The 218,332-nt window shown below is 41.1% G+C and overlaps 3 protein-coding genes and 1 long non-coding RNA gene across 4 annotated transcripts; 3 read left to right on the forward strand and 1 right to left on the reverse strand.

Moving 5' to 3' along the window:
- The first annotated feature begins 21,453 nt into the window (after positions 1 to 21,453).
- On the forward strand, positions 21,454 to 28,974 carry hhipl1 (HHIP-like 1). The gene is made up of 9 exons (XM_076108534.1): positions 21,454 to 21,849; positions 23,545 to 24,191; positions 24,283 to 24,426; positions 24,652 to 24,980; positions 26,268 to 26,394; positions 27,031 to 27,176; positions 27,296 to 27,377; positions 28,213 to 28,295; positions 28,412 to 28,974. Exons 1-9 carry the CDS (start codon positions 21,472 to 21,474, stop codon positions 28,972 to 28,974), a joined length of 2,499 nt encoding a protein of 832 aa, XP_075964649.1. The 5' UTR covers positions 21,454 to 21,471.
- Positions 28,975 to 46,115: 17,141 nt separating this feature from the next.
- dio2 (iodothyronine deiodinase 2) lies at positions 46,116 to 48,772 on the forward strand. Its single transcript, XM_076108143.1, has 2 exons — positions 46,116 to 46,337; positions 48,128 to 48,772. Exons 1-2 carry the CDS (start codon positions 46,116 to 46,118, stop codon positions 48,770 to 48,772), a joined length of 867 nt encoding a protein of 288 aa, XP_075964258.1.
- Positions 48,773 to 63,261: 14,489 nt separating this feature from the next.
- Positions 63,262 to 190,309, reverse strand: nrxn3a (neurexin 3a). The gene is given in 24 exon segments (XM_076108119.1): positions 63,262 to 63,852; positions 63,855 to 64,355; positions 75,890 to 75,980; positions 78,105 to 78,412; positions 79,103 to 79,192; positions 80,996 to 81,167; positions 84,152 to 84,333; positions 90,359 to 90,478; positions 94,233 to 94,406; positions 95,168 to 95,358; positions 96,445 to 96,705; positions 97,342 to 97,462; positions 97,762 to 97,881; positions 101,622 to 101,648; positions 103,621 to 103,824; positions 111,511 to 111,894; positions 114,684 to 114,831; positions 115,043 to 115,336; positions 132,024 to 132,185; positions 135,155 to 135,456; positions 179,216 to 179,227; positions 180,441 to 180,467; positions 181,298 to 181,318; positions 189,625 to 190,309. Coding segments are annotated over 24 exon segments (5,037 nt in total). The 3' UTR covers positions 63,262 to 63,412.
- LOC142968303 (uncharacterized) lies at positions 150,470 to 153,845 on the forward strand. The gene is made up of 2 exons (XR_012959033.1): positions 150,470 to 150,880; positions 151,228 to 153,845. It is a non-coding gene; the product is annotated as an uncharacterized LOC142968303 (long non-coding RNA).
- Positions 190,310 to 218,332: the final 28,023 nt, after the last annotated feature.

The following is a 218,332-nucleotide window of genomic DNA, read 5'->3' on the forward strand; positions in this document are numbered from 1 at the left end:
TCCACAATGAGATCGCGTTGCTCGATCGGTAGCTGGATGTAAGTGTAACCATTGTAGCGTGAGCGTCTCCTGCCCCGTTTCTAGGCGGGGAAGGAATTCGCACCTAACACGGTGGTTACTCCGTCGGCTGTCCCACCTGCGAGGATATGCGTTCCTCCTTGTAGGTCTCAGAACAATACCTTCGGCCTTTTATCTCACCCCGTAGCTAAATCGTTAGGATTTCGGAATTAATTGTCTTCTTGAAAGTCTTTTACGGCTAATGCCCTAGGCGCTCTCAATGGGATGTAACCCTAACACCCTGTATGTAATAGTTATGTACATCGTCTATACTTTACTATTGCGAACATTCTCACCATTTATGACTAACACTGCCAAGTCTTCACCCAGGGAACTTACCTTAAGCTCTTCTGCATGTTTCAGTCGTCACATCTTATCGCACCATTAACGGACAGGGGAAGAGGGGTACATTGTTTTAAAGGACCAGAGTACTTTGTTTTGCTTCAGACACTTACAAAATGTAAGGCTGTGTTTTTATTTAACGTTTTCACACAAGATTCACATACAACAATTTCAATTCAATGAAACAGTTACAGTGGCTACAAGAACTCACTGGGTTGAGCGCGTGCCTTAGAGCAAAAGGCACGCGCTCAACCCAGTTTGTGAGGGATTGCACAATGTGAGGTGAGGCACAGCTCGTCGCTGCCTCTCCTCCGTTTGAACAGGAAATGCGCAAATTCAGCGATTTTGATTACAAAAATTACATTTATAGCACAGATCAGTAGATAATGATAAAATAAAAGTTTATATTTATTTGTTTTTTACTTTTCATGACAGGTGAGGCTCTGCCTCCCCTGCCCGCACGTCCCTGGTCATGCAGTACACACATCTCTATTTTGGATAAGAGCTGACTCCACTGGTTCGATCACAAACACCTGTTCAACGAAAGTGTGTCCAATTTATACAGAGCTCATCTGTGAATAGTGCGTGTGTGTAATTTTACAACAAAATGGAAATATATACACTAATAAATTAAGTTGAGACTGCTCATAAGCTGCTTATAATATTACATACAATGTTATCAATTCCAACATGTGCATACTGGAGATATAAAATATCTTCCACAGCAATCACTGTGATGTGCACAATCTGTTGTCAATTGTAATGGGCTCCCCCACAGTAGATCTGCTCCATTTCAAGCAGGTGTGTATAAAGGACCTCAGTTAAACCTGCAACAATGGACAAACTAACGATTATCTTGAAGGATGAAGGTTCCGTCGAGTTAAAAATAAATAGGGAAACTCTTGATCGACTGACAACTGGTGAGTAAAAAAAAAAAGTGATACCTTAATAACTTTATTTGTTTGTCCATTTGGATGGCCATCATTACCTTTGATCTGTTTCCACATCCCACGTTTGCCATGAACGTAATGGCGGAAATAAGAGCTGCAGGACCCAATCAAGGTAAATAATGCAATTATTATGATTATTAATAATTAAATGCACAGGGATAATTATTTTAAATGTTTCGACTATCTTTCTCTGCAGTAAACAAATGGCAATGCCTCCGATTTTTATTCCAAACAGTGTTGTCACGTAGACTCTTGTCTTCCTCCCTCATTAACCTAAAAACATTCACTCTGGCCTACAGTTTCCCCCATCATAACTCAGGTTCGGACCTAGCCAGCAGCCACTTTCATTCGCCCCACTCCTGCGCCCAGGCCTACAGTTTCCCACACCTTAACTCAGGTTCGGACCCAGCCAGCAGCCACATTAAGTCCTTCCCCCACTGAAACAAACCCGGAACCACCACAGTCCTCCTCTGCAGACAGCTTGGGCCCGTTGCCATCCTTGCAGCCAGAATTCCACGAATACGCGACAGGTATAGTGTCTTGTTTTGTAATGTATTATAATAAATATGAATGGTTTTGAACATTACTCTAATGTTTTTACAGAATTCAAACACCGGACCACACTATTACTTGAGCTTACAATGACATACACAAAATTGGAACAAGCCTTTAATGGCAAAGGTTACAAATTCACCAATGACAAAACTGGGAAACATGCTGACGACATATAAAAGGGCCAAAGACCGATCTCGGGCAATAGGAGAGAGCAATATCACCTGGGAATACTACTTGGTAAGTGCTTGCTCTGTGTACACATCTTAAATGATAGTTGGACTCTTAGTATCGATCTTCCATTTTGCCACCTACAATTAATGTAACATAGTTGTATCTCTGCAGACAAACTTGAAATAACCACTTTGTACATATGATTTTTAATGGAATCCTGTTGTGTCCTTTTACAGCAAATGGATGAAGTATTTGGTTGCTCCGGGGTGGGGAGTGCACCTCCAGAGACGGTCCTTTCCACACCACTTTTCCCCAGTCAGATGCCATTAACTGTGGAATCGTGTGACGCTGACGAACAGCGACCCACCCGGTCCTTCAACTGCCACGCAACCGACAAGAGCACCTAGGGGGAAAAAAGGCAGCAAGCAACAGTGCTTTCATGAGACCTACCAGTCCCACGCTGAATGAAGGACAAGTGCACTGGAGTCACTAGTTGGCCGGAATTGGCCAGGTGGAGGAGACTAAAGAGAGAAGAGAGATTTCGAAAGAAAATGGTGACGTGTATGGGTCAAATGCTGAAACGCCAACAAGAAATGATTGCACTACTGAAAGAAATCAACACAAAATAAAAAAATGTTTACCAATATTCATTTGTCTGTTTTTGAGAAATTTAATTTACAAACTGACTCTACAAAACTAGCAGTGTTTGGCTGGTTCACCCTGACCAGTATAACCACTACTCGACAATCCCCTGCTGATTTTGCCTGAGGACTATGACCCCCTGCAAAAGGTCAGATCTCTCCTGGAGATGATCAGAAACCGGTGCAAGAGCGTTTATCATCCAAAGCAGCACATCTTGGTGGATGAGAGGATGGTTGCCACAAAGGCTAGAATAGGCTAGGCGCTCCCAGTGGTAGTGGCTCATCATCCTCTGGAGCAGGGGCAGCTACTTGTGGCCAGGCATGTGAGGAAGAGGATTCTGCACAGCCTGGCACAAGTAGCTGTACCACCACCGAGCAGGACGATGAGCCATCCACCTCTGCCCGTTCCCGGCCCGGTATTTTACAAAAACGTAATTATCTCATAGTTCCAAAAGCGTGTATTTTGCTATGCCTGAATCAAAATTGCTATTTCTTCCACATGCAGATCTGTGTAGATTTTTGAATTTACTGACAAAACAATTAAGTAGCATAGGGAGCAAAAGCACATTAATTTGTCACGATTTATGTTTTGGTATTTAGTCTTATTTAGATGTTCCCTGCTTCTTGTGTCTTGCACTTTATTTCCTGCCTTTGTCTGCTCCGCCTCATCACCTGCACCTTCCCGGTGTATTTAATTAAACCCTGTGTGTCCCTTGTCTGTGTCTGGTAGTCTACCTGCCATTTTTCCCCGATGTTTTAAACTGTACATGGTCCCTTTTAAATAAAAATATATAAAACAGTTTCTGTATTTTACTGCGGCGGTGAGGATCTGCCTTGTTACGAGTGTCACTTTATTCTCTCTAGTTTTAGATATTATTGGAATTAAATTAACTGTTATACGTTAAAGAGCAGCTTTCTGTGATTACTTTGTGCATTGTTGTAAATATCGTGGCCTGTGCTTGAATTCAGACCTTCACTGTTCACTCTGAATGTGGAGTAATACTTTGACTATTGACATGAGTGAACACTAATTATGAGACTTAATTTATAGTTTGGTTCTTACATTTGTTAATCTTGATATTAATAATTGTATTAATGTCAATAATTTAGTTTTATACTTGCTGATAACCAAACACGCTCCTGCCAGATCCCAACATAAGGTTCTGGATTTCTCCAACAAAGAAATTTGTTTATGACTCATTGAAAACCAGTACCAGTATTGACAAGGACGACATGGGTCTTCTTAAGTTAGTATACATCAGCTAATTGACAAATATGACACAACACCTTTTCATCTCTTTGACATGTAATTACATTTGTTAACATTTTGGCACTCCCAGAAATGTCTTTCGGCAGAAGGGTGGGCTGGAGGGAGAAATCCATGTCCAGTGGCTTTAGAAAGACTCAATTGTGGGATTTCTTTCTGTTCAGTGAGTAAATCCATGTCACCATGTGTACAGCAGGGTTTATGTTAACTGGCATATGCCTGCTTTTAAACAGTTCACAAATAGTTTGGTTTTGAATGAAGCTTCAAACAATTCGGTTGGCTATAGCCCTAGAAGCCACACCATTTTGAATTTGACAAAAACAGAATTTAGAGCGTGACCAGCCCATTTTGGGCTTTTTCATAGAAATGATTGCAGTTATGTCAAATGAAAGCTGTTACATGTTGTGGTCAGAGTATGACTCAAGCGCAGTGAACAGACCAGAGAATGAAGTTGCAAAAATCTTAGTTTTACTGAGCCTCAGTTCAAAAACAAACTAACAAGGCAGGACAGGCAATGGTCAAAACCAAAAAGCCTGAGACTATAACTCGCTACAAACTAAAGATGTAATCGGCGGAATTTACATGCATTTTAAATGGTCAAAAACAAACAGCTTGACAATATAACAAACTATCTCAGGAGCACTAAAACTGGTTTCAGGAATCACAAAGATATAAACCGACACAGGAGAACTTGTCTAACGAAATGACTGAGTCAATCTGGCAAGAGGTAGGTGAACAGCTGGGGTTTAAGTACAGGGGAGGTCTGATGAGCAAATGGAACACAGGTGTGGAACAAAACAGGTGGGAAACTAAACAAAGGCAGGAAGTAAAGTAACAGAGGAAGCATGGGTAAGTGAATGACAAAATAAAACAGGAAATGAAATTAAATAGAGTTCATGCGAGTCGTCACATGTCTACTTAATACATATGTCCAATAGTCGTACTGTATGGCTGGAATTCTTGAATATGAACGTCCTTATTAGCCATCAAAAAAGTGAAGTGTACACTGGTGTATATTGTGCATTGTTAAAATATTATAAAAAAGCCTTGCAGATTGTGTACAATTACCACTTGACATATAGGCAGCTGAGAATGAAGTGACCAAAACAGATGTCCGAGAAGAGTCACTGACACAATGACCCAATGCCGGACCCATCAGGCTTAATCATCATGATGATAATCTTTTTATTCTCCATCTTCCATACAAAAGTTTGCTTCTCCTCACACACCCAACGCCTGCGCAATAAATACATCAATACGTGCGGCTTGATCGGGAATGGTGTACTATCTATTTTCTAGAGATTCGCCCGAGGTTTTCCTGAAAATCACAAAAAACGAATCAAAATTGCTCCATTCACTTGAATGGGGTTTCGGCATGAAGAGAGCAAAAACAAAACCATCACTTTGGGCCCATTTTGACTAGCCATACGTTAACGTAGAAAAATGAATTGAAGTTTAAAACGTAGAGAGAAGGCTTGACTTTATTGAGCCAAATGAGCATTTTGATAGCTAGCACAGTTTTTATGAAGTCACAGATTAAGTTTCAGGAAAATTCAGTTTCAGATTTTATAATTTGCGTGTATTGCACGGAATGTTTAGCGCTAGTGATGAGATCACGGTCAGAGTGGAGCAAAGCATGAAAAGTATTCTGTGATTTCTCCAAACAAATTGCTCCAGTCCCACAATTATTACTCCCATTTATGGTCAAAAAGATTTTTTGTGCTGGTCGCACGCGTGTGTCTATGGAATCTAACGGACTTACACATTTGGATCAAAGAGCCGCCGAGGGGAGAAACAGTGCCTCCAAATTCATGCTTGTGGCCAAAATGATAAATTGACTCCGATTGACTCAACCTTTCACCCACTCAATCTGCTATTGCTGGGGAAGAAACGAACAACAGGACGAATCTGATTAGACTCTTCCGATAGGACAAGTGTGATTTGCTTGTTGTTTTATGGCTTTCGTTTAAATACTGTACTTCAGCTTTTCCCTCCCTCTTCGACATCTTTTCTGAGGTAAGTGAGTGACTCATGTATTTAGCTAGCTAGCTAGCTTGCAGGTTCACAGATTAGCATTTTAAAGGTTGCGAGAGTTAAACTCTGTTATAACATGTAAATGTCCTGTTATTGTGGGTGTGATATAGTAACTTGGTCACAAGTTAGAATGTCTTTAGCTTCTGTACTTTGACATATTCCACAGTAAAATAAAAATATCTGAGTGGTGTATAGTTACAACACAGATTGGCATCAAATGCTTTACATTTGATTTGAGCGCTAAGAAGTGTGCTGCTTTAGAGTGTCGCGTGACATGGAGCTTCAGAGGACTCTGACTCTTGACACCTCCCTTGTCGCTAAAAGTTGCAGATTGATTGATGGATGTCATTATAGCATTGGTTGAAAATTGGTTGGTTCAATATTACATAAGCACAGGTCATTTTTGGTTTATAAAGATGATTGGATTTTGACTGAAAGATATGAAATAATTTACTTTTTTTGTCATTATATTTTTAAATAACTGCAATATTACTGGGGGATGTGATCTTAAAGGGTTTCATCTCTACTTTAATGTACATACAGTTCTGTGTGTGTGGAAAACTTAGAATATTGCTCCTAGCATTTTGATAGCTCTTTGTTAGAAAAGACAAAATGGCTGACAGATAACTTTGTTCCATGTGATTTTATTTTGCACTGCGAGACAGGCAGCGTTAAGAACTTGCTAATTTTGATTGATTGAGTCTGTGTGTGTGTTTGTAAAGTTGGAATCCTGTGATAGCCTGCTGCTAGCCTCCCTGCTAGGAAGACAAGACAAAATGGCTGACATTTAATATTGTTCTAGGGTTAGCGTTAACCTAACATTACATTACCATTACCTAACATTACACCTGGCATTACAATGCGTGCAGTAATGTCACTGTAGCAAATTTCAAGGGACATTTAAGCAGTAGCACTGTAGTTATAAATTATAAACTACAATTATAAACTAGTCCAGAACAACATCTACAGAAGGGAAGAAATCTGTTCTTAGAGCTGCTTTGACCTTCAAATAGAGTTTTGATATTTTTCACTGATTTCATCCATTTTCTTATAAATGTTTCCTGATATCCATGTTTTTAAATCTTAATTTTAAGGATTCATTTCTCCTTCAGTGATCCATATTCAACAACTATAGGATGTTTTTCCTGTTAAATGCAGTTAACTTCTCTAGATAACCTCGAGCCGATCGCTGGCACTCGTGGCGGCAACGTCTCATTCAAATGTCTGCCCTATCAACTTTCGATGGTACTTTCTGTGCCTACCATGGTGACCACGGGTAACGGGGAATCAGGGTTCGATTCCGGAGAGGGAGTTTTCCACACAGATTGTTTTGGTTAAATTGTGTTTTCTGACCTGCGGTTAGTAGTACAGGCTTGTGAGTCATTTGGGACCCTTTTCCTGATAGGCATAAGCAATGAGGGGCACTGGCTGTCTCTCATTGACCCTTTTCTTTTTTTTGTTTGTTGTTTTGGTGCAGTACGTGGTTAGAGCAATGGCTCGGGGGCACTTCCATGACTGTCTAGGTGATTTTCAGCTTGCTGAAGGTTAACCGGGTTACTGGGTTTTGTGCTTAATTTATCCTGCCACTAACCTGCATGAAGACAAGGGATGAGTTACTCAGCTAGACCTGGTTAGGCAGTTAGTCAGAGGAATTGGGTTCCTTATTTAATGTAGCCTGTCATCCGTTAGCTTTGGGTTGAAAAACTTTGTATTAGTTGTGGTTTGTTGGAAAAGTGCCTAAATGGGTTGCAGGTGAACTGATAAAATGGCTTCCATTGAAGACTTTCTTCAGTCTCCAAATGATGATTTGTTAAATTCTTACACAAAGGATCAGCTCTTGACATTAGCGGACCATTACCATGTCGAACTTTCTAAAAAGTGGAATAAAGAAAAATTGTTGGCCACATTAAAGGATCACTTGTTGGAAGAAAAAGTGTTGCCTGTCATAGTGGGGATTGCAAAGGCACCTGTAGAAATTGATACATCTTCAGCTTCCCCCAGGGTGAGTGAGTCAGTCAAAGTTTCCAAAATGGCTCCTGTTTTGACTGGACTTGGAGTTGGTTTGACATTTGAGCAACAAAAACAACTTATCTTGCTACAAATGCAAGAGGAACATCAAAATACTTTGGAGTTAGAACAGTTAAGACAAGATGCACATCTTCGGGAGGCTGAACTAGGCCATGTTCAGGCAAGACAACAATTAGAGTTGGAGCGATGTAAGCTGGAGCTTATGAGTGAAGGAAAGCTTCAGGCTGATCCACACAAGGTAGGAGAGTCAGTACTACCTGTTCCTACCAGTGTTGCCAATTTGGCGACTTTCTCGCTAAATCTGGCGACTTTCCAAACCCTCATGGCGACTTTTTTTGTCAAAAGCTACTAGCGACAAATCTAGCTACTTTTTCTGCCGTTGTCGGAGACTTTTGTGGTGTTTTGACTCTGACGTGAAAGCCCCTCGCACAGCAGTCCCAGCTGCAGAAAGAGGAGACCCACGCTCTCCGTGTCCAGACTGCAAATGAATCGCGCATGCGCAAAGCCGCCGCTGTTCCCGCCTCTCTCCTACAGCGCTCATTACAATTATGCAAATTAGGCGATGGCGTCATTTAGCGACTTCTAGCGACTTTTAGGACAGCCAATAGCTACTTTCCTTACTGAGGAGTTGGCAACACAGGTTCCTACTTTTCCCTCATTTGATGTTGCTGTTAACTTACGGTTGGTTCCAAAGTTTAATGAAAGGGACCCTGACATTTTCTTTGTTTTGTTTGAACGTTTAGCAGAGGCACGAAATTGGTCGGATGCTGAGCGTACTCTTTTGCTTCAGTGTGTGCTCACTGGCAAGGCCCAGGAGGCTTTTTCAGCCTCGAGTGTTACTGATAGTGGTAGCTACCAGTTGGTTAAAGCTGCTGTACTTAGGCAGACCGGGGTTTACAGGGAAGGATGGACCCCAATCATGTCAGTAATTATTGTTTTGGCAAGGCTCACTGGCGAAATGAGTGTCCAATGTAAAAAAAAAATGTATGCCTGTATTTTTTACGAGCAAAACCATAAATAATATTAAGAGATTCAGGGGCTCTGGAATCGTTTATTTTGGAATCTGCGTTGTATTTCTCTCCTGAAACAGATGCTGGTTCCAGTGTTGCGGTCCGAGGGATGGGTCTTTTCTGCGCCACAGCATAATTTGACGTTAGTCTCAAATCTGGTCCACGGTGATGTGATAATGGGAGTGCGCCCTTCGTTGCCTATGGGGGGAGTACAGGTCATCTTAGGAAATGACCTGGCTGGCAATCGGGTGTGGCCCGATGTGTCAGTGGATACTCTATCCTCCCAGGTAGAAGAGCCTGAGTCCTCCAAAACACCTTCTGCTGTACATCCCACCTGTACAGTGACACGTGCTATGAGCCGAGCCAGTGCCGATTCCAGTTCTGAACATTCAGATAAGAAAAGAATGTCTGTGTTTCCTGTGCCTGCTTTCCCCTTGCCTGTGTCTTGCAGTGACCTCCTGAAAGGGCAAAAACGTGACCCCACACTTCAGGCTCTGTACAACCGGGTTCTCCAGGATGATGAGGTGGAGAGTTCAGCCCATGGTTATTTTCTTCAAGATGGCCTGATTCCCCAGGGCCTGATTCCCCAGGGAGAGGGTTTTATGGGGGAAGAGACTTTACAAATTGTTTTGCCCTCTAGTGTAAGACTTGCTGTACTTCAGACTGCTCATGATGGAGTTGCAGGTCATTTAGGGGTAAGAAAAACCTATGATAGAGTTAGGCGACACTTTTACTGGCCTCTGTTGAAAAGAGACATTTCTGCTTTCATTAACACTTCCCATGTGCGTCAGTTGACTGGAAAACTAAATAAAACAATAAAGCCTGCTCCTTTGTATCCTATTCCAGTTGCTGAGCAACCATTTGAGCATCTGATCATTGACTGTGTTGGTCCCTTGCCACACTCGAAAGCTGGTAGTAACTTTGTGTTCACAGTGATGTGTCAGGCTACACGCTATCCAGCTGCATATCCTCTCAGAAACATTACCACGAAGTCTGTTGTAAAGGCGCTGACCAGGGTAGGAAATTTACATATTTTTTTAGGGGGCAATTTTTGCCCCGACTGACTGTAATCCAGGGGCATTTCAAAAATATTGGGGGCACTTTTTGAAACTTGTAAAATAACATTTAAGCTTACAGTATATGAGCAATTGTCATCAAATGGCAATAATAAGACTATTAGGTAGTAGTCTACAGATTCATAGTGTTTACTTAGATTTTTTGAACAAAAAACAGAAAACATAAATCAGACAATCATATTCAATTTTATTCTTATTGTTATTATTAAATTTTTTTAAACAACTATTAACAATTATTAAGTCAATGATGCCTTGATTACATATACATCAGTCATTGTATGGAATTATTAGCACCTCAAATATTACCCATTTTTGTCATGAACATATGCATTAGTCATTGTGTGGAATTTCTGAGAAAAACATTTTTATAGCACCTTAAAAATTTCAAAAATGTGCCATTTGAAGGTACAAATTCAGTTCAGACTTTTTGCTTAGTAAAATATCTTAATTGACTGTCACAGGTATTATTCATTTCCAGCAACCCTCAAATCAAAGAATAAAGACACTTTATGCACAATTTAGGTGTATTTTCCCTTTAACTCACGAGATGCAGGTAGCATGTTTTATACTTAATGTGAATATAAATCATTTAATCTAATTTCCATTATGCAATATGTATACTTTGTTTGCATCTTATTCTGAAAACCGGATGTTCATCTGAAGAAACCGGATGTTGTCTCACATTAATCTTTCCGCTAGCTTTCAAAGTCCTTCGCTCGCTCCCAATCTGTGCCGTTTGAATACGTTTACCGTGAATTTCAGCATATAGGTGCACTAAAATTTAAGTGTCTGCTGAGTTGACCGCAGTCTCGCAGTCACAGGTCTGATTAAGAAGCGCTCCATTTATTTATTTGTTTAGAACGTTCGGTTCTTCACGCAACATCAGTCAAGGCGAAAATCTAAAACATTCTATGGCAACTGGACCAGGTCATATAGGCTGAGATGTTTTTGACAAGTTCATTAAATTATCATTATTATTAGAGGAAATTATGGGGGCATTTTTTGCCCCTCTCCTAGTGATATCAAGGGCAAAATTATATTTCTTAGGGGCAGTTTTGCCCTTTGCCCTCGTGTATTTCCGACGCTGGCGCTGACACAGTTTGTCTATTTTTGGCATCCCAAAAATAATTCAATCTGATCAGGGGTCTAACTTCAGTTCAAAGATGTTTGCAGAAGTGTTGAACCAGTTAAACATTCTCAGTCCAGCGCATACCATACACATTTGGATTCACAAGTAAACAGTTTATATAACTTGTTATGTTGAACACATTTAGTTCCATAAAAACATTCTTAGGAAGTGATTAGGGCGCGCCAGACAAATTGTAATAAATCACTCCAATTTGTATCAAAACATTTCCCGTACGCGAATCATGTGTTCTGCCAAAAGGTTATCTTGACCCAAACGAAGTTATGAGAGCATGACATAATGGAGAGACCAGATGTGTTTTGTTTGTGGTTCAAGCGACTGGTTTGATTGGTGGAAAGTGACTTAAAAGGGGGGTGGATTTGACTATAAAAGTAAGCTGTGAAAAGTAATACGTTGGATTTGTTGAACTTGTTGTATGTTGGCTTGTGCTTATTAAAACACTTCCCGCTGGGTTGCAACTTCAGTTTGCCGTCTCTTCTTGTCATTTTCCTACAACAGTGGATGTCTTCACCCTCAGTATTCCAGCATCATGGCACCTCTTACAATACTTCCTGACCCCTGTTTCGAAAAACACGGGCAAGCAAGTGGCGGGGGGTCTGCTGAGCCTTTGGCAAACTCCAGCATCTCCTTGGCCAGCTGCTCCCTGAAGGCCTTGTGGGTGAAGGGCTTTGTCTGGGTGGGGTCCTGCCTCAACTTGAACAGCTCCTTGTGCAAAAGGTAACTGTTCACAACAGCGATGTCCATGAAGTAGTAAAAAAATGTCTTGTAACACGCTGTAAGATCCGATTAGTGCATCGGACAAATCCACACCACCCATCTTGCAATTGTAGTCCACAATGCTGTCTGGAACTGGTATGGACTTGTTCTGCCACACCCCAGCCATCTTCACCTTTCTCTTCACCGTCTGTCCACTATAGGCATGATGCAATGTGGAACACATCGTTACCTCTCTCGTGTCCATCCACTTCACGAAGAGGGGTTTGCCACTCTGGATCCATCGCATGTCTCCCCTCGCAGCCTTTCTGGGCAGGTCGTTGGTCTGGGTCTTAGGGAAGCCAATACGATTTTTCCTGATGGTTCCACAACAGCCAATGTTCTTTTTGGATAGATCGGTGAAGAGAGCAGGGCTTGTGTAAAAATTATCCGTGTACAAAAGGTAGCCGCTACCGAGGAGAGGAAAAGGCAAAAGGTCCATCACTGCTGAGTAACTCAGCCCGTGGCCTGTGGTGGACGCACTTTTGCCCTGGTACACAAAGAAATTCCAGGTGTAGCCTATTGATGAATCAGCCAGCACGAACAGTTTGTTTCAGGTGGTTGAACAAGTTGGTTGTATTGCTATGCGGCGCAGACACAACTCTAACGCACTCTGTGCATATGATTTGTTCTTGGTTAACATCACTTGCCCTAAATCCAAAAAACTTCCAGACAACGGATAATGATCCTTGTCGAGGGGCTAGCTCCTCTCCTTCTGCTCCTGATATTTGATTTACCTTTCACACGACACCCGTGACCGTCTGCTCTCTGTTCTGTTGTCTGTCTGTCTACTCTTCTACTAATACCGGAGTCGACTGCCGACAGAACGTGGTTTGAGGCTGCCGCTGCAGGGTGCGCGCATGACACCTCCCATCTCGTTCGCCCCCTGGTGGTTGGCTGACTGTTAGTTAAGGACGCGCTTGATTCGATATGTAGCAGAGCACGCATTTTAAACGTCAATATCGCAGACGATCATGCTCATTTAATTGTGGCAGCCAAAATCGTGATCGCGATTAAAATTAGATTAATTGTGCAGCCCTACCACGCGTCCATTGTGTGTGGATGGTTTGGCAAGACTTGAAAAAAAAAAAATATATATATAGTATTTAGACCATAAGGAAACATTGAAATCAAAAATATAAGGAACTGGAGTGACAAGTTAAAAAGTATGAGAAATGTCAAGCTGAACCTGTTGTAGCAATGTTCAATGGTATGCAAGAATAAATAAGTGAATAAAAAACGTGTTAGATGTGCATAATAGTAACAAACCTTTCTCCACAGGTGCTGGCATGTACTTCAACAAAATACTCAGGAAACAAGTCTGAGCACAATGGACAGGCCACCTTTATAAAAACAGAAAGCAGAGTCAATTAGTTTAAGTGAAATGGCCACTCTCGCCACTGCCTCTCTTTCTCTCTCCTCGTTCCTCTCTGCCTGCTCTTTCAAATATTCCAGGAGACCCTCTCTGTCCCTGGTCCTCTTCCTGGTAGGCTGGCTTCTTGCTTCTTCCTCAGAAGGGGCAGAGGCCGGTGCACTGACTGTACCACCTGTAGTGGCAGCCAGGTTTGCCGCCATGACCAGGGGCAAACTAATTGAATGCTGCCCCTGGAGTGCAGCATCCATTACACTGTACCACTGCCAGGTGGCAGCAGTCACACTACCGGCCTCCACCGCTCTGTTGGGGGGTCCCTAAGCTCCTGGAAGTAGGGTATTATTTACTACACTGTGAAGCTGACTGTTTGAATGTATTCCCAGTCACAAAGAACACCCACTGCATCCGTGTTATGTTAGGTTTCACACTTGGCCTGGCAAATTACTTTTTTCGGGGAATCATATTAAGGCTCTCTCAGTATACAAAGCAGAGATTACCTTGTATTTGTCCTTTAAATTATTCCATTTCTTCCTGGCCTGGTTTACAGTTACCGTCAGGCCTGACGTGGTAACAAAGTGCCTGGGCAAAACATAAAACCACAGTGACACGTTGCCACTTCAATAACATATTCATTATTACAGATTGAGACTGCACAAGGCTCCATCCCTTCCCTAGACATGCACACAATGATAAAAGCTCTCTAGATCAGTGGTTCTCAACTGGTCTGGATGCGGTACCCACCATCAGCCCTTAATGACAAGCCGCGACCCAAATCGAGAAACACTTTCTACTTCTCAAATTTATTGAATGAAAATATGGTGCAGTTTGAACCTGAGATAGTACAGCATATCACAGTATGCCAACAAAAAAAAAAAAAAGTGGTGATGCTAGAGAGGGAAATATTCCCTTTTACACTCAATTAGCTGCATTTGAATTGAAAACCAAAAGGTGCATCTTATGGACACAAGGTAATACAACGTACATAAAAATTCAGTAACTTCAGCCTTTTTTTAACGGACTCAAAAGTGAAATTAGAAAGAAAATTAAGCAGCACTCACTTCAACCTTAGGTGTAACACTGACATAGACCCGAGTCTAATGGGAGAACTGGGGATGTTTTTTGCTTCTGACAAGAGTCTCAAAGTCTGGAGTTATAGTAGACAAGGCAACTCTGAGGTCATGCTCAATGTCCAGTCTATTTCTGTGTTTTGTCTTCAGCTGAACCAGAGCTGAGAAGCCACACTCACAGAGATGGGTAGTGCTAAATGGTAGGAGGATTTTTACTGCTTAAGTGGCAAGGGAAGGATACTCGCTCATCACATTGCTGCACCAGAACTGGGAGAGGCTTACCTCCGTGAATTTCTTTTTCAGCGTGCGGTCACATGACAGCTCCACCAGCTGACTCTCTTCGTTGCTTGGCAACGTGACGCTTTCTATGTTGATTCCAAAGGGGTCACATATCCAGTCGTCATCCCTCTGTTTCTCGGGAAAGTAGTCATTAAACCACTCCAGAAGTTTATACAGATCTCCATTACATTTTTCCTGCCGTGTCCAGTTGCTGTCCCTCATGACAGGCATTGGGGAACATGTCGAGTCGGTTTTTAGAAACTTGCCCACACGGAGATCTTTTTTTTGAAAGCATCGATTTTGTCATGTCGTTAAAAAGTGTGGTTCCCCCTCACCTGCATGTGTTTAATTGTTCAAACACATCAGCGAGGTAAGCAACGTGTGCGAGCCACACACTGTTACTAAACAGGTCTGCAAGAGGCTAATTGTTCTGGGCAAGAAAGGCTGCGATTTCAGCTCGTAGTTCATAAAAACGGGACAGTACCTTTCCCCTCGAAAGCCAGCGTACCTCGGCATGATAAAACACCTGTACATGCTCACTACCAAGATCTTGACACAGTTTTTGAAAACATCGGGTGTTCTTTGTCTTCGTTTAATGTAGTTTACCACTTGGACGACATCTTTTAATGTTCCATGAAGCACTGGTACCATATCCTTTCCTGCCAGGGCCTCTCGATGAAAAAACAATGGTTCCAAGTTGCATTCGGAGCTTTCTCAAGTATTCTCCTCACGACCCCCGAGTTTTTTCCTGTCATGCAGGCAGCGCCATCAGTTGTGATACCGACACACATGTCCCAGTTTAGGCCCACTGAACTCAAATACAAATAAAGTCAGGCTTATTAACACAAAAATAACTAATAATTAGATTTTACTACAGAAAAAAGGAGGGGCTCTCAAAAAAACTGAGAAAAATGGAAATTTGATAAATAAATAATATGTGGTAATAAAATAAATACATTCAAAATAATAAGTTTCAAATTAAATAAACTAAATAAAATTTAAATAAAGTGCAAATGAAAATATAGCCTTATAATTCATTTTTGCATGGCAGAACCAGAAGTTGCTCTTCATATCTGTGACAAATCACAACAGTCCACAACTGGGCTCTCGGCTCTGCCTCGTTACCTCCGTTCACAAAGCCGTACTTAATGAAGTCAGGATTGTACTTGCGCTAAAATATGGACTTTTTTTTTTCCGTTTTAATTACTTCTCCATAACTTTCGCTACAGGCTAGTGGCTGGCTGAGTGTCTTCTTCTGCTTATTAGAGCTTGTTAAACAACTGACTCATTACCGCAACCAAGTGGTGGGAAGCTATATTGTAACTGAGCGTCTCATGGATAACAGTAATATCTCTGGTGTCTTCAATTGATAACCTATGCGGTCTCGGGGCCCACAGGTGCAAAACTGAAAGTTTTTTGTGGCCCTCTAGGTGGCGCTCGCGGTCCACGATGAGCACCACCTAGAGGGCCGCAAAAAACTTTGGTTAAGAATCACTGCTCTACAGGCAGCACTACAGACCTGCTCAGTCCCCAGTTCAACTACTACAGGTCGGTTACTGTGCTAAATTAAAAGTCCTATCAGCCTGTCCAGTGTGGGGGACTAGCCTAACTGGAACATAACTGGTTCGCAGGTGTTGATTCTTGTTTCCTTTAATCTAACCATATTGATCGTCCTCCTCCACTGGTGCAAACTAACCCACTGTATGAAGGCAAATTAATGTCAAACTCCGCGAGCACAAATTACATCCACACGCGAGTGTGTGTAGAGGTCCTGCACATGCAAATCAAACAGTTTAGCACGTATATTACTTTGGCGAGCGCTTTCACATCACTCCAAGCAGAATATATCTGCTTGCGTCAGCAATATTGCAGCCTGCGGGGACAAATCCATGCTTTGAGCGCAAGTGGCGTCCCCTAGACTTCTATCACTGCTCTTCTGCTCGCCAGTCTTTCACCTTAGTTTGTCTTTTTGACAGTAAGCGGGTGGACCCAGTCACCATTGTATCACTAAATTTAACTATTGTTCTTCTAATCTTTATTCTTCTACTGTTTCTTCATACGTTTTTTGCGATTGGCGATTTTTCCACTACAACATTAAACTGAGCATGATCGGCGTTGAATCAAAACAGAAGTGTCATGTAAATAAGTGATGTATTATTCATGAATGATGCAATAATATTGTGAAAATGTGTTAAAGTGTTTTTACTTTAAGCTATCTTTAGTCATCCCACTAGGAAATGTTGTTTTTAGATCTGGACAGCATGTTTTGACTAATGTGGGACAGTCATATATATATATATAAATATGTGTGTGTGTGTGTGTGTGTGTTATTTGATTGAGAAAGTAACCATTAACTAAAATGTTATGCAACTACTGTATTTGATTTGAAGATCAGGCTTCAAAACCTGATTGGCCAGTTGGCTTAGCGCAGTGGTTCCCAAACTTTTTCTGTCAAGACCCCCTTTGATGATATAGGAACATTGGACGACCCCCCCCCCCCCCCCCGCAACCCGACCCCAAATTTTTCTTGGTTTTTAATGAATTGCATTATAATGCATGAACTGTATAAAATATTTTTATTTCTTTCTAAAATAAGTACATATCACTTCACAGTTTATTCTTCAGTTTGTTTAACTGGGAAAAAAATAGCAATAATAAAATATATATAAAATAAAAAATATATAAAATAATTTGTAAATACAATTAACTTAATTTCAAACAAAGTGCAAACAACATATACTGTATTTCCTCACATTGAACAGCAGGTTTTCTCAAACAATAAAATAACACAATTATGAACAAGGTGTGCAGGTCTACATGGACCATATTATTTTGTGATCATATTCCTATGTATATTCCTATTCATATATATCAATCAGTGACTGGTGTGGGCTTGCTTTGCTTTACAGATTTTGTCAAAGCGGGGTTGCTGGTTGGAGATAGCTACTCTCAGTTCATTCTCAATGTTCAACTTTGATCTGTATTTGGTCTTCATTGCAGCAACTGCAGAAAACCCTGTTTCACATAAATAGGATGTGGCAAAAGGCAACAGTATGCCCATAGCTCTTTGGCCTAGTAGTGGGTAGTCTTTCTCCACTCCAATCCAAAACACAGCCAGTGAATTGGATGTGAACTGTAGTCTCCTTGTTGAGTCAGATGTCATGTCAATGTACTGCTCTTCCTCTGTGGTACTGAGGTACCTTAGTTTGAGGCGTTGTCGAGGTGGTCGCGTCGCCTGTTGCGGCTGTAACAGAAGTTCCATCGGATTTGCGCTTTAGACCAGTCACAAATCTGTCCATCTTTGTACATACTTCCTTCTCTTATCTTTATCTTTCTCTGTCGCTCCGTATCTTTCTCGCTCTGTGTCGCTGTGTGTCTCTCTCTCGTTCGCGCTCCCTCACTCTCTCTCTCCCTCGCTCGTTCGCGCTCTCTCGCTCGGGCGCGCGCTCGCTCTCGCTCTCGCTGGTTTTGCCACAGTCGGTCTGTGACATGAGCCGCTCTGGTGGCGTGGTTGGAACACAGTGCATGTCACGTCGGTTATTTTATATTGTTTTACCGGTGTATGTGTGCGTCTGTGTGTGTGGGTTGGTGATGAAGCCGCGACCCCCCTGTAGTACCACCGCGCCCCCCCTAGGGGTCGCGACCCCCACTTTGGGAACCACTGGCTTAGCGTACTGATAAACTAACTGGCTAGAGAAGTCAAAGCGTAGCTTTTATAGTCACACTGACATCAAATATAAGATGTTTTTTTTAATTTACATACCACTACATAGTACTACATACTATGCAAATGGTACAAATTAATTTACTTATCCATCTATTGACTAAAAAGATTCCTCAAATTAATGTATTAGCCTACAAACTACAATGGCAAAGCAGAGAGAGACCTTAAATACAATGTCACATTTAACTTCATCACATCTTTATTTTTATTTCTAAGCTGCTGGAAATTGGACATATTTGTTATAGATTATTTTCAATATGTGTTTTCTGTGTAGGTCATATAGTTAGACATAGACATTCTATAACACACAGCCTATTAGTTGTTAAGTCTATCTGATAAAGACAGTAAAACATTGTTGTCTTATGCACATTTAACCTTGATAAAGTGCCTTTGTGTAAATTAAGGTAGGCTTTTCTGAGCCTTTTAACTAGTGTCCCAGATTTCAGCATTAACTGTCCCAGATCAAACTCTGAAAAGATTTGGCACAAGGAACACTGGTATATGTGACATTTTCCCTTTTGAATACAATACTGAAAAATATCCTATCCAAGCAAGCCACATATGGAACATAGGACACATTTATAAACGTGATTGCAGAAGGTCTCTAGTCTTGCACTAGTTGTTATTGTGCACTCTTGCTCACAATATGAATGTAGTTACAGCGGGTAAAATAAGTATTGAACACGTCACCATTTTTCTCAGTAAATATATTTCTAAAGGTGCTATTGACATGAACTTTTCACCAGATGTCGGTAACAACCCAAGAAATCCATACATGCAAACAAATTAGTTCAGAAATTAAGTTATGGGTAATAAAATGGAATGACACATGGAAAAAGTATTGAACACGCTTACTGAAATATATTTAATACTTCGTACAAAAGCCTTTGCTGGTAATGACGGCTTCAAGACGCCTCCTGTATGGAGAAACTAGTCGCATGCATTGCTCAGGTGTGGTTTTGGCCCATTCTTCCACACAAACAGACTTTAAATCTTGAAGGTTCCGTGGACCTCTTCTATGAACTCTGATCTTTAGTTCTTTCCATCGATTTTCTATTGGATTCAAGTCAGCTGATCGGCTGGGCCATTCTAGCAGCTTTATTTTATTTCTCTGAAACCAGTTGAGAGTTTCCTTGGCTGTGTGAAATGTCCACCCTCGTTTCATCTTCATCATCCTGGTAGATGGGAGCAGATTTTTATCAAGAATGTCTCGGTAAATTTTTCCATTCATCCTTCCTTCAATCATATGAAGTTTGCTAGTGCCGTATGCTGAAAAACAGCCCCACACCATGATGTTCCCTCCTCCAAACTTCACTGTTGGTATGGTGTTTTTGGGGTGATGTGCAGTGCCATTTCACCTCCAAACATGGTGTGTATTATGGCATCCAAAGAGTTCAATTTTGGTCTCATCTGACCAGACTATATTCCCCCAGTATTTCACAGGCTTGTCTAAATGTGCAGCAAACTTTAAACGAGCTTCAACATGCATTTTCTTCAGCAATGGAGTCTTGCGTGGTGAGCGTGCATACAGGCCACGGCGGTTGAGTGCATTACTTGTTTTCTTTGAAACTATTGTACCTGCAAATTCCAGGTCTTTCTGAAGCTCTCCACAAGTGGTCCTTGGCTCTTGGACAACTCTTCTGATAATTATTTTCACTCCTCTGTCAGAAATATTGCGAGGAGCACCTGGCCGTGGCAGGTTTATGGTGAAATGATGTTCTTTCCACTTCCGGATTATGGCCCCAACAGTGCTCACTGGTTTTAGAGAAATAAAATAAAGCTGCTAGAATGGCCCAGCCAATCAGCTGACTTGAATCCAATAGAAAATCGATGGAAAGAACTAAAGATCAGAGTTCATAGAAGAGGCCCACGGAATCTTCAAGAATTGAAAACTGTTTGTTTGGAAGAATGGGCCAAAACCACACCTGAGCAATGCATGCGACTAGTTTCTCCATACAGGAGGCGTCTTGAAGCCTTCATTACCAGCAAAGGCTTTTGTACGAAGTATTAAATATATTTCAGTGAGCGTGTTCAATACTTTTTCCCTGTGTCATTCCATTTTATTGCACATAACTTAATTTCTGAACTTATTTGTTTGCATTTCTTTGTATGTATGGATTAGTTGGGTTGTTACCAACATCTAGTGAAAATATCATGTCAATAGCACCTTTAGAAATATATTTACTGAGAGAAATGGTGACGTGTTCAATACTTATTTTACCCGCTGTATGTTCCATACACTACTGAATCTGTTTTTAAGCTCACTAAGACCTCCATCGGAACACAAAGTATGAATGTATAAATTGAACACTCAGTCGGACATTTATTTCCGTCAAATGATTTATTCACCAATTTATCTTAAAATAATAATATATAAGTGCACTTTATCAATTGGAGGTTGAATGTAGGCCTTTGCTTGAAGAGTGTCCCGCTTCAATAAAATAATTTATATTTTAAATACATTCATCTTCCAACCTTCCATGACCTGGATGTGAACAATAGTGTAGTGTGCAGTCTTTCAGTAGTCTAGGTATTATTATCAGTATTACCATCATTTATATAATCGTTATGGCGACGATCCAGGAGGGAAGTGATTCACACTGGGCAAGGTCACCCTCTGCTGGGCAGCAGGAGCTGACATGCATGATTATTCAACAATAATATGTTGCAAAGGATAACAACTCAAGACAAGAAACTACAATAACAGAAGAACCCACTGTCCCACAATGCACGTGTGCTCTAGCTGTGATTAAGAAGACTGGACTCTCAATGAAAACAATACACATAACAATATAGTACTGGGGTTAACTATACTGGTAATGATGTTATTATTAGTAGTAGTAGCTCTGCAGCTGGTGAGCAGCCTCCGCCGTCGGCTTCCTCCCCTTTCAGTGCGCTACGTTCCGGGACAGCGGACGGGTTCAGTGCGGCTCCCGACGCTGCAGCCAGGACACACACACAGCCCGGGTTCACCACGTCAGAGGGCCACATAACGCGGATGACTGAGGCAGAGCAAAGTGCACATAGGAAGTCACTTCTGCACAACTTCACCTTCCATGAGCTCCAACCAACGCACACCAGAATGCAGCGGCGTTACGGCAAAGTCCCGGGTCGACCGTGGGTCTCGCCGATTGGCATTTGGTGTGTTTTGGCAGTGTGCGTCGCACCTGTAATGTTACACCCGCAGTGTTTGGACTTTAAGCCGCCCTTCCGATCGCTAAGGGAGCTCGAGTTTTGCGTAATGTACAAGGAGTTTGGCTGCTGTGATTATCAGAGGGACCAGGAGCTGAAGACAAAGTACTACCAGATTATGGATCGTTTTGATTATAATGGATATGCCAACTGTGCTGGGTTCGTGCTGGAGCTGCTCTGCCAGGTAGGCATGCATGGACAAAGGTCGTCCAAACAAACGTCTCCATCACGCGCCATTAGTCTGACCAAACAGGTTAAAACACTGACTAGTATAAAGCAGAAGAAGGCATATGCTTACTAAACAGGTCAACAGAATGATATGATCTTACAGTAAATGTAGAATATGTTAAGGCGTCCTCTTTTCATGTAGTTAACTGAAGAGCTGAATGAAGGTAAAGTCATCATGACTGATCTCTCTGTAAACTCCTACAGCAGTCACACACATGAGATGCAGAGACAGAGAGAAGGGGTTTAACGCTCTGAGACCTCTGAGATGTTGATTATGCAACTGGGCCTGCAATTTATTATCAGGCAGATGTACCCAGTATTACACATTCCCTTTATTTCTGGCCTCACAACAGGCTGCTACTATGGGCTCTCTCCCATGTCACTCTCTCTCTCTGTACATTACTGAGGAAGATTTAGGACGTTTTTCTTTTTATTTATGGTCGTTTCTTCATCGGGGCAAAGACCAATCAACTGGAAATTGTTTGTCACATCACTAATGTCTATTTCTCTTGATGATGCTTTTGCGTAGCATACACTTAGTACACTTTGGAAAAAGGGAACTTCCCCTTCATATGTAAAGGAGTTTCACATAAGGGTTTGTCAGAAATATGCCTTAATTACTACATGTATCTGCAGGCAAATTGACACCAACATATTACAATAACCTTACCTCAGTAGTCTGTGTAATGTCAGGATGACAAATGTATTCAAAACAATACCTAAAAACAACTAATTATATTGTCTATTTTGAGGGTGACAAACAACATTGCTTTCTGCAACTTCCACCATGATGTCATGCATGCTTATGATATGCTTATAATATGATAAGCATGCATGCACTTAAATGTGAAATAGGAGGAGCCTCTTGTGTTTGTTGGCAGTTACCTTATTGATGACAATACCAACGTTTCCTATTCAGGTTATAATGGCTTGTATTTTTTTTTACTGTTATATTGTTGAAATTATTATTGTCCCTTCCTTAGCAATATTTAAAAAACTCTGGATAATCAATCAATTTGCCTACTAAGGCCACAATGAAGGATTCATTTTTAGAATAATTGTATTTCATTAAAGCTACTACAATCAATATGTTTAAGCTCACTAACTGATCAAATGACTTTGTGTAAGGTGAAAGGGCTCGGTTGTGATGACGAACCCATAAATAATTTTCACTTGACACCACGGTTTCCCTCAATTCCATGGAGCGTTTCAGGATCCTTGAGCTCATTCTTTTGGTTTTCTGACTTGTGACTTGAATATGTTAATTCAGTCTCACTGCTTCCATCAACCCTATTTCAGCAGCAGCTGTCCAAGAAAAGCTCTGACGAACCCACTGTACACTACCTGCCCATCACCGAACAGCAGACAGTTAGTGACTAGCTGGGGAACATAGTGTATTAGGAGTTGATTAAAAAAAGAGCTAAAATCAATTTGATATTCATTAGGTGGAAAGAAACATGACTTCAAATTAATACAAATGTAGATCTTGCTGGATGTGTAATCAGACCATCGTGTGCTACAAAGTTTCAACTTGGTAGGTCATGAAATGGGCCAAAAGACAGTTAATGCAGGTTTAATAAAATCTCTACTTACTACACATCATACTCAGTCTTCCTCTTAATTGTCTCACCTCTCTTCTTCATCTGCTCAGGAATGCTCTCCATATGCAGCTCACCTCTTTGATGCTGAGGACCCAAGCACCCCAGTCAGGACCATTCCTGGCCTCTGTCCTGACTACTGCTCCCAGTTTTGGAGGAAGTGCAGCTCCACAATCCCATTCCTGTCTGACGACCCACACACAGCCGAAGTCAAAGAAGACCAGACACGTCTCTGCCAGCACCTGAAGCTTGACGATGTGGACTACTGCTACCCTAACCTCCTCAGCAGCCAGAAGCTCACCCAGAATCTGGGCCGGGTTCAGTCAGACTCTGACGGCTGTCTGCAGCTGTGCCTGGAAGAAGTTGCGAACGGGCTGCGGAACCCGCTCGCCATGGTACACGCCAACGATGGCACGCATCGGTTCTTTGTGGCAGAACAGGTAGGCTTGGTGTGGACGTACCTTCCTGATCGGTCCAAGCTGGAGAGACCATTTTTGAACATTACCAAGGTGGTGTTAACGTCATCATGGGAAGGTGACGAGAGAGGCTTTCTGGGACTCACCTTTCACCCCAAGTACAAATTCAATGGGAAGCTCTATGTGTATTACTCAGTGGAGGTGGGTTTTGATGAGAGGATCAGGATCAGTGAGTTCCATGTGTCAGCCAATGACATGAATGTGGTGGATCATGCCTCTGAGCGGTAGGTATGGACTGATCCAGGCTAGCAAACAGCAATGGTCCAATACCAGCTCTTTGTCTCGTCTTATTTTTCATGTCCACTTCTCTTCCAGGGTTATTCTGGAGATTGATGAACCAGCATCCAACCACAATGGAGGGCAACTTCTATTTGCAGATGATGGCTACTTGTATGTTTTCACAGGGGATGGTGGAATGGCAGGAGATCCCTTCGGCAAATATGGGAATGCCCAGAACAAGTAAGATGTCCACAAAAGTTTATAAAACTAGACACCTCAAACAATCTGAAGCAACCAAGGATATTCCTAATTTAGAATACCTGGCAAAGAGCCTTATAGGGATACGGTCTGATCCATATTTTAGTCAAAATATAGAAAGTCAGTTTAGTTTTTTAAACGTAATTGCATGTTTCTTTGCATTTGAGATAAAATATGACTTTTTCCATATCACCACATCTACTTTAGGTCAGCTCTGTTGGGTAAAGTTCTCCGCATCGATGTGAATGACAATGGGAGAGGCCCGTTGTACAGAATTCCTCCAGATAACCCCTTCATACACGAGCAGGGGGCACGACCTGAGATTTATGCTTACGGTGTCCGCAATATGTGGAGGTGTTCTGTGGATCGGGGCGACCCTTGGACCAAAGAGGGCAAAGGACGCATCTTCTGCGGGGATGTGGGCCAGAACAAGTTTGAAGAGATTGACATCATTGAGAAAGGTCGAAACTATGGATGGAGAGCCAAGGAAGGCTTCTCTTGCTACGACAAGAAGCTGTGTGCCAACAGCTCGCTAGGTAGGCATGCTCTGGGCAGTCAAATGGTTTCCTGCTTTTTACTCCTTTTACTGCAGACAGCAGCATCTCCAATTGTGTTGTAATGAAGGGCCAAGACTTTACCATTTTATTACAAACAAAGACCATGCCAGCTCTCTGCACAAACTACAGTAACCCCTCCTTGTTTGAAGGAAAGGCTGCAGCCTCTTGGCCCGTGCTGGAAATGGTGACCAACTTTATGTTGCTGCGACAAAGTAAAGGACGTCTGTTGTCACACAGTGGACCGTTAGATAATCAATGACCATAACCAGTGTATAAAATACTGGTTACGGTAATGCCCCCAAACCGAGCGCTCCCCCCACCTCACTCAACACATAATATACCAAATTTCATGGATGCAAGTACACACTTTGCACACACGTCACTAAGGCTGATGTCATTAACAATAGGGCCACTCACACAACTCAACAACTACGCCCTGCAGCAGAACACACACTGCCCTCTGCCTCTCTCTCTCTCTCTAACTAACCCACAGACCTTGGCTCAGCTTCTTCTAGTTGCCATCCTGATATCCATGAAGAGGAGAGACAATGTCCTGCCTCAATCCATTTTGTCATTTAAGACAGTGGATCAAATTTGTCTAAAGAGTACTGTTGCGTCTCTGGCTGGCTGTGTCATTTACGGCAGAAAATCGTATCTCGCACTCACTGTTCAGAAATGCGAATACATGTGAAACCTGAGATTCAAGTGCTCAGGAAAAAAAACTTCTAAATTCTTCGATGTCTGTACCTGTGGATCATGTCACAGACATGAAAAAAGTGAAGATTTATTTTGAATTCAATACTTCCTGTTTCCGTTCTAAAAATCAAAGCCCTCTCACGTCTTTCTGTGGACAGAATCCCTTCATATGTTAATACTCGGCTCTGCAGGACAGTGTTGTGGAAAAAGCAGTGACTTTCACGGCTCCATAAATTAATAGAGTACAGGTTTTTAAATGTGGATTGTTTTTATTATTTACCGATTCACTTTTTTCTGTCTAAAATAAATATAAATGACATTGATAGTGAATGAAATGAAACATTCTGGTAATTATAAAAGGCAAACTCTATGTGGAAAGAAGGACTGGCTGCTGCAGCACCACTGTGTGGAAATCATATGGACTTATTCATTAAGAATATATTTATATTCACCATTTAAATCTACTTTCACACATGTTTAATTAAGTAAAGCTTCATTGTAAAGAAATGGCTAAAAGTGATGAAGCAGAAACTCAACAACACCAATAACGACCCTTGGGATTTTTCACAGATGATGTCCTCCCTATTTATGCGTACCCTCACAAGATGGGCAAGTCAGTGACTGGTGGCTATGTGTACCGAGGCTGTGAATACCCCAACATGAATGGCATGTACACATTTGGAGACTTCATGAGCGGGTAAGGTTGAATCTGGTGAATCGTATATTTTCTTAAAAATAACACCAATCTCTGAAGCTTCTGTTGTTACGGGACGTCAGACATAAACCTGAAGATAACTGCTGTAGGTGTTTGTTAAATGCCTGCTACACCTGCATTTGAGGAAGTAAGAATATACATGAAGTCTGTGAACTAGTTGCGAGTAAAATAACACTTTATTGCCTTCTGGTGGAGTTCTTTATAAACCAGAAAACATTTGTGTAAAGAATTGCCTTTTCTGAAGTATAAAACACAATATGATCGTCATACAAAGTGGCTAAAATTAGCTCCACCATGATCAGCTAAAATTAAATTAATCAACCAGTATGTTTTATATGAAAACACTCTGAAACAGGCTTCTCTGTATACTGAATAATTTTTGCCTCTGTACTTTTACTTTACTTTGAATGCAGTACTTTTATGATGAAGTGTTTTCACACTGTGGTATTGATACTTTTACTTACTGTAAGTAAGCATAGGATCTGAATACTTCTGCCACTGGTCATGTGGCTCAGGTTCTGTTTGGTGACTCCTGCTGTTTGACATCCTCCAGGATCCATTTTCTTCATACATGTTCACATTCTCTGTATCATCACTGCAATTTGATTCCTTTTCCAGGCGTTTGATGAGTCTGCGGGAGGACAGAACCACAGGGAGCTGGATATACAATGAGATATGTATGGGGATGGGCCTAACCTGTGCCTTTCCTGGACTCATCAACAACTACCACCAGTACATCATCTCCTTTGCAGAGGATGAAGCTGGTAATGCATGAACACATGCACACCCTCAAACTCCGAATGCATCTTGAGTTTTGCACGAGCTGTAATTTGTCTTCCTGTGTAATGTCATCTTAATGTATTGTTTCGTTTTTTTCCATCAGGCGAGCTGTACTTCATGTCAACTGGAATAGCGAGTGCTACATCACCTTCAGGAGTCATTTATAAAGTAGTGGACCCCTCCAGGTGAGTAATAGGAACTCTGCAGCTAGGTATTCCTGCCTGCTGTTAGAAGGTGCAGGTGACCGACTATGATGAAGAAATGACTGTTCACCGTCCAGGTCTATTTCAGGTTTATTTCAGTATCAGCAGAACATGTGTATTGGTATAGTTTCTTGCAAGCGTATACACCACTCAGTCAGTTCAACACTGTGGATGTGTCCGATCAATAATGCTCATACAGACCAGAGACAAGATGGTTCAGTCCATTAGTGTCCCTGCTAGGGGTGACATGGAAAGGTCCAAGTGGCGGCAGAGACAGGGTTGTATACAGTGAGTAACATAATCATTACTTTGCTTTTTTTACTCCACCACCATAGCACAAAGGAAACTTGTGTCATTTGTCATGTACAGTAAGTGCTCACCGCATAGAGAGTAGGTACAGTTCTTTGAAACAGATGTGTAAGACACACATCTGTTCCTTATTACAAGCACAGGCATGTCATTCTTCTCTGTGAGCCTGAGGGATGTGCAGTATCATGATCATACTTGATCTGAATGTAAGTTTAGATCAGTGATTTCCTTTGCTGAATGTGGAGATGTCTCTATTTTGGTATCCTAAATCTCCCTTCTCTGCTTTGGACAGCTCAGGGCTCTCTCTGCATTTCTCTCAGCAGTACATGGTTGTATTCCTAAATTGTATCCCAGCCATTCAGCTCATTTAACTGTTCCTCGTTATTGTTGTGACCAGAGCTGCTACATATTAAAAGACTGGAACATGTTTTTTATGTGTCCGCCTGCTTGTATTCTGTCTTCTCTTATGTGCAACAATATTTAATTCGGTTTTGTTACTCGTTTTCAGACGTGCTCCACCAAGACAATGTCACTATGACCCTCTTCCTGTCAGAGTGAAAAGTAACCTCATCAAGTTTGTTCCCCAGGAAAGTAAGTCCACTACCTCACTACTGACTAGTTACAGAACAAATTCAATATGTGACATTCATGGGTAATTCATAGTTTATATTCACATTTGGTCTTGTTTTGTCATCATTCTCCATTAGCATTAATTGGCCTTGAGCCACCAAACAAAATCCAGCCTGAGCCACAACCCACAGAGTCCTTCAACTGGCTAGAAGAGCTCATTAATCGTCTAGGAGGACCAGGACTGACCACCCCGTTACCAACCACAACTACCACCAAATCACCAAGACATTCGAGGCGGAAAGGCAGAGGCAGGAAGGGCAAATCCAGAACGGAGAGTACACCCGAGCTCCAGAACGGAGTTGTGAGGTTGGTTGGGGATGAACAGGGCCGCAGCGACCGTGGACGGGTGGAGATCTACGTTAACGGGCACTGGGGCACCGTGTGTGATGACCTATGGACCACCAAGAATGCTGCAGTGGTTTGCCGGCAGCTGGGCTTCAGGTACGCTCTGAAAGCAGCCAAGAACTCAGAGTTCGGGGAGGGGACGGATCTGCAGATTCTTCTGGATGATGTTCAGTGTGAAGGAACTGAGTCCAGCCTGCTGGACTGCAAACATGCCGACGTGGGGACACATAACTGTGCCCATTATGAAGATGCTGGGGTGATCTGTGGCAACTCGGACTACGTTATTGAAGTCTAAATGGTTGACTACTATGAAATCAGGACTAGTTATCAGCAACTGAACCTTTTGTCTTAATAATCCACCCCAAATGTAAACGTTAAAAACTGATATTTTCAATCTACTCTTGGTGGAGAATTTTCTCATTCCCATTAAGAGCACACCAAACATAGACCACATAACTTTGTGCCATAATATTGCCAGGTTCAGACAACTGGGAGCACCAACAAGGGCAATCTTTCCATCAAAGAGTGAACCAGCTGGGATGCTTCTAACTCTGTAACCATATCTAAGGGTGGGTTTTTCCTTCAGTAATGTTGTACTTGCCAGTAGTGTCTCATAGATTTTTGTCAAAGGTAAATGTTCATGTGAGAGTTTATTTTTAATTTTCCATCACACACTTAAATGTTTAATATGAAGGTTGGAATTTGAAAGTCTTTTCTTTCTCAGTGATTTGTTACAGTAATCCATTTGACATCTAGTGTCTAAATGTTATATTTCCTAGTGAATGTTCAATGCCCACTGACTGGATGTATGGATGTATTATGATGTCATGATTTAAGTAAATAATTTTAATAAAAAGCTTTCTGTACTGGCTTCCACCCACACTTGGACCAAACAGTCTGACATAACTCGACATCTGAAAGCAGTTTCATTAAAACTCTGTCCCATGTATTGAAACGAGGACAAAATATACATGTTAATCTTTCACAATTATCCTTCAAGGGAACACAAAGCAAAAAAACATCCCGGATTAAAATATTGAATTTAAACTTAAAAGATATAAATAATCTATCTATGGATAGTATATAATCAGTAACTATGAATGTTTTTAATACTAATCTATTAATTACATCGCACAGGTCTTGCATAAAAGACGATATATATTGAGTAAATTCAAGTTTACAGTGTTGAAGAAAATCATCATATAATTTAGGATTGAACTGAACACATTTGGTTTCATAAGTAAACAGTTTAACATTTCCCGTACACGAATCGTGTGTTCTGCCAAAAGGTTATCTTGACCCAAACGAAGTCAGGAGAGCATGACATAGTGAAGAGACCAGATGTGCTTTGTTTGCGGTTTAACCGACTGGTTTGATTGCTGGAAAGTGACTTAAGGGGGGTGAATTTTGACTATAAAAGTAATCTGTGAAAAGTAATACTTTGGATTTGTTGAACTTGTTATGTTTATTTTATTTGATATGGACATCACAGTAGCATTAGAATTGTAACATACATTTATGCACAAAGCCCAGATGCACTGTGTTAAGTGTTTGTAGCGAAATGCTAATTTACAACACCTGTCCACAGGAGGCTTTTTAATAATAATAATAAGCACAAGTATGTTGACTTGTGCTTATTAAAACACTTCCCGCTGTGTTGCAACTTCAATTCGCCGTGTCGTCTCGTAATTTTGCCACAACAGGGGCAACACAAACATTTTCATACTGCATATTATAAACGGCAACGCTGCTGGACATGGGATTCGATCCAGCACTCTAGTAGACACATCTTAACTGAATTCACTACTACAGAATTTTCTCTCTTTTTTTCTCCACTTCTTCCTCCTGTCTCCAAATAACTACCCACAGTCAGCTCCATACGGGCACATTGTGGCCTTTTGCATAGTTGCTGTAAATGGATGACTGAACAGAATGGATGTTGAAAAGTTTTCTTTTTTAAATTCTTAATCTTGCATGATAATTGAAGTCTACCTATACAATCAAAAACAAATAAGCCTTAAAACTTTCATAACTGCAGGATGTGGTGTAAATATAAAGACCAACAAAGTCTAAATGGCAGCCCTTTTATTCTGAGCAGGCTGTGTTTGTTCAAAGACTGTGTCCTCTGTGTTGTGATGGTCATTGACATGCTGAGCGGCAGACCTCAGGAGCTGGAGCCAGGCTTGACCAACCAGCAGCCTGCCAATGTGTGGCCCTTGCCTCTAGTTCTCACCCTGGTTCTCTGATGATATCAGTCTCCTCAGTCTGTGTCACAGTGGGACTCAGACTACTTCATTTGGCATTACAAGACAGAGCGGATGACATCACACACTCCTATAAAAAGACCCAGGACAACACAAGAATGTTGAAGACTTTCAATTGTAGTCCTCGATGTGAATAGAGCCCGGGTGACTGCTTCCAACAAAACCAACATAATTAATAACTATTTCATCAGCAATATGTAAACATACATAGAAATATTAACTAGGATGGAAAGCTGGATTCTCTGGCTTTATAGTGTTATCCCAACTTATTACATGAAAGACATGGAAAGTACTGAGTGTTTGGTGTGTACATTAACAATAACAATGGTCAAATGTAATTACAGATAGCACTAAGAATTAAGAATATGCAGCAAGGTGTGCCCCAGTAGACCACCTGTGGGAGGGTTCCCTATGAGCCAAGGCTGAGTCCTTACCACAGCAACCCGGGTACGAATCCAACCCCAACCGCTTTGCGGCATGTGGTCCCTTCTCTCCCCCTTTCTTGCCTTATCCTATCCAATAAAGGCCAAAAGATAATGTTGAAAAATTGAGCCAATGAAAACCCAATACAAGGAGGATATCGTCTCTGGGTCAAATTCTTGATACAGGTCGAAAACCAAACCAAAGACAGACCAGGGGACCAGCCAGCGGAGAACAAGGGAGTGCATCACACTCATATGAAAGCACATCCGGATACAGTTTGCTACAGTAGGTGTGACACTCCACCAGATGGCAGTGTTGTTTCATCCTAAGAGAGACGTTAGCACAGTTTGTAATATGGGTAATTGGACTAATTGAAGGCAGAACAATTAGCTGTGTGTTTGCCAGCAAGAGGACAAAAGAAGTAACGGATGCTTTTAAACATCTCTGTATTTATAGTCTGTTACATTATTCACAAAAATGAAAAGGACATGAAATCTTAATGAAATTGGATTCTTTGTATGCTTGAAAATAAATATCTCTCGAAATGGTCACAGTGCTGAAACACATGTCTGGCTGAAGTTTATTTTGAGCAGAACTTTCTCTCTACAGGAGCTAAGAAAAACAGTCTTGTTTTCAGCAGAACTACTGAGTATTTCTTAGTTCAGCCTGTACTGTTAGAAAGGGTTTACGATCTTTTCACCAACTGAAGACCCTTTTATTCTTTAGTTGAAGTAAAAACCAGAAGATCCACAGAAGTGGATTTGAGAGATTTTCACTTCACAACGTGCAACAAAGCACGCAGCGGTTTCTGAGGCCCTGAAACACCTCCTGTTAGCAGAACATGATCCGGATTCACTTCTGATATCAGTCAGGAGCCCAGGAACAGATTACGGCCTCGCTCGTCCTTTTTTCCTTTGCCTTAAGTAGAGCAATGGCTTGAACAAATCTAAATTCCAACATGTCTTTAAAATCATTATTCAAAGTAAAACAAATAGTGAGTAATACTCAGTAATGTAAGTTCAGTGTAAACCTCCTGCATATCTCCTCCTAAAAATTAGGCGCTGTACTTTAACAAACTCCTCCTTCGGAACTTATCAGATAAACTTCAAATGTTGGCAGTACAATGTAAAGACCTTAGTTTATTAAAACTTAATTAAAATTAAAAGCTTGATGTGTCATGGAACGGCGTGGACGTGGTGTTGGCGGCCATTTTACATGGTTCGCCATCATACATCAAGCTGTTGTAACTTTGTCAAAACTCTCCCAAACTTGACATGCTTGAAGAGAGTCATGGCTTGAAGACTTCTGCATGTCAATATTAACTCATAGTCACAGCGCTACCTACTGGCAACCATGGCCGTAATTGGATAACAATAGTTTTCAAATCGAGCTTGTACGTGCTTTTCATACAGTGAATTGGTTTTGTTTGTTTTGGAGCCAGGCCGTGATGTAACGTAATTTAAAGCAATGTGACCTTTGTTAAATAAAATCATACTGAACCCAGTCTAATTCATAGATTATACTACATGGGCTCACTTTATGGCTTAAACTTATTTCTCTAGAAAACAATGTTTTTTTCCCCAAATGGAACTATACATTCTGACTACTATAATGTTTTAATTTCTCTCTAGGGATAAATAAAGTCATCTATCTATCTATCTATCTATCTACTATTGCATTTTCGCAATAACAATGTAAGAAAGTGACCCTATGTTGTCTTGCACTTTGTCATGTTTTAGCTACCATATAGCATCCAAGACTGCACTTGAGAAGCCTTTTTCAAACATGGGGGCACCAGGGGAGGGAGGTCTACTTGTTTGATTAAATCTTCCCAAATAATATACATTTACTCACTTTACCTTCAAATCCTGCCCCTTTCCACTGTGGGTGGATTACTGGTTGGATTACTACACAACTTACGTGTTCTTTACGTGTTCTCAAATCAGCCTCTATCACTCAGACAAAAGATTGAGGAGCAGAACATGAACAATAAAACAATAAAAAATGTCAAAAATGGTCACGTTTTTTTTCCTTTTCTCCAAATCAGATTAAGATCAATTTGTCAGTCATTTAATTAAATAAGCATGTCAAAGTAATAACTCCCTCAAATTAATTTTATTTATATGAATCATATGATCAAATATGTTTGGACATTTCCATTTTCAAATAAACATGCCAAGTGAGGGACTGAGAAGTCTTAAATTAGAGGATTTCCTCATAGATATGGCCACAACAACGTTTCACTGCAGACGGGGTCATCATTTGCCTTGCTTTCCACTGTGAGCCATTGTGCTGGCAGCCATTCAGAGTCTGTGTGTGTGTGTGTCTAGCCTGGTTAGAATGACCTCGCTAATCCCTCGTCTGAAGGGGAGGAGCAGGGTGAAAACGAGACTTTGCCCCTGACTCATGCCTTCTGTGCCAGCATAATGCTTACCATCCAAGTGTGTTTGTCTTTGTGTCTCCATGTGTGCATATGCTACTGTATATCATCATGTTTTATCATTAATGTCAAGTACTAAAATGGACCAAATATCAACACTAAATAACTTTTCCGTAGTCCTAAATAGAATATATATATATATATATATATTTAATTTATTAACCGGCCGCTGCAGTAGTGAAGAGTGTCACCAGCAGCAGTTGATGTAGTTTCCTGTGAGCTCCAGCAGGGCATATAGAGCCCTTACTTTCCCCAGTCATTACAAACAAGGGGGGCTCTAATACTGGCTCTCGCTCTCATATTAGCTGCAGAACTGTATCATGACAGAAATACACAAACAACTGTAATGAAATCAGATGCTAAACCAAAGTGCTCCATGATTTAAATGGTAGGCTGTCAGGAAAGTCACATATTTGATGACGTTACATGATATAACGATACATTCCATTATAGGTGATATTACACTATCACACAACAGAGAATTTTCTCCCAGACACCGACTTGCATAATGACCCTGAGGCACGTGATAGTTTTTTCATGACAAAATACTTAATGGCATTCATACTTCATTAATACTGTGACCCAGTGGTGGGCCGTCAGGGCCAGCTAAGCCTTCTCTGTTGGCCTAAACAGAATCACAAAGTTATAGCTATTTTATAATTTAACAATTTTTCACAAATACACTACATGTATTGTAATTTTCCCATTCGATTTTTTCTCATTGCACAACTCCTGTCTTCCTCTGTTGCTCTGTTTCCAGCCTGCAGCTTGTTTCAAGGAGAGCTTTTATCCAATCAGATTCAGATTCAGCCCCTATTTCTCTATGTAATGCCGTGTTCACACCGAACATCGCGTCATTCGCGCCACCGTAGCTGTTCAACTGTAGTAGGACAGCACAGAAGGCCCAGGTATAAAATGCACGGCCCGCCACTGCTGTGACTATTATAGTCACTTGCTTAGGTATAACGTTGACTATAGTTAAGATGAGGAGAAAACATATTGAGGGATTATCACGGACTTCTTTCCGTAGAGCCAGGATAGCGTTTGCCAAAACTCTTCTGGCGAATTGACTGTTGGGATTTTATTCAGGAAAAGCAGGAATGAAACGATTTATTGATGAATGAGCATTTATTTAAAAAACAAAGATTCAACCTGAAACAGAGTCTGGATTATAGATGAGGTGATGGTGCTCCACCCACTTCTCCATATGGCAGCAAGTTTATCGCTTCGATAAACGGACAGGATTGAGATGGGGCTGAATTCAATGAGACATCACGATGAGCCAGGAGAGGAATGGGCTCTTTGAGAATTGTTAATTGTTTAAATCTATTAAGCAATGCTAAGAGAAATGGAGGTGGCCCGGGGAATGGTTGCCCTATCCCGCCGACGCTCTCTCCTTCTCGCCTCAGCTTTTCCTCTGAGGGTAGATGGCATTGAAACGCCCAACACAGCCAAGTTGTTTGCAGCTACAGCTAACTGTGCTCCCAGTTGTGATATTCAGAAAATAAACATGGCAAAATTAGCTCACCAAAGGGGAGGGGGGGGGGGGGGGGGGGGGGTAGCAATAGCCCATCACGCTGCAGTGGTCATTACTGGCAGGAAGTCCCAGCAAAGAGATTATGGCAGTGGACTCACCACATTTACAAATTACATAGTTTCCCTTTAATATCATTGAAATGCTTTCACCTATCTGGGCGTGTTCGAGGTAACCCAGTCAAGTAACACTGCTGATACATTTTTATTCAACAATGGTGTCAAATCACCAACAAGGTCAAACTGTAACCAAACACACATCAGATAGACTGTGGATGAACTCTTTCAATCCAACCCAGCTCTTTCGTAACATTATATAAGATTATGCCAACTGCACAGACTTCCGCTTTGTTACATATTTGCCCAACTGAGGGTTGGTAATAGAGCCCAGCGCACTGTGTCACACTTATTGATTCCTTCTCTTCCAAGCGCAATGTCCCATATACACACTGGTCTTTTCCCACATAGTGTTGTTTTTCTCTCTGCCATCAGAATACTAACACAATACAGTGAATTTATATTTAAAAAATTGTCCCGCAAGGTTCAAGCTCAAGTTCATTTTGAAAATGTTAAATTGGGTTAAACTATTGGTCATTTACCACTGCACCTGAATCATAGTTCATAGGTGGGTGTTATTACAACCGCAAAAATGTCCATAGAGTTGAAGCAACACATCTCCGTGTTCAAGGATAACCTCGTCTAACATTGCATAATCTCACTCTGTCAACAAATCCTGCATGTTGCCTCTGGCCCTTGTGAAAGAAGACCAGTCAGTTGTAGCCCACTTGGACACGAGCAGGAGTCAGCGAATAATTATGAACTTAAAATCTTGAGGTGCTAGAGAATATGAAAATATTGTTTCCCAGATCCCATCATTGAGACTGATGCATTTGTACTTAAATCCAGGTAGGAGGTAACAATAGTTAAAAGGTTATTGATGTCACACCACAGTCCTCTGATATGTGCTTAAACAAGCTGCGTGAGGTGTCCAGCTGTCTGTTGCTGTAGCTAGCTAATCAATACTAATTCAACTTTAATGAGTAAGAACTTTGAGTTTTAGGCTCTACACATGAAGCGTTGGGTTTGTGTTTTCTCAATATTAAAACATAATATTAAATAAACCCTTTGCTTCATGTCACAAAGGGCACGTTTTCACAACACCTGACCTTGTGGCGCACAATGTCAAATTTAGTTAAATTTAGTTTAGTTAAGTGCCAGTCGTCATGGTTATGGTACCTGATCTATCAGCAATCTCAGACAATGTCTGCTTTTAGACTGATACGGCCTGTTTACTGAGTACACATCTGGCATTGGTATGGGGACTGGTGCTGTGGAACATTCCAGTTAATCCATTCACAGAATATATGTCATACTGAGAAGTTTGGCGATACCTGGAAAAGAAAGCTGGCACAGAGTAAAAGGATTGTCATCGTTGATATGTGGTGAATTTAAAAACATGCTATAGGCAGGATTTCATGTCTTTCCACCGTCAAATCGGAAAGTCATATGGTATTGTATTTCGTAAATACTTCTGGCAAAGATTCTTGAGTATAACATGGTGATATGTGTTTTGGTAGATATAATACATTACAGTAGATTCTCAGAATTGGCTAATCCTAAACTTAGTTAATGGAAAACAATTAAGCCTGGCTTGGTCTCAAGATGACAAAATGGGTTGCAGTGTACACAATTTTAAAAATCTTCAAAACCGGAAAAAAAAAATATAGTCCTTCTGGGTATTGACTATTTTGAGAGGGTTACACAACTAACACCTTACATGTTGGGTGGCTGTGGCTCAGATGTAGAGCGGGTCGACCTTCAGTCCATGTCGATGTGTCCTTGGGCAAGACACTTAGCCTCTGCCTGCGGTGTATGAAGGAGTTTGAATAGTTAAGTTAGTCCTGATGAGCAGGGGGCACCTTGCATGGTAGCCCCTACCATCAGTGTCTGAATGGGGGTGAATGATGACATGTAGTGTTAAAGCTTTGAGTGGTCAGAAGACTAGAAAGGCACAATACAAGCACAAGTCCATTCACCATTTACATGTTCTAGGTTTTTTGTGTGATGAAAATAAGTTACACAGTTTAAAATGAATTACTCTTTCCGCCTTATGTCCACAGATTTTATCACAAGGCAAATATCTGTAAAATAATGTATAGAGAATATTTTCAGGATTACAAAAATATAAGACTGAGACTGAGAGTTGTATGAAATTATGTACAAAACAAACCTATAATATGTTTTTGTTTTTTCATGGATTATTTTTCTCTTTTCTTTGGGAGAAACTACAGTTTCCATCAATGCCTTGAGCCCTGTGTGCACAGTGATCTTCTACATTTTGGCAAATATCCACAAAGAAAACTCATTATTCCTTTGCGAGTAGCAGTTCCTGTTTGCACTATAACCATTGATGTACAAACAATAATCTAAATATAACTAACTAACTAAAGAAAACCTCTAATCACAGAAGAGCAATGACCGCAAGGGCAAATCAGGTTGTAACATTTCACTTCATGGGTACCAGAAGTGCAGACGCCAGGTCTGCCAAGTCGAGCGTCATCCAAGACTGGCAGCTGTAGAAAAGGACCGGCATCACCTGACCTGTAGTTAAAGCCAATGAAATCTTGTGAAAAATTCAAACAGTTACTGTGGAGAATATTATTGACGCAGGACAGGGCCTGGTTATGTAGATTGCGTCTGCAATGGTGGTATCAACAGGTAAGTACACTGAAGTATAAACTCAGCTTCACCTAGGAACAGGTAATGCTGGAAGGGTATGCCTATTTGTTTGTTTGTGCTTTAAAAAAAGCTATATTACTTGGTTCTGTGAATTAAATGCTGATCCCCACTTGCTTTGAACTTTGGCAGCCATTGCTGCTACGGCCCTTGCTGCATGGTTAAGGGGTCAGTATACTTCAAATTGAGTTTGTCAGATCATCAAACAGTGTCTATGACCCCCTCCACCACACATTTTGAACATATTTTGTTGAATCAAATAAAATCTCTTGACAATAATCACAAATTTAAGGATGGTTATATCATTGTAACAAAGTCCCTGCTACCCGGTGGGTCTGATGAGCACAAGGATGCCAGCACACGGTTCAATGACGGTTTCAAATGATCTTTATTGGTATTTACTCGGACTAGCTTGGCCGTGTGCTCTCCTGCCTTGCCTCCGAGCACACGCCGCGGGAGGATTGCAGTCCTCTCCCGTCCTGTCCGTCCCTCTCGCCTCCGTCGCTACTGTTGATTAAATACAGCTGTAGGTGAGACAATCAGGATCAGTTTCAGCTGCGCCTAATTAAGTCTCTTCCCGGCACCGTTCCCTGAACCACTCCCACACTCCGTCCCCTCCACAGCTGAGCCACCCACGCCCGCCACCACAATCATATTACACAAACTCCTTTTTGTCCTTTAAAAATAGGCAAAGATTTAACAAGGTGCTGTTTTTGGTCCAGGCTAGGGCGACATTAGGTGACGGTATGGCAAAAAAACTTTGCATCGATAGAAAGGAGTGCAGTCTATGGAAGTAACTTGAGGACATAAGATTTTATATAGCAGAAAAGTAATTCTGAGCACTTCTCAGTCTGCAAGTGTTATGTTCAAAATTTCTCAAGAAAGGAAAAAGCCCCCCTCCTTGTTGCAGAGGAGAAGAGGCAGCCCCCCCCCCCCCCCCCTGCTCTCTTTCTTCCATCAGCAAGCAGGGCTGAATCAGCTGGTTGAAGTTTAAATCAAAAGGAATTTAATATACTAACAAAAGCAAATGCAGTTACAAACTGAATTACACTATCAATAGTAATATTTCATGAAATAGAGGCCCAATCCGCACCACACGACAGACTGGTGTGTCCGCCTCATGGTCCAGATGAGGTCTGATTATCTCCGGGGATTCACAGTTTCTTTGTCTCTCCAAAGTCTCTGAAATGTCTCATATTACACATTCCTTAGCCCATCGATCAGCTCAGTGATTGGCTGAACCCTTCGGACTTCAGTCGGCCACTTCCTTGACTTCCTCCCCCCTTCTTGAAGGCTGTGCTCAGAAACTCTTCAGCAACATCCCCCTCTCTCTGACTTTATGGCGGTGTCATAAATTCTCTGGTTTCTCTCACAGTGCACAACAAATTCAGTAACTCTACCTTTAGTTTAAACATATTGTAACACATAATATCCATCGCTAGGAGCGCTTTAAAACTTAAATTCCTCACACAAGTCAACATTTGAATGTGCATCGACACCGAGACTCCAAGAGGACCGGGTACTCCGAACTGCTGTTCAGTGCATCAGCACAGAGATTTCCTCTCGACTCGCATAGAGGCGACCTTCTCATTCCCCGGGGGAAACTCCAACACAGCGGTGCTCAGCGAATCCCCACCACCTGACTGGCCCCTCTCACCCTGGGCAACTCCGTAAAGAAAGAGAGCCAAGTCCCTCTCCAGGAGTTTGGTTCCAGAAGCAGTGCTATGCGTGGACATGGGTTCGGCAGGCAAAGGCGGGGACCGAGGCCCGGCTCACATTGCACCCGACCCTAATGCCTAATGCCGCAGGTGGTGGGCCCGCAGGGCGCCCCCATGAAGAATTTTCAGGGTGTGCCTGACCAAGTCCCATGTGTCAAGTGTTGAGGTGACAACTTCTCAGAGGAATGCAAGGCCGCACGTCTCAATCTGCTGCTATCTTTTGTCAGCAGAGTCGTACTAAAAAATTAGCTGGTTCGAGTTATAATCAAAAAAGGTATTTAATAATTAACAGAAGCTAAGACAGTTACAAACTGAATTACACTATCGATAGAATATGTTCCTAGTAGCAGAGATCAAATGAATTCCTCCGCACAGTCCAGCCAAGCTAGTTATCTGCCCAGAGGCTCCGAGTGATCTGATTCTTGTTCTGTGAAACAATGTCTCTTGTTCATTCGAAAGTTTCAAAAGTCCAGTATCAGCTCAGTGATTGGCTGAAATCCAATCGTCTCCTCCTGGCTTCAGACACGATAGACCGTCCTTCCCGCTGTCCACTTCCTGTTTCCTCGGTGCTGCCGATTCTCTGCTTGCTCTGAAAAGCCTCACTCAGAAATCCCTTTCTGGCCCTCATGACTATTCTTTACAGTGTTTAATACATACAGTGACTATACTTTTTAGTTTAATACATTCAATGATTATGCTTTTATGGTTTAACATTTCTATAAGTAAACATATTGTGACATTTAATATATTGTGACATTTAATATTGACCACTAGGGGTGACATTAATCGTGCCAAGAATGCTTTTAATACTTAAATTCCTCACACAAGGCCCGGACACCAGACGTTTGCCGGCGAGCTCTGGCTGGTAGGCTCCAGAAGGGGTGAGGTGAGTTTCCTATTCCTGTGCGAGACATTTCCGGCCAATTCATTAAGGGTCAGTGACCCTGTCTCTTCATGCCACTTTTAAATACTATAAGTCAGTCGGCCAGGACATTGCACACCTGCAGCATCTGGAATAGGTCATTTATAATTTAAATGTATAATCCTATATAGTACTATGAAATGTTAAACCATTTTTATTTCATTGGCATTCACATACCTATTTCGTCTAGCATTTCTTCCTTGTCACTACAGTCCCAAGCATTTAATATGGAGGTACTTCAGATCCTCTAATATACTGTATGTATATAACTGGTGGTGGTCGTTTGGCTACACAGCTCTTGCTCTCACTGTCGCCTCACAATTTATTAGGGACAAAGCACAAAAGTGCTAGGGCCAAACGGTCCCTGGCACTGAAAGTGTGAGGCACTGAACTTGCAAAGAACCCATTGTTTTTGTAGGGATTCATCATTTTCTGGTGCGCAATCGCATTACTGAGGGCCTTGGGCTGCTTGAAAAGTGCCAACAATTGGCCAGTGGGCTCCATAGTGCCCTCAAACCCACGCCAGGGTTGGGATAAAGTTCCTTTGATGATCACGAAATTTGGTGGGATTATTGTTATCTTCAAGAACATATTCAAATTTTTTTTTACCCAACAGGTAGACGACCATGTTGGATTTTGTGTGTTCTATCCCTCACTCTGGTGGCAGTCTTGCTCTGTCATCTTCGTGGAGGTTCGGCTTGACCTGGTTTTCTTCATCTCAATCTCACTCTCAGCGTTATTCTGAATCTGATGTCAAACTTCATGTATGTATAAATGTAATGTAATAAATTATACAGTTAACATTTACATAACTCAAACATCTTTGTTTTATGCTAAACTCTAGAGATTTATTGACAATTGTGATGATCTACAGACCAAACTGTGTTTTTATCCAAGAGTTTGCTGAGTCATCTCATTTTATATCAAAGTATGATAACGTTTTTACTTCATGTATGCTGCCTTTCATCAGAAGTCACTGATTTTATGGATACTCTGGAATATTTTAATCTCAATGAGGCAATACATCAAAGTGCAGACAGAGAGGTGGAAAAAATAAAAGTAACTTATTAACAAAAAGATAATGAAGAGAGTGGGAGTCCAGGGAGAAATGTTGATGAAGGGAAAGGTTGACATGGGATAGCAGAGCACAACTGATGAGATGATTGGTGATCAGTGTGCTGATCGCTGATTGTAGGCAGGAGTGCGAGCAGGGTGAAGCCGGAAGCCAGGGAGGTGACGAACGGGTACCAAATTCCAAATACCTGTTAGTTTTCGTATTGATTTAAGTTATTTTATGACTTTATAAGGCAGTACATGGCCTTGCACCAGACTTGTCAGAAATACTTTTAGTTTATGAACCAGTAAGACCCCTTAGATCCTTTGGTTCCTACATTTGGTGCACTGCTTTTAGCTGTTACGCTGCAAGCCCTTGGAACAGCCTTCCAGAGGATCGGAAAGTAGCTGAAAATCTTCAAACAGAAACTGAAAACCCATCTATTCAGTCTGGCTTCATTATTTTATGGTTTTTGTTATTGTTTGTTATTATTAAATATGTTTTTATGCTATAATTTTAGTATGTATACATATATTATTTCTTAATTAATTTTATTAATTGTAGTTTTTGACTGTTTACCATCATCAATTTATTCAGTGTTTTAGTATTTATTTATTTTTCTTAATTTAATTTGGTGTGAATTAGTCTCTTAACCCTCTCTACATTTTTGGCTTGACAATCCTAATCAGAATTGCATTTGATTAGTTTGTCCAATAATTGCAGCGAGTCTCTCATCTGTGGCTGTCAGATCAGGTGGTCATTGTCCTCATCCTCTAGCTGTTTCCCTCTTTTTCTCTGATCTGTTATTCTTTTTTTCCATGTAAACTTTATTATCCAACCAATTATTTTTTTACTTGAGCCACAGTCCTTATCTCAGGGGATACAACATTCACCGCCCAAGCCTTTTCATCGTTACTCCCATTGAAACAGTTTGACAAAGAAGTGTGCCTTCCACCCCGGACATTATTGTCTCAATTTCTTAAGCCATGCTTCTCTTTTACAACCAACTCACCGCTTTCTCCATGATAAACCTCTCGACAAAAAGTATTCACTTTTATAGAGAAATGGAGGCGTGGCAGTATGCTGATTGCGAATAACGGGCATGCGCTGTCTATTTAGAATGATTCTGAGTCACTAATATACACATGGTGGTAAGAACAAAATCGGTCAAGAAACGTATGGTAATTTTGCATGTGCACTTATTTTGTGTGCAAAGTAAGAACATTTCTACACGCATATTAGACTTTCCGTTGCCACGTAGATGAAACACAGGTAAAGTAATACTGCTTTTATCTTCTGAAGACGTGACTACTGTAACTCCATCCTTACTGGCATCAACCAACAACAACTCTCTCACATCAGAATAGTTGAGAATGCAGAAGGAGCTGGTGTCGGCCTGACACAGGTGGCTAGATAAACTGAAATCCTCGAGGACCTCCCAGGGCCAGGCAGGTTCCCAGGGATGAGTCAGGCTCAGGACTAGGCAGCGGCAGACATAAGAACCCAAGGCCTATGAAACGGAGTGGAGGCTGGCTGCTGGCAGGCGGGGGTGAAGGTTGGTTTCAAGCAGTCCGAGGAGTTGACTGGAGACTAGCTGGCTGGAGGCGGCAGGCTGGGGAACGGGCTGAGATTCAGAGGTAAGAAAAAACCATTCAGCCAGTCTAGGACTATAAAATGTGTTGTGTGTCATTATACATCAACCTTACTAGCATTGTCATTGTTTGTATCTTACTTTCAATTCAATTTTTCAATTCAATTTATTTTTGTATAGCCCAAAATCACAAATTTGCCTCAGAGGGCTTTACAATATGTACACATTTGACATCCTCTTGTCCCGGAACCCTCACATCGGAAAGGGAAAAACTCCCACTAAAAACTCTTTAACGGGGAGAAAAGAGGAAGAAACCTTAGGGAGAGCAACAGAGGAGGGATCCCTCTCCCAGGATGGACAGAAGTGCAATAGATGTCATGTGTAGAACAGGATAACAGAATTACAACACATTCAATGTAATTACAACACATTCAATGTATGACAGAACCACGGGAAAAAAAATCCAAACCTACATGGCCCTGTGTGAAAAAGTGATTGCCCCCTAAACCTAATAACTGGTTGGGCCACCCTTAGCAGCAACAACTGCAATCAAGCGTTTGCGATAACTGGCAATGAGTCTTTTACAGCGCTGTAGAGGAATTTTGGCCCACTCATCTTTGCAGAATTGTTGTAATTCAGCCACATTGGAGGGTTTTCGAGCATGAACCGCCTTTTTAAGGTCATGCCACAGCATCTCAATCGGATTCAGGTCGGGACTTTGACTAGGCCACTCCAAAGTCTTCATTTTGTTTTTCTTAAGCCATTCAGAGGTGGACTTGCTGGTGTGTTTTGGATCATTGTCCTGCTGCAGAACCCAAGTGCGCTTCAGCTTGAGGTCACGAACAGATGGCCGGACATTCTCCTTCAGGATTTTTTGGTAGACAGCAGAATTCATGGTTCCATTTACCACAGCAAGTCTTCCAGGTCCTGAAGCAGCAAAACAGCCCCAGACCATCACACTACCACCACCATATTTTACTGTTGGTATGATGTTCCTTTTCTGAAATGCCGTGTTACTTTTACGCCAGATGTAACGGGACATACACCTTCCAAAAAGTTAAACTTTTGTCTCGTCAGTCCACAGAGTATTTTCCCAAAAGTCTTGGGGATCATCAAGATGTTTTCTGGCAAAACTGAGACGAGCCTTTATGTTCTTTTTGCTCAGCAGTGGTTTTCGTCTTGGAACTCTGCCATGCAGGCCATTTTTGCCCAGTGTCTTTCTTATGGTGGAGTCATGAACACTGACCTTAATTGAGGCAAGTGAGGCCTGCAGTTCTTTGGATGTTGTTCTGGGGTCTTTTGTGACCTCTTGGATGAGTCGTCGCTGCGCTCTTGGGGTAATTTTGGTCGGCCGGCCACTCCTGGGAAGGTTCACCACTGTTCCATGTTTTCGCCATTTGTGGATAATGGCTCTCACTGTGGTTCGCTGGAGTCCCAAAGCTTTAGAAATGGCTTTGTAACCTTTTCCAGACTGATAGATCTCAATTACTTTGATAAACCACAGTTAATTTATGTTTTAACAGGGGGGGCAATCACTTTTTCACACAGGGCCATGTAGGTTTGGATTTTTTTCCCCCCTTAATAATAAAAACCTTCATTTAAAAACTGCATTTTGTGTTTACTTGTGTTATCTTTGTCTAATATTTAAATTAGTTTGATGATCTGAAACATTTAAGTGTGACAAACATGCAAAAAAATAAGAAATCAGGAAGGGGGCAAACACTTTTTCACACAACTGTATATCATATCACACCCATGCTTGAGGCGTGTATCTGCATCCCTGTGCACATATTGATAGAGCACACCATACTATACAAACCACATGGTGACCCACCTCTCAAACATTGCTTTACAGCACTACCCATAGTCAAATATCCCACATGGTATTTTTAAAGTGGAATACCGAAGTTTCAAATGGAACAAGTGCAAAATGAAAGAACTGATATTCAGTCCTTATTAGGATAATAGGAATATGATATTAGTCAGTAATAGGATAAGGTATATAAATAACCAGGTGTCTGCTGTGAAATATCCTTGTTTTTCAGTATCAAATAAGCAAACTGTTATCCAACATGAAAATGAATATAAGACTGGGGTTTTATTTGGAGATACTGCTGCATCATTTTAGACAAAAGCCGGAAAACAATACTCCTAAAACATGCAAAGGCTCATTCCATATGCAACGTTTTTTGTTGTCTGAGAAGTTGGTGTGCAGGACTTTGACAATGTAGACTGGGGTTTCTGTCCCACATCCTGCTTCTGGTTATAGTTTATAGCTACTAAAAGGCTATGGCAAAGGTCAGGGAAAGATTGTGGTCTACATGGTATGAGCGTTATTATCTTTGTCCACAGGGTTAGTAAAACTACAAAAACCTCATAGAGGCCTACACACGAAATATGAAAGAAAAGAAGAAAATATGGCCTGCAGCTTTGTTCAGTCACTGTGTTCAGTCGGGGGGAGGAGAGGGAGGAGGGGACATAGTGACGTAAGAATCTTAATAATAAGTATAATGTTCGTCCTATTCGGAAGAGTGGTCGAGCAGCCGCAGCAGCTTCGGGTGGTGCGCACGCCACAGAAAACGTGCATTGCAAGATACACCTGGTACACCTCCCTCATTTCTGCACAAAGTGTGGAGCAGTCCAAGGAGCAGAGCAGAAACTATGAGGGTCCGACTGAGACCTGCGGTGCAGAGCTGCGCGTAATGAAGGGCAGCCTGAAGTAGTTCTGCTGCGGTCGTAAGTGCAGAAAGGCAAAATGGGAATGGCGAGTGAGGATCTGCTCGTGACACTTCAGATACTACCTGGTTTCTTTTCAAACTGTCTCTTCCTTGCCCTGTACGACTCCGTGGTCCTCGTGAAGCGCGCCGTGTCGCTCAGCTGCTCCAGGTCCGCCGGTTCCGGAGAGTGGCGCCGTATGTTGACCTCAGCTGGGCTGCGCTCGATCTGGAATAGCTTCCTTCTCGACGCCTATAAACAGGTAAACGTGTTCAATTTATGGGGATCGCTGCTTTTAATCAATCCACTAAACTCCAACTCGAACTGTTGACATATCAGTTCACATCCGTCTAATAAGAGGATCACATCGTCGGCAATGTGCCGGATGACATCTTGTCTTTACACATGCATAGCAAAATGTCTATAATCATAATGTATATTACCTTTTAGTCAGAGGGTGAGAGAGAGAGAGAGAGAGAGAGAGAGAGAGAGAGAGAGAGAGAGAGAGAGAGACCCTTCCTGCTCTCTAGCTCTCTGGGATCACCTGTGTTTTAATGCAGCCTACCATCGTTAGTCTCATTTATTTACATATTTTTCTGTCTCAGTTGACGGACGGCTGAACGAGTGTGAAATATAGCTGCGGCTCATAAACAGGCTCCGTTGTGTTGACCAGCAGATAAAATCATTATTTTATGAGGTAATCTTCAGACTAAATAAACCACAACAAAAACAGGTTAAAGAGCAGCACATGTAGATCATTTATGAGTTAGCCTTGTATTATCCGCCTTCCCCAAGTGTACGTCCTTATTATAAAGAGCACGGTCTAGACCTGCTGTATAGGAAATGTGCCACGAGGTAACTTGTTTTAAGATTTGGAGCAATAAAAGTGAATTGAATTGGTATGCGGAGTTCTGCTGGGAGGCGTGCAGACATAGACACAAAAGGATACAGTTATCTCTGTTGGGTTCATCAGTGATGATAAACGATCTGAAATCTATAGTTTATGAACATTTCGCATCATCAGTATTTTATTCGACTCAATAGAAGTAGCATTTCCTTGATTGGTCTCGAATTTTCACGGTTTCCTTGATTCATCTCTCAATATCTCTGACCTATTAAGCATGTCACGCATACTAAACAGTTATTCTAAAATGACGTGTCAAATTCACTCTGTCAAGTCAAAGTCCATCAAATTAAGTAAGTGCAGATAGCACCATTGTATTCCTATTGCAGTTTAATTTGAAGTGTCCTTACTGGATTATACGATAATATATATATATAATATGTACTTAAGTTAAAGCGATGTCAAACTGTCAGTAAATTATTTAATCGGAGTAGAATTATAGGAGGAAATTCACACTTCCAAAGTCAACACTTTTTTTTAATCTGTGTTTTATCGAATGCTCAATAATTTGGTAAAGCCCCTACACACCCATTCAGGTGTCCCTGATCAGGCTGTCATTTGCACCTGTTTGCGGAGGACAACGTAAAAACCTTGATGGCTCTAATTAGTTTATGGAGTTTAGCAACCTCATCAAAGTCCCAGCATCATGCTGCAGTTCGTCAATAACAGCAGAATAGCAAGACCAACACAAATAGCTGTTATTCCTCACAGGTGTGAGGTGTGAGGACTATTGTGTGACTATTATTATTATTATTATTAGTCACATTACTATTACTATTACTGCTTTTGTTATCATTATTATTCTATTATATCCACTGCGGCTGCTATAACTTGTTGTCATCATTTTTCTATTACTGCTGCTATCACTGATACTACTGTGATTATATGTAACATTTCTATCATATTGGTTGACTGTGTTGTCCAAGTACAAAGGATGTTTAATGCTGTAAAGATTGTAAAGTCCTCTGAGGCAAATGTTTGATTTGTGATTTTGGGCTATACACATAGATTTAATTTAATTCAATATAATTCATATATAAAAAATATAAAAATGAGTCTGTTAAAAGATAAAGGCAAAGCCCACCTTAAATCTCCTTGATGTGTGCAGTGTGTGAGTAAGGTTTAATCCCTATTTATTATCACCTTAGGTGAAACTTGGCCTCGAGGCACCCAACTCTAAAGTGGTGAAGGTGCCTGACAGCCCTCGATGGAGCAGCAATCTCAGTAATATGACGAATGTGCCACCTGGTGCCATGATCGCAAATAAAGAGGAGTGTCGCCTCCTGGATTTTGAGTCATCAGACCGCCCTCTGGTGGTCAACTTTGGCTCAGCCACTTGACCCCCCTTCATCAGCCATCTGCCAGCTTTCCGTGAGTTGGTGGAGGGCTTCAGTGATGTAGCTGATTTCCTGTTAGTGTACATAGATGAGGCTCACCCGTCTGATGGCTGGGTGGCACCTCCTATGGGCTCTTGCTCCTTCGATATCCCGAAACACCAGAACCTGGAAGAGAGGTTGGGAGCGGCACGCAAACTCATTGAGCACTTTTCCTTACCACCGCAGTGTCAGCTGGTGGCAGACTGCATGGACAACAATGCTAATGTGGCTTATGGTGTGTCCAATGAACGGGTGTGTATAGTAAAACAGAGAAAGATTACCTACCTGGGTGGTAAGGGGCCTTTTTTTTACAATCTGAAGGATGTGCAGCAGTGGCTGGAACAGAGCTACGGTAAACGGTTATCAAGGACAAGCACAGAGAAGGACATGTCCCATATTTCATTAAGGAAACAATAGATCAGTTTTGTGTAAGCGTAAAAGTCATGATCAAAAGGTGTGTCATGGTGATATCATCTTCCAAAAAGCTGTAATGAATTAAGTTCCTGAATTGAGGAGCAACTTCTTTACCTTTTTGAAATCAGGCCAATTTTTCACACACCAGTCCATTCAGACTGGGATGATCATATGTAAAGACCCAGACTAACTCAGTCCATTTGTCACATAGTCACGAAATGCAATCTATTGGTGTCTTTTTTTTCGTGTCACTCAGGACGAAAACAATGTCAATGGAAAGTCGATTAGGATCGTATTTTGTGGTGGAAACGCATCCACGTGACAAAGCAACGGTCAGAGCTAGTGACATAGTATCCAATATCGCCAAAGACCACTTATGGTGGGCTGGTGTGGAGGTGGATGGGTCCAACAAACACAGGACTTTCAACCACAAGACCGTTGTTTAATACCACATGTTCCAAAGTGTTGTTGTGGGTTTGTTGCCTAAACCTAACTGTACATTGCTATGTTAAGCCCAACCATGATGTTTTTCCTAAACTTAAGGACGTGGGTTTGTTGCCTGAAGCTAGTTTTTGTTTTGGAACGTAATGTTGTCCTTAAAAAAAGTAGTTCCGAGCAACACGAAAAGAAAAAGATTTGTTCACGTCCCTCTACTTTGAACCAGTCGATTGCATTTTTTGGCTATTTCACGCAGTGCTGTGAGACTTTGTTGTAACAAGGCAGCACATTGATTGGAAGCAACAGTGCGTGAGCTTCATCTGTATTTATGCCCACTTGTGCTGCTAAAATCACGTCTTACGTGATTTTCATTGAAAAACTTAAAAAGTTCCCATTTTTAAAAATGTTTTATAAAATAATACATCTAAAGCGATGCTGTAATTGTTTTGTGGAGCATTTAATATTCCGTTTTCTTTTCACTGTGGTCATGTTTTTATACAATATGTCAAGAACTTAAATGTATGTGTAATGTTTATCTACCCTCCTTTCTCTTTGGATAAATGTTCTTTCATTATGTACATTGTTCTCCATTTGACACTTTTTTTTTTTTTTGCTTTACAGTGTCTTTAACCCCTTGGAAGTGTTTGTGTTTACACTATTGAATCAAAGTAGATATAATGTGGCTTTTACACAACAGACTCATCTCATGTCAAAATCAAAACAGTTTTGGTCTCGTCAGACAACACTACTGTAATGTGAGCAGCTTTCTCTTTGCCACTCTCCCATAAAGATGCAGGGTGCTTCATGGTGTAGTCAGGATACCGACAGCGTCATAAAAGCCCCACTAAAGCTACTTTGATGTACTTTTGCCCTGGGTCTTGCCCTGACTTGCTGTTTTTGGGAATACCTGTAGACATTACTCAGGGCTGAAAAAGCCCCATTCCATATTCCCCTGGGCAGGGAAGATGGTTTGTATTCACAACAAATCAATATTCCCTAAACAATATCATCAGCATCACAGTTGTATTACTGTTACACACAGTAGGACCATTTGTATCTGGCTTTATATCCCTAACATGATAATGGAAATGTCAGCAATGCCACTGCCAGATAGCAGTTACTGTTGGCATTTAGAATGAATGCATGCATTCATTATGTGGAGAGTTTCTACAGGGATGTCAGGGTTTTCAAGGACTTTTACAAATTTTCCAAAAACAGAGGTCTGAGAGTCACTTGGGGATAATTAGACCTGATCCAGAAGTGGGTTGACATAGAGAGAGAATACCAGGCCTCTGCTTGTCATGTTTTATACAATAGATTCAATATAGATTATATTGACATTCAAGTGTGTTATATGTCATAAAACTAAACATTACAGCTCAAGTTCAAATGTTAGGATTTTAATGACATGAAACCATTAAATATCCTTAAATATAATATATTTCTTAACATGTCAGAAAATGTTGAAAGTCAGTAGGTTAATGTGGTTGAGATGGGTGTCATCATCATCATGATGGCATTAAAGCCCCGTAGGAAACACAGATGGTTTGTTGTTGTCGCAGTGACAAAGGTGTTCTAATGAAAACCTTTGACGAAAGAGTCCCTGACTCAGTCTCTGGTTGGATAGTGAACTGCACCTGGTCAACATTACACAGAACTATTGCATCTGTTTTAACTGCCAATCTGCTAACTGACTTATGTCTCGGTAACTGATAGAGACAACTCTGTGTTTTTATGTCATTTACTGCGCTTTTTCATTGCTGCTTAGGACAATGTTCATTTTTCTAACATGTCAAAGAAGAGAAATAAAGGAGAATGTTTGCTGCTGAAACTGCTTTATATATTGTCTTTATGTCCCAAAAGGAATCGTGTACGTCAGAAAGAAGAGGACAGGCTTATCAAAAGAGAGGGAAAAAGTATTTTTTTAAAGAATAAAACACAGTCTGAACACAGTCCAGATGAGAGAAGAAAGGAGGTGGTGGAAATGTTGATATTTTCACCTGAATCTCATTCAGTTATTGCCCTGAGCTCAAAGCAGCAAGCTGAATGAGCAGCAGTGAGTGGTACAGTGTAGAACTGCATTCAGCGTCCCAGGCTGAATGCAGGCTCCCTCCATACATTCAGTCAACATGTTCTGCTTACCCGGGGCGGGGTGGTGAGGGCAGCAGACTTAGGAGTGTATTCCAGATGTCCCTCTCTCACGCAATGCTTTTCAGCTCTTCCTGGCTGGCCTACATTGTTGGTGGAGGTATTAGCGTCATATGGAGCATGAAATGAAGACATGTTTCAGGTCTAGAAAATACTTCTATCTCCTCTGCATGTTTTTCGGATACATTTTTTAAATTTGAATCAATATACTTCACATACATTTCAGGTTCAACTCTTCGACCAGAACAGTCGGGCAAATATGATGCAATATGCTATAGGCTTTATTGTTTTTGACATGCATGCAGAGTAATTCCATGTGCACAAAAAGAAACTTCCAGTTTTCAGTTTCTGGTTGCGTGCTTCCAGTAATGCGATACTAAACTATACCTCTTCACTTTTCATACGTAAATAGGATAGATATAGATATAGATTGCAACAGTACTAGTCAACCCTGTCGTCTGCATTTGGCCACCGGTTCTCATTCATATCACACCCGATCACACCTCGGATCATCAGGTCCATGATCGGACCTGATGATCCGATCGTGTGTCATTCCTCCGAGGTTGAGGAATGGACGGTAGAAGGAAAAGTGACATCATCCTGGGATGGACTGTAAAAGAAGAGAACGGATCCTGCCTCACTTTTCCCCTTTCCTCAGCCGAGTGGACTGGTAGGGAGAAGTGGTGGTGGTGGTGGTACACTGAGACATTACACAGAGGTGAGGTTTATCATTGCTGTGTCCACTCCCAGAAAGAAAACCTTTTTTTGGACACTTCTTTTCATCTTGCATTAAATGACACGTCTCAGTCGGTAGACAATTTTCACATACTGGGGGAATCAGCAAACACAGCAACACTGCCGCTCAAAAGTTTGGGGTCACCTGTTATATTGATGTTTTTTCTGTCCTTCAATAATGACTATTTCAACAGGGACAAAAAGAGTGTAATTCAGACACCAAATATGGTAAAATATAGTATTATTTGCATTTGAAATAGTTTTGGCCTCAACATTCATACCCAGTAGGCACATCTATGGGAGTGTAACAAGCTCCCTGCTACACGGTGGGTCTGTTGAGCACAATGACGCCAGTACACGGTTAAATGCCGGTTTGCAATGTTCTTTATTTGTAAGGAATCGGCCTAGCTTGGCCGTGTGCTCTCCGTGCTCGTCCCGAGCTGTCCTCCTCGCCTCCGTCGCTACTGTTGATTAAATACAGCTGTAAGAGACTTAATCAGGATCAGTTTCAGCTGCGCCTAATTAAGTCTCTTCCCGGCACCGTTCCCTGAACCACTCCCACACTCCGTCCCCTCCACAGCTGAGCCACCCACGCCCGCCACCACAGGGAGAAACTTGGGGTTAAGTGTCTTGCCCAAGGACACATTGACATGGATTAGTGGAGCCGGGGATCGAACCGCCGATCCTCTGATTGAATGACGACCCTGCTCTACCACTGAGCCACAGTCGCCCATTACTGCTGTAACAAAAGCTTTCCTCAAGCAACACATCTGTTAATAATCCAGTTTGTTATGTACTTGACACGTTAACAGGAAGATGTTCCTACTTAAATCTGCACACATGTTGATGCTCAGCTTCCAGTTTATTTTACCAACGACTGCCTATTTCTTCTTTTCTTATTCAACTGTTGCTCAGAAGGATCATTGTTTCTTTCTGCCTTTTCAACTATTGTACAGCGCTTCGTTCTCCGTGTACAAAACAAATGCTTCATAAAAAAAAAAATTCTATTTGTAAAGAAAACTTTCCACCACTTATTAGCATGAATGACAATAACAAGATATAACGTATTTCTGTCAGCCATCTGACTGTAACGAATCAAGCTTTTGTGGCAGTTGGCTTTAGCGGTGGTGTTCATTGATCACTGAACTACAGTCCATGCAAAATGGATACGACACCCAGTACTCTCCAGCAAGCATCATCCACACCAAATAAGCTAAAAAAAGACAGCATCCACAAACCCTAGCAATCTTCACAATTCATAAAATGAGGCCAGTATCCGTATATATAAATACAGACACTGATAATAAGGTTGTTAACCTTTTAAAAGGAACAATGAAATAAAACAGCTCTACTCGAGCCTTGAATTTGCCCACAACTACATTAAAATGTGGCCTATATTTCAGGTTACACAATGTCCCGAAACACTTCTAAATGTCCGAGTAGATATATGCTGAAGTAATTAATCGTTTTCTTGAGACTGGAACATCAGAAATGTAGTCTCTCTCACAACTCAGGTTTTGGCCATAGAGTTCATGTGACATAGAAGTTTCTGAAAGTCTGCCCTGGCAGACCCTCGGTTCGACCAGGCTAAACTTTTGTTCATTCAGATATACCGATTAATTCAAGGATAAAGAGCATGGCTGAAGGAGGACAGAGAGTAGTAAAGAATACATTAAGGAAAGGGAGGGAGGGGTGGGTGCATTTAGTACACATGCCACATGCAAACCAACCCCTCTCCCAGTGCCAGTCCAGTTCTTAAGCTTTTCTCCCAGCACCTGTGACAAAAAATTCCTCCATACAAATTTAAACTAATTCTTCCATTTTTTCCCCCCCATTTCCACACCCTTACCTTCTCACCTTCCCTTTTGTTGTGTTATTTGTGGCAACCTATGTAAGATGTAGTATAGTGGTGTGAAAAAGAAGCTTTTGTGGCACAACTCTGGGCAACCCCCTCAGTAAATGTCTTCCTGTGTCCTCTTACACTTGAAAAGCACACAAGGTCCAGCCAGACATTCAGTAATGCTAGGAAGTCCAACAGAATGTGACAGTGGACAGGATGGAAACTAATACGCACCAACGACAAGAAGAGAGGAGCTGGTGTGTGTGTGTGTGTGTGTGTGTGTGTGTGTGTGTGTGTGTGTGTGTGTGTGTGTGTGTGTGTGTGTGTGTGTGTGTGTGTGTGTGTGTGTGTGTGTGTGTGTGTGTGTGTGTGTGTGTGTGTGTGTGTGAGTGTTTTAGAGAGAGACTAATGGAGAGAGAGACAGGCACACAGCTTGGAAGCACATGAGAGCAGAGAGATGCCGTGGTTTTCACAAAGTTTACAGTATTATTGTCTGCTAGACAAACATGGACTTCAGTATAGTACTAAGCTTAATAGATTTATTGAGACTGGATTATTTTGAGTTTAAGGGCATCAACAGAATAGATTGTCTCGTGTCAACAGGGAGGTTATTCCAGAGGAAAGAGGCACAATAAGAACAGGCCCTGCAGCCAGCAGGAAGTTTGGCTCTTGGTCTCTTGGACATTTATAACAGGCAGGTCCTTAGAATGACTCATGGTATATTGGACTAGTGGGACCATCCACTCCTGAAAGAGTTTAAGCCTTCGCCATGAGGACGTCGTTTCGGGGCAGCCGTTAGGAGCACTAAACAATTCCACATCTCCTTCATCCCAAATGATATTATTATGCTCAGTAGCATGTAGCACTGTGGCTGCACTCTTTGCACTCTTCTTGCACACTTTCCCATTTTGACACATAGGAGCCATGTATTCTGAGAGCAGAGAGCACAGGCTAAATATAAGGCTAAAGGAGATCAGACAGGAATGAAGGGGCGGGCCCATTTATAATGTTGTAAGTCTGTCCGCTTTCAGCAGGTCAGAAAGAAGGCCAGTTATCAACAAAACCAAATCCATGCTCACATCAATAACATACCAGCCAGTTCATTGAATTAACCCTATATCAGCATTACCCCTCCCGTGTAAGGGACCAGATGCTGACTCATCTTTCTGGCAAAGTCACTCAATCCCTCTGGCTGACTGCAGGCCACACAACGGGGGCTTACTCTTACCAGACTACCCATACCGTTGCACAGGGACATTTTCAGTGTTGATCCTTTGCCGACGAGGCTATGCTAATGCCTTACTAAACATCGCCAGAGCAAGACTGAAAGCTGAAATCAAGGAGGCAAAGAGGAGGCGTCAAGAGAGACTGGAGAGACCTCAACACCAACAACACTAAAGATACGTGGCAGCAGGAGATCCATAATGTCACAGGCTATGAAAGCAGGAGCTGCCAGATGAGCTGAAGAACTTTTATGCTCGCTTTGATCTCCTCAACAAAGAGTCAGCTGTGAAGTCAGGACTGCCCACTGTCAGTATCCCCAGAGGATGTGTTTCCTCAGGCTGTGAAACTCTTTTACTCATCCTCCACCCTCCACATGTTCTAGATATTATAGATTTTTTTTTTGTGTGTGTGTTTTTGTGTTTTGTTGTGTCGCAAAATGGGACCGCAATCTGCATTTTGTTGTGCAACCCTGCTGTACAATGACAATAAAATAACCATGTAACCTTGTATCTTTCGGACAGGATCACGTCAGTATTCAGATTTCTTTGCAGCCATTCAAATCTTTTCAGGCAATTCTCAGATTTCTGGTGCATCTTGTTGCCATGGTAACTCCACGTCATATAGCCTTTTGCGGTACCTGACTGATCTCGTAAGGCGTCACCTCTCCTGGAGACACCTAGAGACTCTATTATCAAGAATGCACATAGCAGGTTTAAAACATTCATGGTTTCTACGACACCAATCTTCATTCATGAAGCTTAGCTCGTGCTGGACATGGACACTGGTCCCAGCACTGTCCAGCCGAATATGGTTTTTGTTTGGGATTCTGACAGCTTTATACTCTGCCAGAAACCATTTCCAGTCGTACTCAGCAACTATCAATACTGCTCCAGCTGAAACATCTGGCATTTCAACAGCTTCAATCTTAAACTGACAATTATTTACAGCAATGTGTTCATTACTGGGGTGTTACTGCCAAAGGTGTGGAGCTTTAATAAAATGAGTACTGATTCTGCCACTACAGCTTTTCGAAAGTCAATCAATCAGATTTTATCTGCTGACCTTACATTTAACAAATTACTCCTCACTAAGTCCGTAGCATCCGCCGGCTCAGACCAGTGTCCGACCACTCTCCGGCTCTGCTCCTTGGACTCTCATGCAATCGTTTCAGATTTTCTTCATTCAAGGCTGATTTTGTGGATTTCCAACTCGTTGTGTACTAGTGATACTTGTTACTCGGAGAGGTTGGAAGGAGATAAACCTTTCTAAAACATTACGTAATTTCCACGTAAAAAGCAGGGTGGGTTTGCACATCGTTAACTAGAGTTAGCACTTCGATGCTAGGCTAGCTAATGAAGGTGAATGTATACAAGTGCTGCTTTTGCTTTGTAATGATTGTAACAGTGAAGAAATACCAACCCAGGTTTACAGAAACAGTGTTGCTCCTTACTCTCATTGTCCTCCGTCGCGATTGCCAAGTGATGTGATGGTTCACTTTTACACTGTGATCGGTAGACTTTAGCTACTATCTTTATCTTTTTAACCTGTTATCACTGCTGAATCAGTTTGCCATTCTAGATGTATCCTTCAAACACATATTGTAAACCCTTCTGTCTGCTTCTCTCTGAAATCACTTTTTATTTTCCCCCAAAAATGGATATTATTATTTAGTAACAGTGTGGGCTATGGTAGCTCTGACAGCTGATGGAGTAGCAACGGGGGGCAGAGCTTAGCAAAGGGTCAATTTATGTTCAGCCACACTTATTGCCAAGCTAAGCATATATTCATGTGGTCATGCATCTAATTAGAAAATATGTTTAAATGAGTTTGAAAGTAATGTAAACTGGTTGATTTAATCAATTACCATCAATTAATTTAACATCTAAATGAAAACACAGATTCATTAGTGATGGCATAAAAGAACTCGGAGGTGGTGACCTCAAGCTGCACTGGGTCTGTTTGCATCTGAATGCAGAGCAGTCTGAGATCCTGGCCCTGAGGTCTGAGGCCCTGGTGCTCTGCCCCAACACAGCGGATTTAAATGAGTTGCTGCCAAGTAAAGGATTTCCGTATCTTGTGCTTTTGTCCACAAGTGAAAGCAGGCTGTAGAATGAACTCTGGGAGACCCGGTCAAACGTAAGGCAAGGCAAGTGTATTTGTATAGCACATTTCAAAAACAAGGCAATTCAAAGTGCTTCACATAAAACCATTAAAACCATCAAAACATGAGGCAAAAGAAAAGGAGATTTAAAAACAATTAAGAACATTGATTGAAACATTAAAAACAGTCATTAAAACACTAAAAAGCAGTGTAAGAAATAAAATACAGTAGTATAGTAAAATACAGAAATTGATTAATATCCTTGAATCTGGTTGAATTAAAGGCAGCAGCAAACAGAAAAAGTCTTCAATCTTGATTTAAAGGAGCTGAGGGTCTCAGCAGACCTGCAGCAATTATTTTACTTAACAATGGGAGTTTTGATATTGGCCTATAATTCGTCATTGTTGCGGAGTCTAAATTAGCCTTCTTTAGGAGCGGTTTAATAACTGCAGTTTTTAGGGCTTGTGGGAAGACACCTGAGAGAAGGTATGTGTTTACAATTTGTAAAAGATCAGTGGTCATGCAGTTTGAAATATATTTGAAAGAGTGTGTTGATGTGTCAAGGTGAAGAGAAAGCTCTTAAAGTCAAGCTGCAAGTTTACAAGTGAATTTTAATCCCAATCCTTTCAAATAGACAAGGAAGTCGTCAACATTTGATCACAGTTACAGGCAGCCAATGGTGGCAGGGTTCACTCTTAGTTATAGGACAAGAAGGTTGAATATCTGGAAGCAGCTCAGTAGAGAGTTTATGTTGAAGTAAGTCCTCTGCAAAGGATCATGATTTAGTCACATATATATTGAAGTAGCCTAGAAGTTGTATCAAACAATGGATATAGTCAACAACTGACTGTCAAATCAAATAAAGAAAGTTTCACTGAATAATATCTATATTAGTATAGTATTAGTATTAGTATATAAACAATATTCATTGTGAGATTTATATATAATAAATACATTTTCTCCTCTAATTTCAAGTAAGACAAGGGCTGGATTAAAAATAAAATGAGAAATACACAACACGAAGCTTTTGAAAAATGTGACTCTTAAAATAAAGTACTTAATGAATAAAATAATAATTTAACTGAATTGTTCTTGCCCTGCAGCTTTATATTCATTTCATTCAGTTGTAAAATGATGTGATAACCACATTCTCATGTGTTCAGGGACTTTATCTGTGCTTATTGAAACCCCTTGGTCATTGCTCTCTGTTTACAGCAATGTTTGAATTCTGATCATATTGGGCTCTTAGGTTTATTTTTAAAACACATATTTGATTGGCTGAGTATCACGTGATGTGATTTAAAACGCATGTAATTGGTCAGTGTGTTTCCTGGACAGCTGAACGAGTGCCATAAAGGCTGGAAAAGCTGCACCGGTTAAAATAGAAGCGCTCCGTTGAAATTTAGTAATTCTCGATTATCAGTTATAGGTCTAGGTTTTGGATACAACGCTGTCTGGTTCCAGACCCGGACCGCCTATTAGTGACCCCTATTTTAGGCGATCAAAGGAAGGGTTACAGTTGTGATGTATACATCCCAGCTGAACGTACAAAGTGACAGCGTGACTGTGTTAACCATTGTCCTGTCCTTCCATAAACCCTCTGCTTTAAACCATTTCTATTTAATAACTCGACAAAGATATTAAATCAGCTTATTGGTTTACCAGAACTTACAATAACAAAAATAAAATCACACTTTTAGGAGTCAATTAGCCTATGCTAACCTTACAAAATACGTCTCTACAAAGGTAATACAAAAATGAAAAGAATCAGAATCAGAACCGTTTAATTGCCAAAGTATGTCGCACATACAAGGAATTTGACTAGGTGGATGGTGCGTAACATTAACAATCAACACAGTGCAAAATACTGACATGATAGACATGATCTAAAAATAGAAACATTGAAATTTACAATAAAATATAAAAATATGGTAAATGAACAAACAAGAGTATGGTTTGTGTCCAGGGTGAGAGGGGTCGGCTACAATCCCTCTTGCTCGCTTCAGGGTCCTGGAGGCGAACAAGTCGTGGAGGGATGGCAGATTGCAGCCAATCACCCTCTCAGCAGAGCGAATGATGCGCTGCAGTCTAAACTTATCCTTGGCAGTGACTATAGCGTACCAGACGGTGATGGAGGAGCAGAGGATGGACTCAATGATGGCTATGTAGAAGTGCACCATCATTGTCTTTGGCAGGTTGAACTTCTTCAGCTGCCTCAGGAAGTACATCCTCTGCTGAGCCCTCTTGGTGATGAGACCACTTGAGGTCTTGGCTCATGGTGGAGCCCAGGAAGTGGAAGGACTCCACAGCGTCGACGGAGGAGTCACAGGGTGATGGGGGCAGGTATGGCTAAAGGAGAGGCAGGTACCCTATAAACCTGTAAACCTGACTGAGGGTAAACTTATGACGCCTTTAAACCACAATGCTTATGATATCAGTCTTTAACCTGGCAGGAAATACATAATACGTTTAAGCTGATATGAACAGTCAACAGCTATTACCTCTTTTAACTCTTTTAACTAACATGAATCAACAGCAATCTACGGCATTAACTACTGGGGGCACACAAAGGAAAATTAAACACAAAGCCGACAATAAACAAATAAAACAAGGCCTGAATGTAGCTTGGAAGAGACGAGTGTGTGTGGTAACTTAAACCGGTACCAACATGTTTTAACTGCTTTTTCCAGAGTCCACCTTAGCGGAGACTGGCCCTGACTGCACTTAGTGAACTCTTTGCTGAAGAGGACAGGGCCATCACCTCAACACACATGGCACAAGTACCATCATGTTGACTGACACAGAGGGAAACATCCTCAACTCCATCGTAGCAAACCTTCTCAACAGCTGGGGACACCATCAGTGTGGAAACGTCCTGTCTCGTACCAGAAAAAGCATATAATCTTCCTCAAAAAGAACTGCTCACATACCAACCTGTTCCTTGATATTGGTTGACCTTAAACAACGTCTGCCTCTTGCACACAGACACACACACACACACACACACACACACAAGAACATTCACTCAGTAGGCAGTTTTAGGGTAGGATAGTTCATACATTGTTAACTAAATGCATTTGTAGTTGGATTTTTTTATGTTGTCCAAAATTGATGTTTTGATTACATGGACTTTATTTCCTTTTGATGTGTCAACATCAGCAATTAGTTAATAAGGCCATTTACATAACAAACTGAATTTGACTGTTGAATGAATTTCAAGAAGATAAAATGTTTACACAATAAACAAATGTACATATCGTAGAGAAAAGAGCTGTAGTCATTTATAGAAACATAGTTGATCTAGTAATGAGGCAGAGGTTTTAATTTCGGTGTGGTATCGGTATTGAATTTAGGTATCGATATTGGAAGCAGTATTGAAAAGTTTCAAACAATACCCAACCCCAGCTAAGAGCAATCAGTTTGCCGTGTTTCTCTCTATCGCTCTGGCTACTTCTCCAACCCCTTAATAAACAAGTATAATTGTGTGGATGTAATGTCTCTCTATGGACCAATCTGGGGCAACAAAAATAAAAACACTGTGAACATAAGCAGATAGTCTGTCTCCCCTTGGGTCGCGAGTACGTTTCAAACAATCAATGAAAATCTTAAGTGACATGGCCAACTATTGTCTTAACTGTAGTATTTCTACTGCTATGCACATTTTAACTCTGTGGATTTACCCAGAGTCCATACGGACCTGCTATAGAGAGTTTTGAACAGTGGGGTTTGAGCTCCATTCACAGTTTTATATCCTTTGATGTCAGTGAGCTTTACGGAGAATCCCCACTGATGAAGCAGTGATGCTTATTAGGGTCGAGTCTAGATAGATACCCTGGAGCATGACAAATAAACAACATCAAAATTTGCTCTGCTGCGAATACAGTAGTTTGCCTCAAATGGCACATTCATACTGGGGGCGATGCAAATTTGCAACAGTTGTAGCACTTCTCTAAAAGTTTTGAATAGATTTGATAGCAGTATGTGGTACACATTCTCTAAGCTGCACTACTCAGTATGAACTTCATCCAACAAATCAATCCACATATCAACTAGTGAGCAAGAACCACACCCACACAGTGCTGATGCAGCAGATTGCTCAACTTTGATTGCTGCTTATTTAGTCACTAATATTTAATGCCATACAGAAAGACTGAATATTTGAAACCAAGTTCTCTGGGTCTTTAAAACAGCCTCACATTCTCTTTTCTGTTGAGTCTAAATGAGTAAAAGATGAGGGCAAATATTAAAGTGCCAAAAGGAGTTGCATTACTGGATGTATCCAAGGACTACAGTATAATTTCAGAGAAAAAACAATGTTTTATTTGTTATCAAACTGATGAAAAAAGGTTATGAAAAGTAACAATTATAACACAAAAAATGTGAACTCCAGGCAAGTAATAGATTGCACCTTCACATCATTAAATGACAATGGCAGATAATGGAAACACAAATGAACAGTAACATATTGTTAACTAATGATAAAAAGGTGACAAAACAATGATTTGAGGTGACCAGTCCCACTTCAGCCCCGACCCCCACCCCCCCACATACACACACCACCACCATTTTAGCTCTTTTGAACCGTGAAAACCCATCCATCACAGCCTCTTTGTCTTCCTGCATTTGTCATAACTCTGACTTTATTCTCTTGCCAAAAATAAATATCACTAGTGTAACCCAGAACAAGAAAGCCATGATACAGAAGGAAGGGCACCTTCGCTGGACAACTGCAAGTAGTTCAATATTCATGCAACTTTAGAAACATCTCAGGTTAGAACTCTAGGCTAACAATACATTTTATTCTTTATGAAATATCAATATGATTCTCCACATTCCAGCTTTTTCTCCATTAAAATGAACAGTTAATAGATTCTTTCATAAAATACGTCGATAAATCATGTGTTCAGTCTGTACAATAGAAGTACTAAAAATTACAACTGTCGTGATATATATACAGTTTTCTACCTACAAAGTACAACAGCTAGCATGTAATAAAATATGTAAACAAATTTTTATGTTTTTGACACAGTTTACTGTGACAGCAGATAGAATTCACACTTTCAACATTTGATTTATTTCTGTATACACATTTGTTAACAGTGTTTAGCACTGCATTTATCTTTCTCCTCACTCCTCCATAGAAAATGAGAACAGCAACGAACCAACATACAGTTTTGCAAAAAGATAAAACCACCACTGGCTGTGCATCAATAATAGATTTTTTTAAGATATCATGTTTTCCATGTTTAACATTTTTGAGGGTTTCAAAAAGAGGATAGGGTCTAAGTTCTGATCGGATAATGAAGAATTGTTTGGCATCAACGAAGAGAACATGGTCCAATTTGAACACTGTATACTGGACTTTTACTGTACTGGACTTTACTGTAGCATTAGGATGGCATGCATTTGACAATCAGTTGCTTTTTACCTCGAGAACCAGCCACTGCTTTCCACAAGGTGAGTCACTCTGTCTGTCAAACAATGACAAGAATTGTGGTAAATCAGATGCCAGAGCGTACGGATTTTAGGAGATCTGTCCATGGCACAATTTGCTCACTCGGTATCATTCATACACAGAAATAGTCTTTTCTTGCTGTTCTTTTTGTCATTTTTTCCCTTTTGCTTAAAGCAAAATAAGTCAGACACCACACTTGTATTATGTATAAACCATAAAAAATGTGTCATACTCTGATGCATCAAGAGTCCTTTTTTAACTTTTACAATGACAGTGTGCCTGACCCCCCTCTCGTTAAGCACTACATGTTGCTTACATGCTGAAAATGTAAAGATTATGAGCCTTTTGTAATTAACAATCTTACAAAAACAATTTTTGTTTAATGCCAAGGATCACATAGCTCTAAAAGTCACTTAGGAGAATGATGTAGCTGTGAAATATTTCTATACTGATAACGTCTCGGACCAGATAGAAGAGTAAGGTCTCTAAAGTTGCTAGTTAGCCTTGTCGTTATGCTTACAATAGTAAGTGTGCTTTATATTACAGTACATATCATCATTTCAACTACTCAGCACAGTATAAGATTATTCAAGTTCCATGTTATACCATCATTTGTCATAGCTCCTCGCAAGGAAACTGATAAGTAAATGTTCTGTTAGTGCTTTCTTTCTTCACTCTCTCATGCTCACAAAAGTCTCACAGTCACACATAGTACTCCTTATCCTTATTTTTCTGTTTCTTGTTGCTGCCTTTCAAGCTCTGCTGTTTGTCCTTCATGACAGCGCCATTGCTCTGCACAGCTGAGTTGGTTATGTAGTTCCTGCTCTCGTCCACCTGGTAGGAGCCTTCATCCCTGTTCCTGTACTTATACATGGCATACAGAAGGATGAGGATGCACAGGGCAGCGGCCGCCACTATTCCGATGACCATCCCGGTGGTGCTGCTAGATTCACGGACCACTTCCGAGGGCCCTGGAACTCGCCTGACGCCCGGCTCTGTGGGGAGTGCTGTGGGTATATTACGGAACATTGGGGAGGTTATTAATGGGCCCCTCAGCTTGGTGCTGTCTACCTCAAAGGATGTGGGCAATGGAAGCAACACTAGGTCGGGCTGGGGTTTTAGCTTGCGGTTATTCATTTTGCCGGCTGTTTGGCCGGAGCATTGTTGAGGGGTGCGGTGGAGGCAGAGGTGGCGGTGGTGCGGCTCTGGTCGGCGGTTAGTAGTGTGGCGGTAGTGGTAGTCCTAACGCGTCTGGAGATTGGGATTGAAGGTTTGTTAGGTCTAAAAGTCTTGGGTGCGTGAGTATTGTAGCCACCTTCAAAGCCTGACGTGGATGAGGTCTTATCTGTTACCAAGGAGAAGGTCGTGTAAAAATCTTCATCATCAGTAGGGGGCAGGTTAGACTTCAACGCTTCCCCAGAGCCATACCCCGATATCACCAAGCCATCATCATCACAATCATCGCTGCCTCGGTTCGACAAGCAAGGTACCCCCGCCTCAGTGGCCTTGGACAGGGACTCTTTGGTGGTCTCAACAATGGTGAGGAGTGAGTGGTGTGTTGAGGGAGTGGGAATGAAGGGTGCACAAGGAGCTACAGAGGGGTGCACTAATGGATCCTGAAGTACTGGGATGACTAACTCAGCTCCTGGGGTTGGAGACAGACAGGCAGTCATGTTAGAAGCCAGCATGGGGATTTTATGACATATACTAAAATAAACACATCTGGACAAAACACAACAATAAATAAAATAAATGATATATTGCAACAGGTTTAAGAGGATGAGCCAGAAAAATGTAGTTAAATATGCATTAAATGCAATGTGCTCGCGAGTTAAGTATAATTGTTTTTTACTAAATATCCTTTCAAAAACTTGGAAGGGAAAGTACAATCTTTAACTGTAAACTGATAAACTGCACTACTAAATACAAAAAGAATTCTAAAAAAGTATTAAGCCGAGTAGTTACAGTCAGAGTTTTTCTCATCCCTTTATTCCCCCATTTATTAAATAAGAAGTAAAACTTATATTGTTAAAAAAAGACTTTCCTGCAGTAAGCCAGATCAAATAAAATGTATTATCCAAACTGCAAACTTGCTATCATAATGGAAATGGCAAAGGCTCTCCAATCATCTTAAACCCATTGCTTTATTCACAGAAAACTATAATTATAGTTCTACAAACATTTCTCAGATGCAGAGCTGTTCTGGAGGTAAAGTTATCTCAATCTTAAAGTCACCTTTCAGTGAGAAAATACAAATAACCAGTTTGTTTGTTGTAGCCGCCTTGAACAGTGAAGATGGAACTGTTTGTAAAAACTGAATTAGAGAGAAATGAATTAGATGCAAATTACTGATATCTTCATTCTCAAGAGAAGTCTGGTTAATCACTTCTGATTGGACGCATTTTCCAGGCAATTTTTCATGATATATGACAAATAATTCTATAAAGTCAACCGCTGTATTGCCATGTGCAAACCATTTGTGGACACTAAAAATCTGAAAGTTTGCATATCATGACCTAGAGTTCACTACCAAGAAATGTGTAGATTTTAGTTTCTTGTAGCTAATTAGTACAAACTATCAACAGGTCAGGATCAAATGTGTGCAAATGACATGGAAGGTATTCCAGAGAGTGGAACACTAACAGACTAGATAGCTACTGGGATTGTAGAAAGCTTTTGTCACAAATCAGGGAGACTGATCATGGAAGTGTCATTATGCTGACATAATTTAGATTTTGTTGTAAAAGCAGCTCTGCGACCAGGAAAAATCTGTGTAACTATAACGGCTTTAAGTTTATACTTTATCAATGGCAGAGCAAAGTCACCTGAATGCTCACCCTTTGTGAAATACTAGCCTGAGTGAAAGATGTCATGTACCTTCATCCGGCTTCATTTTGCAGTTAGCCTCTTGCTCACCAGAAGAACAGGAGACCAGGTCCCCGAACAAATCTATTCTATACATACATGCTCTTACTTTATACTTCAATAATCAATATATCTTCTTAGGCACTAGTAATTGTAAAATATAAAATCAGAACAATTATTTTCAACTGTAGTATATAATATCTGAGCTCAAATCTACACTGTATGAATCTGACACATTAGACAGCATTATTAAGTGACTTCTATTTGTTGTGCTGTTAGTTCACCAGATCACTTTCTGCTGAGCTTGCTAATTATAAGGCTTTTTAGGGATGTGTTTATTTCCTCACCATAATCCATGAATCCTTGTTCCATTTGACAATCTTGATAAATAACCCTCTCTCTATTCTTTTTCAACTGTATAAACAGTCTTGGTAGAAATGACTCATTACTGAAAATGAAATATCATTGTCCTTTCTGTATTTGTTAAAAACAGAGGATGTAACATAGAGCTGGGCTTACTGAGTTGCCCAACACTACAATTCAATAACAACAAAAGGCTTTAAATTACCACATCTATTACACTGTAGTAATGTTGCTCTGTATGTTTCCCTGTGTGCTGTATCAGTACCGCTTCAGTCATTGCAGATTCTTTATGAAGTGTTGAACATCAGTTCTGAAAATATAAATAAAGTGTTTTCTCTCTATCTGCATCACCTTCAGTGCTAAATAGCACATTTTAGAAAAAAGTAGATGTTCTGGTGACATGGGCCCTCCTTACTTAGAAGGAGAAGTGCAACAAAGTTAGATTTATTCATCATGGAAATATGATCTCACGCAGGTATTATTGGAGTGAACATTCAAAGTGCCATTGACATGAAAAGTATCCACCAAGCATGTGCATACTGAATCTTTGATGCACATTGCATATACTTAAAGCAAACTGTTGAGTAACTCACCAGCTATCAGAAACACCAACATATGCATTCACAAGCACAACACTCTGTATTCTATCATGTCAAACTGTTAAAGATGCATTCGGTTCTCAATGTTCACAACTTGATTGGAGATGCAGTTTGTAAGCTTTTTGAAACCTTCTTTTAACAGATGCTGTAGTAGGTAGGTGAAAGTCAATTTAGCATTTTATATTCATATATAATAGAAGTATTACTCAATGATGAATAGTGGGTCAACTTATGTCATGTGATGTGATCCTATTGAATCATAGTGTACCATGTGATAACATAGGATTTTTGAGTTGGTTTATCATGTAGCACCTACCACGTTAACTAGTCACTTTGCTTTTAGTGTGAAGTACACAAGAATACAAATGTTGAGACGCTCCACTATTCATATTTTACAGACTGCATCTTGAAAAAACAATTCAAAGAGAGTGTAAACATACATACTGTGTGTTGTCAACTTACATCAACAAATTGCCCACATGATTTAGGCATGAAGAAAAGATTTTACAAAGGAAAAGTTGTGTAAGAATGTTGGATAGCCACTTGGTACCGTTAAAGATCATTTTTATCCATTGTAGATTGTGTTCTATCTTAAACATGACGGTACAGGGAGGCAACAACACATACATCCACAACACATAACATAAAAAATAAACACCATAATTCTGTTTTTTATGTTTTGTTTTTTCCTGGTAAATAGTTTGTTTGTATTTTTTTTTTACAAAAAAATGTGTATCTACATTTTTTTCATTGCAATAGACTTCAATAGTATCTAAAATCTATTCATGTTACAGTTTTTGCTTTAATTGTAATTTGATCTTTAATGTAGAATGGATGGATGACATTATACTTTAATATCTCTAAAGACAAGGGAGAAGGTGAAGAGGGGGGTGGGACCTATGAACATACTACATAGGATATGAGGGTGATGAGGGTGACAGTGTAAGTCAGTTGCCATGTCCATGTAAAGGCAGTACGAAGCGGTCGGGCGGCATTAGAGCTTTTGGCTGTAAGGAAGGGATGGGGATATACAAACAATGAGCAATATACATGCCCATCTACAGAAAAGAACAGAAGAACTCTAACACTGACAAGTCTGACAAACCCTAAACTGCAACTTCTTAGCCATGCAATTCATTTGTTTTTTGTCTTACAGTCAAAATATTATTCAACAAAGATTAATTTGTTTTGTCAAGATAGATTTTTAGAAAATCAGACAAATGGAAGATATGTGAGAAGAGGATCGGGAACTGCTCCACCTACTAATTTGTGGGCTTTTTGTATATGTTTAAAAAAAATGCATGAAGTTGAGTTGATCGAGCAACTGTTGCCGATTTTAACTTTCCTCTTTTAATTTAATATTTGTCAGGAAAGCATACTGTAGGAAATAAAACACACAAGTTAGTCACTGAAGTAGTTCCAAATAAATAAAAAAAAGTCTAATTATATCAAGAAATATTTCACACTGTGATTTAAATATTATCTGATTGACAATAAAACAAACCAAACATACATAATAAGCCAAAAACCATAATCAGAACCAAAATGGCAGTGATCAATTGGATAAATACAAAAAATATGACCAGTTAAAACTGTCAAATGAAAAATGTTAAGATGGAAGAACAAAGCCAAAATATTGCACACACTACAACCAGATGCACACAATATAAAACAGACACTGTTGAGAGAGGCACTCGACTGGAGGACGAGCTCCTCTCTCGTGTGACAAATCTATCCGTAATGTTAGTCTTTAAACATGAACCGGCCGTGCATTCCGGGTCTACATCAGAGAGAGACGGTACTGGCTGAGGATGGGTTATTATTATTCTTTGGTTTTGTTTTAGTTGTCCTGCAGGATGTTGATGCATGCTTGAAGTAAGTTGCATTTAGGGAAAGTAGAAAAGAAACAACACAGCAAACTGGGAGCAGGTAAGACTGACCAATGTTAGAAAAATAGGAGACGGACACTGTGTCCCAATCCCTTACTATTAATGAATGTTTAATAAAGTTTGTGCTGACAAGAAACCATATGTGATACTCATGAAACAACATGTGTGCAGACAGACGTCAGTCAAAGTGCGACTTTGTAAAGCTACAGCCAATTCTTCTCTATTTCTGTTGTGCGTTGCATTGCCGTGTGCATCACCACACTCAACATCAAGTGAATTCTGTATGCAAACTGACATGTTTGAGTATACACCCCCCCCCCCCCCCACACACACCAAAACAAACAAAAAACTGGGTACTAGAGTGTAGTATGCAATTGGGACACAGCTCAAGATTAACTAATAGCATTGGGGAAGAGGGACAAAATAAAACCACAGAACACATATTAGCAATATTTTGTTATGTACTGTATATGAAATGCAATTTATTCGGGATTCAAGTCAAAAGAAAAAGGTTAAAGCTGATACCCATGACATTGTGCATGTTGTCACCCAAGTGGACGCTGCAGTTTGTGTGAAAACTTGTAGTCAAAGCAAAGCTTGTTCCAACTAATGAAATGAGATACTGGTGGACTTAAGCCTTTGAGTTTGTTGCATGAACATACTAACATCAATATTTCTCATTAGCAGTTTACACAGTGGGTCCATGGATGCTTTCACACTGGCATTTAAAGCTAGGGTACGTAATGTTAAGGGCCGCTACTACTACCCCAACCTTCATCGCTTCATATTGCTCACCTCCCACCCACAGCTGCAGCCGATACAGTTTTAATAGATACAATTGAACAGACTAAATGTTTGCCATGGGTCATAATTTAAAGTATGACACACTATCGGGGGGATAAGAAGACTGTCATTTTGAGGACGACAGACAAAGATGCAACTGACACTGATTTCCTCATGTGCTCTGTTTTCATTTTACACAATAAACAAATTTACTCTCCTAAAATGAAAATAATATATATTTTTTTTCTTCAGATGACATTATTGTCATAATTAATAATGTGTTTAAGAAATAAGTTTCTCACAGTTAATTAATCTGTTTATATGGTAGGAAGTCCTTGTATGTTGATATGTTGGTAGGATGAGGGTTAAAGGCTGGAAGTGCCACAAAATATTTGTGAATGTTGACAAAACTTTCAAAATCACAACAATTTGTTTAGTTTTAAATCAGAAGAAAATTCCAACTAAATTCATGGACAACAGTAGAAGAGTTTAGAAGATCTGTGTGTGTGTTGAGGAAGTAAAAATACACGCACACCGTTATGCCAGCAGAGTTACAGAAGTCGCATCTATTTGACCTGCTGTCATGTTGTTGGAATAAAACTGAACATCATGAAACTTCACGGCTTATTTCTTCATTCTAATTGGGAGATTTTTTGCAAGAAACGACTTCCTGCCAAAAACCTACAGCACTCGATATCAGACAGTCAGTTGCAGCAGAAGTTGACGTTTGCACCAGTTGGCCGACTAAACAGTTTTGGAAATGCAGCAGGCACAAATAAAAAGCTGCAGATCTGTGCTGGACATAAACACACGGGAACTCATTTTTGCAATCATTGCGAAACTACATGAATGCAGCACAAATGCCCTATCTTACAATGTTCATGAATGTGTAACATACTGTAATGCGTGTACAAACAAGCTGAGAATATCACCTGATTTGTGGAGGTGACTATCTGTATGTTGACCTAACGTTAGCAGATGTGTTTAGTTGTTAAAATGCGATGGTGACGGGTTGTTGTTCGTGGGTTTTAGCAGGTAGCTGCTGTCCCCTCTTCCAGGTGTTGCGTACCAGCACTGAATCTTTTAAAGGTAAGGAGTACCGGACCGTACCGGCCTACGGTCACCCTTGGTACTGTCTTTTAGAAAGTGTAGTTCTATTTGTTGTGATTCTCTTTATATCCTGACAGCATCAATAAATCAAAAGCTCAAAAAAACGAAAAAGAAATCTGGTATCTGTGGCTGTCGCAGGACTGTTATAAGATATATATATATATATATATACGATTCCACCAGCTGCTAGTTGAACAGCTGTGAGTACTAACAGCAGCCATGTTGGTTGGTTACCTTCATAATGATCATTTTGGGGGAGTTGCATTGAAGGAAGACTTGAGGGGACGGACTCTCAAGTGTTGGTTACTTGACGACTTTCTCGGGGTTCATAGCGCTAGTGCTGCTAGCTACCTTCATGGAGGAGAGTTGTCAACACTGGGCTGGCTTTTTAGGTTGGATTATTTTTAAAATCTTGCGTAATCTTGCTGGTTTCTCCAATGTTACTGACCCAAGCTTTGAGTTCAAATCATAAGGGGTTCGCAATATAGTTTCTTTTATTTTTTTGTGTTGTTGCTAATACTCACTAAGTACAACTTGACACTGCACATTACTTTTACCCAGGCAGGAAGTGAAAAAGAGGTATTTGATTTACATGTATTGGACGGTGGGGTAAATTGAGCACACATTGTTCTGACCATTTACACACGCCAAAACAAGGGCCGACGTTTCCTCACATTCGTGTGTTGAGGAAAACGTAAATGTACCATCACAACAACAGTTATCCAGTGTGAAAGCATCAGCGGTCGGACTCAGATTAAGACTCAAACAAACTAACCTAGTGTGAAAGCAGTGCCATTGTTTGTATGTTTTACGGTGACTCCACCACTTCGAAGGATGTATAAATGCTTGACCAAAAAATATTACGGATACCAGCTTTAACCCCATAGTGTCTTTTGACTTATGATTCAATACTTTGCCTAATGCAACCCACATGGTTCTTCATGTCGGTAAAAAAAGAATCGGAGAGGAATTCCATAAGATGGCATATGTCTGACTAGTCTATGCTCAAAGGAAAATAAATGGAGACCAGACGGTCTGTTCACCAACTGTTTTTAAAACACTGGTCAGTGAACACAAAGCATACGTGGTGTATAAACATATTTGGGTAAAACTGCTTTAATGGGAACTTTTTACAATGTTTAATGTTTGATTTATTTAACTGGCAGGAATTGAATATAATATTCATAAATGTGTTTTTATTAGTATAATGACCTGAAACTAAGAATCATTGTGTTTTTGTTTCTCTTTACGTAGGGAAAGTTAATACTTCATATCAATATATATTTTCAACAAGTATGAGAAACCTATTTCCCTCTGCTCTGTCCTCAGTCTCTCATCCACCACCACTATGTTTACACCAACACAGAACGCTAGCTAACTGATAGCACATTGTTACAAAGAAACTAAAGCAGAAGCTGTCTGTCTGTAGTCTAACTGTTGTGAGACAAATCAGCCAGGAGGACAGAGGACAGAGAACAGAGGACAGGAGGACAGAGGAAAGGAGGGCAGGAGGACAGAGAACAGAGGACAGGAGGACAGGAGAACAGCGGACAGGAGGACAGGAGAACAGAGGACAGGAGGGCAGGAGAACAGAGGACAGGAGGGCAGGAGAACAGAGGACAGGAGGGCAGGAGAACAGAGGACAGGAGGGCAGGAGAACAGAGGACAGGAGGGCAGGAGAACAGAGGACAGGAGGGCAGGAGAACAGAGGACAGGAGGGCAGGAGAACAGAGGACAGGAGGGCAGGAGAACAGAGGACAGGAGGACAGGAGAACAGAGGACAGGAGGGCAGGAGAACAGAGGACAGGAGGGCAGGAGAACAGAGGACAGGAGGACAGAGGAAAGGAGGGCAGGAGGACAGAGTATAGAGGAGAGAGGACAGGAGGAATGACTGATACTGATAGATGTCTGTGTTCTTCATTCTTTATAAACTTCACTCAGAAATTATATTTAATTTATTGACATTTTAGATTTTTGTTTCCAGTGCGATATTAAAACCTTGATATCGTGACTTTGCTGTTGTACACATTACTGTTGCTGCTCTAGAAACTATATTGTTATATCTAAATTGTTTATAAATTCTATTCCTGTTTGGAATTTACTTGTTATTTATTCATGAAGAAGAAGAGAGTGTTGATCAGAGTAGCCTCTAGTAGTAATACAATCCTAAAGTTATCTATCCCTACCTGAAGGCCACCGTAGTTCTCACGCTTTGAACGGGAGGGGGGAGCAGACGGGTATTCAGTCGGCTGCAACTACATAAACTGGTGGTGCAACTCCTCACTGGATGCCGCTACATCTAACACACTGTTCCTTCAATTGAACTACTCTCTATTTAATGTTATTCTCTCTCTCTCTCTCTCTCTCTCTCTCTCTCTCTCTCTCTCTCTCTCTCTCTCTCTCTCTCTCTCTCTCTCTCTGAACAGATGTTGTGATCATGTGTTTTATATACTGTATAATGAGGCTATGGAACAGCTGTTTAGAGGAAATGTGTTCAACATGCTGGGCCATGCAACTTGGCATGTGTGTGCTTGCTTTGATTATAATGGATCTTATACATATCAGGCCACAACATAATCTCATCTCATTCATATTCATTTTTAGGCTATATCTTATAAAAATACAACAAATGTTGACTATATTATAGTGCTCAACCCTTTAAGCTGCCACAGAGACGATACCTGTCCATGGTTCACAGATTCTATGGCTTTAGTTCTGTGGCACCACGCGTGAGACTCCTACAGCCTGTACAATGTTGTGTACTGTCCCCATAGCTGGTTTAGTGAGGACATAATCTAAACCAGCTACAGTTCTGCCTTGTGAGAAGCACATTTTGATCAAGAAAGGTCTAAGAGCTTGGCTAGACAATAGTCCCACCTTTCATTATCTAAAAATATAATTGTATTATTAGATATGGTTGTATTTATGAGTGACACTTGCAGGTTTAAGACATTAACCTGGCCATTAATAGGAACAAATGTATTATTTATCATTGGCCATGGGGTGTTTTTGTAGCATTCTCATATTGTATGAGTCAGAATCTATGGTCTCCAAGAAAAAATATCAAACCTGTTCACTTGGTCATCAAATATCTAACAGTTTACAGTATTAGGTAATCAAGAACCCTCCCTAGTTGCCATCTTATGAAATTAATTAAAAGGAAAGGTGAACACAACAGATTTACAACAGAGAAATAACTTGATAACTTCTCCAGATAAACCAGACACACAACAGCAACACTGACGAAATAAAGATGGGGTAAGATATTCATTGGTTTCCAATTTAAACACAAATGTAGACAAAGCAACCAAGTTGGTCTAAATATGGGGGCATGGAGTCAAGGATCAATCAAAAAGCATGCAAAGAAATGATAAAAGGTCACCCTGCAGAGAAATATTAAAGTGGAAAATGCTAGAACTTGTGGCAAAAAAAAAAATGTTTTTAAGCCATCCGCACTAAAATAGGTTCAAATGCAGTGTAGCAATAGGAGGGAGTTGGCAGGGGAAGGACACTGGAAGAATTGAGAGGGTGCAACAGTATCCAAACGACAACTGCTGTCGGTTACACAAGGAACTGTTCTTGTGAAAGATGAAAAAGTTGATGGTAAAAAAAGATTTATTTTTTTGCCTTTTTATTTGCTTTGAAAATTGAAATAGGGATGTTTTCATTAAAAGCCGCCTGGAACCCCCGAATATATATATATGCAGAAACAATTATCACCAAAACATCATGCCACACATGATGAGGCCAAAATACAACTGCATGTTTTTGGATGATTGGCGAATAGACGAGAATGATGTCTCGATAACACAATTTAGAATAGACATAACAAAACAGGAAATAGCATTTACTCCCAAAATAATACAACAAAGGACATTTTTAAAATGATAGCATGCAGTCAACGTCAAAGTGATGTTAGGGTTAGAATGATGTGAATTTCTGTGTAAACACATGATTGGATGACTGGGGCCCTGTCTTTGTCTTTCTTCACAGATTCCCATGAATCTCAGACTACACACTAGACTAGAGCGCTAAACCCATTTACACCGCAGCCCTTCACATACTCTTTGAAACAAATTGGGAATGACCTTCAAAAGGGAGAAAAGCACCGAGATCCTCACCAATCATGCTTTTGAATAAAGGAATTTGACTACAAATCTATTCCACCATATGGCGTTTATGCTTGACAGCAAAATATTTATTTTCTTATGAAATGTCAGCTTTTTATTTGCAAAATAGCTCACCTTGATCGATTCAGATATTATTGAGAGACAAGTCTGGTTGTTTGGTTGATAATAATAATAATAATAATATTAAAAATATATATATAATGGTTTAACTGATGATGTCAGTGGGAGTCCTGTAAATCTGTAAGTACCAGAGGAGTTGAGTATGTGAATGTACTGTAACAGGAAGGTTTTTACAGGACTGGGACAGCTCGTCTTTATTCCCAACATCAACAAAATACTGAAGCTTACATGCCATTTAAAGCCAACAGCAGCATGTTAAAGGCATCCTGTTTGCCGGCTGGGTTGGATATCATGAATTGAATTACTTATGAGAGCATTCAAATAAGCACTATAGTCGAGAGGTTGCGTTGAATTGTTTTAAATGGGCTATAACTATACAGAAACATCATGTTATGAACATGCTCAAACTAAAGAACCTTCAGAAAGGTGTGTGACAGTTTGATTATTCCGTATGGAAGCGTCAACATGACTGTTTGCTGTTTCCTACTAAATTGATGTCACTTAAATACGGGAATTCCCAAATTCTTTCAAGCTAATTCCCTAAGCTATCACAAGGCTTAGAAGTTCTAATATTTAGATACAAAAAAGACAGAATAACGAGTACACCTGAAAGCAAATGGATGACCCAAAAAAAAAGGAAAAACTGACAGAATACACAGAAATTCAATGATATCTGTTCTCTAATACATGTACCAAAGTAAGCCAAAATGGAAAAACACAAATGAAAATAAAACATCACTGTAGTCTATACAACACTTTGCATTTTAGCTGAAAATAAATAGAAAATGAAGGACTGTCGTATCAAAATGAAATCAGCAGAGCAGTGAATGGCAGGAGCAGTGGACTCAAACATGATGGGAGATATTTTGCAGCATCAGTGCAGAGAACATGATTCACCCTCATACAAATTGTGCACATTTGTGATGTCATGTACGAACCCTTACTATTCCTCTCAGCAGGCAGAATTTGTATGCATATTTAGTGACCATGTTAACCACTTCAGAAGACCCCATGTGCAAGTGTAGCTCATGCTATGAACGGCTTTCTGGGTTAGTGAATGAAACTAAAGAAACTCTCTCTGTGACTGACACATCAGTTCAATCTTTCTTTTGCAATTTAAATTTGAACCTTGCATTTCATAACTCAGCTCTCCTTGCATTGGGTAATGTGTAGTGCAGCTATGTGTACTGTTACTACCTTGGCTGTTTCATGAAGTTACACTTTGTTTAACCATGGGGGGTATGATGCTTTGAGGATACTGTGATCCTTCGGGTGCAGATGAGTGAAAGCACATAAAAAAGCAAGCAAATGCAAACTAACCTAGCCCACCTGCATGGCTAGTTTCACACTCCTCCAGATCTTCGTCATCACTCGAACACTCTGCAGATGACACAATCTCATCTCCCGGATGCTTCGTGGGCAGAATGTGGTCATCAGAGGTCACAGCCCCAGCAGAGATACCCAAAACACAAAGAGCCACCAGCAAATAACAAAGAAGACACAAAAAGACAAGGAAAGTACACGGAAGGAGTTAGAAGGTGAGCAAGGAAGGTCATAACCTTGGAAACATTAGTTTGACAAAAAGATCTTCTGTGTCTCGCAGTCTCCCTCTTGTTGTGTTTGCAGAGTTATCAAAGTATTGATCACATGACAATAGGTGGTCATATATTGGTGGAGATGGTAGAATGACTCTGGTTTGGACTAGTCTATGACAATGGATGTTGTCAGTGGTTTTGATCTGATGTTCAAAAACAGCTGATGTCTGCCAACTTTATTTGGTTAGTACATAACAGTCCTGATTGCTTTGTGATTTGTTTTACGTGTAACAGAATATTTTTACACTGTGCTCTAGTATATCATTTAATATTATTAAATTATAATGAAATCCTTGCAGACCGCGCAGTGACAGCCCGGTTAATAACAATCATGCCGGGAGCAGGGGGCTCCGTCGCTCTACGACTGGAGAGAAGGCGCAGCGACCACTGAGTTCACGGCCCCCAGGCGAGGGGTGCTGTAAAGCTGACAACGCCGGAGCCGCCAGACACTTTCTCTTTCTGAGCCGAACTACAGCCTGTTGCTGAGTAACACTGTGGAGGAAATACGCACAGAGAGGGGCCAGCCAGTCCACCCGTTGAGAAGTGTACAAATATGTTCAGTTCATGTGGCGGGACGAAATAGACTTAGGCTGGCCGGCTGCAAAGGATTTCACTTACACAATAATGGGAAATTGTCAGGAACTCAACATACGCAGAGGTGAAAACGCAGGAAATCTTGTGCCAGTCGCAGACTATGAAATCAAACCGTCTTACATTGGCAAATACCCCATAAAACTCAATGTTAACTGGGACATAACATCTCACATTTTTCACAATAACATTTTAATTTTAATTATTTTTTAAAATTTATTATACTATATTGATCCCTTTAAGGGGGAAATTTGTCTCTGCATTTGACCCATCCCTGTATATAGGGAGCAGTGGGCTGCCAATGACAGGCGCCCGGGGAGCCGGGGGTTCAGTGTATTGCTCAGGTACACTTTGACACGTGACACGTCCCAGTCGAGGATCGAACCGTTAACCTTCCGGTTCCCAGACAACCCTCTTAACCCAGTCAGCCATGGTAACCCCTTTTTTTTTTTTTTTTTTTTTAATTTTAAATTGACATCAACAGGTTCCCAAGAGTTTTTTTCTCTCTGATAATAATAATATTATGGCTTTTTGACTGGGAAGCAGGGATTTGACTGTTAGTTTTGTACAAAATTCCCTGTTAGGAAATCTCGCTGGAAGACATCGAAGTGAGAGTTGGAGAGAGGAGTGTCAGATAGAGTTTGTCGAGTTTGAGTACAGAAGGCGTAGCTTAAGGTTATCTTAAGTATCTTATGTTGTAATATTTCCAATGTCATTGCTGAATATTTGGCTGGTTTTGGCAAAAAGTGTGTATGTAACGTTGTGTTTAACCGTGATACCTTCAATTAATGATGTTCCACCTCTTCATTCAGAATCCTGTGTCGGATTATTGCTGTTTCACTGATATAGTCATAGGTGATATATATATATATATAGGGAATTTCTAACTGAGCTATTGGTATGTCTTCAAGCCTCCACTTGGTCTGCCAGTGGAAAGCTTTTAATGTGAAACAGCAGCAGTTCATTTTGTATGAGCAAATAACAACTCCAGCACAGCTGCAATGAGTAAAGAGTAATTGGTCTGATATCTAGAAGTTCCATATGTGAGCTCTGTCTCTGTCGCTCCTGAGCAAATCACATGTCACTCAAGAGACCATAGAATCCAAATCATATTAACTGGTATATAATGAAATAACCAATGTCATTCCCATGTCACTGTATGTCCCGGGCCCAAAACCAACTTTCCATTTTCACTGAATTCAGCACAGTTAGAAGGGAGACGCCATCAACAGGAGTTAGAGAATTAGATGGGTTGCATTCATTATTTGACGCAGTTATTCCTTTAGTGGATAATATGAGTTTCTCATCTGTTCCTCATATGTATAGTTATTATAGAAGTCTATCCTTACCTGTACAGTTGAGGAGGATCTGTGTTTCCGTGTGGTAGTGGTGGACATCATGGTGGTAGTCTCAATGAAGGTAGTGGACATCTCTGAAGACATGGCTGTGGTCCTGGCTGAGCCTGCTACACTGGGTACATCACCTACCAACCTCACACTGCCATTAATCTTGATGTTGGGGTTCCCCCCAGCAGCCATGTTCAACACTTTGAGGCCATTGTAATAAAGGCCAGACAGTTGACCCTGAAAGGGCCGGCCTTGATCACTACCGCCAATTGCGACTGTTGCTTGAGTGTTGAAAATTGTTAGCTGCCGTCCTAGAAGAGACATCCAGATGTAAGACATTTTCAACAGAGGAAAACACATTCTAATATTTCAGCAGCACTATTCATTTACAAAAAGACTAAGAGCATTATTTTTGTGGCTGCGGAACGACGAGAGAAAGCAGTACTTGGTCCTTTTAGATGCTCACAGACTATGCGCTGGTTGTTGCATTTGCACAATAACAATAGGACCCTCGGAGTCTCCAGCCATGCCAGTGGCTACAAACGTATTTTTGAAAACATTTCATAATACTGAGAGATTTATTCTAAACTCATTACTATAATGAATTCATTTTTTATTGCATATTGAATTATTTGACTAGTTATTGGTTATTTAGTTATGTATTTATTATTTTTAGTCCACAACAGGTTCCATATGTAGATGCATGCATGTGTTTACATTTATGTGCATGCTAGTGACACTCAGTTTGATGGTACTGTTAGAAATGGAAAGCAAGTCTGACAACTTCAAAGGAAAGTTTGTATGAATATCTTATGACCGGCATTAATGTGATATCATCAGGGTTGTATCATAGAAAACACTCAAATCTAGAGTTTAATAAGGTTGAAATAGAGTAAATGAGCATTCAGTTATTCTTCTCATTATAGTGCAGATACGCTTTTTCACATCATATCAGTATAGTGAACACACAGAAGCATAGAAACACTTTTGTTTGAATTTACCTTTCTCTTGCAGCCACTCTTCTACTGGTCTGGCGTATTTGAAAGGAATTTTCTTATTGGCCATTTGATAGCGTTCAATGTCACTGTTCCCTTTAAAGTTTAAAAGACATTTATAAAGACTTGTATTGATCATCACCATCATGTCACCGTGAGCAGATATCACTTTCCCTCTAACATTTACAATATGTTTAAATGATTTTATCTGACGATTACATTTTTATATTAAACTGGTTTATGTCACAGCATAACTAAATCTCCCTATTTGTTAACAAAAAAGATAAAAAATAATAGAACAATAACCATAATATGATTAAATACACGAAGCAGACAAAATGTCAATATTTCACCATTCCAAACATAACAACACATAGCTCTGCATCATGTCATAGCTTCATTCATTTCATTCAGACCCTTGGTTGACACAGCAACAAAGAGGCTCGGGCAACAAAAGTTAAACTTGACAACTATTTGACTTTTCCACTTTCACTGCAATGCAACACGGTAGTTCATTTAGGATTTGGCAGTGTGTGTGTTCAGTCTCACGTTCTAAACAACAATATTGTCATATATTGACATATTGTACTTCCTTTTTTAGTTTAAATGTGCTCTTTACTAGTTAGAAATGTATATATCCTTTGTCCTTTATGTATGAAAGATTGAGACACAAATTATTAGATTTACAGAGTGTAGGATACTATAGTTGCATTTCTTCCCCCTATATTTCATTTATCGGCCCAAAAAGTGTTCCAGCTACGACTACTACGATAAAATGAAACTCTTGGAAACTGTTGTAGCTCTGGAACAGTTCACGATGACAAGTATATGAAGCTTGAACAAGAGGATACGATATGAGCGTGCGGTCCACTTGAGGGTTTTTGGCTGGGACGACTGCAGTGTGTTTACCAAAGCGGCAGTATGATGGAAATATTACTTATCAAACCGTCCACATAGGATTTGATAGCAAAGTCTCAGTGAGCAGCTTATCTGTCTCCTCTGACTTCCAATCATCCACATACAGCGCTGAGCAGCAATCCCACAAAGGTTTAATATGACGTCAAGATGTGTCCGATAGTAGTAATTGTTTTTGTCCTGTTGTGTGTAGGGTGTTGCAGCCCCCCCCCCACCTGCAGTCTATATGCTCATGTGGAATGTTGCTCGCACTCGCAGTTCTTTTTTCCTATCTATATGTATATCCTCATTGTATGTTCTCTCCCATTTCTCCTTCCTCCTCCCTTTCACTCTGCAAAAACAAATTAGCTACAGACCCAATTTATATCCATTTTCTTCTCTGACTGTCTTTAACATCACTTCCAAATTATTGTCCCACAATTCCTTATGTTCCTTGAACAAGGCCCCATGGAAATTGTACAATCCTGAATCCCATGTCAAGCCGACAAGGAAAGTTGGGTCCTACTTACTTCACCCACAAAATGTATATATTGAAGTTCCTGCTGGAGACCAACAGAGGTCCACAGAGTTCAGAGATTACCTAACAACTCCTCAAACAGTTCAAGCCTCTGAACATGGACAGGTTTTTTGGGTTGTTTTTCAAGCTCAATTGTATACTGCAACAGCAGATATACGTACATCATGTGCCAGCTCATTTAAAAGCTGAGAAGCACTAGGTGCATACTAAGTGAGAACATAAGCAGTTGAACAGAGAACGTAATAATGTTGCTCTTCTGTAGATGCAACCCATTGACCTTATCAACTGTTTCAAGACTTGATCCCATTGTCTTATCATCTATTGACACTAATTGTTATGTTTCTAGCAGTAGGTTTTCATTGCTAACTAATAGTGTCAGATTTGTTGTACATGTGCAGTAAAGAGGTTGTACAGTAAAGATACAGTAAAGATGTAAAATAAAGATGATTGACTGATTAGTTTTGTACCTGTTGGGAAGTGCTCATTGATGGCCCAGTTATCCACCTGCAGTGTAGCATTGCCACCATTCCTGGTGAAGCGAACAACATGATACTTCCCATCATTCACTGGGGTGCTGCCCTCCTGAACACCGATATCCACTGTGCCAATGTTGAATGTCACTCCAATTTTGCCTTGTTGCTGAAATGAGAAAACATGGTTAGTCATCTATACCACTCAAGGTGGTGGCTAGCACTGTCGCCTCACAGCAGGAGGGCCCGGGATTCGATTCCCAGGTTCAATGGCCCATCTGTGTGATAGTCTTGTGACCTGGAGGGGGGCTCCAGCCCCCCATCCCCCAGCAACCCTGAATGCGGTTAAAAATAATGGATGGATCTTACATTAGCTAGCTCATTAATGAGATTTTGAAGGGCTTTAATTTTGAAATGCTACATCAGAATGTCCTGGTTCTCTCTGAGTGACACCTTGAGGTGGTCTGCTATTAACCTGTGGTGAAATTATTTTGTAACTATGCACCATTTCCTCTAAAATCTAATCTGAAATTAGACAAATTGTCAGCCAAACACACCTGGCTATCAATTTATGTGTTTACTTGCCGTGGTTGAAGAAGCTGCAGTGTGTTATGATTCCGTTATTGAACTAACACTGTGTGGAAATCTGGTGTTTTTAGATCACATTATATCATGTTAGATCACAGTAAAGGCGTTAAAAGATGAGTTTGGGGCGGCTCATCTGCTGCTGAGCTGGACTGTAATGCAACTGTGAGGTGTGTTGATAAAAAGGTATTTGTAAAAGTCCTCGTGGGGTTCAGGCCCCCTGAAAATGTTGTCCGGAAAATGGATTTATTGTTTGCTAAATATTGTGGAATTGTAATTTTTTTTTACCGGATTAAACAGCAACGTATGGGCAACACTATCATATAAATCACTTTTTACACACTCCAAACACAACTATAGACTACTAATATAAGCATCTAGAAAATGTGCCATAAAAGGACGAATTTGTGGCCATAAATCGCCATCATATTTAACCTCCTCCACTCCACCCCTATTTTGGAGCAAAACCGCCTAAAATGAAATACCCAAATTAAAATGGCTGTAGCTTCTGAACCACTCTGACTATATGCATTAATGAGGTCTTTCTAGAAAGAAAACCCCCTACGGTTCCTTGTGGAAGTGTCTGAGACCTGTAGGTCATACAGAAACAGAGCAGTGGTCCTTTGAAGTCAGTAAAAATTGAAGATTTTTGTCCGCCTAAAATAAAAAGTATCTTTCAGTATAAATAACTGCCTGTGGCTGTATCTGTACAGGTGAAGGACAGTATAGGGCTGTAACTACACTATCAGTGAACAACTGCCTCACATTTGAAGAAGATTGGACAAAGTATGACCATTCTACAGTGTTTTAAGAGATCCAGGCGGAGCTCTAAAAGGATATTTGGAGACCCAAATGGACACATGGTAACCAAATGATATTCTGACACACTAAAGGTGTTTCTCCCTTTATATTTTGATATTATATTATTTCCCTTTTATATATGGTCGAAGACGTGGTGTGTGAGTATCGGACTTGCTGTGCGTAATGGCTGCGACCGAGCGCATGATCGAGTATGCCGGTAACTCATTTACGCAAAGGTTATACGTTGGTTTGCGGCTTACGTAAGAAACAGTCAAGGTTTGCACTATAAGTACTAGCATTTTCTGAAGGCAGTAGTTCCATGGTAACATCCGCTAGCACATTGTCGGGTCTGTAATGTGTCTTTTTCCGTCGAAATGCTGCAAGATCCGACTTGCAGCGGTTATGGCGACTTTAGACAGTGTGTGTTCGGGCACCGTTTGTGACAAAATCCATAAGAAATTAAAGAAAATAGATGTTTTCTTTGCAAAGATGAGGATTTGGGGCATGCTGGGATACCAAACACGGCCATGTTTTGTGACGTATTTTGCGGAAGCAAGCCGTACGAACGGAAGGGGAGGGGATCGCCGGCGTCCTCGCCGGAGTGGAGAAGGTTAACTGCACATCGATTTTGGACCAGGAAGCTAACGGCTAACGAGCTAAGCAATGCATTTTGCAGAATTAGCATTCGACACAGAACGCATAAATACCTTCGGCTTTTCTCTCCGTGGAAGCAGTACAAAGCTGTGAGTGGACAAAGGTACCATGGCACTGGTCTTCGCCAAATCAAATCTTGTTTTTTGCTCACGTTTTATGAAAAATTTGTAAAATAACGTCGAAGATTATCCGGTTCAAAGGTACCATCATTGTTGCCAACTGCATCCTGTTTACTGCCGAGCTGTTTCCAGTATAAGAGCGGTCAATCCAGTTTAGGCGAGCGGTCAGACTTCCAGTGAACAGAATTTTACGCTCGGGGAGATGCGGCACTTCTTGCAACGTTACTCGCTGAAACTTGTGTCAATCAAGACCCGCTTCGAAGCCAGCATTCCTGAGACTCTGACGGGTCGAATGCGGGCTCATTGACTGAAATCGACCAATGATAGGCTGAGCTACAGCACCATACACACAGAGCAACTGAGAAAATCCTATGAATGACAGCCAGAAACAGGCTCTGAGAGGACCCTTGCTGTCAAAATGATTTCTAACGGCTGTATTTGGATATATTGAATAATATGAGTGATAAAAAAAGTGAAATATATAGTTATATAGTATATAAAAGTACAATGTAAGAGCTGCAACAGCTGGTTCGAAAATGATGACCTTGCGTGCCCTCTCTGTACTAAAGCCTCTTATTCTTCACTTTATCCCAGCCAATCTTTATTCAACAACTACTTGATCGGTTGTGCTATGATTTGGGAGAGTTTGGGGCAGCAGGCTGCATTATTTCCAAAAACATAATATCAATAAAAGTGCTTTTTTTCAGGCGAACTTGAATATTTTCAATTTGAGCTGTGTAATGTCTTCATTTACTATATTAACCAGCAACATATACACAATATTACCCATCTGAACAATCTCACAAGTGTTATAACTGATTATAGCATCAAAATTTATTAAAATAGACCTTGTAGTTACAGAACTGTGGTCAACGTCAACTGATGCCCACAGCACACAGTAAAGGTACAGTAGTTCAAAAAATAACCAAAGGAAAGCTGACACTAGCAAACATAAAATGAGACAAGTAGTGTGTGTGTGTCTGTGAGAACTTACAATGTGCAGCATTAGATAGTCCCCCAGACCAGGTGCACTTTCAATCCTGACCAGGATGCCATCTTTCAGGGAGGTGCTGAAGCCGACGGTCAGCCTGTCCGTCCTGGTGCTCGGTCTCTCATTAGCTGGCCACTTGAATGTAATGAGGCCTCCTCCTTTGCCAAAGATGTACGTCGTCCCAGCTGAACAGAGCAGAAGGAGTAAAATCAATAAACAGCTCAGCTCTGAACTACTGTCATGAACTGACGTCATGTGGTGGTAAGGTGCTGTAACAGGTACATAAAGTAAGTTAATACAAGAATAGCAGATATCATAACACTAAAGAGATGTGGAATATTATTATAATAATAATAATTTTACTATGTTGGTCTAGTCTATTCTACACATTTATTGGTCTGACGGTCCTCTGTTGCTCTTCCTGAGGTTTCTTCCATTAATTCCCCATTAAAAGTTTTTTTTTGCTGAATTTTTCCTTTTCTGAATTTTGGGTCGAATAGTGTGTTGCATGCTGAAATAATTTTTAATTAAAGCCTTACCTCCATCATCTTAAGAAAAAGAAAAAAGTGATTTAAACAATGCACACACACTGTTGAATGCTTATACAATGCATTCAAGCTTTGACATTTGTGTAGCATTTTGAATCCATTGAGCATCAACGATTATGTCATTTAAATGGTAAATGCCTGAGCACTTGTACTTTTGCTCTGAACTCAGTAGATCTTCATCCTTTGTGTTAACATGCTCAAATGTATCTTGCTGTTGGGTAATGGAAATATATTCTTGTCATAGTTTATATTCTTATTAGTAGAACTGTTTTGTAACTTGTTTTCCTGCAAACTATCATAAGTTTGCATCATATAACTTGTGATCCATGCAGCTGACTGCACACATATCCTCTTCTTCTCTAAGTACTTATTGCATATTCACATGGTCTATGCCTCAAGAATAAAACGTATGCATCTGTGTGTCTGTTGTTACACAGATGAAGCACTTCTTCTACTTCTTTAACAGCCACGGCCTGCACCACTACCTGAAACAGGATGTTCCAGTACACAGGCCCCCACCCATGATCACTCTCTTTATGACTCTGTACAAATGTTAATCTGGAGTGCACACTTCTACGGAGTCTGAGTGACTCTGTGTAACTGAGCCTCTTCTCTGGCCAGAGAATAAATACTTTTAAAAGACAAGTTCTGTTCTGACAATTTTCTTCATTTCAGCTTAAAAAGACTCAACAGCGGGTAAAATCATTTCCCACCACACAGGTCATTTTCATTGTGACTTAGAACACAATGTGGAATGTCTAATTAGTCTAACGTTCAGCTGGTTTTAATTTTTGAGTAGTTCAAGTAGTTGGCAGAACATCTGGGTTTTGATCAGTGAAACAGGTGCACACTGTGATATGACAATTCAATTATAGAAAATATATATAATATAAAATGAGTTTTCTTCTATTCTCTTTTTATTCTAATTTTCAGCTTAAAAAGTAATATGCTGTCTTAGAAATGACAGTAGCTCAGTTTAGCTGAATGTGTTTGTCAAAGACCATGTGTAAAAATGTGTATTCTCATTCAAATAAAAGGGATGTATTGTACCAGATTTAGTTAATAGCGTATTTACATCTACAGTCCCTGGGCAAGTACAATACATCAGTTTTCATCGCCTTCATGTTTGTCTTTCCATAAACAAACAGTCTTTTATTTCTAGATTTTACAGAGAGAGAGAGCGAGAGACCAGGCTGAGAAGAAAGCTTATTAACACATTTTGAGATTATAATATTTGTTTTTGGCCAAGAACTTTGTATGTAATGTCCTTGGTTATGTCTACATCGGTGATAAATGATCAGAGGATGTCCTCTGCTCTATAAAAACAGACCTTCCCTGAATGATCTAAGTCCCTGAGGTGGCTGTTGATACTAAACAACAGTTCCATTAAAGCAAAATGAAGCTCCACAAACACGGTGACCTTTATTTATGCAAGGCGTGACAAAAAGTTGCAAAGCTTACACGAACAACAACCAAGCCAGATGGGCAAGTGAAGGTCAACAAACACATTATCACCTTATATATATCGTATAGTATATCAATACTGCTCATTCCACTCTTGCATTACATAGGTATACAAACCACGTCCCATCAGCCTCTCCTTCTCCAACCTCACCTATCTGCGCCTCCCAGGGAAGGAATACAATAATTATGTTTATCTCCTTCCCCTTTTCAAACTGCTGCTATCCTGCCACTCAGAGATGCATTCCATCATAAAGAGCAGGAGTGGATGGAGAGCTAGGACAGAATTTAAGTTGGGGCTGCTGTATATAGAGAAAGACGCACACTTTATGGCATGCACTTGGCGCTGATGGTAGGGTAGGGGGGGTTGGGGATTGATGGGAATGATCCAGCACACAGCAGAGCAAATATAAAGATGAGTGAAGGTAAAAACAATAGACTCCTGTCACCCCGCCGATGGCCCTGATTGCCTGTTAGCCTGCTCGCTTGTGACCAGATGGCCTGCACCCATCAATGCCTTGTGAATACCTGTATGATCCCCCACTAGACCTGGCACCTGTCTCTGTCACACACTTACTAGCTTATTCCAAATGTTCATACCTGGATTGAATTCCGGAAAAGGTCATATTTGATAACAATCACTTATGTGCTGGGTATCAGGGGCCATCCGTGCATATTCTAATGCATTGGTATTAGCTCAAATAAACCTGATGCCGCTGCTTACTTTATTTAACCAGGAGATTCATAATCTCTTCTGCAAGGGAGCTGGTCTTACTATACTCTACTGTTTGTTCACTTCAGGCTGCCACTGTTATGCCGTGTTCACACCAAACGCGGCGCTATTTTGATGCGCCGCAAATTCGCGCCCAACGCGCCGCCGGTCTCGCCGCGGACGTGTTCACACCAAACGCGGCGCGATTCACGCGAATCGCGACGGAGAGGGGGCGGGGCTTATCGCCCTGAAACCCATTCAACTGTCCGCCATTAACCATGGAAAAAATAACCTGTATTTCTGCTTAGTACGTGTTGTGGAAGTCACAGATATCCCGGGAAACTAAACGCCGTCATGTCTGGGTTCATAATATTGTCCAGAGGAGCTCTGTGGATTGTATCGAGCTGTATTCACCGTGTCTAGCAAGCCACACGTCGCTGTTTACTACAGCTGTATGAACACAAAATAAACTGATTTGGCTGTGATTTAACGGCAATAAACTGACAAAAAGGGACTCCGAAATAACTACGTAATGATGCCGATTTGTAGGCTACTTGTCTTCTCAATGGAGCGGATGGATCGGTGCTAGGCTAAGCTAACATTGTAGCAGACTCAGACTAACGTCATGTAGACGTAAATACGGCAGCGTCTATTCATTGTTTGTACCATATGGTTTACACACACACATTTATACACATAGTTTGGTCCGGTCTCTATTGATATGAGGGATCGTAGAGCTCTGGGTGAACACAGACGGCTATAGGATTTTTCCTGATTCAACAACGGCAGGATGTCAGTGATGACAGGGGAAGCAACTCAACGCTGATAGGCTATCGCGCCACAGCGTCACGCGAATATTTCGCAGAAGTTGAAAAATTTCAACTCACGCGTCAATCGCGCCGCAAATTCGCGTCCATCGCAACACGCCATCGCAGATTCGCGCGGCGCCAGTCTCATCGCGTCTGTGCATAGACTTTGTATGTAATCTAGACGCGCGTTGAATTTTCGACGCATTTGGTGTGAACGCAGCATTACAATTTCAACAATTGTGACCAGCTCTTTACCCTTGCAGGTCTGTTGGAGGGGTCATGGGAGTTTGCCCATCCAGTCTACATGTGTTTTGTGGACTTGGAGAAGGCCTATGACCGTGTCTATCGGAGAGTCCTGTGGGGGTTACTGTGGGAATATAGGGTCCTGGGTCGTTGCTACGAGCCATACGGTCCTTGTAGGACCAAAGTGAGAGCCAAAAGCAAAGTTTCCAGTGCGTGTCACCAATCCTGTTTATGATTTTCACGGATAGGATTTCAAGGTCCATCTACGTTCAGACTATGCTCATGAGCTTTGGGTAGCAACCGAAAGAATGACATTGCGGATGTAAGTAGCCGAAATTAGCTTCCTTTGTAGAGTGGCTTGGAGATTTGAGAGTTGAGTTGCTGCTCCTTTGTGTCGAAAGGGGCGAGCTTAGATGGTTCGGGCATCTGATCAGGATGCCTCCTGGCCGTCTCTCTTAAGAGGTTTTCCAGGCATGTTCAACTAGCAAGAGGTCCCGGGGTAGACGCAGAACACGCTGGAGAGATTACATATCTCGTCTGGCTTGGGAACACCTCATTGTTCCCCAGGAGGAGCTGTAAAAGTGTTGCTAGGGTGAGGTACGTCTGGAAGAGCCTGCTGCCCCTGTGACCTGGCCCCGGATAAGCAAATATATGGATGGATTGATTGCGTTCCCCCTTCTGGCTATGAGAAAGAATGCAAGTTTAGGCATCGCTGCAAGGCTTCACTTTCAGACCCAGAGGTTGCAGCCTTATTTGGATTAGTTAGCTTGTGAAAAATAAGGTGGGCCAATATTAGGTTGTTATTTGAGACTGTCCTCTCCTAAAACATCACCCCAAAGATTTTACAACCCATGTTTAAGTTTATTAATAGGCCTTAGTATTTATAGTGCTAAAGAGGAAGTCAGGTGATATTGTAGAGTGACTAAGGCGACATCCACACTAATACGTTTTCGTTTTAAAATGGAGTTTTAAAACAAAAACGATCTCTGTCCACACGGCGTTTCAGCATCGTTTTCTAAAAGATCTCCGCCCAGACTAAAACGCCTGAAAAATAATATCACGTGACTATTCATGTACACCGGGCATGGGGTGGGTGGGTGGGTGCTGATGTAAACAGGAAGTAGATTGGTTGCTTAGTTAAAAAAATACGACTTAAGTGACATACTTATTTTAACCCAATTTATGATCTTTTCCTAAATCTAACCAATAAGTTTTGTTGCCCAAACCTAACCAAACTGCGACTGTGTCACCACGTTACCCACGTGTTTAATACTGTGACCGTTACGTTTAGGTATGAGGGCGTGTTGATCTTCTGCCATCGGTAGGAGCCCTAATTTAAGAAACGCTCCTGTGGGCCGTTTTAATTCAAGTTTATTCCATTTTGTTCATAAAGCACAATTTCACAAATTACAAATCTGCCCTAGAGGGCTTTACAATCCATAAACTTTCATTGTTATGCAGATAATATCCAATTATATCTTTTAATAAAGCCAGACGAAACCAACCTTAGCTAAAGTCCAACCATGCCTGAAGGATGTAAAAACCCGGATGACCTGCAAGTTCCTGCTGTTAAACTGAGACAAAACTGTTATTCTACTAACACCTCCGAAATCAATGATCTAATGATATAGTTATTCTATATGGCATTGCCCTGGCATCCAGCACCAACATAAAGCATCTCAGAGTTATCTTTGACCAGGATATGTCACTGTGGGGTCACTTCGTGGTAGGCACGTCCTGATTAGCTGGCTATGATTATGCAAATTTTTAGTGGGGGCGAATGGGTGCTTGTGATTTGATGAGAGTATTAATCAAAGAGTCCAGTAGAAGGTGGAGCCTGTTAGAAAAGTAATTATACCTTGCCATTGTACTCATTGGTACTCTCTAAGGCCTTAAAACTTCCAAGCACTGTAACCACCGATTAAACTCAGACATGTGCACCAGCCATCACTTACCTCTCACAAGGCACATCAAATCAAAATCACATAAAGAATTGTAATCAACATTTTGCATGTTGGGTCTTCGGAGGAGCTTGTTGATTATTGTGTTAATTGATGACTCTAAATTGTTGGTGAGTGTTGTCTGTCTCCATGTGTCAGCTCTGTGATAGGCTGGCGACCTGATCCCCGCGACCCTGAATAAGATAAGCGGCTAGCATAATGGATGGATGAATTCATGCGAGTTAACCTTTGGAGTGAATGTGCAGTCTTTGCTTTTTAGACACAAACTTCTGTCAATACAGATGTTTGCTGTGACTCTAACCTAAACTTCTGTATATCCATGAATCGCATGTTACCTTATCTTTGTTATCACTTTCATCATCATCATTCTAAGCACTCACTGATGGAGCAAACACGGTGTTTAGTTGGTGGGATTTTGTCCACTCTCTGTCGTACATGTGTGACATTAGATATTTAACAGTGAGATCAGTACTCACGGTCATTGCACTGTGTGCCAGTGTAGGAGGTCATGGAGCAGTCACAGGTGTAGTTCTCCCACTGCTGGATACAAATACCCATGTTGGCACAGGAGTCCTCCTGACAGGTGGTGCTGGGACCTGTAGAAATCCAGCAATCCCCGGAACCACAGACACACGCATAGAGAGAGAGAGAGAGAGAGAGAGAGAGAGAGAGAGAGAGAGAGAGAGAGAGAGAGAGAGAGAGAGAGAGAGAGAGAGAGAGAGAGACTTGGAGTAATACATAACCATAATCCGTACATGAGTGAAGTGAACCCAGAGCCTACTTTAAAGGGACATTACTTTGGTTTAGAGCTCTGAGAGCATGTATTTCATCCACACCCAGCCCCTCCTGACCGATTATCTAAAACACTTCACAATACAATTTTGGTTTTTCATCCACATGGATGAATGCGTTAAGGCTGCCGGTGTCTAATCAGCTTTGGTTTTATAAGCTATCCGCCTGTTAAACCACTACAGTGCAAGAGAAGTGCATCTAAGTGGCAGCATTCAGACTTCTGCATAGGTCTTAACACAACATGTGTCTATTCAGTGTGGCATACTAAAATGTATGGACCAAATACGACGTCTCCCTTGTCCTCTATTGGGCACTCCCCTCACCCTGATTATCCTGAAGCCACATGACCCTATATCTAACCCATCTATGTGTGTGGGGGATTGGCTCTTCCAAACATGGAATTATGTAACATAGCATTTGAAATGAATAAGCTGGTATACGGCACTATAGGCAAATTATGAATGGGTAAAAATGGAGGGGATAGTTGCAGCACTATCTCGGGTTATGGATTTGTTATCACAAAAACACACCAAAACAGAACAAAGAAATCTAATTTTACAAGACTCTCAGTGGGCATGGGCAAGGGCACACACGATTCTGGGGATTTCTCAATACAAACAAAATTGTAAATATGGTATTTTACACCCCTGAAACTTTAAAACATGGGCTTAATGCAGGGCAGCCAGAAGGGTTTCCCAGAATCCCCACAATTATGTCTACTCAGAGACAAATCGCTTGTGCCACCTTGCAGCTGGTGTTAAGTGTATTCTTTGTATTACTGTCTGTGAATCCTGATTTTTGTATCAATGTATAATGTTAATATGTTGGTATGTACTAAATGTATGTTCCATAGATGTCCCCACAGTGTTACACGTAAGGAGAAAATAGTGTTGGAACCATTCTTTCCCCCCAAACACCCAGACTGTTTTCCAGTCCAGAAAAGCGTCACCGACCATCAATCAGCTGGGCTATAAGCTGTTAGTCCTTTTGTCTTTGGACCCTTGCAGTCTACTCAGTGGTTAGTATGTTCTTCTGATATTCTGTGATCCAGTTCCAATAGTGCTAACCCTGGTTGAACCATTGTAGTCTTGTATTGTAGTCTTGTGTTCTATGTGAACAAAACAAACCCTTCATACATCCAATTGTAAAGACTACGTTCTACAAACTAAAAGCATTAGTATTCTTAGACATCTGACTGTAACGAATCACTTTAGTAGCAGTCCAAATGGCAGTGTAAATGAGGGGTTGTCTTTTATATTTTCAAATTGATTTCTGCTCCATACCTACCCTGTTTAAATGCTATTAGTAATGTGTTTCATGATGACCCTGACCCCATATGAGCCAATACGAGTTGCATCTCTGCAGATTTTTTCCTTCTCCATGCACTTTGGAAGTAGGTGTAGTTGTGTTGAGCATCTCTAGTCTGCCTCTACTATTGTGGTTATGTGAAATTTCTAAATATATCTACTTTAATTTAGGTCCATAAATGGTCACAGCATGCCAACGGTCAGTCTGCATCAACTCATTTAACTCAGGTCAATGTGTTCAGTTGAGACTTACCTGGTAAACTGATGCAAGCTGCTCTGTTAAAGAGGATGTTCAGGACCAAGTGAATTGCTGATGAGTTGGAGGAGTAGATTGAATTTTGGAATTTACGGGGACAAGGCAGGAAAATCCTGCAGCTGATCCGCTGATCGGGCTCAGGATTTAATGTATGATGTAACCACAGTGAGAAGCTTATTCATGTTACTGCTGGTACTGTTCTGTTAAATGTTTGCCAGAGTGCAGTATCACCATCTAGTGACAGTAAGATATATAGCTGACTCAACTATCATTACTGGTCATCCTTTGATCAGGGCTCACTGGCTAAAGAAACACAAATCCATTTATGCGATGAAAGCTTGTAATGAAAAGCAGGCCGTGCATGGCGGTGTAGTCAAATGACCAATCAACTGATCATGATACATAAGCAAAAAAAAATAGAACAGAAATCACACAAGCACAAAAAAAATGAGACAGAATGCCATGGAGAAGACCAACATTGTGATTGATGACATTTTATTTTGAAAAATAAATGTGTCAACCATTACTTTCTTGCAGTGCATACAGTACAGTAAAAAGCATTGTTTTCTAAAAGCCCATTCAGACTGTCACAGCGAGGAGGACATACAGTACACAATGTTATCGTCTGTTTTGATTTAAATGAAACATAAACTAACACATGTATTTGTCTAACATGGAGCTCTGTAAATTAATGTGAAAAAAAAAACAGAGTACACTCAATGTCCAACTGAATGATATGGCAAGAGTAAACATCTGTACAGAAAATGATTTCCATGCAACAGGTTGTGGACGCCCAGAACCGTAAGACCATGACAAAAAACAACTACAAAAGAATGACGACTTGCACAGGAAGATGGAAACATTTTGTCCACAGTGACATCTACTTGCTCTTGCAAAATGTTTCAACAGCCCCTTTTGATGTAGCTACAATATGCATGAACTATTGGAAATCAACACAAAACAAATTAAACCATTAGGCAAGTTTTGCTTTGTGAAAAAAAGGACATGGACTGAGTCTGGGTATGGCCTGATGAAGATTTCCAAAGCTGCTGTGATTTCACGGCCTGCTCTAAACCTGCACATCCATAGACTTTTTATGAGGCAACCATTTTTTTTTGTATTTACATTGTTAGTTTGTTCTACTTCCCTGTAATTGGCCATTTGCTAAGCCCCTCCCCCAAACAGTGAAGCCCAAAAGTTAAGGCTTTAGTTAAGACGTTTCCGTCTTGTGTCTGACAGAAAAGTTACGCTTCTAACTATAAAGCAATGAGTCTCTGTCTGTGTGTGTGTGGGCGTATCCTCTGCATGTCTCCAGAACCGTTCATGAACGGTTCTTTGTTTGAGGAATTACATCAGTACCATTGTTATCATGCAGCGTTGGAATGCAAAGCTTGACAAGCATAGCAACAATAACTAAGGGGGACGAGGCTTAGTGGAGGGTCAATTAGATATGCAATAGAATTCATTCAAATGTTTTCTTCATTTTTTAGAAATTTTGCACTGAGTGTATCTCTCTACAATCAAATGCATACGGCTTTGTATCTCCACCCCTGAACCAGCCACTCGTAAGGACCTCTGTATTACCTTCTCTCTACGATGATATTGCATAAGACTCTAAACATTCACAAAATTCCAAACAAAAATGAAACTTTACAAAAGCAAAAGAGATAAAAATGGAGTATTCTGGCAGTATTGTATGTCACTGCACTGGCAAAAACTGCTCTGACGGTGATCGCAATGACACTGTCAGGGGGCGACCAATGTGGCCGATAACAGGTGGCAGTGTCGTGGGATTGTTTAATGTTTGGCCTGACTAGCAGTGGGTGAGTGAGGCTACAAGTACGGTTATTAGAATGGAGGGGATTCTGTATGAATGCAGGGCTGTTGAGCTACTGTTTGCATTGAGCAGGAAGAAAGGGCTGCCGGAGCTGGAGTTGGAGTTGAACTTTGTGTTGTAGAAGTCTAATTCAGGCTCAGATTTGAGGGACGGTGTACCTTCGCATCCACGCTCTATCTGCCCGCTGCGAAACAAGGCATCACTGAGGAGATCCGGCAGGCGACCGTTAAGGTCCACCGATGCCAAACAGCCCTGGTAGCCTTCTCTGGAAGCCACCAGTTTAGGCAGGCTGCCATACATGCCTGGACCCAGTCCTGCGATGAAGAGATCACCTGTGGTGTAGATAAGATAGGGACACTGTAGGAGGATTTTATCTCATATGTCTATGTTATAAATCTTGTCTTTAAATATCAGCTTTTTGTTTTTTTACAGATATGTGCCATCTTCATTTGTCAGGGTAGAGTATACTTTTACCAAGTATATAGTAAATGTACAAAGTTATAATACACAACTGCAAAGCACAACAATTTTTGGGGTGTCATGGGGTCGGAGGTTACACTGTAAAATGCAGCAGAATGTAATCATGTGACAGTTTGGCAATCCAACGGCCCAAAGCCAGTGTTAAATTGCTACCAGTTTCTAATTCGTCAGAACCAAAACACATAATCTTCTAGGCAGCCTGTCCATGGCTGTTCACTTTAGAAAGCAACACAGCCAGCATCAGAGCTTGTGCTTTATTTTCTTTCTCCCTCATTGATCCAATTTGCTGCTGGCTATTTCCTCTCTGAAAAGATGGATATCTGGCGCCACCTGATGCATAGAATGAGCTCTCAATACTACTTACCATACCTTACGTCCAACATTTTGAACTATTCCTTTAATGGTATGACAGAAAAACATTTTCCACGATAAATATTATTGTAAGAAAAATGACCTTTACCCTGTTGAAGCACAAAATAAATGATGTGGGTCGCATGTCGAAGAATGGATCCATTTGAATGCACAGTGACAGTTTTTTTAGTAGTTCAACGACATGCTGGACACACAAGAAGATGCACACATGTAACATGTGACAGTCATGTCATTTGCATACCTTTCAGGTCCAGATTCTTGGCCCCATTGATACTCTGACTAGTGGCCGAAGCATCTACTTTCAGTGTGTGGGTGTTGCTGTTGTCTCGGGTGATGGCCACATTGTGCCACTGGTTGTCATTCAATGCCCTGTCACTTTTGCCCTTGATGAGGTTGGGCCCATTTCCAAGGTCAAAAACATAATGGATGTATCTGCAGGAGGAAAGTTATGAGAGTTACAAATCGCTTCAGAAATCTTCAGCCTTCTGCTTTTAAAGCTTTTCTTTGAAATGCTCACAAACTGGCAGCACTCAACCAAAAGGTGGGCAATTTTTGAAGAGTGTAATTGTTACAGGTACAGCAGGTCATCCACTAATTTGAGGGATGGGGGTTCTATCCCCAGCTCCTCCATTCTGCATGTTGAAATGTCTTTGGGCAAAACACTGAACCCACAGATTGCTCCCAAAGGCTGAGCCGTCATTGTGAGTGTCTGTGAATGAGCATGGACCTCAACAATGAGGTTCCTGAGGTAAAAATCCCATTCATAGTTTCAATTGACCAACATGGCGGCTCGTTTGTATACTTTCTCTAATATCACAAAAAAACTTCACCAAGATATGTTTCTGAAAATGTTTGAGGTGAGAAGACATGTAGTTAGTTATTACACTGTGTGTGTGTGTGTGTGTGTGTGTGTGTGTGTGTGTGTGTGTGTACAAGACCTAGTAATAGAGAAACTCAAAATAAATTCAATCTGCAATAACTGCTATGAGCCACTTGAGAGCAGCAGAAACAATCCCCTTTCATGTTAGCATATGGTTGCTTATTCACACATCCAGCTGTTACAGAGCAACATGTTCATTCATTTGGTATTCGTGTCCACCTGATGAATAAATGTCCATTATTCACGCTGGTGTGAGCTCTGCTTTTGGTTGCTAACTGTGTCTGTCAACTGTTGACTTACTGCTGAGTAAGTGGTGTAAAGTAGGTTTTTAGAGTGTTTTCATTGAAAAAAGACGGCAGGCATGATGCAATGAGAGACGTGTAAAGTAGCAGACGCTCAAACACAGAGGGATCTCACTATAAAGCTCTGTAAAGCTGCCAGTTGCTGCAGATTCAGCTGAGAATTCTCTGTAGGTTCATCGCTATGAGCGACTTCTTTACATTGTCATTTCATACATTGTTATTATGAAAGTATTTACGATAGCAGCTTTAAGTTGGTAATCACATAAGGCTACTCCTAAACCTTCAAGGTTCCAATGTGTAAAAGGTTAACAAGCATCCTTTCAAAATAAGACTTACCCTTTTACCAGTTCTACAGCGATAAAATCGTTGCCGTCTCCAGAGTTGAAGATTATGAAGCCGTCTGGGGAGGTTGTCTTGAACTGGAAGAAGAGGTGCATGGATGTGTAGGCCTGTAGGGTGGCCAGGCTCAGATAGCTGCTCTTGGATTTGAAGGTGACAGGGTCGGCGATGATAGAACGAATCCCAAAGCGTGCATTGAGCTCGCAATAATCAATGTCACCATTCTTGCACAGGTCGATGTAGAGCATGCCGTTAAACCTGAGGAAAGGACAGGAACAGACACTTGACATGATTGACTTCAAAATAAGAGTCTTCTTGTCCTTCAAAGCCTGCTAAACAATTGTTGGTCAAGGATAATTAAAAGTAAAGAAAACTAAGTTTAGGGTATGAGAGACCCGTAGCTAAATAAAGCTCCAGTTTGCTTCTTGAAAAAAATAAAGCCATTTGGGGAGAAAGCCATAGCAGAACTCCACAACAAGCTGGCAAACAAACTGCCTGACAAATCTTATATCTTACAAAGTAATACAGCATATTTAAATATTTGAACTTACAAATGGCATTCATTTTGTCCTGTGTCTTATTATCACCCTCGGACAAACACAAGTCTCACATTAACTAAGCAATTTGATTTGGACTCCACCAAGTCCTGAGAAAAATATCTGGCTCTTTAGTTACTCCAGTGTTCTTCACCAGCTGCTCTCTAAATGTTCCTTATGTACAGTTGCAGAATGCTGAGACTGGAGCAAACAGTAAAACCATAATAATTACCTAAAAAAGGGAAAGATATTCTGTAGAGCTATCATTTTGGGTGGCAACTCTCTGTTATTAGTAAAATGTTAAATATATACTAGTATACATTTAAAAAGGTAAAGTAAAAGTAGGTTATCGGAGTACCTAAGGCTCTGCAGATGACCAATGAAGCTGGATGGGATGCTGGAAACAAATTGACGCTCTGTCATGGTGCCCGTTTCGATGTTGTGGAACTCCAGGCGAGTGTGGTCGCCCACCATTTGGCCTGAAGACGGGGAGGGTGGAGGGGATGGGTTGAAAAGAAAGACAAAAACGAAAAGAAAAGAGAACACTGTCTGACACTAACACAAAAGGGCTGATTTAAGGAGAAAATTACATTAACAGTATTAGATGGATGCAAAGTGCCATCAAAGATTACAGATCTACATGCTTTCTTTGTAGCGGGATTACATACTGATTTTCTCAGCCTCTATGGCAACACACCTCAGCATGGTGTAATACCACTGACAAGGCAACACTAAGAGCATTCCTTCAAGCATGAACCGAGTTGATGCAGGTAAGTACCTTCTGCTACATCATCGTCAACAGTTAGCTTGTAGGTTTTGCCGCGTCGCACCACTCGCACTGTATGCCATTCATTATCATTGAGCTTTTGCCCGGCATACAGGTTCTCCGGTCCCTTGCCTGAGAACAATGGTCAATCACAAAGTTAAAGACATCCTGAGGCTCAAACCAAACCGTTGTTTTCCCAACTGTCAGCCTTGAATCATTGGCAGAATTCTACAAGCAGCTTAGCTTAGCTTGAAAAATGGCTTTAAATATAGGTCAAAGTAGCTCTTATGCTTTAGGGAAACAAAGGTTTGGTTTAGTCAGTGAAATACACAGAGAAAAAACACACAAAGTACTTGACATTTATAATTCTTATCAAATACACCTCACCACTATACTGCAGAAAAGAAAAGAGGCTTGACTCTCAAATAGAAAGGGAAAATACAGTCGGACAAATTGCTTTTACTCATCATAGGCTTCCAGAAATTCTTTCCCTTCTCTTATTCCCTTCCTTGCGTCCTTTCATTTCTCTCTTCATTGCTTCGTCTGACTATGAAATCCAAACTAAAACCACCAAAGTAACCTCAGCCACATCAGTCACCAGTCCAATATAAAATGTCATTCTTGCCTATTTGTTACCTATCTCGTCTTTTTGATCCATGACTTGATGAAATACATCTATACCAACATCTATACCAACAGAAAATACATGTGGACGCTAGTGTATACGATGCCAATACTCAAAGGGATGCTTAAAGAACTCTTAGGTGAGATACCAACAAGTCCTCCAAACTAAACAACAAAATATGTAGTTTTTTTAGTTCTCTATAACACCTGCAAGCACAAATGAGATCCACGTGTGTGAAACTCAAACAGCCGCAGATGCATATTACTTTTGAGAGCGCTTTCACATCACTGCATGCAGAATATCGCATGAAAAACATGCTTTGAGTGTGAGGAGTGTCCCCTTGCGGAACTACTATCACTGCTCTTTTGCTGGTAAAACATTCACCTGCTCGCTTGCGAGTGTTTTTTCTTTTTGACAGTAAGTGGGCGGACCCAATCACCATTGTATCACTAAATTTAAATTGGTTACAATCCTCGTCTTTGGATTGGCCGGATATCACTCCCGACCATAGACTGTACATAAGAAGTGGACGTAGTCATCGTGACGTCACCCATTGCTTTGTGTTATGAAGCCTCCAGTTTGACGATTTTGCCGGCGCCATCTTGAATTACGGCCATCGCCATGTTGTTTTTTCTCACCACTGTCGCCCCAGTGGTTGCTTATGGGTAGAATGTTGGGTCTCTGTAAATGATCACACGGTCTATACTTGCTTGTTATGAAAAGTGTCTCAAGACAACTTCTTTTATGATCTGATGCTATATAAAGAAATTGAATCAAATTAAATTAACCTAATCTTATCTTACCCCCAAGTTTAAACCTACAAGAGATGTCATGCCTAATTGTAACTTCAAACAGAGATGATTTTTGTGATCATATATTTACGGAGATACACCTTAGTTGTTGCTCCTCGTACTGCTGGCACAGCTGCAACAGCGACAGACATTAAGACTAGATTTTCAAATGACTTTTACCTCAATTCTCAAACTGACCAACCTAATGTTATACTGGAAAGAAAAGATGAAGGCCTGCACCAAGGATAGATCTATAAAGTGTTAAACCAAAGAGCAAAGATTCACTCAGATCATACTACAACTTGACTCACTCTCACTCACATTCACACACATAACTCAACTCATACACTCACTCATCGATTGTAAACCGAACAGCTAATAATAAGGTGAAATCTCAATGGCCTCATTATGAGTAAAAGCAATCTGTATCATAACTATAAAGAACTTTACGTTGTAAAAGCAGCAGACACACTTGTAGAGAATCACCATTCCTAAACTTTGATTGGGTAGAATGTAACCTGACAGAATAATACAATGGATTGAACCACATTTTCCGAACAATACAAAACTTTCCTGCATGTTCTGCGTAATTTGGGAATTCAGTTTTGATATTCAGTTAATAATCTTTAGCAACTGTTTAAGTATAGTAATATATATCGTTTCTCTCTGTTGGGACTATGAGGACTATTGTTGGTAAAGTTTATGTTACAACAAAGTTTTACAGCTGGAATAAAAATATCTTTTATCAATTACACACACATGTGCACTGGACTCCATGTACAGTATGCTAATTTAATTAAAGAAAAACATTCCCCTAAACCATGTTAAGACTGTATGTTGCCTTTTCTTCTGAATGTGTCAGCTGTCGAAATAACTGCACTTACATTGACTATGTTTACATGCACCAAATACTTTTGCCCTTATTGTGAAAAAGACAATATATATTTCACTTATGTTCTCATACATATTCCGTTAAACGTAAAACAACCCCATGACGCATCCTCATCACCATGGTAGGGAATCCCGCGTCAACGCCATTCTCGGCTGTGTTTGATGGGTCGATGCCCAAACCTGTCGTTTATCACGTCATAATATGAAAAAATGAAAAGGCAGGAGCCGCTTGTGCCATTTTGTTTCTTTGCGTCAGAATCGTTTTTTTCAAAGTTTTCCTCCGGTGGAGGACTAGTCAGACCTTGTGAACACAGCCTCCCTCTTTCATTCCTTCAACCACCTTCTTGAAAAGGTCGGCGTTACGATATTTGCGCTGGTCCCAAAAAGTCCTTCATCATGCTTAAAAGTAGGTGTGTTTCTCCTTCAGACCAGAAATGTGGGATTCTCCTTTGGACATGCATCTCTACTCCAGCGTTGCAGACTAATGGCTAGTAGTTGGTTTGAGTTTAACACACAGAGCTGATGATAAACAGGAAAGAGGCCGTGTGTCGCACAGAGCCGTAAAAACCTCTATTGAGACGCATATTCTGACTGCGCTGTATACATGCTCCTAAAACCTGAATAATATCACACACGTCTTAATTGGAAAACGCTCCATTCGGAATAACGCCTAATTCCGAATTTACAAACTGAATATGGTGTTTACATGAACCATATACAATTCTCAATATTGTCCTATTCAGAATAACAGTGGAAAATGAGTGTGCATGTAAACGTAGTCATTGTGGTCGATGTTATAGTCTAATGAAATGTGGCTTCTCATTTGTAGTGGGTTCTTGAAGCACTAAGCAAGTACTGTTGCATGCACTATAATGAAATGTACCCGTTATTATAATTAACATCACTGGATGGAAGTAACTATGTTGTTTTGGTGTTAGAAAAAGGGGGTTCCGCAGCATTAAGATGGGGTCAGTGTTAAGGTTATTTGGCCTGTGGGAGGTGCACCAAATAGGCAGACAGTGTTGAACAGCTTCATCTACAGTATTACAATTATTAATAGACCATCCAAATTAAGTGTGTCAGTTACTGGGACCAATGTGTTTCAGGACAGTCAAGATATTTGGTAAGAGGACCTAAGTAGTACTTAGCTACAACTAAAACCTGCCTCTCAGATTGTAATCACATAATGTCATCACTTACAATAAAAAGTGATGACTAGGAATTTCCTACACTTACCTAAAAGTTGTGAAGTGAAGTACATATTGTTACTACTGTGTACAGGGCAACATGGTGTGAGAATACAACTGTAAACCTATAGAGTAAAGTAGTTTAGATCTGTCTAATAATTCAAATGAATCACCACTCATTCCATTTGACTGAGGCTATTTCTTTTGGTTCCTGTTGAATTATGGGTAGTCTAACCATCATCCTCCACACGATAGGCTTAAAAGAAAGTGGAGGGCAGTGCAGGACTCACATTGTAAAAACACATTTCCTTAAAAAAAAAAAATACATCAACATACCATCAACATTAAAAGCAAAATGAAACTTGAGTGTTAACTTACTGGTGTTACAGTTTATCCTGATACAGTCTAGATGGGGAAGAATAAATGACAGATGAAATTGCATCCTTCAAGGTTACTGCTGCAGACATCCAAAAACAAAAAGTCCACCCTTCCGGGGACGTACACATGCAGGAAGGCAGCCATTTTATTCATTTAGTATTTAGTCAACTTTATGCTAAATTACCATGAAATAAATGATATACTTTAAATATTTCCAAAAACATCATTTAATAGTAAATAAGATAATGCATGGATTTGTCAAAGAAATGTGCTGGTTGTAAAAGCTGCTTTTCTAGAGCTTGGGCTCTTTTGTTACCCATAGTACCAGAGTTGAAATTTATTAATTGTTTCGGCAAAGTATTTACAGTAAAATGGCCACTTGTAGTACCAGCCACATGAGTTTTCCAACCCAACACTGACTGTTCCTCCTTAGGTTTGAATATTAAGAATAGAAAAGTCAAAGCCTCGGGCTCCAAAGCCTCCGCACCAGCAAGGTGGTAGCAGCCATCTGACTTAGAGCCACGGACCTTTGAGAAGTCAAGAAATACAGACTGAGAATTTGTTCATTTGATATGCTATTAAAACAGCAAAAAGGTTGATTTTGTCAGTCAATGGTGTGATAGACAGTAAAAATCTAAAGTATCTGAACAGAGGCCACAATAACTGCTGTAAGCAGTTGTGAAGACAGTGAGGGTTGGTCAGCATGTGGCTGGTGGTTTCATGTGTCGTCAACCGCAACAGAAAAGTGGGAGCAAACAGCCACGATCCAATCAGCACCAGCACCATGCAGAGGCACAGGAACCCCAACCATCAGATCCGGAGTGCTACACTATGCCTACATGTGTTACATCAGAGGCTAGACCTTTACAATCGTTTTTACAAACGTTCTGTAGGAAATCACACAGATTAACATAGGCTAAGCAATCATCTCTGACCAATTGGAGCTGCACAACATAAACATGTTGACTAAAATCTGGGGTGTGACTTACATGACATACATTCATATAATTAGTGAATGAGTTATGTAAATGTGGCTTGGCAAACCAGCTGATGTCTGTTAATATTGCCATTACTCTTACGTGACATGTCATATGTTATATGCAACATATAAATTGATTAGTGTGACTTATAATTCTCATACTTCTTTACAAAGTATGATTGGAAGTATTTGGGGTCGCAGCCAGCTGTAGGTTTAGCTGGGCTCTGTTCTCGGGCTGTTCGCCTGACGGGCCGCAGGCTTAAGGCCTTTGAAGGGGTGAATACCATCTTTTGACAAAGCATGATGGAAAATGGAGTTGACAGGGAAACATAAAAACAAAAACACAGAAAAAGCATCGACTTCCAGAAAAGACATCATTAGCAAAGAAAACAACCACCCAGGAGAAGAGGAAGGTGAGAGAGAAATGACTCGATGTCAGACAGAAAATGAGAGAAAATTAGTGAGAAAGACAAAATCGGTTTTTTCTAATATCCTGTTGAATGATGGACTGAAGATCAGTGGGCATACTTGGTGAAAGTCACCTCTTAGAAAGTCTGAGTACACTCTGTTCCTTTAAAAGATTTACGAGAACCCAGTCTTTAAGCACATTATCTCTACTTTACTCTTATTGTGCTGTGACTGTCTCACAAGTTCTGCAAACAAGAATACGGGTATGACTTTGGTTTGTCTGTTTCAAAGAGGGGCCAAACATGTTTACCACTGAAATGAAATAAGTTCTGATGTGGAGCCTAAGATGTTATCCTGTAAAGAGTGGTTTTCAGTAAGCAGTCCATAGTTATGTGTGTGTAAAAACTGCATGAACACCCATGCAAAAGAAATCTCTTATCAATGTTCTAAAGCTGGGGAACCATAGTGATGAGTAACTGATGGAAAAACAAAAATTGTGCATAAAGACATAGAAGTGAAAGGAGAGGTCACCGCTCAACAGTGAACTGTCTCAGGGTGAAGGTGGAGGTGTGTGGAGGCAGATGGGTGGGGGTGGGTGTGGGCATACGATACCTAGGTTGACCGTGAGTTTGACGCGACCGCCGTCCAACTCCAGCCTGAGCGTGTCGGCTGATTCTCGAGATGTGGTGGCCATGAGGAGGCCATAGGCCCGCTGGGAGCGAAAACGCAGGGAGACGTCCTCGGCCTCAGTGTGCATGATGTTGGGCATCACCACCTTCATATACATGCTGCCATCATAGGAGAGGATGGAAGCCTCTGTGTGAGAGAGTCAGGAGCATAGACAGATGTTAGCAATAGCAGCAGCTGGGACCTGACACTGTGGAAATGCTCGCGGCTCTAGGGCTGCCAATGTTAGTCAGACGATCCAGACCATGGCTGGATTAAAGAAAGAATGTAAAGAATTAAACTGCTGGGGGGCTCCCTGCTCTGTTTTCCCTTCTTATACATGAATATTAGATAGGAGAGATGGGTACGGTGGAATATGGAGAGTGGGAAACAGACAAGTTCTCGGAGACTGAGCTGCTGAGTTGGCTGACACGTTCATAAATATCTTCAATCCATCCACAGTACATTGTCTCCACATGCCAAAAAAACATATACAATAGTGCAAGTCCTGAAGCAGACAGCAATAACCTGGCTCAACGACTACAGGCCCGTCGCATTAACACCAATAATCATGAAGTGCCTGGAAAGACTCGTCCATCGGCACATCATGGCTGCACTCCCACCCACCCTGGATCCACACCAATCCGCATACAGACCCATCATCGACTTCAGGAGGAAGCAGAGTGACCATCCCCCACTGCACATAAAGAGGGGATAGAGTCTACAGTTGTAGTTTCCTGGGCACCCACATTTAAGATCTCACATGGTCAACCAGCATAAACTCTCTGGTTGAAAAGGCACAGCTTCCTAAGAACACTCAGGAGAGTCAACCTACCACAATATGTTTATGAGAAGTACGTGTTCATTGTAGTTCAAATTGGGGGTACTGTGTTATTTATCACCAGCTACATTGTTAGGCCAGTGGATCACCAGTAGGTGTCAGTGTTGCTACATGAGCAGTGTCTGTGAAGGTACAGTCACAGGGAAGTCTCGCGTGAATATGCGAGATTATGACAATCTCTGTGTATAAAATGGAAGCAGAAAATGCTGTGTAGCAACTGTATACCTAAAGGCATGTTTGTGTAGTTTGCAGAATACTTTCACTAAATGTGTAGCACCAGATTTAGCCTGTGTGACATCATTCTGTGCACCGCTACAACAATATAATACATGGCTGACAAGAAGGCTCTGCAAATGTGCAAATACACATTTCAAAAGGTAAAATAATTGATGAATTGAATTTGCATTTAGAATGCATTCATAAAAATAAAGAATATCATTATATTTGCCAGTCGACAATTATCTTACTGTTTACATATGTTGTTGGGCATACAATGACCCTACGATGAAATAGACAAGATCGTCCATAAAACTCAGTCACAAAATAGAAAAATCAACACAAAAACGAAAACAGAACATTTTAGAAAACACAATGGCAAAACGGTAAATGCAAGAAAAACAAACAAAAAAAACCTTAAAATCTAAAACATTACAACACTTCACAAAACAGAAAAGGATGTTATATCCATGGCTAATCAGCGCATCATGGGAGTTTACTTATATATAGTATCGCTGATCTTGATTTAACTATAAATTGACTTAAGTTCTCTAACTAAACTTAGCACGAAGACTGGAAACAGGGGGAAACAACTAGCCTGGCTGAATCCAAAGATGACAACATCCATCTACCAGCACCTCTAAAGCTCGCAGATTAACACTGTGTACCTCATTTCTTTAATCCATACAAAACAAATAGACTTTAAGAACTTTTAATGCTATATTTAAATGCGTATTAAACACTTAGCTGAAATAGCTTTTTAAAATGAATGAATCAATCAAACAGTGCAGCATGATAGCACTTGTAAACCACAACAATTGACCCTTCACCAAGTCCCGCCCCTCGAACGCTGACTGGCCAATTATAGCGTATAGCATCGGCCTATTCCAATTGGGATCCCTCAGCTGCGTAATTATGATCCCACTGCTTTTCTTGGTAAGACACGTCCTTACACTTTAGCTTCTATCTTTGTCATGTATCAAATATCCGTCGAACACATGTTGTTGACCCTTCTGTAAATCGCTTTTTCATTTTTCCAAAAATGTGACAACATTTAGTGTGGGCTCCATGGTAGCTTTGACAGCTTGACGGAGTAGCAGCGGTGGTGAGGACAAGAAAAGGGTCAATTATGCTACAACTATCACTATAGAGTACTATAATCATACAGAAGCAAAGTACACACATAGCAATGCATGTACTCTCCTGCAGCACACATTTTAAAATGTGTTCCCAGGACTCTTTCGGGATTCTTTCTTACAGTTAGGGCTTACTAAGGATTGAAGATATTTTTTCTAGCATATGCTCAGCCTCATGGCGTGCACCAAAATGCCTCAGCAACCGAGGATGCACTCTTCTCAATCCCTAGTGGGTGTGTGGCCATTGCAAATCTTAATCTTCCAGCCGCTGTTACTTTATATTTATATCAGAGCATTGACAGTGGGGAGGAGGGGCAGGGAGAGACCGGAGAGACGGATATACGGAGGTAGAGGAGAGCACGGGCAAAACAAAAAGCGAAAACACAGAAAATAAAAGAACTAAATTATCGTTGAGTTGCAGGAGGAAGAGACAGAGGCACTGTGTGGTTCTGGTCAATGACAGAAGTAATGAGAAAAAGAAACAACAAATGTCTCAACCGCAGGGAAGCTTTGATGGATGGCGATGTGAGGAAGAAGGTCTAGACCAGGGGTCACTAATAGACGCCGTTGTATCTGGAAATAGACCTTCAACCAATAGATAATTGAGAATTATTACATTTTGACAGAAGGCTTCTATTTTAACCGGTGCAGCTTTTCCAGCCTTTACGGTACTTGTTCAGCGGTCCAGGAAACACCGACCAATTACATGCGTTGTAAATCATATCACGTGATGCTACTCAGCCAATCAAATGTGTATTCTGATAATTATCACCGTCGACTCGAGTGAGATAAACACACACACACGGCAGAGACGGGAGAGAGAGACCCAACAGTCGGAGAGAACGTGAGTCACATGACGTTCTCCAAGAAGAGAGAAGTGGACAACGAGACCAGAGAGACCAGAGACTTTAACCAACAATGGACAGACTCTTATATGTTCATAACCGTTCAGAGACCGTGGCGATGATTAAAAGCATTACAGCGGTGATGTGAAGCGTCACTACGAGACAACGACCAAATCTTTTGAGCAAATAAACCGAAAACAAACCTAAGAGCCCAATATGACCAGAATCCTAACATAACATGTGTAACTGTCCAACAATGATGTTAACAGAGAGGAATAGAGCTGAAACAAGTGGTTTCTCTCTGCATACAGCAGAGGAGACAGAGAGGAGCAGGAGGAAAACTGGAGTACATGCACATAAAAACACAGCGATTTAACAACCTGCTAACAACCCAGCTAAAGGGGGGACTTGTGTCCATGGATGCAATGCTTGTGCCTCAGTATCAGACATCGAGGGGAGAGACAAAGCGGCTGTATTTGACAACCTGAACAGGCTGCACATCCTGCACACTTTTATTGGCTCGGGGTTAAAAAGAAAATACTGGTAAGCGGGTTTTTAGTGCACAGTTTTATGTCAAAAACATATTAGTTCTTACTTTTACAAAATAATTAATGCTGGCTGTTACTTCACATAAAACGGTTATTTTAGAATATTGTTTATTACCAAGTCATGGTAATGGCAGAATGGTCTCACATAATGACTAACTCCAACATAACAAAAAGGATGTGGCACAAAGGCAGCGGTGCGATAGATGTGTGACCCAGATGTGTGATGCAGCCATGCATTTGCTATGCAACCGCAAAGTAACGCATGTAATGCATGCAAGCAACATTAACTGACATAGTTAAGAGAGCAAAAGGGAGGTGAACTGGTCAAACAAACACAGGATCTTCATTCAGGAGGCCGCTGTTCACTTCCCATGTGTAACTAAAAGTAACACTTGACATTTTGTCACGTCAGTCATTAGTCACGTGACTCACGTGCAGTAGTCTCATATGTAGTGAAGTTAACGTCGACCTAACTTCCTCTAAATAGTGAAGACATTACATCACTGACACGATATAGAAGGGAACGTAGAGCGTCATAGTTTGAAGCTTATGCAACTGACCGAGCTGCGTTATTTGACGCATTGGTGTGAGAATGTGTTGGGATATGCCAACACAGAAATTATGTTAATAACAGAAATGATATGTTAATAACTTCTGTGTTTGTAATATGTAATGCATATTTCTCCATTTAAATTCAGGGTATTGTAATATACCGGTTTTAAAGATAATTGTGATTTAAACAATGACATATTTAAATGTTGAGAACACACATAATTTAATATGGGCTGGCAGCATATTGTGGAGAAGCATAACGTAACAAACAACATAATGACGTATGCATAATATGGATCTTATTTGCACAACATAATATTTTCTCTTACATTACTTAATGCACCCTAAAACGTTTTTAATGAGGTTAGGTAACAACATTGGTGTTGAGTGTTCACTTGTGTGTTCACATGCTGTACATGTCAACTGCACATTAAATAAGGGACTGTGATTGGTCACACAGATGCCTAGGACTGATGTCTAATTGACAAGGTGTCAGATTACAGCATGGCGTAACATATACAATTTAACTTCTCATTAAAGCTGTGGACTGGGCTGTCAGATTAACTCTGACATGTAATATTTCTTGGCTGTATCTGCGTGTGTTAGTGTGTATGTATGTGTGTAGTGACCTTACATGTGAGATGGTCTCAATAGAGTGTGTCCAAAGGATTTATACACTTTTGACTGACTGACCTTGCCACGTTCAAACCACCGAGAAGAAGAAGTTAATGCATTTTGTTTAGTTTCTAGGAAGACACTGCCTCTCTGACCCGTTCATATGTCTTGTATTAGTTGCATTCAGCTCAGTGAAGTAGCAGAAAGATGTTGTCATTGAACAGTAATACTCTGCCATCATTGGAGACATCTAATCACTAATGCTGCTGGGAGGAGGAAAGCGACAGTAAATTCTCGAAAAGGGTCTATTAACCTCAGCCGTAGTGAGAATCAGGCCTGTATTTGAAACAGGCTTATATTAGAGACAGGCCTTCATTCTAACACACTGTCTTGCTGATCTGCTCCAGTTTAAATATGTTGTAAAGACAAACCCAAGATCCAGATAACATCAACTTTATTGATACGTCAAAGAATCTGTTGCTTGTTGCCCAAAATATGTTGTTGTAGTACTAAATCATTGGAATCATGACACCTATGGCCTTAATAAATATAAATGTATGCTCTATAGTTCCATGAGTTATAGTTATCATAAGAGTACTTAACTGAGCCAAAGGTGTGTCTACATCATTTATACGCTGACCCTTCTCTCTTCAATAACTCTACTGTAATTAGACCAACTGGTGGCTCGGCTCATGCCAAGCGTTAGAGGAGATATGTAAATATATCCTCAGACTATTACAGACCAGTAATGACTCAGTGCTATGGAACTTTATCTTGCTGGACAAATTGGTTGATGTCAGAGCCAAAGACAAATGCCAGGTAACCTCATGCAGAACAGTTAACATTAACTGGATGCATTGTTGTCAATATATAATGGCTGCACACACACACACACACACACACACACACACACACACAAATAAAAGTCACAAAAGACAGAACAAGCAGTCAGCAGAATAGTCACTCTGCATACAAAAAAAACCCATAAATATAAACCTAAAGAGCTCACTAAGAATAAGGCAAAAAAAGAAGCAGGCTACAATTAAAATCCACAAACAGGCTGAGGTAAATCACTAGGAACAAACAAACGCTGGAGCGCTAGTCTTGTCCAAGGAACTGAGACATTCTGGCAAATGGGTAGTGAACAGCTGGGGTATAAGCACTGGGAGGTCTGATGAGATAATGGAACACATGTGAGGAACAAAACAGGTGGGAAACTAAACAATGGCAGGAAGTAAAGCAACCTAGGAAGCATGGGTAAGTGAATACAAAATAGAACAGGAAGGGAAATTAACCAGAGTCCAAACGAGTCGTCACACGGTGGAGGTCTTTAATGAGTGGGGTGCTGTGGTGCCAGGATTTGGTGTGACCAGTTGGAGTCTGTGGATGGAGCTAGCACTGATGCTGTAGATGGGGTGACTTGCAATGATCAAAATGGCAGGAAATGAAGGAGTGGATAAGTGTGTCATCAGCAGTGCATTCGAGAGAAAGCCGGATCTTAGCAATGTTTGCAAGTTGATAAAAGGGCGATTAGACAATTTGATGGATATGGGGGTTGAGGGAGATTGTGGGGTCAGTGATCATGCTAAGGTTGCGTGCCTGGGAGGTGGGGGAGCCAGTGGGGCCTTCAAGGGTGAGGATGGGGTCTTTGATTTTGTTGTGGGAGCAGTTTGTGAGTGTGACGAAGTGAACAGGGAGAGGCGTTTTTTTGTTTTTGTTTAGGTTTTTGGGGTGGGGGGGCATGGAGGGGTAGGACTGGCAGGAGTGGGGGGCTGCTGGGTCAGGCACAGGGGGCAGTGATGTATTAATAGTGGTGATTTTGTAAAATGAGTTGCATTGTTATAGAGGTGTAGAGGTATAAAGGTAGCAATAGGGCTTGAGAAGCTTGTTAACTGTAGATAAGAGGGCTTGGGGGTTATGGCTGAATTCATTGATGAGGATGGAGACGTAGGCAGACTTGGCAGTGAGCACATCTTTGTAAGCAGAGAGGGGGAGTTTCTAGGCTTCTTGGTGGACAGTGAATGTTTTCTTTGCCACTCATTCCAGTTGGGGGCCAGTCTGTTTCATTGTGCGGAGTTTAGGTTCATGTTTTTTTGGAGCATCACGATGATCTAAAGAGTCCACTGACGCTGAGGGGAGACAATAATGTCCGGCTGTTGAGGTTATTTACGAGATCATCAGGTGAGGTGAGGGCTGATTCCAGGGGGAGAGCACTAGAAAGCGTATCTCAGCGTTGGAGGAGATTGATGGATTTAGTGTATTGGAAGGTTATTTCTCTGACGAGTTGTGAACAAGAGGTTGGGGATGCAATTGTGAACTGGATGTGATTATGATCAGACAAAAAAATTGGGACAGGTGGATGTTGAGTACCGGCAATGCACCAGTAAGTCTGTCACTAATGCAACAATGGCCTCCCTGAAATGGCCACTGTCCTTCCTTAGCAACTGTAACTAGGCGCAGTAGGCCTGTCAAGCTTTCAGCGGTATGTATGGAACCTGCAAGTCTTACAGCAGATATTATGATAGTTTAATGGAGAGTGTTGTAGCCTCAATGAAGCCAAAAAAACAACAACAGGATAACGGATATAGATATAAGGTAAAAAAAGACAAACTCTCACACAACTCATGCAGTTTAATCCAAGTGTCATTTATCCCATCGTATGCTCAGTACCTTCCAAACACAGGCATCTTCACTAAAACTTCACTATTTAAACGGTACTCGGACATACGAGTAGCGTGCCTGTGTGAGACTGTTCATGCTTCAATTCATCAAGAATGTTCTGGGTTTTTGCAAGAAAAATGTTTTCTTCATGGATTTCAGGTAACACAGGGTGAGCAAGTGGTATACAATTGATCATTTTGGGGGTGAAGTATTTCTTTAAATTGGACACAGTTGGTATCTATCTCCTACTACCACAGCCAGTCTGTACAAAGCATGCAATATAGACTTCCTTTATTATTGCTGCAGTGACCGCTGGCTGCTCCTGTCCTCTGGTGTGTCTGGCGTTTTTAAACACTATTGCCTCTGCCTTTGAGATAGTATCAGAATGGTCTAAGGTTTATGAAAGAGAAAAATGCCTTTACCTCTCTCACAGGTGCGTGACCAGTAGCCAGTGCCAGTGCAGTCACAGATGAATCTATTCCAGCCTTCTTTGCAGACTCCTCGGTTCTTGCATGGGTAGCTCTCACACTGCTTGCCAGGTTGCTTGTTGCACGAGGGTTTGATGCCAGCGCCATTTTGTGCCTCAGCAATCTGACGGATGTCTTTGCTTCGACCGTCAATGAAAAGGTCACGGATACAGCCCACATAGCCATAGTTGAGCATCGCTGTCCAGAGCTCAGTGGGCAGGATGAGGTTGGTGCGGTCACTGGGAAGCCCCCCCAAATACATGTCGCCCTCCAAGTCCAGAATCTCACTCTCACCACTGGCTGTGAATGGGGTCCTTCTGCTGTTTACGGAGATAGTCCCTGTGGTGGGGATGAAGGGAGTAGAGATCGGGTACAGAGCTGAATGGATAGCAACAGTGGCACAAGATAGAATGGTGTTAACCAGGGAAGAAATCAATTCCATTTTCAATTCCATTTATTTTGTATAGCCCAAAATCACAAATCACAAATTTGCCTCAAAGAGAAATCATTCTGTATACACAATGATGGAAGCAATGAACTATTACAAATTATTGTCTCATTGTACAATTTAAAGGGGACATAATATGCAAATTTTCATGCTCATACTCGTATTTTTAGTTTCTACTAGTTGCTAAAAAAACTAATATTTTTCTCAAACTGTCTGTCTGAATATACCTGTATTCCCTCTTTTTCTGAAGCACTCAGTTTTAGTGCCTGTCCTTTTAAGCCACCCTCCCTAAAAAGCCCAGTCTGCTCTGATTGGTTTGGGAGAAAAGTATGGCGCACCTTTGCAAAGATAGTTCTCAAGCTGTAGGTGGAGATTGCCAGATGGGGGGCAACATATTCTAATAGGCCTGTATGTGAATTAGGAAGGGGAGCAAAATATGAATGCCTTGTTGAATCACGTGTTTTCTGATCTAAGCAGCCCTGAAACTGTCATGGTTCAAGAATTCTAGAAATAGACGCAAATACAGAAAAGGATGAGGAGGCAACAGGAAATATGGAATGATGTAATGATGAGTAAACTTACAGTGTAGGAAAGACTTCAGGCAGGAAAGCAAATACAAACCAGGAACACGGATAAACTCAGAAACTGTCTGGACAAGGTTAGACGACCAACTAACACAGAAAAGGAATGCACACACACTAAATACACAAGGAGAGCATGGTTATCACACAGGGTTAAACAAATCAGGGCGGAAAAGTTCAGAGTCCAAATAGACCTCTGGTGGACGGCCCAGAGGGCGACATCCTAGTCTGGTGGATGGCCTGGAGACGGACGACAAAGAAAGGACACCTCTGGAGGCTGACGCCAAAGGCAGGACCTCTCAGGAGGCCAGTATGCAGACTTGAGAGCCGAATAAATTGCTGGAGCCAGAAGATTCTACTGCAACACGGTCCAGGGGGAAGACTGCTGGACCGGGTTGCAGGAGTTCAGGAACCGATTCAGACAACTGAAGCTTGGATTGGGACTTGATTTCAGGGAATTCAGTCGCCAACTGATGACCCAACTGTAGGTCTGAACAGGAACAAGAGGTTGCTGCAGCCTACCAGGAACAGGTATTGGCCGGACCGGAAATGAGGAGCAGGTGTCGGCCACAGCTGGGGAGGATCTGGTGTCGGTTGGACCACCGACAGAACACAAGGAGCAGGTTGGACTACCTCATGACACAAGGAACAGGCTTGATGTCCTCTGAGACTTCTGACAAGACACAAGGAAATGGCTTGATTTTGACTGAAACCCCCGGCGCAAGAACTGGCTTAAAGTTGGCAGGGACCCCCGACACAGGAACAAACAGGACGTCAGTGGGGATAGCTGACTCAGGAACACATGCAGCAAGACAGCAGAGACAGCCAACTCGAGGTTCAGCTGGGTGCCAGGCTGGGCATCGATCATGGTACTGAGAAACAGAGGCCCGGGGTCACTGGGGTCACTGGAAATCTTGGAGGATCGATGTCTCCTGCCAAGATGCAGGCTGAGATTGAGACTGGGGTGCAGACCGGAGGCTAGCTGGGAGAAGGCAAGCAGACTGGAAGCTATCAAGACCTCCCAAGGCCAGGCTGGTTCCCAGAAAAGGGTCTGGGGCTAAAGCAGGCTCAGGATACGGGGACAGCAGACTCAGGAACCCAAGGTCCATAGACTGGTATAGAGGCTGGTTGCTAGCAGGTTGGAGGTTAGCAAACTGGGGTGTAGACTGGGGGCTAGCTAGCTGGGAGACAGGCAGCGAATCAGGGGTGTTTATTAAGTCCAAAAGCCACCCAGATAAAGACCTCCTCAGCCATGGCTTACAGGAAACCTCCATGCATGCCAGCTTCAGAGCATGATCTTTGAACCCCCCACTAGGAGCTCCTTTTCATTCCCCATACAGGCAACCAAGAAAATATACCAGTTAACACAGCTCATCATCAAATAAATCAGCTGGGTCCATTATTTGTCAGTTGGTACTGTCAAGGTTCAAGTATGGACCAAAACACAGAAAAGGATAAGAGGGCAGCAGGACCTGACTAATGAGTAAACTTACAGTGTAAAGTCCAAAATCGGGTAGGAAACTGAGGCAAAAGTGAATTAAACCAGGAACACTGACAAACTGTCTGGACAAGGTAAGACGATGAATTGACAAAGAAACAGGGGAAGCACATAGAATGAATGCACAAGGACAACAGGGTGATTACACAAAGGTGGAACAAAGTAAGTAAGTCAAACCAGACATGACACAAGGTGAAAGTTAACGTACAAAAAAAAGAAAAACAGGAAACTAAACGAGAGACTCAAGACCATGGCACAAATGACTGACTGTGACACAAATGTCTTCTTTCCACAGTTTGTGGGTTGGTCGACACTCAAGATACCCAAATGTATACACAAGCACTGGAGTTTTCATTATATGACCCCTTTAAATGTGTTTTGATATCATATTCAGTTCATTCATTTTTTTGCTATTTGAGGGTAGTCAACAAATCTTCGGTAACAACTTCATAAGTCATAAGTACTGGATAATTAATTAAAAGTACAGTGTTTGTTTTTTTTGTATTTCGTAAAGACAAGTACTGAAGAACTTTAACAACTATTTTTATAGAAAAAGGTTATTAGAGGTAGTAAACCTCACTGATTCACAAACACAACTGACCTGAGCGTCCGTCTCTCTGGATGTCCACGTGATACCATGCACCATCATTGACCTTTGTCTGGGTGGCCTTTACCTTGATAGTCCCTGAGCCCATGTCCAACAGAAGGTACAGGCTGCCATCCAGCAGCTCTACTGCAAAGAAATCCACCTGGAGAAGGTCAAATGAACACATCAACAGAAGTTTAGCAATCAATCAAAGTCATTTTACTGAAAAAGGGAATGTAAGTTGTGGTTCCTGTCTGTGAATATTTGACTTGCAATGAAAAGGCTGTCATCTGTCAACCTTCCAAACAACAAGTGTGGTTGCCTTTGACCTTAAGAGTTAAAATCAGCACGTGATCTTGGGATTACGGACCGACCTTGGTGTTCTTCTGGCTGCGAGCAGCGTCTTTGCGTTCCTGAGGTTTGCCATGGGTGAAGAGGATGAGGCCGTTGGGCTCGGTTGTGCGGAAATCGAAAGAGATGGATCCCATCCGCTTGGTGTTCCACTTTGGAAGGCTGATGTAGGCCTCGGGAGTCTCGAAAGAAATGGGGTCCAGAGTGGCCACATTCTCACACTTGTAGGACACCTCACCCTGGATTTTCATCTTAGGGTCCACAATGCGAGCCAGGCGGGACAGCTCAAGACGGATGTCATTGTTCTTATACACCACCTGTGATAGGGCAAGGATAGCATTACAGTTATTCTTCTATTGTGGTATTGTCAAAGATAGATATATTTACTCTTTTCACCTAACCAAGTACCTCTAGGACAACTAAATAGGTGAGGATCAAACAAGGAATCCAATATGAACCTCAAAATATCAAGAATGTTATCTGTGTTTTCAAGATAAATGTGATGCATATCTGTAGACATGAATGTCAATTCAAACTCACACATATTTACAAGCCTGTCTATTAAGACTTAGATGCGAATCTCCAGTTTGCATATTTCTTACTGAATATGGGCCAATAATGATCGGCAGTAAATCTTTTTTGAACACTATGATGGTTAAACTGTGTAATTCGTCTGCAGTTCCTATGACTCCCTGGTCATTTATGAATCTTAAAAGCTCCGCTGACACTTTAGTCAGATACAAGGCTGGAGTGTTGGCTCCCTCTGAAATGTTTATAGCAAGGCTGCAGTAAGTGACTCGACTCTCTCAAACACACAAAACACATTACTAATTCTGATTCATTTTTATTCAATAGAAATACAATATTTTATTTCCGAATCTAGAATTGTAGGTTTTTATGCAACTAACCACTATAGATGACTAATGACAAAGTCAGTGTTGGTCAGTCTGTCCGCTTGACTGACAAAACCATTTTGCTGCAATAAAAACGACTTACGTGAGATGAACCGAGCGAAAACTTATAAGATAAAAACAGATGTTGACAAACTACTACATTTATTTGTTGAAAAAGGGCAATCATTTGCAATATATCGCAAAATGTTTAAATTGTAAATATGATCACATTGTTACTTAAGTATCGTGATGATATCGTATTGTGGGGCCTCAGGTGAATCTCACCCCATTAGGTACATTTGCATTCTAATTCTAACACCCTGTTGTGTGCTACAGCTAGGTGCAAAATCAGTAATGGGCCTGGACAGCACTGGCCCACCCACATTGTTCACCCAGCCAAGTTTAACCTGATTCAAAAATACATTTTGTAACAATAAATATTAAAAAACATATACAAATCCGTGTAATGTAATTGCTTTCTAAGGTTCTGACACTGAACTACATTTATCCAGCTAGTTAGCTGGTTTTCACGCTATGTTACATTAATGGGACAACAATATCTACACAAGTTCTTTAATGCAGTGATTTTTTAAAAAGGAAGAGTTGACAAAGCAGAAACACGTTTTTGCAGGAGCACCCTTAATGCCTCGAGTTGAAAAAAATCCAACTCAGATTGGAGAAGGAAGCATGTGAATTGGGTTAATTCGTGGGGAGTGGACCTTGAGACAATAACTGTGTACGGCCGACCACCCAGACAGATTTGCTGGATCAAACCACTGAGAGGGAGGAGAGCCGAGATGGAAGCTAAACTAATCCAGCTAGGACCTACGGCTATTCCCACACCCAATCCGCTCTTGGTTTATGTCCGTTCTCAGGAATACTCAGGCTAACCCAGCAACGGGAAGTCGGTGGTTGTCTAAGTCTGCTTGTATAGAAGTCTATGAGAAAATGACTCTACTTCTCTCTTGATTTATTACCGCAAACATTGTAAACATGAGTTTATGGTCTCAATCTCTAGTTTAAAGTCTTCTTCAATACAGCATGATGTTCATTTAGTAAACTATGGTCCATTTAGAGTCAAATAGACCATAAAGCAGGGGATGCTGTAGGCGGGGGGGGGCTGGGGCTACTTTATGATCGACAGGTCGCTACCAGAGCCGCATATGGCGCCCCTTCCACGCTGCCACTCCTCCACAGTCCAAATTTGGTCACTTTCGTTTGCTAAAAAATATGATGGCGACGGCCAAAATCCAAGATGGCGATGGCCAAGATACCAAAGTCGAGGCTTAAAAACTTGAGTCCACAAACCAATGGGTAACGTCACAACGACTATGTTAACTTCTTATTTACATTCTATGGTCTTTGCTGAAAACATTTGCCAAAATGTTAGATGTTCATGTCTTGTTATATCAACAGTGACTAAAACTCTAGTCTAAAAGACTAGTCTTTTTCCATCTATTAGTTTGTTCCTGGCATTTATCTGCTGTTTCTCCACTGCGGAATCTTAAAAAGGGTAAGAAGAGAATGTGAATGTGTGTATTTATGTTTATTTAGGTCATCCTTCAATCAGAGGATCTGCGGTTCGAACCCCGGCTCCGCTAGACTAATTTGAATGTTTTATACTTATGTCTATTTGGTTTAAATCGAATCGTTTATTTGTTTTTAAAACGATAACTAATGTCTGAATATTGCAAGAATAGCCGTGATTTCACAGAAACATCAGAATTGATGTTCGGTTTGTAGTCTACAGCTGGCTCTCTTTGTTATTTTGGGGAGGTGGGTGAGGGGTGTGAAGGTCCCTCTGATTCAGGTCAACAAGGTCTTTGTTTGCCTCAGCAGGGGGATGTCTAGCTGATGATGTATCAGATCAGAGATTATGTCCTTTCAGCAGTGGATGAAGTGTTCAGATCTTTTACTGTCATAAAAGTATTAATACCACAATTTTAAAATATGACAAGTAACAGTCCCGCATTCAGCACTTTACTTTAGAAAAAGTATGTAATCAGCGAAATGTAATTCAAGTAAAAGTATTGATAGTGCAGTAAAATGTTCACTGTCAGTGTTTTACTCTGGACCCCTTAACTCTCCTCAGGATGAGCCAGATCGCTAAGGGCGCTCACTGGTGTCACACCATAAGAATAATCACAGACTTGTGTCACAAAAACTGGGTCGGATCCAGAGGGAAGTGGGAGCTCCTTGGAAACCTAAGGGAGTTTCTTGTCAAAACAGAAATCCCCCAAAATGGCAGTGAGAGACGAGTAAATGCTGGTCGACCGCATCAATGAGGCCGTTTTGAATTTTTTTTAAAACATATTTTTGACATCTCCTCCAAACCATGGGTCTGATTGCTACCATTTTTGTGTGGAACATTATTGGACAAATCTTATCACAATTTAGTTTTCAAGATATTGAGCAATGAACTTCAAAATGGCCTGGTTCAGCACATAACTAGACCAAAGTCAACAACCGTTGGGCCAATCATCACAAAACTTGCAGGAGAAAGCCAAAATATACCATGAAGGTTATATTGACATTGACCACTAGGATTAATTCAGACTTCAAATCAGCAATTGGTTGTCCAATCAATACCAAACTTGCAGGATATGTTTCATGACATAGTTGAACCACATTTGTACAAATTGCTCAAAAGGGGGCCACACTAGTTTCAATAATTTCATTCTTTGATTTTGGAAATTGAGCTGCTTCCTTCTTTTGAGCCAAAAAGGGTTTGAATATACATGTACACGGTATTTACACCTGTGTTTTGTCTGCAATGACATGTCAAAATGACTGCTGTGAAAAGTGCCCATTACACCAGTTTTAGCTTCCCTTCATTGGCTAACTATCCATGTCAGAGCAAACTCTAAATTGTAAATGACACGCCCCTCCAATCAGGGCCCAATCAGGGCTCTCCGCTCACAGAATACAGGGGCCTTCTGCCTAGCACATCCCTTTTTTGTGGCATAACCTACCTATGAACGTCAAAAGGTCTGATTCTGCCCCCCCCCCCCCCCCTTCAAAATAAATCACATCGAGTAATTGTTTCTCACAAGAAAGCTCAGGAGGATTTACAAAATAAAAGCCCTCCAACTCTCATTGTATGTTAACTTGAAACTAGGGATGGACCAGTGTGGGAGAATAGTGTGTCACAATAAAAGTCACAGACAGGTAACAGTTTCTCGCAGTTACTCACATGTTAAGCCTTTTTACTTACTGACATGTATAATTTGTGCTATATAAATAAACTTGCCTTTCTGGGAACTCAGGATGGGGCTCATTTTTCAAAAATAAAAGCCCCAGAGAGTAACTTTATCCCGACAGGAAGCTCAGAATGTGGGTTGTTTTCCAAATACTTCCTGTCTAATGACTTGTAGCTTTAAAGGTTCATTCCACACAAATACATTTTTTTGTCTAACGTTTTATAGTTTTGAGGGTTCCACCCAAATCCTACTTCCTGTCTAACGAGTTCATTCATTTCAACTTCCTCCTTTGACAGTATTAGTTTAGCTTCCAGCTTTTCTGGCAATGTATATCAGCTCTTAGCTTCTTTAGGTAAGCTTATCCACTTTTACAATTCAGTTTTTCAGGAGAGCAGTACAATGCATTTCTGTCTATTCAGCAATGCTGTGCAAATCATTACTGCTGTCAGCATTTACACACATTTTCTGCAGGAAATGCTTTTTCTAGTTAAACACTGCAGTAGTCGGTATTGGCCGATACCCAAAGCCCAGGTATCAGTAACGGGACTGAAAAAGTTGGATTTGTGCATCCCTAATTACTGCCCTGCCTAGTCTACATGAAATATATAATGTGAAAATGGTTTTATGTGCTTTAGCCCATAGATGCAGGGTTTATTCCAAACATCTCTTCAGACCTCAAATCCAACCTCAACTTCATCGACCCGGGTATGCACTACTGTGAGCCCATTAGACGACAGCCTGAAGGACGTCACAGTTGCGGCACCCTGTCGCAAGCCGCGCTTTCATCACCTCGGCAGTGCGGACTCTGTGTTTAAAAGAGCAAACCCCTCGAGCTCCCAGAGAAAGAGTTCCCTGTAAGAGTTGCTCTTCATGTTGGGGGATTTCAGTCTGCAGCGGCATCCTTGACCTGAGCATTCACGGGGTTGGAGATTGCCCCCCAAATCGCCGTCGAGCTGTATGTGAAGTACTAACCTCTCATTCACACTGATTGACTGCAACACCATCCGTGATTTCAATATGTGAAGAATTATCAGGATGAAAGTGTGTGTTTCTCACAAAAAAAAATGAAATATGATTTTTTTTTTTCCAACAAGAAACGTTGCTCTCTAGCGGCAGTTAATATACGCTCGTTACATTGCGATGATCATTAATAGTCTTTTCATTAACATATACAATGTCTATACTGTATCTTACACAAAGGCTACTGTAACTTCTTGTAGACTGGCACCTCCCAAACCAAAATCAATGAATTCAAGTTTTAAATGAAAAAAAGTCCCACATTAGGGGTGGGGGAAAATATATATATTCTTGGATTTATCATGATTCTCTCTTAAAAGACTGCCTCAATGCAGAAATATCTCTTAATATATTTCTCAACATTATGATCGCCTGTAATAATTCTATGAACACCATAACCTTGCACTTTATAACTGTATGTGATGTTCTACCACATGTTTCAGAGAAAGCATTCTTAGAATGACTAATGATGAATCAGCTTATTCCTTAGACATTAAGGAAAGATGGAATAATTGTTTAGTTTGCATTAAGAGCAAATTAAAACAAGCAGTGCAGAAAACAGAAAGTTTTCTTACTTAAATAGACGTATGTCTGTTTTATTTAATTAAAAAACTGGGTGGATTAAAAGAAAGGTGCAGCCCTAACGTAAGCCGGCTTCAAGCAATGCCTAGTTTTCCTGTGCAGTTGTATTTATAGTAAAATCATGTCTAAATTTGGCAATTCTACTTTGAAACATGGGATGGCGCTGCTGCTCTATCCAATGAAGCGTTTTGTAAAATACGTCATACAAAATGTAAGAATATGTTGGTGCACAGTATCAGCCTCCATCTTCCTTCTCCTACAGTCTACTGAATTAACCCCACAGACAAAGCACAGACCTGTCTGTGCTGCATTCATACCCACATACACAGTTTATATCCCTCGCCATAACAGACAGTCCTGTATGAGCGACTGTCCTGCAAATGATAAGAAAGAAATGAAAACACTAAGTGGCCAATCTTTTATCACAGCCGCCCTAAATGCTATCAATAATAACGGGAGGATGGAGTCACAGAGGGGGATGCGTGTGTAAATTGAAATCTGCTCAAGTGGAAAATTGAAGGCTTTTTTTTCAAATTCTCTGGGCAGAGAAACACCCTCTGTCTTTATTTTGGGCACATGCATACACAAAACAAACACACCTTCTCCTCCATTCCACTCTTTTAGATGACTGTGTCTGCTCCTGCTCCTCGCCCAGGGTTCTGTCTAAGAATGCAGCGATGGTTGAATGGGTAGATTAAGGGGCGTGGCTGAGATTATCGATAATCCTCCAGCAGATTTGACAGTAAATCAACTCATCCCTTAAGGTGCTCGGGGACAGGAGGGAAAGTGTCTTTTCCTCTTCTCTCCTCTCATTGTCTTTTTTTGTTGCCTTTATTTCTCTATTTGTTACACCCATCCCCTCCTCGTTTTTTGCGCTGGGCCTGCTTCATTCTCGGGTATCATTATATGTTGGGAATAAAAGAAAATATCTAACAATAAAATTACGTGTTTATGCAATGTAAAGTAATTCATTCATTTCAAGTTGCTAAAAAAAGCAAACTCAGCTGACGGCTGAGTATCTACTTCAATTATCATTATGTAAAGCCCCAGGGCTGAAAAATAAGAGGGATGAAAGCAGCGGGAGGTCGACTGCGGTCGACTGTTAAGCCCACATCTTTGGACAGCATGACAGAGAGCAGGGCAGCGATCGAAAAAGTCCAAAAATGACCTAACGTCTATTCCTAACCACTTTTCCTTGACATTATGGTGGCGGTATATGATGCCATTCCCTTGCTCACTTTAGAGTCTTTAAAGATGTTGCAGCAATTTGTGGGTTAATACCATTTTTTGCACAGATTTGGGGGTAAAAGAATAAAATAAAATCCACTTTAAGACACCAAGACCTCGAGGAACAGCATAGTGATTTTTTAAGAACTGCATTTTTGGAATTGGATGAGGGGCAGTTCTACTCTGGAAAGCAGCTTTCCAAGAGGCCCCTCTGAATACAGCCATTCCAGTTTTTTCTATCACCAAAATATGTAGCTTAAATTTGCCAAGCTAGCATGATATGGTTGGTACCAATGCAGCTCAAGGTCGTCTAGTTTCATAAGATGCATCTTCACCCGAGCTTTAAAACTGAGCCTGCTCCGCCTCTGAAAGACAGTGATGTGTTACCAAATCCTAAACCTAACCCTGCCTAAAATATATTATTCCCAAAACACTGAGACAAGAAAGAACTGAACAGGATTTGATGGCGTTTTTGTTTTCTTGACATAGATTTTTCTAAAATATAATATTGTTACCAAAAACAGGATGGTCCCTTTTGTGGGATATGACTATGAGAATATGCTGCATGGACACAAAAGCAATTTGATGTGGTTACTGTACACATTTTGCCGCTGTGACATGCTTGTTGATAAAAGAAAGCATAAATCATATGAAATTTGGTTTTAGAAAGAAAGGAGAAGAGGGAGATGGCAGCGAGGTGGAGGTGGGGACGGCGGGTGTAGCTGACAATTTGACAAGTCACTCTGAGGGCCCTGCCACCTCTCAACAATAGCAAAAGAGTCTTTCAACATGCAAAGGGAGCTTTATCAGCATGCTGCAGACGCAGACCGCAAGTTAACATGTGAATGAAGCATTAGCAGAGACCGATAGCAGGCTGAGGGATACCCAACACACACAAGGTATACATACATACACACTGCATATATAGAAGTATGCTGGTGTGTGAGTGACTTTGCGCAGAAAGCGATTGAAAATGTTTGACAATGGACAGTTGATAGAAATCCATCACTGCCTTATCTCTACAACCAGGCATCCACGACACACACCATTACACGCACACACACACACACATGCACACACACGTACACACTCTCTCTCTCTTATCAGTGTGTGAGAATGAGCAATGTAACACAATACGACTCAGGCTTGAAATTACCTTTTTAGATTGCCAGTCAAACAGACAGAATCAAACTGATTTAAGAAAAACCACAAAAGCATTTGCATTCATAGAGCCTAACAATGAGAGGGGCTGTACTCTACTCCGTCTACCTTTTGGATATTTCTTGTGAGGAAGTGGGAATTTTCACATGGCACAGTTATGCAAATCAGCTATTCAACCACACAGATGTAAAGTATTTAACTATACCGTTTATATGCATTTCACATGTTTTATGACAACGTATCTGCTCTTGCAACACAAGATGTCTCATAGAGACATATAACATTATTAAACTTGTTTATGATAATAGTCAGGCACTGGTAGTTGTTGGTTATGGCTATTTTAATACAGAACAAGTAACAAAACCTGTGTGTGTGTGTGTGTGTGTGTGTGTGTGTGTGTGTGTGTGTGTGTGTGTGTAGGCGCTGATGGACAGAAACATTTGTCATGCCGAGATATCTGCCTTGCCCATAAATCTCTGCCTACTGAGAGTGTATAGAGAGTGTGTATGTGTGTGTGTGTGTGTGTGTGTGTGTGTGTGTGTGTGTGTGTGTGTGATTATCAGCTGGGTTGCAGAGAAGGATCGACCAAATTCTACACAAGGATGACATTGACTGTGAGTAACATTACAGACTGGAGGTTCTCCATTCACTCTGGCAACACACAAGCACATATTACACGCATGTCATGCAAGAGACATTGAACACCGTTGAAGGCTGGCAATAGTTTTTCACAGTGTATATCCATCTTGGTGTAAGCCTCATGTAGACACGCCTACAATGAGCACATTCAATTGTGTTGTATCAGTCACATGGTCTTGCCATGAGACACTTTTAGACACTACCTGGTCTTGTCCACAGGGTGGCATGATTTCCTTTGCAGAAAACACAGTATGTGCTGGGATCAGTGTAGTGAAATCTGTAAAAGGGATCCTCTGAGACTGATGGTGCTTTTATACACTGATCCATTAGATAAAGTCTACAGGCATGTGTCAGTGAGCAGTGTGTGGTGTGCTCAGAGGCTCTTTATTTTAAGGACAACTTTCATATAACCAGGCGAAGTGTATGCTTTATTTTGAGTTTAATTAAGCAATTACTATATAGACATGACCTGATGAAAATTGCTTCTCTGTGTTACAAATAAAAAATGAGGCCTGGAATTTGCATGTGTGTTGATAGAATATAAGTAAACTAGACTGCTCCTTATGCTGTCAGAAGGAGCAGTCTTTGGTAAGCAGTGGTGGGTAATGTGTTACTTTTTTATGTGTGTATTTTTTGTCCGAAATTGACGACCTCACTTTGTGTCAATCACGTTTACACACCGACCACAACACTTTCGTCTGTCTGGTTTGAATTTCTGCGAAGAAATGAAAGGGAAAGGTTCGCCTACTGGCAGATCGCAGCACTGCAGATGAAACAGTTCCATTGACTGCAGCTCGAGATCATACATAGCAGATCACGGCAGAAGATGAAACACCTGCGCCTCCTTCAGAAGAGGCACACCCCCATCCCTGACCCGACGTCCACACCCTGTTCACCTTTCAACAGTCGCGTTACGCGCCGCTCAAAACGAGACATCTCGACTGTCAAGAATTCCACAATAAATCTGAGAAAGCATGTGAGGATCTACTTGAACATAATACATTGATGGAATCATTTCAATGTAGTCAAATTATTCACTACTTGGGTGTTTTTCTTACGAGATATACTTCTTTTATGAGTACTTTTACTTCTAATTGAGTCAATATAATTACATAGCAACAATACTTTTATTTGAATTACATTTTCGTACTCAACCCACCACTGTTGATATGAGGGGATACTGTCTCTATTCTGCAACGCTAAGATGCCAAAGAAAGACATCTAAGGATTGGATATGACTTTTAGATAGATAGCAGAATGGGTTATTGGGTTTTGGTTAAAAAATAAATAAAACTAGCACAATAACTAGGAGTCCTTTAGACTGACGAATATGCAGCATCAACTTTAAGCAGTGTTCCATCATCAGACATTAAAGGAAGAAACATAACTTCATCTTATAGCTTCTGTGGTAACGGGTATGAAGGAAATCATTTTGATAATCTACATAAGAAGGCCCCGCTTTCAATTATCCAAATGGTTATACGACAAACTTCCAGCTCAAAACATTGGATATATTAAAATGCTCCAAGATAGAAACAACACAGCTTACTGTAGGACAAGGATAAACTTAAATACAAATAGCTAACAACAGTATTCCAACAGCAGACAGCTGTTTACAGTGGAAAAAAGCTCTAATTGATCAGAAACCTCTATTACTGTTCTACCTGCTCAGCAGTAAACAGCAGCCAGACACAGTTAGAGACTAGCTGGTGAACATAGTGGAGCATTTAGCAGCTAAAGAGACACATGTTTTTTTTTATCAGGAGTTGGTGGATTTTGGAATTTAAGAGTTTTATCAAGTGGACACGAACACGACTTCACAACGCAGTCTCACTCCAAACTCATCAATTGAATACAGAGGAGTAAAGGAGCAGAATACTTCCCTCTTGATGTATCGTAGGAGTAGGGGACCTCTTTTTTAAACATTGGAGGAGAATGCAGACAGAGTCCTACTAATAATTGCTACAAATGCTGCAGAATCCCGAACAGCACTCGGTTCTATTTTGCTCATGCTCTGTCTGCTACAGTAATACAGGCACAGCCAGGCTCCATATGAGTGCTTGATGGAGGTGTAATGACAATGCAGTTATAGCAATTATGTGTTATTGTAGGCCATTATGTATTTTGTAGGTCTTGAGATGTAGGCTTTCGCTGTAATTGCTGGCTTATGAAAGGCGTAACAATCACGGGCCAGCCAGCCACAGGGGCTGCCCAGGGCGACCAGTACCTGGTGCCATGGTAACAAAACATTTATCCATAATGCCGCTCTGTGGACGGCGAGGACAAGAGCATTGGCAGCGGGCAAATTAGCCCTAATGGCAGGGAGTGGAGGACGAGAGGGTGCTGGACGACAGACAGAGGGAGAGCTGGTGGGTGCTGCAGATGTGTGGGTGGGTGGGCCTGTGCTTAGGAAGGAGAAGGAATGATGAAAATCTTTCACACACTGTGTTTGTGACCAAATAATACCTGTGTGTGTGTGTGTGTGTGTGTGTGTGTGTGTGTGTACCTATGCTGGCAGTCCGTTTTCAGATTTTGAAGATTTGCTATGTCAGCTTTATAATCAACTAATCAGCGTGTGATAGAATGATATGTGTGTGTGGACAGATAATGCACTCTCACCAGATTAGTTCGTACTCATTTTACCTGCAGAGGTGGGTAGCGACGAGTTACATTGCACATTTTACTGGATACTGGTATCAGGTCACATACTGCGCTCGCATACTCGTAAAACTACTCTGATACTTAATATACACTTAATACTTATTGCTATATTGATCATATATGTTTATATTTTGACTATGATTTTTTCCTATTCTTATATTATAATCTTTGATCAAACTCTGGCACAAGAATTTCCTTGGGATCAATAAAGTTATCTTATCTTTTTCTATGGTGTCAGATCTCTCTCAATATCAACAAATACACACAGAAGGATTAACAAATGTCATATTTTGTGATTCATATATATAAATGACTCATATTTCTGAACTTATAAATAGTCATACATTAAAACAGAATCCACACTTCACACACATTTACAAATGCATTTTTTCAACAGGGAATTATCAGTAGCCAATTAGATGTCTGTCGGGACCTTCTCTCCCTCATCATTTTCTCTTCCGTTTCCTCTGTCCTACTGTGTTTGTGAGTCATCTGTCAGTGTGTGTGTGTGTGTGTGTGTCTGGGCGTGGACCTCAGAGTGCTGCTGATACACCTGTAGCTCATTCTCCTCATCAAGCTGTATATAAACCGCTCTATGCTCCTCTCCTCTTCTCTTCTCTTCTTTGTCTCCTTGTTAGAAATTTACATTGTCCATCAACTTTGACTAACTAAGGCCAAAGTCTGGGGAGTACTACAGCAGACGGGAAAAAAAGTTGTATGAAGCCTTTTGTAGCTGCAGAGGGACCTGCATGAAGTCTAATTGATTGATTGAAGTGATGTCACTCTTGCGTAGATGTGAGGTTTTTACCAGAAAGATGTGTGTAATAAAAAATACATGATTCTGCTGCATCAGAATTGATCCTTTTTTTTTTTAAACTGTCCTCAGACTGTCAGACATAGAATAGGTTAGGAGTGTAATGCTAAATCAATGCAGTACTCTTTTTAGCAGAGTGAACAATGTCTTTGTTCAGATAATGTGTATTCACTTCTAATGACACAATGACTGCAGCTGTAATGTCAACAATAATGTAATTCATTGTGGAGAAAACTTAATTCTCAATCAAGTCAAAGCAAAGTATGAAATGATAAATCCTCTTTGTTTACATACAAACACTTTACACCCTTCCAGTTTATAAAAGAGGGCCCTTTTATCAACATGGTTGACAGTCAGATAAATCACTGTAAGCTACATTGCTTTAGTAGCAAACATGTATTTATTTGAAAATGAAGAATGCATATATGCTGCAGCACTGCTTTCATATGCCTTTGCTGCTTGATTTGCAGATTACTGAGTTCATAAATCAATACTTGTGTTGGACAGTATTTTTTAGTGATTGTGTGTCAAAAGCCAAATGAAAATGTGTTTGTGTGTCTTGGGTGTGTTATGTAACATCATGTTTATTCTTGATATCTCTGTATGTCATGATGAGAGAATAAAGGACTTAAACCTAATGTGCATGCCTGGGTGTGCATGTTTCTATTTGTACTTGAATTGTGTGTGTGTGTGTGTGTGTGTGTGTGTGTGTGTGTGTGTGTGTGTGAGGGCTGGCTGATATCGCAAACCTGCCCAGCATGGCACAGAGCAGGAAGTGGGCCAGAGGGGGATTAAATGGCTACTGCACCACTTCCTCACCCTCCCTGCGGGCCATATGATGTGTCATATGATGTGTGTCGTTGTCAACCAGTGACAGAGAAAGCCAGGTCCCTGCTGCCACGCGCAGCAGCGGGCAAGTGCAAAGATATGACATCATCAGCTTGAGGGAAAAACATATTTGTGTGTGTATGTGCGTGTGTGTATGGGTTAACTCAATAGGTCAGCTCTTACACCCTGTAAATTGGTATAAGCAAAGCAACTGAAAACCAATTATCTTAAAAGTAACTTTGATAATCTGTTGCAGAGGCTCCACTGAGATGACATGAATCACATCCGCATTCGCTGAAGCAAAGTAAAAACGGCAAAGAATACTTGCTGGCCCTTTAAATGCCCAGTTTTCTGTCTGTTCCACAAACTTTTACGGTAATCTTGATTCATGTGAGCGTGATACATTCTGGGGATTATTGTGGAGGTCATACAAATATGTATATAAATATATATATATATACAGTATAGTATATAAATACATGAATAACGTAAAATATTATGAAGTGAAATGTATTTCTGAGCTTTTGTGTTACATTTTTGTTTTTGCTTGTGAAATATTGCATGGGGATATTGAACAACTGATGCACTCCAAGGAGTGTGATTTGAAGCTGGAGCAATGAAAAGAGTTAAATGTCGTTGGAAAGAATTGACTTGAGTCAGTATGCTGTCAAGACATTTTCTAGATTTCAATATATAGTCAAATAGTAAAAAAGAGATATTCGAATATGAAAGTTGTTATTAGATTGTGATAAAAACTGCAGCACTACCAAAGCTGTCTGCCTCTGACTGAAACTGAAATGTGACATTAGTTCAAGCTGAATATAACTCCTCAGTTTCTTCAACATGAATAAAGTGATGACGGAATTTACGCTCTGGAAATGTTTGGATCACAAGTCAGAAACAATCCCACTGTAATCTCATTCTACTCAAAGTGTAATATTAATAGTACTGATCTTTATCTGACACCGTGTACAAATACAAGGTTTAAACAGAATGTGGATTACTCTCTCTGACTGAGGACGAATACAATATGTGTTTATAAATAGTTTTATGTACAGATTTTGTAAAATTATGCAGTAAGTGTGTTACTATGATTTAAGTTATGCATGTGCAAATTAGGGAAGTCACAATATAACATTTTGATTATTGTCAGAGGAGGCATTGAGGTTTTCACAATTATTTCACAATATTCTGCATGCAGTGATGTAAAAAGCGCTCACAATTGTAATATGCGTGCCTTCACGCGCATGCGTCGATCTCATTCGTGCTCGCAGATATTGACATAGATTTGCCCTCATAGTCCTTCTAAAGCGGAACCACTGTTCTAACCGCAAGCGCCATGATATGTCATGTAAACAAACCACATCCCTATCAGATGTGAGCTCCAGATCCGACTGGAGACGTAGCCAGTTAAAAGGTGGACGAGTCGCTATTTTTAAACAGAATACACTCGCTTCATATTGCGATATGTACTGGAAATGATATACAATATAGTCAACAGCAAGTAAGACACCTTCACAAGATCTCCCTTGTGAAGTCAGCTGCCTTCTTATTAAGGTTTTTGTAGTGAAATGAGGAGGTTTCCTATAGAAACCATCCATCCCTGCGCTTTCAAAGCGTGGAACAGGAATAATTAGAAACAGGGTGTCCGACTGAAGTTCAGAGCTGCGCAGTGCTGCATTGCTCGTAGCCAGTTAGGACACATTGTAATCGACAATATACGCAAAATATGGATATATATAAATATATTTAGAGCGAATATTTGAACCTCATTTTTGGCCAATACTGACAGCAGTACAAGACACTTGAGGTGTAAGCTGTGAAAGCAGTTCGACATTACTTGAAGTAAAGGAATGGTAAATGAACTGTACACTTTTCTAGTCTTCCGACCACTCGAAGCGCTTTAACACTCACATTCACGCTCATTCATACACTGATGACTGGGGCTACCATGCAAGGTGCCACCTGCTCATCAGGGCTAACTCACATTCATACCAAAGGTACAGCCTGCGGGAGCAGTTTGGGGTTAATAGCCTTGCCCAAGGACACATCGACATGGACTAGTGGAGCCGCGATCGAACCGCCGATCCTCTGATTGAAGGACGACCCTGCTCTACCTCTGAGCCACAGTCGCCCCTGACGCTGGAGAGGAAAGCATGTGTTGAAGCATGACTACTGAAAACTGATTAAGTGTCATTTTAAATTGTAATACTGATACATGAAGATGTAAGTACTGCAAGAAGATAAGGTGTATGCACTGTAAGCAGCTGAAATGTCAGCTGGACTGCTGAGCTGACAGAAGAAGAAGCACTAATTGAAGAGATGAAACAATAACGTGCAACTGGGGAAACTGTGGACGTGTGTAAGTGCTGATAGCAGTTGAAATGTCAGTTAAAGTGTTAGCATTGAATGCTATTAGCCTGTGTACTGGTATGGAAGTGCTAAGCAGTTCTGTCAGGAATTTCCAACTGCATGTGACTGTACAGCGGATAATTACCCAGCATCCACGCTGACATGTCCTAGCAGGGCAGACACAGGAGTCGTTCATTATGGCCCATGTTCTTTAGTGTTGCAGTCATTCCAGTGAGCCATTAGCCACAATAGCAAGGCCGAAATGCAGCAGGGCCATAATTAATGTTATTAATTACACCTGCGTTCACCCTGCACGACAAAATGGCTGCTGTGTAAAGGGTCTTTACAAACACCTTGTGCCAATAACTCTTACTGACTGGGATTTGACACTGTGAGTGAGCCAAATGCAATGGTGTGAAATATTCTTCAAACAATAGTGGTATTAGCATATTAAAAGGTTCCTTAATTTTTGTTTTGCTGAGGAGATTCGGGAGTTTGTTAACATTGGTGGCAATGGAAAAGTTGAGAGCTTGAAGATCATCACTCAGGAAGTAAGTTGTAGTAGTTAGATACTGTATTACTGTATTGTTTGACGAAACTATGTCATTTTCACTGTGTTTTATTTAAATAACAGATTCCAGAATATGATTCCTCTGTTCAATGTGAGACACTCGTTATTAGGAGAGACTGATGTCACTAGGGAATGTCTCATTACTGTCTTTGGTTTATGCAATGCAACTCTATAGAACTATCTGGAAGGTTTTCTATCTTGCCTTCAAGGCAGAGGTTAGTTTTGATCACCTGCTGTGTTTTTCGAACTTTTATTAATTTTTCATGTAAACAAAGGCTCATCTTTTGTGATTTTAATGCATAGTAATAAAAAAAAGGGAGATTCACATGGGGGATTGTTCTTATTCACAGGAATATTTCAGGGAAATTTCTTGAGAGACAGGATTAACTAGTGAAGAACACGGGGGGAAGATTCAACTCCAAGGTTGGATGTGAACGCTAATAACATATGGTGTACCAGAACTACATTTGTTACATTAGTCCCATACGTAGCCTACGTAATTTAAAATAACTCAACATTGAGTTTTGGTTTCACACAGGACACGGACACTAATCTCCTGGGTTTGACCTCCACCCTTTGTAGATTTTTGATCCAAACTTATTTCTGCTGAACCAGGGAATTTGTGTGTCCACCATGAAAGGGATCCTAAATGTCTGTCCATTGGCATTGTTCCTGTGGCACTGACATGTCATTTTAACACATCAGGTGCCTGCACCACCCAATTCGCTGTTAAGAGGTTGTGGTCATTTCACATATTTCCGTGAGATCAGGCACACTGTTTTGTTTTCATGGCATGTAGATTTATTGAATGGCTCATGACACTACTCTCATCAATCAGACACGGCAGCAAAAAAGCTCTAATAAACCCACTATACAATACCTGCCCAGCACCAAACACTAGTCAGGCAAAGTCAGAGACCGGTAAAGGAAGTGGAACATCTAGCAGCTAAACAGCCAAGGTTTTGTCTCAGAGACGGTATGGACAGATCGACATGAGCTGTTTAGCAAGTAATGATCACGCCAGCACCTCGTTTCACTCCAACAAGCCAGGTACTTTACCTCCTTGAGACAACCCATGAAGTTGTTGCTGACTGGAGATCCAGGTAGGTCAGCGGTGCTGGGGCTTCCACCCACATAGAAGAAGTCATCAGAGCCCAACATGGTGTAGTCCTCCTGGGTGTAACCCGTGGTGGTCAGAATCCCATCGACTGATATTGTCACCTGACAGAGAGAAATGAACAGTGAGTGTGAAATATAATGTTTTTCTTGGATTGTCAGGATCGAAGATTGTCTCGTGTTAAATTGTAGATCTCAGACCTGGTGATGTGTTTACATGTGTTATGGACCAGACAGGACAGATATAAAGATAATCTGACAGCCCATCATCTTCTTCATTTTTGATGTAAGTTAGTAGATGCTATTTGTAGAAGTTGAAACTTTTAATAGGTATAAAATGTTAGTAAAATGTCTAAATAATAATGTAAACAGGGTGAATTTAGCTCCAGACACTCACAAACATGCATTGGTATTCTTCATCATGTAGTTCTAATAATGCACAAACGATGTGGTGTTTACTTGTTTTATTAATCTCCTTTTGTGTCTATAGATGTGATTAAATTAATAAAGATAACAGCAGTAGCATTCAGGGGCAGACAAAGAACACTCACAAACCAACAGAGAGGAGGGAGGAGTTAGTATCAAGCCACACAAAATGGAATGCAAACATGCAGACAGGACACACAGAATGGCAGAGGACACACCAACAGTGCAGGACATCAGTCATGTAGTAAAAACCTCCAAGCTCTGACGGTCCGTGCACGAAGTATAATTCATTTGCCATTGTTCACGTTGTATAATGAACAATGTCAGTTTAGGGGTATTACCTAATGTCATTGGTCTACTTGTGTTAATGTAAATGTATTCTGCTACGTGTGAGTTCGTTGTTCGATAGCCGATGCTGCCTAAATGCGGTTAAAGCTTTGTCTGCGTTATTGTCGCATTGAATGGACACGTGCACCAAAACATCCGCTTGTTCCACTATCCACCTTTAATAATGATTATTGAGTAAAGGAAGTCGAGGGCCATAAACAGAGACAGCTCGCCTTCAAAGTAAAAGTTGTGCATTTTCAAACGTGTTTGCTCCAGTGATCAATTTAAGGAGAACTAAATTAAATAAATAAACAAATATTCTAAATAAAGAACATAATATATAACTGTTATAAAGTCATATTTCTCCCACTTTACCACAATTGAACCTGAGTAAACCGCCAATGGGTGCAAACACTGAATTATTTGTATGTAATGATTCATTATATTATCAATGTATTTATTTAACAAAGGCTTCTTAAATTACTTAATTCTTAGCAATCAATTATTGTTCAGTCAAAATGCTTGTGGTGTTAGTGGATAGGGCTCCAAATACCACGTGCAAATCCACAGTAGTGCATGATACATTTTAGCTGTGCACATACAGTATTTCTCTGCTCTACATGCACCAGTGGACGGAACTCAGGGCTGCCAACTGTCACACACTGACCCCCCCTTCTCTCTCTCTCCCCCTTTCCTGACTATCACTATCCAATAAAGGCAGAAAGCCCCCCAAAAAATTGGTCAAGTCAGCCACCGCTTGGATTTTGATGAGCATCTTATTTGTGTTGTTATGGTACCCGTTCTCGGAGCGGCCAAAAGGCCGTTTACAATTGGAAATAGTTTCACTTTACTCAAATTACATAGGTAGGTTAAGGCTGCAAAACTACTTGGTTACGGTTAGACAAACATCATGGTTTGTATTAAAATAATAGTCTAACAACGTAATAACATAACTAGTGTAATAAATAATTAAAAACAACCCTGTCTTGCGCAAAGTTACATAATGTTACTTAAGAAGCACAATGCAGCCTCATTTAATGTATCCGTGATTAACAGAAACATACAATGTCAACATTTTTATCTGGCTGCACAGCGGTCGATTTGGGAGATCTTTTGAATCCGGCCACAGTGATAGTGCCGAGAAATAAGGACAAGTACACTCAACAAAGTTTTTGATTTAAGTAATTTTAAAAGTTTCATACACGAGTGCATGTACACAGACAACTTGTATTTCGAGCCCAGGTGGATTTGGTGGCTACCAAGTTTTCCAATGCACTGTTAGTTATCTCTAGTTTTCACTTGTTCAGGAGTGTGATAAAATGAGAGTCTGGTGGATTTAGTCCATGTCAGGTCATGCACATATGCTGTAGTGCACAGGAAACTATTTTCAGACTTTCAGTGTGGATTTTGTCTCTCTCTAATTTTGGTTGTAATATGCTTCTTAACAGTTATCTAAACACCCTAACAGAAAAATCTGCAATGAAAGAGTTTTAGTAAAACCCTAGAGGAGCAAATGTTATGTGCGACTAAAGAGGATGACGATAAAAAGGAAAGTAGAAAAGCAACCAGGAGAACGACAGAAGGACAAGTAAAACAAACATGAAAGCCGGGAAATACCATTGCTTTTTCGTGGGGGAATGGAATCTCTATGTACTAAAGTCCAAGAAGATGAAGAGGAAAAGTACACAGCAAACTAAAAAAAGGATAATAATGATGATATCTACCATACAATGGAGTGTGTTTACCATAGCGCGTCCATTGCCTGTTTGCCCTTTGTGCTTTTCAAAAAGGTGGGGTGGGTAAGAAACGAATTTACACAGTTGACCAGAATGTTTGTTAATACATTAAAACAAATGAAAACCAAATGATGAAAAGTGAATGAGTTAGTACACATGTTAGTAAAAACAATGGTTCATTTCATTCTGTAAGTCACTTCTTACTTACAGACAAGGGTTGAGGTTAACAGGTGGAAACCGAGGCAACGTTAAAATGGATTTGAAAAGCATCCAGAGTTAAAGATGTTTGTGGTCTGTCTCCTTACCAAGGTTCTACCATGTGTGCTGTCTTTCTCAAAAGTATTTTAAAGGATATGTGTGTTGTAGAAAAGTCTAGATCTATCAAGGCATGTTCCATGAAATTTGAATGTCTTCTTCCTACCTACCTACCTACCTACCCCCTTGTCTTCTTACCTACCTCCATACTGTCATCCTACCTACCTACCTATCTGTCTAACTATCTACCTGTGAACCCACTTACCAATCAACCAAATCTTAATAAGATGAGATGTAAGAAAACTTTGCCTAACCATCCCTATGCCTTACCTGCCGGAGGTTGCGGGTCACTTTGACATCATGCCACGAGTTGTCATTGAACTTCCCGTTGACTGGTTCCACGATGGCCTCAAAGGCTCCGGAGCCCAGATTGATAACGAGGGAGACAGCGCCGTCCTTCAGTGCCAGGTTGACGTAATCAGCTGACTTGCCGGTGTGGAGGATAAGGCCGTTGCGCTGCCACGTCTTGAAGGAGAGCGTAATCTCATCGCTGCTGCTCTGGATGGGGTTCTGGGAGAGATCGTAGCAGAAGTACTCTGAGCCACGGAAAGTGGCTACATTCTCTTCCCTGGCTGTGGTGAGAAGAAAAAAGAGGAAAGGTCAGATTCAAATAAAGCCCATATTTAGCAGTAAAAACATAGCAGTTTAGATTTGAATACTTTCCTCAGGATCATATCTTATATTAGATGCAGGAACCAGAGCTCTTCTTAAATCAGACTGATGAAAGTCCAGTGCCCCGTACTAGAAGGTGAGTTAATCATACCGAGGGTATCTTCTGGTTATCTGGCTTCACTAACCCCAACAACCGCGATTCATCTAGGCAGTCATTCAAACCTGGATATTAACTCGGTAAATCAACCCAGGGTTTCTCAATCTGCCTCTGAGGTTCACATAAAGTTAGCAGTATCTGACCAATCACAAACATGGACAAGTACAAAGAAGTTAAACACATTATTCAGAATGAAAGTAACTGTGTGAATGTGTAAACTAACACAATTATAATATCCCTGAACATCTAGAGCACGATAGATCTGACTATAATTACATCTGTGTATTCAGTCATGTTAATGTGTTGATTACAAGTATTGTTTAAATTATTAGTTTAAACTGTGTTACTTTCAGTCTGAATTATGACTTTCCCTTTTTCATATTTGTGTAATATTATCTTATGATCCATGAACCGAAACCTGATCAGTAGGCAGTGCTTTTATAGGACTTGATCTGTGTCTCCAACACAAGTGTTAAGTGAACCAGCGTCGTAGGACTAAAAACTCAGAGTTAACCCTGAAGTTATGTCACTAACCCCAAATCCTGCTTCATAGGACAGGCCTCAGGTCAAGACTCAAATCCTGTCAAAGCAAGTATCAAATCAAATCTCAAGTTCTTGAGGGCAAGTCCAAGTCAAGTCACAAGTCTTTATAAGACAGTTGACAGTCATTGTCAAGTCAAATTTCAAGTCTGTGAATGCTTTGATTCAAACCACATACCGTAGCAATTAAACATGTTTTTATTTCAATTTCTTTACATAGCTGATACATTATTATTACATTATTAGCCTAATAATGTAATAATCAAGGTGTGTGGCCATTTTGATTGTTTCTCAATTCAACCAGAAAATGACTGTAGACATTGAAAGAATAAACAACAGGTTCATAAGGTTAAATAAGACCAGTAATGGTTGTCACCTCGAAAACCCTCGAAAACTGTTAATATTAGTAGTATTATTAGTAAATAGAAGGGTAAGCGGTGAACTCAAGCAGAAGGCTGAACTATTAAGAGATGGAGTGAAAATGTTGAAAAGTGCCTTTTGTCATGATTTGCCGCTATATAATTTAAATTAAATTTAAAATAACTATGAATCAAGAAATATCCCCATATGATTGAGGGCCGTTCTAAATGACAAATACACAGAGCCACCCTCGCCGAAGAGGAATGCAGGCAATGGGAGAAGTAAAGGGAGCTCGCAGATAGCTATCATCTAACAACATCAAAGGCCTAATCCTCCCAGTAAAATTGCCATTTCCTGTCAAATAGCTTGCTCAGGACACAGTGGTTATGCCTGTGATGAGACAGAGAGAAGCGAAGACGGAAGAAATGATTGTAATCTTGATAAAAGTGAAATACAGAAGAGAAGCAGGGAAGTGGAGAAAGAAAGAGAGAAACGGGCCCAGCAGAGCTGAGGGATAACACAGAGAAATGGTCCAGTCAGGACTCGTTATCTGTGAGATCATCTTCAATTAACTCACTGTTGTTTAAGACTGTGGGCTCAGTCACAACACAATCCATCAGCCACTACGACACTACGAGGATCTGCATGAGTGCAGCTTCACCCCCCCAACACACACACACACACTACCGCTGAAAAGGGTGGGGTGGGGAAATGAAACAAAATGGTCACTGCTTTCATCTCTTTCACACAGACACCTCAGGCATCGTTTCCTCAAAGTAGACTCATCCAACACACATAGATCACTGATGATGATGATGAGAGTCGACCTCACAGTCTTACCTGCCCTGCCTTTTCTAGTTATTGCTGACATTGAAAATGAGCAAACATACCTCCTTAAAAGTATGACATACATGGTCGAGGTCTAAATGTAACACTGAGTTGGTTTGCCCTTGGTTAATGAGCAGTATAGAAATGTAGATTCCAATCATAATCCACGTATCTCAGAAAGCACAGCTCACCCAAATTCCCTTGGGAGCGCATCCACATTCCCTCTAACCGCACATCTGATATCTTATCTCACTGTTGGTACGACAATCTTACAATGCATTTGGTCTTACTCCCGAAACACCTTCAATGATAGGACAACAATCAAGTATTAAATAACAGGGCTGCATGCTATCTAACAAAGCGCTCTTCCAGACATTTTCCCACCAGCTTTTTTAATGCATTATGAACTGGAGGATACACTTAGTGAGTAAGCTTCAAACTATGATGCTCCAAGTTCCCCTCCAATGTCAGTTTTGGACGTGTCAGAGATGGCATGTCAACATACACTTGTAACATGCATAGTGACTTTTCAGAAATAAACTTCTGTCTTCACAGGAAGTTAGGTTAAGACAACAAAACCCTTTAGTAAGGTTTAGGAAAAAAGCGTGGTTGACTTTAACTTAACTGATTAACGACTCACACGATTAGCGACTCATGTGAGTCGCGTGCCTAACGACACTAACGACTCACAGACCTAACGACTGACGCAACAAATCAGTTTCACATGTGACAAGAACAGCGGCCTCCTGTTTGTTTGACCCATCCATCTCCCCTCCCACCGGCCCTGTGTGGACCATCTCTCACTTATGCTCAGTGACCGTGTGTGTAATAATGACACGGTTGGGTTTACATTGGCGGTAGTTGCAAGCCTAGTGAGTCGCTTATGTTTACACCAAAAGCAACGCAAATTTTCACATCACGCTACTCACGCAAGTTTGACTGTGGGATCATCATGTTTATTTGTTCACTCGTGCTAGACACACCGGAGAGGAGGAGGGCCTTACCTCCACGTAGACAATCTTTCATCAGTCATGGCCTAAATAACCACAATTTCTGCTTTGTACCTGGGAAACCAAATGCCGTATTTACAGAGGAGTGGTGAAAGAAAGAGAGAAACGGGCCCAGCAGAGCTGAGGGATAACACAGAGAAATGGTCCAGTCAGGACTCGTTATCTGGAGATCATCTTCAATTAACTCACTGTTGTTTAAGACTGTGGGCTCAGTCACAACACAATCCATCAGCCACTACGACACTACGAGGATCTGCATGAGTGCAGCTTCACCCCCCCAACACACACACACACACACACACACACACACACACATACACACACTAACACTGAAAAGGGTGCGGTGGGCAAATGAAACAAAATGGCCACTGCTTTCATCTCTCTCACACAGACACCTCAGGCATCGTTTCCTCAAAGTAGACTCATCCAACACACATAGATCACTGATGATGATGATGAGGGAGTAGAGTATATGCTACAGTGTGTTGTTCTGGAGAATTTCAAATTGAGTTATGAACATGAATTGATGATTATCTCGGCAAGACCTACTGAGAGGTGACCTCACAGTCTTACCTGCCCTGCCTTTTCTAGTTATTACTGACATTGAACATGAGCAAACATACCCCTGTTGCTGCTTTGAACCTTGGAAACCGAACGCCGTATTCACGGTATCTAGCAAGCCACGTCAGCTGTATGAACCCAAAATAAACAGATTGTTTTTATAATTTAAAAGCAACAGGATAAAAAGGATGCTGAAATAAAATGTCTTAATAGTTCATAGTTTTTTAGGTCAAAGCTTTTAAAATGCTTGTTTTCTGAGTGGAGTTTGGATCGATTAGTGTTAGGCTTTGCTAACATTGTACCTGCTCCATCAACTCACTCACCCAGCTGCAGCCTTTGAGTTTTAATAGATACAAAATTACATTATGACACACTATCAGGGGGTAGGGAGTCTGTCATTTAATTCTGAGGGAGACAGACACAGATGCAACTGACACTGACATGATTTCCTCATGTGCTCTGTTTTCATTTTACACAATAAATGAATTGAGGATGACATGTGTTGATTGCACACTTACAGTTATTGAATCTGTTTATACAGTAGGCAGTCCCTGTATGTTAATATATTTGTAGGATGAGGGTTAAAGGCTGGAAGTAAAGCAGGGCCTCTCTGCGGTAAAACACTACGGAGTGATTTTTCACCTGTCTAGTGATTCGTGCAGTTCACTCAGAAGTGATAAGCTATCTACACACTGACTCCTCCTACTCCTGACTTACTCCTCTTGACAACAAAAACAGTCATGCCACCAGTACTCCTGCTGATGCTGGAGACAAGTGCATTATATTACAGACCTTTTTTGGAAGAGATGTGAAGTGAGTATATCTTTTGCTTATGCCAGAGAGAAGTATTAAGCTGATCCCAAAAGTAACCTCACCAAATGTGACAGGACTTGCCCCTAGAAACTCCTGACTACTTGTGCCAGTTGTTTAAACCTTTTCTGGGTCAAAAGATGTTGGTCAAGACTAAAAGAAGAACTTTGGAGAGACCAGTGGAAGAATTCAAGAACATCAGAACCTGACACCTACTTGTGAAAAGAATTTAGTTCATTAACTGGCTTGTTTTTGTTTAATACAATTGTTCTCCTATACAGCTAACAATTAGGGGTTAGTCGCCCTCCGCTGGCCAGGCTACGTGACAGAAGGCCACAGTACACTGAACCCTGATCAAAAGGAATCTATGCTGAGTCTTAAACACATCTACTGCAAAGGTGGAGGCCCTGGCTTAGGCAATCTGACACACCGACACGCCATCAAACCTTCTTCAGATGTTGGCTGTTCAGTGGAAGAACGTAGTCTAAATGTAGCGGATGTTGTTGGCTATGACGGTAAAATCTGTGTCCTGGATGTACAGCGGTGTTGTGATCTTTGTAGACAGGACAGAGAAAGTGAATCAGCTGCTTGAGAGCGAAGTAGTGATTCAAGGCCCTTTCACGTCTATGTTGTCACTTGTAAACCCTGCTTAAAAGGCGATTATTTCTAACGTGTCCCTGTTCCTAAGAAATGCGTTGTAGGAGAAGGAGGTGGCTCGACACAGTTACACAGTTAGTCTCTCTGATAAACATGATCCCCATCAGCTGTAACTCTCCTAATCATAAGCAAGTCAAGCTTTCATTGATCTTAAAAACAGTGCAGAATATCAGTATTTAGGGTTAATGTTGACTTTGTTTATACTGTGCATGTAACCTAAAAATGAAATGCTTCGGCTGTCGAACCGAGGGGCGTCTGATTGGTTTGTGCCCGGAAGGAGCAGGTGAGAGCTGGTCAGCTGCTTCAGCCTCCACAGGAGAAGGGAACATATTAAAGTTCCCAAAAGAAAAAAGTCATCTCTGTCCGACCTGCTTGGTGCTCTGGATTGCTCTTGGTTTCAGAATATTGCCAAAATTGATGCTCCCTCTCATTCTGTCTTTGGCCCTGAAAGTAAGAATGGACAGCGAAGACTCATGCATCCCTACTCGTGCAGTTGCTTTTTATGAGAAGCTTTTCAAAAAGGAGAAACCGGAGATGGAGTAGTGGTTCTACAAGGGCCTGCTCGGGGTCACAGTGGAGGCCAGTGCAAAGCTGGAGGCCCATCTCTGCTGAGAAGCTGCAGGCGGAAGCTGCAAGGCTCCTGGCATTGATGGCCTCCCTGCAGACTTTTAGATCTCCTGTTAGAGATTGACGACTTGGTGTCTTCTGTGCTGTGGCATTGACTAGCGTGTGCGGACCCCCCATCGCACCTGACGATGCGGCCAAGACGCAAGCGGTGCTGGTGGACTTTTTCTGGGTCCGTCTGGACTGGATACCGCAAAGCGTGCTGTTACTGACAAAGGAGGAAGGAGGGCAGCGGCTCGTTCACCTGGCCAGCAGAGGAGCTGCCTACCCACTAATGTGAATCCATAGGTTCCTCACCGGACCTGCAGACCTCGTCTAGAGACCCATACTAAACCGGGGCGGGAGCTTGGATCACGCTGAACCTAATTTCCTGATGGACCTGAGTTTTTACTGTGTGGGTGTTGTTCCACAAAAAAGAGACTATTGGCTACTGAAGGAGCCAGTAGTGAATGGTTCCTGCTTTTTTCAGGCTGAATATCATAAATAGCAAATCAGTGTGTAAACTGTTAGTTAAAGTTAAAGTAAGTAAAGTTAGTTTTTGCTGTTAAAACAACTGACAACAGTTTCTACAACAGCCAGACATGTGGAGGAATTCATTTTTAATTTTTATTTTTTTTATTTTTTTAAAAATACATCATCTTTGTTTTTAGTAATTTCTTTTGAGCAAATAAAGATGTTTTAAGTTGAGAAGTCTCCCAACTTTATTAGTTCAATGCTACATCAATGGAATACCCTGTTAAAGTGAAATTTGTGAAATTACAGTTAATGGTCTGGTCTCTGTACCAATACTTCATCTACATCTCTCCTGTAATCATTGAAGAGTATATACTTGCACCCTTGTCCAGTTGCCATTGCCCAAATCTACACAAAGTGACCTAAAGCCACTCAGAGGGTCCACATGAAGCTGTATTCCTGCAGATGCAGTTGTACAATACAGATGTAGTTGCTTCAGGAAAAGAGAAAGAAACCGTCTACACTCTCAGAGCAGTATTGATTGATATAAGTGATAGAATAGCGTGTGGCATGACAGTTTAAGCAGCATACATCTTGATGCTTTTTTGTGTTTTGTTTTTCTTATTGTCAAGATGAAAAGACCAAAACCAACAATGTGTCGGTCTTCCTACTCTGACAGCCTATTGGTTCCTACTGAAGAAGTAAATATTTTAAAATAGTTCACAAATATCTAGGTTCAATAATTTCCCAAAATAGTTGAGTGTAGTTTTTAAAAGTGCATAATAAGAGATTGGGAGCACTTTGCCTCTCAACGGCTCTCAACATGGCGACGCCTGGGTTGGCGGCTCGTAGCTAACGGTGCGAACGGCGCTAACAGTACAAACTACGGCAAACATGCTGGCGGGGCTCACAGTGTTTACCTGAGTGGGAACCAGAGGGTGGGCAACACGCTTCCACAAGGACGCTGTCGGTCAGAACGGTGTTATCAGCTGTGACTGCGATATGAGAGCAGTGCAGGGCGGCGGCCGTGAGCTAGCGAGCGGGGCGCGCTCACATGCACGCGCAACGCAAGAAGAAGCTCTGGTAACAGCACACACAGAGGGAGGGAGACTTTGTTCTCTGCTCAGGTAGACATTACTCCTCTATATCTTTACATATATTATAGTTGTTTGATGAGATATTGATGCCCTGAATAATAAAATGTACTATAACAGTTGGAAATAGTGCATTTGTTGGGGACTCTTTTCTGTGACTAATTTGGTGCTCTGGTAGAGAGGCCGCAAAAGGTTGTAGTCGTGAGAATAAACTTGCATTAAGCCAAATCTAGCCTTTGAGAAAACAAAAAACTGGAACCAGCTAACAATATGGAGAGAAATCCAAGTGAGACAGAGAGCAGAGCTGGATCACATGCCACATTCAGCAGCTTTGCATTTGGATGATGTTGATGTAGATCAATACAGTCATGTAGCCAGCTATCTGTATGTATACACACACACACACACACACACACACACACACACACACACACACACTAGTCGTGGACACACACCAAATAAGTTATTACGCGCCCCAGTGAGCGCATTATGATCTCACACCTACTGCATAATGGCCGCTGGGGCTCAGATGGCAAAAAAAGAGAAAAGATGCTATGAAGCAAGCAATGTCCACGTACACACTGCTTCCTCGTGTGCATATGCACTCACAAACACACACACACACACACACAGATTATAACATGAATGGGAGAATATGAAGTGAAATTTGTAAACTTGTTCCAAATTGATAGTTTATTATAATTTATGAGACTACATTATTATTTTCCCTTTTGTTAAGAAAAGTGGTGAACCAAGGTGATTTCATGTAAATTAAATCATATTCAATATAATTATTAATTATTTTTGGAAATTAATAGTTTTTTAATGCCTTTTTGAGAAACTGCACCTTCATAATTGTTGTGCCCTGTTTTTATCGATATGTATTATCATTTTATTCATGTTAATACATATATTTAATATTTGCAAATGACACCTGCTTCCCCCCACATTTCTAATTTGAATAGAATTTAGCCACTGTACTTCTGAAATTGGCCCAGTGGTTGAGAATAGGTGGACTAAATTAAATGAACTTGAATGAAAATTATTTTATTTAATTTAATAAGAACAATTTTAAGATTTTATGGTAGTTTTCATTATTGCGCTTTGTTGCCATATGGAAACAAATACCCTCTTTAATATATGGTTGTTGTTTTTCAAATATTATATTATTAAAGAAATAATTTAAATAATAAGTCATATAAATAACTTCACTATAGCACAGTCATGTGAATATAATTTGTCAACATAGGCACATGATCACAAAATGCTCGAAAATGTTTAAGAAGGCAAAGACATGGTAACTTCTGTGTTGTTTCGTTTAGCTTACTGTGTGGGTGGGGCTCTTTACATAGCTAAATTATTACAATGGCGTTTAGATTATCCACCAGCCATTGTGTGCGTTGTAATGAAGATAACAGGGACTGCTACAGGAAAACCGTAATGCATATTTTGTTACATTTTGGCTAATAAGGCAGGTTGCATCCATTCCTGTTAATAACTGTTTGATCTGGTTTGATCCTCTGTGCATCTCTATTGTGAGAAGCTGTGAATGCACAGCCTTTGGATGGAAGATAAATGGAAAGAGGGACGGAGGAGACAGTAATCTGAGTGGAGGCTGGGTGATGGAGGATGGCTGAAGGAGACAGAGGCACAAGGGAAGGGGCTGAAGATAGGGAGTCAGTGAAAATGGTGGTGGTGTTGGGAGGAGGAGGGGGGGGGGGGGGTGTACAGGAGATAACCATCAGTAATTTCAGCATGCTGGCGGATTTCCATTTGTTTGGTGGCTTGACCAATGATGCGTTGAGATGTCTGCACCTAACGGCGGTGTGCAGCTGAAACAGAAAGGCGGGAGGGGGGATGGAGCCACTGAGGCATTAGCTCTGAGGAAGAAAGGGAAGACTTGCTGCCATTTTGATGGTTTCAAGAGAGTGGAGGCTGACACACACACACACACACACACATTCAGGGATAAAGATCGATAAACTGAGTCAGTTATTAGTGTCCATTGATATTGGATGTCAGCAGTGAGAGGGGCCCCGTCCTGCTCCACGGTCTCTTCAGCAAAATGACCAATACTGACACCATCGTTTCATTGAGTAGGGATAATCCCACATGGAACATGTATAAAATGAGCACTAAAGACAAACAACATGGATTAACACACTACTGGAATGATCTGTACAGTAGAATAGAACATGGACCCTTCATACAGCTCAATGAACAAGCACTTGATGGACCGTCAATACATGTCAATCCTGAGCTCTGGAAACTTCCTAACATCGGTGTCGCCAGGTCATGTTGTTGAGGCCTAAGCCCCAGATGTTTAGCCCCAAATATACGTTTAAATGTAAGCGTATGTGAAGCTCAAGAAAAACAAAACATAATGTTCTCAAATCTGATAAACGTCCCTTCTTCCTACTAAAGTCAGGTTAGTGAGAAATAGTGTCATCAAAATCACATGGTGACAGAAAAGACCAGTGCTTTAAGTGCTTTCGTTACTCTAAACCAGCAGCCTAAATTAGAAAGTCCCAGCATTGATTCATAAGTAACATTGTTGCATTAATGATTAACTAATCATTGCTATGAGCACTGTACATCTGTGTACATACCGTATGTATGTATGGATGTGTACCGGGATGTTTGTTCAGGTATTCACGGCTTATTTTGGAGCCATCTGTATATGCACATGTATAGTCATTAATAGCTGTTTAAACATTCCAGCACACTATATCTCAGCACCAGTAGAACATGTTGTGGTTCACCTCTGTACTTGGCAATGTTCACATTCTGTTCCACGTTCCCATGTCAAATACTGCTCCATATTTCCTACCCCATGTTTCATATTCACTTCTTTTTACTTACTTACAATCTTTTTCTTCCAGCACTAGCATCTCTTCTTCTCATTGTCCTTTGCCTCACTTTGGTCAAATGCTCCTAGTTTTAAGTGTCTTTAAATGTCTTTTTGTTTTTCCTTTCTGTTACACTGTCACTGTCTATGGAGACTTTAACTACTCATTGCAGCGTTAACTGTACTGTTGTGTGGTTGAGTGTAAACCGCTACATAGGCCTCAGTCAATCCCTCCTCACAGGCAGTGTGTGTGTGTGTGTGTGTGTGTGTGTGTGTGTGTGCATGCATATGTACATGAGGCATGTGTGTACGTTCACATGTGCACATCTTCCCACATATGCAGAAGTGAAGGATGACCCCATCTACTTACAGGACTCTCTGAGGCATGACAGCAAGGTTGACTTCATCCCTGGGGGCTTTAATTTACTGCCACATCCCAATCCCCCCCAGCCCCATCCCTCACACACACACACACACACACACACACACACACACACACACACACACACACACACACACACACACACACACACACACACACACACACACACACACACACACACACACACACACACACACACACACACACACACTCCTTGTGGCTATTATCTGGGCTGTTGGAGCCTATTTTGATACCTAATGAAGGGCCACGGTTGCCATTTCTCAGCTGACGGTCACCATGGTTACAGGAGGAGGAGGAGGGAATTAGTGTATTTAAAGGAGAGAAAAGTCAAATGTGATGGGGAGAATGTGAGATGAGGGCTGAATCTGATTTGATGTATTTGTTTTAAGTGCTTGTCCAACTGAAGAGAAATAACATGTCAACATGTTAATAAAGACTGAGTGTGATAGAAGAGGACTACCGGAAAGATTCACGGTGTTTGAAGAAAAGAAAAGTTTGCCTGTTAACCAGAAAATGTGTTTACTTTAAAGAATGGTTCAGACTTAATACAACATGGGGGTTATTTTCCTAGTTTTGACCATCATGTGTATCGGGTAACAGTTGGAGGACATGTTCAATATAAAGGATTTAAGAGACAGAGTTTGCCTTTGCTTTATTTTGAAAATCCTGAACACTCTATTTGGCCTCTGAAGATTGTTTTCTTCTCCTTTTTTCTCCATTTTACTGTTCCATTTTTTCTTTGTCTTTCTTCCTGCCACATTCCCCTCTGCCTGTCTTGTGATCCCTCCAGCTCCTCTTCCGTTGCCAGTCACTATTTATTGTTCATTTGTTATCGGCCTCGTCTGATGAACGGTTTGTCCTTTAACTCAAAGACATAATTGCGTTTTGAGAGGGACAGATGCCATGAAGGGCCAGATTAATCACAACACTAAACTCATTTCTGAAGGACAGTTGTAAGGTGGTGGGCAATGATTCCACACACACTGTCTCCGAGCAGAAGTGTACGTCTCCAACAATGAGATGTGGCAGGGCTAATACTGCATGAACACTGTGGCCTAATGAGAGGACACTCAGGTCGGTATGATGAGACGCCTGTCAGCCTCCACAGAAAACTGTAGCCTCCTCTGAACAGCAGACGCTCACAGTATGTGTGTGTGTGGTCTGTCTGGGTTTTGGGGTTCTTGATTATTGTGGCAGGATTTCAAATAAAGCAATGTGCTCTTTATCTTTAACTTCCTATTTATTCATTATATAGTGTAACTTCCCCACTTTGATGGACTTACTGTTTATCACACAACAAATGAGACAAGAATTACACCCTCAACCCCTGCTGCTGGGAGACGACTGCACTTTCGGTAAATGGACTTGTGTAGCGTACTTTTCTAGTCTTCCGACCACTCAAAGCGCTTTAACACTACATGTCATCATTCACCCATTCACACTCATTCATACACTGATGACAGGGGCTACCATGCAAGGTGCCACCTGCACATCACGACTTTCACTATCAAGATCGAACCGCGGATCCTTTGATTGAAGGAACCCAGCTTGCTGATCCGCTGATCTGTAACCAGTATAACGTTATGTAAACCCTTTGGAATTAGCAAACTAACGTTAGCTAATTAACTAGCCAGCCACTGAATGGAAAAAAAAACAACTCAATGCTTCATCTACACACTCTTGCCACAGCAGTTTGGAGGTTTGTTTCCACTGCATGTTAGGCCCGGCTCGTCTCGTCTCTACTCGAGTTGTTCTTTTTTGGTTTTCCATTAGTAAAGTTTGTGTATGGTACCTTGCTACTTTTTCTACCGCCTCCATCCAGGTTCCAAGCACAGACTGTACATAAGAAGTGGACATAGTCATCGTGATGTCACCCATTGGTTTGTGGACTGCCGTTATGAAGCCTCGAGTACGGCAATTTGGCCATTGCCAACTTGACCTTTTACAAACGGTGAACGGAAGTTACCATATTTGAAATTCAGAGGAGTGACGTAGAGACGCCGTAAACGACTTTGGTAGCGGCAACGACCTGTCAATCACAGTAAGCCCGCCCTAAAGCATACTCTACTTTAGACTTCAAAACGATTTGACTTATTTTTTGCAACCAGAGGAGTCGCCCCCTGTTGGTCAGTAGAGAGAATGCAAGTTTTAAGACATTTCTGCATTGGCTTCACTCGGCAGAACCGGAGGTTGCCGCATGGTCCCAAGCAAGCTGAGCTAATTAAGGTGAAATTAAAACACTGCAGACCACAGATTGGTTAGAGAATTGTCACCGGAATCGTCACTTGTGCAATAAGGTGTCCTGCACAAACCAGTCATTCTTAAATAGCCAAGCTACCATCAAAAGTGAGCGTGATTTTTTTTATTTTTTACTTGACCGAGATTTTAACAAACGGCAGCCCACAAAACCAAGCCAGTGGTCAGTTGACGAGGTGCAGACGTTCCCGTGTTTGGCTGCAGATGAACGGATCCAGTGAGAGCTCCGTCGTATTGAAGATGGTGACATGGCAGTCGCTTTGCTACTATACGATCTGCAGTGGAAAATGAAATCTAGAAATGTGTCTGGTACAAAGAGTGAGTTGTGCCGAACCATGCAGTGGAAATGGGGCATTAGACAAAACACTTTTCACAAACGATGATGATGAACCGTTGCCAAAAACACAACTGCATTCCACTGCAAGCACTTGCCTTCTTACAACCTTGTTTATCCACACACATGTAAGCCTTTGTGTCAGCATGAAGCTGACAAACAGGAGCGTATGACGGGTTGAAGAAAATAGTAAGTGATTTTGGATCACAGCGGGGAAGCCCATCCCTAACACACACCCGCGGGCTGCACACACACGCGCACACACACACAATGGGCCTCTGCAGGCCTTCCTGAGGCTAAGTGGCGTTAACCTCTTTCTCTCATGGGACCCAGACAAAAGCCCCAGAGGAGTGCAAATAATCACCTCTCCATCTGCCCCCTCCCCCACAACACACCAGCCCCAGCCCTCATGTCTGGGCTCTAAAAGACAGCATCATCCCGCAAAATGTTAGCAAAACCAAAAATTAGCCCATACATTTTTGTGAAGCAAGCAAAAATCTGAAAATGAGTTACTGGGGGAATACATTTGATGAAAACAGCTTTTCTCCACCAAATACGGTTAAATATGGTTAATTATTGTTATGTTAGGTATTATCAAATTATTCAAACTTAAGTCTTTGGTTTGTTAGGATTTAAAAGTCACATGTGAAACCCAAAGGCAGGCACGCGAGAGGCTTGGAGAGTTGGCCCTATAGCGTGTACACAGATCATCCTCTTCTCCAACCACAATCAGAATCAGATTGATTTGCCAGAAGTATGTGAAATCATAAAAGGAAGTTGGCTCTGTTTTTTTTCTCTCTTTTGCATCTCCCTTGATGTACTTACACAGAAATAGAAATAAGACCTAGGAAAAAGGAAACAAAGCAGGACAGATAAAGGTAAAGAATAGACAGGACTGTCATGTACACGAGCAGTGTTCACGTAAATATCATATTCTTATATTTAAAAAGCAACAATGACCAACGGTAAAATAAAAAATAAAACGTCTTTATACAGGCCGTGGGTCTGAATGATTACGAACAGATGTCTACAGTATATGCAGCCTCTAGCATTTATATTGACAGTGACAGATAATAATCACTTATTATGAACTGTAAAGTGATAATATATACCAGCAGCAGTGGATATGTAGGTGTTAAAGGGTTATTGACAGTGTCTGACTGATGTTAGTGTCCTTCAGACTGACGGCCTGCAGGAAGAATACAGTGTTCTGTAGCCGCCACAGACTCACAGTGTGATACCCACACTGTATGGTAGTATAGTATGGTAGTCTGGCTGATATATGAAGCATACTGTGTGTGTGTGTGTGTGTGTAAGTGAGTGAGTGAGAGAGTGTGGCAGGCAACTGAACAGCTGAGGTTGGGGGAGGTATTGAAGTGGGAGTCATTGGTGTGTAACGGCACACACGCCCAACCTTGATTGGCTCGGTTTTCACCCCCACCCCTCCGCCAGCATCATTTTTCCCACAATTCTCTTTATTCCTCTTGAAACAATGCTTTCATTTCCACTCCTCTGTTTTCCTGTTCCGATGTGAGGGTCCTGGGACAGAGGATGTCGTATGTGTACAGATTGTAAAACCCTCTGAGGCTAATCTGTGATTTTGGGCTACAAAAAATAAATTGAATAGAATTGAATTTCATTGAAAAAGGAGTCAAACACACATTTAAATTGTAGATGTAAGACAGTTGATGATAGACGTATCTATTTGTATGTCTGCATCTATCTCCATAATAAAGTATGTACCATTGCAGCTTAAAGTTACATTTAAAATGGCCAGCTGGAGAAGGTTATATTTACTTGAAATTTGTTGTGAATAAAATACGGACTCCTACAGATTTATAGTAAAGCAATCCTGCAATAAAGATAAAAGGGAAAGAGGTGGGGAGACAGAGAGAAGCAAATACTGTGTAGGGGCAGGAGGGGTGAGGGGGCTGAGGGTGCAGAGTCTGGTGGGAGAGAGATAACAGCCGAGTTGTCATGTGAGAGGCGTGTCACAGTGAGCGACTGGCCGAAAGAGATAGGGCCAGGGCCCACCACAATAATCTGCTCTACAAACACACACACTCAAATCCACAAAAACACACGTTATCAATGATCAAATTTACTCAGGCGAGGTGCTCATCAAAACCTGTATGCTCAGTAAACCTCCACTATAAATCCCACAAAGTACCAGTGTGTGTCGGCATATATGTTTGTATGGAAGTTAGTGCAGGTAAATGATAAATGTACTGCCCCTACAGAGCACTTCTCTACCTTCACGGTGACATTTGGCGTCTCACAGATCTCAATTCATCCACACACTCACACTGATGGCTCTGGCCCGTCCATCGGGAGCCATTTAAGGTGCAGGGTCTTGCTCAAGGACATGTGGACAGGAGGAAGCAGGGGACAAACCACTGAGCTGTGCAATTAATGGACATCCCACTCTACCTCCTGAGCCACAGTCCAGGTACTTGCAGTATGAGGAGAACACAGGGGATCTACACTGCTTTATTATAATGGCTGCTTCTTATCAACCCCTCTCCAGAGCTACATGGGAGCGATGTAGATCTGTTTCATCCCTGTAGGCATTTGACAGACCAAAGAATGCACATATGCAGGTAAAAAGGATGGTGTGCTCTTTTGCCACCCCAACAGCAGGGCCTGGGAATAGTGATGTCAGGCCATTAGTTATCAAACAAGGAAGGACATGCTGCCATCTTTACATCTTGCTTGTTTCAAAGAGTAAGAATTGTGTCTGGGCATCAAAATGTTGGTACTTTTAGACACATGCAGATCTGTGATTTGATTTTACAGGTGTGTACTTGTGACGTCTGAACTGCCAAGTGTCCACATCCACAATTCATCATGTCAGCCAGGGGCTTCAAGTGACCTTTCTGCTGACTTCCTGACAGTCCGCTATGGAAGATGACGCAATTCCCCTGAGTTTGTTTGGAAGATTATTCCTAATTATATATACTAGTGTTGTACCTGTTAAAGACATGCCTGGAACGGGCTGAATGCTGGGCCTGTGGTGTTGCTGCTTTCTTGAAAACTGCTCAAACGCTCCCTTGAGTCGTGAGCACTACATCAGCCATGATATATTGAGGTTACCAGTTGTAACATTAGTATATCCAGCATTTAGCAGCAACAGTGAACTGCCTGCTGCAGACGACATGCAAAGCCCTGAAGCTCCGCCCCCATTGCTGCACAGAGCGCCGTTCTCTTGTGTCCAAATTCCACCAACTACGACAAAGTACGTTCTTGGGTCCCCAGCAATACACTCACCAAATGTGAAGTAGATGCGAAGGACAGACAGACAGGCCGACAGACAGACATTCATTGTGTTATAGATAATATATTTCAATAAATGTATTTATCATGGGTTATCATTTGTGGGGAAAAATGTGTCTTCGTTCTCAACATATTTTAGATTTAAAGAGTGGAAATGACATGTTAACACAGTGTCGGCAGAGTTCATTATTGACCTTGGAAAAAGTGGTTTGAATAAATAATCAAGGCTCAAGAAAAATTGTTCATCAAAGTAGGCCTACAAATGTTGGAATTTGTGGAAGTAACTGACAGGGCAGAATGTCCAGAGCCATAACATTACAGCCCGCACAGCTGCAGCGTTCTCCCTCAATGCTGGATCAATTTCAGAAATTGTTGTCCCTTACAGTCAGTAAGACATAAACATGGGAAATAGGGTCTTGGTTTCCCTTTAATATTGTAATACTCCATTCATGGGAACACTAATGTTGCTTTGTTCATTGGTAAACCACTCTGACAGATTTTACTATACTCAACTGTTTTTTTTTTTTCTCACCACAATCAAAGAACGAGCCAGTGTCGTGTTGTAGGCTAGTCTTTACGGACACATTCAGCCCGAGGGCACGTTTTGTGCATATACAATATGACATGTGTCAGAGCATTCGTCATGAGTAATGAGTTACTTCCAAACCGTTCCAGTGTCAGTGTAAAGATCCAGGCTGTGGAATATAAAGCTTGTTTACCTCTGATCTGCGAGGGTCAACAAGGGGATTTTTAAAAATAGAATCCTACTAATGTTAATTTGAACATGGTGCAGTTGCTGGCTCTGCCCTGGGCACTGCATGTGGTTATGTCTCACCTTTAGCCTCACTTTGCATCATGTCAGTGTGAAAACAGCCTGATGCAGCAACTATCAAGGTCTAAAGAAAATGCTCCAAAAAGCACTGGTGACCCATCCCATATCCAACAAGTACTACCAACGCGTCAAATAACGCATCTTAGTCAGCGCTCCTCTGCGTCTGACAACTACGATTTGTGTGTGTAAAGCTAAACCAATAAAAAAGAATGAGCCGTAATTTGTAGATATCCCACAAAATCTTTTTGTTGCTGTTGCTTTCTCGTGCGTAATCAAGAGTAAATATTAACCGTTGTCACATCAGTCATTAGTGTCGTTCGTTGCTTTACACCGGATGCTCTTTTCCTAAACCTAACGAAGTGGTTTTGTTGCCTAAACCAAACTTCCTGTGAAGAATGGAAGTTTATTTTGAAAAGACACTATGCATGTAACGAGTGTATATTGACTCAATGTCACTGAAACGTGCAAAACTGACGAATAGTACGAATGTCATAGTTTGAAGCTTAGTGCCAGTGACCAAGCTGCATTATTGGACACATTGGTGTGAGAATGTGTTGCCAGATAACAACACAATGGCAATTGTAAAAGTTAAACCTTTAGTTCCTTCTTAAAAAGAGGCCCAGCAGTCATGAGTAAAAGGAAAGGAAAGGAAAGTCATTAAATGTTTTCACTGGTATATCATTGTTTTTCTCACTAGTTTCTACTAATTGGCCTTTTGGAAAATATTTTGCTGTCACCACTCTTGGCAGGATATCTCGAAAGATTACGAATGGATTTAGATAAAACTGCATGGCTGGGTTGGTCACAGGGTAAAAAGACACTAGCTTTAAGCACCGTCCACGGCCGACCAACCAGCCAGACCTGCCGGGCCAAACGCCACCAAACTGCCCCAGAGAGGAGAGGAAAGAGAGCCGAGATGGCAGCTAAGCTAACCCAGCTAGGACCTGAGACTACTCCACTAACCAACCTACTGCTGGCTGTCTGATGTTCAGTCACAGGAAAATAAGATGGATGAAAGCAGCGGGAGGTCGGTGACTGTTGAGCCCACATCTTCACAGAGACCAAGCTGCACTTGACGGGGGGACAGCAGGACAGAGAGCAGGACTCTGGTGGACCAGAGGAGGAGGACTCTGTGTTTACATCATGATGCTTGGTGCTCAAACACGGTCACAGTTGATGGACAATGTTTTCCTCATGTTGAGTTCTTAATGTGAAGATGTCGGCCATATTATCTGATAAGAGAATTGTTTTTTTGTTGCTGCTGTTTACATTCCTTATGATGCAAATAAAAAAATGCACTAGAAGAAAGTACTACTGTTTATGTTTTGTTTGTCATATTTTTCTTGTGTTTGAAATGGGCTACAACTGAATTTCGTTGTGCATGCCTCTGCTGCATAATGACAATAAATGATCCTTGAATCCTTGAACTAACCTATGAATAACACATTATCTAACTGCAGATGAACAGATGGGGCACTTTGTTCATCCATGTGACTCATTCACATTGAAGCCATGTCCATGCTCACAAATAGCATCACACCGCTATAAGAACAATTTCTATTAGAAGTCAGCAAACACAGTGCTGCCCATACATGGAGAGTCTATCCATCACTCGCCTACCTCCTCAAATGTTGTTATTGTACCGGGGAGAGTGCAAGAATCTCAGCCTCTTAGGAAAGCCTATGTAGGAAGAAGATACTGCCAATGAGGAAAGCGAGGAAACATGAGGGCATTAGATGAGCCATTTGTTTTCATCCCTCTGAAGGAATGAAGAAATATGCAGCATGTTTTCAGCAGCAGCTGTTTTTATAACAAAAAAATTGCACAGATGGTAAATCTAAAAACCTACTAGTATCACCCAGAGGCTGCTACATTGATTATGATGGATAGTAGATGGACTTGGATTTATATAGCGGCTTTTTAGTCCACACTCAAAGCACTTTACACTTCATGTCAACATTCACACATTCATACACTGATGGCAGAGGCTGCCATACAAGGTGCCACCCGCTCATCAGGATCTGATCTAAATGTTACTTCACACACACACTCGCACACTGATGGCACTTCACGAGCAACTTGGGGTTCAGTATTGAATGACATACAGATAGGTAGATAGTGGTGCATACAGGTTAACAAAAATGGATACATAGAAATGAAGGGGCGGAGGGTGTTTCAAGGTTACAAGGTTTATATTTTTCATTGTAGCGACAATGTTGCACAACTAAATTTAGATTGTAGTCCCAATTTGCTACATCAAAAAAAGAAAACAAAATAGAAAAATATACATATATAATATATATGGAGGGTGGAGGATGAATTAATGAGTCTCACAGCCAGAGGAAAGAAGCTGTTTTGAAGGCTGGTGGTTCAGTAGCTGATTCTTCTGCATCTCTTTCCAGCAGGCAGCAGGTGAACAGGTTGTGTCTGGGTGGGTTTTGTCTTTTAATATCCTTCAGCTCTTCTCAGGCTCCTCTTCTCACCGATATCACTGATGCTCTGTAGATGGGGCCAACGATGTCCTGGGTGGTTTTAATCACCCGCTGTAGAGGCTCCTGTCCTGTACCGTACACATCCCATACCAGTTTGTAATCTTTGCAGTCAGGATACTTTCTATTGCTACTCTGTAAAAGTTGACAAAAACCCGGCATTGGAATTTTTCCTTCCTAAGTTTCCTGAAGAAATAGAGCCGTTTATGTGCTTTCTTCACCAGGATGGAGATGTGTGAGGACCACGTCAGGTTGTTTGTGATGCTGATTTCAGGAACTTAAAGCTGCTAACTTGCTCCACCTCATCTCCATTGATGAAGACAGGGAAGTGTGTCTTCACCTCCTTTTTTCTAAAATCAACAATCAGCTCCTTGGTTTTGCTGACGTGGAGCAGTAGGTTGATCTCTGAACTCCATTCTGAAGATTGATGATTTCCTCTCTCTATGAAGTCTCGTTGTCGTTTGTAATCCGGCCGATGACGGTAGTGTCATCGGCTAACTTCACAACAGAGTTCTCTTTTTGTTTGGGGTAGCAGTCGTAGGTGTACAGTGTGAACAGGAGGGGGCTGATCACACAGCCCTGGGGGGCTCCAGTGTTCAACACTAGAGTGGAGGAGGTGCTGGAGTCTCTTTGTGAGGAAGTGCTCATAAACCGTTACAGAATGAGGTATAAGCCCTAAGTGCTAAGTTTACCATCAGTTTTATGGGGGAGATTGAATTCATGTCAGCTCATCTGGCAACATGGCCTCACACATGATGGGGGTACTCCTCCTTTTATAGGCTGTGACATTATGGATCTCCTGCCATGTATCTTTAGTGTTGTTGGTGTTGAGGTCTCTCGAGTATCTCTTGACGCCTCTCTCCATGATTTCAGCTTTCAGTCTTGCTCTGGCTATGCTGTTTGCATTCTTGTCACCTGACTGAAAGGCAGGGTTTTTTGGGGCTTTTGATGGTGCCATTACCTCCCCACTCATCAAGGCTTTCTGGTGGGGCATTCATTTTATTGTCTTTGTGATCACTACATCTTTAACACATTTGCTGATGTCACTGTTGTTGTATATTCCACCAGATTGATGTCATTCTCCTGGGTGGCGGCATCCCTGAAAATCTGCCACTCTGTACATTCAAAACAGTCCTTTAGAGCAGCTGTAGCTTCATCCGTCCACCCTTTAACTGTTGGTTTAGCTCGTTTAATTAGCTGGGCGTATGTAGGCAGAATGTAAAGGGAAATATGATCTGATTGTCCAAAGTGGGGGCGGGGGAGGGCTTTGTAGCTGCCAGGAATATTTGTGATGACATGGCCAGTGTATTGTTTCCTCTGGTGGAGATTTAGGTCAAACAGATCTGAGGTTTGTTTGATTAAAATCACCAGCTAAAATAAAAATACCATCTGGTTATTTTGTAATGTGTCTGCTGATGACGTCATACAATTCCTGGAGTGCATTTTTTTGAATTTGCATCGGGAGGAATGTAAACAGCAGCAACAAAAAACACTAATGACTTCTGTGGGCACATAATATGGACGGCATCTTAAAATGATTAGTCATCAAGAGAACATTGTCCATCGACTTACCGGAGTCTTGTGTTCTATCTGCACGGTATATAGTTCACCGTCAAGTGCAATGGCTTGATCTGGGATGTTATGATGAAGCCAGGTGTCTGTAAAGATGTGTGCACAACAGTCTCTGATCTCCCGTTGCTGAGACTTATTTCATCCATATCATTTTCCCGCGAAAGGACATTCGGTAGGAGCAGGCTGGGTAGTGGAATAACCTCATGTCCAAGCTGTTTAGTCCTTTTCCCGGCTCTCTTCCCCCTTTTTCTGGGTCGATTACACCGCCTCCGATGGTATTTTGATGGCCAGTCTGGCTGAGCGGTCAGAAGATTTTGTGGGCGATTATCGTCCCAAGAGCAGCTGCCCTTAATTCAATCTTTATATTTTCTTTCCCGATGATGAGTGTATTTTTGTCTTAAACGTATCGAAGTATGTGGGAGCTACCGGCCGCCGCTGTTTTGCCAACAGAATTATGTTATGAGTGTGTCTACAGCGTTAAACCATTTGACTGTAGCTTGGACTGTATCGTTGTGAATAGGTAATTCATTTTTGGTAGTATCATCAAATTTACAGTTTAGATTCGGCCTATAATGCATCGTGGTAGTATCATCCAGCGGTTTAAGTCATCGTCTGTAGTTTTTAATAATGCAGTGAAGTTGAGATGGAATCATTCTGACAGTCTTAGGGACATCTTTATACATAGATATTATAAATAGTAAATGGCTTGTACTTGATTAGAGCTTTTCTAGTCTTCCAACCTCTCAACGCGCTTTCACACTATATGTCATCATTAACCCATTCACACACTGATCGGCTACCATGCAAGGTGCCACCTGCTCATCAGGACTCTAACTAACATTCACACACCGTAAGGTAAGGCAAGTTTATTTGTAGAGCATATTTCAACAAGGTAATTGAATGTGCTTCACATAAACCGTAGGAACAGCTACAGGAGCCATTTGGGGTTAAGTGTCTGGCCCAAGAACACAGACATGGACTAGTGGAGCCGGGGATCGAACCGCCGATCCTCTGAATGAAGGACGACCCTGCTCTACCACAGTCGCATAGTGAGGTAGAAGGGTGGGTTCTGCGGTGTGGTATTCCAACTATGCTGATACAGTGGTAAAATAGTAGATTTGTTCCAGTTTATTGACTATTAAGAAAGGTTGGAGTATACATTGATCATTTTGATAACTTCATTGAGTGATGTATTAGGTTTTTTTGTAGAAATATTAATATGTCATCAGCGTAAAGACTGATTTTGTGTGTTATGTTGTTGTTGCAGCTGTTTTGGCTATTGTTCGATGAATAGGACGAATAGTTATGGTGAGAGACATCCTTGACTGGTCTTGTACAGGAAAAGTTAATCAATGTGTTGTGACTGTTGCCGTGGGTGTGCTGTAGAGCATTTTCCTCCATTGATTGAATGATTTTCCTAAGACAACTGTTCAACAGTTTTGATGATTAATGTCCAGTGTACTCTTTCAAATGCCTTTTCTGCATCTAATGACAGGATAACTGTATTGATTTTTATTTCAATGGGATCTGTTCATCAGATTGAAGAGGCAGCGTGTGTTATTTGATTAATGTCTGCCTTTAATAGATCTTGTCTGATCTGGATATTTGACAGATGAAATGATTGATTGATAGATACTTTACGATTTATTTTCTTCAACATTTTTATATAATTAATAGTAGTATGTTTGGAAAATATTATTAATGGTTTCTGAGTGATGTTGATGTGATTGATTTTTCTTATTGCGTTTGAGTTGGATTGCTAGGCATCTGCCAGATTTATCATTAAGTTCAAAGTAGTTGTAGCTTAGCTTTTCTTAACAAGAACCATGTTCCTTTGGTAGCAATGTTGTCAAATGGAAATTTGGATTTTCACATTTCTTCTTTCACAGTTCGTTCAGTGGGTTTGGCTGCAAAGGAATTGTGCAATTGTTTGATTTTCTCCTTGATTTTCTAATCCAACATGAGAAAAAACATCAACTTTGACCACCAAGCATCATGATTCCATCTTCATGCTCATCATCCTCCCTACCTCATGACATTTCAGTATCTTGCCCAAGGACTCTTTGGCACGCTAACTGGAGGAGCCAGGGATCTAACCTGCCTAACTTCCAATTAATGGACGACCTGCTCTATTTCCTGATCCACAGTCACCCACGCTCATTATACCTACGATACAAAAGCATTGAATGGAACAATGATTCTAAAAGACACTGCATAGAGCCAAAAGCAGTACATATCAGGTTCAGTATCTTGTGTGACAAGTTGACATGTTGTCCTGACCTTTCACCTCTATGATTAAAGCTGCTCAAGTCAATGTTCGTATACAAACAATGACTCACGTGAGTTTGTGTAAAGTGAAACGTGTGACTGCTAGTGATCAACCCACAGCCAATTCTAAGCAGCTCTTCAACTCAGCTCGAAAGGGCACATTGGCATCTTTCAGCTCACTGTTTTGGTTTGACAGCCCATCAACCTCGTTTCCATAGGTTCAGTGAAAAAGCCCTGCAGCAAACAGCAGACAGACAAAGTTATTGACTGGCTGGTCAACATAGTGGAGCATTTAGCAGCTGAAGAACCAGATATTTTTCTCAGTTGGAGACAGAAACAGAGTTACGGGTGCTGGTCATATAATTAGAATATCATCAAAAAGTTGATTTATTTCACTAATTCCATTCAAAAAGTGAAACTTGTCTATTATATGCATTCATTACACACAGACTGATATATTTCAAATGTTTATTTCTTTTAATTTTGATGATTATAACTGACAACTAAGGAAAATCCCAAATTCAGTATCTCAGAAAATTAGAATATTGTGAAAAGGTTCAATATTGAAGACACCTGTAATCAGCTAATTAACTCAAAACACCTGCAAAGGCCTTTAAATGGTCTCTCAGTCTAGTTCTGTAGGCTACACAATCATGGGGAAGATTGCTGACTTGACAGTTGTCCAAAAGACGACCATTGACACCTTGCACAAGGAGGGCAAGACACAAAAGGTCATTGCAAAAGAGGCTGGCTGTTCACAGAGCTCTGTGTCTAAGCACATTAATAGAGAGGCGAACTTTATGGAGATGCAGATTTCATTTTCCAACAGGACTTGGCACCTGCACACAGTGCCAAAGCAACCAGTACCTGGTTTAAGGACCATGGTATCCCTGTTCTTAATTGGCCAGCAAACTCGCCTGACCTTAACCCCATAGAAAATCTATGGGGTATTGTGAAGAGGATGATGCGAAATGCCAGACCCAACAATGCAGAAGAGCTGAAGGCCACTATCAGAGCAACCTGGGCTCTCATAACACCTGAGCAGTGCCACAGACTGATCGACTCCATGCCACGCCGCATTGCTGCAGTAATTCAGGCAAAAGGAGCCCCAACTAAGTATTGAGTGCTGTACATGCTCATACTTTTCATGTTCATACTTTTCAGTTGGCCAAGATTTCTAAAAATCCTTTCTTTGTATTGGTCTTAAGTAATATTCTAATTTTCTGAGATACTGAATTTGGGATTTTCCTTAGTTGTCAGTTATAATCATCAAAATTAAAAGAAATAAACATTTGAAATATATCAGTCTGTGTGTAATGAATGAATATAATAGACAAGTTTCACTTTTTGAATGGAATTAGTGAAATAAATCAACTTTTTGATGATATTCTAATTATATGACCAGCACCTGTATAAGGCAAGTTCATTTTGGACATACATGTATTCGGGGGTCAGAAACTTAACTGCTAGCTTCTGTGAGTAGAGATCTCCACTGTCAAAGGTTTTCCGTTGTATTATGTCACGCTACTTCCACCTTTACTTAGTGAGTACAATAGTTACTCTTAGATGTAAACGATAGGTTGTTTCAAGTGCTGGAAAAAATGATATGGGCAGTTGTGTATCTGGGTAGGAAAGTCTCATTGATATACAGTATTATACAATATTGAAAATTGTGTGAGAAGTTTCCTCCAAGACAGAGGACACAGAGATACTGATCGCACTCTGATTCTACACTGACCTCTGAGAAAATAATCCCTCACAGCTTTTGAGACATCAAAGCCAGTGTCTCACTGTAATAAGCATTCTGCATGAGACATAATGGACTTTTCTCTTATCCAAGCCTATACTTTTTTAAAAGCTTAGCGGGCCCAGTGCACAGCCCTGAGGTATGTCACAAAATAGCAATCCCATTTCCAATAACACTACACAACGCAAATGTTTTCCACTCATCTTTGGCATTATGGCTAAAGGGAATATTTCGTGGGTTGAATTATGCTGACAGGGAATTACATGAGACAGAGGTAATCTAGGAGCGAGATCAATCAGTGATAGGCATTCACCTCCTACGTATGTTCAGCCAGCCTGATTATCCGCTTAGCCTTCCTCTATCTGATAGCAGCAACGACTTGCCAAGCAATGAAGCTAAAAGATCGGAGGTCACCTTCAACACTGCTTCTTCAGTTTTTCTTTTCATTTGCCAATTTCCAAATGGGATAATTCCTCTCTGGGGTTGAATGCTTTCGATAGCAGCCAGTCAGACTTTAGAATATCAAAGAGCAGGGAAACTCGAAAGCATTTCTCTCTTCAAAAAGGCCAGCGTTCTCAGTCATAACTTTATGATTGCTGCAGGTAATGTTGAGTATAAGCGATCGGATCATTATTGGAAGTCAGCCATGCGGAACAATACGAAAGCTGAAAAAGATGGAGAAGGCACACTGACTGTCAGGTATTGAGCCAAGACAGAAGATGTACTGTATGTAAACCATATGTTGGTGTATTGGCAGCAAATGAGGCAGCTTTCAATCTCTGATGACTACGCCCCTAGTGTAAATAAACTATAGTTGAAAGACAGCAAATGTTCCCTTTCACTCTCACTGACAAATTAAGACACTCCAAGAATTGATCCAATCATCTTCTCCCAGATAACATATTGATAGATCTCTTTTACAGTTATTGCAGCCGTGGTGAAAAGCAAAGATTCTGTTATGAACTGGTGAATACACTAGAGCACATTTTGTGCAGAATACTGAGGTCCAATACTGCACTCATCAAACCGGGGAGTGCTACATAATTCCACACTGCTTAAAAGACGAGCCTCCCGGCAGATATGGCTGTGAAACGATAATGAATCCATTTCTTAGAGCACAGCAAAACATTTCAAGCGGAGCTGTTAAGGCAAGCACATACACAAGTACAGATGTTAATACATGCCATGGGGTTGGTGGGTATACTGCAGAGAATGCATAGAAAGGTGGTCAGGGTCAACACATTCTCACACTAAGGCTCAAGTGAGTCACGTGACTAATGACACTAACGACTCACGTGACTAACAACTGACATGACAAAAGGTCAAGGTTCAGTTTATTTTCATGGGACACAAACAGCGGTTTGTTTGACTAATCCACCTCCCCTCCTGCCCGTCCTGTGTGGACTATCTCACTCTTTGTACTACATCAGTTATTCCCGTAATTCTGAGGGTGGATGTCACATAGAAAAATGCTAAATGAGCATCAGTGTCAGACGCCAAGGACCGAGCTGCATTATTTGACGCATGGGAGTATGAACGTGTTGTCAAGGTGGATGTGCAAAGTTCAGGAAAAGATGGTGGTTTTGGTCAAAACGTTCCATCTCATGCGTCAAGTAATGTTGTCTTCCTCAACATCACAATCATCTTTTGGGAGCAAGTCCTAGTTAGGTCCTAAAGTAGAAGTCCAAGTCAAAAGGCGCAATCCTTTTTCAAAATCGGGGACTACCCGGTGTCTCACTGCTTCTTGTTTTATTGTTTTTAGCACATTTTACAGTTTGTTTTTTATTGTGTTCCATTGTCATATGGTTTTATGGTTTTATTTTCAACCACCATTAACCTCTCTGCTGATTGTGTCATGCAGGCAGTTTCATTGACTATACCTGGAGGTACCGAAGTTTAGATGAACCAGTCCCCCATTATTTCTTATTACCTAGTCAGATGAGGTCGGCACCTGCCTCTCACGGATTAAGCCCCACAAAGCACCCGGAGTTGAAGGTCTACGTCAGGGGTGTCAAACTCATTTTCACATTTCCACATCAGCATCACGGTCACTCTCAAAGGGCCGGTTGTAAATGTAAGACTGTGTAAATGTAACTACTCCTAACATATTGGTAAATAGCTCTCTCTGCATTTGATTATTGTTTATTCAAGTGTTAAAATATTGTACATTCAGTTATATAAATGTAAAAATATATTTAAGCACATTTCTGTCATTATAACTTAAATCCTTTTAATTTAGGGTTAAAAACCCACATTACTCTATCAAAGATTAAACTTTTAAAGAAAATAGCAAAGACAAATATCAAATATGAAAAACTTGTTGCATCATTCCCAAGAAGACTCATGGCTGTACTAGCTCAAAAGGGTGCTTCTACTCAATACTGAGCAAAGGGTCTGAATACTTATGACCATGTGATATTTCAGTTTTTCTTTTTTAATAAATTTGCAAAAATTTCTACATTTCTGTTTTTTTCTGTCAAGATGGGGTGCTGAGTGTACATTAATGAGAAATAAAATGAACTTTTTTGATTTTAGCAAATGGCTGCAATGAAACAAAGAGTGAAAAATTTAAAGGGGTCTGAATACTTTCCGTACCCACTGTATGTGTGGCGTGAGGTCTTTGTCCTGATAGACCGCAGCCTCCTGCCAGAGGGAAGGGACTCAAAGAGCTTTCATACTCGCTAATAACCAAACATGCTCCTGCCAGATCCTGAGTTATTCCCCTCAGGGTGACGCAAACTCAAAGACCTGCAAAGGACCTTTCATTAGTGCAATAAATTCCATGAACAAAGTGCATTTATCCGCACTCTTCTGCATTGAAAGTATGCTGTACACTGTGTGTATGTTGTACAATTGTTGTGATTTTCTGGCCTAGGCTGGACAATAAAGTTGTATTTTATTCTATATGCAAATTGCAAATGAGGAGAAAGTCTGTCAGGTCTGTGAATGCTCACTACAATCTCAGGATTCATCCGTCGGGGGAACATGAATATCTGTATAGAATGTAGCGTTATTTGTCGAGATATTTCAGTCCAGACTAAATCCTTAGAACATTGTCATCCTTTGAACCCCAAACACAATCTATCAATCAACCAAGTTTTTCAAATAGCGCAATGCTTTTAAACACAAGATGATAGGTTGTTGCTGTCATCCAGTGTCTCTACCCTTTAACACAGAGCTGCATACATGCCTCTAACAGATGCTCCATACAAGTGTATGTTAGCCCACCACTACATCTCAAACTTAAAAATGCATAAATTCAGTGAATAAACGGACGTGGCTTTGGCTGCTGCCCAGTGGGCTCTTTATTTCTCTATGGCTGCTCCCTAACCGCTCATAAAAGACCATTTCCTTCAAAGACCATTCCTCATTGAGTGAAGGCCATTAAAAGCCCATTAAAATGTCATTTCTCTCTGAAATATAAATTGGCTATACATAGACACCAACAAGAGTTGTCACACACAAGCAAAAGCAAAAGTGTGTGTGAACACATTGTTCACAAATCAATAACTATGCATACTAAATATAATATACAAAAATGAAAATACACTTCCACATATTCCCCCTGGACACTTTAAACAAGGCAGGGTCCTTTGTTTCTGTCTTTTTATTTTTCTGTCTCTAAAAGTGTGAGTGAATTCACAGCATGTAATCATCAACTCAAAAGATCACACATGCCATGTGAGCACAGCCAGAGAGAGGATTGTAGCATTTGTCACATTACGCAGCGGTTTGGGAGGGAAAGTCTGGATATGACAGGGTGAAGGCATGAAGGAGTGTAAGTCTTCCCCTGAATACTTAGACATTTTCTTTTCTAGACTGGCAGGTGTCTTTCACCTGTGGGGAACTCCTCCGGGTGCCTGTGCTCCATTTGGTCATACTCCCGTTGCTCCCACTTCAGAGATTTATAATAATGCACTCACTGTATGTGATTTGGGATTAAGAGAATTATTATTATTTACATCTGCAGGCTTCTCTGTCCAGACCTGCAGCCCTTCAAGCACCGAAGACTCATCAACATGGAATCTGAACCAGAGCAAGAAATCAGTGTCACATCTACCATCAGCCTGTAGACTTATCTGCTCCTGTTAAAGGGTCTTCTGACACGGAGCAGTCAAACAGACTGAAGTATATGTCACGAAAGAAATAGACACTGAACCCCAGATTGCTCCTGATGGTTGCATGGTAGTGTGTGTGTGAATGTGAGGCACATTTTAAAGCACTGTCAATGCAGTCCATCTACCATGTGACTACAGTCAGCTGGTTGAAGGCCATACACACTATGCAACACAAGCGATCTTTGGGCGGCGAGCCCCTTCTTGACAGAATAGCGGCGCTCTGTCGGCCAGTAACCCGGGCTCCTACGCTGCCAGAGGAACAAGTGCTGCAACTTCGCTGCTGGACTGAAGTTAAATTTCGGGCGTCATGTGCCATCAACAGGGGAAAATGTCAAACGCTGGATTGTCATGCACAAATAAGCCACTGTCAGAATCAGCCAGTGTATTTAGCACCATATACTGCCATATTTCTGTTCTTATTCAAAGGTGTTGTTTCAACTTCATGATCATTTTGGAGAATGTAGTTTGTGGTCCTGATGAACTGTATTGCATTAAACTGAGAGATGTTTATATCTTTTGTCCACCACATTGATATCAATGAGGTTATAGGCTAAATACCAGAAACACCTCTCTGTATAGTGTCAATCAAACACGGTCACCATGTCAACCGGGATAATGAGATATGGAGAGCAAGATATGGCAAAAGGAGCCAGGTGTAAAACAAAGGACGTAAAGGTAGAGGGACAGATAAAGGGAGAGAGGTGTTGAGAGAAAGAAAGGAAATTCAGAGAGAGAGCGAGAGAGAGAGCCGGGGCTCAAAGTGGGAAAGATGAATGATGGGAGTCTAAATGAGATGTCATTCCCATTAATGGGAAAAAGTACCTGCCAGAAAGCAGGTCACTTAAATTGCAAAAGATATACATAAGCAGTGTCGCCTGGAGCACATACAAAACTGTTAACATTGACTTAAAAATCAAAATGAATGGAGGATGACAGAAGGGGAGGAAAGGGAACTCAAAATGCATTGCATGTCTGCGACCTGTGCAGCCTGGCTGCTGTCAGATACAAATGGCAAATATAATGTTTAAAGGTGACACACACACACACACAGTCAAAAAGGCATCCATGCAAACAAAAAACCTTTGCAAATATGTTCTGTCTCATACATTTAATATGTCATCTATCTGTACATGTGCCAAATGGAGAGTGGCAGCTGTACATTGTTTGTTAGAGCTAGGCTTTGTTGTTCATTTGAATGACTTTTGTTGCCTGCAATAGTCACGTCTGCCATGAGTAAAGAAATACAGCCTCCAAACCAGCATTACAGAGCAGACCTTCCCTTTGAAGTACACACACTGCCTCTGGCAGAAATCAATAGGAGGAGGCTAAAATGCACTTCCATTTAATTAAGATAACCAGCACATTCTCACTCATAATCTCTCTTTTCCTTCTCCATTTCTCTCTCCCTCCGTCTTTCTTTCTGTGCCGCTACCCGTGCCATTCCCCTGAGGGGGGGGTAATGTTGTCGGTAGGAATCTGGATTTAATCGTTTCCCAGATCGACGCCATGTATTTCTTCTCCTGAGGCATGTTCTCACTCCCCCACCCCCACAACCTCCTCTTTAAAATGCCGTCTAGGGAGTGTTCTGCCGCCGAAATGTGTTTGCTCTGGGGCAAATGGACTACTGGGGTTGACATCTTCAGCTGAACGGGATACAATTCATTGCATGGGTCTGTGTGACAACAACGGTTTTCAGCTGCATTTTGTAGCAAACACATAAGTGCTGCTTTGGCTTCTGAAGAGGAAAGGGTTAGGACATCATAGACCAAAGAAATAAGAATCCAAAAGACGGTGCTTATCTCACTGTTCCTGCTATTCATGAAGCATTTTCAAGATAAGACACACTTCCTTCTGGTAACTGTTGAAAAACAAACTGGTGAGTTAAGTTTTTAGCCTATACACTGCTTTAAAAGATTAAAACTATCAACTGTATATAAGATGTGGACGTAGTCACAGTGACGTCAGCCATTGGTTTGTGGACTGCGGTTTTGAAGCATTGAGGCCACACTACTGTGTTTACATTTTAACATGCATATCTATTACTACATTTACACTGAGCGTCCACACTAGGCTGGAGTTTTAGAGCACCGAAAACGGATACGTTTAGAAACGCTACAGAGGACGGATACGTTTGAAAACACTCCTAGTGTGGAGCGTAAACGCATACGTTTGGAAACAATGACAGACACCCACGTTCGCTACTTGATTGGTTCTTAGCAGTCACGACGTGTCCTTCCCTGATTCGTCACAACAGCCTTGATTATCGATCAACTACCAGGTGAATTCAACATGGACAACTGATTACAGGCGTGGCTGACCTTGTTGTCTTTACTAGCAGCTGTTGTGCAGTTAAATTCTGCATTTTTGCCGAGAAAGCTGCTGTTGCTGGTGTTATCAGACCTACGGAGCGGACATCTGAAGTCATGAAATAATCATGAAATAATCTCTTAGCGGCTTTGAGGAGAGCGACGGACACAAAATGGAGGATTTTCCTTGTGCTCTCCAGTACGACAGAGACTTCAGCCACCAGCAGAGCTACGAGTGAGAGCAGACAACAATGAAACTGAGGAAACGAGTGAGAGACGTGTGTTGACCACATTCATGGACCCGTAGTCTAGTAAACTATTAATTTTGAAGTAAATTTGATGTGTGTGAGTGAGTGAGTGAGTGAGAGAGAGAGAGACCTGAAGCGTTGTAAATATGTCTGAAAAATAAAACTTCTAAAACTTTCCATGAAATGTCTCTGTTTAAGATTATAGAGGGAGATTATTTCATTATTAAAGACTACTATATTACTCTGTGGTATTCTTTTGACTAAGCAACCAATCTACTTCCTGTTTACACCGGCACCCACCCGCATGCCCAGTGGATGTGAAGAGTCACGTGATATTCGTTTTCAGGCGTGTTAGTCTGGACGTAGATCATTTCGAAAACGATGCTGAAACGCCCGTGTGGACAGAGATCGTTTTTGTTTTAAAACTCCGGCTTTAAACGTTTAAAACGTATTAGTGTGGATGTAGCCAGAGTTTGGTGTCGCCATCCAGAAGTGCCAAGAGAGGTAGTAGGAGCTAAGTACAACCAAAGGCTGAATAAGACAAATTTAGGCAACCAAAATGTTAAAATACACTGTGAAAGGGTGAAAGATCCCTTGTTCCACTACTTAAAACTGATGGAATACTAAAATCTTTCTGTGCAATTCATTATCATGACAACAAACACCACACCTCAATTAAGGGTCAGCTTAAGTCCAAGATCACACTCGATTCCCAGTGAGAGCAGAGATTTACTAGATATAGAACATTAATGGGACATTGTGCCTCTGGTCGTCCACTGCTCCCCTGGGTCCACTGACAAAGGAACAGGCTATCCCCTGCTATTAATAAACAGCATTTAACTTATTATTAACCATCCTGTCAGTGCACAAAGAAGGTATTTCTAGACAGCATAGTGGTTTTGCTTCTTCCCAGTGAGATCAAAGTTTGTTGCTGTTGATGTTTGTTGACAGCTCAACGAGCACAGACAGACAAGACACCACTGCAGTTGGGTTGTAAACTATTGAAGTCAACTCTATTACCCAAGAGATGCCCGAGCTTGTTATCTCAGATATAGAGCACAAACTAATGTAGCACATTTTCAATTACATTTTTTTGTTGTTGTCCGGGTTCAACGTAACGAACTGAACAGATCAGATACTGATCTAAAATTGAGAACGCTGAATCCTTGGGAACCACTGAAGGTTTATTCACATTTATACCTATTGTCACAAGAAACACATTCAATGTGCAAAATAGCATTTTAACTTTGTGGGAGGCAGAAATCTGCCAGTTCTTCATGACAAGTGTGAGATTTAGAGTGTGCTGTTTTGTTCCATGTGTGTCTCTGTGTGCTCTTTAATGTGGGTCATGATATTCCTGGTGTTAAAGAGATGGAGTAGACCCGGCAGTAGCAGCACTGCAGGCCTACGGGATAACACAGGGGGAGCAGAGCATACACACATGTCCAGTACATTCCCAGGTAAAGCTTAAACACAGAATTGCTAAATTTGATGCACACAGGTACTGATACAAACACACACACACACACACTAACTGTGTGTTTATTCCTAAAACCAGTGAAAGGGTTTCAACCTTGATGCCAACGAGACAAAAAAACACCTGCATGTTTTGAAATTTTGGGAAATTGTAAATCAACTAACAATAAGGCCATTTTGCTGCTGATTTCATTCACCTCCCATTAAAGTTAAAGTAAACTCAAACTTGTTTCTAACAGACACTTATACATGGTTGGTATTCTAATAGCCAGCTCCAGTATTTGTAGACTAAAAATACTGTAAATTTATAAAAGGGATTTTATTTCCAACCAGAAATGTGGACAACAGACTTTAAGACTGAGAAATAAACATCACAGAACTAAACTAAAACTAAACACATGAATTAATTAATAAAATAGGTGCAGTTGCTTCCATACAAGACATGCTGGCTCATGGAATAGATCTCTTCAAATGAAAATGATGTGAATACTATGCTATTGCCCTTACAGTCACAAGATCTCAACCCAACTGAACACCACCACTATCATCAATCTACCCAATAATAGAATATATGAATACATCTAAATCATTTTATGAGAGCACAAACATTCTGACTATGAATATTATGGTGCTGGACAGAAGCACATGTTAAAAACAGAATAAATAGAGTCGACACACTAGATAATGCTCCCATGAACATATATTTATAACCACAAAGTGACGTTTCGAGCTTCGAGCTCGTCTTCAGACAATGCATGAATAAATTAGCATTGCTGTTCATCCTTCCAGGAAGTAATTGCCAAAGTTTCCCTTGAATCAATTACACGTCAGCAGAATGAACCGCATTTTTACTCGGGCTTGTCTCGGTTTCAGACATAGCACTTTTTAAACAGCAAAATGTCACAAAGTGCTTTGCAAAAGAAACTACAAAGGTGCAATCAGTAGAGTGCAGCTCTCAGACAGTTGGGTTTGCAACAATCACTTTGAAAGTACACAAGAATACAACATTTAATATGCAGTTTATAAATAAAAATTCAGGCGGTCTCCATGTTTTGGCAATGTTTACTGGACTATTTACTGGGAGTTTAAATTTAAAACGTAAGTTTCCGCCTAAATGGTGCCTTGCTCCTATTCCAGCTGATCTGTGTGGCTTTCTGGGGGATTATAATCGCTGCAGACATGTAATTAACTCAAATCTGCTGGTTTGGCCTACAACAACATAGACCTTGGAGACAAGAACATCAATTTATGTCAGTGTGATGGTAAACTGTGAATTTTGACATACACTCTCCTCATTGGGAACAATTGAAAAAAGACGCTGGCCCTCAGAAAAACACACACACCTTTCAGGGAGAAAAACATATATTATACACGTGTCTATGAATCATCCGCATATGCCGAGCTGAAAGTATTTGGCTTTGTTACACACACTAGGCATCTTTATCTTTTGGTCCAGTTCACACATCAGGAGGCACATTTAAATTGGTAAAGTTGGGGACAGTTCACAAATTGAAAAGAAGATGAAAAAAGTCCAACCTCAATAGCTAAAAAACCTTCAAAAAACAGCATCTTCAGGCTTAATAAAAATAGAGCAATTCTGATGCTGACAACACAATACAATTAGATCAGGCTGCTAGAGTGTCATAGCCAGTATTACAATATAATAATTGGTATGGATGATAATAGCTTTTCACAGATATATCAGTATAGGTTATTTGCTGATGACGTCACATATCAGCGTGCTTTCCAGATGGAGGGCAGGGAATGGGAGGCAGGTTTAAAAAACTCACAGAGAAGCGGCGACAGACATAGATCAATAACCTCCGTCTAAAGTCTGGAGGAGAGGAATCATTTTGCAAACTACATAGCTAAAACTGAGGAAAAACACAAACCAGGGTGGTAAGCCAAATTAAGGCGCACAAGAATCTAGAGGCTTACAACTTTTTCGTGAGGGGTTGAGTCCACGGCCTCCGAACTAAAGTAGCATTGAACGACTGTCGTCTTGTTTTTGCCCGGGTCACTAGCATCGCTAAAAAACAAATCTCCCGGTATATAGCTAACTAGCTTTCTCCCGCATAAAAACAATGACAAAAATACAGACCATGGTGGTGATATTGATGGAAACATAGCCAGCCACATCTGTGATATTATCACCCGCTGGTTGTTTGTTCTGCAGCTAGTGTTTCACAGTTTTAGCTAGCTATCCCTGTAGCTAACTAGCTAAAACTGTCAGAGGAGAAAGTATCAGCCTTTATTAGTTTTATATATATTAGTATATAACAGCAACGTTTTCACAGGCTTGCTACTGCGATACCAGTTGTCTGCCACTCTCAGTAATCACACTCGCTGTATCTTCAGCATTAGCAAACATTGGCTAACATTTGCGTAGCGAGAGAGAGAGCGACAGCGAGGGAGAGAGAGAGAGAGAGGGGGCGAGGGGTGAGAGAGAGAGAGAAAAAGAGAGAGAGAAAGAGAGAGAGAAAAAGAGAGAGTGAGGGAGAGAGAGAGGGAGGTATTGATGGTTAGATGGTTAGGGCTCATCCTCTCCAGATTACCAATGTCTCCTCAAGGTTAGCAAGAATATACACCTCTGTAGTGCAATCAAACCTAAACAGCTGATTAGCATACTACTTGCATAATGTCACCACAATTCAATACTCATTGAGTTAGCTCATCATCGCTCCCCAGGAAACATTGATCCTTCCCTGAGGAAGTGCCGAGGGCAGTTAGCCTCGGCACCAACTGACATACGGGACTCTTTTCTGGGCTCAGTTCTTGGGTTTGGATAAGTTAACTCTCAATGGATATCTACCCAATTCTACTCGACATGCATTTGTTGGCGTGCTTCTGTGTACATGTTAAATGTATGCAGAATTCTGCATGTAAAGATTCTTTTGGAAAATTAAACTATTGAAATCAGCATCAGCTATATACACGTGTACAGTACATCAAGTCAGGTTTGATTGTCTGAGGTGGATACGTGAAGGACAGCTGACAGGTGATCATCAGTGAGAGACGTTCTGTATCTGTATTTGTTAAACTTATAAAAGCTATTTATTTAGCTGCATGTCTGCCTCACACATGTCAGCTGCGAATATGTTTGAAGAACTTTTCCTCTGTAATTCTCAACTGACAGAATCTTTGATCGCTAAAGCTGCATTTGTCCGTGAACGTGACACACTGAGCTGGGACCACTGTTTTCGGGTGACAACCAAAGTTTTCACCAAGTTTTGGAGTTCACCGAGTTCATAGAGAGATGACTGACGACCTGACTGCTTAATTGTAGGAGATTCCATCACTTTGATCAGTGAAGGCATCTTTCTTAGGGTTCCAAGAAGGAACCTCTTAAAGCCACAATGAGACTAAACAACAATGATTCTTCTCGATCATCAATTATGACCCACTCGAACTGAGTGGTGGTATCTGTATCTGCAGACACTGACCCCTGCCTGGATTATTTCTTTTCTGATTATTATGTTGCATTCGGGACATTTCTAGGCGTTCCTCTGCCCCTCACTCTGCCTCTGCCTCCAGCTGTCACTCCTCAGCCTCTTCTCAATGAGCTCGGGAAGCTCTGCTAAATTCTCCTCTCTGGACTATACCATTCAAGGATTCAAGGATCATTTATTGTCATTATGCAACACACATCGAAATGCAGTTGTAGCCAACTGTCAATACAAGAAACATATGACAAACAAAACCAAACAAAAACAGTAGTGCATTCCGGTAGTGCCAACTATGCCCATTAGGTTAGGGGACGGAGGGGCCAACTTTGAATGTTGCGTTTACAAACTGGGAAAGCCAAATTCTACTCATTAAGCCTTTAAGGGGAACCAAGAGGGGAGACCATTAGTGGGTACTAACTAGAACCATATAGGACCATAAAGTCATCTGCTTGTCCTCATAGGAAAACACCTTTTGATTCTTTTATATTTCAATGATTTCATATACAACTTATGGGGGGGGTATACGGAGAACCCTTTTGAATATTCAAAGGGTTTCAAACTAGAACCCAGCCAGGGTTTTTTACCATTGATCATTCTCCACCCTAACCATGGCTTTAGTTCAGCCGGTCAACCTGGGGCTATGGGAATCACATCCAGCAGCCTTGGGCCTCATGCAGCTCCTAAAGGGCTAACAACACCGATGTGTCGCAGTGTAGGCCACAACAATCATGGCTCACAATCACAGTTTGACACACATCACACGAAAAGGCTTCTTAATGGAACCCTTAGTGTTACAAGGAACCCTTGAAAAACCCTTTCTTCAAAAAAAGGGTTCTTCAGAAGCAAATGGTTCTGGGTAGAACCTCAGCTCTTCAGCCAAAAAAACCTTCTGCAACCGTTATTTGGAAGAGGGACACGCATACATACGAAATCATACCCAGAATGACTTCTGTTGTTGAAAATAACACTTGGCAACATACATATTAAACAAGGAATCACCGGGGACATGATTCCACATATTACACTTTTATCATCACCATAATGTAATATTTGTATAAAAATTGTCATTTTAATTAATGGATTAAATCACCCCAAAAAAATCTTTCGATGGCAACTTGGAGTATCCGTCTTCAGAAGCACTAACGGTCAAATTATTAAATTGTGTAGCTAAGAAAAATAGAAAGAGTGAAAAAGAGAGGTAGACAGGGAAAGACATGGGGAACACATTGAGAGAGTGGTTCAGGGCTGTGCTCTCTCTGTTTTGTCTGGGTGTGTTGTTTTCGTTGCCACTGCTGTTTGTTGGCATATGATCTCTGCCAGCACAGGGCACAGCACAGTACGGGACCGCATGAACAGCTCGGGTGTGAGCAGCTCGCCAAAAGCAGCTTTGGTTTGAATCACATCACAAGGTGTTAGCGTATTGTATTTTCTCCATCCTCTCTGTCATATTTAGATACAGTAGCATACTGACTACAGTGAATCACGTATGCACAGCACAACTAGCATATATCCCCTTGTATCTCTGAACATTGATTCATCCATGCAAACATCCACTTACGCCTATAAGAATATGATATCCATCCATAAAGGATACACAACTACACTATAGTCAACCACTGTACACATACACTCATGAGTCAGCAGTGTACACACACATATTAGTTAGTGGGGGCAGAGACTACAAGACTTCTACTAACGTGGACTATTTTCCTGACTGGAGACCCGTTTCTGTGAGTGAAGAGACACAGGACAGTACACACTCTGTGCGGGACGGATGCTTCAGGTGAATTTGTTTGTGCTGGAGACAGCATGTTGCAGATGATGTGGCATGGTTAGTCCTACTTGTGTTTAAAAAAAAAAAACAGCGATTATATTATAAACTGTGGCTGTGGAGCTTCATAGACATTTAACAGTCTATGGTGGATGTAACCCAACATGAATGCACAAATCATGCGCTCTGAACAGGTACAAAAAATACACTAACTAATATTCGGCCCTTGGATTGCAGTACATTTTTATCAGTCGCTTCCTTACTTTTGAAACCAACTTTACGGTCATCTGAGCCTCCTCCCAATATAATTATGCACCGCCTGTTTTTGAAGGAAGTAATGCAATATGGCCCAAGAAATTCTGACTTGTTTTTTAACTTTTAACAGTTATACATTTCTTTAGACTCAGTTTAGTTTCTTAAATAAACACATCTTGTTATTATTTATTCAATTTACATGGTTAAAATGTTATGTCATACATTTGTAAAATGAAGAAAAAATGAAGCAGACTGACCAATGGTATAAGTCCCACCCCTTTAACTCATTTGAAAGCCTGGTTCTTAGTCTTTCACACCCAACCTGGAAAACAATACAGCCAGTTATATTTGTTTTAGTGTACCAGGTCCCAGGTCCGTATTGTGAATTCCTATTGGAATTTTCAGAGTTCTTATCAAGTCTAGTCCTTAAAACAGATAAAGTCACTATTGTAGGTGACTTTAATATTCATGTGGATGTTGATAATGATAGCCTTAGTACTGCTTTACCTCTTTATTAGATTCGACTGGCTTCTGTCAGAGTGTACAGAAACCCACTCACTGTTTTAACCCTCGACCTGGTTCTGGCTTATGGCATAAAAATAGAACATTTAATAGTCTTTACACAGAAATTAGGCAAACGTTTCTACACTAGATGTCTATGTGATAGTGCTGTAGCTAACTTTAAAGAAGCGATTCCATATGTATTTAACTCAATACCATGTCTCAATATAACAGAGGACTCCTGTGATAACTTTAGGCCGTCCCAGGTTGCTCATCTTGTCGATAGCGCTACACGCTCACTGAGAATGACACTAGACTCTATTGCCCCTCTAAAATAGATGACAATAAAACAAAGGAAGTTCATGAATGTCTTTAATGATAAGATTATAACTATTAGAGAGACAATTAATGTCATCTACCAGGAATGGCCACTGCGCTGCAGCTTAAGTTAAGCCAGGTTCAATGACGTTGGCTTCCGTGTTGGTGCTATTGCTCTGTCAAGAACCATAGATGGATCCAATGGATCTAAAATGGTAGGTTGATACAACCGCATAAGACAGTGAGCATAAACAATATAGGGGTGGGAATCACCAGAGGTCCCGCGATACGATATTATCACGATACTGCTTGGGTATTGCGAATTATTACTTTTTTAAACTTCAAATTATGTCCCCAAAGGAAAACTGTGTCAACATGTTTTATCTAATAAGATAAAGTTTTCAGTCCGTTCATCTCACTTCAATCATTTTTATTGCAGCAAAATAGGATCGTCAAGCAGACAGACTGACCAACAATGTCATAAATGTTGCATGAACCTGACAAACTGAACTGTTTGTATTACTACATAGTCCAACTTAACTAAATGCAAACGTGTGGACTCAGTATATGAACTATAACTTATATAAGTAGGATATAAGAGTTATATAACTCAGTATAACTTGCGATGCGTGGTCGTCAAGGGCAGAGAGACAGTTATGCGCTGCACTCTCCCCATGAGCCTGCCTACTGTTGGCAGATTTAACCCCGTTGTGAGGCCAGATGTCTCTCTCTTTGTTTTGACCAACTTCCTACCAATCACGCTGACCCGGGACCTTTGCTGACCTCACCAGAAAACAACTCAGCACCATCTAGTGGACTGAAAAAGCAATTCATTTGATTTTTCTAGTAATTTTTTTTAATTTTTTTTTATAGTTTATATAATAAAAGATCGATACTTGGCGTCCGTATATCGATACAATATCGCCACGCAAAATATTGCGATACTATGCTGTATCAATTTTTCCCCCACCCCTAAACAAAGAATTAAGGCAATAAAAAATGACAAGATTGGAAAGTGGTAGGGATTTTTGAAAGAGGAGATAGAGGTCAGATAAAGGCAACAATTATGGAAAGTAATTGGGGAGTGGATGAAGAGGGAAAATGAAGAAGACAACAGAGACCGCCGGGAAGGCAAAGCGTTGACAAAGATAACAGAGGTCGAGGGGAGATAGACCAAGAGAATATTCAAGTAGAGAGAGAGAGCGAGTCTAACAAAAGGAATGAAAATGAGAAGGGAAGCACTCTTTATGAGCCCAGGACAGTAAAACAGGACTCCTCGACGGCAGCGAGACAGTTTCCTGTCTCTTTCTGTCTTCCTCCCTGCCACCAGTGAGCCGCCATGCAAATAGAGCCAGAATGGAGCCTCTTGTCTGCCTAACAGGAGGCGACAGGGAGCCTGATGCCTAATAATGTCTTCCATCTCGCTCAGGGATTAGACACAGCAACAAGGAAGAGAGACAGGTGTATGGGGAGAGGAATCTCCAGGAGCTTATACAAGCTTGGTTCTGTGAATTGGGGAAGCCATTACAGGTGACAGCACCAGGCTGCGGACAACTACAGCTTTTCAAGGCAAACACCAAAAGACATGGAACTAGGAGTGAGCCCGAATAGTCGACTATTTGACGGATACGTCCTTATTCAACAGCCACCATCTAAAAATGGTGTTATAGGATAAAGATCATCCCACTCTGGCTAAATAGGGGGTGCTGAATGTACCATTTTAGATCGAGTTGCTTGGTTTCTCCCAATAAATCATGATAGATGGATAGATAGATAGATAGATAGATAGAGATATATATATAGACTATTTGGGTATAAATAACGCCCCATAACAATGCTGTTAACAAAAATTTGAAAATAAGTCAATCAGCCTTCTGGGGAGGCACATATAAACCTATGCAATGTATCCCATTGCATAATCTCATCACATGTTCTCTAAGTAAAACCATGAGTTGCAAATTAACTTGTAATCATAGCTGTATCTGTAGGGAAGTAGTATTAGGCAAAGGTACACTTAACATCGTCATGATGTGTTCAAATGTAATCCTGTAAAATGTGGTTTTTGGTAAGAAACGTCAATGAAGGAGGTGCTTTCACAGCAATATTAGATACATATTAGAGAGAATTATGACCTGTTTAACTTCCAAAGGTTGGGGGGGGGGGGGGGGGGGGGGATCTCTAAAAGTTACATTCGCTCCCTTTTTCCTCTGCTGATCCGACCCTTGACTTAACTGGGATCCAATCCGAACAGTGAGTTTTGTTTTATCTGTTGTAACCATACTGTCAAAACATGTGGTAAGTACCTGGTAAAATGTGGTAAAGTAAAAACAACATTTGCCTCCAAGTGTAATAGAATAGATGTATAAAGTAGCATTAAATTGTAATTCTCAACAAAAATAGAAGTGCATGAAAACTACTAGTACTGCAACTAGCATTCCAATGAAACTAAATATTCACACACTTTCTTTTTTTACACTGGAATACATACAAGTAAGCATGTGGGGCTACAGAAGTATTACATCCTATAATGCTTGTGTCTTTACAGCTGTTGCACATCCATGACAAGATCAAACTGTCACTCACTATCACTCACTCAGTGCATGCATTCAGCTCTGCCGCTGGCTTTACACCGCTGCCTCTCTATTCAATTAATGAATCAATAAATAATACTTAATATGATTACCACCTAGCTTATAATGGCCTCACAAAGACACCCAACAAACACCAAACCAAAACATACAAAAGAAAAGCTGACCAGTTAGAAATGCTACTAGTAATAATATTTGAAGGAATATTTTGAACAGTTTGCCTGGCAAATATCTCAATACGTAGAATATCACACACACGTACTCTTGTGTCATGAGTCTACAGTCAGTTGAACTGGTTGTGAGTTTTAAAGGTGCTAAATTGAACATTGTGAACATCTATTATCAATAGAGGAGTAATGTCTACCTGAGCAGAGAATGAATGTGTTGAAATGTTACTGTTTTTACACACTGCAAGACTACATGCAAGTCAAAAAGGCACAATGGCCAAAATTGCATCAAATACAGCCTTAAGTGGTAACAAAGCATCTGACCTTCTAAATGTTTACCGGTGCCAAAGCTTCATGGTGAGTTTGGACATTACATTGTTTCTAGATGACTGGTCTTCATACTCTTCCTCTGAAGACAGTTTCCTAATGGTAGCTGCTCATGTGTGTTAATACACGTGTCTCCGATAGCTCATCTCTCTGAACCAAATGAAAACAATGCAAGCAATGATGAAGATAGGGAATCATTCATCACGGACATGAAGCCTGGAACTATTAACATTCTTGTTTTTAGGATTGTTTATTTTATGCTTTTTTCTCATTTGAGCAGAGTTTTTCCTCTACTTTATTCTGGTGTGTGCACCTGTACCTGCCAGTTTGTATGTTGTCACAACATCAAATCTGTCTGACCGGCTGGCAGTGCTGCACATCTACGCACAGCACAGCAATTGTTGCTTGTCGGGTGAACATCGTCTTCAGATCTGAGTGGTGTGTTGTTCGGTAGCTCTCTGAAGTCAGACCTGTAGCTCCAGAACACCCTGCTCCCCTCCAAACCATCTCAGGCAGTTCATTAGTTTGACTGGCAGCAGAAATGAACCCAAACGAATGCACCAAGTTATGTCACACCACAACAAGCAGGTTGGGTGTGAACATGGCTTTAGATTATAGAGTTTAAGACAGCCCGTGTCAGTTTTCTTTTTGCCAACAGAAAGCCGGCCCGTCATCAGCCAGCAGAGAGAATGTTGTTTGAACGAGTAGACACCCTGGTTTACTGAGGAAGAGGGTGGAGAGGCTTGTTCCTGTGAACAGTGACTGTAGCTCATAAAGCTGTCTCACGCCGTCCCTGTATACACTGTACAGCATTCTCACAAATTACTAAACACACACACGCACAGTAAGAAAACACAAAGCGACACGCTCTCCCTTTTCTTTCTCCTTCTATTCAGGTTGGCTTAATTACTCGCTTGATCCAAGCACCCTCAGTGAGAAACCATTACAGAGGAGGCACTGAACACAGACAAGTCAACACACTAGAGCATCAAACACGTCACGCCACACTTCTCTCGAACACTCACAGAGCAAGCGTCGCTTTTCATATTGGCGGAAAAGGAAAGATTTCGAAAAAGCTGTACCTTTGCTTTTAGCTAGAGGAGCAGGAGGAGGCGAAGACAGAAGAGAGGATCCACAGCCGAGACAGCCCAGGCAGGGAGGAAGAAGAGGAGGAGAGGTGAGACAGACACCAACCGTATCGATGTATATATGAATACATGTCATGAGGATCAATCAATGTACAACAGCAGCTGTACATCACAACAACACTTGAAACATGCAACCACAACAGGATTCCAGGATCTGTGAATGTCACACATCCGTGAATGTAACACCACCACCTGCCCTGCAAAGGCAGAGAACTACACACGCGCTGGAGTTTCCAGGCTGCTCAGGTAAACGGGATGTCAGTAAAGCCTTCATTTTAGGACCATATTGGTGCTGAACATATCGGCATAGCATATAATACCTAAAAATGCATCTTCAGAGATTAGAAGAGGAAAATGTAAGGACTTTCCAGCTTTCTTGCCTTTTTATAGTTTGTTTATGATAAATAAAGTTAATTGTGATTATTTATATTTCATAAGAATTACTCTTCATATTGAGATTGTTATATCATTCATCATATTTAATATTTTGAGATATTCGATTGGTTTTTTTTTGTGTTGTAAGGACAATATTTCTTTCTGAACTGTAGTGGCGTAGAAATGGAACCACAGAAGAAGTACAACTACCTCAACATTGTACTTTAGAACAGCACTTGGTACATACAGTAGGTACTTTCCATAAGTCCCGCGGCTGTTGGACTGCAAACCGATGTAGTCTGTGTTGGTTGGCTCAGATATTACATGTACCACAAGTCAGGAGCTAAGATGGCAGCTGCTACTACTCTGCTAACCTTACTGTCAGCAGAAACTACTTATGCTCCATCAGAGCTGCATTTAGTTACTACCAGTTTTTTTATTTTATTTAAAGTTACATAAAAGAAAATGCTTGTGAAAACAGTGAGTACTAGTAAAAGCTGGTCGTAGTTATCTCAGTAACTAGCGTCACCTTTAAACAGCTCTCTTGTTCAGCTGGAGGCCAGTGACCCTGAGCCACTTCCTAGCGGTTGTGTAGTGCGTTTTGGCTTCGTAGGGCAGTAAAGCAGAATGATAAAATCACACTGTATTTAAAAAACGTGCACTTTCATTTTATACAACGCAAAAACATGCAGTTCCACACTACAATCTCCCACACACACACACACACACACACACACACACACAAAGCACAGACATGAGAGAGAAGAGGGAAGGAGAGGCATACCTTGTTCTGCCATCATATGTGCAAGGCCTTGAGAACAGAAAAGAGAAGGAAGAAGCACAAAGAAGGCTTGAGCACAGAGCACACGTAGTTTCAATACTCTATAGTATTGTGATGATACATGTTTTCCCAGGAGAGAAAGCATGGCATCAGATCACACAAAGGTTCCAGTGGCTTTCCTCATTAGAAATACCAGCATGTTAGCAGAAGTGATAGCCTGCAGACAAAACATTGTACCTCTTCTCTGTCTTGGGTCCCCCCCCCCCCCCCAACAGGATAAGTGGTTAAAGATAATGGATGGATGGAATCATCCCCATCAGTTGCTACAGATGTTAAAGCTGACCACATGAATCATAACTAAATCTAAGGCCACCTAAGGCTACCCGTTATGTGCATTTTCAAATTGCAAATAAATTCAAATTAAAATGATTGCAAAACTAGAATTAGCGCCTCACGGTCAGAGCAGTTCACCTCCATGTCTGTCCAAAATGTCATCACTTCATCATTTTATCCTATTAGACATTCGTGTGAAATTGTCATAATTAGCATATGAATTATTGAGTTATGGCTAAATATTTTTGAGAGGTCTAAGTGGCCTTTGATGAAATTCTCTCAAAGTGTTATTCCTGAGATATTGTGGTCACAACAATGGAGCGGACGGACAAGCAGAACACCTAATGCCTCCGGCCACGCTGCGAGCGGTGTGGAGGCATGCTAACATTACGCCTCAGACTCACCAAGCCGATACGATGGTTGTATTGGCCTAGCCTGTCTGGATATCTGCAGCTATACTAATGATGGCTATGGCTGTCATATACTTAATTCATTTTTTTTTTTTTTTTTTTTTCATTCAAACTCACCTGGCATATTGTTGTTGACCTCTGGAATACAAGGGGAGAGAGAAAACAAGCAAACAAAGCCAGTATTAGAAACACTCGTATTACTTGCATGCTATATATATATATCATGCAAAATATAATACAATTCACAGTCCATACAAAGGGCCGGCAGAGGGCACAGCCTTGTGCATGTCATTTACAATGCAGAAAGATTGAGCAATAAGGTGATAAAGCAGCAACATTTGGTCTGGAAGCATTCAGTCTCATTAGATCAAATATCCAGCGTGAGGCAGAAGAAAGTAGTGGTTGGCAGATGTCATTTTTAAAACTGGTGTAAAAATGAAATGAATAATAATAAATAATGGCATTTGAAACTACACATTTCAAATGCTAACAGGGTCTTGAACCAGTGGGCAGAGTTTACAATGATGAGACACATTAACTCACACATTACCAACACAAACAAGGAGAGTAACTTAGAAAGCGAATGATTGAAACACCATCACAGCACAGTATAGAAACACTGCACAACGATGCAATAAACCCACTATGTCGAGTTACATGCTGCAGGGGTAAACTGATGAGATCAAATAAAAAAAATGAAATCAGGGAGTTGGCACAGCTGAATCATCTTCAGAGAGACATGAATGTTGCTGACAGATTCTGTTTGTCTGAAGATAACTCGCCAAACACTGGACAGAGCAGGGAGTTGATATTTCCCCAACACCTAAACCAGACAAAGTTCATCATCAAGACCATTGCTCTTCTTTGATTATTGAAACACATGGAGCCCTATAGTTCGGCCACACAGAAATGAAGTAGCTGGAAAATGAAGTTAAAAGGTAATTGAACAGAGATGCAGTGAATGTACTTCGCGGGGACTAATTGGGCCAATCAGAAGAAGAAGAAGAAGTCAATCAGATATGTATTAGATACTAATTCAGTTTAAACTGAGGACTTTCAGCTGTGCTCCAACTAGCAAAGGAGCGCTGCGTGTGTGTGTGTGTGTGTGTTAGGATGATCGTGTGTCCTTTCTTGCCAGAGCAGAGGATCACTCTTGACAGAGGGTCATTATATGTGGCTTGTATTGCTATCTTTGTGACTTTTCTTTATTTTAGTTGTCATAATGATGTCAGTTAGATTTAATTCATTCAGAGCTGTGGAATATTTAATCGTCCATGTTTGCTCACTTACATCTGAGCCTTTCTTACCCTCAGCTACAGGTTATATCAACTTCTTTTTAAAATACAAAATCTTAAATAATCAGTTTTCTTATTAGTATTGGCCATGAGAAGCAGGTCATTATCATTTATCACATCGGCTGAAAGAATCCATATTATCAATCAGCAGCTTCAATAAAAAGTGGCCTGAAAACCATCCTGTTTTTAAGGCACTGCAAAAACATTAGATTTGTAAATAGTTTGTAGAGCAGGAGATCACTATATTACATATATGTTGTAACAGTATGTTTTCATTACACATGCATCTATGTACAAAAACCTGCATGTGGCCTGTGTTGAATAAATCACCTCAAACATACTATACTATGTCCCGCATACAGTTGCTGTACTTCTTAGGACACTGGACTGCTGAGTCACAATGGTGAATGTTTGTCTCTGTTTAGCAAATAAAAGTGCTTGTTTAAGATTAGGGAGAGATTGTGGTCATGGTCTAAATAAACCCCACCGACTGTTGGTTGGAGATGGAATACTTAAAGCAGTCAGTGTCAGGTCAACCATGGGCCTCGGACTACAATGTCACAAGAATGGTGTGTGCTCCTGATAGACTGAAAATGTAAATATAGGTTGTATGCAGGCACTCATTTCCACGGCATGGCTCGGCTACATTCCATTCAACTCACTTTTGCTACCCGTGCTTTTCTCTACCTTGTTTTCAACTGCAGATAATACCCCGTCTCCCCTTTGGTGGAGGCAGGAGTCTCAGTCGATCGCCATATCAATGCCGCATGAAACTGCCGTCACATAATTTTCAACGCCACACTTACTGAAACCTCGACCGAGGTTGTACCAGAAAAAGTACCAAGTAACAACAACACTTTTGGCTGTATCAAAACCAAAAACAGAGCGAGGCAAGTTGAGCAGAGCGCAGGGTAGCATGCAGTGGAAATGCAGCATTAGTGTCCTTTATGGAGGAACGACAAGCTGGGGAGAGAGTAGATTAACAATTTCATCTTTCAGTTCCCTCCCCCATTCCAGTTTGATTGTCTGCCTAATCCATCATTAGAAGCTCAATCTCTCCGTCCCGACCATCCTGCTCTATCATTATTTTGTTCTCTATCTTGACCTACTTCCTTTGACAATTTACTTCCCCTGTATTGTGCCTCTGTTTCTGTCACCACCAGGCTTCAAAATAGGCTCCAACAGCCCAGATAATAGCCACAAGGAGTGTGTGTGTGTGTGTGTGTGTGTGTGTGTGTGTGTGTGTGTGTGTGTGTGTGGACAGAGAGAGAGATGCCTGCAAACACATACATATTTAATGTGGTACTAGTCAACACTCACAGGTACAACTCCCAGTGGCAAGCTATAGCCAGCATTGAACTCAATACAATTACTGTTCAAGGGAGCTCTGACACATGTCCTCTCTGTTGTGAATGTATAAATCTATATCCTCCAGCTCTCCTCAGAAATTTCTCCCCAAAAATAAAATCAAAACCGATCACCATTCTTTTGGGGATGACTCAGCGGTGCTTTGAAAAACGTATTTATTCATCAGTAGAAACTCTTTAATTCAATAGCCAAAAGGTGACGCGAGGATAGCGGGGGTTTAGAGCTCAAAGTGGATTACTTAAAGGGATGATTCATGATGTGTTGGATAAAGTAGGAAAGCACAGTGATTAATGAGGTCTTTCAAATGCTGCTTTCTCTCATCGGTGCTAGCTTAACTGATGTTTCCTTCATGTTATTAACATGGAAGGTATGTATATACACACACACACAACACTCCCACAGGATAAATGATTAAGCCCTAACATTGTAGAGGGCTTGATTATTACTGTTTTCATCATCAATATTGTAACAGCCATCATCTCCTCACCAGCAGCCGTGTTTCATGTTGATATGAACATACGGGTGGCTGGAGAAACAGACAGGGAGGGCTGCTGAAGCCATCTGCCCGTGTTGGGGAGGCAACGGCATACAGCTGGTGGACCGTCGGCCGGGTGACACACAGGGCTGAGATCCGGTAGAGAGGGAACCTCAGACTGAAAGCCGCTGTGTTTCCTAGTTTCTGCACGACAGACAGAGGGCCTTCTCATGCGTGTTTAATTTACACCTCTGTATATTTAGTCAGGAATACTTTCTCAGAGAACGCAAATATTACTTGGCTGAAAAGTGACACTTTTTTTCAGATTATAGTTTATTTTTCTGAGGAATCAACCAATAGAGTTGTTTTTATATTTTTGAAACGACAAAATGGAGGCTCTGTAGTTGGAACCCTGATAAAGACGCTCAGACCAGATCCACTCCTTCTGTTCTCACCTTCCACAATAAAAGATCAAGGCACATTTTGCATGTGTGTAAAGGCCTTTAGAAAGTTTACCAAAACCATGATCTTTTTTTATTTTTGTTGTCTAAACCTTACCAAGTAGTGTTTCTGCTTAAGTTATCATACTTTGGAAGTGCATTTTGAAAAGACATTATGCATGTTACGAGTAGAAACTGATACACTGTCCAAAATTGACACTAAAGGGGAAACTAGCGCTTCTTAGTTTGAAGTTTAGGACCACTGAACGAGTGGTGGTATTTTATGAGTTGGGAGTGAGAACGGGCTGTCACTGCCCCATCAGATAAGGTGACCACTCAGTTCAAAGGACTGCTGCTGCTGTGGTTCATATATACAGGATACACCTTCAGTTCCCCTCTCTGACCTCCTCAGGGAACATTCTCTCTCCTCAAAGACAGACAGACTGATATGATTATTTAAAGCTGTGTTACTTCCTCCACATCATTCAGTCTCGAGATATATTTCATGTTTGTGTATACAATTAAAATTAAGTGCATTATGTGTCAGACATTTGATGATCAGTAATCATGGGCTGAAATATTCAAAAAGCCACCAGTGCACCTCAGCCAGCCTCATTAAGCCTGGTAACAATCAGCGTTCCCTGCTTCCACTCACCTGCCCGCCTGGCAGGAGGCAGCCAGGCAGACAGGTGAGAGAGGCAGAGCCAGACATAAATCAACACTGGGAACAGGTCCCAATGTGGAGGCCGTAAATCAAGGTTGGGAAAGGCGGCCTATCAGTCTACAAGGGTCACCAGTGCCCTCGCATCGGTGGCTCAGTGAGTCACGCATCACAGCGCTGAGCGGCTGGAGGGCGGTGAGGTGGTGTGTGTGTGTGTGTTTTGGGGAGAGAACTGTGAGAGGATAAGGGAGTCGGGAGAGGGAGGCTGTGTAGCGATGCCTACAGATGTAAGAGCTGGCAGACCAGTTCTAGGAATGACTGAGAACGCCACATTCAAACACTTCTTCACTTCCAAAATAGTGCCATAAAATGTTAGACCTGTAAACTTGTAAAGGACGAAGCTTTTCCATCATCTTTACTTCCTCGAGTAAAAATATCCACTGAAACAAAAGTCGATCTAATAAGCAAACGATGGATGGACAGACATGTTTGGCCCCACTATTAGTAGGACCAAGCAAAGCAAGATCATCAGTATGCCATCGGCTCTGTCAAAACACTTTTGTAACACGGGTTATAAGAACCTGCTATCCTCCTTTTAGACTTTTTTTGGCCCTTGGTGTCACAGGGCTGTGTGTTGGCAGGAAGACGTGGCCGGCTGGAGAGAGACTGAAAAGATGGAGCTAATTGAAAACAGTGATCTTTGTGGGTTGTTCCTCTGCCATCTCAGCTACTGATCTCATCACAGTTAACATCACATTTAAATATAAAAAATATATAATTAACTATTAAATTCAGTATGGATTATGCCAAATGTATTTCATGAAGGCAATTGGATGGTTCACAATCGCATTCATTTCTTGAGTGACGCAACAAATGGGAGCAATTTGGGGTTTGATGTCTTGTCAAAGGACACTTCAACCTGCAGCCGGGGATCGCACCACCGATGTTGCGATTGGAATACGGACTCAGGCATCAACGTGTTCAATGCCAATGTATCCGAGAGAGGCCACGGTCTGGTTATCTGAAATATACCGCCACCGGGTTACGTGGATCCTGGGTCTGGATGCAGCTCCCGCACTCAGCGTCCTGGTTTCTAGAGCTCTTTGTGTTTTTCATACGCTAAGCCACTTGGGCATTTGATAAAACAGATTACATTTCTTGTGGAACGAGATATAGCGCCTCTTAGTTTCAGTGTTTTCCTTATCGGTGGGTGTATGTGAGGATGAAGGAAAGTAGTGTTTTAAGCAGTGATGAGATCAGATGTTAGTTTTGGGGGAGACGTTTGTACACTACTTTGGGAAGAAGTTTAAATTCATTTGAAGTAGTGGATCAGAGCTCAAAATGAGCCAATGTTTCTGTATGATTTTTTTTCAAACTCTTTAGCTGATTATTTTACATAGCACCATCATTTCAGTGGAGTTTTTAACTTTTTGATGAGGCACTCTTCCTGTGTAACAGTGCTGAACCTGTTCATTCCACACTCTCTCCTGGAATCTGTATTCTAACTCATCTGCTTGTTTCTCCGAGTCAGTTTGTTTAGTGCGGATGCTCCTGATACGACCAAACTGGCTGATGGGGAGGCCTTTTTCAGATGGTGTGGATGGAAAGATGAAATGTTAAATGTCCGCCGCTAACATTGAATGAATAATATGAATTTTTGAAATGACTTCATTCCACTCCATATTCCCTTGCTGCATTGTCACACCTTGTGACTTAATTTATCATACAGAGACATTATGTCTTTTCTCTTATAACAGCCAGAGTGCACAGCAAGTGTAATATAGCACGTGTCACTGTGTGCACCATGCACTCTGTCCAGAAGCTCTCCAGAGAAGGGAGAACACACACTGCTGTGAAACTAGAGGCCTTAGCCTTGTTCTGGTTCTCAGATGTCGAGAACACAGAACGATTGAAACAAATGTACACCAAGTTAAATGAGACTTGTGAAGTTGTACATGAATAGTCTTCAAAATGTCATCACTTCATCATTTTATCCTATTAGACATGTGTGTGAAATTATCATAATCAGCATATGTTATGACCAAAATATCACAGGGACTTTTGACAACTAAAATATAATCAGTTCATCATTGAGTCCAAGAGGACGTTTGTGCCAAATTTGAAGAAATTCCCTCTCGAGATATCATGTTGAGGAGAATGGGACAGACGAAAAGCCTCCGGAGGCCTAAACATCATTCAGTGGAACACGCCAAACTAATCGAGACTCACAGACCAAGGTCAAATATTGGGTCTGAAGTATTAATAGTGATGAGAGAGATGCTGAACCATTCAGCAGATTAGTGGATCTGAGCGACCTGGATGATGGGGCAAACATAAATCAGATCCCAGACCTGGGGGAGGACTCACTGTAGCTGGAGGTGACACTCAAGAACAGAGCACATTCTCTCATATATCTGACTGGTACTCAGCAGAGAGGAAGTGTGTCACCTCCAGCTACAGCGAGTCCTCCCCCTGTCTGATGTCGTGACAAAGCAGATTTTCTTTAATACTTAACGCGCAAGTCTTCTGCTTCTAGACAATAAAAAGAGAAAAACATTTCTACCTTCGGAGCCCACACCTTTCACCTAAATGCCACCGAGTCAAAGCAGCTCAGCCCCCCCCTACACAAACACACCCTCCCTCCTTGCCTTTATTTCAAACTCCGGGAGAGATAGATTTATAAAAAAAAAAACCTAATCTTTAAATTCCAGATTCCCTGGCCTTTTGTCTGTATGCAGGGGGATTTGGCGTCAGCCCAAATGAGATGTAAATTCCATATTTGTGAGAGGTTAGGAAGAGCGCTCGAATTCAGAGATGGGGGGGAGAAAAAAAATAGCTAAACAAATATATTACAACAAATTACCTCTGATCTGAATTAATTTAATGGAAAAGACTTTCTCATCAAAGTGGTATTGATTATCTCATAAGGAGTCAGATTATTGTGTACTCCTCAGCTGCTGGGAGCAGCCGGAGAATGCGTATTGATTGTGAATAATTAAGTACACGAGAAGAGTTTTTTTCACAGCCCAGAAAAAGAGCAGAGCTTCCGGGATCCATTTCATGTTCACCAATTACCACAACAAAACAGGCATTATCACAGAATGTTATGTGCTCAGGATTTATCAAATCACAGGAAATCCAGTTTCTACATAAAGCAAGTGAAAGTGCCTTTTATTTGGCCTGCAGGGAGGAAATACTGGGGGGGGGGGGGGGGGAGGGGGAACGAGTAAAGGGCTCTTTTTTTAATAGAAGTCCATTTTGGTCTTGGTACAGCCAGCTGTGGAGCGATTGAACCACAGCTCTGGTAAAATTCTCAGCACAAAAGAATGTGATATAAAACACCTGCCATCTTGTGATTGGGTGAAGAAAGGGGGCTCAGGAGGCCCCATTCTCTCTATAGGCGTCCTTATCACTGCCTGCAGGACCGACACCATTAACCTGTGCCTCACTGGCTAACCGTGCTTGGATTAGCTTTCTGATTTTTTCACACACACACACACACACACACACACACACACACACACACACACACACACACACACACACACACACACACACACACACACACACACACACACACACACACACACACACACACACACACACACACACACACACACACACACACACACACACACACACACACACACACACACACACAGTGTAATAGCAGAGACAATCCTTAGATTAGAGAGATACAAAAAAACAAGTAATGTGAAAAACATTGAAACCTTCAAAGTCATGATGTTGGTCATTAACACGGCAAATTAATTGAAACTGTGCGGGTGAAAACAGCTGGATCCGTGCACGTGAAAAACAACAAAACCAAATGTGCTACTTCAGAGCTGGACAGGTGCAGCTCTCCAAATGTGAAAGAACACTCAATGAAGCTCTTCTATTTGACAGATTATGTAGATGATTTTCACCTAATACTTCACGAGCTGTAACTGCTTCTGGTCCCAGACCTCTGAATTATTGGCCACATTTCTAATTTATTCAGCGACTCAAACCAAGCCCTGAGGAACAGCAGTGGGCTGTGAGGCATATTTGGCATAATGCCTTCAGTTGGATTTGCAATAAATGAAAATGTAAAATTGTTTAGAGTACGAAAAAATTAATTTGCTTCATTTTAAGTTGAAGTTTCACAGTTGGAGTCCTGCCAAAGTCTATCAAGGTGAATGAGAGCGTCGTGTGTCATGTGTTACCTTCACTGCAGAAGCGGCCCTTGTACTCTGTTTTGGAGCAGTCACAGACCGGCTCTCCGTCCACCACGGAGCACGTACCTCCATTCTCACATGGGTTCACCGTGCACCACCCTTCTGACTCCAGGGGCACATTAAGGCTTCCCAGGAACAGGGGCTGTGAGATGCCATATTTGAGGTCTGTAATTGAGCCCCTGAAGGGCTGCATGTTTCGCACCGTAGGCAGTGTCAGCGCACCATTGCGGATATCCTGAGGCACTCCACCCAGGAACAGATCGCTGACGATTTTCATGAACTGACGCTGCGGCCGCACCTCATCTGCTTTGGCCTGGCCGTCCAGTACCAGCACTGAGCGCAGGTTATACCTGCTCAGACCGGCAGAGTGCCAGCTGCCGTCATCCACCCGTCTGTCAGACACGACTGTGGTCTCAGCGCAGTCGATGCTGAAACTAAGCTGCAGTCGGCCCTCCACCACCGACAGCTGCAGAAAGTCACAGTAGCCGCCATCGTCAAAGTACAGCAGAAGCGACTCCGAGGCTTCCGTCTTGAGCTGGAAGCTGAGGTCACCGCGGGTGCTGGCATCCCAGCGGAGGTAGCGGGCCCACTGACCTGGTGTGCCTAAAAATTCCAGTCCCAGACATGTGCTGAGGAACACTTGCAGAGTGATGGAGAAACCTACAGGACCCATAGCTGCAAAGGATGTTTTACTCCAACAAGGTGTCTGAGGGAAAGTCAATCTGAAGGAAATCTTAGGATGGTCAGACTGAATTTAAGGGATCCAAAGTGTTATCAACAATACGTGTAGAGATATATTCTGATAAATATTTCTTATAAAAATATGTTTTTCAAAGGGAAAAGGGCAGTAGTGGGAGAACAGTCGTTGTGGTTAACAGTCTTCGGGTCAGTATGTTCACATCAGTAAATTGTCCAGTAGTTGCAGGGCAGTGGTCGTATGGAGGAAGTGTTGTTTTCCTCCGTAGGGTTAAAGAGAGGACCGGCAGGGGGAGGGTGATCTTTTAATAAGTTTCTTTTACACTTCAGAACAGATGCTATCAAGACTCGTGGTGCTAGGTCTGATGGAACGGACTTCTCTGGCTATCAGGGTGAGATGAATCTCCTCCTTCATGTTGTCCGTTGGGAGATGGAGCTGACAAGGGATCCACTGGCCTCTCTTACTTCCATCACTGTGAAAAAAAAAGAGAGAGGCAGAGGGTTACCATGGGTCAATCATCCTTGATGTTACTACAGCACACATCCTGAGGCGCTTTCTGGCATCTAAATCTCATGACAGCACATGGCATGCATGTGTACAATCTAATCAATGGTGGTACTGGTTCCCATTCATGTCGTTGTGTCACAACATATAAAATGCCCTTAATGTGCTTAATGTATCATCATGTTGAGTGACAGTTGTACTTCCATCATTATACTCTGTATGCTACTTGGACAGTTTCATTCATAATGATATATACTATTTAATCAGTTGATATATTTCTTTGTCGAAAAGCTTATTCTGCAAATCATGGGTGCGTTCGTAAATCCAATCGGACGCTCTACGTTAAAATGACAGAGCGTTTCCATTTCTACATGAATTAAGGAACGGGTAGGTTCAAACCTATGGAAGAAAGACTTTCCTATGAATACTTCTTATGCAAAACAGAGCCTCCTGTGCAAGAGCTGGTCACCAGCGAGGATGACAGCGATTATGATGAGATTACACTGGAACCATGTGCCTATGAAAAGAAGTTAGAGAACGTAGGCTACAGATAACGCTAGGACCTAGTGAAAATGTAACCCAGCTAAACCTTTTATGAACTAGTATGGCAAATAACTTTCAGACGTGTCAGTGTCCTTAAGAGACTCCTGGAGTATTTTTACACTGTTGTATCATCAAAGTGTGACTGATTCAACATTGTATGTAAATATAATTTCCCAACAGGAATGTCCCTTTCCTCTGAAATGTCGAATAGTTCCGTTTTTATTTGATGGATGGTACAATCAACACAAATTACATGAAGGAAGTTGTTGAAAAGAGGACAATGTGCGTCTTCCATAACACAGTGTAGAACCTGTATTTTAGTGGACTGCTCACAGCTGACATGTACTGTACCGTTAGCAGCCACCAATGCTAATTAAAAGGGCCTGTGATATTGCTGCATCTCTCCCTCCTCCACAAAGGTTGTTTGGAGTTATCGGTCATCTGCTGGGTAAATTAGTCTCATTATTCTCATGGCAGTGCATGACTATCCGTCAGCCAGGCAGACCGCCTTTATCTGATCAGCAGCCGGGAGAGGACGCTTTCTGCTGAATCCTGTTAAATACTAAGAGAAACAGAGAAATACTGATGCAATGTGAAACCTACTTTGGTGATAATTCAGAGTATTTCACTGCAAGTGACCCCTTTTATCTTAAAGTCACATGACATATTGTGTCTATAAAATATTGATTGGAGCCGCTTTAATCAAAGTGTTTGGTAGTGTAACCCTAACAGCATGTGAGACATACAACTATAACCACACCTGCTCACAGCACAGCTCAGTGGGAATATCCCGGCTTTATGGAAAAAGGGCTCCATGTAGAGGGAATGTTCCTTACTAATTGACTAACTTTATCTAACTATAAAGCAAGGAATCTCTGTCTGTCCATCCCGTCTGTACCTCCTTTTCATATATTGTGAACCAATCATCCCATCTACATGGTGGGTGGGTTGCTGGGAACCCAAGAAAGTGTTGTGTCCAATATGGGACAATTTGGACACTTTTTGAGTTGTATAAAAAAAACTTTGAATATTGAAACAGCACTCAGTGCAACAGCGGGGGCGGAGCTCCAGGGCTGTCGTCCACAGCAGGCCTTTACAGGTTGTGGCTCATTGATTGCAGTTTTCTTCTGCTGCTGCTGGATGCTGGCTAAACTAACGTTACAACCAAACGTCTTCACTTCACTGGAGCTTACAAGCGATAAGCGGCTCTCAACAACACTGCAAGCAGCACTTCCAGGAGCCAAGCAAGTGGCACGCTCTGATGGCCACACACTCTGAATTGGTCACTGCACTACTTGTCTAAATGTGAATGCACAACAGGAGATCTAATGGTGGCTGGACATGAGCAATTTCAAAATAACAAGGTTAAAGACTTTCTCTGTCATACAAAACCTCACCCCAACTTGTTTAAGTGATAAGCAGCATATGTTGATATGTTTTGATGGTGGACAGCAGTCACTCTGGTAGACAATAAAGTATTATTTTCTATATTAATAGATATTGTATTCATAATTCTGTAGAATTGTTGTTCTTAAATTAACTATGCTCCATCCATCCATCCATCATCTTCTGCTGCTGCTTATCCGGAGCCGGTTGGAGGGGGATCCAGGGGGGGAGGGGAGTCCAGCCACCCTATAAAAGGATTCTCATTTTGTCTTTTTGAGTACAAAATTTCATTCTTCAGGTCACAACCCAAATTGGGAGCTTTGCCTTCCGGCTCAGCTCCCTCTTCACAGAAACTGTTCGGTACAACGACAGCAGCACTGCTGACCCCACACTGAACTGCCAGTCCATCTCACACTCCATTTTACCCTCACTTGTGAATAAGACTCCTCGTTTGGGGCAGTGACTCATTCCCAACCCGGAGGGTGCAATCCACCATTTTCCGGCAGAGAACCACGGCCTCAGATTTGGAAGTACTGACTCTCATCCCGACCGCTTCACACTCGGCTGCAAACAGCCCCAGTGCGGTCGAAAGGTTACAATCTGAAGGAGCCAACAGAACCACATAATCTGCAGAGAGCAGAGACGCAATTCTGAGGTCCCCAAACCGGACACTCTCGTCCCCTCCTCCCCCCCGCCTTGAAATCCTGTCGATGAAAACCACAAACTGGATTGGTGACAAGGGACAACCCTGGCGGAGGCCAACACGCACTGGAAACGTGTTCAACTTTATCCGCATTGCTTCCAGGGTAGGCTGATCAGTGTGATACCAGGATACTTGGACCACACTCCCTTTTTAAAAATGAGAACCATCACCCCTGTTTGCCACTCCACAGGCACTGTCCCCAACCTCCACGCAACACTGAAGATGCCTGCAGCCAAGACAGCACAATAATGTCCAGAGCCTTCAGCATCTGAGGGCCAATCCATGGAGCCTTGCCGCTGGGGAGCTTGTTGACTACCTCAGCAACTTCTTCCAGGCATATGGATGGATCAAACTCTGCTACTCCACGGAGGACATGTCGGTCAGGTTCAGGAGGTCCTCAAAGTGCTCTTTCCACCCCTATACAATATCCCCAATCTGGGTCTGCAGTTCTCCTCCCCTGCTGAACACAGCCTGAGTCAAGTCCTGCTTTCCCTTTCTGAGTCGTCTAACGGTTGGCCAGAACTTCATTGAGACTAACCGAAAGTCCTTTTCCATAGTCTCCCATAACTCCTCCCACACTCAGGTTTTTGCTTTGGCAACAGCCGCAGCTGCAGCCCATAATGGAGGCTTTTAACATTGCTCACTCGGATTCCATGACCCTAGCCTCTCCCGGGATGCACGAAGTTAGGAGTTGAAGACCTCGCATACAGGGGCCTCAGCCAGACGGTCTCAGGTCACCCTCACTACACACTTAGGTACATTTAAGTCCCTTGGCAGAACTAGAGTCCCCAGTTGGCGGCCTTTCCAGAACACCACCCAGAGACTCCAAGAAGGTTGGTTACTCCGAACTGCTCTTAGATTCATAAGCATAATCAACTGGTCTGGCCCATCCCCTGGGACCACTTTGCTTCGGGAGACCCTACCAGGAGCCATTGTCCCCGACTACACACCTCCAATTTGAGAAAATCAGCATCAGCCGATGCCTGCACTCACAAGGCTGATTACAAATCAGGGCTGGGGCGATTCTTCAAGGACTTCATAGACTACAAAAACATGTCTATTTGCATAACGTACATCTGCAAGTTGCAAAAATGGCTGCGCCTGGAGACAGCATGCATGTCTCCGGCATCCATTCCCCAGAGTCTTCCTTTGTTTTATAATAAAGTTTAATTGTGCAGTAATTACATCATTTAAATTGGTTTCTTGTTGCTTCACTTTGTTGTAAAGCACTTTGAACGACGCCCCTTGTATGAAAGGTGCTAAATTAATAATAATACATTTTATTTATATAGTGCTTTTCAATATTCTCAAAGACACTTTACGAACATTAAAATCATCAAAAAAAGCTAAACACTAAAAACATAGAACACACATTCGTCACACATTAAAAGCAGTTAATAAAGTTTATTTTCACTATAAAACAAGCTGCAGCTAAAACCCTTACCCACAATCCTCTAATGTTTGGAAGCATTTTAGACAGAGACCAAACTATAAATCCTTTCACTTATTGCCCTTGCCCAACACTGAAAATAAAAAAAAATACATTTGATTATCTTAACTGCATATTACTCCAGTGATGAAATAAATCCACGTCATAACGTGTTTGAAGTTTTAAGTCAAGTATTTCAGTAAAAATATTGATTCTCCAGTTCAGGGAACAGGTTGCTATGACCTACAGTTACATTTTTTACATTAGTTTGTTTTCAGGAGATGATTGAATAATCAAATATTCAAGTATCAAATCAGACAAGGTTCTGATATTTATTTTGGTAAAAATAATCGTTAATCAGGAATTTAAAAAATAGAATCTGTGTCAATGCTGGACGTAACGCTGCCTGTGATAAAACAGTATATATATATATATATATATATATATATATATATATATATATATATATATATATATATATATATATATATATATATATATATATATATATATATATATATATATATATATATATATATATATATATATATCTGGCCCCTCTTAATAGCATGTACAATGTTTACTCCCTCACTGACAAAGTTAATGGAGAACCAACGGAGCACAGCTAGTTAGCTAGTCAGCTGTTAGCAGCCAGTGCTTAGCAGAGTCTTGCAGTGTTTTTGGCTACAACGAGCTAACAGCGTGTACACAAATATGACAGTGAAAGAAGCTTGAATAATAGCTATATGGGACACTGAATTTGATGGACTTACTGTTTAATAGACAACAAATGAGAAAAGAATTACAGCCCACCAGCTCATATTGGTCGACCGACCAGCGCCGCTGTCACTACACACTGCTGTGGCTATCTGTAGCTCTCGCACCACTAATTCATCACGTTTCTGCAAACCATCAACCCAGTACCATCTCAATAATCATGGTCATTAAACGTCAGAAGGATGATCAATCATTCATTAATAACGTTCATGTTGAAACTTTACAAAGTTAACAATTCAGGACAAAGCTAAGCTATCATTAACAGAGAGATGATGGCTCACATGTAAATAGGAAGAAATATGAAATTCACCACTCAAATAATTTCACATTAAATGTGCTTGACATTTTACAGAACGTAGTGTTGCCTGCAAAACTAATAACACAACCAGTGAAATTGGCAAATAACCTAAAAACAATGTCAAAGCTGGATGGAAGTGACTTCCTGCCACGATGGAAACGTGTCTGTTCAATAAATAATGATGTAACGAGATCAAGAGATGAGCAGTTCGGTCCGATTACGTTGCACAGGGGTTCTAAACATAGATGTTTCGCTACAGGAGTAGCTTCGAGGTTAAATGAAAGTTTAAACATACTAAAAGCAGCAAAGAACCGTCTGTAATTACTTAACTTTCCCCCGATCAGAATAATCAATCCATTCTGACTTGACCGACAAATAACTCATGTGACTAACGAGTCACATGACTAGTGACTTGAGCGTCAACTTCACTTTTAGTTTCACGTGGGACACGAACAGCAGTGTCACATTATTCTGGTCATAATATAAATACACAGCATACAAACCCTAACTTTGATCTTCATACAAGGTCCCTCTCGACCAAATCCTTTTCTCTCATGACATTATTAGTTCAAATAATATTGACTTTTTTTCTGTTCACTGAAATCTGGCTCACAGAAGGAGACTCGTTTTTTAATTTTTAATAAACCTAGATTTTCAGGTAGAGGTGGGGAGCTGGCAGCCATTTATAGGAACTCTTTAAATACTCTCCTGTCTCTGTTGATGACTTCATATGCTTTGAGCTACAGAGTTTTGTTTTCAGAGGAAGTATTTGATTGCTTGGTATTGTGATCTATAGACCTTCCAAGTCCAATGCTTACTTTATCTCAGAATTGTCAGAGCTGTTGTCTGAATATGACAGAGTTTTGATACTGGGTGATTTTAATATGCATGTTTGTTGTCCCTCAGATCCTCTCTCTACTGACTTCATTCATCTGATTGACTCATTTAGTCTTTCACAGTCAGTCAAAAGAGCCTACACACTTAAAAAGACACACACTGGACTTGTTCTTTCATCTGATATATGTTTGGATTCCTTACAGATAACATCATTTTGTATCTGATCACCAACACCAACACTCTTTGCATCCAGTCTTGCACCACAGCTACACCGATATCATTAACTCCGATGAGTCAGAAATAAAAACTGTGCCTCCATTCTGGATTGTATTGCTCCTTTTAAACTTAAGAAACATAATCTGGTCATAATATAGATGTTTATGGCTTAATGAGCACACTCATTAATGGCACACTCGTTTATGGCTTAATGAGCACACTCATTAATGGCACACTCGTTTATGGCTTAATGAGCACACTCCCTCCCTAAAAAGACAGTGTTGTAGAGCAGAGCGAAAGTGGAAATCTGATAAACAACTGTCACCTCTTGACCATCTTAGAAATCTAATGCGTGCCTTTCAAGTAGCAGTTAAGAATGTAAGAATGGCTTTCTTTGCAAATTTCGTTGCAGACCATCACCATAAGGTCAGAATCTGCCATTCAGTTCAATAAATTGTGTTGTTAGTCCTTCTTCACATTCTGGACTTCAGTGCAGCCCTTATAAAGAACTTACTTTCATAATAAGATCACAGATGTCGGAGCTTATTTTGCTCAACCGGCAAAGGCTATCTCTGTTATAACCTGTTTTCTCTCATTTTGAGAAATATCTTTGAGAAATGTGAACAAATCAGTAAAAGCCATGAAATCAACAACTTGTACTCTAAAAAGATGTGTTGGGATTACATCTAAAGAGGTCTTCAGCACTGTGGGTTCCCCGGTTATTTCTATCATAAACAGCTCATTAGTCACTGGACACTTTCCGTCAAGTTTTTAACATGCTGTCATACAATCCCTCTCTAAAAGAACCAAAGCCTTGACGCTGTTGATCCAGCCGCCTACAGGCCTATTTCTAAATTGCCATTTTCATCAAAGGTTTTAGAGAAGAAAAAAAAAAAGTTTATTAGTTAACCTTTTTAAAAGACAAATGCATTTTAGATAAATTCAAATCAGACTTTGGTTTTACACACAGTGCAGAGACAGCTCGTCTAAAACTGACTGATGACCCTCTTTTAAAAGCAGATGAGTCACTCTGTTCCACTTTCGGTCTTCTTGATATCAATGTGGCCTTTAACACAATAGATCATGAAAATTCTTTTCAACTGTCAGAGGGATTGGGTCAGTATCACGGGTCCTGTTTATAAATGGCACATCACTTGCGGAGTCCCACAAGGTTCTATCCTGGGTCCGGTCCTCTTCTCACTGTACATGCTTCCATTGGGTCACATAGTGCAAAAGCACAAATGACCCCTGCTGTATTTGCCCACCATTCCCAACGACCCCAATAGCCTCATCCCACTGCATACTTGCCTAAATTAAATAAAAGAGTCAAAACTACCCACAGCTACACAATAAGAAAACAGATGTTTTACTGATTGCACTACTGAAGCAGAGTTATCTGCATAGATTTAGTGTGCAGATACCCATTCCTGCCTCAGTCAAAAGCAACTTCCACGTCTACGACTGGTTCAGAGCTCTCCTGCCAGGCTTTTAATGGGCATTTACAAAAAGGGAACACATCACACCTGTCCTAGCATCTTTGCACTGGTTCCCCTACATTTTAGAATCACTTTTAAAATTGTACTACTCACTTTTAAAGCACAACTTGGACTGGCCCCAGTGTACATAATGGTTCTCTTAAACACCCGAGATCTGCTGGTCGGCTACTTCTTGCTGTTCCCAGGTCCAATTTTGTGACTCGAGGTATCAAGCATTTTCAGGTCTTCCAAGCTCTGGACTGCACTTCCTGTAGAGATACAATCATCTACATCAACTTTTAAAACATTTGTTGAAAAAAAGCATTTTTTTCAGGATGGCATTCTTAAAAAGGTCTAAATGAAATGTGTCCGTATATGTGCATTTATGTTCATTTGTGAGGTGAAACATATGTATAGGTACAGGTTTATAGTCATACACATGTATGCACATATTTATTTACTATTGTTATGTTCCGTGATGTCCTGTTTTAAGTTACCTTATTGTTTTTTATTATTGTCCTGTAAAGCATTTGAAAAGTGCTATAAACATACATTTATGATAATAACTTCTGCCTATAAGGTATATATACTCTGTATATATATATATATATATATATATATATATATATATATATATATATATATATATATATATATATATATATATATATATATATATATATATATATATATATATATATATATATATATATATATATATATATATATATATATATATATATATATATATATATATATATATATATATATATATGTATATATATATATATATATATATATATATGTATATATATATATATATATATATATATATGTATATATATATATATATATATATATATATATATATATATATAACAGTGTGTTTTTTTTTACAGCAAAAAGCCACACTGTTTCTGCAAATAAGGTAAGAGAGGAATGTTTTCAGAACATAACCGTGTATATTCATAGTGAATATATTTATGTTACCACTCAATAGGCACCCTTATCAATATGACGGCTGCCAGTTCAGCTCTTTAAATTTAAACTTGATTCTGCAGATTTAAACATTATACTAAAGAACAGCATTTAGGTCTGACGTAGAAATCAAAGTGAAATTAAACAGAAATAAACAGAAGTAAAATGGACTTCAGCATCCAAAAAGGGAACGTTATCGTTGGAAGGAACAGAACAAATACCCAACAGCAGGAACGCCAGCTACGCTTCATGTTTTCCTCATGTCGAGCATATTTACCCGATATGGAAAAACACAAAATTCACTTTCTATTTGTTGCAGCATTTTGAACATGGCCTCAAGATGTCCTTGATTGTGAAATCTAACGATTGAGAAAATGATCACACTCGGCTCAAATAATCGTAATCAGGCAATCGTGTAATAATTGGAATCAGGCATGCGTAGTTTTCAGAATATTTACTTTTTTTAAAGCCTGATTGTCACATGGAGCATTTTTGTAAGCATCATCAAACATTGGATTTCATCTCTAGAAGTTTTGGATGTTTTTTTTAGCGACACCGACATAAGGAGTCATCAACCAGTAAGACAGAAAGCATTGGCCATGCAGGTGCTTTTGGACTCTAATGCATCTTCTCTTTGCCTGCATTCCACCTCTTTCTTCAGACGTCTGCAACATGGTGACGCACTAAAGCTAGCAATCACAGCATTTTGCAATATTTAAAACATATTCTTTCACAGACTGTTGCCCTGATGGTTGTATAATAGAATATATTAAAGCTTTTTTTTGAAAAGTTATGATACATTTTTGGCAATCCAGGCGAATATGTAGAAATATTGATATAACTGGTTCATAATATTAATAACAATTATAATAATAATAATAATAATAATAATGTCATACAAACATTACGTAGTCAAGTATTTACTGGTCAATATAAACTGATTTGGGAATGGACATGCGTGTTGCTGTGTATTTCTACATCACACAGTGTTCACATATTAGACATGTATCTCCTCTAAAAACAAACAAACCATGATATTTATTTTCTCTTTATTCTGAGCTGTTATGAAATCTCAGCAAGAGATCTCAGCAACAAGATCCTCTGGCTTGGATCTACACGTACTGAGCTCCTTATAAACCGCCATGTTCATATTTGATTCTCTGTGTCATTTCATTAAATACTGACCATTTTTACACTCAAATATTTTTTCAAAATCAGGCTGTTTTGTTTATTTTCAAACATAACATGTATAGTCTGCCACTCAATGAAGTTCAATACGTTACTATTCAAAAGAGGTTGCTATTCTCAACTATTCTTTTTATATATTTTCCATTTTACAACTGTGCTTAATTGTAAAGCCAGACGTGCTAAAAAATTGCACAAAATATCAGCTTTCTGCAGTTTTAGTGCAAAACAATATGTGCATTGGCCTTTAAAAACTCATATCAGCCCAGCTGTATGAAAGCTTAAACTGAACCGACTGTCCTTCCTAAAAAATATATTTTGACAAATTACAAAAGGAGGTTTTCTTTTCTTGTTCATTCTTTATTTATTGGCGTGTTTCTCTGCAACAGAGGCAGTACTTTTCAACCGTCCTGCATGAAGTATATTTAGTGTTTTCTGTTGATTGTTTAATATGAATCACCTTGGCATGCAAACAAGCTCTTGTCCTACTCTGCATTCACACTTAAGAGTATAAATACTGCACTCATGTTTACAAATGCAGACTTATTCTGGCATTACCCACGCTCGTGTGTGTGTGTGTGTGTGTGTGTGTGTGCGTCTCTTTTGTTGCCGTGTAGGGAGCGTCAGGGGTTAAAAGGCTAAACGGCATGGATCATTGTTCTCGGTGAAAGGCTCCTTTGACGAACCCCACAGGGACGAGTCCACATACACACACTGACAAAAGGCAGCAGCACTCTGGATCCTATTAACAACCACACGGACTGGGACGGAGGGCGTGTGTGTAAATGCAAATAAAAGCAGCCCACCGGTAGGCCCGTTGCGTTTAAATGGATGCCACTTGCCAGTCATTTTACAGCAGGTGCCCTGATCACACACACACTCGTCTCACAAAGACACACACGCTGTCCAGACGCAAGTGACAAAATGTCCTCCACAGCTTGCAGATGATATCTCAAAACGGACAGGCGGCAATTTTTCTGATTTGCTCGAATCGTTCAGTGTGAAGCCGATGCACACAGACGCCAACGCTGCATGTGACATCTCCCGATAGATTCAAAGAGGTGCCATTTTCTTTTGCCCGTCTTTGTTGCTGCAGGGATACATTTGACCAGGACATGCAACATGACAGTGGAGGGGAGGAGAGACGGCAGAAGGCGAGATTAGTGGAAACGCAGAGAGAGAGAGAGAGAGAGGGAGTGATGTTCCACCTCATCTACTCCCACTCATGCATCGCATGAAACACCCTGACTCCACTCTTCCTCTTCATCACGATGCAGACACACACTTCATCACAATTCAGCCACAAACCGTAGTGGGTAAATAGAGCAGGAGGTACCCACCATCTTAGGCTGGTATCTCTCTGAAAGGCGGAGCTAAGGGCACGTGAATAACATTCTCATGCATGGTAGATACACTTTATCAAAATACTGTGATGTAGTAAAGGCTCCGGAGACTCGCTTTATGGATGAATAACAATGTCTACAACGGCCTCATGCACTCAGAGATTTTAAATACAGTATGGATCATCTCTGACAGTACTCGTGTATATATCATCCTACTCTAAAAGAACTCTACCATGTGGTAAGTCTGGCCAAAAACACCTCAGCACCCACATGCACTAGATCTTTAAAGACAAGATGGCATTCATCAGCAGAGGGACAGTAACACAGAGACTCATTTTTCAAATGAAAATGAAAGAAATCCTCAAGTCAAATTAGGGGAATCTTCCTTTGGTATGTTTGCAAAATGATTATAACTATTTCTAAATACGTCCACATTTTTGTACTGAGCCCTTCTTTCTATGTTCAGCCTCTGCTGCTCATTTTAAAACAGACAGAAATAAAAACAGACGTATAAAAGGCAGTGAAATGTGAGGTTGAGTGAAAGTGAGAGATGAAGGATGAAGGGTGTGTGATTTTGGGTAGGGGGGGGCGATATTGTGGCGTTGGTTTGGCGGGGGGGGGGGGGGGGGTGCAGCGTGGGCACCGTGTTGTTATTCAGCTACTCTGCAGGCAGGACACGCCTTCTCTGGGCTCTGTGGTTCTGCTGCAGCACCCTTCATGGCATTACATCACCGAGTTAGAGAGCAGCCCACAAACCCACACACACACACACACACTCCCAGCATACACACCGCAAAATGATACACACCACACTGACTGTACACACATGCACAATGACTGCAGACACACAAAATATATTACACAACCATAGGGTGGATAAACACCTCTCCATCACTACACCACAGTCCACCAGAGAACACACCCACAAACACCTCACCACTACCAGCAGGTCAGAGAACATCACGTTGTGGCATTGACTTCTGAATTATGACCGATTCATTCCTGCTGTTGGACCAGTTAGACTATTGTGAAAACATATGAAAAGCCAAACGCTTTAAATTATTTCACGCCTGTGCTTTTGTAGGCCTGGATAAATCTGAAATATTTACAAAAGGAGGGAGAATTATTTTTCCTTTCAATTAAATTTATATGTTAACACCTTATTTAAAAGGATGTCTATAAAGACGGCACAACAGATATTTTCGATACGGAAAAGAAAACATTCACGGTCCAGCAATGTCACACTCTATTACCCTTTAAAGAATAAAAACAGCGAAAAAGAGCAGGGAGTGAGACACACCGTCTGAACGCAGAAAAACGACCGAATTAAAGAAAAGAGCATTCTCCAAAATCCTGCGTAATATTTGACTCTCCCCGCCCAGAGGGATTAGTGTTACCTTGAGAGCCCTTGGCTTTTTGCGCCTGATTTGTCAGCGCAGTTAATCGGCTGCCAACCAGAACAAAAAAGCAGGACAGCCAAATTACCCAAAACAGCCTCCATCCTACCCGAACAACCCCCACCCGAAATAGGGAGGGGGGGGGGGGGGGGGGGGGGGGGAGGAACGGGGAGAAGGAACATTAAATCGAGAGAGGGGTTCATGTTTTGCCAAAAATACGCACCGTCCATGTCGGAGACATGCCACTCGAAGAGGATCATTAGAAGCATTTTGTGTGTAAAATAGCAAATCTAATTTTCTGATCACATTTACAATCATATTTAATCTAGCCTGATTTATTTTACCTCCCAAATGCAGTAAAAAGTATTTTTTAAAGGACGGTAGAATAATAAACATAATAGTTTGTACCAATTGAAGGCACTAATTGTTTTCTTTCTCGGAACATGACACCAAAGTGTTTTCGTTTGTAAATGATTATGGAGCAGGTGATGAAGCACCTTTGGGCCCTTTGCGGGGAAAAGAGACGCATTCTGGGTGGGTCACGCCCGTTATGAAGCCTGTTTTGAAGAAAGCCTGATTAGGAATTCCCTCTGCATAAATGCACAAGATTCATCAAATCCTATTACCTCCTAAAAATCCTACACGTCGAAATATGTGCTGCTGCGAGGGAAAAAAATATAGAATTTCCTTGTGAATTAGCATAAATGTAGCCTCTGTTCCATCAGTTCAAATGGTCGGGTTTTTTACACCGTGTGTAGGTATTCCATTAAAAGGCGTGAGACAGACAGGAGGCCCGCACACCGTGCGGCTCATTTAGAGGCAGGTGGTGGATTCTGGCGCACTGCATAAGGCCTCGCGTGTTCTGCAATGGAAAGGACCCGATCTGCTGTCTTAGGAGACATCGTGCATTCGTCGCAGTAAAGTGTAAAAGAAAAACGGAAAATGCAGTACTCAATTAAATATGAAGTCCCGAATGGGTCTAAATCGCAGGCCCAGATCGGCTTTAAAAATGCGGACGGATGAGTGGAATACAGCTCAACGTGCAGCATAAAATGCAGTTTATTGGAGGCAGAGCAGTCCCGTTCCAGCCACCCTCCCTGCGGACACCGCGACGCCATTCGATCCACCGGGGAACTGAAATAATCAAAATCATCATAATCATGCTTTCCTAAAAAAAAAAAAAGAAAAAAAAAAAAAAGAATAAAAATGTCCCCACACTCAATCCTTCGAAGGACACCTTTAAAAAAACAACTACTACTTCGGTTTAATTTTTTCCGATGTTTCGAGGCCATTTTAATATGAAGCGTTCGTGTTTAAAATATTGATTTTAGTCCTCAACGTTTAGTTTGATGGAGTTTCGGAAATGTGACACCCGTTCGACCAGTCTGTAAAAACAGCAGGCTGCAGCTGGATTTTTGGAATCCAGACACACGAGAGGAAGAGGGATAATGGAGGAATGTGATGTTATTAGCCTACATGGTGAGGAAGTGAGCAGCCTGCTGCTGCGTGCTGTCCGTCTCCGTTCACACAGAAGGTCACGTATCAAACGGCATGTCATACCGCTCCAATTCCACCCCAATATGCAGCTCTGTTCAAAGAGTGCGTTCGCCGTGTTTGCTGTGCGCTGCGTGTCATGGTGCATTTGTCTGACATTTGAACATGAAGCTGTAGACGAGAACAATGCGTGGACATTGGACACCTGGCGTTCGTGCCATTTATTATTCATCACCCTAAAAACAGGGTGAAGGAAATCTGCTTCGTGGTTTAAGTCTTTCTTTTTTCAGGGTTGATGCTCTTCCTATTTGATACAAAAGCGTGGTTAAAACACCGCATGGTGGTATGTACAAGATCAAATAGAAATGCAAATAAAATGGATCACTCATATAGAAAACATCGCCTCAGGGAGGGGAGAGGACGTGTGTAATTCTAAACCCGCCTGCCACGGTGCCTCTGTTCCAGCGAGGGGATTTAGAGGCCAACATCGCAGATATTCCCATTTAGAATCCCTCAAAAGCCGATTTTCCTTCAAGGAGACTCACACCTGCTTCAGCTCCGCCATATTCACCGTTCCGTTGCGCACAAACTGGAAAAGTCCTGTTAAAGTGTCAAGTTGCGCGATACCTGTGCGTCTGGAGAGGAACCCTGCCTTTATTCTGCCTCATATTTTTCTGTGGCACCTGCTCCCGTTTCACTACATTTAATGCCCACAGGGTTTGCACGCGGACCAGCAACATGAACAGGTTAGGGTAAAAGACGACGCTACTGACCTTAGTTAAGCATTTCGCCAAAAGTATCCAACTGTTAAAATCCAGCTGTAAAACTCCTCACCCCGTAGTTATTAAAATCCAGGATCCCGTTTAAAGCAGCAATGTTTCCGCTGCTGGAAAGGGCGGTGAGCACGAGGCGGTACCGGGCTGGGTTTATTGCTCCTCACAGGTGCGTCGACCACGGTGCATCACACGCTCAAAGGCGGCTGTAAGCTCCGTGCGACTCACAGCGGCTGCCGGCAAGAGGCGCACGCACGCACACACACGCGCCACTCGGGTCCGCCCTCTACTTAGCATACGACATTTAAAGGCGTACAGGCTCGTAGCAAAGCCTACGCACGCGCGCGCGCGCACACACACACACACACACACACACACGTGACTATTTCAGTGCATTAGGCTCTTATAAAACGGAAGGTCTTATGATGTGCGCAGAGAGGGTCAGTTCATCACGGAGGCGTGTGAGAGTTTATTTCAGCCCTAGAAATAAGAACCATGGAACCATGAAACCAAAAGGTCAACTGTGGGAGGATCATCAAAAAGGTGAAGGTGGGCAAAGCAGCTGCCATTCTGAAAGCTGACTCAATAGCAACCTCTGAGGTTCTAGTGGGAAGCAATCCCAACTGAATGGTAGACGGGCTTATTGGTCACCAAACCTCAGTGAGCGTAACAACTAGAGAGGCATAATGCTATTGTCCAGTCCCAGGACGGGACACAATCAGACCTGGACGAGCTGTTTAGGTAGAAGCAAACTGGAAGGACGAATCATGCACTGACCATACACAGAATCATTGTGGAACGGTGTATTAAGAAAAAAGCCACTGTTCCACAATGATTATGGAGGACAGAAGCTGCAAAATCAAAAATAAATATATATAAGTGGCCCAATAAATTAACTAATATTTCATTAAATGTACCAAAACAAATATTAAAAATAAATATAGGCATTCATAATTTATCACATTTTACATATGGACATAAATGGATTGTTCTCTTTTAATTTGCTCTTCTTTATTTTCCTTTGTATTTATTCCCCGATTTATTTATTTATTTTCTTATTTAATTTTTCCTTTTATGTAGTAATTATTTATACTTATATATTAGATTTTTTTGTTGATCCTTTACCTTTTTTTTAAATGTGTGTATTTATTTTTGTATTCATTTACTTCTGTATTATTTTTCCATTGCATATTTTATTTTATTTTTCATTTTATTTATTGATGTATCATTTTCTTTATACATTGCTTTGTAATGCATTTCCTCATCATTATACAAATGAGGGGGCTGTCATAAGTGTGTCATCTGAGACATGCAGGCCGATCTATGAATTGGCAACATTAAGTGTAAATTATTTAGAATTTCAGCTTTTGTGAGTTTCTCCAAATTTGTTATATCCAGTATATTGTCATAAGGCCTCTTGGTGGCTTGTTATTGTAACAATAACTAAATCAATTCATTAATAGAATAAACAAGACTATTTTTGCTTCCCAGAGTCAGGGTTTATTATTCTATTATCGATGCTGCTGCTATTAGTAGTAGTAATATTTTTTTAATTATTACTTCTGCTATTATTACTGCTATTATTACTACTTCAATTATATGTATAATTTCTGTCAATCCATATTCATTTATGTTGTTTAATCTGTACACATGACATCTATTGCATTTCTGTCCATCCTGAGAGAGGGATCCCTCCTCTGTTGCTCTCCCTCAGAATTCTTCCTTTTTTTCTGTTAAATGTTTTTTTGGGGAATTTTTCCTTTTCCGATGAATAGACAGTGGCCATTATACAAACAATGTCACAAATATTGAACATGTCAGCAATTTAATTTTCATCTCCATTAATTCATTTGACACATAGTATGATACAATATACAATATAATACGATAATAATGCAGTACCATAATAAAATATCACAACAATACAATGTAGTGAGTCAAGTGTTTGAGACCAATGAGCAGTCATATGTAAACATACATTACATTACATTACAGTCATTTAGCAGACGCTTTTATCCAAAGCGACTTACAATAAGTGTATTCAACATCGGTATTCAAGAGAACTACTAATCACCAGAAGTCATAAGTGCATCTCCTTTTTTAAACAAGCATCTAAGAGCATAAACCAGAGCAAAAGTACAGTGCAGAAACAAACGAGTACAATAAGTGCAACAAACTAGTATGAATACAATAAGTGCTGAGTGGAAGGTTCAGGGTAGTACTTCTTGAAGAGGTGAGTTTTCAGCCTGCGACTCTGCAGTCCTGACGTCAGTGGGGAGTTAAAATGATTGGTTACTCGAGCAACTAGGGAAGAGTAAAAGTAGCCTAGTTTCCTGTCTTACTCAATGTGCCTGTGAAGTTGTGACTATTCAGAAGTTAATGTTTTGGTAGAGCTTGTTTGCAATCACGTGACTATTGTGACGTGCAAAATTCCGATGGAGGTCAGGAAGTGAAGAACCAATATACTGCACGAATTGGAAATGGCGCAAAGTGAAAACATAAAAGGGTTGGTTGAACCTGCATGCAGCATCACCACAAAATAGAAACACATATTGGATGTGATCCCTACAAAATATAGAAGAGCGATTTTTGCCACAACTTGACCGATTTCCCCGGTGTGGAGGCGATCGTCATTACAAATCAACTCGTCCTCCAGACCTCCTACTACACGGCTTGCCAGATGAAGGCGTACAAGAGTCTAGAAGCTTACAACTATTTCTTGAGTGGTTGCGTCCACAACCTCGGAACCAAAGTAGTATTGAACGACTGCCATCTTGTTTTTACCCGGGTAGCTAGCAAAGCTAAAAACAAATCTCTCGGTAGATAGCTAGTATTAAATAGCTTTCTCCCGCATAAAAATGACAAAAACACAGACAAAAAACACTGACCATGGTGGTGATATCGCCGGAAACATAGCCAGACACATCTGTGACAATATTGCAGATTTGTTTGAGGCTGTTATTGAAACGTTCTAGAAGGCCATCCGTCTGTACACTGAGGTTCTTATCTGGCTCACCTTCAACAACTTGCACATCTCCTTCATTACCCGAGACATGAAGCAGCTTCCCTGGTTAGTTAGAACTTCTTTGATAATGCCAACTCGACTAAAGAGTAGGAATAATTCTCTGGCAACTGACTTAGCACTTGCAGTGCGTAACGGGACTGCCTCTGTAGCGGGTGGCATAATCCATGATGACTAGGATGTAACGGTGCCCCCTACTGGACTTTGGCAGGGGTCCTACTATATCCATGGCTGCTCTCTGGAAGGGGATGTCAATCAAGGGATTCTGATAGTGTACCTTTGGAGCTGTCTTCTGCCACTCCAGGCAGCTTTTGCAGTAATCCTCTCTGCTGTACTCTCAAATACCTCTAGGTAAGCCTCAATGTCATCTTCAACAGTCTGTTTGGTCAGCACTTTACTGGGTTTGGTAGGCCTCTTTGGTGTTATTAGATGTTGGCCCAGTAGACATTGCATCTTGTAAGGCTCTAAGGCTCTGGGCCTGCTGGGTTTGGTTTGGTTCTGAACAGTCAAATAGAAGGATCTATAATAATAACTTCCTTATAAGTGTTGTTCAAACCCATGGAAGCAGTAAGAAGCAATGCAGCGCTCACGGCTCACGACTCGGGACTTGTATGTGCACAAGCCACACGTCTGCCTGCCTCTTCCTTTTTTCCTGTTTTCTCAGCTTAAACATGTAAAGTGCACAAAACACCATATAAATAACTTGGGGACGATTGTTTACCCAGTCAATTTGGAGAACATTTACGTGTTTCATGCAGTAGTTAAATTGTTACTTCAGTTTTGTATTAAGGCCGATTGTTGAGTGCTAGCTAAGCTAACATGGTAGCATAACACTGCCTTCCCTGGTATTTTCTGGCTCCTGCACATCATCATATTTGTTTATTGAGAAGCCAATCAAATATGTATGTTTTCATGGGTTGTTTCATGCTAAATATGTTGGTTAAATGTTACTGAAAGATGTAAGTGTTAGCATGCTAGCCTGTGCTAGCCCTCTCCCCTAAGTTAGGGATCGTTTATTGTAATAGCAGTCTTGTGTTACCCCAGAGTAAATGTGATTCAGAACAGCTAAAACGGTTTAGATACCAAGTTATGACACCAAATATGTTGATTTGAGCATAGTAGTGGAATAGAAATGAGTGAATGAAATAATTTATTTCATGAGATATAAATCTGATAAAGGTAATTCTGTTTTGATGCATTTTACCATATGAACCATACTTTATGCTTTTTGACATGTATGTATGGACACAAGAAAGACATTTTGTGAATACAGTGAAAATTTGAAAAAAAAACAAAGATTGACAATGATTGTTTGCATTTGGAAAATGTTAAATAAATATAGCCCGAGAAGACTTAGAATGAGTAGCCACACGTTTGCCTGCCTCATCATTTTTCCTGTTTTCTCAGGCACACACATTTGTTCATGTGAAGGTCAGAACTCAAAAGACTAAAATGCAGGGATCACACAAAAACACCGTATTGGTCCAAAAGAAACAAAGTTTACTAAAAGCTTGAGACATAAAACAAAACAGGTCATCAGCGTAGCAATCTGCACAAACAAAAGGCAAATCCAAATAACCAAAAGGGCTCACTGAGCGAAAACCAGAGCTATCGTCTTTTTTATTCCATGAATTCTTCTTCCTTATCAAAACCTGGTGTCTATATAGCCAGAGTGATAATATTGACATAGGGCCAACATCAATATTTGAACACCTGTAAAATGCAAGCCAAAAATATATCAATGGAAAAACAATACGGCTATAAAGCTCATATAGTTTTTTGTTGATTCTGTGTATGAGTAATGTAGAGTCAACTTGAACTCCCCTCTTTCTCCACATTATCTTCACCTGTCTACCCACCTCTCCAACCTTCCTCCTTCACAGGATACTTCCTTTCAATAGCAGTTCTGTTGTCATCCAGGATAAAGTTACTTTGATATCTCATTCTGTCAGGAAGGGCAATTAAAAGGTTATGGTTGACAGAGAGAACAAGAAAATGAAAGGAGCAGAGAGAAGCACCAGGAATGACAGGCCAAGCTGAATGTGGCAAAGGTAAGGAGCTTGGCAGACGAGCAAATAGAAGCAGCTGCAGTGGGCTCAATTTGAAAGCTAGAAGATACTGGTATCATATGAAACTAGACACCTGGATTGGGTGTGGAGGAGGGGTCCTCCATAATTCCTGATCACTGGCCTGTCTTTGAGACTCCCCCTCTCCTACCAACTGTCAACTCTGTTTTCTTTGAACATACCGGTGAGAGTGAACTGTGGTTCATAGTGTGATGTCAGATAACAGTAACGTTAAGTCACTGTGCTAGCCTAAAGTGCATCTGTCTCTAGTCTGTCTGTCCTGCTAGCAGAGCTGTCAGTGCATCTCTTGATCTGTCTGTATCTTGTTTGCTGCCGGTCACTTCCAGGTCTGTTCTGTGACTCTCTGTGTCTGAGAAAAAGAGTGAAATACTAATCATTACATTTGATAAACACCTACGATCAACAGTGCTTATTAACTGCAGCTCGTAAAAGACAGCAGCGTGGTTTGTGAACATGTGTTCATATGTGCGTGCATTTGTATTTAAAAATGGCCGTGCTAAGAGTGTCCACAATTAATATGCTGTTAGCATGGGGAGGTATTTTTATTATGGTAGGCAATATTAATTTCTATTGCTCTTTAAAACTACACTTCATTGTAAACTTAGTACGTTTGTCCCTATCAGGATCCTGGAGGAATGATGATAGTGTTTTGGTAAATGGACTTGTACTTGTCTTGACAAGGACACATCAACGTGGACTGGAGGAGTCTGGGATCGAAACGCCGATCTTCTGATTGAGAGACGACCCGCTCTATATTCTGAGTCACAGTCGCCACACTTTATGTAATCTGATGGGTCAGCAGTCGGCATGTTTTGATCTGATCCTCTGCGCCCCCCCCCATCAAGATTCACACAGACTGACAATTCCCCTCTTGCCCACACTGCAGGTGTCTCTGTTGAAGCATCTTAATCATAATTTCAATATAATTTTTACCCAAAGAAGAGAGGACTAATATTTAATGAATAGAGATTTGGTAATAGCTTATTACAACCACTTACTCTTTTTTATATTTGAATCTCCATCTTGCCTCTCAGAAATAGAGGAGGGGCCACCTCTTCTGCCTCTGTGGACCTCTGGACTCCTCTGGACTTGTCCTGAATAGACAAACTTTAATCTTTCATGTATAAAGTCAAGATGTCCACACCATACTGTCAATTAAATTACATTTTATTTGTAAAGCCCAATATCACAAATAACAAGTTTTCCTCAGAGGGCTTTACAATCTGTGCAATATACGACATCCTCGAAGGAGGACTTCCCAACAAAACCCTGCACCCCGGACGGACACTGGAAGCTGGTTCCACAGACCAGGACCTAGACAGCTGGAGACTCCCATCCTACTTTTTGAAACTCTAGGAACCACGAGTAACCCCGCATTCTGGGAGCGCAGCTCTCTAGTGAGGAAATATGGTACTATAAGCTCCTTAAGATATGACCTCGCTATTAAGGGCTTTGTAGGTGAGGAGAAGGATTTTATTCTTGATTTTACAGGGAGCCAGTGCAGAGAAGCTAATACAGGAGCAATATGATTTATTGTCTTAGTTTTTGTTAGTACACGAGCTGCAGCATTCTGAATCAACTGGAGAGATTTAAGAGACTCATTAGAGCAGCCTGATAATAAGGAATTGAATTGGTCCCGGGCTTTGTTAATGAGCCCGACTGACGATGGGAAGAAACTGTTCATGTGTCGTGAGGTCTTGGTCCTGATGGACCGCAGCCTCCTGCAAGATGGAAGGGGCATGAACAATTCATGTCCAGGGTGAGAGGGGTCAGCTACAATCCTTCTTGCTCGCTTCAGGGTCCTTGAAGCGAACAAGTCCTGGAGGGACGGCAGATTGCAGCCAATCACCCTCTCGGCAGAGCGAATGATGCGCTGCAGTCTGACCTTGTCCTTGGCATTGGCTGCAGCGTACCAGACCGTGACGGAGGAGCAGAGGATGGACTCACTGATGGCAGTGTAGAAGTGCACCATCATTGTCTTTGGCAGGTTGAATTTCTTCAGCTGTCTCAGGAAGTACATCCTCTACTGAGCCTTCTTAGTGATGGAGCTGATGTTCAGCTCCCACTTAAGGTCCTGGGATATGATGGAGCCCAGGAAGCGGAAGGACTCCTCCGCGCCGACGGTGTGTGTGAGTCATCACACTAGGCATGCGAGAGTATAGTCTTCTAGAGACTTGGAGACTGTGTGGTGTACAGACATGATGGTTCCAGTATATGTCTTATGTTTGTTATGAGCTTATTTGGTTTTCAGAGTTATAGTAATTAAAGATAACTCATAGAGACAACGATCATAACCAGTGATAACCTTCAGAGCCTACATAGCTTACATAGGCTCCGAGAAGAGAGGGAAATGGCAGCTATAAGGGAGCTACTCTGGTTCATCAGCTCTGTGCAACACACACCTGCTGTGTTGCAGAGCTGACAACTGACATGTCATGCAGAAAGAAGGAGCAGTCTGAACACAGAAGAGTGTTTTTATTCTATCTGTATGACATAAGCACCGCGAGAAGTTGTCTTAGAACAGCAGCTTACCTCAGACTTACCCAGCTTTACTTAGACAACTACACCCATGTGAAGGATGAAGGGAGCATTAAGGAGTGCACAGGAAACCCGCTCACACAGACCAATACCTGCACTTGAACTCTAACCACCACTTGCATGGGATTAAAGATGTACCCAGTTATAGAGCGCATTTTGAAATTTTACTTTGTATCATAAATGTTCCCTTCAATGAATTCTACCGAACTTTGGGTAAATATCTTCTACTCAATAATTGTATTGCTCAACAATGTTTAAGATTTTTGCAGAACATTGTGAGGATGGAACTGTCTACTGTTAATATGGATTTACAATACGTAACAAATTATTTTTGTCCTGGATGATTTGACGACACCCGATTTATTTGTGCTAACAGCAAACGCTGCTTTATGCCACAGATCCCCAAATACTGTGTGCAAAACAAACGGTCGTCAATTAGAAGTCAGGCAACAATTGGCCTTTTCCATCATTTTGTGAGCAACTGTGATCAGATTTTAAGCTGCACATGTAGGTATCGAACAGCAAAAGTGAAAGTATAGTAACCTTGCTGAGAAGTTGGAGCTGTGCTAACAACCCACTATGGCTGCTCCTGACTGTGCCATTACACAGACACACACACACACACACACACACACACACACACACACACACACACACACACACTGCATTTCATGTGACTACATAATGAAAGCCAGGTAAATGATTTAAATGTGCAGCTGCAGCAGTAGGAGATGTTTGGTTTGTATTAGCAGTAACTTAATACAGCATTTTTTCCGGAAATATTGCTACCGACACCAAGTTCATAATGCTGCTAGAGATATTGTGATACTGTCACCAAAGACTCAATCACCAGTGTCTTGCCTCATTTGGTGATAGTGACATTCATTGAAATTCAAGCTTATTACTATAACTTTTTGTTTTACATACGTGTAGCACTTCACATGCATAGCTTCTTTAATTGTCCAATAGTGCCTCTCCGAATACCACACACACACACACACACACACACACACACACACACACACACACACACGTCTTTCCACCTCATCCATGCATTCTCATATCTTGTGTGATTAGCTCATTATTTCCTCTGTCACCATGAGTACACGACAGCCTTCCAGTGAACACTTTCTCCTGTTATCTTCCTCGCTGATAAGCCTGCTAATAACCTTGTTGTGGCACTTCCTGTCTGCCTTGATGGCCTTTATCTCTCCTTAAACACTTCCAGGTTTCTCACTCATCACGGTATCATTTATTAAAGCTTTCACATGTAAAGTTGCCTGCTTCACAGATTGTATTCTGTTTAACAACATCTATAGCGTTTTGTCAGTTTGTATTCATGAAAGTCACACAAAACTTTATGTTACAAAGGTTTTGTTTTCATTTAACTTTTTCTGTGCCTTGTACATGACACTAGGCCACCCTGTGTCACGTAACCAACGTAGCACCTCAGAGATTTCCTGTGTTTTTGCATGTTTAGGAGCGCAGGTACAGAGAGAGAGAGCGACCAGAAGGCCACATGGTCTCAATGGGTTATGTATTGTCTTCTTCAGGTTATAATTTTCACTGTCTGTGTTTAGTCACCCCACCCCACCCCACCCCTTTACTTTGGTCACCAGGTGTCACTGTTTTTCCTCTTTTATAAACATGTTTATGCTTTTGAGGAGATGTGTTGTTATCATTTTGGTCAGATGTTTTCCTGTCAATTTGAATAGCTCTCTTCTAATAATGCACTACACATTAATGTAAAAAGAATGTATCTGTGTGTATTTCAAGAAAAAAGAAGAAGTTAGTGTTGTTTTGCATATCTGAGGGAGCAAAGGTGCAGAAAGAGAGACTAGAAGACATACAACCCATTAATTAATAAGTCTTCTGCAGGAGAAAATAAATACTGGACAACAATCTTTTGAGTTGTCTCCTTCCATGTCCTTTCCACTTCACTTACACATGCACAAAGTCAGGGGCACTGGAGCTCTTTAATTAGACACTCAAGTCACTGTTTCACACATTCTGCACAGAGTTGAGCAGGATTGGGAGGAGGGTTAGTGATGGTTAGTGATGGCAGCCAGGGAGGGGACGGAGGAGATTATTCTGAACATGGTTCTCTAACAGTGTTGAGGGACAACTTTAGAGCCTCCAACACATCTGATTGACAATGTCAATGTGTTCAGGCACAGCCTGTATGCTGCATGTATGTTGGCGATGTGGAGGGTTGAATCTTCCCCACCGAGAGAAGGCCGGAGAGCACGCTCCACTGTTATTTTACAGTAGAGTTGCTTCTTAATAAATCTACCATAAACTGGTTTACAATTAAAAGTATTTAATCCTACTGAAGCTAATACAATTACAGAATGAAGTACACTACTAACAAAATATATAATAATATGATCCGCGCGGAAAAGCTATTCACTCGCGACTCAGCCTGAAAACACAGATGCTTCCACGCTGAGAGCCGAGTAACAAGAGAGTGAATACCTTTCCAGCACTTCCTCTTACAGTTTGAGATCCCCTCCCTTTTGGCCATCTTAATTCCTATTGGCTAATTTCGGTTGCCTCCTCCTGGCGTCAGGCTTCCGAAAACCCTCGCGCGGGCACAACCTGCAAATGTCTGTCTAGAAGTCTGACTTTCCCTTGGCTATTCTTCACAGTTTAATACATTCAATGACTGTCTTTTATGGCTTAACACTTCTTTGGTAAACATTCTATATAAAGATTAGGATTTGCAACTTTTGGCAAAAACCTTCACAAGTTTCACAAGCAAATATTAAGGTGCTACAATTCTACTAAGATACACTTCTAACTACAAATTCTAAAACACTTCTAATTATGAATCTTCTAATTATGTATTCCAACATACTTCTAATTATGATTTCTTAATTATGAATCATTAAACACTTCTATTATAATTTCTTAAAACACACTTCTAAACCCCAAATTTCCTACAGCGAACTGGAGAAACCGTACAAGGTTTATTTTACTTGATGCAACAAACGTAGTTATTTAAACCCAAACCATGATCTTTTCCTAAACCTAACCAAGTAGTTTTGTTTCATAATTAAACCTTACCACAAAGTAAACCCACATTGGAAGTTTATTTTGGATGGACACCATGCATGGAAACGGACATGCCGTCCCTGACATGTCCAAAACTGACACTGCGGGAACGGGCCACTGACCAAGTGTCGATATTTGACATGTCGGGATTGAGAAAGTGATATCTCTGAAACGTGAAATGTACTGGTGGATGTATATAAAGGCCTGTATCCATTGTAGTTGACAAATATTAACATACAACATTAATGTGGCTACCAGAGGACAGACGCTCTGCTTCTGAAACCTTTCCCGCGTACATTGACACTCATTGAGCGCCCATAACACTCCCTGTAAAACGTTAGACACATCAGACGCAGAGGTAGCAGGCACAAGGTGAGATACGACCTGGCCATGAACGAGGGCTGGAACGGTTGGCTGCGCCCCTGTAGTTGGCTGCGTCGTGTCATCATCAGCCGGTGTCGAGCAGGTGGCACTGTGTGAAGAACCTGGATTCCGGGAAGGGCTGGGAGAGCCTGGCTTAGTGGTGCCGAGGGACGTGGATGACGGGAGGCTGGCGTCAGAATGGTGCCTTCAAGCACACAGTCTTTACCTGAGGGGAACTGTAGGCTGGGTGCTACGCTTCAACAACAACGGCATGTCTCGGTATGAACGCAGTGCTGACAGTGGGGAACAACAGAGAGACTCATGCGCAAAAAGGCAATTGCAGCCGGCCCAGCTACTGAACAAAACACAGAGAAGTGTAGCTTACAACACACACAGATACTTCATTCTCTGCTCAGGTGGACCTCTTGCTCAGGCTTACCTATTGCGCAACCAGCAGGACAAAAGTAAGACTGTGGCTCTGTGTTAGAGCAGGGTCGTCCTTCAATCAGAGGATCGGTGGTTTGATCTCCGGCTCCACTAGTCCATGTTGATGTTTCCTTGGGCAAGACACTTGACCCCAAATTGATTGTTCCCGTAGGCTGTGCCTGTGGTGTATGAATGGGCATGAATGATAGTCCTGATTAGCAGGTGGCACCTTGCATGGTAGGCCGTGCCATCAGTATATGAATGGCATACAGTGTTAAAGTGCTTTGAGTGATTAGAAGACGAGGAAAGCGACATACTGGTAAGGCAAATGGTCCCGCGAGTAACGCTTTGCGTTTGGTGTGAACGCACCTTTCGTCCTTTGATAGACTGACAGCCTGTGCAAGTTGTTTCTTTGACTTGGAAATGAGCCCACAGTGAAGATGGATTGATGGTGGATAGAGGATTCAGCCTCTCTGAAAAAGTTCAAATTGATTTGATTCATTATAGTATAAATGTCTTCTTTTTCCAGTCCTATCTTCCATTTCAATTATCTAACCACATACATGCTGACGCATCTATAGTCCCAAACGGAGCTGTTACATAAACTCAGAGCTCTGAGTGGATGTTTTTTGGAGGATAGAAACATCTTCTTTGCAAAGAATAGTTGCCCTTAGATAGACAGATATTTTACAGCAGGGGATGGAGCACTGAGGGCCAGCGAGAGCAATAAAGATAAGGTGAAAGAAAGAGACAGAAAGAAACAGGGTGGATCCATTAGGATTTTTACTGGCCTCAAACATATCCTAAGGGCACAGGGGCAGGGAGTGGACGCCACCAAAGTGCTATTGATCCCATCACTGTGTTATCTTCTCCACTTCAGAGTATCGGTCATGCCTTTCTGCCGGAAGTATTGGTGTGTGTTATAATGGGTATCAGCCGTGAAGCACGTATCGACAAAGCAGCTTGCCAGTGCCATGCCAGTGACCTGTAGTGTCAGGTTATTGAGCTGGACCAACATGCAGAGTGATTACACAGCAATGTTAATTCACTCCTTCACAAGTCTAACAATAACAGCGTCACCTTGGACACACACACAAATATAATGGATCTGAGTTTTTTCTTCTTCTAATTAGCTCACTCAAGTCAAACACCGAACCCTGATGAGAATAAG

Source organism: Anarhichas minor, unplaced genomic scaffold (genome assembly GCF_050575085.1).
Source record: "Anarhichas minor isolate MPS153535 unplaced genomic scaffold, ASM5057508v1 ptg000040l, whole genome shotgun sequence".
In the NCBI taxonomy this organism is placed as follows: Eukaryota; Metazoa; Chordata; class Actinopteri; order Perciformes; family Anarhichadidae; genus Anarhichas; species Anarhichas minor.

Excerpts from the sequence above, each read along its gene's own strand:
- hhipl1 (XM_076108534.1), top strand. The coding sequence starts at position 21,472 with ATGACTGAGGCAGAGCAAAGTGCACATAGGAAGTCACTTCTGCACAAC. Across the intron at positions 21,850-23,544 it reads TGCTGGAGCTGCTCTGCCAG|GAATGCTCTCCATATGCAGC; the intron begins GTAGGCATGCAT and ends TCATCTGCTCAG. Across the intron at positions 24,427-24,651 it reads TATGGGAATGCCCAGAACAA|GTCAGCTCTGTTGGGTAAAG; the intron begins GTAAGATGTCCA and ends CATCTACTTTAG.